At 40.1% G+C, this 288358-nt stretch overlaps 7 protein-coding genes and 1 long non-coding RNA gene across 37 annotated transcripts; 4 read left to right on the top strand and 4 right to left on the bottom strand.

The window, feature by feature from the left end:
- The first annotated feature begins 10106 nt into the window (after positions 1–10106).
- On the top strand, positions 10107–47384 carry EGFL6 (EGF like domain multiple 6). Of its 2 annotated transcripts, XM_032679921.1 has the most exons (12): positions 10107–10185; positions 16837–16946; positions 19121–19213; positions 22030–22149; positions 23664–23783; positions 24955–25089; positions 26803–26925; positions 34931–35260; positions 41861–41941; positions 43986–44072; positions 45439–45704; positions 46884–47384. In XM_032679921.1, exons 1-12 carry the CDS (start codon positions 10118–10120, stop codon positions 46977–46979), a joined length of 1629 nt encoding a protein of 542 aa, XP_032535812.1. In that variant the 5' UTR covers positions 10107–10117; the 3' UTR covers positions 46980–47384. The 2 variants fall into 2 exon arrangements, with proteins under 2 accessions (XP_032535812.1, XP_032535813.1); XM_032679922.1 differs by lacking the exons at positions 10107–10185; positions 16837–16946; positions 41861–41941 and having other exon boundaries at positions 19127–19213; positions 46884–47216.
- Positions 32305–34101, bottom strand: LOC116782878. The gene is made up of 3 exons (XR_004355388.1): positions 33937–34101; positions 33290–33403; positions 32305–32440 (listed from the first exon to the last, which is right to left on the bottom strand). It is a non-coding gene; the product is annotated as an uncharacterized LOC116782878 (long non-coding RNA).
- An 8187-nt stretch (positions 47385–55571) lies between the features above and the next one.
- On the top strand, positions 55572–68920 carry TCEANC (transcription elongation factor A N-terminal and central domain containing). Of its 9 annotated transcripts, none has more exons than XM_032679928.1 (3): positions 55881–55986; positions 62132–62298; positions 67536–68920. In XM_032679928.1, exon 3 carries the CDS (start codon positions 67545–67547, stop codon positions 68622–68624), a length of 1080 nt encoding a protein of 359 aa, XP_032535819.1. In that variant the 5' UTR covers positions 55881–55986; positions 62132–62298; positions 67536–67544; the 3' UTR covers positions 68625–68920. The 9 variants fall into 9 exon arrangements, with proteins under 9 accessions (XP_032535818.1, XP_032535822.1, XP_032535819.1 ...); XM_032679929.1 differs by having other exon boundaries at positions 62132–62323; positions 67537–68920; XM_032679924.1 differs by lacking the exons at positions 55881–55986; positions 62132–62298 and adding exons at positions 56122–56159; positions 64657–64748 and having other exon boundaries at positions 67537–68920.
- Positions 68921–76452: 7532 nt separating this feature from the next.
- RAB9A (RAB9A, member RAS oncogene family) lies at positions 76453–87346 on the top strand. 5 transcript variants are annotated; one of them, XM_032679393.1, is made up of 3 exons: positions 76469–76606; positions 81630–81662; positions 84519–87346. In XM_032679393.1, the coding sequence occupies exon 3, from the start codon at positions 84553–84555 to the stop codon at positions 85156–85158; it is 606 nt and encodes a 201-aa protein (XP_032535284.1). In that variant the 5' UTR covers positions 76469–76606; positions 81630–81662; positions 84519–84552; the 3' UTR covers positions 85159–87346. The 5 variants fall into 5 exon arrangements, with proteins under 5 accessions (XP_032535286.1, XP_032535285.1, XP_032535284.1 ...); XM_032679392.1 differs by lacking the exon at positions 76469–76606 and adding an exon at positions 80006–80694; XM_032679395.1 differs by lacking the exon at positions 81630–81662 and having other exon boundaries at positions 76453–76601.
- A 1459-nt stretch (positions 87347–88805) lies between these two features.
- TRAPPC2 (trafficking protein particle complex 2) lies at positions 88806–94983 on the bottom strand. 4 transcript variants are annotated; one of them, XM_032679397.1, is made up of 5 exons: positions 94918–94983; positions 94019–94128; positions 91829–91973; positions 91084–91169; positions 88806–90203 (listed from the first exon to the last, which is right to left on the bottom strand). In XM_032679397.1, the coding sequence occupies exons 2-5, from the start codon at positions 94109–94111 to the stop codon at positions 90105–90107; spliced, it is 423 nt and encodes a 140-aa protein (XP_032535288.1). In that variant the 5' UTR covers positions 94112–94128; positions 94918–94983; the 3' UTR covers positions 88806–90104. The 4 variants fall into 4 exon arrangements, with proteins under 4 accessions (XP_032535288.1, XP_032535292.1, XP_032535291.1 ...); XM_032679401.1 differs by lacking the exon at positions 94918–94983 and adding an exon at positions 94763–94782; XM_032679400.1 differs by lacking the exon at positions 94918–94983 and adding an exon at positions 94680–94698.
- A 28-nt stretch (positions 94984–95011) lies between these two features.
- On the top strand, positions 95012–125302 carry OFD1 (OFD1 centriole and centriolar satellite protein). Of its 3 annotated transcripts, none has more exons than XM_032679380.1 (23): positions 95012–95091; positions 95227–95333; positions 96187–96387; positions 97168–97236; positions 97322–97349; positions 98101–98208; positions 98914–99050; positions 101144–101317; positions 103225–103331; positions 104273–104392; positions 105717–105790; positions 106466–106557; positions 106699–106888; positions 107418–107548; positions 107926–108037; positions 109478–110083; positions 113827–113959; positions 116809–116909; positions 120361–120480; positions 121554–121705; positions 122575–122745; positions 123976–124046; positions 125104–125302. In XM_032679380.1, exons 2-23 carry the CDS (start codon positions 95238–95240, stop codon positions 125147–125149), a joined length of 3039 nt encoding a protein of 1012 aa, XP_032535271.1. In that variant the 5' UTR covers positions 95012–95091; positions 95227–95237; the 3' UTR covers positions 125150–125302. The 3 variants fall into 3 exon arrangements, with proteins under 3 accessions (XP_032535271.1, XP_032535272.1, XP_032535273.1); XM_032679381.1 differs by having other exon boundaries at positions 95022–95109; positions 95232–95333; XM_032679382.1 differs by lacking the exon at positions 101144–101317 and having other exon boundaries at positions 95089–95333.
- A 432-nt stretch (positions 125303–125734) lies between these two features.
- GPM6B (glycoprotein M6B) lies at positions 125735–234054 on the bottom strand. 9 transcript variants are annotated; one of them, XM_032679388.1, is made up of 9 exons: positions 158238–158591; positions 150699–150818; positions 139841–140027; positions 136265–136421; positions 132940–133111; positions 130986–131059; positions 130612–130677; positions 130222–130259; positions 128216–128287 (listed from the first exon to the last, which is right to left on the bottom strand). In XM_032679388.1, exons 1-8 carry the CDS (start codon positions 158296–158298, stop codon positions 130251–130253), a joined length of 846 nt encoding a protein of 281 aa, XP_032535279.1. In that variant the 5' UTR covers positions 158299–158591; the 3' UTR covers positions 128216–128287; positions 130222–130250. The 9 variants fall into 9 exon arrangements, with proteins under 9 accessions (XP_032535275.1, XP_032535276.1, XP_032535274.1 ...); XM_032679384.1 differs by lacking the exons at positions 130222–130259; positions 158238–158591 and adding an exon at positions 233866–234003 and having other exon boundaries at positions 125735–128287; XM_032679385.1 differs by lacking the exon at positions 130222–130259 and having other exon boundaries at positions 125735–129913; positions 158238–158589.
- A 15932-nt stretch (positions 234055–249986) lies between these two features.
- On the bottom strand, positions 249987–278708 carry GEMIN8 (gem nuclear organelle associated protein 8). Of its 4 annotated transcripts, none has more exons than XM_032680542.1 (5): positions 278156–278252; positions 277261–277361; positions 273919–273958; positions 270701–271157; positions 249987–252273 (listed from the first exon to the last, which is right to left on the bottom strand). In XM_032680542.1, exons 3-5 carry the CDS (start codon positions 273919–273921, stop codon positions 252023–252025), a joined length of 711 nt encoding a protein of 236 aa, XP_032536433.1. In that variant the 5' UTR covers positions 273922–273958; positions 277261–277361; positions 278156–278252; the 3' UTR covers positions 249987–252022. The 4 variants fall into 4 exon arrangements, with proteins under 4 accessions (XP_032536433.1, XP_032536434.1, XP_032536435.1 ...); XM_032680543.1 differs by having other exon boundaries at positions 277312–277361; positions 278156–278238; XM_032680544.1 differs by lacking the exons at positions 277261–277361; positions 278156–278252 and adding an exon at positions 278690–278708.
- Positions 278709–288358: the final 9650 nt, after the last annotated feature.

The raw sequence follows: 288358 nt of genomic DNA, 5'->3' as shown, positions 1-288358 counted from the left end.
AAAGCAGTCATTTTCCAGTTACTGTGGTAAGCACACCACAGCACTGTGATTGAAGACTGAAGAGTGTAAGTGGGATATTTCAGGAGGTAGATCTTCTGGGCAAGAAATGGAGCATGATGGCAGAGCTGCTGAAAGCCTTCTGGAGAGTTTATGGTGAGAAATAACAAAGCTCTTCAAGAAAAAAGCTGGGAGGTCCTCTTTATCTGAAATTTGTCATGCAAAGGTTAAACATGGAAACTTCTTAATGAGCACTGTTATTGTTTTCTGTTTGACACAGAGAGTAATAGAAAGCAGATGTTTCTGCATAGTTACCTTTAATAAAGGAGAGGAGGGATGGCTGAGGGAGAAAAGCAGTTGGACATAAACACTATGGCTTCAGAGTACAAATTTATTTACAATATGTACACAATTGGGAAGGGGGAAAAAAAAGCAGCAAAAATATTTTCCAGGAGGGACCTAAGGCATACACTTAGCTTTACACTATGCCTATTAGTAACAGATAGATGTTAAACAGATGTTTATTGTAAAATATCCATAATAATACATCTCCACATATAAGCTTAAGAAATATGTGGCTCACGTGCAAAATTTAAAGGAGAGGAATCCATGTTGGAGGAAAAAGTTTCAAGACAAAGGGGTTAAAACCAAAGAGATGGATATCTACTCAGAAATGCAAATCATAGAATCATAGAATGGTTTGAGTTGGAAGGGACCTTAAAGATCATCTAGTTCGAACCCTCCTGCCATGGGCAGGGACACTTTCCACTAGACCAGGTTGTTTAAAGCCCCATCCAGTCTGGCATAGAACACTTCCAGGAATGGGCCATCCACAACTTTGCTGGGCAATCTGTTCGGTTCCTCACCACCTCACAGTAAGAATTTCCTCTTAGCATCCAGTCCAAATCTCTCCTCTTTAGTTTTAAACAGTTCCCTCTCATCCTGTGAGTATTGGAGGGCTCCAAAGAGGTCTCTCAGGATCATTCTCTCAAATGCAGAAGTGAGATTAAGTGCCACTCTGGAAGACAGAGTGACAGGTACAAAAGTAGTGAGTGGTGAAATATGTCTACATTACCTAAGGAATTAATAGTTCACAACTCCAGAAACCTGCAAAGATTTATATCCCTGAGAGTAAGAGAGAAGTTCAACTTCAAGAGGACAGCTCTGATTATGCAAGAAACATAGATAAGTAATCTTCTACCTGGATCTCAGACTGGGAACCAAAGCCAATGAAACAGTTTTAAAAGCACCAATAAAGAATGAAATGTGTGCTTGTAAATATGAAACTGAATGTTTATGTGTCCTTACTGAAAGAATAAACTAAGTTTCATAAAATATTGCATATTTGGTAATTTTTTCATTTGACTTAATTCTGCATTACGTCTATTTTTGTCGGATATTCTCTGGATTCTGTTAAGATTGGTTTGAGGGCAAGAGGTCATAATATTTACAAGGAAAAAGAGGTAAAGGACACCAACCAATATTGAAGGAAATTCAGACAGTTCAGCTGAAGATAAGAACATGTCCTCCAAAATTTTCATTTGACATTTCAGTATCATATTTGATGGGACTCCAGAATCCTGAATGATTCCTGCATGGCTGCTGAGCAGTGAAGAGAGAATTAAAGTAATAAAAGCTCTGTGAGGCTCTTCCTTTCCAAGTAGATTTTAATCAGAAAAGTTTGCATGCTTTTGTGTCTTCTATCTTATAATTTATAGAGGATGCACAAATGTGTGGTTACTTATAGCCAGCTTTATAAGCATCAGAAGATGCCACAAGAAAGGATTACAAAGTATGTTGTACTAAAAAGCCATTGGTGGTTCACAGACTGAGAGGCATTTTGCAGGAGTTCCTAGGAGCCCAGAAACTTAGGTGATATTATTTATCACCTTTTTTTTTTGTAAATACTTCTGAGTCAAATCAGGAGAAAGCATACAAAGTTAATTAAATTTCACAGAATCACAGAATATGTCTGAGTTGGAAGGATCCACGAAGATCATTGAGTCTAACCCTTAGCCCTGCACAGGACCATCCCCAAGAGTCACACCATGTGCCTGAGAGTATTGTCCAAATGCTTCTTGACTCTGTCAGGCTTGTGCTGTGACCACTTCCCTGGGGAGTCTGTTCAAGTGCCCAACCACCCCCTGGGTGAAGTACCTTTTCCTATATCCAATCAAAACCTCCCCTGACACAACTCAGGCCATTCCATCAGGTCCTGGCACTGTGTCACTCTCACCACAGAGAAGAGATCATGTCTGCCCCTCCTCTTCCCTCACAAGGAGTTGTGACTGCAATGAGGTGTCCTCGTCATTCTCCTCTTCTCCAGGCTTGTACAGATCAGTGACCTCAGCGCTCCTCATACAGCTTCCCTCAAGGTCCTTCACCATCTTTGTTGCCCTCCTTTGGACACTCCCCATAGTTTAATGTCTTTCTTGATTGTGGTGCCCAAACCTGCACACAATATTCAAGGTGAGGCTGCCCAGTGCAGAGGCAAGTGGAACAATCTCCTCCCTCGACTGGCTGGTGATGCGGTGCCTGATGCCCCCAGGACAACGGTTTCTCATCCTGTGTATTATCTGGTTTGTGACAGAGAGTGAAAACAGACTAAAACATTCATATATCACTTCATATCTAGAAAGTGGAAATGCTTTCTACACAAAGTTTGTGACAAAATGGTTCTTTTAGGAGCAGAATTCAGGAGGGGATTATTTTCAGAAAAGTGATATAGCCACATTTTAAGCATTGAAATTAAGGTCTAGGGAAGAGGAAAGAGCTTATGAAAGGAGTCAAATAAAAACATGTGTAGACAGCCAGATAAAAAACTTGAGGATTTGAAAGAGGCCCTTTGGAAAGATTTTTTTCTGAAAAGCAAGTATTATTCTTGTAATACCAGTACTGGTCCATAATGCAGACACAGATAGTGTTTCTGTATCTGCATTTTAGTTCAAATTAGAATTGGACTTTGGAAGTAAATTTCATGACTGTTTAGGATGCTTAGCTTCATGCAGGCCTTGTGAAATTGGATTTTGTGGGTTTAGCTGAAACCTCAAGATGCACTGTCAAAAGCATACCTGACACAACTGAACCAGTATGATCATCCATGACGGAAAACCAACTACAGCAAGAAAACCTTGACTAGACATTTCCTGTATATTTTATCTAGGATCCCCTCAGATTTTTTATCAGTTCCATATTGTCTGTCCTTTCATTTAATGACCTATGTCTTAGCTGGCCAAAAACAACTTTGTCAGCTTTTGCTGAGTTCTTCTTCATGTTTTCCTGACCAGCCATCAAATAGGCATATATATCCTTCAGTTCAGTTACTACTGCCAACAAATTTATAACGTCACTTGAACTCCAACTGTGAATATAAACCTAACATGTGAAACTTCCTACTTACATGTTTAGAAAAAGTGAACTACAGCCTGATGGTGTAATTTTAACAGGCCCTTGATGTTAAAGGACCATGGTATTTAGGTCACCCACCATCCTGAAGGTATGATTTTTAAATATTTAGATGTAATAAATACAAAGCATTTCCTAAGCACTAAGCTTTTATGCTTGCAATAGTTTTGGGCCAGAAATAAGGATTCTCTCACAGAAACCATAATTTGGTTAGATATACTGAACCCTTCTTAGGGGTATCTGGGATCCATGGTGATACTGTCAATGGATTTGTGCTCTCTGCTGCACAGAAGACAGCAAGTGTTGCCCCATGGACCACAGCATTGAGGTTAACCATAGTAACAACCCGAAACATGTTATCAAATATCAAAGACCACTTTTGGGGGGTATTTCATAAATTCAGATAGAAAAGTATGTGGAGGTTACAGCTAAATTTTCTTAGTAACAGAGTTTTGTTAATTTCTGGTGCTCTGTCCTTTAACAATCCAGTCTGCCAACTTTCCTGATGTACATAGTCTCAGAGAAGCAATATTACCATGGCCTCATAAATCTCTGGATATTTGATAGTTTTCCTAAAGCCTCAGATCATAGTTAAATAACTGCAAGAATTTCAACTTTAAAACCTAATTTGTTTCCCAAAATAGCCTGAAGCAATACTAAATGAATGATTTCAGGACTCAACCAGCCAAAACAAGAATAAGCACTATTGATTTATAATCATGATTCTAGTCACAAATTCCAATTCAGAAACCCCATTCATGACTTTCTAGTGTTTCAAAATGGTCTGTTAAAGCTGATAGAATGATTCATGAGAAGAAATGAATGGTTTGCTTTTATTCCTCTGTTTATTCTATTCCATGAAAACCCTATAAAATTAGTTGATCTGAAACTACTTGGCAATACAAATGGAACTTCAGTGAACTAAAAAAAAAAAAAAAAAAAGGGGCATAGCCAGGATTGCTATTATAGCAATTTTTCAGTCTTTAATGCGCTGAGTTATGTTTCACTCTATCTATAGCTTAACATAATGTTTTAGCTAAAGTATTTCTGTTTCAACTTCATCAGTCTTTTGAGATTCCTAATTAGAGAGTAATATTCATATTTGCAGCATAAGAAAAGTTAGAATCTTGAAACCAACACCTACTCCAAATACTAAGACACAGAGAGAACCTGAACTCATTACGTGACTTCAACAGTCCTGTCAGCTGAGAATATGAGACCAAAAACAACATTACACCTTTGAATGGGGAAACCAGTCTCTGGTCACTCTCAAACTGGCCTTACTCTGCTATAGAGAGCTTTCTATCCAAAGCTATTTAGATGGCCATGCACATAGCAGATGATCTTTATACAGAACTTAATTACCCCAGTGGACTAAAGGGATTTCACTGTTTTGACAGATATAAACCTCATTCAGTCACATAATCATTCAATCTACAAATAACTTCAACAACATCTGAAAATATCTGCTCTAGGAACTGAGTACTTTAGTGTGCAGAGGAGGCTTGATGAATTCTACAAAGCAGTTCTGCATCCTGGCTTGCAAAAACATAACTGCTCTCAAGCTAGATACAGTCAATCACAAAATCACAGAATCACAGAATCACAGAATCACAGAACAGGTCAGGTTGGAAGGGACCACAGTGGGTCATCTGGTCCAACCTCCAGGCCCATCAAGAAGGGTCATCCTAGAGCATATGGCACAGAATTGCATCCAGGCAGTTCTTTAGTATCTCTGGTGAGGGAGACTCCACAACCTCTCTGGGCCATCTCTTCTGGTGCTCAATCACCTGTGCAGTAAAGAAGTTCTTTCCTCATGTTCAGATGGAACCTCCTGTGCATTAGTTCCTGCAGTTGCCTCTTGTCCTACTGCTCAGCACCACTGAAAGAGCCTGACTCCATCGTCTTGACACCCTCCCTTCAGACACTTACAGACATTGGTAAGATCTAGAAAAATGAAGGCAGACAAGATCTGGCTTCTTCCTGTAAGTGCAGAACCCATTTGCCCAGTTCTCACTCCTGTAATCCAGGTGTTCATGACCACTGACAATTTCCCTAAATGTCAGGTGAATATGAAAAGATGTCACTTTAATTCTTAAAAGAGGTTTCCATACCTCTTATCTGAAGAGAAAGTTAATTCTCTTAATAAGAGAAAAAAATTTATTTCTGATCTTAAGTATGTCTTATAATTTAAACTTTTTAATTACTATGAATAAGATAAAGAGTACTTCCTATAATAGAATTTGTGAACACCTTACAGGTGACTGTGGGTTTTAAGCAGTACTGCAACTGAAATGTTAAATGGTACAGTGAAAGTAATAACGAAGTTGTATCACTATGGATTTTCATTTAAAATCCCTAGAATTGTTTAATTTAATCAAAAGAGTTCAGAGATTTAAAAATTAGATCAAATGTCAGACCTATGAATTTCAGATTGCTAGTCTCCTTCCTCAATTAGTTTCTATGAAGTCACACCTATTAAATGGCTTACAGTCTGTGCTTCCCCACTAAGCTAAGGTTTCTGCATTGTTACTGAGCCTATGCCAGTACTGAGATGCTCAAGGAGAACAAACGAGGATATATCTTGAGAATCCAAGTAAAACAGAAATCTCTAAAGGCAGCAGAAATAGCAAAAGCTGAAAAGTAGCAACTGCGGACCCATGATAAATTCAGTCCAGCCCTACCTGGCTTAATCCTGACTTTTTTCATTCTCTTTCCATGTGCTGACCTGTTATATTTTGATGATTCAAAAAAAAGGACAAACTGTTAAAGCTTAAAACTCCAAAGCACTGAATGACAGGACAGTCAAATAACATTTAACACTTATTAATATGTCAAAATAAAGGTATAGATTACATGAAATTTACATTTTTTAAAACATAGTATTGCTGAACAAACTTTAAAATCACTGTATTACAGCATTTTTTCTGACAGAAAAAAAAAGAAACAAACTACTAAGAGGCACCACGTTATTGGACTACCATATGGAAAGTGCTATATATAAGAGGATCAACAGTGACTGAATTATTTTTGTTACAGGCTAATGTAGTCAAGCAGTGAAAGATTTGTGTGCTAGTATGTAGAGAAATAATATGAAGGAAAAAAAGTCTAAATCTTCTTGGCAGGAGACCTGAAACTAAGGAAAATCACATCAAAAACCAGGAAGTTATACTTATAAAATTCCTCAGTGAAACCCATACAGTGATCTCTTATTACATTCATTCATAAAACTGCTGGAAATGGCAATCCCTGACACACACATGGATTGCACAGGTATCAATTAAAATTGGCCAGGTGGGAAACAAGGGCTCATATGGGGGGCATTATGTATTAGATACTTGGTGTTGGGTTCTTCACATGGGACATGCAGCACTTTTCAGAGCTCAAGGTTTAATTTAAAAATGCAACCCTTTCCTTTCTATGGGGAAAGCATACTCAAAGTATGGGAAAGAAAGGGGCAAACCTAGTTCAACTCTTCCATAACCTCACAAACCATCTTCCCTCCACCCTTCCATCCCTTTGAGTATGAGAGCTACTGCCTCAGAGGAAAAAAACATATTAAATCATGGTACAGTGAGAGTTGTGTCAGGGCCTCTACTTTGTGTACCTCCATCGTGCTTAGAGACTGAATCTCCTCCCCTGCATGGAAGCTCCAGAGTCCATGAGTCTATAGAGCAGTTCAACAGTAACTGTCAGAGAGGAAGCAGCAAGTGGGAAAAGTAGGAAAAACCTAAGCAAATATGAATTTGATGTATTTCCCAGCACTTTGCAAAATACACCATGAGGCAACTGAACTGTGTGAGGAGACCTAAGGTCTTAATTGCCAGGATTGTATGAAGGACAGAACAAGTTATCCTAAAAGCTGAGGGAGATTCCTGTAAGACATGTTATATATGACTCTAGAAGCCATAGGCCACTCTTACATCAGCTTGATATGAAAGAGCCCCTGTGAGAGCTCAGAGCAAGATTGGGAGATTGGTCCAAAAACTGCCCATTAGCTTTCATTTAGGAGACAACCATGACTGCAGTCTCAATAAACATTTCCCTAATAAATCACAGGGAATGGGGGAGATCCAGGGCTAGTCCCATTCCAGCTGGCAATGTGAAATACTACTTAGCAGGGACCACCAGGGCTGATAGACCATGGGGGAGATCATGCTGACCTCTGGGACCAGCCCAGAAAGCCAGTGTATTCCCTTGAGCCCTGCCATGGGATTTTTCCTCTCCTCTGAAGAGTTGTGAATAAGAGGTTATTCTATTAAAATTTGCTACTATCAAATCAATGCAGATTTACTGGTGCAAAACTGCAGTATTGATAAAAAAGAAAAAAATATTATTTAGATGGCCAAGGAATGTGAATGAAGAGGAAAGGGTGTCAGGTGTGAGACTGAAATTCCTCTAGAGTTCTAATAAATCTTCATGTCCTGGTGGCAAAGCAGCATGTTTAAACTCCAATGGACATCATGATTTACACGCTGTGGCTCAGGCTGATTTCCCACAATTTTAATTCTTATTATAACCAAGTGAGATTATAGGTGAAGTCTTGACAACTTCTGTGGAAAAAGATACATGTAACTTTCTGGGTGTTAAAGCAAAACCAAATTAATGTGGTAAGTGTGAGTATACGTGTCCTGTCCCACTCTGTCCCATCTTTTCAGGGATGAATCGTGACCTGAGACTTGAAAATTTCTCACCTTGAGAATCATACAGCAAAACTCCATGACAAGGGGATCTCAGGTATCTTGCAGGCTAGAGGTTCTAAAGAGTGTAAATATGAATATCCTAGCACATACAAACATGCTCCTTTAAATCCATTGCTCTTGTTTCTCTAATTGTTGTTTTAAATTAAGGACAGAGTTTCAGGCAATAATTTTATTATCTATCCACAAGTCACTCTTCATAAAAAATAAAGATTTTTGAGGAAATAATTATAGCTCATAACAGACTACATGCACCAAAATTCAGAAACTAATTGTCTTTTGACCAATAAAACTTGTGTTGAACACTGATCAGTATTTTAATGGCAAGCCCAGCATCAAATTATTCATTCATATCTATTTGTTGGACTAAATGTGCATAATAAAACTGCAAATCTTTGAGTATAGTTTTAAGTAATTAGAATGCTTTCTACATGGCACAGACTTAGCTAAAATCAAGACTACTCCTCACATATAGGAAGACAAGTCTAATGAAGAGAGTTAGAGAGTCTCAGGTACTGCTACATTTCTGCATTTCAGAAAGACAGTAGAACAGCTGAAAACCAACAATGGCTTTTGCATCCAGCATCCAGGAAAAAAAAAGGTGTCTCTACCATCCTGCACAACACACAGTCAGCATTGCACAGGTTTGTTTCTTTTAATTAAATTAATTTTAATTTGATGTCATTTGAATCGTGGGACTAAATTTGCCGTCTTTTGGTACCTCTGCTCCACTCTACAAGGTGATTTAAACCTACTTTGGGGGAACATCTGTAATTTCAGGAGTCTAAAGAAATCAGCAGTGGATGACAACAGCCTGGCAGAGGCTCAAAGCCAAGAGCAGATGAGCAATTCAGTAAAATATCTGTTTTAGGATCCTTAGAAAGTTACCTGTTCAAAATGTTTTGATAAAAGCATTGTGGAAACTCCTGGAAAACCTTATTAGCAGAGATTTTAGACTGACCCAAATAGACACTATCGCTTTATATACCTCTCTTGAATATAGGTGTTGATATTGCTCAGCAGAGGATTAAGTTGGAGCAACTAAAACAGTTGCCATCCCAGGTTTTCTGGACATTCCCATTCCTATGGCAAAAATGAGAGAAGAAAAGCTGAAACATTTTTAATTTGCTGGCAAACATCAGTCACAGCTTAAACGTCACTACAAAAAGATAGAGTTATTAGTTAATCTTGAGAAGAACCCTAATACAAACCCCAGCACCCTTGAAGTGCAAGCATTATTCTAGAAGAATATATCAGGGGTGAAGCAGTTTACGTGCAGTGGCAGCAGCACCAAAGCCAAAGGACTAGCTATCAAGAAAAGATGTCACCAATGAGCATACACAGCTTAAATAACAACTTAGAATCACAGAATCGTTTAGGTTGGAAAAGACTCCAAGGTCATTGAATCCAACCTTTAAACTGACACTGCCAAGTCCACCAGTAACCATGTCCCCAGGTGCCACATCTAAACGTTTCTCAAACACTTCCAGGGATAGTGATTCCACTGGGCAGACTGTTCCAATTCCTGACCCCTCTTTTAGTTAAGAACTTTTTCCTAATATCCAAGCACTTTCTTTAGCAGCTTAAAGAAAGTTTGGTCAGGGATGGTCCTGCGACTGAAAAGCAAAGCCTGGAAACCTTTCAGTGCAAATGCCGTTTCCCGGTGACAGAAGTCCATCGCAACGGTGCCACGGGGCACAGCGGGTGCCCGCGGAGGCAGAGCCCGCGGGACACGCCGGCTGTGGAAGGGAGTGAGCCTGCAGCAGCGGCCGGTCTCGGGCCGGAGCGACACGGCTGTCCCAGAAGGACACCGCCGTGGCTCCGCGCCCGGCGAGCCGGGGGTCCCTGCCCGCCCCGTCCCGGGACGCGCGGGGGGAGCGCGGCCGGAGGCGGGTCCGCCCCGCCCCGCCCGGTTATAGGGCCCCGTCCCGCCGCCCGCCCGCGCTCCGGCGCTGCCGCCCGGCCGACGAGGGACAGACAGACAGACACCGCCGGGGGCCGCCCGCGCCCGGGCGATGGTGCCGGCGCCCGGGAGCGCCCTGTTCGCCGCCCTGCTCGCCGCCGGGCTGGCCGCCGTGGGCAGGTGAGCGGGGACAGCGGGCGGGGAGGGGGCGGGAGAGGTCGGGGGTCCGACCAGGCTGGGGCTGGGTCCCGCTCCTCGTCCATGTCGTGCCCGCCCGCGGGAGCGGGTGCTGGCGAGTCCATCCCTCGCCCGTGTCCGCTGGGCTCTCCCGGCCGGTCGCCGGGGCCGTGGTGCTGAACAGCACCCGCCCGGCTCGGACACTCCCGCGGCGTGTGCGCCGCTTCCCCGAGGGGCTCACCGGAGCTCACACCAGAGCTGGGGCTCTTCTGCTTCGGGACAAACGGCAGCGTCAGTGACGGCCCAAACGGTGGGAGCAGCTGCACCACCTGTAGAAAGGTGTGAGCTGCTCCGGTTCTTGATCTGCCTGGATAAACAGGCGCTTCACAATCATCCCGCCATCATAAGGTTTTAGGTTCTGCAGAGACAGGTACGCTCTGGAAACAGAATGAAATTTTGAGAGAGGATCAATAAAACCACTTATTCCTAATCAAGCCATTCTAGTGTTCCCCCTCCCAGTTCTCCAGAAGCACAAGTGCTGCAGCAAGGGAGTAGTTCGTAAAGGGGAAATTCACAGCAACTGCGGGTGAAGCCTTCAAGATGTTGTGTGGTTTATTTATTTAGTATCAGATCTGTGAATGGGAACGTTTGTCATCAGCCAGTGGCAGTGTGCTGCTCGAGAACATGTGGGGCTGTCAAGTGGTCATCTCCCCAGTAACTGGAAGTTTATGAACTCCAGACTTGCTTGTGTATCTTCAACAAAACACATTTGCTCTCGAAGCAGAACTCTGTTTAAGTGCCTGTGTTTGTTGGTCATTTTTGATGTGTACTTGCATTCCAAGTACTTAGAAAGATGTAAAACCACAAAATAAGGATGTTATCTCTTTCTAGAAGAAAGTATGGCCTGGAGTTAACTAAAGCCAAGAGTGATATGTTTGATAAAAATTGTTGTTTCATGTTAAGTCAAGAAAGCTATGGGAAATGTACAACCTGCCTATGACTGATTGCTCTATAGCCTGTCCTGTCCAAGTTGGTGTTGGGTGGTAATGGCATCTCACAGTTCTACCACGATTGTCACTCTGCCATTTCCATTGAAAGAAAGTGGGAAAAAAAGATTTTCAAACATATTGATGGAAGCTTTGGATGACAAGGGATCCTAATTTAAGAGGATCCTATCTGCCTCTGAATGGTTAAGAAGGAAAAGGAAATAGTAAAAATCAGATTCAGTTTTGAAAGACTGATTTAATTATGGTTATTTATGTCTCTTAGAAGTGTAGCTTTCATACCTGGACTTTTAATTTCTCTGCTCTAAGCACTTCTTTTAATGAGTTTGGTGGGTACATGAAGCCATAAAGAATAAAATTCTGCAAGCCCAAGCTAAACTTCATTTATTCGTTTGGGACAGATTCACAGAGAAGCAAGAGTGTTGTCATGTTGAGTGCCTGAAACTGGCTGAAGGGTTACCTAAGACACAGTTATTAAAAGATATTAGGTGGCACACTTTTCATTTTATTTAATAGGTGAGCTTTTTTCCTAGAAGGAAGTCACCCCTCAAATAAACTTTTGTGAAAACAGACAAACCAAAAAAACTCCAAAAACCCAACCAAACAACCAACACAGAGAAAACGCCTCATGCCTTTATTTTGCACAGTGTTCAAATATACTTCTGTATTGCATACACTCAGAGTTTTAAGGAATCTTTTTCAAATTGCTAATTTCTGAAATACCATCTTTTTGTTCTTCTGAATATAACAGTTCATCAAAATTTTAGGTTTGGTGATAGTTTTTGCTAGCAACAATGTCCAGAAATATTTTTAGAGGAACATTAAAGAAAGGGATCACATCCTGCCTTTAAGTTAACTGGAAGCTGACAATAATGGAATGGAGACGTTTCCCCCCCACACCCCCCCAGCAGCAGGCAGCTATTGTGTGCACAAGAGCTGACCAAAAGTGTTCTGTAGAGGTCTTATGGCAACAGTGCATTAATCTATTCAGCAGCTGTTAAAAAAAAAAAAAGTAAAAACTCAGAAATGCTCCTTCCTAGATAAAACTTTAGTAAAAGACAATATTAATAGGACTATATTAACTCAAACTAACTTTGTTATCCACCTACCTGGTTAAGTTAGGCTTTTGAAGATTTGCTTGCTCATCCTCTGCAGCTGCTACTGTCGCATCACTCAGTTCAGGCAGGGCTTACACTGCAAATGATCACTGGTCAGGAGAACATGACAAGTATCTTTTTTTCAGTGTTGAGGTTTTCACTTCTTTTTATTTTAGCTGTTATGGGTAAAATGGCTGCTAATGAAAATTGTAGTCCAACACAGTTAACAGCCCTGTTATTATATTTGAAATTTTGACCGCCCATTGGTATGCAGACATTTTTAGTGGCTTGGATTTGGCCTAGGTCATGAACTAATTTTGAGAAAATGATGCAATGTAAAACTATTTCCTTATTTTATGGAATGAAACAACAATAAAGAGGGGTAGGAGTAGTAGGAAGATTCTTTTGGACAAGCAAGTCTCAACATTTAGGTGTGCTTTAGTCCCCTCTTTTCACCCTTTATTGTACTTATAATATTTTTCTTTGCAATTGTTTGTGTATTTAAGCTATTGGGGGTATCAGGGATATCTGTCCTACCCTATCAATCAACTTTGCTCTGCTAAAAGGGCTACCTAGACAATTGATAAGTGGAGCAGGTGAACTTTCTGAATACATGCTATTGTAAATATGTTTTCTTCTTTTTTAACATCAAATTTAGTAAATCACTGTAAGAAGTCAAAGGTCCTGTGTAGCAGCTTAACATCTGTCCTCACATCACACATTCAATTTATTTTGTCTGCTCCTCACACCACTGTAGGAATAAAGTTACGTACTTACTTGATCCTGGCCAATATCTGGATGTTTTGCTCTGAATTGGTCTGATGTTTTTTGGGATAGGATTCATAATCTTCATATTATTTCAAAGAGGAACAACATTCATGCCTATGTTTGTGTCACTACAAGCAACGTTAGGTCTTAGTCTGTGAAAGAGACTATGTATCTTAAAATTAGGGAGGAGTTTTTCTCCTGGTTCTTCAAAGCTCTTCAGGACTCTTACCCTTCTAGTGACGTTCATATTCCTGTTTTCCCCTCAGAGTATTAAAGGATGGTAGAGCAAGAGTAAATGGTTATAAATTAGTCTTTATCTTAATGAGCTCTTCTCTCTCTCTTTTGGAGATGCCTGGCATGCAGTAGGAAGCAATTAGATTCCCCTCTCAGCTTTTGGTTTGTTCAACTGAAGCCAAGTTCTTATCCTCTGTAAATAGGCCATTCTTCATAACTTTTCTTATCATCTATATCATATATAATTCAAATGTCTTCACCATGGATGTTAAGAACTGTACACAGTCATCCTGATTCCAGCCAGGACAGGATTAATATTTGACAGTAGCCAGGAGGGGGCACGGCCAGGACACAGATGTTATTCTATACCACCTCACATCATTGCTGGGGGTGGAGAAAAGGGACTGTCTTCCAGGCAGGAGAGGTTCCTTCCAGTCAAGGAAACATTGTAGAGGGAGTCATCCCATATTGGAGGTATTTTCATGTGCACAGTTTCTTTTCTTATACCCTCTGTCATCAGTGTTTTTGTTGTTACGATTTGTTTTCTTATCTCATTGCTGTTTCCAGTAAGTGGTTCTTATCTCAACCCATGATCTTTACCTATATTAACTCAAACTAACTTTGTTATCTACCTTTAAGTGCAAATTCTCAATTCCATCCCACTGTAGTGGGAAGCAGGAGGAGAAAACAGGTTTGGAGAGTCTCAGTGGGGGCACTGAATTGGGGACTACCATTGCTAAACCACAACAATACAGCCTGGTACAGCAGCAGTAAACCTTTCCTAGAATTTTAACTGAAACACCTGAGGGTCCCACTTAGTTTATAATGGTGCTAGGGGCTCACAGCAATCTTGTGATAAATAATGCAGCCAACTTTCTGTCACCTCAAACAAGGAGGCCTTGGATTGCTGTAGTTGCTGTTCATCTTCACTGTTCTTTGCTAAATACCACCCTACTGATGTCAGCAGCAACAGAGCCATATAAAATCTCTCCTGCCTGGGCACTCTGGACAGCTAAGTATGCCACTTGTTATCTTTAGCACCAGTGTTGTAAGCTGCTGACTCTCAGAGGACAGAGTTCTTCACTAGAAATTCAGAGACCACTCTTGCCACTGACCTGCACAGTCTACCTTCTCTTGCCCTTCTTCTTGAGTTGTGTATTTGGGCTGCAGGTTCTTCAAGGCCAGGAATTTTTTGCACACTGAGCAGACAGCGACAAGCCCAGCCATCACGCTCAGGCCTCTGAAATCCTACAAGAATATCTTGCAGGGAGGGATCAGAAGTGCCCTGTGCTTCCAGTCTACATTACTTCTCCCCCAGTACCCAGAAGATTTCTGGCTCCTTTCTCCCAGAAAGGATCTGCCTGCCTGAAAGAATCTCCTCTTTCTAAATTTCTTTCTTTTGCACAAACTGCTGAACTCTTGACAGTAATGGCAGAGCTGATGGATGTTGATTCTTCATGGTTTAGAGGGACTAAACTGGCAAAACTGGTTTTCCTCCCAGATTTTGGGACCCAGGTGGGCTCTCAATAGTCTAGTTGATCTTTCCCACTGCCAAAGGTAAGTTTTAACTTGGTGCTTGGTGTGAAAATCAGAACACAAGAAAGACCTTGTCCAGGGTGGTATCTATAGAGTACAGCTACGTTAATTTCATTTGCAGTTTTAGGAAACATTTCCCGCTTTTAAGAGAAGTTTGTGCTGAAATCTTGAGATATATTGTATACTTCATAAAGACACTGTCATTTGATTTTGAAGTGAATTACTAAATAAAACATTACTGAATGAAGTTTTTTCCTGTGAAAATGAGCACCTTTTGGAAAGGAATGAGATCCTTCTTGCTCCAAGCTTTAGGCATTTTAACCTTTCAGGGGTGTCATAGCACTACCCAGATGCATTTCAGAGGATTTTCTGGGATGGAAGCGGAATGTACATTTACTATTCAGGTAAATTCAAGGGCACTTTCTAGCCTGCAAACAGAACATATGTTCTTTAACTTGTATACTTGCAAGTGATTTAAGCCAGCAGCATTTGGATGAACAAAATGGAAAAAAGTTATTTTTTTTGTCTATAGATGCAGAGGCAGGGTGCTGATTTCTCACAGATGCACATAGAGGAGTTATAGCTATTTAACACACTTTTTCACCTGTCTGAAGATGAGGTGCGTGTACACCTGTAAACTGCATCACTGGGTTGATGGCAAAGGTTGGATGACTTCAGAACAATTTAGTCCAACAATGAGGCCTTTTTACTTGTCCGGTGACATGAAGACCATTTCTTCATTCAGAGTATCTCAGGTACATGAACTTGTGCATTTCCTCCGAACTCCCTTCTCTTTTCAATGGTTCAGCTACTAAAGAAAATGCTGGTGTAACATACTGTACTTTGAAGAGTATTCATATATTTGTTTTATTAGTTTGCCTCAGTGATGTTTACAGTAACTGTTCTGATATGAGTGCAACCCTTATAGATAAGCACAGGATAAGTGCAAAGCGCTGCTGTAATGTGATAAAACAATGTCTTTACTGTGGCTCAGACAAAAAAATGCAAAAGTTCGTGCCTGATTACTTTTTTTCATCTTTCTTTTCCCCACCATGAGATATTTTTTGTTATGTATTGCCCCCTCAGTACCTCAAATCACTTACTATAAAGCTACCACCAATAAGGTGTATTCTGTGTCAAAACCAACACTTTGGACTCTTTGAAAAATGCACATTTTAAATTATGGATTGGAGAAAGCAGTGAGGACACAGGATTTTGGAAAAGGAATTTCATGAAGGGGACAGGCATGTGGTATTGGAGAACTTAAGTAACAGCAAACAGAGGGAGAAGACAACTAAATCCACACTACTAGTTGCAGCACAGAGTAGGTCTAGAAGATTTAGACAGTTGTGGAATTGCATCAGATGTATGATTTTGGCAACTAACATGGCAGGTTTTCCAACTCTTGCAGTTGTTGATCTGCAGTGACTTTGAACTCCCTTGGCTTATCAGCAGGTGAAATCAAGACGATGGTCAGGCAGCCCCGTGCAACCAGAACGCTCAAGACTGTCTGCACTTATGCAATCAATTTGCATGTGTGCAGTGACTATGAACCTGCAAGTCGCTATCTTTTTTGGGGCTGCCTGATGTTCAGAACATGCATTTCTGTAGAATCAATATTTCATCATCCAAAGCAAAAGCGCTGTCAGGTGTGGCATTGTGTATTCGATCCAGGTTGTTCATGTGGCACAAACTGAGGCAGCCCCATTGACTTCACTGATATTAAAAATTACTCATACTAGCAGGGGACCTGGCTGTATTTTTTGCCTTTGCCATGTTTCTTATTAGAAAAGGTTTATGTTGCACAGTTAATTTATTGCAGGTGAAACATTCCCAGCTCCCCTGTTTCTCCGATCAAATGTGACTTTGCATTCCTCTCTAGGAACGCTGCCCTAGATTTTGTGAAATGAAAATGCCTGACAGGGGATAAAACATAAGGGAAATGTGCAATGGAGTACACTGAGGAATGAAGTGCGTTTGCCTGATGAAGCTGCTGTTTGTCCTTCCTTATGCAGCTTGAGAGCTCGTGGGCAGCTGGTGGCTGTGAGCCAGCCTGGGGTGTGTCGCTATGGTTCCAGGTTGGATTGCTGTTATGGCTGGAAAAAGAACAAGGGCCACTGCGAAGGTAACTTTAACTTTATGCTTGTTTTCTCTCCATGGCTGTGTACTTCATACTGATAAAGGGGTTTCATATATGTCTGCCAGAAGTTACAGAAAGAAACCTTCTGAGGAGTGAAATTTCTTAACTCTGTGAAAGAGTGAATAAAACATATTTGAAAGACCATCTCCTAAAAAACCCCACAGCTTTGGAAGTAATAAAAAGCCATCGACTGCATATTCAGAGATTCTTAGATCCAGAAGGGACCATGTGTTCCTATCTCCTGCACAGCCCTGATCAATGCCTATACTCTTACAGCTATTGAGAATGTGCTAAAACCACAGTGTTTTCCAATGCTACGTAAGGACCCCTAAAATAGTTTTCTGTCAGTTGGTATCCTTTATCTTCAGAGTACACAGCCTCTAAGAACCAGGAGGTTTTAACTTTCTGAAAACATAAATAAAACTCAAGCAATAAGTGCACCTGACTTGAGCTTGGGTAGCCAGCCAGCATTCTGGTCTGAGGATCATTGGCTTAATGAAGAGACAACGGCTCTTAAGACATTTCTAATTTGTAAAAGGTCTACAGATCCCAAGGAGAAGGCAATGTGGAATCTTTCTCTTCAACTGTACTTGTGCAAAACACAACAAAATCATAAAATACATGTTTTAGAAATCTTTTTCAGATGTTGCACCTGTTGTCCCAGAGGGTTTGGCATTTTGTATCTGGTGAATTTGTATAGAGGCTTAGGGTTATTCACTGCTGAAAATCATAAAATGTCTCTGCTTTATATATATAACATCATTTTAAAAAAGGAAAAAGGGATTATTTTCATATTTCTGCATTGTTTAATAGCACCTTAGTTTTGATGCAAATGAATAGCTAGAGGGACAGGTGACAAATACAGCTCTGATCAGCCAGTGGAGTAGGTTGTCTTGTTTTAAAGCAATAGGTTTTCATAAACTTTGAAGACTCTTCTTTAGCAAATTAAGCCACCTATAATGTAATTCTGCATTGTAAATCCAGATGCAGTGTTCTCTGCTTCAGTGCTAACACTGCAAGCTGGTCTTTTCCAGTCTTGGATCTCCTCAGTTAGAGGTGGGGAATGTGTCCATCCCATGGGAGACCATGCCAAGCAAGGATACTTGTTCCCAGGGGAACAAGCTGGTCTTGCAGTGTGTCAGGTTGCCTTCAGGGACAGAAATAGTGTTGAAAAATGCCTCAGTCTGTGGAGTCAGTGGATCAGTACATCTGAATGCTTCTGTAAATGTAGGGAAGATACTTGAAATCAGAAGTATGAATTTTAATTATTTGTTTTACTATATAGTAATTAACACTGTGACTTTCCTATAGTTTGCAGATCAGCTTAATTACACAAGGTATCGAGATGTGCATCCTGGTGCATACTCTTTCACTGTTTTTACAGAGCTAGTCCTGATTTAAATGCATATCTTGTTTGCTCTTCCTGCATAACCCTCATGTTGACAATCAAATTGACTTTAAGAGCCTTATAAGCCTTATAAAAGTCAGTTTAATTTCTGATTGATGATCTAGAGGGCTGAGAGTTAGAAAATTTTACTTTTTAATCCATCCAGGTTAAGCATAGCCCTCTCAAATTATTGTAAACCTGATGCAATTATACTTATTGGGATGTGTGGCAAGGACAGTTGCCTCATGACAGATGTGCTCTGGATGTTCCACTATGGAATAGACACGTTCCTCAGCTGTAACTCAGAAGGTCCAAGACTGTAAAACTGCAGTAGGATAATGTGTCTCCTTTGGCTGCAGGAGAGTCTTGTTGCCGCTTTCCTACTCCAGATGCCAAGCCTAGCAAGTCAAGCTGCTGGCCAGCTGCTTCTCACATAGGCTTCTTACAGGAAAAATGCAAGAGTACAAAACTACTAAATGTGAGTTGTAAGCATGGCAGAAGAAATATGAGAGAGAGAGACCTAAAAGTAATCCCTTCTTTTCCAGGTCTTTATAAACCTGGAAAAAAACAAACTCTTTTAATTTATGTTAGTATCACTATTCTCAAGCAGATAGAAAGTGCTGATCAGTAGCTACCATGCTCAGACTAGAGGGAGAGGTATGGAGGATGCTGAACTTATGCAAAAAGTTTTTAGGCAACTAAGCAGGGCAAAAGTTTTCAAATAGAATATTTCTAACTTTTTCTCTCTCCTTTCTCTGCCTGACTCCACCAGCCACCTGTGGACACGGTTGCAAGTATGGGGAGTGCATGGGACCAAACAAATGCAAATGTTTCCCTGGATTTACAGGGAAAACCTGTAATCAAGGTTAGTGCATATGCTCCAGAAAGCACTGTTGATTTTCTGTCTCCTTATCTTGTACTATGGTTTGTGTCATCTTCCAAGATAGTAAACCAGGATATTTTCATGTTTACGTAGAAGAACTTAAGAGTTTAAGGCTCTTACATCTCCAGCATCCCAGGCAAGCCCTAAGTCTCCTTCAGCAAACAGAAGTTTGAACCTATATTGAGTATGTCCTATGGGCTGATGACAAGGGCAAACTGTCATGTTTATAGTCAGAGGATTAAGGCATGGAGAGATTACACAGGAAAGTATCAGAAGAGATGGCAGTCAATTCCAGAACCCATGTTATTTTCTTAACTAGCAATCCATGTTTCTTTTTAAACTAACCTTCTAATCAGAAAGACATGCAATTATATGCTAGACATGTAATTTATCAAGCTGTCTGGGCTGTTTGCAGATGCTGAATGGTATTTCTGAGAACCAGAATTGGGAGTCTTTAGAATTGCGTTTTCAGAAACTTTAAATGCACCACTTTCCCTCCATAAACTTGCAATTCAACATGGAAATATTTCAGTTAACACATAGGTAAGAATTCAATTTTTTTTTCCTGTTCCGATATATGAGACCCCTGTGTTGGATCAAATGAAAGGAGCAGGTCCATCCTACTGCAGCACAGATGAGTGAACTGCAGGTGCTTGCTACCTTACCAAGCTCCTGCAGACTTTGACTGAAAATTTTGCATTGATGTGCTAAACACACTTTTTTTTATAGTCAAAACAACCCATTTATTACACATTCTATTTCAAACAATATATCATAAAGCTATATTGTTAAGTATTTTAGAAAACTCTATCTCTTGCACTTTTAGTGTTTTTCACAGGGAAAGAAGTTAATTCCTCAGTACCCTTAGAGAGGAAAGGGAAACAGCAGCTGTGGTTATATGTAACAGATATGTAGGTATTACTTACAATTTCTGTCTTTAAACCCAGAAGTTTAACCTCAAAAATTTTTGGCAGCTTAAACATGACCAAAAAGCAACAGAGAAGCCCCCAGTTTTTAGGTGTTTTCTGTGCAGTAACTCCATCTGCATTTGAAATGCCCTCTGTAGGCAATCAGATCAGTTCTGTGCCACTTGCAGTAGATTCAGAGTCTGAGGCATGGTGGAAGCACCACACAGACCCACATGTGCAAATCGCCTCTTAGACCCTGGGCTCTTCTACCTTCTGAAGCACAGCCAGGGTTTTTTCAGTAAAGTGGTTGCTGGCACAGGCCAGAAGTCTCCCAGAGTCTCCAAGAGCTGTTTCAACAGTATAGCCATTTAGGTGGTCGTGTTCCAGCAGCTAGGAATGCTCATACCCACTTTTAATTTACTGGAGATGTAGCTTTGGTCTGTCCTTACACAGAAAGCCCTGCTGAGCAAGCTCAACATGAGCTAACTAAAATAACAGAGATAAAGGGACTGTATTAGTCTGCCACCAAGTCTGAGCCAAATTAGCCTTATCTCCATAGGGTTTTTTTAGAGCTGTGTATGCTGTCAGTGCATTGTGTGAGATAGGTGCAGATAAGCACTTTTGAAAATGTATGGCCTAAGTAGAATAACTTTTGTTCTCCAGTTTGCTCCCTAGTTGCTTTGTTAAGAGGGTCTTGATTATTTAGTGGAGCCACAGTAGCAAAAAAATCCAGGGTGATTTGCAAGAAGATAGGTTGCCCTTTTCCAAACACGCCCTACATTTGAATAATAGAATGTCTTTTAGAAATAGAAAACCTCTTTCTTCCCTGGACTGAGCTGTAACAAACACTTCTGCACCTCCACAAAGTTTATGCTTCGAATGGCTGACCCTGTGGTCTGCAGAGTACATAGGCATGAGAACAGATACTTCTTCCATTAGAAGTGGAGCTACACAAACTCAGTGCTTGCCTGGAGAGCTGCATCTTTACTGAAGATGTATTATTGGTCCTATGTTCTGTTTAACACAGCACATGTTGAAAGGGCTGCATATGCTGGTGCATTCTGTTAATACATTCTGCCTGTTTCCTCATCACTAGAAGAGGTAGAGATGTCAGTTCACAGAAGTCACAAACAGAGATTTTTGTCCTCTTGTCATAGGCCAAATATCATTGTGAACACTGCTCACCCTATACTGCACAAATTAAACTTTTTGGAATTCTCATTTTCTCCCTGTGAAAAATAGCTATTGGAAATTTGAAATTTAGTTAGTTTCTGCAAAGTCTTGGATTTTGAGAAAGATTTGGGATGCTTTCATTCTCAGGATTTTGAGATTTTTGAGATTGGTCCTTTTATTTTTAAAGTCACACAATTCTTATCATATATTGTATTTAATTTTATTGTATTTATTTATTGTATTAATTTCTGCTACTGATAACCTTGGTGCCAATGTGTAGCTCAGAAAAACAAAAGTAAAAGTCTTTGTTTCACTTAAACTCATTTGCTGTTCTCAGTCTCATTTTTGCCTTTCTAGTACAGAGGTCAGCTGGAGGGCTAAAATCTCCATCTAGAATCAGATAAATCCAGATAAATAACTCCCCAAAAGAGAGTAACTAAATTCTCTCTCCACCACTCCACTTCTTCCTAACAAGCTGCCAGATGTGGCCAGAGTTTGCATTAGTTTTTCAAGTGTAGAAGTCTGTGTATGTTGGTTTTACTAGCAGTCTTTCAACCAGATGGTCTGCTAAACTCTCATTTTGCAAGAGGCTGGCTCATTTTCCATCCAAACGATTTTACTCTGGGGAATGCAATGCATTAGGCAATATTATCCACCTATATGTATGAATATATGTATAGAAACCCAGCACTCACTTAATTCCAATGACTTCTGCAGATCTGAACGAATGTGGACTGAAGCCACGTCCTTGTGAGCACAGATGTGTGAATACACATGGCAGCTACAAGTGCTATTGTCTCAACGGGTACATGCTTATGCCAGATGGCACATGTGCAAGTAAGTAATAGAGCTGATGGAACAGGCACACCAAAATCATCTAATCACATTTAATTCCAGCAGATTTTCTTCTTGTGATGAACAGATTTAGCTTATCTAGTATAGGGTTTTTACCCCAGTTCTCTGGTACTGCCACAGCTGAAAGAGGCTTTTCTATTTGATAGTTCCTGGATAAAGTAAACTAGGTCATACTTGTATTTTGGTATTCAGAGGAGTTTTGATCCTTCTAGAATAAAAATCTTTGATAGTTTTACTTCAGATGAAGGACAGCTAGTACAACCTTGGTGCATAGCCCTGCCAGTTCATCTGCTGAGTAAGGATAAATTAATCTATCCAAGCAAAGCACCAATACAGACTACTTTTTACATGCTGTTATTCCTTGCTTTACCTTTCTGTGCTCCATGACTGATTTATTTTATCTGTATTGATATGCCTCCCACAGCTGCTGCCAGCTTCTTGCAAAGATTTGTTCCTTGAGCTAAGGCTTATCTAAACTTCTGAGGAAAATAGATGTTTCTACCTATCTTCTTTAAGCCAGCATGAAATGGAAAGCATTCCACTGTTTTAGCCAACCTGATTTTCAGACCTGAGGAAGCATTGTTTTTCAATGATCGAGTTTCGTTTGTAGAAAATACTTGTTTTTTCTTCACCTGAGCAGTTCCACACAGGTATTTTGGCTTTGAATTTCACAAAACCCAGGTAACATGGTGACAGTCCTTTATAGTGTTCACTGGACTGGAGCAGATCCATCAGTTGGACAAGGAAGCCAGTTCATCTGAGCAGTGGAACAACCTGCTTGAGAGTTGTATTCTAAACCAAAGGACCTGGCTATATGGGGTACAGCACAGTCTTTCCCATGAACACGACAGAAAACCATAAATTCTGAAAGTCTTTGATCTCCAAATCTTGGAGAAAACCGTTCATCAGGCAGGGTGCCCATCTGGCAAGTCAATCAGAATAATTGTAAAAGTACCCAGCCTTGGCAAATACTTGCAGGAGTGCAGGGTCTGCAGCTGTAGAGCAGGTCTGAAAACCAGAGCTACTACTCTCACTTATGGCAGGGAGACTGAAATTGCCACAAAAGGTGCCCAGGGGCCAGAGCTTCTGGAGGGTTTCCCTGCCATACATCACATCTCAGGCTCGTGCCACTGCATTACTAACCATGGTGTGTATTACTGGCAGACAGCAGCTGCAGGCCCTTGAGATCCTTGAGAAATGGATATTTATTCCTTCCATTTCTCTCTCTGAGTCTAAAGGGTGGTATTAAAAAGTTACAGAACTGGGATCAGCAAAAAAGAGAGGAATAAGGGCTGATAAGGAAAGAACAAAGTAAATAGGAGTGTAAGATCACATGGACTCCAGAATTGTTAACGTGTTAATGTATAGACAGCTTTATTTATAATGAATGAAATTTTGTTGTTCTGATTAATTTCTGTGTTCATCCAGATCTAATTTAAGTGTGTGCTCCTAGCCTAGAATTTTGCTCCTTTTGTTATTTGAAATACTGTTTTCAGGTTCCAGGACATGTGCCATGGTGAATTGCCAATATGGATGTGAAGAAGTCCAAGGGGAGGTGCAGTGTCTCTGTCCATCAGGTGGCCTTCAGCTGGGACCAAATGGAAGGACATGCATTGGTATGCTTAGAGAGCTCACTTTCTTTTCTGTAGGATTCCTGAAACCATAAGACTCTGCGGAAAGGTTAGGAAGTAGTTAATCCTCCTTGCTGGATTGAATAATTCTTCTTGTTAATCAGAGTGTGATGTAAAGTTTTCATGCTTTTTTTTAATAACTGTTCTTGTACTATCAGCCGTGTAATTCTTCTCCAATAAGAGAAGAAGTAAGTCTCATCTCCAATAAATAATTGAATGTTTTGACATGATTTAGAGTCATCAACAGATTCAGTTTCTCCCTATTGCTATGAGGCCATTAAATACAATGTTTTGTCTTCAGGAAGGTGTCCAGGTTTATTTAAATATTTTTGAATTGTTGTCCACTTCCCTTTGATCACCTAAGCATGGAAACAAATGGTACAAATTATAAGAAGACTGACCGTGGTGTCCAGCAGCGCATCACAGCACTTCTAAGCCATAAAGAGCAGTGTGGCATGATGAATTACATTCAAAGTTACTACTATGTGCTAAAATGTGATAGGGAATGACAAATGCCAAATACCATAACTGGCAGTATTTTAAATTTGATGTTGCAACAAAACAAATTTAAATTAGTAGTGTTAAATTACAATGGTTTTTGAATATCATGTTCTTAGGCTCCTCCCATACCAGGATTCTTTCTTCACTGTCCTGTCATCTGCCTTCCTGGACAGACCACTCACAGTCTGGAAACCCTCTCCCTGTTATGTTTTGCCTTAGCCCAGCAAGGAGAGGTGCAGAGGTTCAGTAGAAGAGCTGCTCCTGCTCTTGATTTCCTGTTCCTGGAACTTTGTCTTATACTGTTCTTTGACATTTCCATTCTCTGGGAAATAAAGGAATTTTTGTACTTCCTCCTGAGCCTACTCCAAGACCTTAGGGCAAATCATTGTCCCCAGTGAGGAGAACCCACACTGCCAGTAACCCTAGATTTTACCGTGCCAGGTCTCAAAATCTTCCATGAAGTTAGTTCACATTTTGCTGCCTCATTCAGAAGAACACGTGCAAAAGCAAAAAGCCATCACCAAGCATGAAGTTACAGGAGTTATTTATTAAACAACTTGTGATAGCCAAGACCAAACCATTCCCATGCAAATCCCAACTAGTTGTTTCCCATTTTACCCTCTCATGGATCTGACCAGCATCCCTTCTGCTCTAGACATTGATGAATGCTCCACTGGCAAAGCTCTCTGCTCTTACAACCGCAGATGCATCAACACCTTTGGAAGCTACTACTGCAAGTGCCAGCTTGGCTATGAACTGAAATACATCAGTGGCCATTATGACTGTGTAGGTAAGAGTTAGCCCGTGAATTTTCCTTCTTCGTTGTTTTTTTTTTTCCCACAGTGTGCATCTTCCCTGTCATTGCCTGAAGCATGATGGCCTAGCCTGAGGATACTGCCTCAGAAATGGATAAAAGTTGTCACCCTAAGGATATTCTTGATGACACTTTGAATTTTTCTCTGAGTTTTCTCTGTAGCCTTATGAAAAATGTAACCACTGGCACTTGCAATTAAAAATGGCCTCATTGTACCGAGTCAAGATGTGCAAGAATTTGTAGTAAGCTAGCAACAGTTGACTAAAATAAATGACACTTCTGGTACAGGTTTAGTTAAAGAGCCATTTTTTGTTGTCTTGGCTTTCAAACTGTGATGAGCAAATTTTGTTTTTTCTTTTTTTGTGTGTCATTATTGAGGAATGTGAATCAAGTGCCTTCATGACTTTAAAACAAGTTGTTTGGATGGACAGTACAGACAACGGAAAAAAAAGTGTGAAAATAGTAGGTTTCAATTACTTTTCAGGCTTCTGTAGCATGCCAAAGTTTCTCCCTAACAAGCATAAATACAGGCAAAAAGTTATCTTGACATGCTCAGGTGTCAAAACAAACATCAAATCACCTTTACTCCTGTTTCAATCCATTAGTTGAATGATGGAAGAACAGCAAAGTATAAGTTCCTGCAGCAGGTGCCACAGGAGCATTGTTCAAGCTGTTGACAACACAAGGGCCTGGAAGGGTTAGAACTACTACAAGTGCATAAAAAAGAGAATTCATGTGTTTTGTTTATATTTGATTGATATTGACTGAGGAGAGGAAGGGAGATCGTGAGGCAGATTTGGAGACCTAAATTTGCATTTCTTGTTGTCTGCAAACCCTGAGAGTCTTAAACTGGAAAAAATATTTTTTCATACAATATATGTGGTGGGGGAATAACTAGAGAGGTCTCAGTAGTCAGGATTTTATCTGCAAACCTCAATCTCACTTTCAGAAATACCAGATTTTTGAGTCAGCCTTCCTGCTACTTGTCTGTTTGCTGACTTACATTATGAGAGGACCAGTCAGCTGCTAAAAATGATGCAATCTGGATAAAATGCTGGTGGCACAAACATTTGTGCACCAGCTTGACTCTCTCATGTGGGAGAAATCAGATGGATAAAAATAAGGAAAAAGGAGAACAAAATCAAATACTCCTGGTGCTTGTACATTTTGCTGTGAGTTGACCGTAGTACTTTCTACTGAATTTTCCTGATTATATTTTTTTCATACAGCATTATACATAGGCTAGAATGTGAGAGGTAGATTAAAGATCTTTTGGCATACTCAGGTTTACTTTCCATTGCTTTTCTTCTACAGTAAATGAAAGATTGAGAAAGTTTTGGTGAGCTGTTTTTTAATTGATATCACACATTCTCTTGGTGCCTTTTGCATTCTGTTAATAGAAGAGTGTGTTCAACCTATAGCTTGAATCCTGTTCTCAGTCAGAAAATCACTACATTCACTTCGTCTTTACTGAGATGCTCTACATTTTCCATGGATGCATATACCAGTAGTTGTGCATGTGGAGCTGACAGTCAGCATTCTCTCCTACTGTGAATTCTTCTGCCCCTGATGGTTGCTGGACTGTCTTGGTCTAACATTAGTGCTCAGAATACCTGGAAACAGATGGCTGGCACAAACAAGCTGTCGTGAACCTTGGGTTTTCACTAAAGCATCTATATCTCTCCCTAGATGTGAATGAATGTGTGACAAATACACACAGGTGTAACCTCCATGCAGAGTGTCTCAACACTGAGGGGTCCTTCAAGTGCAAATGTAAACAGGGATACCGAGGAACTGGATTTGATTGTGCTGGTGAGTACCACTGAATGTCAGGAATACTGCTGTATTGTTTTTCTCCAACAATTGATCATTCTAAGGCATTTTCTTGGTAATGTCATGCTGAACAGTGCTGCAATACCAACCAAGCAAGACCTCTCAAAAAACCAATATATTAATTGTAGGAGTCATAGCACAGTTAGTACATGTATAAGTTGTTCAAATTAATTTTGCCTATGAGTCTCCAAGTCTCATATATCTCTAGGAATCATAAGTAGAACAGAGAAGAGGATTTGTCGTGAAGAAACAGCTTTAAAAACATACTGTGAATTTTCCATGAACTCCCAAGGCTAGCCCTTTGGAGGACTGTGCAGTTTCTTCCAGAAGAGTTTCAGGCTAACTTAGCAAAAAATGAGAAAAGGGAGGAAAGCTGTGACTTCTGTGTTAAACTATTTTCCCTTAAAATTTTGCCTTTGTTTCTCTATTGAATATTGGAGACTTCCTATAAAGATGTCATTGCCCAGTTCTAACTGAATATGACCCTCCAAGAAGGAAGAAAGAAGGGCTGTTCTTGTCTTTCTATTTAAAATGAACCTTTTTATTTATACCTTTATTAAACCTGGCAGAGGTTTCTCCTGCAACACCATTAGAAATGTTTTTCTAGAGAGGACATCTGAGCCCTGCACAAACTTTTTAAAAGTTTTTTTCTATAGCAGATGAACTCTACATAATACATAAACCTTCCTGGGCTTTTTTCAAGTAATCCTTGATCAGATACGTATTACGATTATATTTCATGGTCACAGATGTTCTATGAGACCCTCTTTTATCCATGTTCCTACTCCCGTTATAATAGTCATTGAAATTTTCAATACACATTGATAAGTTAGTATTTTCACAGAATCACAGAATTTTCTGAGTTGGAAGGGACCCACTAGGATCATCAAAGTCCAGCTCCCAGCCTGGCACAGGACAGCCCCAAGTATCAAACCATTTTGTTAAATTTCTATTTCCAGTAAAAAATGTTGATTTCTAATGAACAAAAATAAACAATCAAAAACCTGACTGGTACTGAAAGGTTTGGTTTGGACATAGATTGCCACAGCAGAGCTGCTTAGGTTCCTTTCTCCAAATTCAATGTTATGAGCCAGTTTCCTTGCTAGACCACATCCCTTGTGATATGTCACTGCATCTTACTGCAATGGAAGGATGCAGTAAGGGGGATTGAGACCTCACTGAACACCACAGCAAGCTGATATGACACATCATGATATGGTTTTGTTAAAACAAAATGTACCACTGATGAAATGTTAAACAAATACATCTCCAAGCAAAATGACCTGGTTTTTTTTCATTTGTTTGTTTTCTTTTTATTAAGATGCTGACAATTTCCAATTTCTTTTTGGCTAAGTCTATGTATAAAACATTGTTTGCTCAAGCAGAAACAATTCAACAGGCATGATTGCTTAAATATGAACAATGGAAATACTTTTGCTTGTGGAGAGGCAGTTTTTTAATGTCTATCCCTGTAAAAAAAATCAGTCCTGAAGTCAGGTGATTCCTATCTTCTCACTGATGTTTCTTAGTTTTTTGCCCTCTCTCTGACTACTTCCTAATGTCATATTTCCAATTACTGAAGTCCATTATTTGCTTAGCAGAGGAAGGAGACATGCATTCATAAACTTAGTAAAATACACTAAATGGAAAAGAGATTTACTATGAGAAAGGATAGAGGAATAATACATAGTAATGAGAGAAATCACAGCCATAGGCAGAAGATCAAAAGGTGAGTGTCTAGCTAGAAAGATGTATGAAACAATTGAGGAGGAGAAAAATACTAGAGTCAGTGGTAGGTAAAACCTGAAAACCAGTGGTGCTAAAGAGAGACTGGTTTCTCTGGTGGTCATTCCCCCACATACACCTTTTATTTAAAGGGAAGAGGAGGAGATTCTTTTAGCATTGAATGTTTCAATAGTTCATTTTTACTGCAATCCTCAAAAAAGTCTGACCAGTATAACTGATGAGGACAGGACATGCATTTTGCTATTGGGGAAAATGTTTTTCAAACAGTAACACAAACACCAATTGGATGTACCAGTGTATCAACCAGTACACTGAAACACTGAGTGTTCTCCGTGTCATATGGCAATTGTAGAAAACCTTTGGCTTTACTGAAGCCGAAAGTTTTGTTATTGGATTTAACAGGACAAGGGCATGATCTTGAGTCATTAGGGGCTTAAGGATTTTTAAGGGGCTTCACACTTCTTTTGGTGACAGTGGCTACAGCTCCTGTGTCCCGCCCCAGCTCTCAACAGATGGGCCTGGGGTTGTGCTGCAGTTAAACAAAAGGCTTCTTAAATATGTCCTCAGTGCTCCACATAAGTATCCCCACAGGGCTGCAATCCTGTTTTCATAGAGAAGCACTAATACTTTATAGCAATTGCCTCTAGTATATAACACACTGGCTACCATGGCAGCAGTATTTGCTTTTTATAACAAAGGAAAAATATTTTAATGAAAAGAGGGTAGCTAAGTACATTGTTTACAATGAAATGCCTATGGCTACATCTCCTCATGCCACCAAATAAGTGAGATAATTTATAATTCACCTTTGCACACAAGGTGGGGTAAATTCTTTCATTCAATTTGCATGTCAATATTATAACTTAGGAGAAAGCTGCTGAAACATCAGACAGCAAATACTACTGCTGGCATGGATATGACTTGTGATTGTTCAGGCACCCTTTTGCCATTTAACACTCCTAATATGCATGAAACACTAGAGGCTGCTTCCAAACTGTCTCTAGCCCACATTTCATTTGAGAATCCATAGAGATGTAACGTTTTGAATGATCCCTAAAAAGGTCCTAGCCATTTCCACATCTGGCCTCTCTCTTGCTGCAATCTGTTGCTCTTCTCAGGTTCATGTGTTTCCTGATTTCCTATTGTGCATTGAAAAACCACATTTCCCCTGCCACATACTACTGTGTGTATTTCAGCTTTTATTTAAGAATAGAGTCTCACAAGGTTCCATAAGCAGTTAAGATTCCTGCAGAAAAAATGAACCTATTTTTGATTCACTTTTATGGTACAACAAAATAACAGGAAAAAGGATTACTAACTTTGTCTACAACCTTCAGGCATCACTCTAAGGAGCTCAACAATGACACTCTTGTTATTGCTGGGCTGGAGGCAGGGGTTACTACTCTTCATTATGTTTTGCTGGATATCTAAATGTCAATACAATTTCATGCCAGCTCTCTCTGTGCCTCTTGTATTACTCACTCATTTTTTGCTGATAGGGTAACTCTCAAACCCTATATATGATTTTGCTTTCTTATTAACTTGCCAGTCCTGAGAAACATTGAGTTTGACACAAAAAAGTTTCAAAGCTTAAGAAGTAATTGTGGTCATATCACTGGTGATATTCTTACAGTTCAATTCAGTATGAAGTCAAATACTGCTGCTATCCTTTAATGAATAACACTTAGGCTTTTGTCATCACACATTTCCTACTGGAAGCATTACTGGCTGGTGTAATCAAGTATTAAGCACAGTCCAGAGTGATGAACTTGCCCTAATTTCTCAAAGTATCCCTCCCTAAAAAAAGACATGAAACAGGGTAGGGATATGTAGATGATGTTCCATGGTGCTTAAAAGAGAATAATAGTCCCCAATCTGTGTTTTAACCTATTTATGAAAGCTTTCAGACTCTCTTAAGACTGTCCAAAAGAGGTTGAGAACTTTTAGAAAGATTTCTGAAACTATGTCGTGCTGATCTAATCTTTACTCACATCTATAGGCTCCGCCTAAATATGGTAAAGGGTTGTCTGTATCTCTCACCACCTCTCCAAAGCCACAACGGGAGCTACAAAAGGATTTTTAAGCTAATCTCCTAGGCTTGTCTCTCACCAGATTTTTAAATATATTGCTGGGTGTGAAGGTGGAAGCAGTAGGGAGCCTGCTGGAGTGCAGAGGAAGCTGTCTCCTTCTGCATCCTCTGCACGCTCAGAGCCCTGGCCAGCACTGGCTGTGGTCACAGGGTGTGTGGAAGGAAAATGGATCACTGTCTGTCCCTCCTCTGTATCATCCCCTGAGTACTTCCCTTTATACAATGCAGCACGGACTCAAGGGGTCAGCATCTGCTCTCTATTTTTTTCAACTCAACTTTCACAACTTGGTCATTAGACATCCTACACCAATCCATTTCTATGGTTTTATTATCTTGTGACAGAAAAGATTTACTTTTATCCCTCAGCCACCACTTGCCTCTGTTTTTCTACCTCTTGCTTTAATTCTAATTCAAAGAAAGAAAATGCCTTTGAAAATTGAGATATTTTCATATTAGGTCAATAAACACAAACTGTAGGAGCAGGAGGCATTTATCTGCATGCTTTCTGATGGAAGGTACACAAGGAAGAGCTGGGATGAAACGCACTATATTTATTTTCACTTTCCAAAATTCTCTGTGCAGTCACATGCACAAATATTTGTGACCAACACCTCTGCATTTATCTCCATGTCCTGGGGCAAAGGGCTCTGCATAATCACTGCCTCAGGAGTAGCACCCCGATTGCCTTGCTCATTCAGGCAAGTCCACAGGCAGTGGATTTAAAAGAACAGACTGACTTTAAGGTGGGGTATCCTTACACTGGATTATTCCTCCTGCAATGTATGTGTAGACATAAAATACCTTAAAACTACATCTCCAGCTACTCTAAAGCTGACTGCAGATAAAAAGGGGAGTAGTGCCATATCCTAAAATGTGCTTCTTGTCTCGTCCCTTTTGTCCCCATGAGCAGATTTTCATAGTGCAGCAGCAAACTGGAGTCTGCAAGCATATGGGAATTTAAACATTTTCATCTCCCTATTTTTGTCACTCCCATCATTTGATTTTCTGCACTTCTTAATTTTGCACATACAGGGAGATTGGTTTTCTGACACCACAGAGGTTATTATGTTGAGCTGTAAGAATTTATAATTTCACAAGGAAGACTTCAAAGCAGAAATTAAATGCAGATGTTCAGGTCTGCTGAGCAGTCAGCCCTGCCTTGAAAATCCCCATAGTCTTTATTAACAGCATGAAGTTTCTTGTTACTGATTGTCAAGAGGAAATTTGTTTGGAATTAAGCTTTCCTGTTAATTTTTATTGCTACATTCTGAGTTTAGACCCAGAAAACCTTACATTCTTCATGACATCATCCTCTAGAGGACACTTAGTGCAGTATTAGTAAAGAGTTTACTTGCAAGTATGTGACAAGCAAGGCTGCAAGCTTTACCCAAAGGAAAAGAAAAAAAATCTTTAGTGTTTAGTTTTATTGGCATCCATTTACTCCAACTGCAACTTCCAAAAATCCCTGAATGCTCCAATGAGCACACCAAGAGAGTCTGATTCTGTTCCTGACATTTCCCATAAATAAAACGTGACAAATTCACAATGATAGGATTCCATTTTCCAGGAGTGAACACAATTTCAGGGAACTTTCCCCTTTTCCTACTAGTCCACACTTATGTTTTATTAGCTGGTGTTTTTTCTTCTACTATGTCTCTTCTATGAAAAGAAACACACAGAAAAAAAAGTACTACTCAAGGTTACAAGTCCTGTACATCTGTCCCAAAATACTACTATGCAGTTTTCATTATTACACAGTAAGGAGCAAAATAGGAACATATTCTTGTTCTGTTAATAAAATCACTAGACAGCAAAAGCAGAGGGAAATAAAAACAGCTGACTTCCCCCACCGTTTTCAATCCAAAAAGACTGTAGGTACTGCAGCATCAATGCTGATCAAGAATTAAAGACAGAAAGCAGTATATAAGGCCCACTGGTAGAAATAGGCTCTCTCTACGGAAGAGCTTTTGGACAGCACCCAGGAACTGCTCAACTCTCATTGTGTCCTAGGTACTTCACATAAAGGACTCAAACTACAGAAGGCTGTCAGTAGCTTGTGACATGTTAATTCTTTCCTACTCACCAGTTCTTCTTCCTCACCCACTCAAATTCAGGCTGTGCTAGAGGACTGAGTTGGTCATGTCATAGTAGTTGTTTCATTCTGAGTTGTTTCAAAAGCCTCATTGTCTTGAGCCCCAAAGTCCATTGCCATGGACTTTAAACCCCAAGAATATGTTCCTCCTTAGTATCTCTGGTACTGTGATAGAATAAGGACTTGATTAGGTCTAATGGAAACCTTATAATGGGATGTGACCATCTTATAAACTAGAACTCCCCAGATTAATGTCTTCTCTGAAACTTGCATACATGTCACACAAAGCCTTCCAGGTCTTGTTTTGGCACAATGGTGTTCTCGACTGATGCTGAGCAGTAACTGATGTTGCTGATAAAAGGCAACACCTGCAGTATTGCCATAATTTCTCATTTGAATTTGTACTGTACGCATACCTTGAACAAACTGATCCAAAGTAGTCCTCGCTTTAACCCTCAGTTGTGATTTGGCCATCAGCACAAAGAGCCATCAGTCTTTGTCAGATGAGAGAAGAGTACATCTGGAAGGGACTAAAAAAAGATCAGTTAGACCGTTCTTTTGCTCTGAGGCAGATCATATCCAGCATATTAATGACAGATGGTAGCCTAACAATTTTTTAACTTCTAGTGATACTGTTCAAATAACCTAAGTGGCTTGCTCCTGTGTTTCACTATCCTACAGCAAGGATAGTAAGCAAGTTTTTCATAATACATAACTAAAATATCTTGTTTCATGTAAACTGATAATTTTCCTATCTTAAGAGAACATGGAGAACAGCTGCCCAACATACAGTCTCAAAGGAGCCCTTTGTTCTGCTACGGGGTCCCACCACTGGTGGAAAATCAATCCTGCCTCCCCACATGCCTAGAAATTCAACTTCAAATGCATTCCTATGAAAAACCTCCCTCATTCAAGCATCCAAACGTAGTTTAATGATTGTAGAGAGAAAAAATTTGAATTCTAAAAGAAATAAATGGCTTGTGTCCTGAAACTCAATACATTGACAAGGAAAGCATGATTAGAAAATCAGAGTTGCCATGTAAATGTAAAAATGTCCTCTTACCAATTAATGTTTTGAAGTTTGTGCCTGAATACAGACTATATTGACTTCATTATACTTCATAATAGGTAAAACTCCAAATTCAGAATTTTCTTTTGTTTTGCAGATTTGAAGAATCTTGATTGACTTTTATCCTACTCTTTAGTTTTCACCTCTGGCAGCCCTTGTGTTTTTAAGCAGGATCCAAAGCTGCAAGATACTATAAGAATGGTTATTCAAAAAGATAGTTAGTATTACCCAAAATGATAATACCAGGATTAAAGAATAATTAAAAGGATAACACCAGATTATCAAAAGGATAACCTAGAGTATTTCATGGCCAAGAGGAATCATAAAATAGTAAAAATCTGAGGAAATTTTACATTTATGTTCTACTCCATCTTGGAATTGCAAGATGATAATAATTTGGCATTCCTGGATGCCTCTCTGAATTTTGGGGTTTACCCCTTACATCTAAATAGCCCTTAGAGCTAAATGAAATATGATGGAGCAGCTTGATGCATGTCTTCTCAAAATATGCTCCATTTCAGTGGCTTTCAGCCTGTCATGGAAGGAAAAGTAGGCCAGAAAAGTTCACAAAAGATAGCTAAGAAAATTGCTCATTACTAGTAGGCTGACAGTTGTGCAGGAAATCTCAGCTGCACATACAATTTTCAGTAGTTCACAAGTTGAAGTAGGATTTATTTTTCTTTTTTTTGTTTACCTAAGCTTCAGTGTAAAAATAATTAATGTAAGGGACGGCATGGCCTGTGTTACACAGGAGTCCAAAGCACTCATGACAGAAGATCACTTTGGTTTTTTTCACTGTAACTCAGAAAGAGAGCTGAACACGAGCATGTGTGTTTGGTTCTGTGCAGAGCTGAACTTATATCTCATAGTAGAGAATTTAGCTGTATGTCTCTAGACATTGTAAAGGACACCATGGTTCCATTTAAAAATGCTGTCATTGCTGGATGGTTCCTTAGATGGATATTTACTATTTTCTTCTTGGTTCTAGTTATCCCTGAAAAGTCAGTGAAGGAAATTACAAGAATCCCTGGAACAGCTAAGGACACAATTAAGAAACTTCTTGCACATAAAAATAGTGTGAAAAAGCATGAAACAATCAAGAATGCCATCCCAGAAGCAGCTGTGACACCGCCTTCTAAGACTCACTTGCAGTTATTGGACGATGAAGGTGGTACTGATCTTGGTGGAAGATACGGTGAGGAAGAGAAAGAAATTGAAGCTACTACAGAAGATGAAGCAGAAGAGTCTGATGAAGAGGAGAAGGCAGATTTTGAGAATCAAATCGATGATGAGCGAAGCCTGAGAGGAGATGTCTTTTGTAAGTTTCTTTGTTTTTAAAAAAATCTGGCTTCAGTATAAAAATATATAAACACTGACAAAACCATCTCAAAACATCACAGACACTTTAGCAGAATTTACTTGTAGAAGATTAATCACAGAATCATAACATAGTCTAGTTACAATCCCCCTGCCACAGGCAGGGCCACTTGTTAGACCATGTTGTTCAAAGCCCCATCCAACCTGGCCTTGAACACTTCCAGGAATGGCCCATCCAGAACTTCTCTAGGCAACCTTTTCTAGTGTCTCACCACCCTCACAGTTAAGAATTTCTTCCTAATATCTACTCTAAACCTACCCTCTTTCAGTTTAAAGCCATGCTAAAGAGATTTTATTTTGCCAGGGGATACTGGTAGAAAGTCAGTGTGCTCTGTGACATAGAGATAGCAAGTATGTCCAAGATGTAGTTTCATTAAGTATGTGAACTCTGTATTATTTATGAATTTCTTGTTTGATGCCAACTGTGATTCTAGGACTTCAGGCATTGTGGCATTTGCATTTTCATTTCAAGATAGGTAGCTTGTTAACTTTGTTTCCTTTCCTTTTAAATTTCCATGTGCTATAATTGATCCTTGTTATTAATAAAAATTCAGTCATGACTTAGGCACTTAATTGCTTGAACATTTGGCTTCAAAACCACTTTAATTTTTAATGATATTGAATGATCCTTCGGACTACATCATTAGCTCAAATTTACAGCTCGTAAATTTGTACATCATATTTTTTCCCTTCTTTGCTGGTGTCTATTCAGCAGATTCCTTTACTACCACATTAAGTTCCTCCATATAATCCTCTCAAGTATTCACATAGCATCTGCCTCTTGTATTATTAATATAGGTGTTCTTTGTCTTCCAGGAGGAATAGTTAATTAGGAAAAATAGATAGGTCGCACTTTTCAGAGATCTTAATTTTTATTTTTAAATTGACCTATTATTTCATCATAGTAGTTTTACTACATAATAAGTATATAGGGAGTCACAGAAAAATACTGTAGGGAAATAAAGAAATTATTTTACAGAGATGGAAATTATTAAAATAGGCCAGCTATCAAAATACTGAACCTTTGTCAAAATTGCTAATCACTACTTAAAAAAACAAACTACAATATTTAAAGATAGCACAGTGAAGCCCCCAGCATTTCAGAAATACCAAAATTAAGGACATCCATGAAAATTTTTCCTTATCTTTTTATCTTATGATACAGTCTGTAATGACTTCAAATTACTATATTCCATGGGGTCTTTACCTTGTTCAGTGTGAAGGAACGATCTGTCTTGTTGTGAAAGGTGCAGTTTAATAAATAGGAATATTTATTTATCAATAGACTAATAATTTATCCATATTATTTTTATTATTAATTCTTAACAGTAAATAGTTAAATAAATATGTCCTATTGATTGCAAAATTTGCAGATATATAGAAAATTAGAGTAAACCAAAGTATTGGAAAGCTCCTTACTCTGTAAGAAATGTCCTTTCTGCACATGGAAGAAGACACGGAGAGTTGGACCAAAGTACTTGGTTGTACAAGCAATGATTGTAGAGATGCTACACTGAAGCTACACTTGATTAATCAATTAAGCACAACCTTAATTCTGACAGCTTCTAACATTTCAGTGCTTTTCGGGTACCATTGGTAATCTAGAATGGTATTGCCAACTGCAACTGAATTCTATATTCTCTATCAGTTTATGAAACTCATATCATGCTTGAAACTCCTGTAGTATCATGTAACCAGCCATGTTATTACAGAGACATTTACTTTGGTAACACCGAGAGGTTTTGGGTTCTGGTTTATTTGGCAATACTAAAAGTGCACTGTTTCCCTTATGATTTCGGGGTTCTTAAATTTGAACAAAAGCTCTCTCTCAGTTAATCATGATGTCTGTTCTTAATCTTATTCTTTTCTGCTAATTACACCACTCTGTGAGCTACAATGCTCAGAACACAGCTCAGTCCAGAGCTATAGATGTCGGACATCTGGCAAATGTAATTCTTTCAGAGCAGGACGTGGTAGCACAGATATGGTATATTCCTTTGAGTCTGACGTAGTGATACACTGTATATATAGGAAGTGACTCTTAAATTTACTACTTCTTACAGTCTGCTTGATTTTTTTACAGTGCCCACTCTGGTTTTCTGTTTTGTTTTTGTTTGTTTGTTCGTGGGGGTTTTTCATTTGTTTTCAGTTTTTTGTTTAGGGTGGTTGGGTTTTTTCTTTGTTTTATTTTGGTTTTGTTTTGTTTGGTTGTTTTTAATGAGCTTTGAACAAAGAGAACAGCGTTAGAAACACAGCAAGTACCATTTTTGTGAGAGTTCTCACATGCTGCAGTTTCAGGCACTTTAGATCGTATGTGTTAGAATTACCAAGAGTTAGTTACTTTTCCCAAATTCAGTGTGTTATTTTTACATTAGACTAACTAGATTACCTAGGCAAAACCAGACACCAGCATTTTCCAGGGGAAAGAAAAATCAAACAGTAGTAACAAGAAATAAAAATATACCACATTGCCCACAACTAGCACACTTAAATACATGGGTGCTTATATTCTGCTATATATCTGCTCTCCCAGTATAGCTGCCTCAGCAAGAGCTCAATGTGATGCCACAGATGCTTTATAAAAAAACACAGTCACAATAATGGGGTAAAAAAAAAAGGGATCAAAGCTTTAAGGATAGCACATGCATTACTGCAGACAAATAGAAAATTACTTCCAGGCTATAAACAAAGCCATATTTTTTCTGATTAAAATACCATTTCCAAATGCACTATAAGTAACTTTATATACAGCACTTGGCAAAGCACAGAGGTGAAACCAAGTCCACAGAAAGGAAAATCTATCAGTGTTTTCAGAAAGCTCCTTTAGCATCAGTCACTTACCAGATGCTTAACAGTGCTTTTGTTATGTTTTCTGAGGGGTGTCCATAAAACAGTGCTCCACAGACCTGTTCTACTGAGCTTCTGCTTGTTGTGGTATGGGGTTCAATTTTGGTTTGAGGGTTTTTTTGGTTGGTTTTTTTTGGTTGTTTTTTTTTCTTTACTTTGAACCTTTAAATGTTTACTCCAAGTACTGCTTTTCCAGATGTGCTCCTGAAACTTCCTATTGCTCTTGTGATCTCATTGGCCCTTATTTGACTTACAGACTGACTTGAGGTTCTATCTATGTGGCACTTTTCAGACAGCCCTGAGCTCACACAAGCAAGCCAGATGCAAGCCAACTCCAAAGAACTTTTGTGCTCCAAGTTGGCACAACTGGCAGATGAGTGCTAACAATTCTGTTTGACAGGGAGAGTGAACTGGTATCTGTCTGCATTTCTAGGAGGGCACTGTTGTGCACTGTATAAAAGGATGTGCTTGAATCTGTCTCTTTTTCTATATCTTCTAGTGACAGTCCCTTTCTTTACTTCACTATATTAAGGTCCTCAGACAGGGGAGGTGGCCTTCAAACCTTATTTATTTCAGTATGTGCAGTGCTCCCTGTAAGTCTGGTGTTTTTAAAATGGAATTCTAATTTCATGTATAAATTTGTTTCTAAATCCCCTTTGTGGCACTCTCTTCAGTCATGTTTACACTAGAATATTGTCTCAATGCTTCTTTTCAGCTCCACTCTCTCATTTTCTTAGGTTATTTGCTAAGAAGTGTTTCCATGATTGCAAACAGTTTCAGTAGTTTCAGAGTTTTTGATGCAAGTCTTACCATTTTTTAGGGAAGTTCCTTCAGCCAGGTAGACCTGGCTGGGGCTTTCTATTGAGCAGAAAGTCTCCTTCCCTGCTGCACTTCCTGATGTATAATACACCTGACAAACTCCACCTGACATGGCTCAAAGAGATTCTCCCTCCTAAGAACAAGGGCAATACTCAGATACATGTTGCAGGTAGCAACACTGAATTTCCGGCAGATGCAAGAACCTGTGTTGGCAATGAGGTGGCTGTTTTCAGGACCAGAAAATCTCCAATTTATTTATGCTCAGCTTGTCACAGACATTCACAGACACAATTCCTGTAGAATTTCATGGCAGTGTGTTACATGGGTATTGCCACTAATTCCTGCTCTGAAGAACAACCCATCTTACCTGGTAAGAGTATCATGATGACATCAACGGTTAAGAATGTGTGCACCAACATATGAAGGGGTTTATATGTAGAGATTTCACAGCAGCTAGTGCTGCAGGTAAGTAGATGGGAGGGCATCAGCAGTACAGAAAGGACGGACTCTGCTGTGCCTAAAGTGGGACTATGTGCATTTTCATTGGTGAGAGTATGTTCTTAGGGAACATGGGATGAGGCCTGCCTTTCTACAAGACCACTTGACAGCAGAAGAGCTAAAAAGAGTAATCCTGACTCCTGCCTACTACTTACGAGGGAGTAAACTTTGTATCCTGGCTATGTGTGATGATGGTTTGATGTAAAATGTAGGCACTTTCCAAGCAGTAAGGTTTCTTGGAAGCCTTTCTCTTAGCTGAAACTTACAGTTTCTCACAATAAGCAGCTGATATCTTTCAGTAAGTGGAAAACTTGACTGTCATGCCTGACTGAAAACAAAAATAGATTTGGATACAAAACTGGACTCTTTTTCTGTGCATGACAATTCTTCACTTGATAGCACAAAGCTACACCTGGATGTATATCCCTCAAGTGAATTCAAGTGTAATTCAATAACTTCACAAATAAATCATGCTGGCAGCTGTTGTCTTCTGTTAAATCACTCTTTCCAGAACTGATCATATTTTAATAGCTCTCTTCATTTTGGCAAGGATTTTCACAGCCTGAGTCTCTTTCAATAAGTATGAGGCCAAGTTTATGGCATGAAAGTAAACTTAACACCTAATCTCCATGTGCCTATTCCTAAATGTGTATATGTAGACATATATTAATTGGAGAATGCTATATTAATCCTTGCCTTGAGTAAGAATATTATCCAAGTGATTTAAGTAATGGTCTGGGTGAGGGGAAGGCTGCAAGGACAACAAGAGAGCACACGCTCCTGGCAATTCATCAGAAAGCTCATAAGATTGCATGAGTCTCCTTTCTCAGCTCAATTCAGCACCTCTGGAAATACTTTCTCAGCTCAATTCAGCACCTCTGGAAATACCTCCAGGACTTCTTTGTTAGAGTGTGATTTCACTGGTGTACACAAAGCAATTTTTGACAGTTTTGAAATTCTTTACAGAGAGGGTTATTGGGCATTGGAACGGCCTACCCAGAGAGGTGGTGGATTCACCATCCCTGGAGGTTTTTAAAAAGAGATTGGACGTGGCCCTTAGTGCCATGATATAGTAATTGGAGTTGGATCAGGGGTTGGACTTGATGATCTTGGAGGTCTTTTCCAACCCAATCTATTCTATGATTCTATGAAGGAGAAGAAAGATTAAGTAGATGGTATAGCCTTTATGGTGCTAGGAGGCTCTGGACTGCATTGGGTTCCAAGTATATTCTCAAAATTGAGTATGTGTTTACAACTGTATGTTGGAGTATTTAGATGGAAAGCACTAGTTCAGCTGAACTCATGGGAAAACAACTCCCCTCTGAGCAAATGTGCATGCATGTGAAAGTAATGACTTTTAAAATACTTGGCATTTGCATATATGATACAATGCTGAGTAGGGAAAAGTAATTTCCATAGCTCCTATCATCTGGCACTGTTGAAGCAGCTGGAGCTTTTCTTAGCACAGAGGCCCACAGGGTGTGGGTGAAAAGTGAACTTCAGTCTTTTGGACTTTCCACTAACACCTTCTGTAGGCAGTAATCCAGAGGATCTTCCCTCATTCCTCCTCTGAAATGACACATTTAACCTCCTCCTTTTTTCAGAGGTGTGCATGAATATATCATAGGTATCATCTGCTTATATGTCTGCAAAGGATAGAATCCTCTACCAGTGAAAGCAGATCTTCCTTTTCTCTCATGTGTGATTATTTACTTACATAGGATATGCATAAAGAAGTTGAGACTGTCATTATTTTTAGTGAGTGCACTTCTCTATTAATCACTTAAAATAGTACAAGAGAAGCTTAATCACAGAACTTTAAAGTACTTACAGTGTTTCAGAGTAAACACTGTTTACTTTATTCAGCATAAACAAGAGTATGTAAGCTTCTATAACTTTGTACCTCACCAGACAGGAGAGGTTTTCCCTTGGTCTCTGACGCTGTTGCTGAAAAATAATGCTTCTTGAGCAAGTACCTCCTTCAGGCCAGTGTCTTGGAGAATGCACCAAACATTCATTGGCTGTACTGACTCTTCCAGTTTGGCACAAGACACACCTACCAATTTTTACAAAATAACTTGCTCAGGGCTTTCCACGGGGTCTGGTTATCAAAACATCAGTCTGTGCTTATCAGCTGTAGCAGGGAGGGTGAGGAAGAGGAAGGGCAGTCACCACAGCCTTCCTTCCCAACAGCTGATCAGGTATTTAAGTTTTAAAATTCAGAGTTAGTATCTAACTGGGGTTAGGGAGTTTGGTAGTGGAGTGGAAAATACATATATTGACTTATTTAAATAAATGATGGCATCTGGTATAAAGAAATAAAGTTCCATTTTCTGTTCCCATGGTGACTCAGCACTTGACAAGTTGTTTTCCCTAGTTCCAAAGGTGAAAGAAGCAGCTGCCTTTGGCCCTCACCTGGCACAGAGGAAAGTTCCAGTGTCAAGACCAGAGCAAGAAGGTAGATTTTTTTTTTCTGCAGTATTTAGTTTCTTACATATTGTATGTTTTCATGACAACCTATATCAGCCAAGTCAGAATGAGTTTAAAAGCCTTTAACACAAACCAAAGATTTGGTGAACATCTTAGAGACAGTATCTGGCCAAACCTTTCTGCCAGTTCCCATGTGAGAAGCTGGTTTTGTGTCCTTTTCCAAAGAGAATTGTTTATAAGCCATGTACAGAAAGTTCCCCCACACTGGAACTTGACTTGTAATTGAATTTCACTTAAATAATTTCATAGTCATAAAAAAATAAAATAATTTCAATTGTGTAAAAAATGAGAATATGTTCCATGGCACACAATAATATGCCAATGTCTGTCTGCCATATCTTGGTTTTACTCCTGGTCCTCTGTCAGAAGTCAGTAGGAGTTTCCCCTGCACAAGACTGAATAAATATTTACCCTGAGTCTTACACAGCCTGGCTATGAATTTGTGACAGTTCCCTATTCATCAGTAAGTCTCATGGATATCACAGTAAGATATGTTCTTTTTCACATTAAAAAATCATTACAAAATCAGTCAGGGGAGCATAGAAGGTCCAAGGCCTGCCAATTTATATACACAATTTAAGTTTCTGCTGTGCCTTAGGAAATGGCTTCATGCACTTTGAAGCAGAAAACTTCACTGCCTGTTGGGAGCCATAACAGACACTGCAGTGTAGCTCTGGTCAAAGCAGAGCATAAAGGAATAAAGAATTTCTTCACCAAAAGGGTTGTCAGGCTGCCCAGGGAGTTGGTGGAGTCACCCTCCCTGGAAGTGTTCAAGAAATGACTCCATGTGGCATTTGGTGCTATGGACTAGTTGATATGGTCATGTTCATTTGAAGGTTGGACTTGATGATCTTGGAGGTCTTTTCCAACCTTAATGATTGTATGATCAAAGGGCACTCTCCCGCTCTTTCCTGGTGGGAAATCGTTTCCCCTGTGATGGACAGAATCATGAAGCTGATGATAAGGACCTGCTTTTGAGAACCATGGAAAAAAAACAGAATCCATAAGGAGGGACTGAGAGATCTTATTAAGCTGACGCGTTCACAGGGCAGTAGCAAACTCCTGGGGAGGTACCAGTGAGTGGGCAGGGGCCAAAGTGCTGGGATTGGCTGTAGCTGAGATTATTTTTAGGGCAAGGAGGGTTTCACCCAAAAACAATCCACAAATACTTCCAAATCTTAAACAAACCAAATAGATGTTCTGGCTGACATTTTTTCCTATTTAGAAATAGTCAATTTATACAGCAGAGCTCTCTAAATGCCATGTACAATGTCTTTGTCTCATGATAAAATACATTAATAGAACAAGAAAGATGCATCTTTCTGAGGAGACTCAGATGGCTGACATATGACTCTTAATCTGATCTGTCATGCTTGCATTGCAGAGTGTTTCTTTGTGTATGTAATGCTTTTCATCTGCACAGTCGCGAAGGCTGTGGTGTGCTATGGGTGACAATCTTTTTCAGTTCATCCTTCAGAACCCTCTAAAGATAAACTGATTTGGGCTATTCCCAGCTCCATGTAGGAGGAGTATCAAGTGCTGACATAAGGAATTCTGCTCATGGGAGGCCAGTTTCTCTCAGTGGATAGAACCAGAGCTGATCTCAGCTGATTACAACTACATCAGTGTAACAAATGGAGAGGAGAGCTCTAAAGTTGCCAGATCCCAAACCATTTCTGACACTGGAGTTCAAAACTAACACCTCCAACTATACTTGGGGATCAGCAGACACTCAGTATACAGCAGTCATAGCATACAAACTCATGTGCAGATGGGAGATTGGCAATAAAAAGATACAACAGAATTTCCTGTGAGCTAAAGAAAGGATTACTACATGAATTCTAATGTTTTGCTTTTTTTGCAATTTAATCTAGGTCAAGACTATGTGAACTCAGATTAGAGATAATTTTAGAATTACCTGTACATTAAAAGTGGTGTGAATAATAAGCAAATTATTTTAACAGCACCCATTATATAGTGTTTCTCTTACCTCTTTGACAATTTTTTTTCAGTTGATTGCAGCTTCAGTCGAGGAGTCTGTGACTGGAAACAAGATGCTGATGATGACTTTGACTGGAATCCTGCTGATCGTGATAGAGGTATTTAAATATCTGTCCTCTACCTAAGCTTTGATGTGATGGCTCACCCCCTCAAAAAAATGCAGGAGGGAGGGGAATCAGAATCAGAATCAAAAATTAGCTTTTCAATCAGTGGGTTATTTATATAAAAGACAAAAGGAGGCAGAGGATACTGGGAGTGGATATTGTTTCTTTGAAACATGCAGTGGCAGCTGGTAGCCAGCAACATATTTCAATACAAATTGATCAAAATATAAGAAAAATTATTAGAACATAACTGATCAGAATTGCAAGGTACAAGGCAATGGAAACCTTATCAGCTACATGTTGTGTCTCTCCAAGATTGGTAAGTCATTTAATCACACATCCGTAATTTAGATGGATGTGGCAATGTAGTCACTCACGTGGCTTAGATCACTGGGATAACCGCTCAGAAGTCTTAAACTCTGCAAGACAAACTAGTGTCAGCATTCCTCAGAAAAAGCCAAGGGCAAGGTGCTATTCAAGAATAACCAATACCTGAGTAGGTACCAAGAGGAGGCCTGCTTGAACTTGAGAAGGAGCTCCATGGGTGCAATGTGTGACTGCTCTGTGGGTGTACATAAAAAGGTACGGCTAGAGGAATTTGTTTGAAAGGATGTCTCTTCCCCTGTGACCCAGGAAATGTTGCAGAAGTTGCTGCAGTAGGGACCAGCAGATCCTACAGATCATGCAGGCCACTTGCTCCAGTTCCTACATGTACATTCTCTCCCTCTTCCCTCACAGTCCTTCCATTCCAGTCTTTCTTCACTAATCCTTTCTATCCTGCTCCACATAATTCCCAAAATCCCTTCTCTGTACTGTCACTTCCAGGAAGACCTTATCCTGTCTCCCTGAACTATTATGAACTGAACATTATCCCTGCTGATTATGACTTTATTTATGGGCTCAGATGTCTTTGTCACTTTGTGTGTGTGTCTGTCACTTCATTGGTCCTACAGGACTTGGGGAATAAGCTATCAGTTCACAGAGGACAGTGGAGAGAGTACTGAGCTAGCTAGAGTACTGAAATTATCTGACCACAGAGGCACAGCAGCATGTTTCAGGCTGTTGCATTTGACAAACAGATGGTTTTGCCTTAGAAAGATAGTGCAAGGAAGAATGACTGTAATTACCAGTGAAATATGAACTCATCTCCTCTGTAAACTGATCTGACTTCCAACTGTACAAGCTTGTTCCTTGCAAAGTACACTCCCTGCTGCTTTTCTCCAGTCTGAGTTTAAATTATTCAAGCAAACTAGCTTCCCCTTATCTTCTTAGCAGAGATGTATTCAATTTGCTCATAAATAACATAAACCCATTAAAGAAGCTTTTTTTTTCCTTTCTCTTTTTTTTTTTTTGTTACAAGGTGATGGGTACTACATGGCAGTTCCAGCTTTTGTGGGGCACAAGAAGGATATGGGGCGTCTAAAACTTCTTCTCACTGACCTGAAACCAAAGAGTAGCTACTGCTTGATTTTCAGTTATCGGCTTGCTGGTGAGAAAGTGGGGAAACTTCGAGTGTTCCTGGCAAACAAAAAAACTGCTCCTGTCTGGGAGCAGAACACAGGAAAAGATGAAAGGTGGAGAACTGGAAAAATAGAGATATTTCAGGGAGCTGAGACAACTAACAGTGTAAGTATAACAGAATTTATAAGCCAATTGCCATAATCAACACAACAGTTTAATTTCTTAATCCTCAAGTGTTCCACCAACTGTTTTACAGGCATCAGCAATTGAAAGGCTTATCCGAAATGGGAAACAGGAGCCCACATTTTAGGAGGCACAGAAGTTATCACCTGGTTGTAATTTCAGAACTGAATTACCACAGTCGATTAGAACACTGATGCCAGTAATTCTGTCATTTTGTAAAAAAACTGCATCACATCGTAAATTAACACAAGTTAGCAAAATCTCTCCTTAATATCTCGTGCACCAGAAGCATACACACATGCCTGGAAAATGAAAACTTCTCTTTCATAAAAGAGGATGCTCTCAAACCACACTAAGCCAAACCATTAGAGCAAAAGGAGACATCATGTATAATCAGGGGTGGGCAATCACTTCAGACGCAGGACATACCAACCAACGGGGAATACTGTGCACTGGTGTATGCCTGAAAACTGTCTCACTCAGGACTTCAGAAAGTTTCTCCTTGAAATTCTGGGGCCTGCTTTCCATTTATGTGACTGAATGTTTTCAGTGCTGTGCAAAGGCTTCTACTGTATAATTGATTACTGTGAGTATAAAGGAAATGCGAGCCCTTTCAAGGTCCTTTGCACAGCTGGAATGACATAGAAAAGCCCTCACATAAATCAGAAACAGACTATAAAATAAAACCCCAGGCATTCTATTCATAAAAATGAACCCCCTTTCTCTATATTGTATACATACTACACTGAACACACTAGAGTAAATATATATAGTATATACACAAAAAACCCGAGGATCCAAATAGATTGAAAATGAACAGTTGCAATGTCTTCAATAAATGAAGTGCATTAACATCACGTGCTGTGATAAAACTACATTATTATAAGAGAATTTCACTCAATTTGCCTTTTCGTTGTACAATGAAAATAAATAATCTTATTAAAGTAATCCATTTGGTATTGTAAATCTGCACAGAGGATTTTAAATATAGTTCCAATAATACATGGAAACTCTAAAAATGGCAAGGATTTAAGTCATTAAGTCCTGTATTGTGAAAAATATTCCTCAGATACAGACTCATAATTAATTAACATTAAGAGTTGCTAAATGTTTGGATAATCTATATTTTCCCCGCTAATACATGTCTTTTTTTTGTGACAGGTCACTTTTGAATCAGAACGTGGGAAGGGAAAAACTGGAGAAATTGGAGTGGACAATGTTATACTAATTTCTGGTCTATGCCCAGAAGATACCTGACAATGGACATTTGAGTATACCGGATTTAATCTGATTTTTCATATTTGCCTTTTCAGTAGTGTATTTTTGTATCCTTTTCTTTATAAAAAAAAAACAAAACAAAACTATAAAACTGTGCCTTGAACTTAATGCAACAATGCAAATGGAAAAATGCAAGGTGCAGAGTACACTTTTTTATGAGTCATTCTAATTCTAATACATGCTTTGAGTGTAACACTACTGTATTTTATAATTCAAGGTCAGGGTTTCTAAAGTATTATTTGTCTAACTTTTTTACAAATTCTACATGCTTTTATTTCTTAAAGTTCTTCTCTATTCTTAAGTCTTCTATTTCACAAGAACATAAAGCAGTACTTAAGAGGATTTTGCTACTTCTGGTGACATAATTTTAACTTCTTACTTAGTGCGTATGTTGTACCAAAACTCAGGGTTCATTACCCGGTGTGCAGTAAGCCAATCACACACAGAGCTGATGTATTTGTTTATTTTATATTTGTGCAAATGGGTGCTAGGTGGCAAAGCCACAAAGTTAGCACACCAAGGAGAAAACATTACCACTATTTATATACTGTTAATCTTGATATATTCCACTTATCTAATATATATTCAGTGTTTACTAGTCTACTATTGCTGAGCTGGCTTCTTATCTCGGGTGACCTGGTGGTCTTCAGTGTTTACTATTCTATTATTACTGAGCTGTGCTGAGCTGGCTTTGTTAGTTTCTTCTTATCTTGGACGTCCTGCAGTAGCATGCCCTTCCTCCCAAATTTTGTTACCCCTCTGGGTCTGTGGTCTTTGAAGCATGTCAAGCCCTAAACTTTAATAAGGCAATTCTATTGACAAATAATTTGTCATAGACATCAGGTAAATATTCAACCTACTGAACAAGCAGGAAGAAAGTGAGGAGCTTTATTTCCTTCTTTATGGAGCTAAGCAAGTTTTAAGTGGATCCAGGCCTTTGAGGAATATTTTCATTACCAATAAAGTATGTAAAATACCTTGTTTGTCATCACTGTCTTTGAGTTACACAAATCATTGTTTAGAAATTACTCCTTTATAGTTTTATAAGCATTTAATGTTCATCATTAACAGATGATGTTACCAACTGGTACAGAAAAGAAGACCAAAACAATGACCATTATTAACATTTAAGAAACTTCACATTAGGTACTGATCTTCAGGAACAAAAGATCTGGACTGCAGCCTACTTTACGCCACGGAGGTGAGAACAAGTAAGAAAATTATTTGCACAGATCAGTACAAACTGCAATAGCTGCCACAATTCTTTCTGTAGTAGATGCAGAAATTGTTTCTCGTTTGCAAAGGGCTGTCATATACAAGATCGTTTGCATCATACCAGATAATAAAAATAATAATCTAGCATAATAAGATCTGAGTAGCAAAAGTGAAACCTTTTTTTGTTGTGAATAAATTCAAAGACAGCTTCTGCAGAAGCACCCAAATAAATCCATTCACATAAACCACATCAGCGCATCACCAAATTAACTGCTATTGTTTGCAACATTCATTCCAAAGATGGAACTGCTCAGGGCAAAAGCTACATGTTTCTCCTTCAGATGAAAACAGTTAAAGGGCATATTAAGCCTACAGCCATTAATGCCTCAAAATGTTCCTGACAGTTTTCCATTACTGTGAAATGTGAAATCCATTATCTGCTTGATTATTTTAGACAGCAAGGAAACTGCATTGGTAGTATTTGAGAATGTTACATGTGTGCTATAATCAAGTGGCTTGAACTTTGATAACATAATTTGTAACTTTTAGGTCTGATAAGTCTACTTATTCACTTTGGAAACAGTACTCTGCCTACAAGTTAAATGGGAAAAAAAGAGCTTCTAGCTAATTACCGAAATCTATACTACATCCTTCAAAAGCTACTCAACAGATGTGATCACTTAATCTTGAATGTTGTAACAAAAGGTTTGAATCAACGCTTTTTCAAATGAAAAAAGAACTAATGGAGACATTTTGTCAACAATGAATACATGGAAATGCAGAGGCATGTTCTTTTAACCTGCAATTGAAAGAAACTTAAAAACATTTTCCAGCTATTAGATGTTATTTTTATGTATTTAAAAAAGAGTTTATATTTACTTCATAATTGCTATATTGTTAATTATAGAATCATACACCTGCATGTACTGGAGATGTTGAAACTCATAACAATATATTAATGAAAAGCTAAATAACAAGAAAGTGTGAATAACAATTTATTTGGTCATGTGGGTAACTGTTACATTAAAGCTCATCACAGCAAAAGATTTGTAATAGAAACAAATTTCTAGTTTTGATAGTTATTAACCTCTCAAATACCTGACCTTAAAATTTGATTTCAACGAAGTTAGACATACAGTCTCTCTGACCCTCCCCAGTTCTTCAGGAAGAGCACATAATAGAACTGTAGAGAGAACACTGATGATTAATTTTTATTTGGGAAATATTTAGCTGGGGAATATTCAGCCTACAGGGATTCAGTGATTTTTAAATTTTTTTTTTCTTTTAGGAAGTAGCCCAATACTCAATCTGAAAATCTCTCAATTTCTCAACATTTCTGTAATGCATTATACCAATTTCTATTTCAAATAGAGTCCTGAGAAAAAACTTCTCTTCAGACATAATTGAGAAATCATTTTAAAAGTGATCTTTCTAGATTCTCAGACTAAAGCTAACTTAAATCCCACATTTAGAGTGTTTTATTAATTCAATTCAAATGAACGGGAAATATTTCAAAGCTAAATATTATGTAGAATAATACAATATATTACCAAAAAAGTGTATTTGATGCTGATAGAATATTTCCCTAGACTTGCTTCAAAACAGCATTTAATCCTTTTTTCTTCATATACTTCTTTTTACTTCCATGAAAAGATGGTGCTTCTCCAACAAGTTGGATGGTGTGCAGGAGCACTGAATAGCTCCCCACACATGGTCTAACAGGGCCCAAGTCCAAGCTCTTCCTCAAATGATTCCCAGGCAGAGCTTGAGAGTCAAAATGCTCCAAGAATCATTCCCAGGAGGCAGTTCACTCGCAAAAGCCCCATTTTTTTTGTTGGCATGTTTTATTTTCTACTACTAATTTTCTGCTATTGCTCTGTAGACAGACAATAGCAAAGTTAGCAGCTCATTCAGGCAGTTGAAATCTTCCAGAGCTGACTGCCCTGCTCCATTGCTTTATTCTGGCTATACAGGGAACATCAGGGAACATTTTTGATGCCCAAAATCTGCTTGCTGAACTGGACACCTCTGGTGTAGAGTCAGTAAATCAGACTTAGGCACGTAAAGCAGGCGATCAGAATCTGGCCTTAAGTTCAGGTTGATAGCAGTTTAACATTAAATCTCTGGATTTTTATTCATTGCAGGTTATTACAGTCATCATAATCTCTGTGTTTTAATTCACTGCAGTGTTATATTTTCTTGCTATATTTGACACATGGTATTTTTGTGTACTGCATTAGGATTTGTCTTCCCACCTGAAAAATTACTCAATTTACAATTATATTAGTACCATAAAAAAAAAGGAAGTCACAAACATGATAAAATGTTACAAAATACTGATAAAAAACTTTTATAAGTACATGCCATAAAGTAATCAGAAACAATATACTTCAAATTCACCCACAAAAAAAACTATTCTCCCCTCAAGCACTAATTTTATTCTAAACTCAGGAATGTTCACAGCTGATTTTAAAAGTGCTCGAACATATACTGTACTCAAGAAAGCCACATGTTCACTAACAGTGAGTTACTCATTAACATCATCTTCCTACCCAGGATGTAAATATATGGCAGTCCTAATTTACTTTCTCTTCTTTGAAACTTCCAGAATGTTAAAACAGTCACCTTTTCTAAAGGTAAGGGGGACTTGTAGAATGGCCTGACTATGTGCACTATTGAAAATGTGTGTCAGAGTGGGAATAGCAAGATAATAATGTTTGCCTTTATGGTTCAAACAGTCAAACTGAAAGGTGGCTGCAAAGAATCTTGTGATACTGAATGACTGTGCAAGCAAATGGGATATGAAAATTAACTGTGGATCACTGCAAAGTAATGGAATAGGAATAAATAGTCTTCTTTATATCACAGACGTAGTCAGTGGCTCCGAATTAGCTTATACCTCTAAGGAAAATGATCTGAGAACGACTGCATTTTCCTTTGGAATGCTCACTTGCACTGAAAAAGACAAAAAAAGCACATCAAGCACGTAAATGTCCCATGTCCAGATCCATTTCCCATGTATTTGTCCCATATTTCCTGTACTGACATTGCTGTCCACCATGTCACACAGGGGCACTTTGTAGTTGATCTGCTTGCTGGTTCCTTCAGGAGAAGCGTCAATGGATTTAAATCATGTTCATCATAGTTTGAGAGCTCTGTTCTTTAACATCTAGTTACTATTTCAAGGGCACTGTGTGCATGTAAAGAACCCCCGGGCTGTCACAACAAATTCATATTTGACTAGCTAACATCAGATTGGTTCACTGTGTATGCATAGCAGAAAAGGAGACACGGAGAGACATGGATGTTTACCTCAATTTCTCTCAAGTGAATTACTCTGCAGTACTTAACTAAGCAAGTTACTCAGATGGCTTTGTAACACTCCACTGACTCTGGCAGAATTTCTTCACAGATACTCCTGGAAATGCAATTTCAGGTCTTCCTAGTGGCATGATACCCCCACCACATAGTGGTATTCCTGCCAGGAGGAAGAGCCAGGAAACACATGGGAAATGTCTCATTAACGCTACCAAGTTAACTTTATGTGCATCATCCTCATAATCCTCTCTAAGTTCAGGACGTTCCAATGTTAGAGAAAATGCACAGAGATCTCAGGACATGGAAGTAAACAGCATGGACAGCCGTACCAGGAGAGCTGAGCAGCACTACTGCCAAGGTCATCCACTGCTCAATGTTGAAGGTTTTATCTGATCACACATAAGCAGCATCAGTTCAATGCCAGACTGAGAAAATTCAGGGTCTCTTCCATCTCCCTCTTAGAACTGGATTGGAGCCTAAACACATGAAAGTGACTCTAGAAATGAACAGGCACCCAAGACATTATACTTTGTGTGAATCAACACACTCCAAATGCTGTGATGGGAGGTACTCTCACAGAATGAAATCTGTCCAAGTCCCAAAGTAAGGCCCAATTCTTGGACTTTCACAGCCTATGGACACGACATTTGTGTAGGATTCCCTTCCATGTATCATTAAGGATGGAGGAACAGATGACTGTTTAAAATATTTCATTTCATTATCATTCACCTCATAGCGTTGACATTATATTTTTCCTCACTTGCTAGCAGAAAGGTAGGGAGCCTTTTCATGAACTGAATCATATTCCTATATCATAGATAGACTTGGGCTTTTTTTTCTGGGAATTCTAAAATCAATATAAATTCAGACTTATTGGCACGATAACCACCTTCAAACGAATAAACCTTAAACTGAAGAAAGGTCTCCAGAAAGAATTACAGTAGTGAACCATGAAATGAATGTCCTGGGTCCTGTTATGACATGATATGACATAATTTTTAAAATAAAATAAAAATATAAACAGTAATTTTATGAATAAATAATAGCCAAGCACTTTGTTTTGATTTTTTTCTTTAAATAGAACCATTGTTTCAGGGAAAAAAAAAATATGGAAGCTTATTTGAAACTTATATTATTCTTTACAGGAACCTTATGACAGATATTGACCAACATTTTTCCAACTAGTGCTGTGAATACTTAATACTTTATCAGCTGGCAGAATATCTCACTCTGTTGAATAGAAGCCTATGTTTTTAGAGAAGCAGATATTTATCACTGCCAGTACTGAAGTCTCAAGGAAGTTGTCACTGTTAGAGTACCACTGATATTATCCTGTTAAACCATGCAAACACAAAGATGTACATATATATCCTTACACACATATACACATATGTATGAATTTAATGAGTATATAATTTTAATTCTATTTTTGTTTTGATTTGGTTTACTTCATAGGGAATTGAGAAAATATCATTGGATCTGTTCTATAAATGGGAAACTGGAATAATGATCCCTTATTCCTTAGATCAAAGAACATTTAATGGCGATGCCTGAGCAATTCTTTGAGTGAGGAACACACCTCCAGGAGGGACACCCTCCACTTTGATCCCTGCTCAAAGGAGGGCTAATCAGGAGGAACAAGTCACGTTCCTTTTTGTGCCTTCCTGCCAAGGGAGCTCTGTGCCTTTGCAGTAGGCAAGGCATTTCCAGCTGAGGGCATGAAGAATCCTATATGTACTGTGCTCACAACCATACAAATAGAGAAAGACTAAAGAAAGCCATCATTCAAGAGCCCTATCCTGGGAGTCCCAAACTGAAACTAAACTGCTAACTCTTGAATATTGCAATGATAGTTGCTGCTGAATTCGTGACATATGAATGCTGCATAAATGTCATGTCATTCAAGATATTTAAGACAGACTATTGGATGACACTCCATATTTGGACCTGGAAGGTTCTGATCCTGTTCTGCTAGTATGTTAGTGTGCCATTTCTCAACATGCTTCATGTCATGCTTCAAATTCTTCATCTCTTGTTTCATAAAACTCTTGGGGATAGATTTTGTCCCACACTTTGTTGCTGTGTGAGCCACAAAGACAAGGCAAAAAGGAAGCCTGGCTGCAACAGTGGCCTCTAGCTAGTCAGGGCTAGCCATTGCACCACGCCTTCAATCAGAGATAAATTTGTGAGCTTGGCAGAAACACATTGTGAGTTAAGTATTAAACAGAATTAGCACTTTTTTGGGTTCTTCAGCTATCAGTGTAAAATGTACCCACTGCATCACTAGCAAGGAAAGGTTTGAGACCACTTAGTAATGAGCACTGATGACCTGATTCAGTACAATAATTTAATAAATTAAGCAATTTGTGATTTTTTTACATCCTATACAACAGTGCATGGGTTTTTTTTTCCTTTGTGATTAGAACTGGTGATGTTCATGATGTGAAAATAGGGAAAAAGAGATATGTCTGCAGTATACAATATTCTTGCTGAAACATATTGTCAAGTTCAGGTAGGTAAAGTCATATTACTCACAGCAGAGGGCAACACAGGTCTCATGAGTGAATAAACCCCAAAACATGTATTAAAAAAAAAATCATACTCACTTTTTACTGCATCTGAGAATAAACCCCAGCATTACCTGTACATTTGCTGTAGAGCCAAAATTCTGTAAGTATTAATCATTCTGAACACCTATGTAAAACATATGTGAAAGAGGAAAGCAATGACAAATACCTTTGCTTCGACTAAAACACATCAAATTTTAGATGTTGACACATAACCTGATATCTCCATCACACTTCATTATATCCAAAAGCTGCAACTGTGTTAAGTTTTATAATAGTTTTTTTCTTTAACCCTGTGCACAGCTCCATGTGTCATCCAAAAGATGAGCTGATTATACCTAAAGTAGTACAGTACCATGTTGAAAAAGAGAAGTTTTACAATGTTTTTTTCTGCTCTCCATTAGCCTTAGGTCTGATACTCACCTGGTATGTCGCACTGCCTTTCCCAAGCTGTGTTTGCCTAAAAAGGACCATGTCACGACTGAGGTTAATGTTTAAAATCACATGAATACCACCTATTTTTCATTCATCTCAGGGCTAAGGGGAGCATGGCGGGGCTCCCTTCACCACAGAGATGGGCACTGGAGGAAGGCCATGCTCTGCACAGGGGCCCCAGGGCAGCATTGTGGTGCCCCTTTCAGCCCATGACCATGTCAGATGCCAGTCCCATGACCAAAATGTGCTGGCACTCACACCTGAGGCTGCTCGTGAAAGCAAGTTATTTCTGCACCTGTTGCCCTCTCCAGAATGCTTTCACCCTGTGGCAGCCCTGGAGGACACCACTGGAGACCCCACTGAATACACCCACCACCCACCACAGCCCTCTGACAACAGAATCACAGATTCATGAGATCATCAAGTCCAACCTATGACTGACGGAACACCACCATGCCAATTAGACCATGGCACTAAGTGCCAAGTCCAGTCTTTGCTTAAACACCTCCTGAAACGGTAACTCCAGTACCTCCCTGGGCAGTCCATTCCAGCATCTAACTGCCATTTCTGTAAAGAAACCCTTCCTCATGTTCAACCTAAACCTCCCCTGATGAAGCTTAAGATTATGACATCTCATCCTATCACTTGGTTGCTCGGGATAAGAGGCAACCCCTCATCCAGGCTGCAACCTCCTTTCAGGTAGTTGTAGAGAGCAGTAACGTCTCTGCTCAGCCTCCTCCTCTCCAGGCTAAACAACCCCAGCTCCTTATAGGACTTGTGGTCCAGACTCTTCACCAGCTCCATTACCCCTCTCTGGACTCTTTTTAGCACCTCAATGTCCTTCCTGAGCTGAGGCGCCCAGAACTGGACAGCACTTGAGATGCGGACGCAGCACTTGAGGTGCGGCCTCAGCAGTGCCGAGTACAGAGGGACAAATACTTCCCTGGTCGTCTGGCCACGCTATTTCTGATACATCGGGACGTGGCCTCTCTGCCTGGGGGCACCTCCCGCGCCAGCACCCCGCCCACAGCGGGGCCTCCCGAGCCCGGAGTCCGGCGGCGCTGCGGCACTACCGGGGCCAGCGCGCAGCCAGCCGCCCACCCGCGGACATGGCGGCGGAGCAGGCGGCAGGCGCCATGTTGAACCCCGCTGCGGAGGTGAGGGCGCCGGCCCCGCTGCCGGGGCACGGGAGGCGCGGGGGCAGCGCTGTGTGTTTGGCCGGGGGTAGCGGGAGTGCGGCCTCCCCTCCTCGGTGATGTCCGGGGAGCCACCGCCCCGTGCCCTGGCGGTTGGGGGTGAGGCGCGGGGGGGAGCCCCAGGAGCCACGAGCCGTCCCGCTGCTCCCCAGCGCCGGTTTGCCCTTCAGCACGGGGAACAGCGGTTTGCCCTCCCAAGCCCCGGCTGGCCCGAGCGGGGAACAGCGGTAACAGCGCCCTGGGAAGCGGGGTTCGGTAGGTAGGGCCGTGGTTGCTTTTCCTCCTGTGCCCGCGCCATGCCAGGGATCCGAGGAGGGGTGGCGTTTCGCCCCCGAGCAAGACAGCCCCTAGCAAGACAGTCAAACTCCAGCTAGACGGGTCCGAGGATGTTTAGCAGGAACGGGCATGAGGAGCCAGGGAAGGTTTAGGTTGGACATTAGGAAGAATGTCTTCACAGGGTGATTAGACATTGGAATGGACAGCCTCTGGAGGTGGTGGAGTCACCATCCGTGCAGGTGTTTAAGGAAAGAGTGGACGTGGCATTCAAGTCTAGTTGCCAAGGTGGCAAGGTTGGGCTGGATGATCTGAGAGGTCTTTTACAACCTAATTGATTCTGTGATTCTGTGAAGTTTTAATGAAGGATTTGGAGAAAAACCACAGAGTTAGTGGTATCCTGGATCAGAGTTACCGTGTGCACTGGCCCACCCGTTTTATGGGGGCAACTGGTGGCAGATTTGCAAGCTGGTCCCCACCAAGTTTCTTGGGCCAGTGACCAAGATGAGGGTTACGGCGGCATTGCTCAGCTGCTGGTGCCATGAGTCCGACCCCAAACCTCGGCCAGACAAGGTGTCACTGCGGCTGGCTTCAGCTGCTTCCTGACAAATACATACTGGGCTGCTGCTCCCTGCTGCTGGTATTATCCTTCTGATATATATCAAAAGTGTCTATAAATCCACTCTGCAGAAGCGGCTGACCTTGAAAAATGCAATAATAGTACTGTTATGGGAATTTTTATGTATTTGTTGTGTTGATCGCTATGCAGCATTGATGTCTTGAGATAAGACATATGCTGGGCATAAGTATAGAAGGGAATTGGAGACTTCACACTTTTCAGTGTAGTACATTTAATAGTTAAATATATAAACCCGCTCTTCATTTCAAGTGTATTTCACATAATTTCAACCAGAACATCAGGTGCCTTGATCAAGACTGAAATTATGTACTTTCATATCTAATTATTCATATTATAGCAGAAAGAATTTTAGTGGACACTAATAATATCTTACAAATACCCTCTGTAGAGGGGTCAGGAACATAGGTTCTCTTCTGCATACAAAGGATTTGTTTTTGAAGGAAAAAAGTTATATAAATTTTCAGTGGAAATCCTATAAAAGAACGATAAAGTGATATATAATCTAAGCATGGCCCTGGCAATGGAATGGCAATAGAAATAGTATAGAGCTGATGCTTAACTAAAAAAATGAACATTAAAGCAATAAAATGTCTGTGTTCATCTGAAAAATGATGAAAAGCTCACAGAAGTTCATAAAGCATGTTTTTATTATTTACATGTTCCATTTTTATCTGAATTTGTCAGCACAGTTATCCATAAAAAGGCATTGGAGACTGAACACTTACTTTTGCTCGTGCTTACTTGTGCACTTACTTGTGCTAAAATTGAAGTCCTTGCTAGCTCTATATAAAAATAATCTTTAAAGCTATTTTGTCAAGGAAATGTATTCAAGAGAAAGAATTGCTTGTTTCTCTCAAAAATCATTCATATTTTCTTTCTAAAGTATTAAGTGAAAAAATACACTTTGGATAGGTATGTCTTAAGTACATTTTTACTTGTTTATTTAGGCTCCTAAGTTCAAGCCAATCTGTTTTGTTGGACTTTTGTGCCAGTGCAAAAGCTCACTGAAAGGAGGATATGAGATCCACCTTAGGAAAGCTTCATTTAAGTTGAGGTTGTCCAGGTTTCAGACAACCTGGACATCTGCAGGAGGATATAAGCAATATTTTTTAGGACTGAAAAATAGGTGGATACACTGCCACTTAAAAACCAGTGTTAAACCTGCACTTCACAACATGTACTTCAGTAGGTTTAAAAAATTAATGCTATTAATTCTAACCAAACAAATTCCAGAGGAAGATACAAAATAGTGGAGAAATATCTAAACTCTAATGCCAAGCATGAACATAGGAGGTAACATCGTTATGGATAAACAGGGAAAGGATTGTCTGTCTTCTACAGTTACAATAGAACATGTAAAACTCTGATTTTTTTTTTTTTTCCAGAAAAGTAAACTCTTAGTGATTTTGTCTGTGGTGGAAAGATGGCAACACTAGAGGCTCACAGCCTTAAAAGAAATGCAGAACAGTTCCCAGTTTTTTACTTCTAAAAGCAATATAGTGTATAAGCCAATCTCAGTGTATTGGGAATTCTGAATTATGATTTCCCAGTGTTTGGAGGACATTGTTATGAATGCTTCTTTTACGCAGACATTGAGTAGAGGGAGCAGACCAGGTGTCTGATACAATCCCAGTGGTGTTCAGACGCAGAGAGAGCATGCACACACTTTGTGAACTGTTACCTGTATAAGGCAATATGTTTAATGTATGTTGAAGAAACTAGCTTCCACTTTGAAGATGTCACAGCCTTCCTGAAATTCTTTGGCTGGTTTGCCTGGAGGAGATTGAAGGGAGACCTCATTGCAGTCTACAACTTTCTCATGAGGGGCAGAGGAGGGGCAGGCACTGATCTCTTCTCTGTGGTGACCAGTGACAGGACCCGAGGGAATGGTCTGAAGTTGTGTCAGGGGAGGTTTAGGTTGGATATTAGAGAAAAGTTCCTCACCCAGAGGGTGGTTGGGCACAGGAACAGGCTCCCCTGGGAAGTGGTCACAGCACGAAGCCTGACAGAGTTCAAGAAGCATTTGGACAATACTCTTGGGCACAGGATGTGACTCTTGGGGATGGTCCTGTGCAGGGCTAAGGGTTGTACTGGATGATCCTTGTGGGTCCCTTCCAACTCAGCATATTCTGTGATTCTGTGAAATATGGATATGAACATTTGCATCCATCCAGATGAACAGTTTAGGAGACTAAGCTATATTGAATAAAAATAGTTAATTAGTAAACAATGACACAAAGCTGCTTAGATCATATTTCTATTGCCAGGTAGGTTTCTTGAGTGAGGAAGAATGTTTATAGCATCCTCTTGCTGTGGGAAAATAGTGAAATATTGTTCATATGGTCTGCCAGATTTAACAATAATAATTATTTTTTGTTTTAAAATCTGTTACTGTTGTAAAAACATGAATGTTAGGAAATGAAGCACTTATTTCACAAAGTGCAAAGAAACTTTTTCACACAGTGAAGTTTTGGTTGGGTACTGAGGCAGGTGATGCTACAGGAATGGTATTATCATTTTTTGCTTGTCCAAGCTTAAGTTTTGCCTTCATGATAGAGGCATGTTGGGAAAATGCTAGATGTATTTCTAACAAGCTTGAGTTTTTGGTCCAGATGATAAGCTATACTCTTTAGTTTGCAGGAGACTCTGTTAATTTATAATCACAAAAATTATTATATGATTTTTGAAAAATTGTGTGCAGCCACACAAAAAGCCTGAATCCTGTGATAAACTGCACCGTAGCAAGTCGGCTTAATTAGTGCAAAATACATCTGTCACAATCTGTGTCTTTACCATAGCTAGGTAACATTAATTCATGTCTGTGTCATCTAGTTTCATTCAACACTCTTCTGATGTGTATTTGTAACTTGGAGCCACAGCGGAAGTTCATGTTTAGAAAATGTACCCTGTGTGTCAAAAGCCTGACTTTTGACTTGCTTGAAGCCCCAGCTAGTACTTCGTACTGACAAGCACTAGAAAGAGGCTGAGAGAAAAGGGATTTCTCTGCCAGCTGTGATAAGTCTTTGTCATGAAAATTTGAAAAAACAGATAACCCAATGGAACATTTCTGTGACCTTGTGCCCAAACTAGGAAATGGGATGAGAATAAAGTTAGTGAATACTGAAAAATGATCTGGTTGTAGATTGAGAAACCATGCAAGTGTTTCTTTATGTAAAATGGTGCCAATTTTAAAGCAAATAGAAGCACACATTATTTATACATAATTTCCAATGAAACTGTTGATGAAAAATCTCTCAGAACTCTATTTACATTTTATTATTGCCATACTGAGTCAGAATGTATTAGAATGAATTGTGAGTATGTATAGCTGTCCTGTTGTGGAAGAGATTAGCTAGTAACTCCACTCGATACTTGTAATCTGTAACTTGTTAAAAATAAATTTAGTAATTTTTAACTCCTTAAAAGTATTTTATTAAAAAGATCAACCATATCAATAGAAATAAAGATATCAGTGGAATAATGCATTACTTTTAACATTTTCAGGGTTTCAACTAGTTACGTACTTAATTCAGTACAAGAATTCACATGATTAAGGCAGATAGAATATAGGAAAAGATAAAATATCTTCTAGGGAGACTCAATTTCATTCTAAACTAAGTTATTAAAAGAAGTCATTAGCAAGGTAAAGTCTCTGGTGGGATGTGTGTGTCCACTCTAACATCAGCTGAATGTCCTAGAACTCAAAACAGCTGCAGCTGTTCAGTTTATAAAGAATTTTCCTCATCCAGTAATTTCTGCTGTGAAACAAGTGTTATTCCTCTGGTGTAACTGTAATATTTTGAGCCTTTTCCTGAGCTCTGGCTGATGTCAAACAAAGCCAGTGGCTAAGCAGTCTGGTAAGGACAACAGCTTTTCCTATCTCATTAAATCCATGCATGTTTGTTTGATCTTATTAGAAAAATGTGCTGACAGCTCTAGTTTGGAATTGATCCCTGAGGCTTGAGAATTTCATTATGCACTCGACTGATTGTTTTATCTTTTTCCCTTTTTTTTAAGAAAATAAGAATTCTATTTTTAATTAAAATAGAATTTTAATAGAAATTAATAGAATTAGTTGGGGGTTCTGGGAGAAGCAACTCCAAATCAGAATTAAAAATCTGCCTTGTAAAAGAGGCTACTGTGTACATCTTCACATGAATGTGATGCACTCTGCCATTTCTCCCTGCAAACTCCCCGTTTTAGGAAGAAAGCTGTGGGAGAGTGATTTCGGTGAGAGAAACACGGGACAGAGACAGTACAGCTCCAGATTAGTTAAGAGCACTGTAGTTGAAGCAGTCACTGATGTAGAAGATACAGAACAAAGCTATTTCTCCTTAGTAGTGCTGTGCACTCCACTGCCCCTGGGTCTGTGACTGAGAGATGACTCTTCTTGATCAATGAGGTGTCTGTGGTCACAGACAGCTGGCAATTATACTGTTGCGTTGCCTCAGTTCTTATTGTATTAACTTAGCTTTATTCATGTGGCTATTCTTTGAAGATGATTTTCTGTCTAGTTCAGAATTTTTAGAGGTGGGAGGCAGTCCTGCTGAGAGGCAGAAAGAGCTCTGATTTTTGCCAAGATAAAATAAAAGCCCCAGTAAATGGTTTCTTGGTGACATCTTTGAAATCTGCTCTCCCACTGCAGATAGGATGAAGGAATGTTTTTGGGTCTGGAAGCTGGCTGTGAGAATTCTCTGATTTCTGCTTAGACTCTTGAGTTTAAAATAACATTTGATAATTTTTATTGTTTATATAAAATTTAGCTTGCCCAAAGTAAGCCGGTGTTTCCAGGACTGTCCTATGCATCATCTCTGCTATAGCATTAACCACATTTTTTTCAGAAAATTTATTATGCCATTAGGAGTACTTGACTTCTGATCCTCATATTGGCTGTGGTTTGGATTTTCTTCTGAGGTTGGGATGAGGGAGAACTGGCGTTCACCCTTCCAAGACATTCATACCCATTTGCTTGGATGCACTCTGAGTTTGTCTTGGTTTTTCAGGGTTATCTGTGCTAAGACAAAATAGGCTATGGCTTTGCACCGGATAAGGTGCAAAGACAAGGCTTTTACCCCAAATGATTTTGTAGAGGCCAGTGTTTTTACCAGGGACTGACTTTGCATTAAGCAGCGTCTCAGGCTGGGGTTTTTTTTGGTTGTTTTTTTGTTTTACTCCTATTTAGTCATTATACTGTTTAAAAATGTTCTGATTCAACTTTGCATTATTACAGGATGGCCATATTTTAAACCTGAGGTAGCCTAATCTTTTTTTTTGGTTTTTGGGAGCAAACTGACTTAGAAGATTTTTATTGATTGTCATTATTTATTCTTGTACACACAAGTGACTCATTATACTGTGCAGTCAGAGTGAAAACTCTTAATGATTTGGCAAGAAAGTGCTTCATCAGCACAGCATTACAGAGTCTTATTGTAAATATGAGCCAATCTCTACCTTGTAACCTTCAATATACTCTTGGAATTCAAACAGATGTTCTCATGCATATTTGGAAAGCCACAGTGGTCAGGTGAAGTCCCCGGTGACTGGAAAAAGGGAAACATCACTCCCATTTTTAAAAAGGGGAGAAAGAAGGATCCAGGGAACTACAGACCAGTGAACCTCATTTCTGTTCCTGTGAAGATCCTCCCAGAAGATATGCTAAGGGACAGAAAAGACAAGGAGGTAATTCGAGGTAGCCAGCACGGTTTTACTAACGGCAAGTCATGCCTGACCAGTCTGGTGGCCTTCTGTGAGGGAGTGAAGGCAACAGTCTTTATTCAGGGGGTGGTCAGGCACTGGAACAAGTTGCCCAGAGAAGTAGTGGATGCCCCATCCCTGGGAGTGTCCAAGGCCAGGATGGGGCTCTAAGCAACATGGTCTAGTAAACAGTATCCCTGCCCATGGCAGGGGGCTTGAAACTAGATGACCTCTAGGTCCCTTCCAACCCAAACCATTCTCTGATTATGTGATTCTATGCATTGCTTAAGTGAAATGCCTTGTGTAGTTGTGGTAGGGGTGAGAATGTTTGTATTGTACCGCACAAAATTGTGACACATTTATTCTTTCTTACGTCTTTACCTGAACAAAGGCACATGATTCATTTCATAACTTAAGAAAGAAAATGGTCTTTCTTGGATTTTTTTGTCCCTTGGAATTAGGAAGACAGCAGAACAGTGCTGACTGAGTACAATTCAGTTAATTTTATAAATATTTGCTCAGCAGCATTTGTCAAATTGCAATAAATCAGGTAGAAAAGCAGTCAAACTCTAAATTTAAAAAAGTCAAATGAAAGAGCAATGTAAAGGACAATGGCTGGATAAGGGGTGCACCCTTTCCCTCCTGTCTGTATCCTAGCACCTATGGATTCTACAGGGTTTTTTTGCCAAAATTTGGCAAACAGATACCGTAAAAATGTGAAGTCTCCTAAAGGTCATAGGGAAATTGTTTTATTTTTTTTTCTTCACAGACTGGAGTTTCTCATTATGCACATTTCACAAGATTCCATGGGTTTTCTATGCTACAGCTCCCTCAGGTGGTAAAATAATTTTCCATTTGGAATTCCAGCTTGGTTTCTGTGAAACACTTGATTTCTCTTCAGATGGTTTTGAGGCTTCTCCCAACTTACTGTTTGTTCTATCTGATTTGTAACAGAAACATCAGAGTTCAAGGAACAAGAGTTTCAGTGGGAAAGAACTCACTCTTGCTATACTTGGGTTCCCACTAGAAAATACACTGCAGTATTACCGCAGCTTCAGTGATTTCCTATTTCTCCCTATAAGAATGTGAAGAACATGTTTTCTACAGTTGTTTGATGTAATCATGTTGTGCCTCAATTAGAAAAGCAGAATTGGTGCTTGATTCAGACTTAACATGAAATGGTACACAGGATTCCCCACAATAATGACCTTTGCTTCATGCTTTGAATGGTAAAGATCAACCATTTGATTACCTTATATATTCCTTATAAGTTCAGGAGTCTCTGTTTAATTTCTGATTGCATAAACAATGGTCTGTCTCAACCTCGGTGATAAGTCCAGTCCTTCCTTGATTTATAGGGCAACAAATGCACAAACGACTTTTTTTTTTTTTTTCAGCACAGTTCGTTTTAATTTGGAAACAGAGATGAAATTTATACTCGATTAGTTAGTGTAATATATACTTCAGAAGTATATATTGCTTTTCATCTTGAAGGATCTTAAAATCTTTTGCAAAAACTAGGTACACACCACAAAGCCAGGGCTGTTCCAAGAATATTTTCCCTGCAGAAATCTCTCTGGTGTCATTGATTATTTACCTTTATTCAGTTGTTTCTCTGATGGCTCTTTCTTGTGCTTCTGCCAGTTACCAGTGCATATCCCACTCCATTGCAATATTTAATTATGGATTTAGTTCTGTTCTTGTCATATTTTTGATTACTTACTTTTTCTGTTACTTTTACCCAGCTTTGGTTAGTAAGTTTGAAGGGAGTCACTCAGTCCTACCTCATATAAAGATGTACATGTTGAGGGAAGCGTTCCCTTAGAAGTGATTGTTTTGACTTAAATGTGAATAGTCTGTTAGGTGGTTTAATTTCCAAAATTATTTTAAAATAATTGTTCATAGTTTGATGTCCCTATTCTGTTTTCAGTTTGTTTATTTAACTCCTGCTATAATATTTATGAACTGGAATGTAATGCTGCTTAAACTTGAAAAGGTCAGTGCATGACTGAGAAGATTTAAAATTTCTAATCACAGAATATTCTATATTGGAAGGGACCCACAAGGACCATCGAGTCCAGCTTTTAAGTGAATGGCCCATATGGGGATCAAACCTGCAACCTTGGTGTTATTAGCACCGTGTTCTAACCAACTGAGCTGATCTCATAATTTAATCTATTGCCTTAGTGTAAATGTCCTTAGGTAGAACCTTGCCACCCTGGTGGGCTTCCGAGGGTCAGGTAGATAACCGTGAGCAAGGACCACTGCCATGAAGCAGGGGGTATCCATGGACTCCGTGCACCATTTCTTACTTACAGATCTTCACCCTGCAATGTTAGAGAGGAAACTTTCTATGAAGCACAGTCCTCAATGAGAGATCAAAATACTTCACCTTTGTCACAAGGTAAAAGTATATACACGGACAGATAATTGGCAGAGTACTTCGTGTGTGGTAATTTCTTTGTGTGTCCATAGTCCTGTATGCTACATATTGAGAGTTCATGAAGTCATCTTGCATTTGGATAAGTGTGTTTTATGGTGTATGAGTGTAATACAATATATACATAGGTACAAGAACTGAAGAAAATTACGTTTGGAGTATGCTGGAAGAATCAGAACTGATTCTAAGTTATAGGACAACCATACTGGTCAAACATAAGACTGTCTCACCAACTCTGCCCCAGATTGCACGAAAACCAGTAAATCAGCAGATAATCATTTTCTAATGTCAGCTACTTAGTGTTCTGGAGACAGAAAACTGTCCTGCTTAGTGAGGGCAGCCGTACGTGAGAAAGCACCTCTTTCCACTGACGGTCTCTGTGTGTTCCTGCATCAGAACAGAGGAGAGGATGGACTTACATGTGCTTTTCAGTATGACGGTGCACAGGGTTCAGTTTAAGTATTTGAAAACTGCATCCTATTTCTCTGGTTTGAAAATTCCTGAGTAATAAAACAGTTTCTGTAATAGCCATTACTGGCCTTTTCCAGGACTTCAAAATGTTAGACAAGAATGCACTGTTCAAATACAGGTTAAGTGAATGTTCAGAGCATTCACTGTGGAGGTTGGGTTGGTCTGTGGTTCAGGATTATAGAAACAAGTGAAGTCTTGTGCTCTCTGTCCTTTTCTTTTGTGGAGTTCTGAGGCTCTGAAGTTTAAACCTGAAGTTTGAACTTATTTCTGTCATGCAGAAAATGAATTATCTGGACTGGTGGTCATAGAGAGCAACAGAGCATGCACATTCCCCAGCTGTATCCCTTGTCCCTCCTCTAACTCCGTCCTCAGGAGTTTTCATCATGGAAACGGTGATGCTGCAAGAACCCTGCTTATGAGCTCCTTTACATATGGACATGTGTAGCTAGCCTTGCCTCTATCAAGCAAATGACTTTTTCTGGAGTAGAATCAGGAAGTATGCAATTTCAGACAAAACAGTGATTTTGTGCATAAATTTAGAGGACTAACTGCAGAAGAGAGGAACACAACGTTAACACACCATCCATTTCTACATTCTACATTTAATTCTCCTTTTCAGCAAGTAGAAGAATAACATTAGTAATATCAACATATTTTTGTGTGTAAATTTACAATAACAATGCACTGAGCATTTTTTTGGTCAAAGGGGTTGAGGCAAAGGAATCAAAAGGAAATTTTATTCGAGCCATGAGACTTTGCATTCTGAAAACACCATTTGGTTTTCCTTTACACACTGGCATATATGGGAGCACGCTTTAATAATGCTACCGCTGTAAGAAAATAGAGGGATGTGTCTTTAAGTTTTAAGAATTTTCAAAATTGGTAGATGTCATTGTTTTGAAACTGTTTTGCTGGTGTCACTGTTTCTGAGCTTCCCTATCCTGATAATCCAACTGTAATATGAAGCCAGAACTAGCAAGAGAAAGGCAGCAGTGGGGACATCAGTTAGGAGTTTACTACTCTGAATTGTTTCTCTGATAACACCTATAAAGAGAAATTTTTAGAAGAGATATAGCATAGCAAGTGAAAAGTCGAGGATCATGTAGGAACCAGAATGGTGTTTTGGGCTTAAGTTTCACTGATTTATGTCAGTTCACTTAGACTTTCTGCAGAGTAACCCCAAAACTTCACTTTGCGGCTCCCAATACAACGTGTTCACCTACTTGCTGTTCACTAATTGAAGAAATCCCTAATATCAAGTTATGGTGACAAAAAAGTACTCCAAAAGCCTGAAAACTCTAGCATCTCCATTAGGTGCTTGAAAAACTCGTTTAGGTCAGTAACTTTTGGTCAGATGCCAAGTCCTCATTAGCTGGTTAATTTTATTCTTTTGAAGTAACAAAGGCTTGAGGAAAAAGTGTGAAATGAAAAAATCACAGTTCACAGGTATCTCATCTGTCTGCTGTAGAAGTTAAAATTTTAACTAAAACAATGTGACTGTGCAAATTTTCTTAAACTTTCTAACTTTGTATGTTTTCTGCATGTGTCTATTTTCTGCACTAATCAGTAATTCCATTGCACAGGCTACAACATACACTGGCAAAACCAAATAAATTTGTGGAAAAAGTAGCTATGATACACATTGCTTCCTATTCCAAGTTAGTCTTCTAATGCCAAATCCTATATATTTGAATTTATCTAAAGGATTTCTTATGAGAAACCAAGTGGAAACTTGCAGATTTCACTGAAACAAAACCACAGATAGCCAAACATCTCAGCATTTGTTATAAGAATTTGTGAAAAAAAATTTTTAATATATGGTTACAGGAATGACTGATTTATAAAACCAAAACCAAAAAAAACCAACTAAACTTGCAATCCCCCAAAAGCAGTAGCCAAAAAAAGAACCTTTAATGTGAAGGTTTTGGACCCACTTTGATTTTTCTATTATTTTGTGTCATTGTGCCTTGTACTGAGTTCATTTGTAGTCACTTGACTACCCCAGCAGAAGTCCCTGTAGGCTCTCCTGTCTGATAGTATTTTTCTGGAATGAGTTAGAGTAGCCTGCCCATTTGCATTTTTCCAGGACCTGGGCTCCTCTGCATTTTGCTTTTGCTTCATTAATTCTTCTGTACACAATTTGAAGAAAATGGTGGCAAACCCAGTAATGTTTACAAATAAAATAGTGTAAAATAGCATGAAATGAAAAAGAAAACGTTGTGTGAATATACAGAAGATGAATTAATGCCATAAATGCAGTAAATATGATAATTTTTTTTTGTTTCAGGTTTAAAAATGTCTGATTGGAAAAATATTGTACACAGAACCCGTTGTATTGAAAAACTGCTGTATGAGAACAATTTGCAAGATATTGAGGATCATCTTAAAGAACTTGAAGATGTTGATATGACTGTAGAATATCTTCAGGGGACAGAAGTTACCCAGGCTGTATACAGAGTACTCAAGACCTGCCCTTCAGGACGGTTGAAAAAGAAAGCAAAGCAGTTATTATCAAGGTGGAAAGCACTTTACAAGAATAACTGTGTTTGGTCAATGCAAGTTAAACAGTCAGTTTCTGTGTATGTGAAAGAGGTAATTGAGCATTGCAGTGTGGTTCCTAGAGAGCAGTTGCTGTCTGAAGGACCATGGCAGGAGGAGGCATTACCAGGTACTAGTTCCAGCTTTTTGGTCCCACCTCAAACTGTTAAAAATGTGGTATGTAACAATGCAGAAGGCAGTATGAATCAGCTTTCTTCTTTTGAGGAGCAACACACTGTTAATGAAGACTCTAAATCTGTTGAAAAAAGCAAGTCTGCAGCAGGACCGATGAGAGCTCTTAGGTACAAATGTACAGATCTTCTATATAAAGCTTTGATTGGTTCTGCCAAAGATGAAGAAGAAACTGTTAAATGGCTAGAGTTATCTAAAGAAATTGAAAAACATATTTTTGCTCTTCATGCTAAAAATGACAAAAAATATAAAAATTGCATCAGAAGTAAAATCTCTAACCTGAAGAACCCTAAAAATTACCACTTGAAACATAACCTTTTTACAGGGACTTTGAGCCCAAAGGCTTTTGCTGAGATGACAGTGATGGAAATGGCCAGCGATGAACTGAAACAGCTCAGGGCTCTGTACACAGAATCATCTGTTCGGGAACATCAGCTTCCACGAGTTATTAATGGCACACAGACAAACAAAATAAAGTGTAGGCGCTGTGAAAAATTTGATTGCACTGTCACTGTGATTGCCAGAGGAACTCTCTTTCTTCCAGGTTGGGTGCGAAACACGAATCCAGATGAACAAATGTTGACTTACGCTATTTGCAATGAATGTGGAGAGCAGTGGTACCACAGCAGATGGATTTGTTTGTAACACTCTCCCTCCTTAATAAGTGGTTTGCAAACATCAGTATGAGAGGGTGCCTCTGTTGAAACTTATAACTTTAAATTCTGTATTGATACTATGTAGATGCTGTCACTAAAAGGTGCAAGATAGGTGCAAAAGGTGCAAAAAACTGCTAATGTATTTTTGAAGATGACTTCAATAAATCTATGTGGTTTTAAGTAATGTACATATGTAAAGAAATAAAAGAGTAGAGGGAAAAATACTGCAACATGGTTACGCTATATCTGAGAGTGAAATATTCACTACTAAATCCATTAAAAATATTCTGAGTGCTGCATTTCTTTTCTCAAGGGGCTGAGTATTTGGAAATTTTGTTATATTCAGCAGGAGTTCTTTCACAGAACCTAAGTTTCATTTACAGTAAACAAAACTGTTTCCAAAATTGCAGTTCACATACTTGCCTGCATTGCAGAGTGTTCAGCATGGATTCACTCCTTAATTAGATCACTTTTTGCAAGTAAGTGTTAAATTATTAAGTTGGTTTGAGAGGTAATTTCTAACAGGAAAAGAAACAAAAAATAGAATGTAAAAGGGGGAGAAAACAGCTAGCAAATGAAAACAGGAATGACATCCTGCTTTAGCTTTTTATAGCTGTTGGAAAGAAAACAGGACTTGTGACAGTCTATCAGTATGCAGTCCAGATTTACAATATAAGGTGATGTGTCCTGCAGCTGTTAAGAAATTAATGCAGGATCAGAGAATGGATTATTTCAAAAAATTATGTAAATATATTATTGAATTTATCTTTGTTATAAAGGCATGAAATTAATAGGCATTAATCAGTTTCTGAGTGGATATTGTCTCTGGAATTGGGACATCTGGCCTGAACTGAGAAAATTAATGTTTTTATATTGTGCATTCTGGTTAATCAGAAACGATGAATAGAAGGAAATCTAATAGCTAAAGTTTTTATACATATTTTTGTTCCAGCATCAACGGAATGTTCACTGATTGTATACTATAAGCATTTATTTATTTAAAAAAAAATCATCCCTCATTCTTCTCACTTAAGTAATAGCCCTGTGTCTCTTACAAATGCACAACATGGATTTTTCGGTTCAAGGCTAAAATGCATCAGCAGAGCAGGAAAACGTGGTGAGTTGAGCTGGAGGAGTTGAGGCTGGTTCCTGCACCCGTCTGGCTCTGACACAGCTGGGGCTGGTCAGCTCCTCTGGGCTGAGACACTGCCCTGGAGCTCTCCAGCCACATGACCTGCCAGAGAAAGGAGTTAGGGACATGAGATGAGAAAATAGCTGTTGGTGAACTAAAAGCCAGCCAGGACTAAGAGACAGGCCTTTTATCTGTATATGGGGAAAATAGTGCGTAACCTGTTATTAAGAAGAGACACTTAAAATATTCTACTAAAAAAAAAAAAAAAGAAGAAAAATCTTTCCGTTCAGTAGAGTATTAGCAGTTAATTTTCAATGTTGTGATTTACTGTGGTATTACTTAAGATTTTTATCATGTGAAAATGTGCGTTCTAGGGGAATTGCACTGATGTAAAATATATATTAAAGCTTTATGCCAGACCCCTGGTGTTCAACTGTGTAACCAGTCAGTGAATATCTATCTGCCCTTCCTTCCCAGCCCTTACCTGTGTGCTGGAATTGTTGGTTACAAGTAGTCCTGCTTGTTTAAGTGGGAGTACTTCTGTGTAAAGTATTATTCTCAGCTTTTAATGAAACTACAGGAAGGCAAACACTTCTGTGTGACTGGTTCACAGTAGGCACAGCATTGTTGTGTGCAGTCATTTTGAAGGTCATGGTCCTGTTGAGGAGAGCTGTACACCAGTACTGTGCTGTGTCAGAACACCGTGTAGCAGAAGACTATTTTAGCTGTGAATAACAGACACTTATAAATAATTTCTGCCTGCAGTTGGTTTTGAAGCCATTCCAGTAATGTAGAGCTCATCCAAGTTTTATCTTGCCAACGGGAAATGTTACAAGGCATGGACAGTGTTTTTGACAGAATATATTTCCAGGGTAAAATTTATAGCTGTAACACTGACTACATTTGTGACATAATATATAACATAATTTTCTTTTGAACTGCTCATCCCTAAATATGTAGTGCTAAGCTATATCTATGATCCATATTTACTGAGCAGGTAAACAGCAAGTATGCAAACAGCAGGTATCTTAAAACTTTTAGATCCCTAAGCAAGCCTGCCTCACTGTGATCTGAGTGAGCCATGCCAGCAGCAGCAAGAGGGTCATTTGGTTTTAGCCTTTCATATCTTGATCTTATCTTTTAAGATGTGGGAATAATAAAATCCAGTTACTAGCAACTGCAGTTGCAGATTATGGTATAGAGACCATAAGGTTAATAACTACAAATAGTAATAAAATGGATTATAACCGTGCCTCTTTAAAACTGTACCTTAACTTTATTCTGTTACAAGCTGAGAACAGTCAGAACTCTTAGGGCAAGTACTTGTACCCTTGCAGTTGTAAACTCAGCATTTTAAAGTAGTTTTCTGTGGTAATACATTGTGAGCAGGCATTTTTCCATTGTTTTCCTTCCCAATGACAATTGAAGAACCTGAGAGCTGGCTTTGTAGCAAGTCCAGTTAAAACTAGACATTAAAAGATGATAATATATTTGGTAAATTTTGTGAAGTCCAGTAATCATGAAAAGAATTTCTATTCCTGTTGAAAGAGACAGAACCCTTAACCTTTACTCAGGAGTTACCTAGTCTAAGCTGCTGGCTGCTGGTGCAACGCACACATAGTTTTTAGTATTACCTAAAAACCAGGCAAAAAATACGCTCCCGCTTGCTCAGATGGTAGTCTGGGACAAGGAGGACATTTGGGAATAGTGGCAGAATAGAGCAGAAAGTATTGGGGGACAGGAAGAGTGAACTGCACTGTATTAAGTATGCCGAGGACACAAATCTCTAGGAAACGAGGCATTGTTGTTCCGGGGCCAGTGAAAAAGCTGATCTAGGTTCGGTTTCACTTTATTCTTAGTTCATGCTGATAAACATGCTGCCACAACTTCACATCACAGTTAGTGAAACTATACAAAATCATAAATTATTGTATTACTTTCTTGATCATCTTATGCTTTTGGTTATTTTTACCTCATACAGTTCTTTACCAATTTGGCCATGTTTTCATCTGTATTTGTATCTGATGCTTGTTACTTGAAATATTTAGTAGAAGCCAAATGTCATGTGTGGCAGCATGTACTGCTACATATGAGAACAGTCTACAGACGTAAAGTGCCAAGTATGAGAGATGGTCATTCAAGTGAACCATTGCTCTTAAGTATGTGTGGTCATAGTTTCACTAAGCAAAGTACTGCTCCAGGCCACAGTTTGTCAACAGGTTACATTGTCCCTACCCAGATTGTGTAACTGTGCAGGCTTAAAATATTGGACTGGATAAGACTGTATGCTTCGTCTCAAAATGTCTCTAAAAAGTCAACTTGCAACTACACAGTGTATGTACCAGCAGGAGTGTGTAGATCACTGGAGTACAGGGAGTACAGGGTCCAGCAACAAGGATAAAAGAAAACTGAGATTATTCTGTTGAAGTTGCCTCATTTCAATTTATTCCAGGCGGTAAAAAGATCTCTTAACTTTTTTAAGCATAGACAATTAGTTTTGGTATGATGTTTAGCTTGTCCATGGTGCTACTCCAAAAAGGAGTGTGATATTAGAGGTGATCCACAAAAAACATAGGACAAATGTATACTGAATAAGGCTAAAGTCTGTATTTGTTTTCATTGGGTTTTCAAGAGATGCTATCAATTCAACTGCTTCTTGGATCCTGTGATTTAGCAGTAGCAATGAAGTCTTAAACATAAATTGCACTCAAAGATCAAGGAGCCTGTAGCTACAGAACTTGTGATACATATCTTGAGAAGATGAAAGCTAAATTAACAATGAATTTCACACAATTTTCAATGTAAAAACAAAGATACTGTTCTGAGAAGTGCTCTATAGTTGGAATCAATGTTGCTCCCTTAACACCAGGGATAAAACTCCCTCTGGTACTTAGAGGTCCACTGCAAGATCCATTTCATTCTGTTCTATTGAGCACCTTTTCCATCTCCCTCATAACCCTCTTACTGTGCACTTTTTAGGGGAGGTACTCAGCTGCCATTTGTTGTTTATGACTCTTTCTTCCTTTCAAATCCAAAAAGAAATTTGTGCTGTTTATTTTTTATTTAAAATGTGTTCCTTTCCTGTCTGCTGTGCTATGTACATTTGTACTAAAGCCAAGAACTGCAACCCTTTCAACAAAAAAAACAGCTCTTTTTTTCTGGCGAAAAGGAAAGTTACCTGGTAACAGACTGTGGTTAAGGAGCAAATATGTTGAATTACAGTCCTTCAGAGACTCTTCAGGGTGTAATGGCCAATTCACTGACTGCCTGAAAGATAAGGAAAGAAACAAGAGCACTTTGATAATTTCTTGGATTGCTCGAGGGCTGGCCTGCTTCATTCTGGTATGAACTGAGCCATAAAGGCAGATGACTTCATATCCCCTTATTTTGTACTGCTGTAATTCATCCAAGAGGTGACAAAGTCATGTTTTATTGAGGCCATGTCATCACTTGCCAGGATGGGACAAAATCTCCTTGCCAACTACAGATGGTAAAAAGCATTCACAAGCTCTATTATACAAGAGCTTTGCTGATACAGAACTTCCCATACTCACACAAAAAAAATTGCCCTTTATTTGCCATTGGGACATTTTTTGTGCCGTTGGCTATGATGTGACATAACAACACCGCTTCATGAATACACCTCTGTAAAATCCTCAGGGTGCACAGGCAGCTTTCGGAGGAAGGTGCATGTGAGGGAGCAGCAAGGGTGGATTGCTGCACAGGAGGAGGAGAGCCAGGAGTGGAGGGAGGGTGACAAGGCATGGAGAGACAGTGACTTCGGTAAAAAGAGTCACTGTCCCACAGCGCTCAAACAGGAAGAGCAGGGCAGGGCTGTTGACAATAATCTGCCAAAACTCTGTTGAGAACTGGGCAGGTCTGGGGAGGAGTTTGTGCTGTCGCATGGGTGTTGGGGCACAAGATGGGGTTCAGGAATGGGGCCACCAGGCTTGTTCAGTGTCTGAGCCAAAATGTGGCTTTTGCTGGCAGCAGGACCCTGAAGTGGCTGCCCTCATCAGCACTGCCCCAGCCCTGCTCACCAGCAATGGAATGGTCAGGGAGCAGCCTCAGGCAGGGGCAGACCCCACAGCACCTACCACTGGGACCCTACACTGTCTGCAGAATTTAAAATGGGAATGATTTTGTTGCACACATTTCAAATCACATCCTAGCTGGGCATTTTCTTGTACCTAACCTCAGAACTGGCAGGTATACTTGATGTGCTCAGCCCTATCAGTGGCATTATTTGTTCTCAGATTTTTGATTGTTCTATAGCAACTACTGGTTTTGTTACATACATGAATAATAGTAACAGCGTGGACATGAGGGAAAAGGGCCTTAGTTCCTGATCCTCAAGCACTCATGGGTGTGTATTAACCATGAGTGTAACCCTGTGATACTCCATTATGCCTATAAAATCATAAGCATAATAGCCATAGTTACACCATGGTTCTTTTTTATTTTATGTTCCCATGGTAAAGAAATAAAAATACATCTTATCTGAGAAATTCAAGAATTTTGTTTTCTACCTAGAACTTGAAAAAAATGAGGTACCTGGACAAGCTGAAGAAGTGGGTCCATATGAACCTCATGAGGATCAATATGGACAAGTGCAAGGTGTTGGACCTGGGTCAAGGCAACCCCTGGTGTCAATATAGGCTGTGAGGAGAATGTAAAGAGGGCACCCCTGACAAGAAGGACTTGGGGTTGCTGGTGGACGAGGCTGGACATGACTCAGCCACGTGCCCTTGCAATCCAGAAAGAATCAAAAGCAGGATGATCAGCAGGTCGAGGGAGATGATTCTGCCCCTGTACTCTGGTCTCATGAGACCCCACCTGCAGTGCTGCATCCAGCTCTGGAGTCTCCAGCACAGGAAGGACATTGACTTGTTGGAGCGAGTCCAGAGGAGGGATCCCAAGATGATTAGAGGGATGGAGCACCTCTCCTATGAGAACAGTCTGAGACAGCTGGGGTGGTTCAAACTGGAGAAGGTTCCATGGAGACCCCATTGCAGCCTTCCAGGACCTAAAAGGGGCTTGTAATAAAGATGGGGACAGACATTTTAGCAGGGCCTGTTGCAGTAGGACAAGAGGTAACAGTTTTAAACTAAAGGAGCCTAGATTCAGACTGGACAAACTGACTATATTCAGACTACGAATATTATTGTTACAATGAGGGTGGTGAAACACTGGAACAGGTTGCCCAGAGAGCTGGTAGGTGCCCTATTCCTGGAAACATTCAAGATCAGACTGGATGGGGCTCTGAGCAACCTGACCTAGTTAAAGATATCCCTGCTCACTGCAGGGGGATTGGACTAGATGACCTTAAAAATGTGCTTCTAAATTTCCTTAAATATATCCAAGTGTCTGAGAACCAATGTTGTCTCAAAACAAAAACATGGTAGCTTCACCCCACAAGGCATGAAGTGAAAAGAGAGTAATTATTTCTTCCACTTCTAAATGAAGAATTTTTTCTTTTAATATCACAAAATAATGCCATTACTGATCAGAACTTTTATGTCTTAGAATTATCTTAATTTAAAGAGTCCATTTTTCTACCTCTCCAGTACTTACTTGTGTTTTACTTTAGTACTGAATGAAAGCAGATCCCAGGAATAAAGTACTTGAAAATTTTCAAAGTCCAGCTTTGTTAAATAAGAATGGATCTCGTGTCATCAGATTTGCCTCTGGCATGAACTGCCTTTTAATAATTCTGCTCCTGTCAATAGGAGACATCTCTTTTTGATGGCACTGAGATCTTGTGTTCCACTCCTTGGGCCATGTTGTAGGTCTGATCCAAAACAAAACGACTCTGCCAAGTGGCAATTCCAGTCTGATTGCATCTCCCTTATGATCGGAAGCATGTGATGACTGTTTGAGCTAATGGGTGTACTGTCACCACCTATTCCTCTTGATGATGTGGGAACCTCTTTAATTTCTGCTCTTTTCATTTTAATTATATTTTGCCCTATCCTCGTGGTGAGTTGTAAGAGCACAGAAAATACTATCACCAGCTTCTTTAGCCTTTTTTCCCATGATCTTGTTTAAACAGTCAAGTCATTGTTATTCTGAATTACTACAGGGAAAAAAAAAGTGCCTGGCTACTCTTTTTAAATAGTGTGCTTTCTATTTCGATTAATTCTTTCATTGACACAAATATAGTTTTCAGTGTTTCTGCTTGTAAAGCGAAGCTGCCTCACAGTCGCCAGTTTGCTTGCCTGGGGTCCTTAATGTGGAGCACAGTGAGACTACAAGGGTTGGACTTGATGATCTTAGAGGTCGGGTTTCCAACCCGGCTGATTCTATGATTCTACTGCCTTTAATAAATAACTCTGACCTCCAAATGGTTTTAGGCGTTTTAGGGTTTAATGATGCAGAGCGTTCTGGAGCAAGTGTTATCTGTTTCCAGCAGAACTGTGGGCCGCTCTCAGACGTCACACGACAGTGATGGATGAGAGGTATGGCCCTCGACAAGCCCAGCCGTGCCGTGCGCTGGCTGTGGGCACAGCCATAGCCATTCCCATTTCCCATTCCCTCCGCCATTGCCGCCTCCCGCAGCGCCGGGCTCAGCGGACGCCTCAAGCTGGGGCGGGGCCTCTGTGCCGGCGGGCGGGGCCGTGCGCGCGCGGCGCGGATCACGTGATGGTGGCCCCGCCCCTGCCCCCTCCGCCATGTTCCCTCCTCGCCCAGCGCCCGGCGGTGGCGCAGCCCGGGAGCGGGATCGGGCCCGGGACCGGCGACAGGAGCAGGCACAGCCCCTTCCTGCGGGCAGGGATCGGCTTCCCCAGCGCGCCCGGGAGCGGCGGCAGTCCCCTTCCCGCGGCCTGGAGCCCAGTGAGGTTGCGTTCTTTTCCTTCCTTTCGCCGCCGCGGTCCCTGCTCGCTCCCCCGGCGCTATCCGTGCTCCCGGGCGCTCCCCGTGGCTCCCTGGCGCGCCTGGGGAGCGGGAGGGCAGCCCCGGCCGGGGCCGCAGTGGGAGAGGGCCCCGGGCGGCTGGCGGGGAATGTGGTGTGATCCGGGATCCCGTGACTCCAGGACAGGCGGTGGCTCCTCTGGGACGCGGCTCCTGGTAGGCGGTTCCCAGCCGGCTCCGGCCCGGCAGCCCTTCCTCAGCACTGATAAGAATCTCTGATCTGTCAGGGTGAAGCTCGGTTTCGTACCTGTGTCCTCAGCACGTTTCAGATCGGAAAAAGAAGAAATATTAGAGCTCTCTTGATCACCTTTTCTCACTGCTGTGCACTTGGAATGGGCTTCCCACGGGGGCGGTGGGGTCAGCGACCCTGGAGGTGTTTAAGGAAGGACTGGACGTGGCACTGAGTGGTGTGCCATAATCTGCTTGAGATGGTGGTGTTCGGTCATAGGCTGGATGATCTTCGAGGTGTTTTCCAGTCTAATCGATTCTGTGATTCTGTGCTGAAGAGGGACAGAACTGCTCGGGGCGCCCTTGGGTTTCAGTTCTTCTTTTTTGAACCAGAGGCTCGACCCAGCCCCTCTACGGGGCCTGTGGAGTTTCCAGTGGTGGCAGGTGGCTGTGCGGGCTCAGGTGTGGGGATGACTGGGGAGGGTAGAAATAGGGATAGGGCACGACGGGCGAATCGTTTACGTCTGGGTGGTTAGTGGGCAGTGCAAGTGATTCCGTGTTGCATCTGACTTGTGCAAAACAATTGAGTAGATAACAGAAAAGTGCAAAAAAATTAGTTCTAAGAACCTCTGTGAGTGGCCTTTATAGCAAGGTTACATGTAACGAGCTACGTAGAGAGCACTTAATTTTTATTAACTTGGGTGGGATAGGCAAGTAGGGGATTTCTTGGCTAAATTTTGGTCAGGAATTAAAACACTTGTCTGCAGTTAGCTGTTATGCAGCCTCCCGTCCTACATGTTGTTTTCCTTCTTCTCCACAATAATTTACAGCTATACTAAATAAGCATGTGGGTTTTATTTGTCTTTACTTTTAAACTGTTGTGCAACACTGAAGTTGTCAGTGCTTGCTTTTTTTAGAGCAAGGGTTGTTTTGCATGGCTGGGGTTTTTTGGTGTAGGTTTTTTTTTTTATCTTTATGATTATTTTTTTCTATTTTTCCATGACTTTATAGTAGCTTATCAGGTGACAAGCTGTAATGGCAGACTGGAGAGAGAGCTGTTTCTCAGACATACCCAAAATACTTTTCTTTCCAGAGAAACCTAACCGAAGGATTGTACAGCTATATCTGTGTTTCATACCAAAGTCAAATTTATAATGAACTCTTCTTTTCCTCTGTCTTCTTTCAGGTTGTATGGAGCTCTGTTCACTGTCTTAATTTTAGTAACGCCTTTTCTGTAAAGTTAAAAAGTGACAATGTGTAGTAAAAAAACCCAAAACTCTAGCAGTCCTTGTTTTGCTTTTCAGTGCTCAAACCAACCTTCCATTTCCTTAAGTTAAAAATATGTGCAGAGGGTCAAATAAGATATTTAGATTTCAAGCTTTGGGTTTTTTTTGTGTCAATTTAGTTATAAATCATGAGAAACAGATTTTTCAGCTCCTTAGGATTGGAATTTTACATAAACATTTCACAATGAATAAAACCTTCCCAGCAAAAAGGTTTGTAAGAAGTCCTTAGGGTTGTTGGTTTTTTGTTTGTTTGTTTGTTTTTTTAAAAATAATGTTCATTCCCCTTGGTGTTTTGTTTTTGTTTTCATTCTCTACAGAGCAGACGGTATGTTGGCCTGGTACAGTATAACCCACTTAATGCCTTAGGGATGGGCTTTCGTCACATAGTTATACTGGGAAGAATATGAATGTACAATGTAGCCTGACCAATAGAGGCTGCTATTACTAAGATTCCTTGAAGGAAAAGGGATACTAATGCAAGAGAATAAGATAAGCACATATGAGCAGAAATAATTGTTGGATAAGTTATTGAAAGAGTGGAAGAAGTTACAGAGAAGCAGGTTGCAAGGAGAATGTCAAATAGCTGATGCATTGTTAGAAATGTTGGACCAAGAGCAGCAGCACTGAAGGGTGTTTTGAAGTTGGCTGCAAGTAATAGAATATTTAAGTTGGAAGATGCTTAACTGTGAGCTGCTGAGAAATGTCAGCTCTGATTAAATCCCAGTAAATAATAGTTTGCTCATTCTACTTCAACGTGGGGAATGATGTAGGAAGTGAAGCCCAGGTCTCTGCAGGATTAAACTGGCAGAGGTGTAAGTGTGTTTCTCCTGACAAGTTTTGCTGATTGACTTTGTGGCTAGATAGAAGTTAGAATAAAAGAAGTGATTCTGGCAGTAGGTACTGGGATGATGTCATGATCCAAGGGTTATGGGGACTGGAGGATTCCTCCCCTCGCCTGCTGCTTCATTCATAGTCCTGAGTCATGCCAGGCAACTGTTTGAACTAGAGTCCTAAACTACATAGGAGTTAAAAACAAGCTTATAAAGAAACTGCTAAATACAACTTTTTCAGTGTCCAAATGAGTGGCAACAGCTGTATATCAGTTCAGTTTGGGTTGGGTTCATATTAGAAAATATGAATAAATTCTAGTGATATTCTAGTGTTAGATAAAGCATGTCTAGGCAATTTTCAGATAACCTGCCAGCAAATTCTTAAACATCTCTCTGAAAGAAAACACGGACTATCTTCATAGGAAGGAAGACTTGCAAAGAGATTTAGGACTTTGATAGGTGGAGCTGAATGATTGAAGGGCTTGCAGGCTTCCAGAGAACTAGGCAGCTGACAGGTGGCTGTCAGTAAAGGGGTGTTCCTGATCCACAGCTGTTACATCAGTGCCCTGTGGAGGGGAGGGTCAATTTGGAGGCTGAATAATGTTTGTGCTTGTCACATATTCGAAAGTACAAAGCATGTAGCATCTTGACTTTGTATCTGGATGTTTTCCTTTGAATTGAGAGAAAATTCTTTCAAGGTCAAACAGGCTCGTGGCCTCTTATCCATTAAAAAACCATTTTTGTGCCACTTAATTGGCCAGGGCATAAACCACTGCCTCCTAAATACAAGAACAAGGATTGGCTAAGGGGAGGAAAGTCAGAAAATTTGCTTCTGTCCTTTCTTTTCAGATTTTTGGAAACTTGCAGATCTGCTATAAGCAACAAGTTTAGAGATGTAAAAAGTCCACAAATAGTAAGTGTTGAAAACTACATAGTTTTGGATTGTGCCCCTTGTGCTGCAACTCTGGTAGTTCTTGGGACTTCTTTTCAGATATTTTACAGAGCAGCAATTAATGACTAATGAGGTAGTGAATTTACATTTCTGTTGAAAGCTGAGTGTTTTTGTCAGTCAAAATACTTGAAGTGTTGGTATGTCTTTTTAAACTATTAATATCTGATGCCAGTGTTTAACAAAATAAGGTGGCTTAGCAAATAAAACTCTGAAAAAGCTTCAAAGCTGAAATGGATATACTGTATATGTGTAAATTTGAGGATAGGAAGTTATGAAATAGGGTTAGTGTTTGCTGACATAACTTATGTGGAACTGCTAATTCTGCTTGTTGGTAACTTCAGCGGTTTTTTTCTTAAATCAAAGATGTCCCCTTTTTTCAATAAGTCTTGGCTGAAAGTGTATTAGGTTGTAATTAAACATGATTAGTTGGAACAAACTTGATTCTGTCTTACCTTATCCTTCTCCAAGTCAAATAGGTGTTCTCTAACAGCTCCAGTTAAAGGACAGTGTACTGCATATCTTCAAGAAAACCTTTGGGTTTCGTCTTGCTTTTGTACAGCAGATGGTTGGTTCATCAGTGACCACTGAATGAAAATGCTGATTGAAATAAATTTCATTGCCTGTTTCCAAGGCAGAAAGTAGATAAAAGTGGAAAAACAATAGTCTGGAAATTAGAAGTGTCCTTTACATCTATTTCCTCAAGAATGCTGAGGGAAGTCAGTGGTGGTATTTCAACAGATCCAGTTTTTGGTGTCTTATTGAAATAAGGGGGAGTGGAGGTGAGATATCAGTTCCAATGTGTATTTTCTGTTTGACTGGATTTTTTCATGGTGTGCTGTGGTGGCTGCTATCAGTGTGGTGAAAGTGAAATTATAAATAGGTCCGATTGACTTGATTTGCTTAATAGTTTATGTGGGGTTGTAGCTTGCTGACATCATAGATACAATGCAGTTACTGTGTTGGCAAACACTTTTTCCATAGAGAAAACTTAAATTCATCATTTGTCTTCAGCCTTCAGTACTCTGGTGTGAGCAGATCCTCCATAATCTATGAAATTATTTTTGTAGTTAAAAAAAGACAAGTCTGTAGACTAAGAAATAAGACAGTCTAGATGGATAGATTAGACAAGGCAGTGGTGTTTCACTAAGCTTTGAGGGACTGAGAATCACAGATTTTGTAATGCAAACTGATTTTTCTGAGGTTGCTTAGCATATTGTCTTTAGTCTCGACAGCAGATATTTGGACTGATAATGGAAATGTTTGACTTGACATTTCACTGTTTAAAAGGGACATCCTGAAAGGCACAATTAATTTACTTTTTGTATTATGGCATATGATCATGTTAGAAATTATATTTAGTAGAAAATGGTCCCTGTTTTTAACAGGAATATTGAAGTCAGTGATTTAAGTGCTTGAGTCCTTCTAAGTAGGTGGAAGCAATTCAGAAATCGTTATCAAAATGAACCTGAGTGGGGATGCTTTTTATTTATTTGCTCTGACTTTCTTTGAATATTGAAATGATAGAGGAACATGAGGGAAAATTCTTCTTGTTACAGACTCCTCTGTGTAGTAGGTTGAGACTACTTTTACTTTAAACTATTTGTGTAGCTCAGTAAGAAATAACTGGAACAAATAGTTACCTGTAATTCTGTCTTGCAGTTTCTGATGTACAATCAGGTGCACATTAGGAATTAAGCTTTTGTTTTGTTTTCAGATGGTGAATGATGATTTAAACTGAACAATTAAGGTAATAAATCTTCAGAAACATGGTATCAGATGTTGACCATCCCTTCCAAAAATACTTTCAAAAATCACATTATACAGATAAGTTCAAAGTATGTAATGGGATAATTAACATTAATTCTCCAAGTGTCCTAAGTATTTTATAGTTTTCTTTGTTGAACTGAAAAACAATTACAAAAATTGAGCTCTTTAAAAATCTTATCTAAAGATGTGTAAGCAGAGGAAAAATGCAGCAGTCTACTGTGCTGGAAACTACCACTGTGGTTCAGCAGATACTCTAAATCACATAATCACTGAGGCTGCAGATGAGTCCCTTATATAGTAATAAAACTATAATTGTATAAAGACTTCGCTGCTTCCAAACAAAAATACTTCTTAATACTTTTAACATGCTTCTTTGCTGCTTCAGGTCCAGCTTGTAAGCACTTATTTAAAGGACTGAATATATATTCCATTATTTTGTATTAAAAACTTGACAAAAACTTAAAAGCTATCTAGCACGACAGTTTCTGCTTTGGAAGCTGAATGTTTTGAAAAGCAAGGTGTCCTGCAATATCCGGTTGAGATAGTTAGTTTCGGTTAGTCCTGGGAAGACTCTTTCTGTAGCCTTTGTGTGAAAGGACCAGTTTGTTCCAGTTGAAAAGACACTTTTAATAGTTTGTGGTTGGTGTGTAATTGTCTGCCCAGTAAAACTAATTTGATGGTCATCAGTCTCTTACACCTCACTGTAATGGCCCACATAGCTGGAATTGTGCAAAATAACTTTTGCAGGTTCTGGATGCATGAAAGTACTAGATACTGTTAACATTTTCCTTACCTGTATTTCGTTTAAAATGTGGCCTCATGGACAATTCTGTGATAATAACTGCCATTGTTTAAAATGCAGAAGCTAAAGAAACAAGTGCTTAGTACCAGTCAGAACTACTTAAGCCAGTTATTTATTCACATTGTGTCTTCTAGGGAACTTCTGATTTCTGTAGGACAGAAAAAATAAATTATAACTTGTTCCCTACACTGGAGTGGAAGAACAGGAGAACATTCAGTACCCTCTGTTCTCATGAAAGCATTATTTATTAAGAAGCAGCTCCTATCTAATGGTGTAGCTTAAATAACTTATTCATTAACCAACAGTAGAAATGAGGGAGATAAATGAATACACAGGACCATTTTCAAGAGTTAAGCATGAATCTGTAACTCATATGCAGGTAGCCCAGTGACTCTGCTAAGGCTTTTCACATACATTAAAATGTATGTGTTCCTACCCTGAGCCATAGCAGTTATCCCCTAGGTCTCTGAAGGGTAAATGAACAATCTACTTGTTTCTCCTATGCAGTTTTAACATTGTTGTGATACAAATCTGTACAAAATTAAGGATTTATAAATATTGTTATTAATTACACAATATGAATTGATTAAATTACTTGTTCTGAACAGATCTTTAATGGAAGCAGCCAGGTCCTTATATTTTGAAATTTCTTTGTGTTGAGGCTTCAAAGTATTCCTTCTGTCTTACTGTAGGTTGTGTCTAGCAAATAAACACTCAAAGATGGAAAGTCACTGATAAAAAAATTCCTGAAATTTCTCACTCCCGATGTAGGCCTTGATTGTAAGGCGGCATAGAGTCATATGACTCTCATGCCAGCTTGTGTCAGGTATTAATTCTAGAGTCATACTCTGTGGGTGATGTATATGCCAGTAACACTAATTACAACTAGCAAGACCGCATTCCTTCCTTCAAAGGAAAGAGACAGACTAGGCAACTTATGACCCATTTCCATTTTAAATAGATGCTATTTTCAGAGAAGCCTGTTTGGGCTGAATACTTTGAACTCTTTTACTATCAGGCAAGTTTAGAAGCAGCAGTTCTCCTCATACAGAAACTTAAGTTTGGGCTTGTTAAAATGAAACTTTACCCCCAAGCAATTAACACACCATTTTACAGTATTAGATAAACACTGTGGTGGTGATGGCAAAGGTCGGGCTGGTACAAAGCACTGGTGAGCAAACTACTTTAATGCTAGAGGTTTTGTGTTTTTTAAAATTTATTTTTTAAGTCTGACAGTTAAAAAGCCTTCATTGGTTGCCATCCCTATGCTGGCAGCCAGATTATTCCCTAGCACTTCCAGACTTTTTGACAGTTTTACTATGGGAAGTTGACACCTACTAACTGAACTGTCAGTGTAGGCTTGACCTCAGTATCTGGCATCTTGAGTACCATTGAAGTAGCAACAGTGAATTTGCTTTTGTAGGAGTTGTAATAGTATTCCGTTCATCAATGCTGTTGTGCAAGGAGTAAACTATAAAATATTGAATGTTTGTCTACTGATATCTAGTCATATGACTTTTAAAATAAAATTACAGCATTTGCATTTGTTCTTTAGATAACTGTGTTCCCAGTGAGCTGGTTTAGAATAACTTCGTTAATAAAGTTATTAGTTCAAGGCATGTGCTCTATAAAGTTTTCTCACTCCACTTTTTTTTCAGGGATCTTTTTCAGTGAACATAAATGAATCATTGCACTTGTTAAATGTGATGTGATGTGATACTCCTTCTGCACAAAGGGGGGGTGATTTGAAGAGTTTGGGGCTTTTAAGTGTTTTAAGTGACAGAGCAGTAATTCATGCAGTGTACTGCTTAGACTGCCATGCAGATTGCAGTCTGTGGAAGAGACACCTCTTATACATGGTATTTTTGAGAGGATATTCTTATTGGAGTATCTAGACTTTACCTCTTTAGTGTATCCTTTTGCTTTTGTACACGAAACTTGATGTTGGTGGACTTTTACACATTCTAGATATTTCTGTGTGCAAAATTTGCTGCTTACAACTTTCCTTTTTAATGATTTTCTTAATCTTTACAGGTCTAGGGAATCAGGAGGATCTTTTCCTGTAACAATGGCAGCAAAATCATCGCTCCTTAAAGTAATACTGCTGGGAGATGGTGGAGTTGGGAAGAGTTCGCTGATGAACAGATATGTCACCAACAAGTTTGATGCACAGCTGTTTCATACAATAGGTGTGGAATTCTTAAATAAAGAGTTGGAAGTCGATGGACATTTTGTTACAATGCAGATATGGGACACAGCAGGTCAGGAACGATTTAGGAGCTTGCGGACTCCTTTCTATAGAGGTTCTGACTGTTGCCTGCTAACCTTCAGTGTGGATGATTCTCAAAGCTTCCAAAACTTAAGCAACTGGAAGAAAGAATTCATTTACTATGCAGATGTCAAGGAGCCTGAAAGTTTCCCTTTTGTGATACTGGGTAACAAAGTTGATATTGATGAAAGGCAAGTGTCTACAGAAGAAGCCCAAGACTGGTGCAGGAATAATGGCAACCATCCCTATTTTGAAACCAGTGCAAAAGATGCCACTAATGTTGCAGCAGCCTTTGAAGAAGCTGTTAGAAGAGTTCTAGCCTCTGAAGATAGATCAGATCACTTTATTCAAACAGATACAGTAAACCTTCATCGGAAACCGAAACCCAGTTCATCTTGTTGTTGACTTAAATTTCTTTTTGCCAAATTACTGTTGGCTAGCTTGCTCTATAAATGAATGGGGAAGGTGTAGTAGATAAAATAACAAATGGGTTTCACTCTAATATTAAAATTGTAATATTCCGCTGCTTTCGTGGGGGGAGAAAAAAAAAATCTCCCTTCATGAGTGACTCGTTACTGAATTAGTGACACTTTCTGTTTAGGAAGATGTCAAGTAAAAACATAAGAATGTAATTTGCCAACTTTATTCAAATGATAAATACTTTGAATATAATTAAAACTTGAAAGTTCTGAAAGCACTACTTTGGAAAAACTGTTCTGGAATTCAGGCATAAAGATACTTTTATATGTGTATATTTTTATGAAATCAGCATTCCACTTTTGTTTCATTAGACATCAGTTTCTTAACAATGCTAGATATTAAACTTCAGTCTCACTACATTCCTTTTGCTGTGAGTGGTACTTCATCTCTAAATATTATAAGTTAACATAAATTACCTCTAGGTCTTCTAATTACCTAATGTTGCTGTAATTTGTGTAGGTTTTTAAGTAGGAAATAAATTTCCTACATATTTAATGTCCATTTTCTTTTCATTTACTCTTCTAATGCTGCACTAATTTTTCCAGCAGTTTAATTCAAAATACTGATGATTTTTAAAGCTAACGTGTCTTTGCCTTAAGTCCATTCTAGCATGTTTCTGATCAATAAGGTGAAAAACTGAGTAACTTAAATATAACCAACCATTTTTTGAAAAAGAAATGCTTTATTCAGTCAGCTTTAACAGCACTTGAAAGGATCCACATTATGACATTTTTTAGGAAAATTTTTAGTGTACACCCTTCAAGTTCCAAACCTCTTGTTCCTGTTAACCTGAGCTATGAATGTGTTGACCAGTAATAACCTGCACTGTGAAACTAAGGATTGGCAATATGTAGAGAACTCAGGAAGCTCTTGACTTACAGTAGATTTTGACAGCTTTCAGCCTAATACAAGTATATAACTATAATAGTGTTCAAGCTGAATTTGACCCTTATTTAAATTGCTGTTTTAGGATATGGACTTGTACATTTAAGATAATATCTTTTATATTACTGAACTCATTTCATAATGATGAACAGGAGGAAATTCTGTATTTAATGGAGTCTTTTTTGCAGTCATGCAGACAAAACCACAGAAGGTAATTTGAGGCTTTCAGTTGCAGTCTGTGGTAGAATACTTCTATGAGAAATTGTTCAGTATTGGCCCTCAGAGTAACCACTGTCCTTGCAGTAGCCAAACTGATAGTGCACTACTGCTTCCATCTGACTGCTAACAGGCACACACATACACATCTTGTGGACTGAAAAAGGAAGTCTGAGGCCTGTAGGACAGGCCATGTTATTCATTAAACAACTGCTTTCTGTACAGCAACTTTTTTGTTCCAGTAGAAAAGCCTTTATTGAGAATCCGATACCAGCAAGCAGTTTCTCTTGAAGTATCTGATCGGTCTGTACCAGGTGTACTTATTTGGAAGTAAAGCTTGCAAAAACAAACCCTCTTTGTCACTCTTAGTACACTTTTCTGAATGCATTGTATTCTTGCTTGAACCTGTCTAGGGCAACTTTACTCTGTAGATATGCTACTCCTGCTTAAAAGTGACATCTTTTTACCTTTTGTGCATTTCTAAGGCTGATTCATTCTTGCAGTCCTGCATATACAGCAACAGAACTGTGTTTTAAGCTTCAGTCACTGAGCAGCTAAATATAAGTTGAACTGCTACTTGTTATGTTAATTTCCAGTCAATGAATCAAGAGATCTGTGAAGAAAATTGTAGCTAAATGGTTCCTAATCTTAGGATGAGAGAGCAAAAAGCTTTAGAAATGCAGGTTGTTTGCATTAAGGGCTACTAAGCTAGTGACATGAAATTGTTGTAGAACTTCTACCTTACTACTTAAAGCTTCCTTTGACATTAATTTTAGCAGAGATTAAGGTTTAAACAAAACAGGAGCTGAAGATACTGTGACTAGAGTATATGACTATAGATATCCTTAATTTTTTCCTTTTAGCAGTTTTATTTGAACGATGAGAACCATTGTGGTCTTTCTTGTGCCAAGGCATCCATCTGTGTCTTCCCATCTGTCCCCTTTCCATGTAACATCATGGTTACCAAGCCTCCATCTGAGAATTAGGTTTAATAAAGTTAAATAAAACATAATCCCATAGAAGTGTATTACTCATGCCCTGGGAGCTGTTGTACCACAACGGTACTCTAATCACGAAAGTGGCTGTAGTAAATAAGACAGTATAGGGATTATGTTGAGGTCAGGAATTGGTCTCACAGGGAGACTACTGAGTACTTACAGAAGCAAAAGTCTTACAACAAGCAGTTATAGGTACAAAAAAAAATATAATGCTTAATAACAACCATTCATTTCTGTACTTTGTAAAAGCTTAGTATCATTCCATTTGGATGTAAGGTATGCATTTGTGACTTATGTTTCAATTCACTGTTTTGTTTCAATTGCTGATGTACTTCAAATATTATGTGGTCCTGTTAGCAGTTATTTAGAGTTCTGTAGAGTGACAGAACATACTGCATAACATGTGTGCAGAGTTCCAGATGTCCTTGAAAATGAGGAGCGAAAAATAGTGTTGTGGCAGATTGGTGGGACTGCTGAAAGCTATGCTTGTTAGAACAGACAGCAGAATGGGTAGGGGCAGAAGAAACTAGCCAGGGCAGCTGACAGCTCATGTCACAGCAAACTGTATCAATGCTTAGCATAAGACTGCTGCCAGAACCAGGCTGCTTCCTCCAACGGCCTCTCTGTACCTCGAATGGATCTTCCTTTAAGTCACGTGACAGGTTACCTAAACAGTAATAGAACCTTGTAGAAAGCATAAACAGGTGTTCCTTCATGCACAGAGAACTTGGAGCTACCTGGCCAAGGCCCTGGAGAGTTCTGTCACAAGACAGTGCTCCTCAACCACAAACGCTCTAATGATAAATGAAGTGTTAGGACATAATTCTCCCATTCCTGTGGTCAGTAACAGTCTGTTTTCATAAAGCCTAGATGGACCTGAGACTGCATTTCCCATCTACAATTTCTGTATTCAGGAGAAAGAGGGAAAGATACATCGAGGGCATAAGAACAGGCACCATTTGGCTAACTGCCTCCAGAGATCAGGCAAGAAAAAAAATGCTTTCATTTTACTTTATCCATTGCTGCAGTAGGACATTAAGTTATTAAAAAATGCACAGTTTCTGTAAGTGATGGAAACTGTTAGCACTAATCCTCCATTCTTGCCAAGCCGTTTTTTACTGCTGTGTATGTGATTGTTTAACTTAAGTACTTCTTCAGTGAGTCTTAACTGTTAGTATTTTTACAACCAGCTGGAAGAACCTACTGGGGAGGAGGCAGAAAACAACAGCTGCTCCTTATCATATGAGCAAGAATGCTTTACCTCAAGTGTGCTTCTCTTGAGTTCGTGTATATAGAAAAAAAATAAAAATAAGTTGACTTATATAAAATTACATGATATTACCAAAATACAGTTTGTATGAAATAACATTGCAAAGACAAGTATTCCCATCTTCACCTGCCACCCCACCAGGTAATGTTACTGTGGTTACCTAGTTTTCTTCTAAATCACTTCAAGTATACTCAACACACATACATAGTGCATCATTCTGTGTTTTATTTAAGGTAAATACTGCAATCTTTATATCATGTTCTTTTTTTCCTCATGGTATATTTTACAGTGACAGTGTAGCAGTAAGTGTAGAAATAATAACTGACTATACATTTATAGCACATGTATGTACTCCCTTTAATTATACAGACTATGCAATATGTACTTCTTAGAACACCATGCCCCTTCCTTAGGAAATTACTTTTCAGACATTTAAAAAAAAAGTACAAGAAGATAGCTTACACAGATTTATTGCAAAAAGGAACAGAATACTTAAAGGATTGTAAACCTAAACAAAATATTAGGTACATAAATGTCATATTAAAAATTACCGTTTTGGAATGATGGTAAGTTTTGCAAAAGGGTCCCCAACATGTTTTACAATGAAATAGGAGCCAGACAGGCCAAGTAATGCCTTTCTGAAACTTCAACAAATGGAGTTTCATGGTTCAAAGATCCTACTCTAAATATATTTGCAAAAAGAAAGTTTTCAGCACTTGAAAAATAATGGGAAGGAGTGTGTTTAAACATGTAAATTTAGTTTGGGGGGGTTTTGTGCGTGAATTAGAATTAATGTCAGGGCAGACATGGCTGTTCTGGTCTACTTCATTCACTTCATTGATGCAATACTGCAGCTAAACATATGGTAAATTGGAAATTATAAGCTTTTAAACTTTAAGTTTTTTTTCTCAAAGCTTCTTGAAATACTGGAGACAGCTTTTCTGTCTGTCCTGTTTTATTTTTATTGAGCACTTTATATACACACAATTACACATTAATAAATAGAGACCTGATTTACTATCACAAAGTTTGAGGTTAGTCTGGTTAGTCTGCAGAGTAAGTTTTCTAGCAAAGGAATGAAAGTAGCAAAGTTTATAACAAAATTAACCACACTGTTTTCCAGTCAAGAATTCTCATTTACTCATATTAATTCAGATAGCTGGAGACATCTTTTGCATGTAGATCTGATTTCCTCCTACCCTGTGTAAGAGGCTTACACTTTGCATATTGACACCCAAATGTCTTAGTTTGTACCTGTGCAGCCTCTGACATTTTAAAACAACTTCATACCACATAAAAGGAAACTTCTTAAGATAACATATTTTAACCAGAGAAGTTTGGCTGTTCTTACTTGTACCATCAAAAAGAAAAAGTTCCTTCAGCACCCAATTTGTCAGTCTTCAGAAGATGAATCTCAAACATGCAGGGAACTAACCAGAAGAATAACAGTTCAAACAGTCAGGAAAATATGGAAAAAACACTCACTCAGCAAATGTATTTATTCAGCTTAAAAGGTGTTTCTTCCCAAGGAACTGGACTTTCCTTTCAAAGGCAGTAGATCGAATAGGAGAATTGAGTTCATAAAATGGATTCATTGCAAACTGGGGAAAGAAGAAAAACTTATCAATAAACACAAATACAGCCCTGGAAAATGTCACTTAGGTGAAATCTACTACTAGCTTTTGGCCTATTTAGCGCCACGAAGAGCACAGAACTCCTAAACAGTCCTTTCTTTCCAGGCCCTTGCATTCTCCCCATATATGTGCAGAGCCATCTAGAACCAGCTCCTCAGAACAAATGCATCACACCACCAGTTGAAATTTCTCTTTTGGAAATTAGCATCATTTGAGTGCCTGCAGGAGGCTGAGATTGTGATGCTTCCCATGACACTTTGCCATTACCCCATCTAGTGGAAATACACTGGGATGTGAGAACAGGGCTAAGTGTTCTGAGAGCGAAGCACTGCCGCCAGGCTTTGTAGAACAGTCCTTTCCTTTTTAATCACCATTAATGACACAATATTGCCCCAAAATGCCTCAAAAGAAGTTGCCTCCCAACTTCTCTGTTGCCCAGAGAAGCTGTGGATGCCCCATACCTGGAACCGTTCAAGGTCAGGTTGTGTGGGGCTTTGAGCGACCTGGTCTTGTGGAAGGTGTCCCTGCCATGGCAGGGGGTTGGAACGAGATGATTTTTAAGGTCCCTTCCAACCCAAACCATTCTATTCTGTGAAAAAACCACTGGACTAAAATGAAGAGTAAATTCTAAAAGAGCACAGTTTATAACAATTTAGAAAAATCTACTCTGTTTAATGCAAAACAAAGGCTTTGTGTCACATGTTACCAACACTGGCTGATGTGGACAGGTTCTTCTCCAATTATACAGGCCCCCATGAGAAAACGTGCTAAAACACGTGTGCCTGACCATGTACAGCAGAACACGCTTAAAAGTACTGCAGCAAGACCATAAGACTTGGTTTCTTACCTTTATATACAACTCATATACATCATTAAAGAAGTTCTTAATTCCATCTTCTAGCCTTACATCATGAAGCATTATAAATCTCATATGTACAGCAATTAAGGAAAATAGAACTTTCAAGAAGAAAAGAGATATGTAACATATCCTGAGATAAGCATTTACACCTAATTCTGCATATATGTTTAGCTGTACATGAAATAGCAGTGACTCATAGGAGGAAGCATTTAAAGAAGTATATATTTCTGAATGTGGATGATGCTCTCTGAACCTTTGCCATAATACCCCTAAGGTTAAAATTACATTCAGTGTTATTTGCTGTGTATAACAAATGTTTCTCCACAAACACTGCCAGGACTACCTGTACATAAGATCAAGCCTTGACACTGCGTTTTCACGACTGGTGTGATTGACACCAAGCCTGTTCATCCCCACCTCTCCTCTCTAGCACAATCAAAGGGGTTGGAACAGAGAATCATATAAGCTTGCTTAGACCCTCTCATACTTCTTTCCTCTAGTCCATGTGAGCTCCACATTTCATTAGGCTATTTCAGCTCCTCCAGAAGTAAAAATCCACCTTTCCAATTGTTCCCAGTTTGAAACAGCCGCTGTGCCTCCCAACACAGTTCTTCCTGAAGCTGGTGACTCTCTCTAACAACAACAGTGAAAATCTGCTCCAAACTCATTTTATGTCTTTCTGGCAAAAGGCTTTTCCTACATAAATATAAGGAAAGAGAATAGGAAAGGATATGTCCAGCTGTGACAAAAGCAGAAACAAACCATTCGTTAAACTTGTCCACAGTCTTCAGATACATGTTGTTAGAAAGCCACATGTTCTCATCCACTAGGTCAAGAGCAGCATGGGCAATGAATTGGTTGAGATGACGATGATCATCCTAATGTATTCCCAGAAGACAGAGGATTAGTAATTCAGTGAAAAGAGTGAAATATAAACAATCATTTGCTCAAATTGCTAAACAACCAGTGCTCAAGTTACATAAAGATACATATACCCTGCTTTTCTGCCACATGTGCCATCCTGTAATTAAATTAAACGAGTATATATTGTCATGATTCAAGGAAGAAAAAGGGTCATCATAATATCACAAAAACACTGGTCATCACAAAACCAGTCTTGAGAGCAGCAGAACCAATAAAGCCTATATTTATCACTCAGGAATGAATTCAAGCATGAATTCTTTTGTTTACCAATGGGTAAACTCCCACTGCTAACTCATTCCACAAGAGAGGCCCTAGTATGTATTTTTCTCTTCCTTCGAGACACCTATTTTTGCTACATTTACACCAATGCAGCAGTTTTTGGACTGTAATGTTTCTGTCAAATTTGGCAGAAATTAAACAATAGATTACAATGTGTAAAATCAGGGGGACAGATGGGGAAAGCAGAGATGTACAGAGGACAGGTGTACTGATAACATCACCTAAAGGTTCTGTTCTTTTCATGTTATTTACTTAGAAACAGGATTGTTTTATTGTTTTGGAGGTCTTCTTTTTCCTAAAACCTAGTGCAGAAAAACATCCTGCAACTAGTATTAAATTTGTGCTTACAGAAGTAAATTGCACCTCTTCCTATAATAAACATCAGTGGCCTTCATGAGAATGATCAGTGTTTGGCCCTATCACTAAAGAGCTGTGTAGGCAAAGACCTAGAACACCAGAAGACATCTGCCAAGAAGAGATACAGAACAAAATGATACTGCAAGCTTTTATTAGATCGGAAAAATAAGTAGTCTTGCACTGTTTCTCATAATACAGGGATGTTGTTACTGCCATCGTCACCTCAGTTTTTCCCACAAATCAGGTATGGCTCAGACCATTAACAGCTTTGCAAGTTCCATTAAGCCACACTGAGGAAGAGACTAGGTAGCAAAGTTAAAGGGGCAAAAGCTTCTGCTGATTTACCACGTACATTATGCAAACCTCTTGCCTTAGGGGGCTGTGCAGTGCCACTGAATTCACAGCAGTGGCATGTCTCAGAAACAGGCGTAATAGTTGCCAAAACATATCAATGTCTACTCGTTCTCCTTCAGTGCACATCAAGTTTAGATTCTTAGGACCAAAATTAGTACTCCAAGCTCAGTCAGACAAGAAGCTTACCTGAGCCAAGTTATTTCCATTAGCAGAATGCAGAAAATGAATTTTTCCACAATGTGACATACCTTCCCACTAAGTCTAGTCTGAGTAGCCTTATTTATGATCTTTTATGGGACACTAGCTCAAAATACAGATGATGCCATGCAGTTCAAGTCAGTGACAGTACACAATTCCACTTTTGGATACGCTCACAGATTCACGTACTTTTATTCTGAAGTCTGTTTTTTCTTTCATGTAATATCACTATGCATAGATTTGTTCTTTTCCCATTGGAAACATTACTGATTGAGTAGTCTTACATTTCTGATGTTTTCCAAGTCTTTATTTATCAATACAAGTTTTAAGCTTTTCTGACTTAAAAGCAAGTATGACTAGTGAAGATGGTTAAAAAATATTTTATAGCATAAAAAATGAGCTTTCAAATTTATGTTCCTTACTTTACCTTATTACTGTATACAAATGCCTTAAAATTAAGTAGCATTAAATAATGAACAGCTATTATAAAACCTCTACACACTAAGAAAAATTACCAAAGCACAACTAGGATATATATTCTATAACATATAGCAGCAAATATTTAAGGAAGATGTGTTTTATGAAGAACTAGTATGATCTGACAAGGATTTTTAAGAGACTTCAGAACTCCAGAGTTCTACTCCCTATGACAAAGTTTCTGGTAAAAAAAAAACACAAACACAAAACCAAACAGAAAACAGTAGATACTACTTCTAATAACATGCTGGTTGTGTTTCTAATACACTATAAAACTATACAATAAAATGCACTGTAATTACATCATAGGAATGTCACAGGGAAAAAAACATACCTTAGACTCTACTTTTCCAGGAGGCAGAAATTCCATTTCAAATATGGGATTATCATGATGACCAACTATCACGAAGTAGAAACTTCCAGACATTCTTCAAAATAGTGCTCCTTACCAAAAAAAAAAACCAGACATGCTGATGACTCTGTATATTAGTCCGTGTAGAAATGATCCTAAAAATTAGCCAACATGCTTCCTGTTCGTATTTACCAGAGGCTGAAGAGAGATAAACACTTAGGTGTGCATATCAAGAGGATGGAGCCAGTAGTGCCAACTACCAGGACATGAGGCAACAGGCAGAAGTTGATGCACAGGAAGTTCCACCTGAACACCAGGAAGAACTTCTTTACTGTGTGGGTGACCGTGCACTGAACAGATTGCCCAGAGAGGTTGTGGAGTCTTCCTCACTGGAGATATTCAAGAATACTATGGATGCAAACCTGTGCCACATGCTCTGGGATGACCCCGCCTGATCAGGGAGATTGGACCAGATGATCCACTGTGGCCCCTTCCGACCTTCCCCGTTCTGTGATTGGGGGAGGGTGGAAAATATCCTTAGAAAGCTAAACATCTCCTGGAAGTGAACCTATTTACTGGTACCTACAAACGCCTCCTGCACCGCTCACTGATGATTTTACCCCCTGACAGCCCCCTCAGCCACCTGGACGCGGCGATCCCACGCAGTAACGCGGGGCACCGCCTCCGAGGAACCTCCTCGCCTGTCTCTCCCCGGACCCTGCTCACAGGCAGCAGGAAGGGGAAGGGTCGCCGTCCTCCCTCGCACACGGCGGCCGTGGGGCAATCCCGCGGCCCCATCCCCGGGCACTCCGCAGTTACCCGGGAGGGATGAGCCGTCCCGCCGCCCCCCAGGGGAAGGACCGCCCGGCCCCGCCGCTCACCCCTGGCCGCGATGATCCGTCCCTGCTGCCCGCGGCCGCCCGGAAGCGCCGCGCTCCGCCCGCCCCATCCGGCGCCTCCGTGACGGCACAGCCGCCGCCGGGGCCGCGCCGCGACCGGCGCCACAGCCCGGCCGTACCGGGACGAGCCGGGTGGTGCTCCCCGGCCCCGCTCCCCGGCCCCGCTCCCCGCGGGTAGGGGGAGGCTGCCTCGGGAAAGCCCGAGGGGGAGGCTGGGGCGGCGCTCGGCGTTTCGCTGGCCGTGGGTCGAGCTGGGAGTCAATAATGCCCCTTTTTCTTCCCCCCCGATGTTGTAGGGCAGGATGGCTTCGGCTGAAAGGGAGGCGCTGTCCCAAGAGGAGCTCCGGAAAAGACTGTATCAGACTTTTAAGAGCCGAGGCGTGCTGGACACACTTAAGGTGTGCTTTGTGTGCTACCTGTGATCCGCTGTACTGCTTTACACTGAGAGCAGTGAAAGCCACGCCGAATACAAATGTCTCACTCTCTTCGCTAATGTATTATTTTTTGTGTCACGGTTGCATACCTGCTTTTGAAAGCTTAAAACTCTGTTTCTGTCGTGATCTTTTAGTATGCTATAAACAATTTGTATAACTATATAATGAAAATGATTATTTTCTCCTTTTACAGGAGGGAGATTTTCTGATTTTAGGTTACTTTTTTTCTTTGCTTTAACTCATAGAATGCAAATATATAATGAAAAAAATGCCATTTAATTATTATTAGTGCCTCTAGGCTTGTTTGATTAGTACCCTTTTGCTTTCCTACAAAATCATTGATATTAAAGATATTGAATTTTCTGTTTATTTTCTCATCTCCGTTTCTGATGGCATCAGCAGCTTCTTGATATGAGACTCGAAAGGGGACTAGTAAGGGTTCCAGGTACACCTGCAATTGAGGCCACATCAGGCAGGCTTTAAACCAGAGGGAAGGAGAACAGGGAAGCAGTGATTGGAAAATTAAGCTGGGGGGTAGGAGAGTGGTGTTTGTGTGAGCTCTTGACTGAGAACAATACTTCTTTTCAGTCCTACGTAGATCTTGAGGGAAAGTCAGGGATCACTGTATCCACAGTTAAGAGTGTTTTGAAGAAAGGCATGGTGTCCCAAGTGCACTTCCAGATTTTGCCAAAATTTCTCTGCCCTGTTCTGTTATGTAGGTTGTACAGGTAAAATGAGACTCACCCTGGATTTTGAAAAATTAAAACTCTCATTGAGTAACATGTAAACTGAGAATACAGTGTTTTTTCTGTATCAGACACAGCTCCGAAACCAGCTCATCCATGAACTAATGCACCCAATTTTGAGTGGAGAACTTCAACCACAGACGGTTCCAAGCGATGACAGTTCACTTTTGATCACAGCTTCCAACAGTCTGGTTGCAGATCATCTACAGAGATGTGGCTACGAATATTCGCTTTCAGTTTTCTTTCCAGAAAGTGGATTGGAGAAGAAGAAGGTAGGTTCAGTAATTTGCCTCTTCCATGATGTCTAAGCTTTACTTCCTGGGGGTTGTCATATTCCAACAACTGAAAAAAATTTTGTGATAGGGAAGTACAAACACAAGTACAGCTTCTGATGATCTCCATAAAACATTTCATTATTCAGGGCCATTTTCATGAATACTTTAAACTGACAATAAGGTAACAATGCTGTTCTGGAAAGATGTAGCCACAGTCTGGCTGTGTGGCAGAGTGTTTGGGGAACTGATCCTGGTAAAAGCATGTTTGGCCATTCAATGCCCTGAAACTGTGGTTCCTGGTCAGTTGAAGCTGTTCTAACTACAAAGTGTGGCTGAAAAGGGCAGTCCTTGCCTTTTCTTTGTTTCTTCTCTGTAAGTCTGTGGTAGGGTGAAGTTGTTTCTAACTGAAAATTAATTTCTTGACCTGGTGAATAGTTAGTTGTCATTTAGGTCAGTGAACTCATCTGACTTGTATGGTAAATGAAGAAAAGAGGCAAGGAAAGTAGCAAGGGCATGTACCTAGGGTGAGGAGGAAACAAAACTATCTGTTTTTAGAGTTTCAGCTGATCATAAAGCTACTTACTGGCTGCTGTATGTCTTAAGTAGGGGCGATACGTAAATGTAGTACTAGAACAGCAGCCTCTGAATGATTTTACAACACGATGAATAGATCTTAAAATGGAAAACATTGTACAACTGTAAAATAGGGCCTGTTACATATTTGAAATTATTTTCAATCAGTTAACCTTTTCTCACTGATCTTTCTTTTCCCCAAAGCCGTGGACTATGCAAGACCTTCTTCACTTAATGAGGATCAGTCCAAAGTCCAGTCTTTACGAATCACTGGTAAAGTTATTTTGATTTTGAAAATAAACTTAAATTACAGCAGTGATGAAAATAGACTGGCTAAAACTTCTTTTCTTTCTTACAGACTTCAGGAACCCAGAAGGAAAATAAAGGTACAAGATGTTTGTATATGATGCAGACAAGGATAATTGTGTTAGCTTCATTTTTGTTAAGATGTGAGCAATAAAAATTCAGATTCCTTGAGTGTATGTTGGTATGGAATAATATGGATTAAGTTGGATTTTGAAGCTTGCAGTACACTAGGGTGATGAATGTTATATTTCAGGATTATCTGACTCCTATTTGTGGTGTGGATTAGGTGTTAACATTCACTTATGAAATAAATGACTTGAACATTAGAAACATGAGAAAAATCTGTAATCAGGTATTAAATATAATGCTCTTTGGAAGCTTTTCACACTCCCTTTGACAAACTCAGATTTTGGGTTGTGCTTATAATACTGCATTAGCTTGCAGAATGTACTTCAAAACTAGTTACAGGTTTAATTTACTTTCCATTGTTTTGAATAAGAAATAATTCTTATGTCTTATGATGAAACCTAGCTATACTGTATAACCTAAAGTAGCTTCATAATTAAGTAGTAATAATCTTCACTCTCAACTGACCTTGGGAGTGAAAGAGACAGAGACATGGATGGGAGGAAAAGTTACAAAAGGACAGCTTTTGCTGAATGAGATGGACTGGATCGTGCTTATAACAAAACCACAGTAGTTTACTTAAATACTTTTCTTTCTATAAATCAAATAGGTTTTCTTGTAAATTGAAAATTACTTTGTTAATTACAGGCTCAAATTCAGTTTTGTTATGAAATGAGAACTAATTGATCTATTGGATCTTGCCAGGTTTTCTTATGCAGATTTTAATCGGACTTACAGAGCATCATCTAAATAAGGAAACTCATAACACAGAGACTCAGACAACCTCAGTGCCTCCTTATAGAGAATCTCTTGGTAAGTGCAGCCTGTGCAAGCAAGTCTCCCCACATACTTTCATATTGGTAAATGGTGTGGATTTATGCATTGTATGAATGATATGCTTTCATTACTTATTCAAAAGTAGCCTAAAGTAATAATAAGTGAAGATCATGTCTATCACTAGTACATGGAATTTCTAAATTTTCTTTAAAAAGGCAAGAGTCTTTTTAAGTTTTGTGTTTTGTTTTGTTTTGGTTTTTTTTGCTCAGGTGTTTTCTTGGACATTTAGTTATGACAGATGGACTGTAAATGTTATGTGTTGAAATATGTTCTAGAAAACATAATTGTAAATGCGTGCCTTACTTCTCCTTCTATGAGTGTTTCAGTGCAAGTTACACATAGATTGGGAGTTCTTGAATTATAATATGAATGCTGTTTTTAGTATATTATTACAAAAAAGCTAAAAATTCTAGTCCACCCATGGAAAAGAGGATGAATGACTATGTAATACCACAAATAGTGCCTAAACAGCTAAGTGCCTCCTCCTAGATATGTGTTGTGTGGCATAAAGCAGATCAATGGCATTCTGCCTCTGCTTTTGTAGCACACAAGTGTTTCTAGGACAGTGCTACTTAGATAAGCTGAGGAACATCCTGCAGAGAGAGAGGTTCCTACAGTTTTTGGTAAGATAACTGTGGTGACTTTTTTTAAATTATGGTGGATATGTTGCCTTTTTTATAGCTGAGAAGCTTCAGCTGATTGATGAGCAGTTTGCAGACTCTTATCCCCAGCATCAGAAATACGAATCTTTAGAAGTAAAACTTCATGAGTATAGAAAAGAAATAGAGAAGCAGCTTCAAGCAGAAATGCATCAAAAGGTATAACTCTGGTCAATGAATTTGAGGGAGACATTTGTTAATTTTGACTTTGCACATTGCAAACGTTTAATGCTTAAAGTAAACTGAAATTAAAGATCTAATAGTTACAGCAAGCACAAAAGGTTAAGTTAATCAAATATCAATTGTTAATTTGATGATATAACATATATTTGCAATCCCCCTTTTTTGTTACATGTGCATAGAATGTTAAGCTTTTTATTCTGATGTTGATTTGTAACAAAACATTTACTTACTCTGGTTGTTTTAATTTGGTAAATTTTATTTGCTCTTTGATTATTTTGTTTTATGGAGAAATGTTTACTCTGCTTAGTCATGTTAATTATTTTCCTTACCAGTTATGATTTTAAAGCTTGGATTTCAGTAAATGCATAGCAACTGAGAGCTGTGATTTGCTGCTCTGTAGCTTGGCAGATAGTTACTTTTTAATACTGGTGAGAATTTGCATAGTATTTCAAAGCATTGCACAGAAACACTAAAGTCATAACAGACAATATTATTAATTATTTCTGTGGGGTTTTTTCTTCCTCTAATTGAAGACAGCTCTTTTAGAGAGTTTTCCTTCATTTTGGGAATAAAATTAGAATTTTGTCATGTAATCCTTCAATGATCCCTGTGTCTGAAAAATGTAGCAGAAGAAATATACTGCAATTCATTTAAATGCATCTTTTTCTTTTCCATAAATTTCTGTCAAAATCAACTGTTTATTTAGATAGAAAAGATTAACTGTAGTTCATTTAAACAATTTTTTCATTAGTTCCTGTCAAGATCAGTAGTTTATTGGGATATAAAAATATAATCTAATAATCAGAATTCTTAGACACACTTTTAAAGGCACTCAGCTGCATATAAGCTGTTTGAGGAAATCAATGTAGTCATATTTATTCACCTAGACAAGTAGAAGGATGCAGAATTAAAACTGCCAATGTATTTTACCTTTATTTTTCATTTAGTCTTTATTCCCTAACTCTCTCTGTCTGTGTCAAATTATCATGTAAAACATGATAATTTGTGTATTGTTAAGTTTGTATCAGTTTAAGCAAACCAATTGTAAGAAAGGAGATTGAAATCTTAACCAGGTATAAATCTCTTCTAAATTCAATTGACTTTACTTGAATTCCTAACAATGTGGGGTGAATTACTGTGAGTAATTCTAATTGACTTTGTCTGTATACAAGTGGTGCTGTACTGTCTCACTGTTTCTTAATTTTTCATAAAATTTATGCCCATAGACCCAAATTCCTAGATTAGACATTGCTGCTGTGCTTTTTCCCCTCTTTAATCTTTTCTCCAGTCTCACGATTTTTCTGTCATTCTCTTTTTATTCTTTTGCTCATTTTTTCCTTACATTTTCTTATCTTGTATGCTTGCTTTCCCTTGTCATCCAAATTTTTATTGTAATTCTTTATAATCCTATTTGTTCTTGCATACATTGTATTTCACACACTGTATGGAGTCATGTTCCCTATAATTCTTCTGTGCAGTTGCAAGATTCATACCTTCCTGTTTGTGTGCATTTACTTTTATTTTCAATTGTGCTTAGAAGTCAGTGAATCAGGACTGTAACCTGATTGTGGAATCTCTCTTTATGTGGAGTTACATGTTCTGCATTTTTTATGCCATCCAGATGAATTTCTGTGGTTGCTGAGCAATGCAGGATCGGTTTGCTTCTACCATTTCTTAAATCACTAGTCAAAAGTGGTTCTTTGGGAAAGGGGCAAGAATAGAGACAGTGTCAGAAGAGGAATTACAGAGTGTGACCTTTCCTTAATTCCAAGCAGAATATCATATCTGCAGTGTGTTTTTCTTTATAGGTCTATATTTTGCTCTTGTCTAAAGCTAATAGTTTTCTGTAAGATCTGCTTTGGGGTGCTGGATGAACACAAGAAAACTATGTGAGATGTGCAGGTAGTATGTCCTGCTAAAATACTTTTATCACAGTAATTAATTTTTATCAAATTATCATTTCCTAACTAGATTTTCTAGGTGAAATTTAGAATTGTCTTAGAGAGGATTGTCTTTGTCAATTCTAAAATGGCCCTGCTTAGCCCTCTCTTTCCTCCTTTATGTAAAAGCTGGAACATTTTAAAGAAGTTGAAGTAGCAAAGATTAAAATGGAGGAGAAAGTGCAGACCCAGAAAGAAATCTCTGAGCTGCGTCATGAGTTAGAGAAGACACATCAAGCAAAGTCTGAAGCCTTGATTTCTCGTGAAAAGAATGCTATTGAGAGGCTTCAAAAGCAACAAGAGGTAAAGTTCCAAGTATTTTTTTCTTAATCGTGATTCAGTGAGTTGGTGAAACTGTTCTTTAGTCTTTGGGAGATTTACCTTCAGATCTTACTTGACTTATTAGGGAAAACTTTGAATTTACTTTTGTTCTCATAAATAGGGGAGTTAATTTAGCAACTGCAAGAACGAATATGGTTAAATACCTAAGTAGAGGTGGCTAGAAAAGGAACAGTTCTGGAAGCTGGGACTGAAGGATCTAAATGTAATAAAGACTTTAGAGTCTGTTTTAGTAGTTTTACTGAATTCAGATCATTGATTTTATTTTTTTTTCATGGAAAATTGAACATAGATTTTAGTTAAAATCTAGGTTCTTTTAACTGCTGAGAAGGACTTAAAGGGAATACATAGCCTGTAGGGTACAGGTAGACCGTTTCTGTTTGTCTTTATATGTTGAATGTTTTGAATAGCCACTGTCTTTACTGTATGCTGGCATCTCCGTTTGTTTCTTTGAACACTTCTGTGTTGATGAGTTACTCCTTTGGGCTGTTAATTCTTGGTGTTTTGCCAGGGTAGTAACTGTTACTACAGCACACAGTAATTTGTATGTAGTTCTCAATTGCTTATCTCAGTCTCTATTAACTCAGTCTTTGAGAGAATAGTTTGTTTGCTCTCCTGTTGCCTGTTTGCCTGGTTACCCCCCTGCTGTCTGCAGTAGACCTTCATATCCAAATAACAGTCATCCACAAATGCTTACCATATTTTTACTTTGTTGTAGTGGTTTTATGGTTTTGTTTGTGTGTTGTTTTTTTTCCCTGAGAACATGTGGTATTGGTTAACGAAGAAGTCATACAGGTTTCTGAATAGATTTTTGTATTATTATATTATTAAACAATTTGTCACTATGCCATGAATTTATTTCATGGTTATGTCCTTAGAAGCTTACAAGAAAACCATCTATTTTATGCTATCAATCTTCTTTTGTGGGTGTGAAATTAATTCAATAATTAAAAAAACCCGCAACAAATTACTAGATCAACATAGCTGTCAAGTATTGTGTATGAATATTTAATTTCTCTTGTCAGCTTCTGAACTCACTGAGAACTGTATGTTTCATATACATAGGAATTCTTTTAGCAGAATCCAGGTATATTTACATTAAAGATGTCAGATGATTTAAGCCTTCACTGTGATGACTTGGAAATGTGGCTTGAGAAACTGCTCTCTTTTTTGTGCCAGGAGCAGCAGCTGAATCTTTCAGCACTGTCAAATGCACAGAGCTTTCAAACTTGATATAAGCACCTGTATGGCAAAATCATTTTCTTCTTAGACATTTATTACTTCTTTGGAGAGAAATAATGTCTTTTGTGCTTATGGATGAGAAAAACCATTTTTATTAATAAGAAGATAGGTGACTTTTGGTATTAACATGTTCATCACTTACAGAATCCCTTTTACAATTTGTTTGAGTTCTGTAAGTTAAACTGCAAAAACTGAAAGGCTGTTGGTTTGCTCAGTTTCAGTTTTAAATCGTGTTTCATCAGGGAGTTTGTTTTTTTCAATTATGTCTTGTGAAAACATACAAAACTATTTTTTATTTTAAAAAGTCAAGTGTTTGAACATATTTATTCTGTAATTTTTGCTTTTACGTAAGTTTTAATCAGTGCTATTTCTTAAAGGAGAAGTGTTTACAGGTAGCTAATACTGACTCCATTTAAAACATTTTTACTCAGAGTAAAAGTAGAAAGGGAACACAAAAAGATACATACATACAATTGATTCTGGATGTTATTTCAAATTATTACTCTATAATTAATATTTATGGGAGTAAGATCAGTTCCAGAAGAAGATCCTTGTAAATTGAATGTGTTAAACAGTGAATACACGTATAAAGTGTGAAGTAAAACTAGGGATAATATTTTGTGATTCAGATAGAAGCAAAGGAAGTGTATGCTCAGAGACAAAGTCTACTGAGAGATATCGAAGCCGTAAGGACCAGGGAGGCGGAACTGAAGGAAAGGATGGAGGCCTTTGAACTGTAAGTTGCTGAAGGATGTATGTAAATGATGCTGCTGTCCTTTTTCTGAAAACTGTGCTTCAGGATGTTTCTGCTACTATGACATTGAAGTAGATTATATATCCCAGCAGTTACATTTTACATTTTGAGCAGTGTTGTATACTGTCTCTTTTAGCAGGATACCCCACACAAAGGTTGGGTTTGTTTTTTTTCTATTCCGCTTCATCCAACCAAAATGATTCAGCATTGCTTTGGGGGCAAGGAACCAGATGTTTGCTTTGAAGTGCTTAAATTAAGAAAAAAAACAAACCCCCAAACAAAGAACACAGTATGTAACCCTAACGCTCATGAGTCACATATATGATATTTTGCCTTGTTAGTCCTATGTTTTGGAGTTGGGTTTTTTTAATTTGTCCTTAATAAGATCAGTTTTCTTTAGTTAAATAAAAAAAATAACTAAACCTTTTTTGATCAAATTTTCAATACTACTTAATGTTTGTGAGCAAAACGAGTATCCCGCTAATAAAAACTTGGGTTTTTTTATCAACCCAGCAGAGGGTGCTGATAGAATAGCCTGCTCATCACTCTCTCCTCTGAAGTGTTCCTGGTGTGGCAAACTGAGCCAGGGTTAACCCAGAAGAACTGCATAATTGATTAGTACTGGATTTTAAATAAGGCAGTTTAGTTTGTGTCACATGTCCTTGTTCTTAATGAACTACAGTGACAGATTCTGATGATAATTTCAACTTGCTACAGTATTCCAAGTAAGCACATTACCCTTTGATGTCTATGAATGTTGTTGTAGAAAAGAAAACAAAAAGTTTTGACTTTATAACTGGTCATTATATTATATTATATTGCATTCTATTCTATTCTATTCTATTGCATTCTATTCTATTCTATTCTATTCTATTCTGTTCTATTCTATTCTATTACTGGTCTGTATATTTTGGATATTTCAGCACTCAGAAACTTCAGGAAGAGAAAAATAAAGCTATTGATGATGCACTTCGGCGTCGAGAGGTTGCTGTGAAGAACATAGAGGAAACATATGACCAGAGACTGAAGACAGAACTCTTAAAGTAAATTTTTCTTTTTTCTCTAGTAGAACACATACTACTTCCTTAGAAAACAGAATATTAAATTGTATAGGATTTCTTTTGAAAAGTGTAACAGAGCAAGGACTTTGAAAATGTACACTTATGTTTTTGTTTTAGTGAGCTTGAATTCTTATCATTATTGCTTAGCTCTTTGCTAGTAAGAGAAAACATACTGTCACCTTCAGAAAAAGCTTGCTGTAGAAAAAAATTCTCTTTTGATTTTAGATTACATTATTGTTGTAGTTTAAATTCTGTATTCATTTAAATTCTGGAAAAGAGAGGTGATATTACTCATATGTTTAGAGAAGGGAATCTGAAGCAGTATTAGTGACTTCCTTTGACCACAGTTAAAAGAACTGACCATTTTATGAATGTGGAGGAGGCACAAAGGGGAAATTAACATGAAAGAGATGTGACATGTTTCTTGGAAACAGGGTGAGAAACACACTAGTCCATTGTACAGACTGACTTGCTCTTACCTTCTTCATCCCTTCCCATTTTTGGAGAGGGATTCTCTCATATAGATCACCTTCTTTTATTTGGTACCATCTGCTTGAACATAGTTTCAAAGAATTGAGGCAGAATAGCCCTATGAGGTAGTATAAATGGAGAAAATTAATTGACTGAGGAGCTGTATTTCTGAAGAGGAGATGGATGAGTTACAGTGAATGCCAGGTTGATTATGAGCCAGCAGCGTGCTCTGGCAAATGAGGCAAACAGCATGATGGTAAGATTAGTAGCAGCATGGCCATCAGACTCAGGGAACTTATTGGCTCCTTCAGGTATTGGGGAAGGCTGTTCTAGGAATATCATGCCCAGGTTTTCGCTCCCCAATTCAAAAAAGTCATGATGAAACTGGAGGTGGCCTAGTAAAGACCAGCAGGATAGTTACTGGATTCTCAAATGTGACCTCTGAGTTCATATGGCAGGGCTATAAATTGTGACTGGGGAGATTTAGCTTGGACATAGGGAAGAAATTTTGAATGGGAGAGTAGTGCAGCATTGGCACAGATCATCCAGAGAGGTGGTGGAACATACATCCTTTGAGGTTTTTCAAGACTTGGCTAGGAAGAGCCACAGATGACCTGCTGTAGAGTTGGCAGTAGTCTTGCTTTTCAAGCAGGTGGTTGAATGAGGTGATTGGCAGGGCCCTTTCCAACCATTTTGGTGGCTCTGCAATAGTTAATTTTGTCAATAAATAATTGTGTGATTATAGTTTAGTTTGGGAAAGACTGGAGTTTATGCAAGTACCTGGGCATGCGTGTACACATATACTTTGGGAATACATAATTCTTTTTGCTTCTAGATATCAGCTTGAATTAAAAGAAGAATACATAGCCAGAACCAATAAAGTTACTGAAGATGAGAAAAAAAATAAAGGTAACCATCTGTCTGAGATTGATAAAGTACCTGTTTATCTCTAGAGCTTTTACTAGCAAATATCAAACCACTATTGTTACTGAACAGTCACAGCGTTCAGTAACAGTGGTATAAGTGACAGAAAAACCATCACAACAGATTTTAAAAAGATGTAGCAGGATTCAGTGACAAGTCAGCCACTCCTTGCTGTTCAGAACACAGTGGGAACTGTAAGCTGCCACTTTGCACAGAGGCTGCAAGGCATTCCTGGTTTTCAGTTTCCCCTTTCCTTCTGAAGTCCTGCTACCTCACCCTCTTTAACTGAACTCTGGTGCCATACCCTTGAATGGTTACCAGTTTCTGCATTTATTGTGCACAAGATGCTTAAGTGGAGCTTGAGGAAGAGAGCTGGAACAGATAACATGTTTAGACTTTCAGGTATATCTGTAAGAAATGATATATCGCACACATATGAATTCAATTTACTTCATTCTAGAAATGTATATACATATGTATACATATACACACAGTGTGATTTACTTAATTTTGAAGGAATGTGTATGACATTCAGTCATTTTTATGTCTTGAATTAAATTGAATGTTGGGCTTAGAAGCTTAAAACTGTTTTTTGCTGATACAGTTTTTTACTGTAATACTCTACTAATTTTAATTCAACATTTGTAATCCTCCCTGCAGAGAAAGCCATGCTTTTGCATGAAGAAGCCATTGCTGTTAATTCGAAAAAGGAGGAACTCAAGCAAGCTGTATCACGCACGAAAGAGCTTGAGGTAATTGTAAATATGAATTTAAAAAAGCTGTATTCTAGTTGGTGCAGTTAAGGTACATTAATAAAAAAGAAAATAGGAACTAAAAATAATTGTTAAGCAGTACAGAGGTTCATAAGCTCCTAAACTGTTTTTTATTTGCAGCTGGATTTGGAGTCAGTGAAGGCTCAGGTTCTGTTGGCAAATAAACAGAATCAGTTGTTGACAGAGAAACTGAAAGAGTTATCAGACTATCCTTTGCTAAAGGAGGAGAAATTGGAGCTCCAAGTGCAGAATAAACTACTTAGGCAACAGTTGGATGAGGCTCGCAGTGAGAACCAGCATCTCCGAGACAGTCAGTGTGAAAGATTTAGTAATTCTCTTGTTTATCTTTCTCTACAATTATTTGTTTAGAAATAGATTTTCATTAAAATACTTTCTCTGTATTATGTTTACTTGTAGTTTGCATGAAACCCAAGCTAATGTTTGCATAAAATTAAACAGTCCTTGACATAAGTTTATTTTCTTTTATATGTCTGTATGGTAGAAATCCTGAATTAAGTGGTAGTTATAATATGGAGGATATTCCTTTCACACTTTGAAAAAAGAACATGGCATTATTAAGTGCTTGCCTAACTACAGTTATAAATACCAAATATTTTTAATGTGTGTTTGAGATTATGGGGGAGTAGAGATGTATGACTACCCCAACAAAAATTTCAGTCCTTTGTAAAAGGAAGAAAAAAAATCCCCAAGTAGTTTATTCAGGCAAAGCCTTGTTATGTTCATAAAAACAAATCAGCTTTATGTTTTCAAGGGGTATCATGTAGAAAAGTGCACAGTGCACACTCGTCTGAGTGTCTCGTATTTCTCTTTCTGGGTAGAGCTGTCCCAGCCCTCGGCAGAGTACTTGGCCTGCCAAGTGGAGCTGAGGAGAGTGGAGCACTCTAGGAAGCTGGTGCTGGATGAATTTGAGAGTCGTAAGCAGATTTTGGAAAAGCAGCTACAAAGTAAGGTAAATTATTGTTTCTAAATTATTTGAATCCTTTCTTCTTCCTGTCATCTTTTTCACATTCATCCATCTGCCTGTGCAGGCTGTTTGGCGTGTAGTTAGAAGGATTGTTTGTACAGTGCTTATTTTTATGTAAACAGCTCTAAAGAAAACAAAACACATACCACACAAAAAAACTACCAAAAAATACAACCAACCCAATATATCCAAAGTAAATCTGTCCAAGTCAACAAGTTGTCAGTACTGACTCTCGGTAGGATATTATGTGATAATGGTTTGACTGGACCTGAAAAACATTTAGAAAGCAAGTATTCAGCTTGTTGAAATTATTCTCTTTTTTTAATTATGCTGGGTTTTGTTTTTCTCTTGATCTCCTGTAGGTTGAGCGTTGTGCCCAGCTAGAGACCCAACTGTTAGAGTCCGAAGCTACTGTCAGAAAATTAAACATGCAGGTTGAAGAACTGAAACTGCAAGTGAAACAAACACAGGCAGGTTTGTATCTTACACCACAGCAGTCCTTTCTGAAGGACAAGTGTAAGAATTTCCAGAAGCTTAGAAAAGCTGCAGTTGCATAGAACTAATATACCACCAGGGAGTAGATTTAAAGTTTAAAATCAAAATCTATTTAAAAGCCCAGTTTAAAAAGCAAACTCATTAAAACTTCCTTTCAGAAAAAAATATACAGGAGGAAGGGAAAACTTTCCTCCCTGAACAGTTGCATATTTTTATTGTCTGTTTTTCCTCAGTATGAAGGCAATAATGTTTGTTGATAATGTAAACAGCATTTTCCAGCAGGCGAGTTGTGTTTTAATGCATTTTGATTCCTGAATGTTCATAATAAGAATAATCAATTTGAAATTGTATTACATACCTCAGAAATTTAAGTCGGACTCATTGACAGAATTTGTCAAGGCTAATAACTTTTGCCTAACTTAACTTGTCTTGTATGGGCATTAGAAACAGAGGCACTTGCATAAAGCAATTCAGTCTGCTGAAGAAATGTAGTTCTAAAGATGCCTTTGTCAAATTACTAATATCAAGTATTGTAAGTAAAAGTTTTGGGATGTATATTTAATGTAAAAATACGGAATTGAATTCTGCAATGATTATACATTATATATAATGTGTTTCATCATAATTCAGTGTATGCAATATTTTATATTATTCACTAACTCAATATGTACATTTTCATTTATGGTACAAGTATCAGTACCATTTGGAATTGGAAATTTGTTTGTGTCAAAATAGCAAATATATGTTTTAATTAAATGACTGTAAGTACTTCAGGGACTTATTTAAATCAGAGTTAATGAGGTCATTGAAGAACCGTTTATGTACAATAAAAAACAAGGTTGTAATTTTGCTGAGAAAGAAACAGCCCAGGTCTTTTGGGCTTGTTGAAGCATGCAAGTGCAAGCCAGGAAGCAGACAGCCCCAAAACATGCAATTTAACTGATAATTTTTTAGTACTTTAAGAAAAACAAGCCTATAATATTTTCTGTGTGCTATGTTGTTTTTCTCCAAAATTCTTTTTTGTTCTAAATAGAAGGAAACTGTTAAGACTTGTGACATGCCTTGTGTTCTTCAGCCTTTAACAGCATGATTAGATATAAGGTATCCAAAGTGGTGATGTTTTCATGTTTATTTCTTTATTTAAACATAATTTAAATAATAATATTGTAGAGTATGTATTTAGGGTAGTTTTACATGGAAGGATTATATAATAAAAATAGTAGCGTTAATTTGCAGCTTTGTAGCCACATTAAAAATACATTTAATCAACCCATTAAATTCTCAAAATACAAGCCAATTCCATGTTAAAATAATTTTGATCAAAATGGAATTTAAATGCCACGTTTTACTGTTTCTGTTTTGTTATGGGTCTCCCTCTCTCTCTTTAGTGTCACTCACCTTTCTCTTGCTATAATTTAGCTCTGGAAAATGAAGTGTATCGGAACCCAAAACCTTCGCTTGTCGATCGCTCTGTCCTTGACTTCACCGGTGACAGAGCTGTGCCCCATGATATTTACGTGGATAGTGCATTCCTGAAGAATTGTGCTGTGACTGATGTGATGCAGGTGAATGCTGTGCCAAGAGACAGCCAGCAGTTACAGCCACGCAGTGCTTCCCCGGATTCTGACCTGGAGTACATCGCGCAAACCTGGGCTAGAGTAAAAGAGCTATCAAAAGAGGCAGAGTACTTGGAAGAAGCTTACAGGAATTACCAGCACAGAGTCATACAGAATGCAGCTGCAAGCAGAACACCAAGAAAGATGGAGTCTCCTTTAATTCTACAGCATGCTCTTAGTGGACCCCCTTTGACTACCCAGCATGAACTTGTAGAGGATAATCCCAGCTTCCCACATTCCCTTCTGAGCAGTCCAAGAGGTGAAGAACACGTCAAAAGAACTGGGCAGGCCGATATCTTTAAAAATCCCTTAACACCACCACAGAGAGGAGCATCATCGTCAAGACGCCTTTCTTCTACTCCCATTTCCAAATCCATGAGAGATCTCAGTAACAAGAAAATTCCAGATGGTAAGTCATGATTGTTAATGTGGTGCAGTAGTGGAGTTTTATTTACTGTTCCTCTTGCTCTATGGGAAGAGAAAGATTTTGCAGTGTTAGTCTTTCCCTTGTTTGTTATTTGCGAAGATGCAGAAGTCAGGAGTTGTGGTTTTGCAAGAGACAAAATATACTAACTGCTTGGAGTACTGCTTATTCCTGGAAACAAGTACTGGAGAAATACGTTGAGGGAAGTTAAACATGTCTTAAGTAGCTCTCAAGAGACTATGCCATATAATGCACTACAGGTGTAACCTTATGATATGCAGAGTTTTATTCAAGGGTTGCTATGAAGTATAACTACTTTGCAACATTAATTGTATCCCTTTTGTATTTCTAACTTTTCATTTAACTGTTCTGGTTAACATGTGCAGCAGAAGACTGCTTTGGCTTCTCTTAAATTGAGCTTTGCAGTCTGAAAGGTCCAGATTTGCTTTTGTTTGGTGTTTTTGCTGTGACATCTTTATCAAATATTCCTGAGCAATTGTAAGGGGGAAGGGTTTAGTCATGGTTGAAAAATTTTAATTTTCTATTAATTTCATAGTGTCTAATAATTATCTAGTCTCTTTTTTCCTTTTTTTTCCTTAAGACCATATACAGAAAAGCAAGCAAAATAGAGAAGAAATTTAATTTTTTTAGAAAATTATGTTGTTTCAAATCTGCAGTATTTCTGCTCCTTGAGTGATGCAATTCTTGTCACCCTAGCTCAAAGTGGATTTAATAGGATGAAAAAAAAGAGATAGTAACAAAAAAAAAAGATAACGATCAGCTTCTCCATAAAGGAAGGTTAAATACAAGGGCAACTTCGTTTGGAAGAGAGTTGGCTGAGGTAGGCTGTGGGAAATCTGGAAAGCAATGAATGATGTGGAAAAGGTGAAAAGGGATCGATTAATTACTGCTTCACAGACCCCAGAATCCCATGACATTGAAAGGAAAGAATGAAGTGCTTTTTCATACCATAAGTTGTGTAATTTATTGCTCTTGTGGCAACAATTACAGATGCAGAATTAAAACTTCTCTGTCGGGAGGATCCAAAAAAGTCTCAATTGAGGAAAGGTTGGGTGGGTATTCTCCTTTCCAGTTTTAGTTTAGTTTGTTATTAACAGGCACTGTTAAAAAAAGGTTACAAACACTCTGATTGATTGTGGCTGTCCCTGTGTTTCTGCATGTAGAGTATTATGCTCTGTTACTGAAAACATACTTGAAACTTAAACTTCCAAAGCAGTCTTTCGTGTTTTAAGTTCTCTCTGTCAGCTTCTCTATAAAGTATCCTCAGACTACTTGTTTAATACTACACACACACAAAATCGTTCATAACACGAGGGTTTTGCTGAAAAATTAGGAAATGTTAAAGCTAGAGTTGTGTGCATAACCTTAGCAATCCTTCCTGTCTTTGTACTTTTTCATGGCTAGTTACAGGATGGCAGATCTCTTTTTTTCCAGTGGATCAGTTCTTTTATTAATGCACAAGACTGACTGGCTCTGGAGAGGGATAAGAGTGCATTACCTGATTTAGGAGTTACAGAAATTGAGTGGTATGTAGTGTAGGAAACCAGGCTGCAGCTGGTATGTGCCCCAGTAAGCACAGGAGCTTCAGTGGTAACGCGCCATTAGCATGATTTGTCTGCTTCCAGTTAGATTATTTCCCCACTGGTATGTCACCTCTCTTTCAAGAGTCTTCTGAGTGCTTTTATACTGGTATATATGTTATCTTTTTATGCTAGAGGTGGCTGAAACACCAGATGTGGTTTTGCTAGAAAACTGTAAGTCATTCTGGACACCTTCTGTGGAGCTTTGCAGTGCTGTTGAAAATAACCAGTCTGAACAACTGAGGGTAAATTTAAAGAGGTAAAAGATACCATGCATGTGAGTCTGAGATTTGTTTTTGCTTTAAGTGAGGTTAAGTGCAGCTCAGCTGTCAGCACCTATCTTTGGAGAATAAAAGCTAGAAGCATGTCCTCCTCTACAATACTTGCAGTTGGCAGATCTAACAGCTGTTTTACTAAATTAACTGCCAGTGGAAGGATTATGTGTTTTTTTTCCTCTTCCTTTAAATTAGCTTATGCATTTGACTGTTCTCCTTCCCAAGCCCACATTGGACATATTTCAACTTTGACTTTCTGCTGGGAAGAAGTAAGCCCATTTCTTTAAAAGCAACTAGAAGTAGGGCAGGATCCTTTTCTATTTTCTCATGCTTTCTGTCTCTAACAGACAGTAACACGAATCAGGAAACAGTTACTGAGAAAGAAGTTTGGATTTCCAACTGACCCATGCTTCCTATTACGTGATCAGTGCTTTTCACCTTGATCGTTACTTGACCAAACTTTATACTTTCTGATGAAAAAGGGCAAGGTTGATGAGTCTTGCAGACAGCATGCTGTGAGCCAAAGATCTCAGCTATTTGTCTTTTAGTAGAAAAACAGTAAAGTCAATCCTAGATAATTTCTAAATAGTAGTAGGTTGTAGTAAGTTACTGTATGAGGTGACATGTGTGTCACTTGTGTCCTAACATACAGGATGTATTGTGGCAGGGAGGTGCATGCGGTAAGTACTATGTGCTGCTGTTGTCCATTTGTTCTGCATGTGAAAATTTGATAAGTTATTTTATAAAGAAGATTGGACATGGATGAGCTGAGGGGTTCCCACCACAAACAGGTACTGCCAGTACAATGTGTCTGCTATTAGTGTCATTCTGTTAGTGTGCATCTTCCTTAGAGGGTGTTCAACTGTGTTGTGTGGGCCTAGGGGCTGCCTGGAGATAAAAAATCCATGGGCAACTGTTGTCTGAAGCATCTTGACTTTTGCAATGTGATGTGCACCATGAACAGGTAGCACTTCTGTATGACCACCTGAAAGAGCTTCAGGTGTGGAAGTGTTAATAGTGGCTTTTCATCTATCCCTTGAACCAAATAAACGCTGACTCTTTGATCAATAAAGAGAAGAAAAACAACAGTTCCTGCTTATTTAGTGAGTACCGTATCTTGTGGGAAAATTAGTAGATTGTAGTTTAGTAATGAAAGACCTGTGCAGCTGCACAGGAAAGGAAAATTAGAATTGCAAAGAAAAACTTAACCGAAGTGCTGGGCTTCACAAGTTTTATTAAAAACCTTCTTAATACAGTTTTGTTTTTTACCTTATTTTCTTAGAAAATTTGAGACTTCTAGTCATACTGTCTGTTTCTTTCTGCGATAACTTCACAGCTGTTGATAAAAGGATAGAATCTTACAGTATTTTCTTCTTTTCTTTGTTGCCCACTTTCACCAATCTGTAGAAAGTGAAACCTGTAGGTTAAATTTGATAATGAAGAATAGCCTTTGGGAGACCTCAAGCATTGTCTTTTGCTGGTTAGTAAGCACAGCTTGAAATCCAGGTCTGTGAGTGCTTTCTCTAATGCCCAGCATAGGAGAAGTTATTTGCTGTTGGGCTTCAGTCTGTGGTGAACTTGGTCATACTATGGGGTGATGAGAATGATCAACTTTGTGAGGAGTAACAATATGATGATGGAGAAGGGTTGTGGAGGAGAATTCCCACACAGGAGAGGTAAAGGAAGAAGAGAAATAACCAGTACAAGAAAATTCATGTTAAGATCTGGTTGGTTGTTGCCCTTGAGTAGTTGTACCTGCACAATTCAGTAATGCACGTGTTGTGCAATCAGCCTTGTCTGAGAAGTGGTAGGACAAATAACTAATATAAATTGTGGGATTTTTATTCTGCAGACATCAAGAGCTCATCCCTTACCTCTTCACAGCAGAGTGTTGACCAGGTGCTTTCTCCTATTTCAAAACCATATCTGCTTTCATCCTCTGAGTCTGTTCCTTCCTTACCATCCAGTCATGCCCAGAAAATCAGGTAACATTGTTTACAAAGCAACATTTTTAACCTCGTTTTTAAAGAAGTGTTTATCTAACTGTTCACAGTGATAGCTACTTTTACAAATCAAGCAAGCCATTAATTTTATAAGTGAAAACTTTTCTAAAGGTGGATAAGAATTTCCATTTTTGAATATCATACCTCAAGAGGAACTTAGTTATAAAAAACCAAGCAAACTCTTTGGTTTGCTTTGAACGAAGCTATATCTCTTTAATTGTGTCTATTTTTCACGTCTGTGACCTGACTGATGAGCTTTTGCTGATTGAAACATTTGAATTTCTGCTGCCTGTTTGGGAATTTAAATGAAGGCAATTGTACATTCTCATTTCATTCATTAATGAGCTGTAATGCTAACCTTATTACTTTTTTTTCCTCTATGAAGACCTTGTTCACATGCCTGTTTTCAAAATAGGATCCTCCAGTCTCCTTTGCTTGTGGGAATGGGATGGGTAGCACAACTTTTCTCTTTTTCTTTGTTTTTTTTTTTTTTTAATCTTATTTAGGTAAATAAATAACTTGACAAAATTAAAAATTTGCATAAAAATGACTTGTCTTTCTTCTCCGTTTCTCCTATTTCCGTATGTAAAGTTCTATTCTTAATGGCCACTGTTGCCTCCACTCTCCAAAACTGAGAGTCCTGAGTATGTATTTTCAGAGAAAGCTTCTAGTAGAAGTATTTAACTTATAATGTTTTTTTCCGAAGAAGAGACCGTGGAATTGGCCTTAACCTGCTAGCCATCATTCCTGATTTGATGGGTGAAGACAGACAGCTTGTCCTGGGGCAGCTGTAGGAGGCATTCGAAGGGCTTTCTTATTTTGTTGTTATCAAGGCCTCAAGATCCATTTAATGTGGAGAGGTTCTCTTATGTGGTTAGAATTTTCGGAGAGCCTGTATGTTCTTGGCCTTGAAAATGAGCTGTTGGGATTTTTAGGGACTGTGAGGTTACTTTCCTAAGTGTTCCTTTAAGGCTGTCTCTCCTTTCCCTACTCATTCACCTTTTCCATCATATGTCACGAGATTTCCTTTATTTCTGTGACAGACCTTAAAAAGTGGAAGTTGAATGTTAACCTGCTTGTGAAGGTGATATGGGAAAATGCTCTAATCCTGTGAGGGATGGTACTTTGAAGGGTGTTGTAGAGTCCATCCTACTTGAAGAGTGAACAGTATGAGCAAGTTGTTTTGCAGAGAACAGACCCGGGTCTGGGCAGGCAGCTATGGGTTGCAGTTGTTTTCTTGGGTTTCTTATGACAGAGCAAGGGTATAAGGTCCCAATAGTTGTCTTGGACTTGATGCTTTCCCAAGACTTTCTTAAATGCAACATTCTTTTGTTGCATATTTTTTTAATTTCTTGTGCCTTGGACTGTTTTCTTTTACGTGAAATATTTGAGAAATGCTTGTGTGGGCTTTTCCAGTTATTTACTCTCATTATTAGGCAAATACCACATTATTGATGTGTATTGTGGGATTAGTTTATGACGTGTAGATTTTAAGTGGCAAAGGAAACTTCTTTGAAAAGAAAATATCCTGTAACACCAGTGAGCCGTTAGAAGTCAGACCTGTGTCAGTGAGGAAGAACAATTGCTTCTGTGACCACAGAAACTCCTTGTTTATTTACGTTCCAAGATATGAGTGGTATGAAGGAAGCCAATAAACACAGACAGGAAGACTAGAGTGATAAGGCAGATTATTGTCTAAATTTTTGTTTGTTTGTTTGTTTAGGCCTAAAGAAACTGATTGAGGGTTGTTACTGAGGCAGAGGGTTCTGTGTCTTTCTGGTAGTGTTGCAGGACACAGTACTGAAGAAAGTGGCATGCGTGTCCTTGAAACTTGCATCCTTAAGAATTATTTAACACTTAACCATTTCTGTGAAGGAAGGACTCAAAACATGAAACAGACATCCAAAAACTTGAACTTCCATTTACTCTGTCCTATTTAATTTACAGGGTGTTTTTCCCCACTGATGCTAAACTATCTTTCTGACAATACAAATTTATTTGTTTGTGCCCAGATTTACATTTTTTTTTAATGAACAAGTCTCATTATGGGGGTATGTTTGGTTTGTTTTCCACTTTTGCCCCGTGGAAGACCTGAATTCCTTAGAAATTGTAAGCACAAACATATTTAGGCTGTGATGAAGAGCACCAGCTGGTGTGAAGTAAGCTCCTTTATGAAGCGCTGCTGCTGAATTTCATTAGTGACCTGCACTCCTTTTGCCATTCTGGTTCTGGTCAGACTTTAGTGGCAGGGTCACATGGGAGACATTGTTCTTTCGTATTATCTTTCTGATGAGATAAACGGTGATTTAGAATGAGGGCACTAACCCCATTTTTCATAGCACCCAGATTTTTTCACCCTTGCGTCTATGTTTTGCCAGACATCTAATCCTAATACATTTCAAACGCATCTGTTCAGATGACACCAAAATGGGAATTAAACTGTAACACAGAGCTTAAAAAGGCAAATTTCTTAATTTCAGTTGACTAAGTGTCACAGTTCATTGTATTTCTCCTTTTTTGTTGTTTTTTCTTACTCATTTGTACTCCTTTTGATAGTGTATTTTGGTTTAATGTAATGACCTGATGTCATATAAAGGCCTTGAGGAAAGGCTGTAGGGAGATGGCTATCAGAGAGATGGAGTTTTGGTAAAAGTTAGAGAATGGAGTTCAATACCCTAACTTGAGTCAGAAAGTTCCAGCGTTTCAGTTGCATGGATTTTAGGTTTGGTTTAGTCTGTTGCTTAGCATGTGAGTAAATCTCAGATTGCTATTTTTTTCAAAGTTCAGCATTTATATTATTAAGTTATTTATGTTCTTCCTTATTCTTTCAGACTTCAGAGTCAACAAACAGATAAACAGGATCTCAGTGATATCCACAAACCTAAGAAACTAACGTATGAAGACCTTGAAGAACACATTTATTCCCTTGAAGGTAAGTTTTAGTGCATTTCAGACGGTTTGTTTAACACCTTGAGGCTTAACAGCTTTAGGACAATTGTCTTCATAGTTTTAAGACTGTAGGTGGAGAGAAAAATTTCTGACTGATTTTTTAAATAAGAAAAACAATTATCTCAGATGACAAAGGATTAATTTTCTTCATTTTTGCATTTTTAGATAATGGTATGTAGTAATAACTAGACACTGTAGTCGAGTTGGTTCTGAAATTTGTAACATTCTTTTTGTTCAGAAATCTTTCATAACCTTGTTCTGCTTAACACTGTAGGTTGGACAGTTGTTTTAGAATGTTCTAAAATTGTGTATTTTTTTTTTTTTTTAAGCAGAAAAGTGTACTAGTATATCAACTACATTGAGGCTTTATTATATTTACTGCATAAAGTAGAACTCCAAGGAGTGTTCACCATAGACCAATATCAAAAAAAGTACTACTAGATTGTGATTCTGAAGATAAATTTCAGCAGCCATTGCATATGCTCTTGACTTTTCCTTCAGTAACTAAGGCTTAAAATAGAATTATGAATTAGAATTTGGTTTACAGTGTGTAAATATGCGAAGAGCTCTCGCAATTATGCTGTCATTAATCAGCATCTCTGAGTAGTTTTGGCACATGTGGTTCAGTTACTGAAACCTGAATTTTATCCTTTTTTTTTTCTATGAGGTCAGCATTTTATTTATTTGCATTTCTGCTCTCTGTGGATTGCATGCTATAAAATGTTTCCTTATCTCTATATGATGTAGAGTCAGTTTTCAAAAATCTTTGATGTAACTAAGGTACTGTAGAAAGAGGAGGATAATAAAACTTAATGCACTTTATAGCCATTTGTATACGGAGAGAGAAACAGAAGCACAGTTACTGGCTTTATTTCCTAGTTTTTTCGCATTTGAGTGGCATCCTAATGTTTGACCCGAGCAGCTTGATCTCCCATGAAACTGTGGGTTTAAAGTAAATGAAGTTGTCAATGAGAAAGATGCAAACAGCAACCTAAATGCGTTTCCCATTTCCAGATTTTGTTAGGTCTGTGACGTCTTGAGACTGGTGGAGATGTGGCAGTGTGTGGTATGATTAAACTTATAATTGGTGAAGAGGTTGTAATTGCTGTATGGGAGAGTTAGGGATATTTTCTTTGAAACCAGTCATTCTAACTGGTGTGTTTTCCTTGGTCCCAGACTAGTTTATTCTTTTGCTTGTGGTTAGGTCATATGGAAAGTGGAGTGATGCCCTCGCTTGCTCTCCTGGACCTGTGAGAACACGACTTTCAGTATTTTAAAATGAACCTACCAAAAAAGATAATGTTTATTTCAACAGCAAATGTGCTGATAGTGTTTAGTTAGTGATAGTAAGTAACAGAAGCTGATGCCTCATCTGTACATTTCTCTGTGAAGCTTTACTCAGTACTCAGTTATATTTCTTTTATCTCATTTAATTTCCTTTTTATAAGATTTAAGTGCATTAGTTGAATGTGAACCAAGCCCATAGCCATTAATGATTTCTACTCATCTCACATTTTAATTAGATTTAGATTTATTTGTTTAATTTTGTATGAGAGGCTTTGGGGAATACATTACATATTTCACTTCTATTTTATTACGTATGACAACAGACTGGCATTTTGTTGGCAGTTAGGACTGAGAAGATCCTGTGCACAAGTCAGATACTACTGTATCATTTGGTGATGTGTGGTAGTCAATAGTTCTGAGAGTTCACATATGCTGATGATTTTCAATCAACAGTACTTTAGTTGGGTCCAACTGCATCAAAAGACAATCTCAGTATGTAGGAGGAAATCAGACTGGCTAAAAAGGGGAGGAGGTAACTCAGGAGGACTTGCAGTGAGGGGTGGGATAAGAATGTAAAATCAAAGAATTAAATACAGAAAAATATATAATGAAGGAAAAAGATGATAAGAGTATTAAAAATGATGAAGTGAAGGAGATGCCAGAAAATATGGAGGTCTTTTAGCCCTACTGTGAGTGAGCTCTAGCAAGAAAAGATTGGCAGATTCTGTTGGCAGAAATTGCTTTTAAATGATGTGCTCATCTTAAGGGAACAGTCATTTCTCACTGCCCACCCTTACATAAGGGAGTGAAAGTGTACAAAGAAACTTACCTTTTTTTTTCCTTTGCCGAAGGATAATTTAAAGATGTTTTGTACTATATTGGTTTTGGTTTGGGTCTTTTTGTTTGTTTATGTGGTTAGCAGACATTTAGAAGTTAGATATAATATTTTACAGGGACCTGCTTGTGAAAGGAATTTTTTGACTATTTAAATATTACATACCTTGATGCTTACTGGTGCCTCATATGGAAATACTGTTGTTATTTACAACTTTATAATTTAAACAGAATACATTCTCGTTTGAGTGTGATAGCCCATTATTTTGGTCTTACCAAAAAAACCAGAAAAAAAAATAGAATTTATTTTCATGGTTGAAGCTGGTAGGACTTCATTGCTTTTGTAAGAAACTGAAAATGCTCTACTAAATTAGCTAGACTGACAGATTGGCAGAATTTTTCTGTGATGCTTTCATCTATAGTTCCTTTAAAAGAATTTTAATTTACAGAAATTCAAACCATTCTGAGAGAGAGGCCCATCAGTTTGGTTGTCTTGTTTTTCTTCGTGCAAAATATTTCAGTTTTATTATAATGTAGAAAAGAAAAATGCTTGAGACATTGATAGTATTTGAAGGATGGAATATTGATGTTTTCTAAACTTTACCCCAAACCTATGGAGATATAGGAGGTTTCTGTGCTCTGTTGTGCTAAATGCTTGGGAGAATGGTTCTGTGTATTTCAAGTTGACTACCTAGAGAAAATGGCCACATCTAACTTTTTTTAATCTATTTTTTTCTTTCTCCCATAAAATTGAGATAGTAGCAGTCTGCATGTTTTGCAATTAAGTAAGAAGCAGTTGAGTATCATAGCAATGATCACAGAGAAAGGACAGTAATTGTGTTTTTGTGAATTCAGAGCCACTTTGCACAGGGAGAAGACAGTATGATGTAGAATATATGAGTTAACATCCATCCTGTGCACTGAAGAAGGCAAGCTTCACAATAAAGAGTGTGTGATCAGTAATTAAAGATTGTTCTTATATGCATAGAAAGGATGAACTAAGTAATTTTTCTGTGACCTGTATCTTGATTATGAAAAGAAATTAAAGCATTTTGGGTTTGTGTTGCATATTTCTTCTGTTTTGGCTTTATAAACAGATGTGTTGCAATAACTAATTTCAAAACTAACAATTCTGTATCATGCCTATGTTAATTCTTAATCTTTAGGGAGATGGTCAAGCTGAAGGGAAAATGCTCAATTAGTGCTGATATTTATGTGTTCTAATTCAGCCATTCCCACACTTTGTGTCCATTACTGTGTTCCACTTTTGCAATTACAAAATAATGAAGCCATTGTTCAAATTTCATCTCCAGATCAGGGGGACGTGCCAGAGGAGTGTGAAAGTGATGCGTTGCTTCCATCTGGGGACATCATTAATGGAAACTGTGTCACAGCTCCTGTGCCAGCAACAGCCACTTCACTGCAAGACTTAAGTGAGTTCTCAGCTCAGACACAAAAGAAAATATGTTTTTTATATGTCAAATGTGTAATCAAAAAGCCAAATATTTAACAGTCTGTAGGTGTGTATGCTGGTGTGATTGAAAAATTTTCCAAAAAGTGCTAATGTTATACTAAGGAGGAAGGAGCGTTTTCTTTTGCTGTTCTGTATGAGGATGACTTTTTTTCACCCTAGTTTTAGATAAATTTCACTTTCATATTTTACCACCTGTCCCACACCCCTGTCCAGCTTCTGCAGAGATGATTTGAATTTTTTTTTCTTTAGGATAACTATTACATATAATTTCTGCTCTTGATAGAAATTTCTGCTCTTGATAGAAATAAGACATGAACTGTTTTGTTTTAAAGTATTTTATGTACTGCTTGTCTGGATTTTTTTTCCTTTTTCATGACTTTGTTGGTGAACTGTTATCGCAAGGCTGTTTTAATTCTTTGGGTAGATGAGGATGATTTCAGTCAGCATATGCTGCTTTTCTAATTGTTCTAGATGGAAGCATTATGATTATTTTTATTTAGAGAAGACCTTTCTAGCATCTCATGATTCCCGGTACTTAAGTTTGCCCCTCTTGTTACTATCTGATGCTGTTCGATGTAGACTGCTCTTTAAATGCACTGGTCACATCAGCAGTGTGTCCCACAATAAATTTCAAAGGGGTTTTAAGTACTTTGCTTTATAAATATAAAGAATTGTATCCAACCACATTGCAGAGATGGAAGAATATAGTAAAATGGACTTCGGGATAACAAAGGTTTAATGAGAATGCCCATGAGAGGAATGAGAAGTGTCATAGACTTGTCAACTCTCTCGCCTCTACTTTGGCTCTGATGCTTAACTCTTAGTGAGTCATATATCAGGCTGAAAATGTTTACAGGGAAAAAACATTACCCAATACCCAAGAATAATTTTGGTGTAGGTATAAACAGTATATCCAGTTGTTTTTCATTTACTATTAATGTTGTACAGGAGCCTGGTACTTATTTGTATGCTCTTGTAGCAATTACTGAACTACATAAATCAGATGACAGATGTTGAAATAATTTTTCACAGAGATGCTGGATCAAAGACAGATTGAAGAACAGAACAGAGAAGTTGAGGAAAACTTAGAAGAAAGGAAAGCAAGAGAAGAAAGGAGAGAGAGAGAACAACAGGAAGCTTTGGAAAGCGAGCAAGAAGAAGTGGAAAAGCTTAACAAAGAGGTGGTAACTTAATATGTAATGGAGCTTTGTAGTGCCCTGCATTTTAGGATTGCTGTGTGTGCCACTTGTTTAAAAATAGATTTTATTCTATGAAGTGGAAGTTTCAGAGGCTAAGTTATTTTATGTGCTTGTGTGATTAACCAGAGTCTCACTAGAATGTCTCCTTATGCCAAGTAACTTTTTCACTGGAAACAGATGCTTTTCCTTCCATGCTTCATGTAACTGGAAACTACAGTTTTATGACCCAAACTTGGAAGGCCACTGTCACCAGGCAATTGGAACAAGCTATATGTTCACTGTCTTTCTGGTCTGGACCAGTGCAGGTGGGACACCACCAGAATATGTTAATGTCCATCTGTTTATTACTCTTTGTTTAAATAGTGTTTATTAACATGTGTTTAAATAGTGTTCTGGATTTCTAGGTCCTGTGTAAAACTTATTTTTTGCTCCCGACCATTTAATCTTCCTCTCCTCGGCCTTAAATTGGTTAATTTGATTCAGTGCAGTGGTTGGTACTGATCAGACATGCTCACACAACCCTTGGCACCAGCAAATGAGGCCCTTCAGGAAACTTGCATGTCTGTGCCTGCACATCATCTTCAGTTCACACACAGTTGTCACACATCGCAGCCTCAGGCCCCACAGCATCTCGGACATCCAGACAGGGTTAGAGTGGGATTTCCTGAATATCACTTTTTGAATGTTAAGCAGTAGCTTAACATTTCATCTTGAACGGCACGTGATAAGTTTAATGCTGTTCAGACAGATGTGTTCTACTGAGGTTAACATGAAATCCTGCACATAATGCAGGCATTAATGTATAAAGGTATTTTTCTGATCAGTATTTAATCTTGCTTTTTTGTGTCTTTAAGTATATCCAGGACTTGATGACAATAGATGAAGAAAAAGAAGATAAGGAGGGAGTAAAATCTGTGAATAGCAATTCTGGTGCTGAAGATCATGTAAAAGATCCTCCTCCAAATCCATTAGAAAAATACATGAGAATAATTCAGCAAAGCAGAGAGCAGGATCTGTCAAACAAGGTGATTATCATCAAAACATGGTCCCAAAAATATTATTGACTGAATTTGTGTCTTTCTAGGCATGCTTAGAATGAAAACAATATTCGCATTTTAGTTTTTTCTTCATTTAGAAACTTTATGTAACAACTTGCAGAGCAGAGTGTTTGGATTTGTATTGGAGAAAGTGTGATGATCCAAAAGAAAAAACACTGAAAACTTTCTTCTGTAAGGGTTGCTGGTGTCCTCTGGGCAGGGGGTTTGTTAGTTTGTTTTTTTTTAGGTACTAGGACAATAGGAAGGCCAACCATGTCCTGGGGGGCATCAGGCAAAGCATTGCCAGCCAGTTGAGGGAAGGGATTGTCCCACTCTGCTCTGCACTGGGGCAGCCCCACCTTGAATATTGTGTGCAGGTTTGGGCACCACAATATAAGAAAGATATTAAGCTGTTAGAGAGTGTCCAAAGCAGGGCAATGAAGATGGTGAAGGGCCTTGAGGGGAAGTTGTATGAGAAGTGGCTGAGGTCATTTGGTCTGTTCTGGACCTGGAGGAGAGACTGAGGGGAGAGCTCATTGCAGTCACAACTTCCTTGTGAGGGGAAGAGGAGGGGCAGGCACTGATCTCTTCTCTGTGGTGACCAGTGACAGGACCCGAGGGAATGGCCTGAAGTTGTGTCAGGGGAGGTTTAGGTTGGATATTAGAAAAAGGTTCTTCACTCAGAGGGTGGTTGGGCACTGGAACAGGCTCCCCAGGGAAGTGGTCACAGCACCAAACCTGACAGAGTTCCAGAAGCATTTGGATGATACTCTCAGGCACATGGTGTGACTCTTGGGGATGTTCCTGTGCAGGGCCAGGAGTTGGACTCAATGATCCTTGTGGGTCCCTTTCAACTCGGCATATTCTATGATTCTACAACTTAAATGTCCTCAATTTTTAGTTTGTGTTTAAATACAGTTTGGATCTACACAGGTCAGTTTGTGTTCCACTAACACAACTAATAGAATTTATTCTGGCCAAATGGAACATTTGACATTAAAGAAGAGGTATGGGTGGACATTACTTCAGTGGAAGAAATGCAGGATGCTTTGTTCACACATGATCTCAATCTGAATTTCCAAAGTGTTACTATTCTATATTCAATGTAGTATTTGTAGACATAGGGTAGGTGTTTTAAAAATACAGGTACTATCAATAGAGTCACATTTTGACTTAAGAACCAGTTATAGAAAGTGTGTTTTTTCTCTTGGTTGCCAGGATTCAAAAAAGGAAGAAATAGGAGAAGTATCACATTCAGAGGGACTTCTATCTAGTGAAAAGGATGACAGGTGAGGCTCATGTATTAATAATTTCTACTACTACATATTAACCCTAAATATTAATTGCTATTTCTACATAATAATACTAATTATTATTACTCCAAATTAATAAATATTTACAATATGAATTACACTTAAGAGACATTTGCCTTCTTAAAAAGCAAAATAAATTAGCAATCAAGAACAAATATATTGGAAAAATGAAGATCCTTCCAATTCTTATACATGCAAGTTAAGCACTATGTGGTGCTTAACTTGCATCTGGGAGCTGCATTCAGTGATCTGTTTCAGTAGCTGTGGCAGTTACAACTTTTTATCTGCAACTGAGCAGCATCCAAATTCCTTCACAGTGAGCTGATGAGGGATTCCTCTTGGGTGATGACCCCATGTGTGCAGGTTTGTCTGTGCTGCACCTTACCCATAGTCTGTTACTAGCACTGACTCTAGATTTGATTTATCAGTAGCATCATGGACTTTTAACATGGTTTTTTCAAAGATCTGACTGCCTGCACTGAGTTACAACAGCCTGGGCACTTCCTCTGGTTTTCTCTAGGTGTTGCTAAATAAGGGTATGTAGGTTTTAGTTGCTTGAAAGGGAAAAAAATCAACCAACCTCCTATCAAGTCTTTCAGTTTATTTGAAGATGTAGAATTGAAAATAAGCAAAAAAGGTGGAGCAGTTAAAAAAACTAAACCCCTAAAGGCTCACCATAACCATAGTAATGATTCATTATCATGTGTGCTTTTAAAGTGCTGTTGAACACAGCAGACTGTACCCTGGTGCTCCTGTGGTGGCACCACTAGTGTTGTTTTCACTGGGTAAGCACTACAGAAGCAGCAGATAGACAGTTCTGCTTTTTGAGAGATAGGTAATGGCTTTCAGTTAATGAAGGCCCAAATCCTCACCCTTAAGGGCTGTCTTATTGCCATTAGTTCCCTGAAACATCCAGAGAATTGCAGCAGAGGCAGTCTCTTTACTCTCTTTTTAAAATGAGTATTAATATTTAATATTTAAGACAAGAACTACTTTGGACTCATACCACTTTCTCTCTCTATTATCAATACAGTGTTGCAGACATTTCTCATGGAGACATGGATGAAAGCTTCTGGTGAACAATAGCTACTGATTTTTTAATTTTAATTATTATGATAAGAAAGATGTTGTTAAAGCAGCTTTCTGCCTGTAAAAGGTTGTAATAAATGTTAAGCACTAACATTGCAGGCTGTGTAATTATAAATTAATAAAGCTGATTTTGAGCCGTCTCATCACTTCAGTCATTGACTTCAAATAGTGAGTCCTGATGTGCCACTAATCCAGGAGGAAGCCCTTGGGTAGGGTTAGAGAAAGGACAAAGCAGAGAACAGAAACCAATCAGGATGTTTGGGTAGATTTGTTTGGGCATTGAATTCCTGGAAACTTTGACAACCCCCACCTCCCAACCCCTTCTTCTCCAAATGGTGCAATGTGTGGGTGAAAGTAACTGTGTGCAGGTAACAAAACATTCGGTCATCATCACCTGCTTTTAAAGGTGTCCCATGGAGTCACTTGGCTTACACAGAGTGTCGAGTGTGACAGACTCAAACTAACATGCCCATTCTACTGCTGTGGCAGGGGCAGCAACCACTTCCAAAAGCAGCCCATCTCATGTATCACCTTGTGGTATTAACCAGCCCAGAATGGAGAGATTAAAATAAAAGTGCTATTTAACTCATCTTTATTTAAGCTTTGTATTTTGTAGGTAGATTATAGGCAAGATCATTAAACTTTATTTACAGTATAAAATACAGTAGTTTTTATCAATGAAGTAATTTTGGGTGGCAGCATATATTACAACTTGCACTGCATTTGAGGCTGCTCATCTTGATCTAACTACAAGAACATGAAGCCAAGTTTGACAGAATTTAGGGGCAAAAAACAAAGCTCTGTCTTGAATTCACTGGATGTTGAAACACAACGTACCAAAACCGTGACAGATACAAACTTTGCTTTTTGAAATGAAGCTAAAATGTGAGATGGTGGCTAGTCTTAATTTTACATGCTGCTTAATTTGCTGTTGCAGCCACGTTGGCCTTCACAAAATTTCTGAGAGACTCCTCCTGTTCGGTGTCGGGAACGGGACGGGTAGTGCTTGTTGCATTATGCTGGCCTGGAACAACTACCACTACTTCATGCTAGACACACTGGCTGCCTCACCACACTGCAGCGTGCACCTACAGGGCATCCCCTTCCCTGCAGGAGGGAGCGGGGACTGGGGAACACAACGTGTTTCACTTCGGATAGAGACAAAAAGCCTAGAGATGCACTGCCATGGAGTAGCTGTAGGTCTGTTTTCAAATAAGCATACACAAGTGTTGTCTATTATCTACAAATATTTATTTTAACACTTGGATGTAACTACAGGAAGCCCTTGGCACTGATAGAAAATATTGATTCACTGTTAGGTTACAAAAATTTATACATAGCAAAATTTAATGCTCTTTACATAAAAATATTAGACTACTTAAACAAAACTTCAAAAACTCCCAGTAATAGCTACACTGAATTAGAAAAGAATTAGGCTTTAAGACACTGCCTCCATTATTACCCTTATGCAAACACTGGGCTAGAACATCACCTGCATTGCTGTAGAAATGTCTCCTTCATGCAACAGGTAAGAACATACACTAGGCTATTTTGTCATATTTGCTCTACATCAATCAACTTTGCCCCTTTTTTGAAACTGTCAAATTAGACTTCAATATTTAACAAAAAAATTATAGTTGAAGTTAATACCCCCAAAAAATACCTTTTCTCATAGTACTGATTTGAAGGAATTTGTGCTTCCTTTGATGTATATTCAGCAAACAGTTAGAACTATCAAACCACACATCAGCTTAGCAGGGGTATGACTTGAATATTTAATTTTTTCAAATGAATGATGTATTTTTACTTTTTCCCCCCCAACATTTATATATATATATATATCATATAGAACAAACACCAAATATACCATCACTAATACTCAAGATATCACTGAATGCTTCTGAAAAAAACCATTAATTAGAAGGCAGACTTCTATGGGTAATGACTTTAAAATGGCACCAGTTTGTTTGTTTTTCTTTTGTTTTTTTTTTTTCTGAACACCACGTTTTCTTAGTGTGCTAATTAATTTGTAAAAAGGAAAACACATAAGCACTGACTATAAATTTGCTAAGCACCAAGATAGAAAAAGGTGGACATCCTGTATTATTTTTTATGGCTGTAATTTTTATTGTTTGTGTAAAACTCTGCAAACTTTCTCATCCGCTCATTTGGAATAGTCAAATCAGTGTCATTTTAATAAGGTAACACTTTTCGCTTATTTAAAATGTAGGATAATGGTCTCCTGCCACTATATAAATGCTAAGACATTTATAGAAAATAAATATTAAGGCAAAGCTGACATTTATTTTCAAAGAAGGGGATCATTATCCAGACCCAGGGGTCTACATTCCATTAAATAGTTAATAGAAAGATTAAAACTTGGGACATCTGCTCGACACTCAGGTAAGCACAGGGACGTGAGGGCCTCATCATGGACAAGTGTGGCACCAGGGTGGGGTGCTGCTCCTGTGGCCCACGTTCCAAGACAGCCTCCTTGCAACTTGGGAGATGCTGCAGCTGCGCCTCACGTAAGCAGAAGCCTACGTCAGGAATCCCAGCTGGCTACAGGTTTGTTTGGGAGACACTCAATCACACACCGTGCACGTGCCTGTGCCTGAGGTCTGCACAGATCTCCTGCCTGCTGGTTTGGAGCACTTGCCACGGTTTGGTGCAGGACATGATGCTGTAGAACAAGTCAAATGTTAAACACCAAAAGTCTCAAAAAAGAATCATTTGGTCGCTTTTTGTAAAGTGTTGCCTTTTAAAATGCCTGGAATAAACCCTCCATTCTCTGTATGAAAGGATGGAAGATTACCCATGGGAAGATTTCCCTATTAAAGTGTTCCAGGAGCTGGAATGTGAAGCTTTTGCACTTCTCTCTAATTTTGTTTGGTAGACACACATCTGTACTGCAGAGCAGCTATTTGCTGATTTGTCAGAGCTACAGAACTCTTCTGCTGAATTACTGTGGCAAACATTTATGTGTAAGAATTGAGTTGCTCTTTTGACCGAGACTGGATATCCTGAAGCTCCTGCTCTTCTTTTGCTTTGATATCTTGGTAGGCCTGCATTTTGCTTGCATCCTTTAAGTAGGCCCAGTTAGAAGACAGTATCATGAGGAAGTGGATCTGGAAGAGAAGGGTGAGCATGATGGCGAGTGAGCATGTCAAGAGGCAAAGCAAGCTGGTAGTTAGATTAATAGACGCTTTTTAAAACAACAACCAAAAAACCAAGTTATTCTACGTTAATAAGCATTCTGTTATTAAAACAAGCACAGAGGCTATTTTCAAAGATCTCTAGAATTTGGCATGCTAATAATTCAGTTGGTTATTCACAATTCAGAGAAAGTTAGTATAACAATATTAAAAAGAGCTACAGAGTCGTACGGATCAATTAAAATGCAGAATGGGGGGAAGCAGGAAAACAGTTTTGTACGTGGCAATATACGTAATCTGTAACCTATGAGGTGCTCAGAAGAACTGCTTTCTGAGGTTGTGGTGTTTATGCATATCCAAGGCCAGAGCCTGGTATCTCTTTCCCCCCAACAAGCAGATGAGAATTCCACCCTCCCCATGGAAAAGACCTGAAACTGTGAACCGTTTTATTTACACGATCAAGGCTACATTAACACACTGAAAAATTAAACATCAAAGTATGAGTCCAAAACTAAGCAAAAGCATGCAATCTCTGGGTTAAGAAGTCTTAATCCTGTATTTTTATAGCTACATTTTAAACTTCCAATGTCCAACCTCAGGTGAAGAGTTTTACATAACAAACGGTTCTCTTTTTTTAATTATTGTGTAGATTTTTTTCTAGTTTGTGCATTTGTCTCTTGCCAACTTCTTTTTCCCCATACTTCATGCAAAAACATCTACATTTGAAAACACTGATTCACTTCTCTTTTTTTTACCCCCAACAGTGTAAAAAGTTCCTTGTGATCTATGCATGGTTTTGCTTCCCGTGCAGTCATACTTACATTTTTGAGATCTGGCTACTGAGAAATCAGTTACTAAAGTGCAGTCACACAAGAACAGAAGCGATTTATATACCATTGCTTACTAGTTCAGGGTCCAAAAGAAAGAATGTGATTGTTTTACGCAGAGCTAAGACAAGGATATATTTTCTTCTAGAAAGAGCATGATTTGACAATTACTTGGAGTAAGAGAAAAAAATTGACTTCATCATCCATGGAATCACTTGGAACTACAAGCATATTAATTCATAATACCTGGTCTCTGCCAAAAAAGACTGGCACTACTTTACTATTCCTTTGCTTTTGCATTATATATATTGTATGCTTGGGGGTATTTGTATTTGGCTTTCACGCTAAAGAATAAATTAATAATTTTGACCCTGAACTGTTTCCAGTATTTGTTTGAGATGACTGTTAGAAAGCAAGTGGAGACTTGAAATGAAAACATCCCCTTTTCAGAAGGATGCTTTATAAACACCCCTACAGTAACTGAATCCTCTCAACATAAAAAAAATAGCCAGATCTCATCCACATCATAGTTCATATACAAGAAGTCATTTTATTAATCTGATAAGCTAAATGATGCTTACTGAAGCTATTTACAATTACTGTAACAAAATTCAGAAAGCTAGACTTTTAGCCTAGGGTGTCAGTGGTATTTCAAGCTACGCAATGCAGCTCTTTACTGGGCTTATACAATTTAGAATTTAGTGCAGCAATCTTCCCGACTCTTAAACTTCAAAACAGCATAGTTATATGTAGTAGCCATCATGTAGATCAGCTGGTGGAAGAGAACAAAATACAGGAGAGTAAGATACAACAAGGTGACGGCTCAAGCCCACTTGGGCAACTGTTGATACTTTTACAAAAGACGTTGTTCTGAGCTTCTTCCAGGGTGAAGATGCAAGATAAATAACTTGCCATTTATCTGGGGAGGATAACCCAAAACAGACCCTAGGCTATTCTGTCAACAAATTGTGAATGTTACACCTGGGTTTGGCTGGCACAAGGTTAGAAGCTGGCCACTAAAAGAAGCGTTAGACATAGGAAGCAAGTCATCTTGTTAACATCCCTTTTCCCAACTGCTACCTGTAACTGGCATTGCAGGCTTGGACTAGTCAATCTGCCTGGGTCCAGACAAAAAAAACCAAGAGGTTACAAGTGGCTGATCAAATAAACTACAAAAGTGAAAATAAATAATGGACATAAAAGAAGAAATAGTGGATAGAAGTAGGATTTTTCAAAGGACATGCAAATAATTTTTTTCGAAGTATGTGGGAGGCGGGTTAAGATGACTTCTTAAAGCAAAAGTTGGGGACCTGCTGACTTATAATGACCAAACCATAGCAGCAAATAGATTACAGCTCACCCTCCTTAATGTCTAGTATCACTGTTTTTAATATGCACAAAATTCAATCTTAAAGCATCTTAAGCCTGAAATGAACATTTTACATAATAAAACAAAAAAATACTACCCACCAGTGCTATGACAGTGGCACCAGCTCCAGCACAAGCCACAATGAACAGGTGATAAGACATGTAGAACTGAAGAAAAAACATATTAAAAACATTTAGGTAATTCATTGGGATAGTATAAAATGCATTTCAAGTGTTCTAGAGAATAATGGTAATAAACCCATCTTTGTAGCAAGGTAGCAAAGCTTTAGAAAATAAAAATGTTCTGAAATAATTTTCATTTTTATGGATGACATAACAATTATTTCAGTGTTGTGTTTAAAGCAATTCTTTATACTAATATATGAGTTCTCTCCAAAAACTTTCATCACGTTATTTATTACATGATGCCCAAGTAACTTGTAGGCAAAAGCTGCACACAGGTCACATTTCTGTACCTCATTCGTGTTGCAGATGTTCTCTAAAATCGGGCCACAGGCTTTGCCAGGTACAGCATTCCAAGGGATAATACCTGAAATACCACAGCAAAAGAAACCACTAATTTTAGCAATCAACACACACTTTCTGTTCCTCTCTCATCTCTTCCACCCACTTGCCAGTTGTGTTCCCATTCTGGGCATCTGTGCATTGACCAGTACAGCTCTGAGTTGGCAGGAGGAATTAAAACAACTCCCTCAAGTTATGCTTTCTCCTCACACCAAGGCTTGCTGCCAAGGCATGTTCTCAGATGTGGTTTTCCCATATGGCAGCCAAACGGTTGGGTTTTTGCACTTTGGGTCCAGTTGCATGCTGCCTACTCCCCCACTTAGCACCAAGGAGAGAATCTGCATCTCAGAGGTACTTGGCACTTTTCAGGATAGCACTTACTAGATTAAATTCTACTTGAGCAAGTAACTACTGTGGAAGAGTGTGAATTTGGAGCTAGAGGGAAGAATTATGGGATTTTTTTCTGGTTTAGTTCCAATAGGTAAAAAGCATCAAGTGAACACTGCTACAAGAAAATTCAGTCTGATGCACCTCATTTACTCCCAATTACTTTTCTTACAAAACTGAAAGTCTGAAAAGTCAGCAGGATCTAGGAGATCTGAAATAACCTAAACTTTTAGGCCTGTAACAGATGTAAAGTTTAAGCAAAACCCATTTGAATTAGGAGAAAACCAGTTTGTCTCCCCATACAACTTCTCATTTCAACCCAGCTGGTTGGAATTAGCAACTCCGTAGGCAGCAGGTCATTGAATAATTTCAAAAAGATTTTACAGGATTTACTTTAAAGTCAGCTTTTCTGTATCTGCAATATATAATTGAAGCCTTTTAGCTACCACTTCCATCCAAAAATGCGAGGACAGTTCAGTGACAGCAGTAAGTTGCCTGTTAAGTTGCTGCTCTCTCCCATTATGCATTGAAACCCAGATGATTTTACTGATCAGAGCAACAACACAGCCCTATACTGCACTAATACAGCTACCACACAACCAGGAGGAGCAGGAAAGTGGAGGAGCACATCTCCCTTCATTCTCAGGCTTTGCTGCTGAAGGAAATGTCTTCCCAGCCTCTTTCTGTCAGCCGCTAAAACAGGCTGCAAACATTTACCTGATTTGAGTACTTCTTGCTTTTAAAATTAGTATATCTTTTCTTCTACTGGACTTACCTGGACAGGAGAGCAAAACCAAGCTTTCTTACTTTTTCAACTCTGAATCCATTTTCTCAGCTTTGAATGACTTAGTCCAAAGAAAGAAACATTCATAGAAAATGCTAGCTAAAATCAAGCCAAAAGTAATGGTGACAAAAGAACTTCTGCACAAGGGAAGCTGAAAAGATTAACTTCAGGAAAAACTCACCTTAAGGAACGAACAACTTGAAAAGCCTGACCCTATTTTAAGCTATCCTCCCAGTTCCCTCAGATTTCTGCGTGTCATCAGAAAGCAGTATTAATTTATTATTAGTTAAGGCAGACTTTTAATTGCAGGTTTTGGGGTTTTTAACTGAAAGTAATCGTTAGAGCAACGTTCAGGTGTTAACTTCATCTTTAAATGTAAAACAACTTTCTGAAAGGAAAGAATATATGTATGTGGGTTCAAAAACCACAATCTGGTTATCTATTTCTCAGCACTGTTTCCAAGCAGTTTATTCTGAGGCTGATCTATTTTCAAACCTAATACTACAGTATTGGAAACTGCTACAAAATCATTTTAGATAAATGACTTGCCAGTTCAGTTAAATTGATTGCATCTGGAGAGAGAGCAGTGTAATGTGAATTAATTAGAAAAGTAATACTGCATTCAGAGATAGAAGATGCTTTTGCATTTGACTCGTCTGCTAAGGCTGAGACAAAACTACTGAAGGCAGACCGAGGAGAAAGATGAAGCATTTAATCAGGATTAAAATGAGTACCGTATTGCCTGATATCCACGCAGATCTGGTCCCCTGGAACCGTCACATTTGTCTGAAGAGACTTGATGACTTCACAAGTTGACCATATGTTATAGAACATAAAGACAGGCACAGCAGAGAAGCCAAAGACCCCGAGCCAGGCCACTCCAAGCACATAGGTGAGGAAAACAAACTGGGCAGAGAAAACACAAACACTTTGCATTTATTCTTTGAAAAGACTATTTGAATTTTCCTTAAAAATGCTTCAAAATAATCTTTAAGCACACTTGCAGAATGCAGGTAAGAAAACATTTGATTTCCAAGCACAAAAAAATCAGTATTCTCGTTGTTTACAGTTACTTTGGTAGTTTAAGTGCTACTAAGAAAGTAATTCAGACATTTCCTTTTTAATCAGCCTGCTTGAGAAAACAGATGAAAGAGCAGTCCACTGATTTCTCAAGATTCTCTGCTAAGCAGGGATGCTGTTTGTAGGCTAAAACCAATAAAATTCCAACAAAAATCAATTTAAGGTTTTTTTTTTTTAATTAACTATAACACACTAGCATTTCTATGCAACTTGCAAATCAAAACAACACAGTGAATTGATGTTCCAGAGCTCTCCCATACTCTCTGCTTTATTGAAATCAATTTGGAATATAACATTTAAAAATACCTATGTTTGCAAACATGCCATGACCATTAACAGCAGATTAGAAGGATTCAGTTGATATCATACACATTGCCAAGAAGCAAATTAGTTACTCCCCTTAGAGAATCATGGGTTTATCCAGTGAAATTTGCTGGTTTGGGTTTGTTCTTTTTAAAAAAAAATATTCTGTGCATTTTCTTTTGTAAGATTATAAGGTGGGGAACTGATTGCTTTGGAAGTCTCCAGCTTCCCCCTCCCAATTGGCCCCTTCCCTTTTCCCTCCTCTTCTGAGTTTTATGGTGAAACAGTAGCTCTGGCACCAGTTGCTATCTCCCTCCTCATGGAGAGACTAGGATTCGGATCCTACTTGGAAAGCGGGGGAATGCTGTTACATCTTCTGTGTTCTCCTTTCACCATTGGCTGTAGCTGTTCTCTCTTAACTGTAGGTGGACTGGAAAGGCTTTACTTCCAGTAAATCACTGGTGCCCTCCTATCTTACTTAAAACTTGTGTGCTACAGCAAGGATGGGAAAGGCTCTCAGGGGGGAGGTTGTGTCAGTCTGACCCAGAACCACAAGACTGAACTAATGTTGCAGTGGTGGAAGTTTGCATCCTCATAGGTTTTTTTGCCAGATGCACTGAATAATCCCCCAAGCATTAGAGCAAAAGCTGAGCAACTGGTTAGGTTTCAGTCAACAAAAGTGGTGTGTGAGGAGGTGGAAGTGCTTGCAAAACCATGGCCCATAAAACCCCAGCTAGACTTTAATTTATATTCAACTCAACTGAAATACCTCTTTTCCTATTAGATAGTGCCACATACCAGACCTTTATGCTTTATGTGCGAATTAAGGATCCTCTCTTTGGATTTTGGGAAGGACCAAGTGGACCAGGTTAAAGGATTTCTACAGATACACTATACATAAAACATCAGTTTGCATACGTGTATGTGCAAGTGTGCACAAGAGGAAGTGCACAAAGCCTTGAACTCCTAAGAAATAGCCAGAAAAAAAATACACTCATTCTCACATTTAAAGTGATAACTGTGGGAAATGGCTATTCTGTGTTACCAGAGCCAACACAAATAATTTAGGGAAGCTGGAAGTCTGTCTTCTGTAATAACCTTATGCAAGATGGGACTGCCTTTCAGGACCTCACTCAGTAATGTAACAAAGGAAGAAGTAGAGGAGCTCCTGATGAAAGAGGCAAAAGAAAACACCACTGCATGTCCAAAACCTTGTTGCCTGTACCCAGCTGCATTGACTAGTCTGTTAAATATTATATCTCCTTGCAAACCTTGTTCTAAGCCTAGAGTTTTACACAGCAGTATACAGGCACTTTTCCTGTCACTGCCAAACATTAATACGTCTTACAAGAGCTCCAAGCCATTACTGAGTTGGTAAATTCTCTCCTTCACTGTCTGGACAAATATGGGCAAACATGAAAATAGCTTTCTCTCATATTTCCACGTGCCATGCTGGTATTTGTATAACCAGCCGACAATCATGTGCCTGCAACTACTCAGTTGCATAAACAATTGTCTGCACTGATGAGATGCACGCATGTGTATGTTTCTACTTTATTTTGGGTCTTTGAAAAGCACTGCTTTAGATCTAATTTTGCTCCTTGGTGAAGACCATACTTGCTAGAAAAAGAGTGAGTAAATAGCTGCTTAACTGGAAAATTATCAGGTGCCTTATTTTTATTAGCTGTTGGAAAATTCAGTAAGTACCCAACAGCACAGCGGAAAATTGCTAACTCTCGTGAAAATAAACATGCATCTCTTTTGTATTTAACCAGCTGAAAGTATATATTTTTTAAGTACAGGATACAGACTGTATATTAAAATGCAACGATCAAAAGCCTCTTCTCTTTTCACCCACACTTTCCCGTGGGCGATCTGTCATACTGCTTAGCTTCCTCCAAAACTATGAGCTTTGAATTCAGATTTTCAGTAATAGCTTTGAAATCCTGTCTCAGAAACATAGTTATGGCTGTTCTTGCAGAGTGCGCCCTAGGGGACAATGTGGGTGAGAATTTGAAGTTTTATTTTTAGTTAAACTTTGCTTACAATTTTGTTCTAATACAGAAGTATACTGAAGGGAATATGGCTTGTAACTTTAAGGCTTTAAATGTTTCAGCTTTGTGAAAAAGACTCACTATTCTATCTGTATGCCTTTTGCCATCTGCAAATCAGTACTTGACTCAAGTGCAAAGATGTTGTGAAGCTTCATTCATTCATTACTGTTTGTTTGAAGGATCCAGACACTCAAGCAAAACTAACTATGGAAGTCAGAGGCATTACAGTTTGATATCTAAATAGCTCTGCAAACCACAGCCATTTAACATTCTGCCTTTAAGCATCACTGATGTTACATATTTAAAAGCACAAAATTAATTTTGGCTCACATTAAGTGTTTTAAAATTAACAGTCTCCCCCAGTTTAGTTCAGACTAGGGGGTTCACCTTGATGACCGGGGAGGCCACGGCAGCACCCCAGCAGTCCATCTGCAGAATTTCAATTTGACCAAGCACTCCTGAAGTTCAAAGCGGGACCAAGACCAGGGATTGACCCTGACCACCCGAAACGAATTAAAAAAGAAGGCAGCAATACATTGTTGTTCAAAACCACAGGAGTCAAACCAAGCCCAACAGGTTTTAGCCAGCAAAGACTGCTGTTCTCAGTTCTGATGCTACTCACCATTCCACTGATGCAGCGGCCGCAGGCTGTCGTTTTGAACTCTCCATGCAGCTCCTTCACAGCACTTGTTGTATAAAAACCTTCTGCCAAAAGGATTATTCCATATAAGAAGAAAAATGACGCAATGCCATAAATTACATACTGCATTAGCTGTATTCTACAATGGAAGAGAAAAAAAGATATAATTAGATTTCAGTCCTATAAAAACAAAGTCAGTCCTCCCAAGTCTTAATAAATTAGAGAGAACTCTTTTTCTTGAAACAAAGTTCAAGGCTCCTTAGCATTTTAAGCAAGCAGGCTGCAAGAGAGCACTGGTATGACTGCCCCACTTTCCAGGTAAGCAACACTGATGTGCATTAGTCTTGCATCCACCTGAGCATCCCCTGCTTGTGCTGCAGTCCTTATACTGACTAATATTACTCACCAGGTTAAAACTGCAGTTTCACATCTCCATTATGGAGGTTTTCTTTTTCCTGTTACTGATCCTGACACTTAACTTGGGAATGTCTGACAGGGACAATGCAGGGCTTTGAAATGGGCAAAACCTGGAGCTGAACTCCTGGTTGAACTACCAGGCTCCATGGCGATTCTTCAGGTTTAGGGAAAGGAAGCAGTCTCTCAAATTCACTATTTTCACTTGTAAAATCCAGTTAATGTATGTTTGCAAAAATTTTTAAATTCAGCAGTATTTGTCTGATACAAAACTCAGTGAGTATGCAGTGAGTAGTGACTTCTCCTGAGGAGGAATGGTTGTTCTACAGCCTAGAAGGGTACTTCCAAGTGAGCAGGTAGTTTCAGTGCCTTGAGTCACAACAGTGTTGAGCTCCCCATAATGTAAATAAATTTTTTTAAAAATTTATGGAAATGTTTCCATTTTAGGTACTCTGGAACCACCCAGAGAAAAAAGATCTCAGGGCACACAGTATAAGCACCTCCCTCAGATATTATTTGCGAAAGTTCTCGATTCCTTAAAAATCTACCATCTGCAACGATAGAATAGGTAAATGGAAAGAATAACTTCTAAATATTATCAATCAGATCTAGTATCTGAAGCCAATTGTTTTGAAGGATTAGAATGCCAGATCTTCCATACAACACTTCTGGTCTCCAAAAGTGATACTTTGTTATTAGTACAACTTCCCCAGAACTTCTTAAAAGTAATTTGATTGCTGGGAGGGTTATTTTGGATGAAGCTATTCACAGAACAAAGAGGTTAATTTTATGCATCCACATTACCAGTTTTCTAAGGATAAATATATTTTCCTCAGATTTTATTTTCTAATTCTTGCCACTCTCCATTAAGTAGCTGCTAGCACAGATCTCCAAAAAGCATATGCACGTTTTAGCTTAAAGAAAATTGATTACCACCATTTATATAGTTAAATGTTATCCTTGTATAAAAATAGGATATTGCTCATTTAAAATTTTATGTGGGAAGTGTTATATTTGTTTTCCAAACTGATTAAAAATAACAGGATAAATCTGTTGCACCTGTGCTGCAAAGCATGAAAAAATTAATTCAGGATTTAATAGAGTACAGAAGAATTCATTTCAGCATCATTAAGAGTCCAGGAGAGACTCAGTGCATGTTACCAGAAATTAGTAGTAGGAAAAGTGGTTAAAAAAGTCTTTTCCAAAGGGTGTCCTACTAACGTATTTTTCATTTATTTTATATCTCTGTAGGCTTCAATTATTTGCCCCTTTCTAACATCTCTTCTGCCTGCCATGCCTCCTTGGCTCCACAGAACCCAAGCCCTGAGCTGCTTTGGTAGGAATTATGCATTTCCCCAGCTGCTGATGCTGACTTGACAAGAAACATTGTTCCCCAAAATGTGAAACTTGCTGCCTGTTACTGCTGCTTTTGCAATTTCTTCTATTTTGCTCAAACGAAGACTGATACAAGCACAGGGTGTTTTATTATTCAGTTACTGAAGAACAGCTGCTTACAGTTTCTCACTAAAAGTTGTGGATAACTGCAGGGTCCTCGTGGCTCATGCACTGGAGCTGGGGACACACTGCCCAGCCACAGCCAGAGACTGAGTGTGGGCAGTGCTGCGAGGGGGGACCCCAGCGGGGAGCAGTCCCAGAGCCAGTCTGAGCACAGAGGGTCTTATGGAGGGGGAAGCCCTGAAAAGGTGCTGTGGGACTGATGCCAGTGATAGGAGGGCATGCAGCAAACTGGGAGGTCTATGCTTACAAGCATATAAAGGGAGTCAGTGACAACAGAAATTAAAAAGAAAATAAGGAGAATTAAGTGTGCTGTGTTGGACCATGATACCAAAATCTTCAGATATCCTAAAAGCTGGGTCTTTGGGGTAGGTAAGCAAAGTAAAGGTGCCTTGCTCGATGCCCGTGCACCCCAACATGTGCCACGCCCACAGTGCTCACCACAGGAGCCCCCTCTCACAGACATGCATGGCACACTGGTGGGGCTGAGTGCTGAGCACAGGCCCTGATGCTGCACTCCAGACCTTCCTCTGGCCTCATAGGGAAGCCTCGGGAGCGTAAAAGACCCAAATATTTCATGAGTGATTATGTCCAAAGGCTGTGTTTGCAGACCTTTCCAGTTTTTTCTCATATACCAGTCCAGCTTCTTCTGAGAGAGGATGGACAGAACCATGCTTCCCTATTATTCCTGTCATTCCTTCCAACTTTATGTCACCAACGAACACTAAACCTACTCTCAGATTAAAATCGTTACCCCTTGTTTTGTCAAAACAGCCTCTGGTAAAAAGTCCCTCTCCAGCTTTCTTGTTGGTCCTTTTAGGTATTGGAAGGCTGGTACAAAGTCTCCCCAGAGCCTTCTCTTTTCCAGGCTGAGCAGCCCCAACTCTCTCAGCCTGTCTTCATAGGAGAGGTGCTCCAGCCCTCTGATCATCTTTGAGGCCTCTTCTTGACTCACTCCAACAGGTCCATGTCTTTCCTGTGCTGAGGAACCCTGAGCTGGACACAGTATTCCAGGTGGGGTCTCACCAGGGTGGAGTGGAGGTGCAGAATCACATCCCTCACCCTGCTGGTCACACTGTTTTTGATGCAGCCCAGAATACAACTGGTTTGCTGGGCTGCGAGTGCACATTGCCAGCTCACGTCCAGGGTTTCATCCACCAGCACCCCCAAGTCAGGCTGCTCTCAATCCCTTCATCTGTCAGCATGTAGTGGTACTGGGCATTGCTCTGACCCATGTGCAGCACCTTGCACTTGGCCTTGGTGAACATTGTGAGGTCCACACAAGTCCCACTTCTCAAGGCTCTCAAGGTCCCTCTGGATGGCATCCTTTGTTTCAGGTAAACAAGCTGCACCACTCAGCTTGGTGTCATCTGCAAATTTGCTGAGGGTGCACTCAGTTCCACTGTTCATGATATTGATGAAGATATTAAATAGTACTGATCCCCATATAAACTGGTTTAGCAGGATACACACTTCAGTTCTTTGTATGTGAACACCAATAAACTACCAAGTGCTGCTAGGAAAACAAGCAACCGAACACTCAGGAATGGAGGCGGAAGTCTGAATCCATCTCTACTCATTTAGCATGAGCCTGTTATGATGAATAATGGAAATGGGAGGCATACTTACACTTCACTCAGCAAAGCATGGTCACTGGCAGTCGTGGAGAAGTGCTGCTCGAGGATAGACACGGTTCCCGTGAGCGCCACGTGGCCACAGCCACAAAACAACGCTACCCCCGAGAAGCAGAGAATGGTTGCCACGAGCGAAGCATATGGCACTCCTCCTAGGCACTTAATGCAACATTCAAAGCAACCTAAGCAGAAGAGAGAAAGCAAAAGAAACGTCATGAGCAAAAAGCAAATTATGAGGAAAAGAATATTTGTCCTCCACTTGGTAAAAGCCACAGGGATTAAAAGGCCCAGGCATTGACATGCTAAGCAAAAAATCTATATGTGGTACAAGACAGCATCACCCTCTAAAGCAGTGACCTACAGATCTGTTGGTATGGACTCAAAGCCCAGAAAGTGGGCTGAGTGCTCCTCTCTTTACAGAATCAAGAGGAGATCGATGAGACAGCCTATGAAATGGAAAAAGAAAAAAAATCACTGTCTGAAGTGATCCATTGCAATTCAGCTGCTCATACAGAGCTCACCACATTTCAGCATTACTAACGGCAGGAGCACCAGCTATGCTGGCAACATTCTGGGAGTCAGAGAAGCAAATACTCAAGACAATGAAGCTTTTTGGAAAAGTAAGAGAGTTTGCACTTTCATTGGAAGAGGAACATATTTAGGTCTGCAAAACTTAACTACCCTACGCTCTCCCATGACTCCCAAATTATCTTTTTGTATAAATCAATATCAGGTTGTAGGGATACAAATACTTCAACAACAGAAAAATTGAATGGGGACCAAAGAATAAAAATTTTTATTGAGGGCAGCTGTATGAAGCCGTATTACAGTACATTTCCATCTTTACAGGATACACTGGATTTACAGTGATCCCTGAATACAGTTTGCAGTAGCATAATCAACTGAAATGCATCATTTAAGCAGTCTGAGTTAACAAAATACCCCCCAGAACTGCTGTTTGTACGAACACTGTAATAAGGAGGTTGCAGCTGAATTGCCAGGTTCCTTCCAACTGCGTGGCCTGAAAACCCATCTGCTTACAAAGCTGGGGAATGTAAATCGGAAACAAGCACAGCTTTTAACTGCGCTATAATGGTAATGGCAATCCATACCAATTCATTACTTCAGGGTGATGGCATTAAGCTGTCTCCATTAATGTGCATTTCATACAACTGCACAAAACACAAGCCATTAAGACAACACTTAATGGAGTGACCAGTATTGCATGTCGCAGGAAGAGCTCGCTGCTTCTACAGCAATGTGCTGAAGGGACAAAGCATTTGAAGGCAAGGAAACAGCTGGTGAACAAGGACATCACATCACACCTTCCCACCCAAAAAATTCCTTACAAAGATCAGCAAGTCTCCAGCCACCACACGAGGCAAGTTTATTTTTATCCCACTCCCTTTCCCATTAACGAATGAGTTGCAGAGTAGGCACCTCCATGAAGCACTTCCGTGAATAATATGCATCCAGTAATTGAAAGCTTTCCATTTCATAAGTGAGAAACTCTTCTTTTAGAGAGTCACTAGCAAGTGCTCTAGTCAGGCTTAAGCAGTTATCACTATCAAAATGACTTATGAAACGCCACTTCACTAACTGCAGACAAGATTTAATTGTATAGAAACAAGCCTGGGAAGCTTTTATAGTCTAGACCACAGCTGGAGTCCATTCAGTCAGAACTATCTTCATGACAAAAATACTGCCGAATGAACAAACACTGCAGCTCAGCAGTGAAGGGGCAAACAAAATCCAAATGCATGCTATCAGAGGAAATCATCTCTGGGTCTCATTTTATCACAGAGATCCAAAGCTGAATTCAGATCCCACACCTTGCAGAGCAATCCTCTGCTTTAGGGATTCTGCCTGAGTGCAGCTCACAAGCCACACGCAACAGCAGTCATACACGTGAGGCTGGCTCGCCTCCGCAGCATCTGCTCCTGGGTCAGGTCCAAGCCTCCCAGAGTTAATCCAAGAAATGCTAGCACCTGGTGCAGGATTAGCCATGAAGGATTATCCAAGAGTAACCACGCTCCAACCCAGCAGACAATGCTCAACACACATGTGGCCACAGGCCAGCACAAAACAAAGTACCTTTTGGGCTGCACTCCTAAAGCAGAAGGTGACTAAACGCCAGATCATTGCTCAGTGTGGAGGAGATTGATCACCTAAATCATGCTGATCCCAAGAGTGCTATGTAGAAGGATCCCATCGAAGATAGGAAATAAAAACAGCTGGAAGTGAAACCAAGGGACTGACAAGATCCAAAAGAAAAACTGCTGGTTTCGGATAATGGGAGCAGCCTGCTTGACAAAACTAAAAACTGGTGTAGACCCAGGACTGACATTTAACACTCTCTAACTAGGTACTTGTCCTCCCAGTACCCCACACTGCACAGATGGCTTTCCAGGCCACTGGCAGAACATTCGCCCTGGGGAGTTTGTTGGATCCCTTACCCAAACACATGACAATATCTGCCACTAATCCACAGACCCTCGAACACAAGCCAACAGTGGCAAACCCCCTCTCACCTCACAGCCACTGGCAAGCTGCACAGAGCATCTTGCTGGCCATACTATTTGTCTTCCTCTAAAGTCCAGGTGAAAAGGCATCACAGTATTTGGGTGGCCCTCATTTTATCAGTGCAGGTCATGGCCAAGGGATGCCCTAAGAGGTGCCCAAAGCAACCACATTATTTTGAGCAAGACAGAGAAAACTGCCCAAATGTGGACCTCCAGGAGCTACTCACCTTCACCCGAAGACTAAAGCAGGAAGCAGAGGGACTTCGGTACACTTGGAAATAGCATGCAGCTAGCTTGCAAGTGCATGAAGCATCCCAAATGAGCACATTTCCAAGAGACAGCATCCATCCATACCTAGTCATTCTGCACCCAAATTGACAGCAGAGCTGCACAGCCTCCTGCCAGAGGGTAACTAACTTCAGGACACAATCTCATCACAGAGCTGGGGCTGCCAGACCTTCCCCCAGATCCCACTGTGAACACTCTTTATGAGCAGAATAAATCCATGCCTAGCCTAAGCAATATAACTGATATAATTTTTAACATAAGCCTTAAACAGTACTGCCAAGAGCCGCTTTCAAAACCAGCTACAATTTGAAGCTCATCAAGAACTAAGATACACTTACCAAGCTTCCCTAACAAGCATTGAAGCAAATCAGAGGAGTCCTGAAAAAAATGAAAGCTTTTCAGGAAACCTGCTTTATGATCTCTTTCTGTAACCCCAAGTCAGTGACTATCTTCATACAATACAACTGGAAACCCATGATGATGTTTGCCTAGTTCATGTTTACAAAATAATTTGCTAACACATTGATGACAACTGTAGGCTGAAAGCCTGTGAACTCAAGTTGACAAAAGTTAAGTTGTATTAAAATAAGTTTTGTTCCGATTTTCTGCTAGTTTTTACTCTCCATATGGTCAAAATGCTGAACTTTTCAGCTGTATATCCACTCCCAATGTAACAGTGTAAAATGATTTAAATATGAAACTGTAGAGCACAAACACACATCACTGCATCTCCCTTTTCAATGACCATTTTGTGCAAGGCATCACTAGAACCTTTTGTGCAACTCAGCAGAATAAAAACATTTTTTGTCCTCGGGCTGGTGTGCAGCAGTTGCCATGGAGGCAGGTTAATAACAGCCCAATGATTTGCCCAGAGCTGCCTGTGATCTTGGCTACAGATTTAACACACTCTCAGAAGGAGGCCAGCTAAAACAAAGACTGAGATTATTCTCTAGGGAATGAATGCTATTAAACACACACACACACGCACAAATATTCTTGCTACAGGACAAAAATAAAGAGAAGAGAAAGAAACAGGAACCGGCTATTCTTTTAATCTCCTGGAAGCTATCAGTCACAGGAAATTGGTAAAGGATGAACCTACATATGTACATAAATCGGCAATTGGTTGCTTAATGTATGAAGAACAATTATACAATCTACCCAGCAGTGTACACGCTATTGCACGTATGCAGGGGCTTAGCCATTCAAATTCCCATGCCGAATGGTGACTGTTTGGCTAAACCTTCTTTGTTACTTTAAGTACAGCTTTAAGATTTAAACTCAGAATAGCAAGGTAATAGTGAATTAATGGAAGGAGGTCCTAAAATAAAAATTAAAAAGGAGAAGAGGCAATTCTCAGACTGTAACTCATCCTACTAAGGTCAGATCTGTTGTTTGGAAATGACAAAAGACAATGAGATGAGGTACCTTTCTAGAGTATTCCTAGGGCTTGCTCTAGAAGTTAACACATCAGTTCTTTGAAGCCCAGACTTGAAAAGCTGAGACAGACAGATGTTCACAGAGCTGTCCCTCAAAGCATAGCATGGAACACATGATGTAAAGGAAGAGTGTCCACACCTCCTGGACAGAAAATCAGCCTCTCCCTTAATGTCCCAAACCCCTATCAGGTTGAACTCATGCCATGATGTATCTCAGGCAGGTCACTATGGAATTAAAAAACAAGGAACAAAGAAAACCTGAAAGGAGGTTTGAAAAGCTCTCAATTTCAGGTACCTAAACCTCCAGTGTCCTGTGGTTGTTTTCTGAGTTAGTTTCCACTTTCTTTTCCTTAGAAGTTTAGTTGCTCCCCCTCCCATAAATCTGTTCTGGTATTCTGAAAGATAAAGCAATGGGCACCATTTTTTCCTCATAACTTACTTCCTGTAATTGTGTAATACATTTTTAGAAATTGTGGTATGTTAGACACCTGTCCAGTTAATACATGGTAGAAATAACACATCATGTTCCACCACAGGACCACAATCAGTTGGCTTCAGCACCACAGTCCAGGGAGCACAGGGGGAGAAATTGTTTTAACAAAAAGAAGATTGCAAGAAATCCAAGGAAAGAAACAGCATTAGATAACATCTTAAATGCAGCCATCACATGTAAATCAGGCTTACTATTACACATCCACGGGAGCCTAGTGTTGGTAGCATTACTCCTAATTCTCAAATAAATGTAAGAGAACTCAGTACTTGACATTCACTTCCTGCTTCCCCAGTGCTGAAGATTACCCAATACCAAGTGTGAATAATACCATCACATGGATTAAACCACATGGATTTTTGTCAGAAAATGAACTTTATATCAATAAAAGGAAATACCAATTTTACCGTCTGCCACCAATTTGTCTTTTTTTTTTAAATTTCCACAGTAAATGGCTTATATATGCTAGGATGTACATTTTCCTACCTTACAGCGTGACTGACAGTTACAGGAGAAGCTGTGAGGGATGTGAGAATACAATAATACCTCAGAAGCAAAATCAGAATTTACCTCTTTCTTCTCTTTATGAGACTAGGTCAGTACCTGGCAGTAAGATAACCTTACTTCCCACATCTGTCATGCACACCTGCAGCTAGGAGTCAGTGGCAACAATACAATAAGATGAAACACTTAACCATACAAGGATAAGTTTAAAGCATGTGTCAAATTTCTCTCCATGGTTTAATAAGGGCACTAAAATAAAAAGGTTCTGTGTTAAATGACCAGGAAGTCTTTGCTGAAGCTCTGTCTTTACCCATTCCTATTCATCTTAAATTTTGCTGATTTACAAAACATGAGACAAAGCTAAATACAGTTACTACTTAAAATAAATGCTCACTCACCACACTTTTGGATTAACATTAAACAGACTAAATAAATGATGAGCTGAAACAGAAAAAATCCTTTCTTCTCCTCCCTCAAACTTCTTAAAGCTCTTCTACAGAAAACTTCCTTTCAAGTTCAATATTTCCTAATTTTGCCTTTTTGTACTACCCAAATTAGAAGTTTTGAAATTGACTTATACTGAAAATTAACTCATGAGAGCCAGAAAACTTAATGCAAGTGCACTTTAGTCTAGCCAGATTGATACACTCCTCACTGCAATTGCATCCCACTCTTCCATGGTTTTTCATTAATAAATACTTCATCCTAGCCAGCACAGTACCTGTGATGGAGGAGACACGACCTCTGGAGAACACAGCCCTCAGGGCTGTCACAAAGGATCTGACCTGAAATGCAGCAAGACCCCATCTGCTATCCTTCACAGTGGCTAGCACAAGGTGCTTCATTCAGGTGAAAAGCAATGAGATCTAGGGTAGTCTGATCCATCCAGTAAATCTCATCCCAATCTCTACTATTTAAGAGCTACTTGAAGAAAAAGTAGCTCCTTTCTGGAGGTTATCAGCATTAATTGCATATTCTCCAGATATTCTTGATACGGATACAAGATACTTGGTTTCAGAACTGTCATACAGCCAGTTCCCCACTTCTGAGAAGGTATTTATTCTCTGTTAGCAGTCAGATGCTTCCATATTTTTGTGTAGCAGAGAACTAAAAGCCCTTGTTCACACCTCCTGTGCTGGAAACCAACACAGAGAAAGCAGGAGAACTGGTGCACACTACGAACAAGCATCTCACAGCCTGGAAGCACCATTAGCAAACCCCTTTTCAAATCCACAGAGCACCAAGTATCTCTGTGGTATTGTATACATAATGAAAACAAGTGGCTCCTGAATATGTCACCAAAAATACAATAAGCACAGGTTTAAAATGAAGCACATTTTTGTTACCATGATTAACAAAAAACCCCACAAACAAACAAAGAAACCCAAACAAATCAAACAACCTTGCAGAGGTTATATATGTTCATGCACAGCAAAAGCTAATTTTTTTTCCCTTCGCTAAAGAAAGCATGACATTCAAGTTTGAGAAAAGGCTGTTTTTACCCAGGCAAGATTTGTTTCTTCTGGATGTTGTTAAATGATGCAGAGAAGACTGTAAAAACAGACAGCAGTAATCATAACCTTTTTTTTTTTTCCAAATCTCTTCTTTCCAAACCAACACTTCTTATATAAAAAAATTTGCATTCACACTACAGAACCAAACCCATTTCATGCAAGGACACATGATCTGAATGTGTTTTTACAGGCCTTATCTAGTTTACCTTCTTCAAATTTAGTGAAATACACACATTCCCCATCTATATCATTCCTCTGGCAGGCTCATAAGCTCACAGGTGTTTTGAAGTTATCTTTTTCAGACAGTGAAATCTACAAAATAGGAATCACTACATCCATACATATTTCAAGTGTCCATCCCAGGTGTTTGCTGTGTGAGAGCACAGAGTCAGACTTAGATGGGAAGAACGTCACTGCCCCATAGGACAGTGGGACAAGAGTATTGCTCTTGTCCACCTTTACTGCTCTTGGACAAAGGTCAGGCAGAACTTTGTTTATTTCAATTCATGTCTTCTCTGTTATATTTTTGGCCTATGAAATAGTAGAAACCACAGCACAAGAAAAATACCTAATTTATACTTTGGAAAAGGCCTTACTTCAAACGGGTTTCCATGGGAATTCTTGAGAAGGAATATTTTTTAGCTCTAGCTACTTCTGCAGAACAAAAAGTTAAGCTGGTGATTTAAAGCTGGTGACTTCTCACATAAGGGACAGATCAAGCATTATTGATAAAAGCTTTGGCATAATTCCTCCCGGAGACTTGTTCTAGTGGTTTATTATCCAAAATGACCCTTGGGACTTCAGCACAGCCTGAGCATGTGGAAGTGCTCATTGACACGCAGAGCTCAAAGTTCAAACACATTGCACCAGCAAGGCCAGTTGCTGGTCCAAACTGTGGCTGTAACTCTCAGCTGACATATCAACAACTCACTGCTCATGTCAACATGCCTGAAGACCTTTCTTCCTTTCTGCCCTTGTCCTTGCCGCCTTCCCTTTGCTTCACCTATTTTTGTCTTTTTGGAGAAACGCTCAGTAGGGTCAACATGCAAAAACTGCTGCTTCAATAGGTGCCAGCCCAAGTGGTAATTTTGGACAAACTAGAGGTAGAGAGACAAAAGAGATGAACTGATGGGCAGACTGCTAAAGATATTCAAATGTCTGAAGGTCTAAGCAAGCTCAGTGGGGGAAGCACAAGAGCACGTAAGCATTTCAGTCCCATGGGTGACTTCTGCAGTTCTGAGAAAATCTGCAAGGACGTTTTGATTTCCTTGATTCAACCTGTAACTTGGATGACATGACTTTTAAAGCTGACTTTAATCAAAGGTGAATATCTTACCTGGAAGACTGGAGTTGAGACTCTTAGCTTCACCTTTCTGCCAGCTGTAACTCACCTCACTCTCCATCAGCCTTCAGCACTCAGCAGGAGAGCAAGACTTTTGCCACACTGGATTTCAGCCACTGCTACCGACTGCTTCCCCAGTTGACTCCTCCCTAGCTACAAAGAAGCAAACAGAAACACAACCTCTCTCTCCCTAGAGCTATGAACTAAAACTGTGTGTATGTATTCCAGCCTGACAAATCTAAGAATTCAAAAGGTAAATTTTCAATTTAATAGATAACTGAAGATGCAAAGATCTTCCCAGACATTTACCCCACTGTGGGTTTACACAGCTATGGAACAAGAGGAGCAGTAAGAAACCAGAACCATAACTGCAGAATTCCTTTGCCCTGCAACAGCTTTCATGCAGATACTTCCCCAGCTGAGTCTTCACCACACTACTTCCAAAATTTAAGCTTGCTTTGGTAAGGGAGCAGGCTGTTTCAGAGAGATAGTCCACATTCACATGCCCTTATGCTCTCACAAAGCAGATGAAACACCTCCCAGCTGCTGGGGAAAGCAAATTTTGGAAAAAAAAAAAGATTCCTATAAAGCAAACAACGCCCACCCAGCCTGGAAGAGTGCCTACAGCTAAGCTCATGTTAAACAACTATTGCAAAGTTTCTCTTTCTAAAGAATAAGATGGTACTCTGCTTCCTGGGGAAAAATTGTTTTAGGCGTTTTGAAAGGCTCGTTAAGGTTGCAGGTGTTCTGGGGATATCTTGGATCCAGCACTGCAGTGAATCTCCCACACTGACTCTTCTCTTGCTGTTCAAGTTTAAATTGTGGAAGGGAGATCATATTGTACATGGAGACCCTGGGAGAAGAGGTGGACGCCATGAGAACTGCCAGAGGTGCTCTCAAGAGTGTCCATCTGGACACTGACAGAGGAGGCAAAGTAGAAATATCCATACTGCAAAGGCATCCCAGAAATAATGTGGCTTGTCAAAGAAACAGAGAAGTTATCTCAGCACAGCAGCCAAGGCTACCCAGCAGTGGGGAGCTGCAGGCCAGCACTGAAGGAAGGCATGCTATAGCAGGGACTTGTGTTGAGACTGAAATGACATTTTCCCTCCAGTCTAAGGAAAAGGAGCAAAACCCAATATTTTCACAGCAGTTAATCCATCACTGGAAGGTTGGTTTTACTGAAGACCTGTTCAGAGCTGCTTCATTGCTGCCTAAAAGCTTTTTAATTTCTTCAAGTGCAGCCATTTAAAGCACCTTCCCTTGAACTCACATTTCTGGGCTTTGTTGGTCTGGTTTTTTTCACTCCATCAACAAGAACCCATTCATCTTCAACTCCTCCATGACAGCCACCACATTTACCTGCATGTTAGTTCAGAAACATTCCCAAGGCAGACTGAACAGGGCTCAGTTGCCTAAACAAGGGTTTCTAGTATCATTTTAGGTGCCAGACTCCCAGTTGCTGGAACAGAAGGCTGTGCATCTACATGTCCTGGCTCATCTGTGCCAGCACATAAGGACATGTCTCATCACTGGGGACAGCTGAAGGGGCACAAGACCCTGATAACCAGGCATCCAGTCTGCTCCTTCCATGTCTTCCACAGCCCAAGAAGGCAGCATTCAAAATCTACTGCTCCTTCCTGAAGCATTTCTTCCATGTATAAAATATCCCATGTGCACTGATCTGAACTTTGGGAAGATCTTCTGGCAGCCCCAAGTCTTGTCACCCAGATAATTTTTCATAAAATATGGTCCAAATGAATATTGATATTGAAGATGGAGATCATACTCGGCAACTTAGGTATTTTGGGGGGGGGGGGAGAAGCCATTTGAAATACATAAACATTTGAATCCTAAAGAATAAAAGTGTGAAAATATACTGGAAAGGGGAAGGATGAGGCAGCAAGCTTTGGTGAATATTTCCCTGCAATTGCTATTAAAGTCTCTGATGCGGAGGCAGGCATCTCCAGCAAACAAGCTGTCAAGCAAGCTTCAGTCAATCAGCTCCATAAAGGGAAGAGGATTGCTGGATAGAGCTAGCTGCAAATGCTATCTCTGAGCATATATATCCCTCACTGTGCTAACACTCAGTCAGACTGGAATTTTCCAATGCAATCAACCACAAGCTTGATTTCAGGTGCCTTTCTGAGATGGTTCGAAACTACATTTCCCCCCCAGACTCTTAAAATCAAGCTTCAGGAAAACAAAATAGGATCTTTTTGAGGTCTCAAGCCAGATATCAAAAGGACAGGCAAGTGGAATCACCAAACCTTTTTTTAAAGCCTCAGCTGAAATCCTCCTTTAAACTGACATATGCACTTAGTGCTTCTAGCAAGGGAAAAATGCAAACAAAACCATGGAATATTGTCTAGGAAGCATACTGTAGGAGACTAGTAAGTCAGATGTGCTTTAGTGTAATTTCTGCCTTGGTGGCTGATGAGTCTGATAGATTCATCAGCATAAACCCCCCTACTATGACATCTCACCTGTAAACAGTTTTGAAGCAATCTGGCAGCACAATTAAAAGGAAGCTGTCCCTCACCACACATTATTGGCTTTAAAGCATTAACAATGAAATTTATATTTAGTCAAGTATTCATACAAAAGAAGTAGAGTCCTTACAGCCTTAACAAACAAAATAAGAAAAATAGAAGAACGTTTATCTTAAATTGTTAGGACTAGTGCAAAGCATTAAGTTTATGCTACTACCATTTCTGAACTCTTCATTTCCCTTTTACCCAGCCCTTTATTTACCTTGAATCCCCAAAGGACTAATATTGCCTCTCAATGCTGGCACATGATGGTACCGGTGTGGCCTTGAACTCCTGTACATCCAGTGGTACCTGCCAATTTCCATTTCTGGTCTGGTGATCACTGCCAATTTTAGGTGGTAAAAAGTCAGTGTCACCAGCAAGCTTTAGTTCAGTACTTTCAGTCATTTAACTTTAAAAACAAGAGCCCAGAAAAATATGCTATAGTTTCAGAACTGAAAGAACATAACCTTACAGACCAAGAGAGGGATTAGGAGGGACAATCAACAGGGAAATGCTCACAGATGTGTTAAGAAAGGTTGAATAGCTAAAACTCCGCCTAGGCTTTGAGTTAAAAACACATAAGGAAGGACTCTATTCCTTACCCCCACCCACTCTCAGATCTCCCTCTCTTTGTCCATGGCAAAAAGCTCTGCTCCACAAGTAAAGGAAGGAGGAGTCACAGAAAACCACTTTACCTGTTTTTTTTTAAAAATACTATAATTCTGTCAAAGAAAAATCTTATTGCTTTCTGTAAAAGTAGGGAAAACACAAAGGTTTGCTCCACTACTTTCTTAAAAAAATAAAACCCTGTGAGCTTTATTTCACTTAGGTTCTGCTTACATCCAAAAATCTGGACCAAGTGTTTTAAAACAGACTTAGTCCAGGTTTATGATGAAGAAAAGCAGTCATGCTTCTCTTATCTTTTCAGAGGACACATGAAGCTCAGCAACAAGATCCCACATACAGTAGCACACCTCACCTCACCTCACCTCACACACTCACTGCACACTCATTGGCACAGGGTTTCTGAGCCCCCCGAAAGAGGCCACTGGTAAAACATCAAACCACTTTTGAACCTACACTGGCACCGCTATGGTCTTGTCAAAGCTGTCAGGGGGACACTGACAGATGTTTACCTAAAATGTCTCAGAGCCCTCCTCCACAGTGGCTAAATGAGAAAGCAACCATCATTTTTGGCCAAATTAAATCCAATTCAGTAGCGTTTGGGCAAGTGGAGGAAGCGAAGGTTATGGTGATGAAAAACCCATCTACTCTAGACTAGATCAGAGATGAATTTCAAGGGGAAGGGGAGTAGAAAACCCATGAATTTCTAGCCTGTGAGGGGCTTGGAAAGTCTTGTACTTGGTCCCTCTCTCATGCGGTTTTGATGCTCGTGCAATGAGGAGTTTGGCACAGCTACATTTGCATACGTCAAGAAGAGAAAAAATTTTAGCCTTGAATCCAAATGTTGGATCTAGAGATTTGAAACAAGAATTTGTTTGTCTCCTTTATCAGGATATGAACACCCAATACTAGCACAGTCTTTCGGGTTTTGGATGTAAACTTAGTATCAAAGGCTCTGTAAAGGATACTCTGTGGCTTGGTAATTCTCCCCTCTCTGTATGTGACACACAAACCAGCAAGCAGGTATCAGCTAGTAAATCTTCCATAAAAGACATTATTCTGTCTTTTATGGCTTACCCTTTCTCTTAGGAAGGACAAATTCCACATCTTATGAGCATAACAAAACTCAAAATATGTTGGAAGTATTGCTCCAAAATGACAGGGCACACTCAGGATGATATAATCTCCTTCTGCTTACAGAGGAACAATCCTGCTTGTGAGATCACAAGGAATGCCATAATAATTGAATAGGATACAAAATGAAAAACAACAGAATTCTTTGCTTGTACTGCATACCTCCTCTCCTCTGTCTCCCAAATGTCTGCTCCCTGCTTTTTTGAAGCTACTTACTGGAAATTGGTAACAAATTCAGATTAAAAATAAATATATAAATAAATAAATAAATAAATAAATAAAAAATAAAATAAAAAAACAGCTGCAAAGACTTGCAGGAAGAAAAGATTTCTTCATTTGCACTGCAGCAGTATCTCAACCAAACCCTTGGCAGCAAGAGTATTTAATCCTACAAGGCTTGAACCCACAGCTAGAAATTTCTCCTGCAGTAGCTACAAAAAGCACTTGCTCAGAGCAGCAGAGCAGGCAGCTGCCTTTCTCCCTTAGCCTGGGGGAGCACTGGTGAAGTCACCTGTCTGCTGCGGTATAAACATCAAACACTGAAACACAGAGACAGCATCCAAAATTTGTAGCATCATTTCTGTAAATGCAAATATTCTGTGGAGTTGGGTTTTTTAATTAGCAATTTCTGGTTTTTCAGTAACAGGGCTCCTTTCATTAGGAGGCAGTTCAAATTCCATAGGGAATCTCATTTTTTCCACTGCTCTGCAAAGAGCCACTTAGCAATGGCTGTTTGGTAGCCTTACTGCATGCCTGGCACGACCTCTGAAGCTGAAGAATATCTCTTGGTGACTTTGCTGGGACCCACCCAGTTCCACTCATGTAAAATCACCAGCAGGTCAAAAGCCCCACAGGCTTCAGTGGCATAACAACTACTGCACACAGTCAGCATCATCTGGAATTTAATTCCGTACCCTGAATAGTTAGAAAAGGAAGCAGGTTTAAATGGCTTCTTTTGCTTTATGAGGAACTAACTGCACTAATTGCATTCCCTGGTTAGGCTACAACACCCTCCATGCACAGCCAAGCTCCTGTGGCCATAGGCCTCCTGTCAGATCCAGGCTGTATCAATCCTGCACAGACACAGCAGCCACAGAACTGACAACATTTCCATGTCACACCACACAGGCACACGGATGGCAGCTGTGGTGCTCAATATTCATTGGGATGAATCATCTTGCATGCCTGTAATAAAATTCCCAGTGCCCAACATCCTCATGCTTGCTGCCTTTATCATATGGTTTTAGAGGAAACAAACAGTTTTGACATTCGTCTGTCTCAGCTGAAGAAGCAGTGCATGGGAGCAAGGAGACGGCTGTCGTTTGGTTGTTTATGGTCTGGTGATGGATACTGCATTAGGAACAAGGCTGGCCAGAAAATACGAAAGCATCAGAGTGACTGAAGGGGACTCATCTACCCCTCTTTACTCCCCTCTTTAGTCCCTTTGCTCCTACTGCAGAATCCATTGTGCACGTACAGTGCCATCTGGGTTTCCCCCACCCCCGTTACCATATCCCATGGCACATATGTCTAGGTTTTCTGCTTTCATGAGGTCATTCAGACCAGTATGAGTACATTCTCCGAGTGTTTTTTCAACCCCCTCCTATTTAGAAACCAAATCCTATTCATTAAAACCTAAATCACTAAGCCTACCAAATTATTATCCCCACAATATCGCGTGTCCCAGATTCTCCCTGGGCTGGACCTCTCTTCCTACAGTTGTATTCTTCAGGGACTTATCCTTAGAGCAGTTATTGTTTTCAGTGGATCTGAAACACCAATAAACTGCTTAAAATGGGGAAAAATAAACATCATACTAAGAATCTTTGAATGCCTTGACAGCTCTGATATCACTGTGTAAGCCTAACATTAAGGGGATATGTTTGAAATTTTGGTTAGTGATCATAACATACATATATAAAAGACTTTTTTTTCAATTTGCTATAATGAAAAATACATTTATCTGTGATGCATCAAAATGTCATAAGCTCACTGTGTAAAATAACCTCACTAAAAGTGAAATAAACTGCACAACTTCATTCCTTTCTCATGTTCCACTTTACAACTTCATTTAAACACAACTGTACAGATGTGAGAAATAGTGTAAGAGAAGTATTTTCTTTCTATTTCTGACTAGCATATACTTGTCTATTTAGAGCTTAAAAGAGGAAACATTGCTTCATATACCATGAAAATAATAAAGCTCACAGCCATTACTGAGCAAGAGGTCTTTCATCGAGAGCACATTAGGAGGGAAGAGCCAATTAAAAGGAACCTTTGGTACAGCTGCTCAAACTGGTCTTCATTATTCCTCAGCACAGCATAGGCAATTTGAACATCATATGTATTTATATAAGGAAATACACCCTAGTATAAATGGCTTTCTTCCATCCCATGTGTAATTGGTGAATTCACCATGGTCATCCACAGTTGAGAGTTATTTTCTAATTTTTTAATTTTGCAACTTGGTAATATTTCTCACAGTTAAATGAAGAGGGAAACTTCTTGTCTCTGTTAATGTGTATCAGGATCTATATCCTTCACTGCTGATGCAAAACGGCATTTCGTTTTTCTTATTTATTCTACCTCAGTAAACCTGCCTGCCCAGTCCTCACGTTTTGATTTAATTTAATGCCTGCAAGATAAATCCTGTCATTTGTAATAATTTGTAAACCTTCATCTTTAAAATGAATCCAATCTGTCCTGCAGCCTGCAAAGTATCTGTTAAACATTTTGCTTCAGCTTTCATGGTGTTCTCCTCTGATAAGGGCTGCTGATACACAGCATAAAGCTGACTTATTTCTTATCTCCATCAACATGGGGGTTGTTCCATTTCCAATTAAAAAAACTGGGGCAGCAGCCACTCATCTGGGTGCAGAGAAACAAATGTCGGATAAACACTGAATCCATCAGCTGGGTAGTATTCAGCAGCCTGAATCAGGCAAGGGATTCATGAAAATAATGATTAAAATACAGAACTAGAACTCATATACAATTTAGAAAACTTTAAAAATCTAAATAAGACCAATCATTTTAGTTTATCAATCAGCAATTATTCATAAATTACATTAGCTGGTGTAAATTGGCTCAATTACACTGCAATCCAAAATAGCAAGCCATTCATATTTGCTACAGAGATGGGAAACACAAACCAGTACCTATGTGACACCACTGCTCAGATATGACTGCATTAAGCGCTCAAACTCAAAACAGACCTTACTGCACACCCCAAGAGTTCTGGCAGCATTGCTCTCCAGTGTTCTCCCAAGCATGGAGAGCCCTGTATACAGACAGCATGTAGTCCCAGCCCAACTTCCTCCAAGTATTTATTCCACAAAATTGCAGTACATCATTGAGAAGGTCCTAGCATTAAAACCAAAACATAGAAACCTGCAGTTTAAAATTCTGATAAAGAGAAAAAACCCCTCTTAGCTTAAAAGTAAAATTTGCTATTAGTTAAATGCAGATACTTTCCCCAAACTTGGCAGTGTAAAGCATAATGAGTGTGAACTTGAATACTCAAAGCAGAAGCTCAGCATCTTCCCTCGCTCAGTCTTAGCAATAGCAGTATCATCCAAACACCTTCAGATGTTGATTTACCTCCTTAGGTTAGCAATTTGTTTCTGGAAGGAAGAGTTAAAAGACTCTGTGACAGTACTTCAGTCTGTGGCAGCTGCCTTGCAATCACTGGATCTAGGGCATTTCAAAAAGGGTGGCCATTATACTAAATCCCGGTGGGATCCTGGAGTAAGATGCAAATGTTGCAAGCCTGGCAAGCGTGTAAGGCATAACAAGTAAGAGATCCAGTCCAGAGAGTAAATGGACATATTTTTGAAGTGGTCAGCTTCTGTTTGATACCCAAAATGAAGCAGCAACATTTTTCTACAAGTTTCTTTACATAGAGAAAAAGCTTATTTTGCTTCATGGGAGCTGCTGGTGGAAGAGCCCTTTAGAAAAATCTTGCTATTTCAGAGGTACCTGATGCCCACTGAACCTATCAAAAACCCAACCAGGCTCAATAGACTTAGCACTTTGGAAAATCTGCCTCTCAAACCCAAATATACCTCCTACCTGGCCACTTCATGGCAGTAACTTTGCAGGGATTTTGGGCTATTTATTTTTCTATAGAAACTAGGAGTAGGAGTCTTTCAGATTTCTGTATTTTAATTTGCTGTGAAACATATTGGGAATTTAAATGAATAGAAATACAGAGCATAATGTGAGAGACCATGTGTTGCTTTAAGAAATCAGAGAATTGGCAAGAACAAAGCCTAAGAGTGCTACATACAAATACCTATATAGCGAATCCAAAGTATAAAATTATCATAGAAAAAACTAGGAAACGGTGCTAACGTTAGGAGAGGAGGCTCCCCTGCTTGCATCCGATGAAAAAAACAGATCAACCACCTTGACTTCATAGCATATTTACTGTTCTACTTGTTGTGCTTTCACCCTTACCAAAACAAAAGGGAAACCATAAACTCATCATAAACACACTCAGCAACACATTTTGTTTTGCACAGCTGCTAATGCATACAGATAATTTTCTTTGGTGTTTATTGTAACATGAGTTCCATTATTTAAAGGAAGCTCATCAATGAGAACAAAAAATTGCTGCCATTTTTAAAGAATGACCTATCAGTTCAAGGTGGTTTTACAGTCAAGCTATTCAGACCATTTTGTACATTAATTACTCAAAATCTGCAGTGAGGTGGGTTATTGTCCACATACACTAATGGCTTTCAGAGTTTAATCTCTCATCAGTGGACCTCCTTTTGTGAAATCCCTAAGGGATTATGTAGTACTGTATCTAATCACTTGACAAATTTCATTTACTTGAAACTGAAGCTCGTTTTGAATTATAGGAAGTTGTAGCAGGAATCAAATTCAAAGTAGGAAAACAAAATCTGGCACTGGACAGCACCATGATTTATCATGTTCATATCTGAACTGTTTAACAGTCAATGAAAGAATTCTGCTTGGAGAAATATATTAGTTGTGTATCAGCTGCGTAAGCCTATGAGATACCCAGATGAGATGCTCAGATTGCTTATAAATGATACACAACAGGTTAAAAAGTATACTATGATTCATGTAAAAAGGTAGTGGAAATTTAAATAATTTTATTACTGCTGTATCATTTAGCAAAAAAAAGTACTGCTATGATCTGTACAGTAGTCTGCTACATTGAAGAGGAACACATATTTGACATAAATTATACGACACAGAAACAAAACAACCTTTGCTAGTTGAATTTACCCTCTGAAGTTCTGCACTCCAGACCAAATAGAATCAGCTGTAAGGTTGGGATGGATGAAGCACCTTTCTTTTGGGCTGCCATCTCCCTACCACAGAACCACTACTATGGAATTGTTCTCTCTATTAAGCAGCAATTCTCAGTGATTAACACATCCTGAAATCCAATGTTGAAAAACTCATTGCATTGTTCTCCATTATCATAGTACAGGCAGATCTCTACAAAAGTGAAATTTGCCAGATGACACCATAGAAAAGGAATTTAAAAATAAGAGTAGCATTTGGCATCAAGCTCACTACACAAAGGTTGTGTGACATTATAATCTATTATATGTTGTTATAACTTAGGTCTCCCACATTGCATTGCAAAGCCTTGCTACATGGCTAGTCTCGATGAAAACACCAGATTATGGCTCTGAAAACAACATGCAAACACACAGGCACACGCTACTTCAGTAAACCAAATTTACCAAAATCCCTCAAAGATGCAGCAATAACAAGACTTCTTTTGCAAGCATCATTTCAGGTAGGGTTAGGACAGATTCAGAGCAAATACAGACGCAGACAGAAAGATTGCTGCTCTATTAATTTGTTGTCAAGCCATGCAGGAAAGGACGGCTGAAAGCCCGAAGATGCAGTAATGATTGTTTAAGAGCTATTTGAAAAAGTGACAAAACTGGCCTAAACCTCTTTAAGCCCCCTGAATGAAAAGATTTAAACAGGCTATTGTTAGACCCCTGGGTACCTTTTTTCTCTTGGCTTTGTTCTGCATTTTCCTCCGCTGCAGTTTCCATGGCTGGCTTCATACCATCCACCAAAAATGCCGCCCCCCCCTCCCCCCCCAGCAAGCACTTTTTCTCTTCGCCTCCTTTCTCACTCCCTTCCGTCTCCTATTTACAGCGGCGGTGATTGAGCGGCTCTGTTCTCCCCTACAGTAGATTACAGTCCTTTCCAAAATGCCAGAAAAGTCTTGTCAGCTTCAATTTCGCTCCGCTGACTGGTCCACGAGGAGCTGTGCCAGCGAGCGCTCAGCTATACGTCACCACGGTCCCCAGCTATAAAATAGCCATCCTGCGCCCAACTGTGCTTCGCCTCGCCACACCGTGGGGACCAGCATCACCCGCTTGCGCCCCCTTCCTCCTGCCCTCTGCTCTCCCCCTCTTTCCCCGTCTCCCAAGGCTCCCAACAAACGCTAATCAATTCTCTGGGTGGTGAATGAATTGGTGACATCGGGAGGGGAGATGCAAGCGAGAAAGAAAGGAGCCCCCTGGCCGTTGTGGGGTGAGCCCCCCGGCCGCCGTCTCTAAGAGGAGTGCACGCCGGCACACAATCACAAGGCTCCCTTTCCCATGGGACCTTGTTATTATGCTTCGCATTTTGATTTATTCCACATGCCCTCTGCTCTTTCAAGGGGCGGGGGGTGATGGGTCTGTTCTCTCTGTTTGCTTTCTTTGCCGACTAAGTTCCGCTCACCCACGGCAAAAGACTGTGTGAGAGAAGCATAAAAGCAGAAGTGGGCATATATGTATGTACATGGAAAATCTAAATTCTTTCTGTGACTAGCAAGCGCAATGGGAAAAAAGAAGCAAAAGAAAATCCAACCAAGCAGAAAGGAAGCGATCTCAAGCAACCCAAAATGCACGTGCAACACTTTAAAGGATAAAATATTTAAGAAAACACAGTTTGGGTTTTAAAAGGAGGTCTGCCACTAGAGATCTAAAGCCATGCTTGGAAGTGAGCACAGAGCTGCTGTTCAGCACGTTTGATTGCTCTCCTTAATTCAGACAGACTGTAGCATGATCTAACAATCTGTACTAGCCTGGCTCTGGGAGCAACAAACCCAAGACATGTCAACATTGCATTGCATGAGGTGACTAGGTGTCTCCAGCCTGCTCTGAGGGGCCCGTGCTGGGGTGCCACAGAGCAGGGCAACACCACATAGGGGTATTATTCCCCTCCCAAACCCCAAGACAACTGACACATTTAAGGCTGTACTGTGCTGAGGCTAATTAACCTTGCCTATCACTTTGCTTGTTTCAACGCCTCACAGTGCAACACACTGCACAGGGCAGATGTGCCCAAAGGCACTCCTTTTTGTGCATAGGATGATGGAGCAACCATGGAGCAATAGTCCGTGTGGCCCAGTCACTGCAGCCAATTCTGTAGCTTGCAAAGACACCTAGCGGACTCAGCAAACCCTGGGGATGTTAAAACCTACACACTGAATGTCCCCTATAACAGATTCAACAAGAGTGGGAAGAGGACAGCAGTCCAAAGATTTGTAGCTGCAATTCAGCCTCTTCTAGTTGAAGCTATTATACCCACAATTTTGCTGTGCATTTTTATTTCTACAGATGTCTAGTGAAAAGCATAAAAAACCTCACACCAAACATTTAGAGAAAGTTCCCTTCTCTTTCAAGAAATTAGTGCATAAAATCTCTTTTCTCACCACAGCCACCATAGCTGTTACTTTGCTTTGAACATTACTGCTCAGACTTCAGGCTCCAGCCCAGCTGCCAAGAGGTCTTGGACTTATCCTAAGGTTTTGTACCACAGTATTAAACTTGATGTCAAGTATTTGCCTAAAATGCTTTCCTGCAGTCCAGGAAAAGTCTGCAGTTGAAGTTCCCACCTCAGAAGACCTTTCTATAAACAGGATGAGGCTAATCTGTAGAGGAGATGAAATATCCTCAGGAACCAATGTGAGGCAATAGGTTCCTGAAGGTAATCAAATCAGCAGCCCCAGAAGAGACCTCAACCCAGGTACAAGGCATATTTCTCCAGTCTTCTCTAATGCCCACACACATATTGAAATCCTTCCCCAGCAAGATCATGCACTGCAAACACATTCCCTCCTGAAGGAATCAGCCAAAAGGTGAAAATGCATGTGACATGTTAGCTACATTCTTTTAGCCATTACTAAAAATTGTTCAAATCCCACAGTCAAGAAAGGAAAACATCTTCTTTACATTTGGGATGCTGAATATACAAAGAAAATATTCTACAAAGAGTGTTTTTCCCCCCATTTTACACCAGTAGGATTGAAAATCCATACCAAACACACCCTACTTCCTGAAAGTGACACAAATTTTAGTCATTGGTCAAAGCAGTTGATTGCTTCTGACATTAAAATGGAACTTCTTAGAACTTTTCATTGTGCAGTTGGTACTTCTGCTCACTGCTGTCATCACAATCTAGATCTCTGATTCTTAATGATCGTTGCTTACTTAGACTGGAAGGTCTAAAACTTTAAAAGGTTGAAACATCTCTTCTGACTACCAAAAGTTACAAAAGCCTGTTCATAACTTAATTCAAGTTGTATAATATCAATGCACTTATCACGATAAATACACAGAAAATATAAACATAACCTGGAATTTCCTTTTTTAAACAGAAAATACATTAGACAGAACCTTTGGTTACAGACTATCCCTGGACGGAACCCACAAACAAACCCCTCCATGCCATATCAGTGAGACCTACTCCTTCAAACAGCTGCACACTTTCCTGTTGGCAAGCAGAATTGTTTAGGCAGGCTCAGGACTTCAGAGCTGATGGTTAAGAAACCCAAACCTAACAGGCTGGGAGACTCTTTCCTCTATTGTCTCCCAGGATAACCTCTTCCCCAAACAAGCAATGAAGAAACCAGTGCACAATACCAGAATCAACTTCACAAGAGCTTGAACTGAAGACTTCAAAAACCATCAAACCCAACTATTCAAAAGCATTAATTCTACCTACTAAATCATCCTTTAAAAGCTTCAAGCGAGGCATGAGTGTAAAGTTCTCCCCCTCCCTTCTTTCTATTTTCCAGATTGCTGCAATGTATGACAGATTTTAACCACTTAGTATCCTAAGTAATTCCTTAATAAACAGAGCAAATAAAACAAACTATATGCTATTTCCTCCAGTGCTAATATGAGTGCTGATCTTGTGCTTCGAGCATTAATCTCAGCCAGCAAGTTGTCTCATCCAATGTTCCCTCCCTTAATCAGATGCATCCTTTTCATAATATCTGATGAGACTGGGAGACATCAAGTTTATGCCTATGACAATACAGCCAAAGACTAATCCACAAAGGCAGGCACTACAAAAAAAATTTTTAAAGACTGACATTCAGCAAAAACCTGCTGTACAAATCAGGCTGATTTAGATAACCAGCAACCAGGCATGGCAGCTAGTTACACTTAGTTATGTTACAGGAGTTCAGCCTAGCATTTTATTTGCAGACCAAAATAAAAGGGAAAATGAAGAGGGGGGCTTAGCAGTAAGGGTTTCTGCTGCTAAAGTACAGCTCTGAGCCTACTACCAAACCCCAGGATGAATAGCAGTGAAGGAAAGTATGTGAAGGCACTGCAGACCAAGTCACATTCAGTGCAAAAGTGTTTAAAAAAAAGAGGCTGAAATCTATTTTATCTAGGTTTAAAAAAAAATAAATTCCCATTATTTAATCATTGTGCTCAGTCAGTTAAAACAGCACAATTGAAGAAGTTAAAAAAGATATTAAAAACCCAGTTCTGTTCATGTGCCAGTTCCTTTTGAACATCTATCTTTAATGTCACTGAATCTAGTTTACATTCCTGAAGGCTGAGAAGCTCTACCATAAGCTACAGCAAATTCTTCACAAGCTTTCAGGAGATGAATACACACTTGCAATTTCTACAAAGGCTTCACAGAGCTGTAACAAAGAGTGTTCTCACATAGTTGAAGAGCAATTTGAGATTTGCCTATGAGATTCAAGACCCAGAAGTTAAAATACATAGACTGTCCCTCAAACAAGACTGAAACATAGTCCAAACAACTAATTTTACAGACAACTTGTAGAATACTTTTTTTTTTTTTTTTTTTTTTTTAGAAAATATGGAAAAATATTCAGGAGAAAGAACAAATACACTTGAAGTCATTTGGTGCAATGTAATTGCTTGTGTTCAAACCAGCTTTAGACCAGTTACCAAAGACAACCCAATCCAAATGCTTATGCAAATGCAGGTAAATTTTCCACGTGGATAAAATCAAAGCATGACAACAAGCTTTTAGTTTCACAGAAGTCATATACCTGGCAAGTACTTTTAAGAAAAAAACACTGAAGTCTGTTCTTTCACACATACTAAATTACTAGGAAAATGAAATCCAAATTAATTAACGAATAACAGTGGAAAACCCCTGCACTTTTACACGGTATAAAATACAGACTACTAAAAAATACTGCACTTAGGGGTTTAAATCTCAGATTTCCATAAGAAAGAGCAAAAGTAGAGGCTTAAGCATGGATAGTGGTTATCTCTGCAACCAAAGAAAATCACTGAGTTAACCAATGCACCTACCCCCAGAAGGGTAAACAAACATTAACCAGTTCTATGGTCCCCTTAATAAAGCCACATGAAGATGGCAATAACTGCTGCCAAGCTAAATGCCTGGCAGCAAGCAGGCAGGCAAAGTAGATGTTGTTCAGTAGTTGGGCCTCATACATTTCTCTGTCCAGCCTGTTTGTTTCCATCTGGACCATTGCTTTAGTCCTCTGCACTCACAGCCACCAATGAGAATCAAAGGCAATAAACAGCCCAGATCCAAAACATACACGGATGGCTAACCCTTAGTTGGAACATAAAGGAAGGGGGAAAAAATCCCTTAGAAAGTGAATAGATGGCTCTGTACAGCTTTTCCAGCAGCTAGGTCTCATCAAGTCCTAGTCTCAAAGATGACTCAGATGGCAGAGATGTGAAGGCTACCAAAGGAAAAAAACCTAAAGAGGTGTAATCAAAGTCAAAACCAAAGCAAAAGTTGTTGTGTTCTTAAGCAACTTAAGCTCCATTTCTGCTCATGAAAGGTGGTCAACAGCACAGAAAAAAAAAAAGCTAGATTTTATTTATCTAATCTAAGTAATGGCCTTTGTAACATTTTCCTGGGTGTAAGAAACTTGCATTTAAAAAAAAACCAACCCTTGGGAAAACAATTCGTAACTCTGACAGACAAAATACAGAAATCTCAACCACGCCAAAGACATCTGAGGAAAGGCAATAAAAATGAAAACAAAACAGGCTACACCTGAAACTAAGCTGGAAGCAGCATCATCTCTTGCACCCCCTTCTGGTGAGGCTGCCTGGAGTAGCACCATGCTTTTGGCAAGCCAGAAAGAAATATACTGACAAACTGGAGCCCAAATTTGAGCTCTACAGTTGAAATAGCCTGGAAATACAGAAAACCAAAGCAAAGGCTTCCTAGCATCTCTCCCAGAAGGAGCTTTCATTAAGCAAGTAGTGTTCAGACTTCCATCTCCTATGGCTGTCTTCAGCTTCTACTCCAGCTCAACAGTTTTCTGGCAGTATGTGCAGTTTTCTACAAGTATACTGCATGGCAAGTTTCAAATGCTTTAACTTTACAATTAAGCAGCAAAACAAGGTTTGAGTTACCCTATCTTGCATAATTTTTCTCTTCATCAGTGGCAAGATCTCACTTACATGACTAATTTATGAAACCCTTCAACAGTATTTCAAATGCTCCTCCATACTTTTAAGGACTAGTTTCTTGATATTGACACACATAACCACCTTTCTTTGCTCCCTCTGTCCCTCACAACTGAGGGGACATTCTCTGCCTTGCAGTGCAGCAGGATAATAATATGCTCAAGTCTTTTGCCTTTGTTCCCTTAATTCTGCAACCTTGAAGACAATCCAACATCTTTAGCTTTGCTGTGAACCCTCTTCTCCAATACTACTGCCAAAGCCTGGTGCCATCTCAGAAGAATAACTAGAGCTTCTGAATACTTGGACATACTGAAATAGCATCCTAGATATTTATGTCACACTTGCTGGCACTCAAGTAGAAGTGCCTCTTGTACTTGTAGAAGAGCTATTTCTGCCAGCAATTTGGAAGGCAGCAGAGGTATCATAATATACTCCTGCTAATACAGCTGCTTCATCTCCAAAAACATGAGAATTTGAGACACGGTTGGTATTGGGAGGTTACATGTTGAATTTTTTTCTCTATTTATCTATAAATAAACTTCACTGAGTTCAGCCTTGACCCAAACTTATCCTTTTGCTCCACAAAATGAGATTTAACCAGACAATCCTGTGTTAACTTTACATCCAGTTCTGATTTTTAAAATTACCCTCCCACTCTTCACATAGACTTCAGGATCCCACCTACAATCTTTCATCTATTCAGTGCTCGTTTTGTTCTTCAGTCTTGGCCTCAGTCCAGTCTTTTCACAAAGCGTGGAAAAAAGCAGGGAAATATAAAGAAGTGCAAAACGCTATAGCTCCCCAAAAAGAAACCAAGGAGCACTGATTATAAAAAGGTACCTCTCACTGGGTACCCCACACTGGGGGTACACATGGGGAGAGTCAGGGATGGAGAATCCTCATGAATGTCATGAAGGATTTCATGCATAAATAATGTAGCTCTGTGTGTGTACACATATGCAAAAAACACGTATGTGTGTGGTTTCCTATGTATATGAAAATGTAAACAATTACATACATATTTTTATTGAGCAGAAAAGCATACAAGCATCATTGGTACCACTGTGAGGAATGCAAACTAATTTACAGAGTCACGCAATAGCATTCAGCTTAATAGTGAATGCACAACCATTCCAGTGCTACAGAGTCCTCCAGCTCAAGATTTCAGGGCCAGGAACCAAGTCAGCCAACATCAGACTGGAGTCTGCAGCAGAGCTAAAGTGTGCGGCAGGAGCACTGTTTCTTAGGCACTGTTAGCCACTCACCTCAGCATCCCCGGGTGAATGGCTCGCCCCACGAGTCCAAGGCTCAGCCCCCACTCATGGATTATTGAGTGTGTCGACATTTTGAAAAGCCCACCTAATTTGACAGTCAAAATGTTGATGTAAAAGAAAACATCAAAATAATGATTGGTATGAGGTACTGAAATTCATTGTTTTAAGTTTCAGCACCTTGTAAGTCACCACAACTACACTTGTTTCCCTGACACAGAAAATTCCCATTCCAGTGTAATTAAACTATACTTTGGGAAAGATCCTGGACCAGTCCTGTCATGCAGCGCTGGACTGCCAGTTGAATTGCAAGTATAGTTTCTGTTCACACACAAGACACTAGTCATGAAATCCTCAGTTAAGACACTAATGAAAGGGTCCCCAATTAATCATTGTATTCTTTGCAAGAGCAGATATCCTCATTAGGAAACCAGCAGGACATTAACAAGTCCCACTTTGAGGGTGTCCAATTAACTCATCGACTAAATATGTGCCAGGCAACTTTGCCCGGCCTAGCTTTTCCAATCCTCTCTAGCTGCAGCAATTGGGATCCCAGTCATGTATAAAGTAGCTGTTCTTTCTGTGCTTTGCAAAGCCTTTGAGAACACCGCCAATGAACAACAAACAACGGCAGCTGAAATGTTTAACGGGTCTTTCACTTGCGCCCATAAAAAGTTAAGTGTGCACTCAGGGAGTTCAGTGAAATTAAGAGAAAAACCCACCCTCTACCTTTATAAACAGGGAATGACTTAACCTGCTAACAACGAGTGTGGTTGGAGCTCCGTCTGGATCATGTCACGCCTCGATTTTTGCCGAACCTCAGCAATGGGTGATCCTGCATACAAAGTGAGCTCCGAGACAAAAGTGCTATAGGGTGAGTTAAGGACAAAGTAGCAGCTTTCAGTGTGGATTCCCAGATAGGCTGTCAAGTAAAATCCCTTGCCAGGGCAGGATTATTCCCTAGAGTATACATTTCCAACACTTTGTCTCGCCTAATTTTCTAAGTGTCTCAGGCTTGGAGCCTTTCAGTCGTTTCACGGGAAGAGCCATTCTGTGGCCCGGCAGGTTTTGAGGCTTGGCACAAAGGAAGGCTTGCACAATGACAGGCTCCTGCTGCAGTCAATGCAGACAGAGCAGCTTCTCCAGAAGAAGCAGAATCCCAGCCTCTGAAATGGCCTCCAGTCCTGCTGCCTGAAAACCACCCAGACTCTCTTTTGAGCAATCCCACCCCAACATTGCCTAGTTACATCCCCATTTCTCCGTTTCTTTCCAAACATGACATTCACTTGTTTTAAACAGCTGAAAGGCATCAATTCTGTACTTTGTCATGAGTCACAGTGAAATTCATTTAGCATCTACTTTTCTTCATCTATTCCTTGTATCATTCCCATACCATTTTATTTCTGCTCTCTGGGTTTCAGTACATTTGTAACAATTTCTCTTGCACTCAGAGCTTCCGAAGTGCAAACACTAAGCATCATAGTTACTTGTTTACTCTGGAGACCCTCACATTTTTTATGCAAAATGGCACCAGGCTTTTTTGATCTCAGTAGTAGTAGAGACACATCTATCACCACCACTGACTCCTGAAGTACAATCATCTGCTCTACCTTTCTGCACCATTTGGGGAGCAAAAGAAAGAAGCCAAGGAATCAAGGAAAGGGAGAAGGGATGGGATATATTGGGAGATGAGAAGGAGAAAAGCATAAGGCAAGAAAACACCCCAAGCTCTGGCTAAGGTTCTTTCCTTTAGAGGAACTGTGTCTCTGTATCAAAAAAAATTTACTATGTCAAGTGTGGGCTAACTGTCTTGGAAGTGACCAAATGCATGTTGCTCAACTTGGGACAGAGTTCCTCTCATTGCAGATCAGAGACTTGCCCACAGGTTGCAGAAAAAGATCACAGCTTCTCATGCCAAGCCAAAATCAACCAGCCCAATTTGCCTGTTCAGAAGTTCATTAGTACAGGGAAGAAACTGAAGACCACCCACAGCTTTAAAAGTATTTCTAAGCACTTAATTCCAGCTATGGTCCTCAGAAACTAATTGTGTGTTCAAGGGTTGCACATACTTCTAATGCAGAGAGAACATCACCAGATTGCAAATGCAATCAAAAGCCCATTTTCTTAGTGTAATTTGCCATTAGTACACTGCAGGTTTATAGAGACAAACAACCAACTACAACTAAATTTTCATTGCATTTCAGGCAGAATTTCCAAGCACAATATCATAGCAACATTATCAGAACTCGAGTTCACTTAATCCCAAATTCTCTACAATAAAACAACACTAGCATCTGTTTAAAAGAAAACAGAAAATGTAGTCCTGGATAAACTGAGCATCTCCCAAACTCTGGACCAACAGTGTCAGGCTTCTGTGACAAACCCCACCATTTAAAGACCTTTTTATAACTTTAAGAGAGAAGGAAAAAATCAAATTCTAGGCTTTTATCTGTATCATTCAGTAAAGACTAGTGTTTAGGGATTTTTTCAATACATACGAAACACTGATGAATCTATTTATTTCAACCTCAAATACAATCATATAAATGTGGTAACAGACTAAGTATCATTTCACAGACTCCCCTCTGTTGCACAACCGAGAAGAAAAAAATCACCCCAGTTGTGGCAGCCCCCCATTTCACCAAGTCAAAGGCAACTCTTTACTGAGGGAGCTCAGTACTGCACAGCCAGTGAGCACCACTGCCCTGCACACATCAGCAACTTGGAAAGGAACCGATGGAGGCCTTGTCACGAAAAATCTGTTATTTCAGCTTAAACTGCACTTAAAGTGAACAGAAAGTAGCTGTCCGTGTTAGCCAGAAAGAAATACTGATTTACAGAGCTGCAGGATGGGTGATGGTGGCCAGCGCTGCAAACCTTGCCAGCAGCCCCACCACCCCCGTCCCGGCTGCCTGGGGAGCGCCCTCCAGGACCCCTGCCCTAATGGCACTGGCGGGGGTCCCAGCGGGGCCAGGGCCGCCCATGGGAACCTGCACGGCCTTGGGGCTTCACGGGTGACCGGGCTCGTCAGCCCTATTCAGCCCCCGCTCCCCTGCGCACAATAACCAGCAGCCGCGCTCCCAGAATACGGGCCTCCCCCTTCTCCCCGCTTTTATCATCCTTCATATCTCAACGATGACAGGCCTGAAAGGGCTTCTGATGGGAAATGTGCTTCGAATTAGCATATTTCCCCCTGCATACAATGGAGGCATTAAGCTGCTGCGGTTCGCAAGTCCAAACAAAAGCAGCCCAGGCTGTTTTTAGCAGCACTGTTTGAAGTTTTATTCCCTCTCTCCCGAGCTGCAAGCATATTTAACAAATTTTCACTCTTTCTGTAAAGAAGGAAGCGCGACTGATAAAAATCTTATTATTTGACCGGGTTCAGACTTTAAAAAGAAAAAGCCAATCTTTCGGTATTGCAAAGAGCAACACGGTGCTGTGCAGTGCTTCCCCTGAACTGCAGCTCAGGGTCCACCCCGCAGTGAGCTCGTCTGGCTGCGCTCAGCACTTGCGTGGACCCTGTCATCGAGAATTTCAGAACTCAAATACATTCACAGCAACCCAAGAGAAAGGGTCCTGTATTCACAGCTCAATTTTACTACTGTGCCAGGGGCACACTGTTGAAAATATCAAAGTGAGAAATCAAACCACTGTGCTGTAAGGAGGAGCAAAGAAAGCCCTCCCCCCATTCTGGGGTTATCCTTTGGTTTAACTTGAGGGTTATGAGCAGGAGAGCTGAACCTCAGAAGTACAACCTTTATGAAATAGCTTCAAATTAGAAAGTGAATAGCTGTTTATCAGGGAAAGGAGGGCAGGAGATGGAAATTACATGAGTTCAACACAGACACAAAAGCAGGAAAAAGCACTCCTCCATCAAAACATCTTTGGGTAACAGCTGCTAGAAGAATAAATCTACCTCAGCTCAGTGTGCTGGTCTGTAATTGCTCATTAACACAGTTGGACCATTAGAAAGCCAGTTTGTGGCTTTCCTGGTAAAGAGGCATGTCTGCCTTACTCCCACATTAAACAGAATTTTCTCTGAGAGGAAGACTACACGTGCTTCTCAGAGGAAGGGTTTGGTGGTTTAGGTTTGGTTTTTCTTCTTCTTGTCTTCCCTCTCCCAAGATTTCCAAGGTATTTATGTAATCTTCTATATGTGGCACAGCTAAGAACAAAAATCACGCTCCTTAACAACATGAGATTACAGCAGAAAAGCAGAATGCCAATGAGATCCTAGGCAGGCAGCTTGCAAGTAAGGTGGATATAAAAACTCTTCAGAAAAAAAAGCCTGGGTTGCAGCCTGCAGAAGTCTTGTAGGAGAAATGTCTGCTTTGTTCAGACTCTTCCGTTCTGTCTCAGGAAATTTTCCTGAGGATGACGATCCATCTCTACTCCTTGACTTCTTTAGGAGCAATGCTCAAGATACTCAACGGTCCCTGCTGTGCACGAGCACTTTGGTCTCAGCCATCCACTTTTACCCTGCCACGTGCCAAGCAGTCCACACAGCACCATGCTCCCTCCTGCAGGGTGCCAGCCCTTGCGGATCTGCATTACCTGGCAGGAGAGGCATTTCACTTACTGATTTCCACCAGAATGATAGAGCTCCTGGTGCTGATGCATTACAGTGTCCATATGGCAACTGTGCAGCAGTGACTGAGGTCTAACCATAGACATTCTCCTCCCTCTGGCAGATGCTCCCACATCCTCCTTACCAAAATGTCCTCTGCAGTATCAAGCACCTACAGCCCAAGGGTCTGTCTGTTAGTGGGTCACACTCTCCTCTGATGTACCCGTTCTGCCAGCAATAAGACAATTTGATCCCCAGGAAAACTTTCTCATAGTCTTCAGGTTCACTTTAACAATATATTCATTCAGTGGGGCTAAAGAAATCTGACTGGAGAGTACTATGCATTATTTGGCAGTATTTCTCTACCTCTGCCTGTAAACTGCCTTTAAACATGCATTTTCCCATGCTCTGAGGCACTTCACAACTTGGTATCAAAATAGTAGATATGACCTCCACATGTTACCACAGAAAGGTCTCATGTCAAAGCAAAAGGAGGAAGGACTTACTAGGCCTTTCAGAGGCCCTCATTAGATCATTAACAGATGGGTGAGAGTAATAAAGCAGTCTAGGTATGAGAAAAGAGAAATTTAAGACCAAAATTAAGACTGGTTTTCTCACTCATGCTTGAATGAGTACTTCACTTTGCAAGCACTCCTTCTGAGCTAAGTTCTTTGGAAGTGTTGTTTAATCAAATGCTGCAACAACCTGACACAGAAAATGAAATAAAATAGATCTCAGGTCCATTGACATAGAGATCACAAAAAAGTGGCATATTGGGTTTACTTGGCAAGATTTTGGTAGTGGGGTGGCTACAGAGGTCGCTTCAGTGAGAAGATGCCAGAAGCTTCTCCCATTTCCAATAGAGCCAATGCCAGCCAGATCCAAGATGGACCCACCATTGACAGAGGCCAAGGCCATTGGTGACAGTGCATTTAGCAGGGGGAAAAAATCTGTACAGCAACCTGCAGCTGGAGACAGAATTGAAAATATATGAAACAGTCCTGCAGCTGGAGACAGAAGTGAGAATATATGAAACAGTCCTGCAGACAAAGGCCAGTAAATAAGGATGGGCAGGAGGTGCTCCAGGTGCCAGAGCTGTGAATCCCCTGCAGCCCATGAGGAAGAACATGGTGAGGCAGGCTGTCCCTGTGCAGCCCATGGAGAACCCCACGCTGGAGCAGGCGGACACCCAAAGAAGACAGTGACCCCATGGGAAGCCTACATTGGACAAAGTCCTGTGGACCCATGGAGAGACGAGCCCATACTGGAGCAGGTTCCTGGCAGGACTTGCAATCTCATGAGGGACACACACTGGAGCAGTTTGTGAGGAACTGCAGTCTGTGGGAAGGACTCACACTGCAAAAGTTCAGGGGGGACTGTGACCTCTGGGAGGGGTCCTGTGCCAGAGCAGGAAAAGAGCATGAGGGGTCCTCCCCCTGAGGAGGAAGGAGTGGCAGAGACTGACCACAGCCCCCATTCCTGTCCACCTGTGCCACTTAAGGGAGGAGGTAGAGAATCCTGAGTAAAGTTGTGCCTGGGAAAAAGGTAGGGGGGGTAGGTGGTTTAAGATCTGGTTTTATTCCCCATTCCCCTACTCTGATTTGATTGGTAATAAAATAAATTGATTTCCCTAAGTCAAACCTGTTTTGCCCCTGATCCTAACTGGTGAGTGATCTCTAGCTATCTTTATCTCAACCCATGAGACTTTCATTATATTTTCTCTGCACTGCCCAGCTGTGGAAGGGAGGGACAGAGTGGCTTTGATGGGCACCTGGTGTCCAACCAGGGTCAACCCACCACAGGTAGTAAGAGATATGCCCACTAAAAAGGTCCAGTAAACTCAGCAATGAGATTGTAGGCTTCTTAGTGATGGGATCTATCAACAGAAACTTCAAGTAAAATAGTCTCATAACTTTGAATTTCAACCAAGAAAAGAGAAAGCTGAGAAAAAAAAGCCCTCCATTTATTTGGAGATACTATGTCTCATCTGCAGAATTTCCCTTCAGGATGCCTGGGGTGTGAAGAAGAAAGTAAGTGAAAGAACTCAGAGCAGGGTAAAGCAGTGCCTTTCATCTTGCCGTTGCCCCAAAGGGACCTGACCACAGCACTAACCAATCGAGGAAATAATCTCAAATTTCAGTTATTCTTCAGATTCCCTGGATTCAGACCAATGATGAATTCACAGCACATGCCGCCATCCGCTGTGGCGTTCTGGCACAGGGCAGCACCCCACCAACAATGGCACCACTCTTCCTTTCAAAGGGCCCCAGAAAGAGTGCTCTGTGTTCTCATGTGATGAGGAGGGCTTTTACAGCCTGGATCACTACAGGGTATTGAACCCTGACAGTACGCTTACTGAAGGTTCACTAGCTTCATCTTAGACCTCAACAGGTATGTATGATATCTAAGTTAAAATAAACCATCCTCATTTACATTCATTTTGGTATCATGAATCACTTACCTTGCTGAAACAAAACTACCTTCTCACCTCCACATTGAGTAAGCGTTATTAACTTTTCCAGTATCCCACCTACTGCTGTTTTCTTTAGTGCAAGTGCAAAGCACAGAATTATCTCAGAATATGCTTCGCGCTTCAGCTTTCAGTGAGAAAAGGAAGCCACAGAAAACATTCAGGACATACTATGGCTGCTTCTGTAGGCAGAAATAGTTTCTGGCCTTCTAAATTAATCTCATGAAAAAAACAAACCCCAAAACTACTCACACTCAAACAACAGATTGATGTGCTATGAAGCAGGACAAGCCCCTCATGTTTCCTTTCTTGTCCTTTTAACTCAATCTAACAAAATTGATCATTACTATTTTTACTACTTTCTAAATATTGCCCTGATTTGGGGAACCTGGCTCCAGGAATCAAGGCAGAGGTGATTTTCAGTCTTCTCAGGCTATGGTAGAAATTTGCTAGTCTAAATTTTATGCTTTAAATGCGAGAGTCACAGAACTCATTTAAACAGACACATATATGTTAAAGAAAAAAGCATCCTGGGCTCTCAAGTTTGCCCTGGGAGAGAGGATGAGGATCCATAAAATAGAAAAATTCCTTTCAGATCGAGGCTGGAGAGCAGGGAACATCAGATACTGAAGCCAGGCCACCAGCCACATCATGACCAAGATCAGAAGAGTGATGCAAGTAGGCACAGAGCAGGATGAGAGGAGGAAGTAAATGCTTCCTCACATCTCATCATATGCATCCTACTCCATCCTAGTTGGAATGGACTGCATGGACAGAGTCTATCATTCTACAGCACTGAAATTTCTCACGAGGATCCTTCATGGTCTCAGACATGCTGCACAAGCTCATCCCAAACTGGGGAGAAATATCCTGTGTTCTGCTACAGAGAGGCTTCCTCATAGAAATACTCCACTGAAGCTAACAAGCCCAGAAACACTCAAGGGCTTGCATGCTTAAAAACATACAAACCCTTCTCTCTCTAAAAGACACATTCCTCCTTCCCTTCTACCTGTGCTCTATCTGCAATGTAACATCACTACAGATGTTGACAAAATTTCACCTCTCTTCTAAATAGAGCAAAGAAAATAAATAAATAAACAGATAAACAAACAAATAAATAAAATTCCCAACAGGTTGCTACAAGATGTAGCAACTAAGTATGTGAGATGCCCTACAGAAGTGAAATGTAAATTTTCCACAGTCTTGAATCATTTGACATAGTGCTAGTCATGCTGGTCCATTCTCATAAATACTGTTTGAGATTTTTCCTTTGTGACACAAAATGCATACTAACAATACAGAGTGGTCTCCACTTTCCACCCCTACAAGTTGAAGCACTGTTATGAATATGCTCTGCAAATAAGCCCTGTGCAGTCCCACAGAAAAACCAAAACTGCACACCTAAACCTGAGCAGAGAGTCAGAACTGCAATGGAGTGGGAAGACAAAAAAGCAGCTGTTTGCATCTTAAAATATTTGTAATTTCTATTTCACAAATCATCTTTTTCTCTTCAAAAAGACTTCTCAGTGCTGATGTAAACCCTAAGATTAGAGACATGGGGAAAGAATTTCTATTCCTCTACAGTAAGAATTATAGAAGGAGTTTCTGCCTCCATTTCTGCTTTTGACCACATTTCAGCATGAATTTAACCTCTCTGCTATACAGAATAGTTGATGTATATGTAAGTGAATGAGATTAGAGGGGAAAGTTTCTTGGAAACATGCTATTACAACACAGTGTTGAAAAACAAAGTACATAAACGGAATATACTATCCTTTTGTGTTTGCAGAGATATTTCACAAATGTAGAACAGGTGTATTATCCTTTTTAATGCATAAACTAGGCCAGAAAAACTGCTTTCACAAACACTAAAATCACTTCATTGATCTTTCACAGTACGTGCCTAGATTTCCAGATGGACTTGAAGCTACAGGGGTCAATTAGATACAACAGATATCTTTAAACATACCAAATTATCTGAACAGAAAATGTTAACAAATAAAATAGGTTACCATTCATGCGTGCTACATCTTTAAAAAGCAGGAAAGCTACTTTCAAGTTATCCCCAAAGGAACATTTCAGTAATACTTCTCTGAATTTTTAGCTAAGCTATTTCTTTCTTTCACATATTATTTTTGAAACTTTAAAAAAGTTTTCTAAACTCTGCATGCTAATTAGATTCTAATCCAATTCACCAGATGTGGGCAGTCATCAGTACTATTCATATTATAGACTTGTACTTCAAAAAAAGTAGAAGTTGCTTCAGTTCCTCCTTGCAAGGGGAGCATTCTTCAGCATTTTGCTCTTAACAAAAGTATCAATCAGGGCCTGAAGTGAGCAGCACAGGTTGCATTTCTACCTCATACTGAATTTCTCCCCTCAATAGCTTTTGTATGATTTCCTGTTTATTTATGTTTGTGCCTAGTTGCAACATCAAAAGCATGAACCACTTTCAGCTGCAATAGCAGCATTTTAGTTCCTACCAATTTATTTGACAATGCTCCTTTTTAGAGAGGATTTTATGGCGTGAAAGGCAAATGGAAATGAGTTTAAAAAGTGATTTGGTTATGACTCATACTGCACTTAGGAAATATCCATGCAGTAGGGTCAATAACTAGCAACTATGACATTACATTTAAACACTGGCACCCAATACTTACTCCTTAGCATCCTTCTGGAATTCTGCTCCTTTTAAGAAGTTTAATTCTTTTGCCTTCAAAATAGCTATGATTTGCTAATACATGATATGCCTTAAACCTCCTTTGACAAGCTCTACCAACACAGTCATATTTTTCCCACTTGCATTTTCTCATGGTTTGAATGCATGCATTGTCAGCCTCCTCTGCCTCCACCTCTCCTTTCCTACATTATGTGCAGCACGCATTTGTTTCAGATTATAAAAAGCACTAGTGGATTCTGAAGCCACTAAAAAGAAGTTGTCGACATATGGGATATGTGGGAAACTTGATCCAGTAGGTGAAATAAGACTCAACTTTAGAACAGATAAATAGAAGTTTCAAATATTATTAATACAGAATGGGTTGCATTTTTCCTTTTGAAGTTTTACAGAAGAACTGTGGCCACTGCCCTTGCACAAAACTGAAAGAAACCTGATTGGGGTTTTTTTTGTTTTTTTTTTTTTTTTTAGCATTGAGGCAGATGGCCCTAGCTTCAAATATAGAAGACCTTCCTACACAAAACAGAGGTGCTGGCACATGATACGTGGGTAGAAGGATATTCTGGATACTTGCCTGGGAATGTATGCACCCAAGAGGTGAAATAGCAGGATAAGAGAGAAAAAAGGAGGAAAAAAAAGAAAAAGAAAGCTAAGAAGCACAAAAGCAGCAGATTCAGAAGGCATGGGGACACCATGTTTGTGACAGAGGAAAATGCAAAAAAGCGTAGCTTTCTAAGCAGATAGGGAGTGCAAATGTACCTTTACATGGGGTGTCAGATTACTGTATTGATCACTATTTTTGAAGGGGACTTCAGATTGTGAGTAAAGAAATTGAGATGCAGGAGGTGGCAGAGCCCTGTCAGACTCAATCCACCTCCCACTGCTGGAAAAGCAGCGCTTTGGGTCCTGAAAGCAGGTAAGGTCGTGCCAAACCCACAGTGGGTTTCACCCAACAACTGGACCACTTCAGAACCCCAAACTGGAGACTCCTCCATCCAGGCAGCAACCACCGGCAGTCGTCTTCTCGCTCCCCATCTTCCGCCCCCGTCGCCTGTCACAGCCATGGGCTCGCTTTCTTTTGTCTCCCGCCCAAATAACTCCTCCTGCTTTCAGCCTGTGCTTAATCCTCCAGGAAACCTCATTCTCCTGAGAAGAAGAGTGCTTCTGTACGTAATCTCCAGACAGCAGCTGTGACCCCGGCACCCAGAAAGGCGGTCATTGTGCAGAGCCGCGGTATCAGGGGTGAACTTCCCCTCTCCCCCCCGCCATTGATTTAAGTGCTGCTGGAAGTGCCCTGTTGGTTTATGCGCACACACTGCCAGCAGTGATTTCCACCAGCAGCTGTGGGGTACTTGTCCCTTCGCCCTCATTGCAGGCTACCCTCAGAATCTGCACAACCATCTATTTTATTATTTTTTTATTTTGCATTTTAAGGGATTGAACTTCCCACCTGCCAACAGAAGGAGCACTTGTTTTTTGCATTCGGTCCTCGAGGTTACTGCAGTATTACTGAAAAGTGACTTTGTCCATTTTTAATATTCAAAAATACAGAACAGCTGTGCTTTCTCGTAGTCCTTTTGTACAAGAGTGGCTCAGAGGCAATACTAAATTCAAGGCTGCCAAGGCTCAGACCTGAATGACCTGAAAAAATTGCCTTTTTTTTTATTTTTTCTTTTTTCATACTAGTTCTCAAGACATGCTATACTACCAGCACGTTGGTAAAGCAACAGGTGTTATTTTAAGGAAGAAGAATTTGAAAAATGTAATTCTTCATGGCAGGCTTATCAGTCTTTTAGCACACTCAGTTTTTATTATTCTGACACAAGACAAACTTACGTAACAGCACAGTACGTACTAATTTACGGAATAACAACATGGATGTTGAGTTTGGAACACTGCACTTTTGTTTCAGACTGTGGACATTTCCCATACTGCTAAGAAAGGCATATGCTGCACAAACACTTTTAAAAGCATCCAAGTGGAATTCAATATATTGAAAGAAGCTAAAGTACTCTGGAGTGATTAACAAACATGCTTCAGTAGAATGGCACAAAAGGATAATTAAGGACTAAACCCACAGAGATACCGAGACAACTAAAATCTCTCCAATTTCTCCTGCAATTGATCAGAAAATCCCACCTGCCCACTGATGGTGTACAGGCAGATGTTAAAGTGGTACCAGATCACTGTAAGTAACTACAAAACTTCCCATCTTCTAACACACTTCATTATTCATATTCACTTTTGAAGGATTTAAGGGCTCCTCTTCAGAGAGAGGGAGGATGTATGTGGCCACAAAGCTGAACAATACCCCTTCTCTGACTCTTCCCTTGGCTAATGTTTCTTTCTCACATGCAGAAGAGCACTGGAAGCCATCCACCAAAGATGCTGGTCTCTGGCAGAGTAAGAGTCAGAAGAAAAATGGTATTAGAAAGACAGAGCTGTTTGAAATGGCAAAAATGCCAGAGGAAAAGATGATGGGACTTCTTAGTTTTCCAAAATTAGCCTGTTTGATTTATTCTTCATCCCAGAGGACAACTACAAAACACCTCAAGGATAAAGAAATGCCTTTTCTCCTCTAGCTCAATAGAATTTTTTCAGACTCTGCCTATGTAATCCAAGGCATCACCTTCCCCCTGAAACAACGCAACTCTGGTGAAAGGTAAATGGTCACTACTCACCTTACCAAAATTAATAACAGCAAAATTATTTTCTTTGCTCTGGTCCTTCCCCAAGTCTCCTATTTGCTCCTTGAAACATTCTTGAAAGTCCTCAAGAAGAAAAGCAACTAAAAAGCACTCTCAGTACCTTCTCAAAGGCTGAGAGAGATTTCTAGAAGGGATTTATACTGAGCTACTATTTGTCCACATTTAAAACACACCTTCCTTTCCCTCTTTGACAAGAAATATACCTAAAAGAGGCATATGCACATACAGGTTTCTGCTAGCTATGGCACATATTTTCAGGGTTAGTGGACCTGGTGATGAAAGACACTTTGCTCCCATGAGCTGGAGAAAAGCTCTCAGCTGTAACTCCACATAGGTGAGCCATTCCCACCCATGCCTGCTTCCCTTCTCTCTTTAAAAAGAAACACTTGCTTATACACTATCTGCCATGCTACTGCTGCACACACAGGTTGCCTTCAACATCCAAGCACTTATCTGACAACTCAGCCCTTCTACAGATGAGGTACCCCCAACCAGTCAACAGGCTGAGGACCCCATCCCATAGTGACAAAACATTTCAGGCAGCAATGTGCCATGATAATTCACATATTATTGTATCTGTTCATGTATTATCAGTGAGCATCAGTGCTACTTCAGGTGGTTGGCATCAGCATTGCCTCCCTCATCAAGTGCTTCGCAGTGAGTAAGCAGCTCTGGGGCAGATCTGTAATCGCTGCAGATGCTGTTTGCCTGTCTTCACCGTGTCTACACAAATGAACATATGGCTTTCTAGCACAAGGCCAGCTTACACAGTCATTAATTAGATATAATTTCAGCCTGTTCAATGTATCTGATACAAAAATCTGTCCTCTGGCAGGAATGCCCTTGTGGTGCAGAAACTTCCTCTCTTTGTGAATTGCCTCATCTCCTGAGGAGGAGCAACACCTTTGCCTGTGACCACATAAATTTATAAATGCAGGTACAGCAGTGTAAACACACCTGAACTTGCCAGTGGGTTTCTTCTCCCTCTCTCTAGTTCTCACTACAAGTAGAAGATGGGTGCTCCCCTCTCTCCCTCTGGCATGTGATACCTAAGATATTCTCCAAAAGCACCATGACAGCCCAGCAAGGTGTTATGATGCCAGGAATTCAGTCATGCTGCCAGGCTCAGAGAGAGAGCTAGTCACAAAACTCACAGAAAGTTCATGGAAATAATCATCCCATATGTAAATATATCTCATGGCTCTACATACCTAAGTAGACTTTGCAAATTTTTGGACTTCACTCATTTTTAAAGTGAATAATCAAGGAAGAGGATTAATTAAGGCTGAAAACTCAGAAAAGTTACTATGTAAAACATATTTTTGGTAAAACGGGGTAAATTTTTGCTCAGATTTTGCCTCATAGCTTCATTTTTTCACACAGCAGCACTAAACAGCATGAGGCATATACATAGCCCCAGATGGGGCTGCTACTCAGAAGTAACCAGAGCACATGAGAACCTCACTGGGGTTTCTCTGTCAACCCTCGTGCAAAGGAGAACTTTAAGCTGTGCTCTCTTCCTTCATCACTCACAGCACCATGCAATATAACACTGTTTGCAGAAAAGCATAGCAAATTCAAGAAGCTTGTGAGAACTGCCCAGGACCAGATGAGGTGCAAACTGTCACTTGATCAGGACAAAGACCCGATCTACAGACACAGCCTGGAGTTAGTGGGGGGGAGGACCTGGTGTGTGAAACATGGGGAGTCTTCAGTAAAGCAGGTATTTTACAGAAAGAAGTGAGGATTTGACAACAACAAAAAAGGCATTTGAGGGATAGCATCCAGTTCAATTCCTCTTCTTTGATGGCACTGAACTATTCCTGAATTACTTTAAAAGAACTTTCTATTGCTCTTAGTAGTTCTTGATTATACAAAGTACCCAACAACAGTGGCTCTTCAAAATACAGGGATGGTTAGAGGTGCTTTTCTGTGGAAACACATGGGCAGTAGGATCTTTCATCTGGAAGCTAGCTGGTTCACTGGTTTCCCCTTGAACCCTACAATGTTTGCATATGCTTATTTTTGGTTGAGCAAATAAACTGACTTGAAAGTGCATTGATCCCCTCTTTCATGTGAACCCTGGCAGCTTTCCTGAATGTTTTTCCTAGAGATACAAGTCTCTCATAGAGCTGAATAGTTACGAATTACATATATCTATGATTATTATGAGAGATAACTAATTATAACTTCTTCGCTGAGTTTCATTGCAATGGATTATTTTTTAAGACTGACTTCCAGCAGATTCACAGTACTAGCAGAGAAGTTATATTTTAAACATCTATGCTGTCTGAATAATGCTGTGCTTATGTAGTATATTTATCCATCCTCATTTCCTGATTTCCGATTCATTAGAATTTACTTAGTAGTCACTATTTTAATATAATTCTTCACTATCAGCTTGTAAAGTTGGGAATGGCTGCCAGTTGGTCACTGCTGACAAGTATTGGTATCTTCCTCATGCCTCTCTCCAGATGAGGTACCTTCAGGTGGGATCAAGACAGCACTCAGTGGTCTCTATACAATCTAGGATTCCTTATTTTTATCTATTTTTATGTCTATAGACTGCACCATGATTTCTACAAACTGAGGAATTCAAGGTATGCTTGACATCTTTGTCATTTCTATCCCTTTCTCATAAGAAAGTTGCAAAGAGTGATGAGAACAAGTTGGTAATGAAGAATCACTAAACATAGTTCATATTCACGTGGAAAGCTCTAGAGAAAAATCCAGCACCTGGAGATCTCAGTCTGTACTAATTGGCAGGAGACAAATCACTGAACCAGACCAGCACCTGGTGATGCAGTGCTATAGTAGGCCATGCCACAAGACACACAGGGGGACAAGACTGACTGCAGCAAAAGGTAACTCCAGAGCAGTAAAGAAGACAAAAAGATTTGGAGTACAAGAAATTTCAGTTTCCCTCTCAACATTTGCATGGCCTACATTTTGCATCTCAAACCATGTGCACCTGCTGTGAGAGGAGTAAAGCCCCCAGGAAGCTGGGTTTGGGAAAAGGGGACACCTAAATCAGCAGGAGGTCAGCATCCATTTGGGTATACAGCATAACATTCAGCTCCGACACTTGTGAAAGGGCACTAGCTCTAAACTGGCACAGTCTAAACAGAGAGAAATAAGGCTTGCTGGACAACAGAAATATAAAAGCAGACAAATTTCCCATCTCTAATTCTGGTGAGTCCAGCGGAAGCTACTCTCAAGCAGTGATGCATACAGCTTCAAACAATTCAGAACTGTCAACAGAAAATATTACGTGATTTTGTAAGTTGCTTCTAAAACTTTCCTGAAGAGTGAAACTTAACTCCATGTGAAAGCCTCCAAGATCTGGTCTTGCCCTCTTCCACTGGGCACTGATCTGTATTTTCTTTTGTTTCCTCTGATGTCCTACAAAATGCTCTGATAGAACATATTATAATGTGCATCATGCATTCCTGTGGTGAAAAGACTATGAAGCAAGCCCACATTTCCTCCCAGTGCCAAAACCACTTAGACATTTTGGCAATGCAGGACACATTCTTTATGTTATCTGGCAGCTAGTGTCTGACAGCTGTTCAGCAGCCTATCTGAAAAAATCCTGATGGCCTCACTCCAGTTCCTGACAGACTTATTCCAGTTCACAAAGCTTACAGAGTATTATAGCCCACAAGACTCCCTGTCATCTCATTGTCTTCTACCTTTGCCTCACAGGCAAGGCTATACCATTTCTTCTGGGGAAAGACAGCTAACCTGATGTTTTAAAAGCCATATGAGGAACCTACTAAATTTATGGCTTAGTTCTTTCATAGATGAATCATCAGCATAATAAAGAGTATTACTTATTAGTAGTATGCATTTTGTGTTCCAGCTTCTAGACATTGGAACTTGTTATGACATTTCCTTAGGAATCAATTCTCTGTCCACTGGCAGAAGTATTCTCCCACAAGAGTTTGACCTGGCAACATCTTAACCATCTCTTGGATCAAAGCAAAACCTCACTCCCTCACAGCTTTTCTAGACTTACTGTTCTCCTTGCAACTCTTGTGAATCCAACTCTTTCACACAGTACTGAACCTTCATCACTCCTGGTAACCGGGGATCAGCTGCATCCCTTCAGCCCTCTACGCTGAGGGCTCATATTTCATTATCCATCACAAACTGTATGTGCCTCTCAAACTGGAATTTGTTCCCCACTTGGATTGTGACCTACATTTGGTTTCTAGATACAATGTCTTTTTCAGCCATATCAATACTCTATCTTCATCACCTACAGCTGGTTGAATTAATTAAAAACCAGAACATCTTTCTCCCCTATCCATACACTGCACCCTCCCCCTCAACTTCTACTTGAAGCCCACTGGATTTTTATGAAGACACTTTACATCATGTATAATTTATTCACAATAGCATTTTTTATTGTTTAAACAGTGCTACCAAAATTTTCTTATGTTTTTCTTATTCCTTATTCGTTAATAAGAATGTAACAGTCACCCTTAATTAGATTTGTTGGCTTAAATACTCCAGGGACAGCTAGCATTAAAGGAATTACTTTTCCACTTCTAAGGGTGATGGGAGAGATGAAAAAAATTCCAGGTATTGCTTTTTGAGTCACAGCTAACAGCTACAAAGATTTTCATCTCAGCTCAGCAGCGTGACCATTTTAAATGGCTTTTGCAACTTTGTGTAGTGTTGAAGATACATCTCAACACTATTTGGCTGTTTTCAGAAAAAAAAAAAGATTATTCAGATCTATCTGAAAAACACTTTGACTTCCAGTGAACCCTGTCTAGTGCTTCCTGTACTCTTCCTTACCAATATGAAGAATGTGATTGGAAATTAAATTATCTTACCTATCTCCTTCCAGCCTAGACCACTCACCTAATTGTTTTAGAATTTCTTTGATGATGAAGGTTCAGAATTTCTATGGACCTGCAACAGGATAGCAATGATATATCCATGTTAAAACTAAGATAACCTGAATTAATGACTTACTTCCAAATAGCAAGAAAGGAAACACCTAGAATAGAGAGTACAACATTTTCTGGAGATCACAATGGTTTTCTGCTGAAACATTTAAATGTAATTAATGCCAAGGATTTTCCTTTTCAGATCTATTGGGTTGGGAAGTAACACATATTACCATGCCTCTTTGCTCATCTTGAATCTCTCTGGCAAGAGGCAATCAACAGCTTTTCCAAAAACCATAAAGTAATCAAAAGTATTACAGAAGATTAGAACTGAGTATCCCTGATACTTTATCTGTTTCATTTAAGTCATGCAAAAATTTAACATTTAAACATGTTTTGAAATATATACTTACTTGGAAAAAATCCTGGAGTTTTGCTGGGAAAAGACAGGTGTTAGCACTGCTATTTGTTTTTCTCAGCATTCATGGACTAGTGCTATGAGACTGGATTCTTCTAAACTGGTCCTGGCAAAGGGTCTATACTAGGAAAGTAAAGCTATGCAGTACGTTAAGCTTACTATTTTCATTCACCAACACATTTTTATGCACATAATGAAAATCAAAGCTGGGCATACCTCTTCACAGCTACTTACAACATGTAAGTAGCTCAGGCAGTTGCCAAGGAGTAACATACACACTCTCACCATCATTTCATGGCTGCAGGATAATATCCTGAACATGCTGCACTGGACTCCTCACTCTAGCTGCTCCCTAACTAGGTGCTGCTGTAGATTTCTCACTTCTACCAAGACCATCCCCTCTCCATTTCTCTGCAGTTGTCAGCAATCATACAGAAAATAATAGAACAACAAATTCATCCAACCCTATAGATGCTGCATAGACAATGAAGATAAATTTCACAGAATCACAGCATAATTTAGGTTGGGAGGGTTTCTGGTTCAATGCCCAGGCCAAAGCAGAGTCGGCTGACTACTCATAGCTTTGCCCAGTTCTGCACTGAGTAATCTCTAAGGGTGGAGCGTCTTCAGCCTCCTTGGGCAATGTCTTCCAATGCTTAACCATCCTCAAAGGGAGAAGAAAAGATTTCCTTGGATCTCACTGGCAATTCTGGTGTTCCAGCTTGAGGCCATGGTTTCTCATCCTAATACTATGTACCTCCTAGGTAAGTCTGGCATCTTCTCCAAACCCATCTATTAGGGAATGAAAGATTATCCATGACAAAAAATAAGAATATACTTGTTTTCTTTCCCCTATTTAAAACATTTTAGCCAAATATGAAACTGATACACTCTTCAAAGCATTTTGCAATCACATGGTTTTTATGGAGGAGCTGAATACATTTGGGGAAAAAACACTTTGAGAGGATGTACAGAAAGAGCCCATTAAAGACCTTATTCTGCATATTGACCAATTTCAAAAGAAAACTGACTGAAAAAATAAAAAGCAGAGAAGAGAGAGAGAAAAATTTCCTTTGTTAGTGCCAAAATCTTCAAGTCTTTCAAAAAAAAAAAAAAAAAAAAAAAAGGGAAATCACATCCTGTAGTTCTAAAAGCTGCTGCAAGAATCAACACAGTATTTTTTCTTCCAGGAAGAAGAAAGTTAGTTTCCCATCAGGCGATCACGGCTGAAACAATTCATCCACATTGTGATTAAATGAAACTTTTAAAATGTACTCAAAAGCTACATTCATTGCTCCAAGGAAGAAAGGAAGAATGACCTCCCCTCATAATGAACTCTGAGACTAGCAGCCAACTTACAGAGGTTTTATAATGGCCGGTTTTGGCTTCAGAGTAGCTGGTGGCTTCATTTTGCATGTTGTATAGCAGACTTGGGGGCCTGCTGAGACATTGAAGAACTGGACTCAGAAGTCTGCAATTGAGGTGATAAAATATTATTTTTATATTAAAGTAATATACCAGAAACCTTAAATTTAGATTTTATTTTAATTTTGTATCTTTAGATAAGCACTAGAACTGATTACTTCAGGCAATATCAAATGCTATATTTTAAGTAAGTGTGACATGAGAGCTCCTGACATACTAAATAACATGAGTTGGATCAAGGGATGGACAACACTCCTGAATGCAGTTTGCCTACTAAAATCTCAATCCACGTAAGAGTCAAAAGACATCCTACCCACACCAGCAAAAGATTACCTGTGAAGGAAAGCTGGGGAAAAGCTAAGGTGATGGACAAAAGGACCAAAGAGTTGGATAGATCAGCTGCGGAATGGACCTGCTATGCAAGGTGCACTGCAGGGGCCCTCTACACCCCACCACTGCACATCTCTACTCCCAGCACTGCCTTGCTGCTGGAACTCAACATATTACACAATGAAAGACATACAGCTGCTGTATGAGGCTGGCAGCTGCAGTTGGTTCATTCTGGCTGGATTTTGATACGTTGAGCTAGGCAGGGAGGCTCTGCAGAAGATGAGTGATGCATGCAGGCTGGCAGCCAGGCTGGGACCCAGAAGCAAGCTCATACCTCTTGACAAGTTTTCTGAATTTAACTGGGTAGGGATTTTAACATTTGTAAATTTGGCCTTCTGTAGCCAAAGCCTCTTCTGGTGTGGGTATGGTCTGAAGTTACTGTCCCTTACAAAGATACTGCCTCTGCTGCCATAGCACCATTATTTTTTTGTTCAGATACAATATATCAGACACGTTATTGCTGCAATAAATCAAAACAGAACATACAGAGCTATGATACATGTGTCTACAAACACAACTAAATGTTACAAGTCCAATAACCAGCAGGGCCTTTCCTATAGATGGATGTACCATTGGCAAAGTTTGGATATCAGTTTGCTAATAAAAGATATCACTGTCCTAAACCTTTTGGGGTCAACATCGAACTAATGATCCTATTCGAGAGACCTCATTTGATCTTAATTATCATGAGGGCATTCCATTAGTTAAAAGACCATCAAAACCAAAAAAGCTTTGTTTCTATTCTAATACTCAGTGTTTGTTTTTGCAGGACTCCTGGCTAGAACAATACTATCAACCAAATGAAGTTCAACAAGGCAAAGTGCCAGATTCTGCACCTGGGATGGGGCAACCCCAGATATTTGTGCAGACTGGGGAATGAGATGCTGGAAAGCAGTGCCATGGAAAGGGACCAGGGAGTCAGGCTCAACAGCAAGTTCAATGTAAGTCAGAAGTGCCCTGGCAGCCAGGAGGGCCAACCATGTCCTGGGGAGCATCAGGCACAGCATCACCAGCCACTCTGCTCTGCACTGGGGGAGGCCTCACCTTGAATATTGTGGCAGTTTTGGGCACCACAATATAGGAAAGATATTAAGCTGTTAGAGAGTGTCCAAAAGAGGGCAATGAAGATGGTGAAGGGCCTTGAGGGGAAGCTGCATGAGGAATAGCTGAGATCACTTGGTCTGTTCAGTCTGGAGAGGAGGAGACTGAGGGGAGACCTCATTGCATTCTACAGCTTCCTAGTGAGGAGAAGAGGAGGGGCAGGCACAGTTCTCTTCTCTGTGGTGGCCAGTGACAGGACACCAGGGAATGGCCTCAGCTTATGTCAGGGGAGGTTTAGGTTGGATATTAGAAAAAGGTTCTTCACCTTGGTGGTTGGGCACTGGAACAGCCTCCCTGGGGAAGTGGTCACAACACCAAGCCTGACAGAGTTCAAAAAGCATTGGGACAATACTCTCAGGCACAAGAGTCTTGGGGATGGTCCTGTGCAGGGCTAAGAGTTGGACTCAACGATCCTTGTGGGTCCCTTCCAATTCAGCATATTCTGTGATTCTGTAAACTGGGAATGGGGATGACTGGAAGTACTCACAGTGACCTGTAGAGTTTTCATACGTTTTTCTCCAGCACACATCACTGTCAGAGGTGCAGAGGTAGCACAGGAAGACATGCCCAAATTAGATTCTCTCTAACTTGTACTGTTATTAATCACAAGCCAAGTCAGATGGAAAGAGATGCAAACCTAAACTGTATGAAGCCAATTAATCTGAAATGAAGGGTGAAACACCACACTTTCACTGAATCCCCCATCAAACCAAGTCTACTCTGATGAGTCTGACTTGATGCCCCTCATTCTTACCTGCACTTTCTCTACAGGCATGTCCAGCAACAGGGGTTGACACAGCCCTTCAGGCATGGCACTCTCCCCTCCACTGGTCTATATCTGCATTTGTGTTATTACTGTTTATAGCACAGTAATAAAGATAAGCAAAATATTTGCCATTTTCTTTCCTCCATAATTTAAATCTACTTTCTGGCTGCAGAAGCAAGTTCACATTAAACACATAAGCACCATAAAAGCCCTAAGACTTAGGCATGATGAACTCAAGGGAAGAATGTGATTCTGCACTAGCATAAAGTACAGTATGCAATTACAATAACTACAAATATTTTATGCAGAAGATTTACTGGCAAACCTCCACAGGGCCTGTAACCCCTAGCACAATTTCTTGTGCTCTTATTAAAGGAAGATAACCTTTTGGTAATTGTTTGTATAAGATGACAGTAATTGCTCATGATAAAGAGCTTAATTAGTGGAAGACAAAGTATTAAATTGAAGAAAGTGAGAGCAAAATACATTCTATATAATTCTCAAATTTTTTAATAATTGATAAAATGGGAAAAAAAAGTCCTATAATTAAAAAGAGCACAAGAAAATAACGAAACAGAGGATGGGAATTGTAAAAACACTTTCCAGACAGCTGCAGATAGCTGGAGAGCACCATACACATATTTGACTTTCCCTTGGGTTGTTCGCGGGTTTCTTGTTGGAAATGAAAACAACTGTGATATACACAGACTTCTAATGAAATGTTGTAATGGACTCCTTTGTTACCATGTGACTGGGACACTGCATGACCACGTGCTTCACTTTACTCAGAAAAGATGCCTGAAGAATTTTAATCAAACACAAACGCAATACTACATACACCATGACAAAAAGTGATCTATGACATCTTGCCTTAGACAAATGCCCTCCTAAAAAGTTAGCAGTCTCTAGCCTTAATCAAAAGGAACTCTAAGTCCTAAAACATGTGATAAATTGAGAGGCACAGAAATACAAGAAGCATGAAGCATGAAGGCAAGGATAGGCAACAAATGCTCCATGCCTGTAGGTGCTCAGAGTTGCCACAGCAACAGAGATAGGCTGGAGGAGGCAGGAAGCAGCAAGGAGATATCTAGGACTGCATTGCTCACACCCTCCCATCCTGCAGCTCTTACACACCACTAAGTGTTGGCAGCTCTGAGACACCTAAACTGCAGAGGAAAGACCACCAGGAAATATGCAGACAGAACCAAAAATATCCACCAAATTCTAAGTGGACTTTGCAGTGGCTTGAGTTCTGCAAGTACCAGCTCCTGGAGCAATTTCTAGACATAAGCTTAAGAAATCTAGCACTAAACAGTACACCTTAGCCAGCAGTTAGGTGCTAATCCCAGCTCTGTGTCAGGTTTAGCTTTTCCTACCAATCCTTACTGGTTTGCATACAAGTGCTGTCAGGAGAATGCTCACCCTGGAGGGGAAGAAGCTGCACCAGGAGTGACATCCCAAGCTCTCCCTCAACAAGGAAGATCAAGACGGATACTTCAAACATGAGCATCTACCAGGCAGCCAGAGACAGAACAGAAAAAAAGCCCATGTCACCATGTTCTGGCCTGCCCATTAATTACATGTAGACAGCACACACTTACAAAACACTTAGGGCTCAAAGCCTTTTCAGGTAGCAGCAACTGCTGCTCCAGGGTAGCAAAACAGAGTAAAGACAATGCATGTTTGGAAAACAGAAGCCCTAGGATTAAACAAAAACATGCAACCACATTGTTCATTTGGCTGTAGGAAAAATTTTAAGAAAAAAACTCCCTTCAGAACAACAAGGAAAGTCAGGAACAGAAAAAGGCTAACTCATCCCAGAACAGGAGATGACATGCATAAGAGCTCCCCACAGCTGATGGCTACCTGCAGGGCTGGCAAAGAGAGTGAAACTAGGCTTGACATGGGAAAGCAACAAAATTCAGGGAAGTGAAGTCATAACCATATGCAGCTGAGCTCTGTTTTTCATTATTTAGATCCTGAATTGGCAAGGTGCAAAAGCGCAAGAACAGATCTTGGACAGTTAGGTCAGGCACGTGCATATACATCAGCACTGTAATTTATGCAGTGGTTTATGCAATACTTAATCACAAACAGAAACACCACTACATTCACTATGCAGTATTTATCGACTGGACCAGAGAAATACATCTAGGAACACCTAGAGGTAGAAGATGCAGACAAATGTCCCTTCTGAGGTTCCACCAGAGAAGAGGTACCTGCTCAGCTGCCTGCCCTGAAGTGCCCATCACCCCACGTCTAAGCGGGAGGGGTGCTGCTCCCCCAGCTCTGCCCCTGCAAACCCTGTGGGCGCCAGGAGCTCTCAAAGGAGCAGCTGAGCAAAAAACATCCGGGTGCTGGTACGTGGCCTGTGTGCAGGGCCCACATCTGCCTCTGCCCAAAGGGAATAAGCGATTCATGGAAGCATTGTCTCCAGATGTAAAACAAGTTTCTAAAGCCAAAGAGAACCCGGAAATGTATCTCTCTGCTTGGCCTGGCCTCAGAGCCTAATGTGAGACACTCATGGCAAACCTGGGCTCGTGCCAGCAGTAGTTTGAACATGGAGCTTTTTTCCTGCTTTACACAGCAATCGGCTTGGGGACACAAAAAAGGATGAAGATAACCAACTTGTAGGATAGTTAAGGAAGGTGACAGAAAAGAACTGGAATCTCATCCCTCCTCCTGTATGGAGTCACCAGATCTCCAAGAAAACAAACTGATAATCTAAGGCAACATGCAAGCCTTGAGAAATCACACATTTTGAGCAGATATACAGAAAAAATGCTGTCAAAGGACCAAACCCAAGCCCTGCTGAAGCCCGTGTGCGTCCTGTAAGGCTATTAAGAGCTCATTTTTCAAACCTACGAAAAACTTCAAGCTCTAGCAAGATTTCTATCTACAACAAAGAAAAGAAGCCCTGCTCATCTCTGTGTGTCAGCAAGGGCAGGCAGTCATATAAAGGACCATATTGTGTATGTGGCCAGCTAATTTTCATTCAGCTGCTTTCCTCTAACTAAATACATCTTTGTTTGTTGGAAACCATCCAGGAAACAGGTCATAGATAAGCCGTGTTACTAGAAATCACAAGAACAAGATACTTCTGAAATACAGGATAAACTTTTCAAGACCTGATTATAGCACACATGCATCCACATGTACAGAGATATGGAGAAATTATTTGTTCAGGGATGAACTAGAAGTGGTAAATAATATCTATGAGGAATTCAGCTGGACGAAGTTCTTTCCCATCTCCCACTCTTCCTCTCCTTCAGTCAAGAATCTGTTTAGAGCAATTAACTGACAGGGATCCCAGTTGAAAAAGCTCTCTCCTCTTTGTAGTGTATCCTTAAGCACTACCCTTGAATCACATTCTCTAAAAGGCTTTGCCAGCTCAGAGGCTAAACAGCCAGCACAGGACAGTGACATCCTCAGTCTGCATGTGACACTGTACATCAGCTGGGTAACATATGGCCCAATTGTGAAAAACCAGTAGTGCATAAATTACTTGCACCATCTCCTAAGCACCTGAAGAATTTGCAATTTGGGCTCCTATGAACACCCCTCCACCAGCAGGGACTTTGAAACGAAGCTTCAAGAGGTTGCAGACATGGTTTTGCAAGACCCTGCTTGCCTAATTGGAAACAGAAGCATATTTTTCTTAGTAACTGACATCTCAAGAGATTCACTGCTCTGAAGTACAAAGCATGTGTGCAGGGAAATTCAAGGTCTCTCAGATGACCTTCATGTCTTTCATAATCATTCTAAGGAAAAAAAATGTGTCAGCCGTTGGCACATCAGGTGTCCTTTTTCTGACTAAAATGGGATGTCTGTTTTGTTTTCTTTTAACAACTGAAAATCACTGTCTTTACAAGCAATAGTGGCATAATCATTTTTTTTCAGCATCCTTGTCTCTTGTATCTTTAGTCTCTACAGCGGTAAGTCATGGAAGAATTAAATCCAGTGCTACCCCCAACCCAAAACCATTTACTGAGCTCAGCTCTCCTCCTCAAAAACTTTAAAACAGCATTTTAAATCAGTATAAATGATCATAACTTATATTGTGCTATTTGTCACAAGCACTACCACATTTCTTTTTGAAACATTACCCTGCAAACTGCAAGTGGCTGAATGAAGTACATTACTTGCACAATTCCCAGTCTTAGATTAACACTTAATGGCCATACTCCTCCACTGTTCATATACTGTGTGCTGAGGCAATGCCTGTCATAAAAGTTGCTGATACTTCAAGCAAAGCGTGAATAAAATAGCTGTAAATTTAGATGATGTTCTAACTGTGCAATTTAAGATGGGTTGTTTACAAGCATTCACTGAAGAAGTGGGCCATGGTTTTAAATACTGAAAAAAACAGGGAGATCCGCTTAAGAAACATATTTGCCTTATTTTAAGGTCAGCATTTAAACATCCACATCTGGTAAACATTTTATTTCCATGGTATGGCACACAAACCACTAAAGACAGATCCAGTTGCTATTTTAACTCACTTCAAGTCTTTAAAATGTGGTCCTATACTGACACAACATGTAGTCATGTTTGTTAGGAAGATCATTACCAATGCCAAGGGATAATTTCTATAGCTCTAAAGCAATATTGAAGCTCTTCAAAGCAGGAAGACTGTGTAATACACTGAGTTGCCCATCTTTACATCAGCAAATAAGATCTTTTGGTAGCTACCATACAACTTAACCACCATCCACCCTTAGCCAGTCCTGTAGAGGACGAAACTCTTGAACTCCTTGATACCTGAATCAAGCTTTTCACTTAGGCCAGCATAATCTATTGCCTTCATCACTATAATTCCACTCCTCTGGAGACAACAGCAACTACAGCTGCAGTCCTGCAAGTCCTTTGACTTCCTCCAGCAGAGGCTGGGACCCCCACAGACAATTGGTAAGTGATACCTCCACCTCAGGTACCCTCAGCATCGCTTAAGAAGACAAACTGCCCAGGAGGCAGACAAGTGGTGGGAATGTGCACTAACAGGGTCCAAGAAGTTAGGTTTCTAGGAGATCACTAAGTGTTTTTTGCACTTGATTCTGTCTCTGCTGTTCATTGCCAGTGTCCCCCAAGCCAACTGATGCTGCATTAACAGCACAACCTTAGCTGGCACCAGTACAGGCTGCTGGCTCAAAAGCTAAACTTGTTCAGAGGCAAATGGGAGTGTGAAAGGCCTTTACATGTGCATGCACATACCTATGGGGACTGAAACATCATGGCATGTCTTACTGGACATCTACTGGTTGAAACCATAAGGAAGACATGTCACTGTTCAGCCATTTGTTCATCAAGTTAAGAGAGGAGGAGGTGAGCTATCTTCACTTTCTTTACATTAACTTAACACTTTTATAATGCAGCAAGTCAATACAGGACGCAGAACATTACCATGTGCAAATGTGGCTCACACTGTTGAGTAATACCGCTATTTTAAACCCTCTGCTGCTAAGCAACACTGACAGTATGGTTAGAACATTTTGGAAATACCGAACTCTTCAGCTCTTCTCCCCCCGCCCCACATGTAAAAAAGCTGCTCCTTCACTGCACTTATATTCAGAAGCTACTCAAAGATGAGGCTTCAGTTTTTATCAGGCTAGTTCTCCTCAGCATTGCAAGGACCCTGGTCATATTTGCGCAGAAGCAGCCCCTTAAGAGATACACAAATGTGGTCCCTTGATTTGTATTTAAACACTCCAAAGGCACCATTCCTGGAAAGGCTCTGCAGTCAGTGGCATGTGTTGGACACTCACAGCTAATGAAGAAATGAAAAAAAAGGCCAATTCCCCTAATTCAAGAACAACACAGTCTGAGATCACCTCCAAATATTGTGCTTACCTGAACTATCTAAAACAGGGCAATTTATGACCCTTCTTGTAAGAGCCAGAAGGGTATTTGTGCCCAGCACTGCAACCCAAAGAGTAATTGTTGACTGCTAACATGAAAAATTTCCAATGCTTGCAGAGCAACCAGGACAGAAGAGACCATGGGAAAAGCACAACATTTAATGTCTTAAAAGACAACCAAGGGAAGACTTGGTGAAAAGCTTTGGTGAAACTGCATTTACTACACTGACGAACATCTATTTTAAACCTTTCTATTTACTTAGACTTCAGTAGGAGAAGGGGTGAAAACGAGCTTAGAAGTCTCTCGTCCAGGGGCTGCTAGCACTTAGTCCCTTTAAAATGATCTCACTGTGTGGAGGAATTTTGCATTTTTCTGTATCAAGCAAGCACTGCATAATGGTCCATTAATTTGGTTTCCTCTTGGATGGAATGTTTCACAGGGCTTGATCGTGTTTCCTCAGGCAGAAGTGTATATCTGAGATCTGAGTGATTAAGAAATGTTGCCCAGTTCTAACAGAATATACTCCAAACTGTTCATAAGCTTACTCCCCTCATTGTTATTCTAATTTATTCCAGAGTACTTCATTTTGCCATAGACATTAGTGAGGTTACAAATATTCATGTCTCCTCAACTATTAATTTTATGGCATCTTTCACTTCATCGTATATTTACCCATCTATTAACTTACATGGATGATTTCATTGCTAATCATTTCTACTAACACCCTTTTAGACATTTGTGACTTCAATCCTGAAGATGTAGGTGGCTGGAAAGACTTGCTTGTCTTCCTCCTCCCTCCTTTGATCTAAAATTAAAATGATGTGACCAGGACAGCATACCTCATATTCTATACTTCTTTGACAGATAGCACAGGTCTAGACCTCATTTCCACCCAAAAAAGTGAATCACTGAAGAATGGCAAGGCAAAGCTTCTTTTAAGTAGGCACACTACAGCCTCCTGGGAAAAGAGCAAGCAAAGATAGATGTAGAACCCACATCTGGGTAACATAAAGGTACAGTTAAGTAGGATGGTTTGAAAAAAAAGATTATTTATCTTCCAGTTGACTGATTTTTATTGGAACAGACCCTAATTTTGTCAGATGAGAACTATAGTACTGTATGATTATGCTGCAGCTAAAAAAGGTCTTTCTACCTATGGACAGTGTCTCTTCAGACCATTCTCTGCTCATTCCAAAATAAGGTCCAACAGCCCACTTTCCATAATCAATGAAGCCTGATAATGCTAACCCCATCATATATGTCTCTCTGATCTGCCAGACAACTATCCCAATGATCAAATGCTGTAGAAGACATATTTTAAGCACAGGGGTTTTCAGCCTGCAGTATTCAGCCAGCTATCGAAAGGCAAATCTCTCATATCATCACGACACAACAAGATACTGCAAAACAAAATACTACAGCATGACTAACGAATCCCTGAATTCCCATCTGCCAACACAAGTCAGTCAGTGTTTCACCCACTCACCCCCAACTGCTTTGCTCTCCGAAACGTCTGTAGAGCCCTGCACCTGATCTGCCTCAAAACGTGACGGCTGAGAACGGCAGCACACACCACCCAATCAAATCCTCCTGGCAGGGCACTGGACACTCTTGCTTGCTTATAGTGTTAGACAAAAGGGTATCTCTGATAGCTTTCTCTTCTCTTGTTCTGCTGTCAAGTTTCATTGGCTGTAAATCACAAAGACCACAGAGTTAATTTTCATTTCCATGTCCTGTATCAAGGTTTACCATCAGGACTGCTGGAATATGAAATAGGCACAGATCATTAGCTAGTATGTAATTTAATGATTTGCTTGCAAATTTTCTGTTTTCATTAGAAATCTCTTTACATTAAACCCCTCAATATCAAAACAAACAAACAAACAAATAACAGGAGCTTCTTTCTGACGCATTCCCTGCCAAATTTAAGGATAAAAAATTGAGGAATTAATTTAGATATGCTTAAAATAATGTATCTTCCAAGGTCCAAACTATTGAAAGGGGGAGACAGAGTAGGAATGATGGAGCTTATTCTCCTCTGCCTATTTCAGTTGTCACTCAATGATCTGGGAGCCAAATAAGTCAAAACAATCCCGATTTCCTGTGTTCCCTCTCCTTTTCCTCATTCTGTCAGCACTGGGTCCCCACTAAATATGAAATCAAATACTCCTAAAGTTTGCTGACGGGCAGAACCCAGAGCATAGATACTCAATAACAGCAGGATAAAAATCAACTCAAGGTACCAAGAAGGAGAATCCACAGCCATTTTGATGCAAGTTTGCTCCACCCAGTGAAATGCAAAACTGCAACCGACCTGCTGAGGTTATCTTGCCCACCCTGCAGTTCTGCTGTGTGAGGGTATTCTTGTTCTGATGAGAAGCAGCCATATCCTGTAAGCTGTCACGATCAGCAAAGGTATTACTGCATTAGAACCTACAAGACTCAATTAGGGAGAAGTCTCCTGCTGTGCTAGGAATGTCAGAAACAAAGAAAGCAGATTGCTGTCATCCTAGACTGAATCCTGTGCTATATAGACAAGTTGTAGGAGCTGAACAAAAAAAAAAACAAACAGATGGGAGGGAATACTCCTTGACTAAAAGAATAAAGCAATAGTGAAATCAGGGCACATTTTACGAAAATCTGAGACTTTAATCAGATGCTTGAGATCATGGTCAGCCTGATAGGAAAAGGGATGTTTTAGCTAAGCATTACCTTTCCAGACAGGGAGCTCTTTCCACACGCCCATGGCACCACTATGAACCACCAAAAGTGTGTGCAAAAAAAAGGCACAAGGAAAGTCAACAGAATTGCTTGAGTAAGAATTCATATCCAGATGGTCAGAATACCTTGTTGCACAGAATCACGGAACATTCTTAGTTAGAAGGGACCCACAAGGATCATCAGAGTCCAACACCTAGCCCTGCACAGGAACATCCCCAAGACTCACACTATGTGTGTGAGAGAGTTGTCCAAATGCTTTTTGAACTCTGTCAGGCTTGGTGCTGTGACCACTTCCCTGGGGAGCCTGTCCCAGTGCCCAACCACCCTCTGGGTGAAGAATCTTTTTCTAATATCCATCCTAAACCTCCCCTGACACAACTTCAGGCCATTCCCTCGGGTCCTGTCACTGGTCACCACAGAGAGGAGATCAGTGCCTGACCCTCTTCTTCTCCTCACAAGGAAGTTGCAGACTGTAATCCACTCAGTATCCTCTTCTCTGGGCTGAACAAACCAAGTGATCTCAGCCGCTTCTCTTATGGCTTCCCCTCAAGGCATAAAAAAGGTTCATATGCATAAAAAAAAAATGCATTTTTCACATGCATAAAAAAGGAAAAACTATTTAATCAATTTTTGAGCTTTTAGCAACTGTCCAGTAGCAGATTAGCTAAGAGCAGTCAAAAGCTGGCATTGTGGCACCATAAATCCCACTAGTGTATGCACAGGATACTGCAATTAGGAGAAGGGTTGTTTTTTCCACTCATCACTTCTTGTTCACCAGGATGCAAAGGTCAAATGTGGCTCAAATAAGTAGCGACTGCTCAATGTTGGCAGAGAAAAAGTCAATGAGAGCACACTAGTCATACTGTCATGAAGATGCAAAGGGTAAGGGAAAGACAATGGCAGTCATTCAATTTTTAAAATGACGTGTTGCAGCAAGATTTTGGGCAGCATTTCCCTTAACAGAATGCAGCAAATATGATTGAATACCCATCCCCCCTTTCTTTCACTTGATTTTCCAAACAAAACAAACAACAAATGTTAAGCAGCATCACCCATCCTCCAAAAACTATTTCAAGAGCACCTGGTTATAGAGAATGATGCCTGGACTCTCAATTTCTGATGCATCATAACCAAATCTGTCAGAAACAGAAAATATTCTTCCTATGAAACTGGGAACAATTTGTTTCCATAGCAGCAAGGACAGTGATGAGCAACTCTGGCAAACAGCTTGAGAATTATTAGGAGTACAATGTGGATCAGATGATTTACATACAACATAAATAGTGCAGGAGGTGATGAGAACAAGCAATAGCCTTTGAAGTATACGAGAATGATAGAGCCTATCATCAGATCTAGACTTGTCTCTTTCCCTTTCATCCTTGTGCAGAGTCAGGAGAAAACTGTCAGCACAGATGGATAAACAGCACTGGAGGAGATACAATGGCACTTCTGAATCATAATGCTGTAATCCCAAAGCACGCTTGCAACAGCCAATATTTGCATGACAACAGCACCAATTTTAACAATTTTCAAAGTCAGGTGTAAACTTTGTTTAATCTACACTCTGCAGCACTGTCAACTGTTACCTGAAAGAGTCTGACAGACACTGTACTACTCTGCTTGTGGGAGCTGCACATCTAAAGCAATATCCATTCAAAACTTCTTTTCGTCAGCAAAACAAATGTTATCCATCGTCAGCTTTGAGACAACTGACACCTAAGTTCAATGCAACACAAACCCATGAGGAGAACCCAAGTCAGGCTCTCAATCATCTGTCCTGAGGACAGAATTTCACACCCTCTCTCCCCTATTTGTCCATAAATGATGTAACTTATTAGAGGACCCACCTTAATATTGTTGAGCCTCAGCTCTTTAAAGCCTTCAACTAGAATTTTGGTTCCAAAACCAACTGAACTAGACACATTGACTGTCAACCAGTTGCAACAGATTCTGAAACAGGACGTTTGCAAAAAAAAACCCAACAAATTCCATAACCCTTAAGGTACAAAAAGTTATGCATTAGCTAAACATTTCTATACTGTGATAGAGGATTATACTCCCTGTAATTTTTTTCTACATGAATTCACTTCATTTTGTTTATCATTAGTGCTGAAAATTGTTAGCAGGCACATTTTGAGTGCAATATTGCTAAAGCCATTATGACACTGCAACCTTGAAGGCACCTTGAAGACTGAGTAGCATCCTGGCTATGCCAGGGCTAATCCACTTAAGAAAATCAAGATGAAATTCCTCACTCGACTTTTCTGAGAACAAGGTGACAAAGTTTTAACAAACCTGTCATTGAAGGTACTCTATATGAGTTAACTCAGAAAGTTTTAATGGACATTATATGGAGTCTGCAGTGTAGATTGTATCCATGCAGCCTGATGCAAACACCTAACTGAAAAAATCAGGTGGAGCAACAAAACTTTCTGCTGACCCCTTCAGGTTCCTCAACCCCACATTACACAGTAAGAAACCTCCCCTCATCTAATGTGCATTGTGCCAGAGATAAGCTTTAAAAGAAGCTACACCTGATATCTTCGTGTTTGGGGAACTATCTTTTGCAGCCATCAACTCGTCTTGAAATAATAGCATGGGAAGATAAGCCATATGAGAGTGCATGCATCCCCTAGGAAATAAACATGTCCATATGTATACACAGGGAAAAAATATCTGTAGTATGATGTTTGTGGGAACAAGGGAAGAGGAATTTCATGTTGTTTAAAAACATGAGTAATGATGCCCAGCTGTGTCAGAGCAATAGCCTGGTATTCTGACTCAGACAATGACAAAAGCAGATGTTAAAAAGATCGTGTGAGTCTGGCCATTTTTTGCATCTCTTTCCCCTTATACTCACTGAGGATTTGGAATTGATGTATTAAAGCTGCTAGGGGGTAGTTAGAACTCAGCACCAAAATTTTCCTTGAAATCCTGAATCCTTTCCTACCTGTATATTACAGCCTTCCAAAATAAACCCTCACTGTGACAGATCCTGCAAAACTTGATCAGCAGCAGTGCAAAAATTTCAGCAATACAAAAAAGCCTCAAAACAAGACACAGGAAGCTATCTGCAACTCATTAAGTTTATAATGAATTTTTCTTTTGTTATCGGTGTCCTCCAAAGGACACAGTCCTTTGAGTCCTTCAAGTCCTTCTTTAAGTTAATTCATTTCCTATTTGCTCATTTGGAAGCACTTGAAGTTGAGTTCTTTTAAAAATTACTGAAGCCAAGCCAGTGTGCACTGGGGATCCTGGCAGAAGAATGTAGGTACATCTTTTTTTTCCTTTCTAAATGGCGTGAAGGCCCTTTCTAGAGAAGAATATTTTTACATTTCATTGCCCTATTTTAACCCACCAATTTTGTACTTGTTCCTCCTGAGTTCACACTGTTAGACCATGTTTCATTGCTTCCACAGCACTATAGCACTACAGAGAACCAAGAGGCCACCACCACGGTATCATGCAAAGTCAAGCTCAGCTACCTGAGTTTTCTGCAGCTCTGAAGTAGCTGCTACCACCATGCTTAGCTACAGTCAAGAGTCAACAACAAACCTCAGGTCTTACTCTCTCAAACACATTCGCATAAAGACTATTGATTTCCATACAAAAAAGTCCACATATTGAAGTTAATTTTCCACTCTTGTAGTCCATGGAGAAGGCTGCTCACACAGCATGCAAGCTGTTTAAAAGCTTATCCCTGCACCAGTTTGGTTTACTGTCCAGCCAGGAAATGCTTCTGCCTCCCACTGCTCAAAGGACATCAACGTTATTCAAGTGTAGCAAGAGCAGCCATTATTCTGTCTGAAAGCAACAAAATGATACCCCTTGACTATACAAACCGAAGGAAGGATTTGGGGGAAGAAGGAAAGACCAGGGGAAAAAAACCCCAAGTACTTAAAGGGTATAGTTACCCTTTGATCCATGTGAAAAGATCTTACTAGGGATTGGATCCTGTTCAAAGGGCTGCAAAAGCTGAGACCTTTTTTTAAGCTCAATATGGAAGCACTGCAGTGTTATTACAGTGCCACCAGACTACGATAAGCAAGCGGCATATGACATTGACTCACAGAAGCCTCTTCTGGTGGCAAGTGTTAGCTGAGTTTTGATGTACCTGGCAAGCCCAAGGAGGCAGAGTCTTAAACATTTAAATTTCAAACTCTTAAACACAAGCTTATAAAGCACTGCCTGCATTAGCGTGACGCAGCATATTTGCTCCAGATCAAGGGTACCCCCACACCTACTGGCGATGCCCTCCTTCAAAGCACGCCTGAATAGACTCAGGCTAAAAGCTAAGCACAGATGCAGCCAGAAGGAGTTGAAGGATCACTTGAACTTGTCAGGGAAAGTTCCCTGGTTGCTCTCAGGTCAACAATGCTCTTGTGGTCAAAATGGGTTGGATTAAATTGAAGCACATGAGTCAAGAAGCCAGTCCCTTCAGATACTCTTGAAGGCCAGCATTGCCAGAGCTTGGCTGACACCAACTGCAGTCTCCAAAGGACTCTTTTATGAGCTCCCTCCTGCCACCCCACACAGATAGTTAGATAGTCTCCTCGGCTACGAGGCTAAAGTTAGCTGGTAACATGGAAACGGGTTCTCACTACCCACATCTCCAGATGTCAGATTAATTTAAGCATATTTAACCATATTCAAAATCTATGCGTTGCCAGGAAAACAAGTGCACTAATTTGTGCCTGTGAGAAATTCAAGTGACAAATCCAGAAGCAACAGAGAAGTGATAAACAGGTTAGACAGTGGAAATAATCATGCATTTAGCTTTGGCTGTAATTTGTCAATACAAGGCTTTTAGCAAGCAAAAAGCATTTGCACAGAGACCTAGAAAATGAAGCACTGCCAAAGAGATCAGCTGCTAGAAGCAACACTGCCATCTCATGATTTTACTTCAAGTCTCATGATATTCAGTGCTTTTAACAGGGCTTCAGCTTCTCAGCTGCTAAACCTGAGCTATAAGTTGTTTAAAAAAAAAAAACAACCAAATTTTCTAGCCTCCATAATTTTCTGATAAAAAGCCTAAATATGTAACCATTAACAATTCCCCAACAGGCAAAATTGATGAGCCCCAAGCACACCATTCAAAAACAAGTCATGTGCTTTTTGGCCACGACTTTCCAACAGCCTGACTTTCCACATCAGACCACCATCCCCCTGAGCTAGGTAAGAGTAGCAGGTCAGTTGACAGATCGATTTGAGAAGCTCTGACCCTCTGCTCTACCAGCTCAAGAGCTCAACTTTAGGGCATTCAAGGGGAAAAAAAAACCAAACTGAAAGATTAGAGCCCACACATTCCTTGTGCTACACCTGCCAGATGGGACCAGAACATCCCAGAGCTTGGTAACTTTTCTAATTCCTAGCAAAAGCCAAACACATCTGACAGACAAATCATTTACAGATCCCCTCCCCTCCATAACTTACTGGCAAAAGGGCTTTACAAACACACAGAGGTTTGATGTTCACAAGCATGTGAAGAGTCATTTAAACCTGAAACAAGAAGGTCTTTTGCTATTCAGAGCAATGCCTTGCTCTTCAGCTGACAAGGATGGAGACACAATCTAGACATCAACTCCTCTCCATGATGTTTCTTGACCCGGCACCAGCTTCTCCCCACCATGTTCTCCCTGCCATGCAAAGCTGGTGAGATGCTTTCTCTGGCCTAGCAGGAGCAGGGAAGAGCCTTGTACCTACATAATTTTGAAGCATCCTCTCTGCGATAAACATGCTCAAGGCCTCTTTTAATTTTATCCATTTTATTTTATCCATGACAGCTGGAAGACTTCTAAATAGCTTTAACAACCTGTGGTACTGGATTATTTTGGAATGGCAGGAACGGGTTAAGCCAGAATGCAGGTACTCTCGATCCAAAGCAAGAAAGCCTCACCAAGGAGCATACAGGGCAGAGCACCCCAACTCCCCCAGCTGCCCCACCCCAGCTAGTCTGCAGCTGCAACACAGTGCCAAAGCTGGCAGAAGATGCTTTGAGGCTCAAGACAAGTTTCTCCCAGGTCACATCTGCTCTTGGAGGCAATAAACCCATAATGCTCAGCAGAGGAACACATGCAGCTTTGAGAGCTGTACGCCTGCTGGTAGGTCTTGATTCAAAGGGGCACAACAGTAGATGCGCTAGAAGGGCTTTTTTCAATGCCCTCCCATAACTTCACTTAACAAGGAGAGATTTTCTGGACTATTATGTTTTCAAAGGAGCAAACTAGAACAGCTGAGCTTGTGATTCTTTCCTTTGCAGAGGAACACCAGTAGAGGCCACCACAAACCCAACTGAACAGGTTTTCAGTCACATAGGCAGGTGTGTGGGTTCAATCACATCAAGGTGAAAAGAGACTGGAGACAGGAGCAGGGCTTCAGCTATGCCTTGACCAGTGTTTGAACAAGGCATCAAAGCAAGCTGCATCACTGGTAGCCATCAGAAGCTCTGCATGTATTATTCAGTTTTGTTTTAATTTCTCTCTCCTTCATTCTGAAGCTCATTACTACACTCAGAAGAGCACAAATGAAAAGAAACCCAGTAAATAATACGACAGTATTTCCTGGGCATCATCTGAAGTGCTGCAGCATTCAGAAAGGAGAAATCCCAGTGAATCTTTATGAAGAGGATGGGGTTGTCATCCCTACTACATCCTCTTGCAATTCAGAATACTCATCTACTGATGTCAAATCCCATTTCTACCAGGAGAAAACTAATACAGGCCAGCTGTTTTTCCTCTCAGTTTTCTCCCCAGTTCTGTCATCACCTCAAATTCCTACATATACAACAGCTCCATCCTTATACCCACTCCATTTTCAGAAACTGAATGAAAAAAATACACAAAAAACATGCAAAAAGCCATGTCTGTACCACCAAACAAGGTTGCTTCAATTTAACAGTTGTAAATTGCCACTGGACTAACAAATGCAGTGTGACCCGGCCAGCTCAAGCCAAGACTTGTTTCAGAGCTTATACACACCAACATAAACTCCAGCTGATTAAGCTCTTGCTTAATCCAAAAGCTTTAATCAAAAAGCCATTTTTTATTTCCTGAGTAGGAAGACTTTCAGGCAACAGCTAGAACTTCTGCAAGCAGACTGTACTGTTAATACAGTTTTAAAAGAAACCATAAAACAACAAAACCTCAAGTCTGGGCCTCCAGGACTACTTCTGGATCTTGGATGGGGACACTTACTGGAACCAGAAGGACCTTTTGAACCCAAACAGCAGAAAGGCACCTCTTTGCCCTTTGCAGTCCGTAAAAATGACAACAGCAGCTTCAAGCAAGGCTAGATTAGAATCCCCCCTCTGGCTCAAGCACGGGGGTGTTTCACTGCAAATGTTGTGGAGACTGACCCAGGCACAAACAGGTGCTCAGTTCTGGACTGAGTGGACATCAGAGTCACAAAACCTAACTATGGCAAAGCAAGTCCACCTTTCCAATTCAGCTACAGGTAGTGCTTGGACTGGAGAGACAAGAATAAAGGATCAGCTGTGGTGAACTACTGCTCTCAGTTGTTTCTAAGTCATTCTTCACTGTCTAGTTATGTGTTATTGAGCATTATGGGTCACTAACTCAGCATCACAGATTAATACCATGTAAATCAAGGTTAGAATGAGCAATAGGAAGAAAGTGTACATATGTTTTTTTCCATATGCTTATGTTATGTTATTTGCTACTGAACACACCCATAGGTTCACAGATATCTTTATTTTTTAGACTCAGATAGACCTCCATCTGTCATTAGATCAATAGTCTATCATGAAAAGAAAGAAGAATGACAAAAGATTTTGAACATCTGAAAGGTTTCTGAAAAGAGGATCAGAGAACAACATCCTCCCTATTCCCCAGAGACAGACAGTACAGTTGGTTTAAAATTATGACAAAAAGAAATTTAGACTGGTTATTAGGAAACTGTGAGGAGGTGGAGATTGAGGGAAGATGAATAATGGAAAAAAACAAAAACAGATGCCTGCCCCAGGTGTAAGGCCCAGAACAGGTCACCTAGACATGCCCAAAATGTCAGTCCCTGGAGGTTTGTCAGAACAGGTGACACAAAGGTGTGCTTGGAATTCCACAGATACTGCAAGGAGCAGAACCAAGAGAGAACCAAGGGGATGAAGATATCAGTGTGTTTTCTTACAGCGGCATGATTACCAGATTTAATTTACTTTTTCTGTCTTACAAGCGCTTTCACCATTAGCCATGTATCTATTAGAGAGTTGACAGGAGATTACCCACTGGAGAAAATGCATTCACGAGGTGAATGGCAATCTAAGACTTTTTAAAAGGTTTGAAGAGAGGAGGAGAAGCTCTCAGCCTCAACAATTCACCCCCGCCCATCTCGTGACTTGAACAGCACCTCCCACCTTTCAGCGCAAAGCAAAGACCCATCCAAGGGAATTTGACAGATTTTTAGGAGCTGGGACATTACAATTTCCTTTTCAATCCAAAGAGTAACTGGAAATAAAGTTGGGGGGAGGGGGGTGTTTCACCAGTTTCAGCTATCCAATTATCTTTTACTGAATGGTACATGACAGAAAAGGGTATTTTGTTGTTCAGCCATAAAGATCAGTATTTTGAAAGCATAACAATTATTTCTCATTAGGTCAGTAAAAGAAGGTTGATCACACTAGGGTTTTTATTGACTCAAGGAGAGTACAACTAAGCTCTTTCCTTCCCTCTTCATGTATATATTAATCCTCTAAAATGAAATGTTGTAGAAGTTGCTTTTCTTTTTTAACTATGTAGTTAAATAAATGGTACCGTAATGCTCTGGATAATGCATAACAGCTTTCATCCACAGATTTCTGGCATCTCTGTCCTTAAAGCTGTCACAGAAGGCAATAGAAAATTTAAAAATAAGACCAGGAATTTCTGAAAATCTTTTATAGTTCATTAGTGACCAGATCTTTCCAGTATCTTCTAAGACTTATGCAGTTCTTTCCATACATTGGTATTGGCTGCACTCCACAAATGTAACTATTCAACATATGTATCTGCTCTGTTTGGTCATCAGCTTCTTAGAAGCAATTTTTCCATTCAGGAAAAGTCCAGCTATGAACCTACAATACAATAACCTTAGCCACGTAACAATGGTAAGTTTCAATGACAGTTTGCTTAAAAACTACCAGATATAGCAGAGATAGTAACAGATGAACCAATTAATTTGACTAGTTAATGTATAGAGAAATTATTAAAATTTCATCAACCTTTTAAAATAAATGTTTCCTATTTCAAGGTGAAAATGAAAAATAGTCTTGTGTTGTCTGATGCCACTTCTATCTCCCATCTGTGGTTGCTTTGTCTTTGCATTATGCAGTGATTATGGAGTCAATCATGAATTCTCATAAAACAGCCTGACTCATTAAATAATGCTTAAACAACAGGCACTCACACTAAATCTTCCATTAATGAAGTATTCAGAAGGTGTTGGCCATCTACAAAAAATAGTAATAGGCTACAAGAGTAGATGACAAGGGTGGAGGAGTGGACAAATGTGCATTAATTGAGAGCTGAAACTTAACCTCATTGCAGAGTCTTCACCTCACAGCAGAACATTACTAAAAGTTATGTATAACACTACAAGGTCATATACAGCTGTTAAGAGTTATAGGAAGACATTCCCACCGATATTTCCTATCTATTTAAAATTTGACTTGCATCTTTTTCACCTAGAGAGTCATGACAAATCACAGATAAATTAAGTTTCCCTGTGAAGTTTGGCAGTAGTTTGAAAGACCAGTTGTCTGTCAGGACCTTCTCAAGTAACTCTGATAATAAGCACACAAAGTCTTTTTCATGCCAAGGATTTCTCTCCCACAGTTATGTGCCTATATTTCCCTGAAGGGGGTGCAGGAGAAATGGGAGAAGAACCAGAACCTTACACACCCCACAAAGGTGCGTTATGAACTGTGCAAATTAAGCCAGAGACATTTGGAAGGGACCTCTGGAGGTGAACGAGTCCAACCTCTTGCTTATAAAAGGAATGGTTTCAAAGTTAGACCAGGTTATTCAAAGCTTTGCCCAGTTGAGTTTTGAAATATCCAAGATCAGAGTTTCCACAACCTCTCTGAGTGACTTCCAGCACTTTATCACTCTCACTACAGCTTTTTATCTTTATGTCCAATAAAAAAATTCTCTTATTGCAACAAGTGACGACTGCCCCCTGTCCTTGTGGTGTGCGTATATGAGAAGTATTTATCTTCACTTTCTCTACACACTTCCACTATGATTCAGGGATCAGACCTGCCCCTCAACACCCCAGCCTTCTTTTTTCTCTCTGACTCCTTTCTCATGTGCTCCAGTCCACTAAATATTTCACTGGATTTCTGCTGGAATTCCCTCTCTGATCTCTCAATCCAATATAAAGTAGTTACAAAGGAGTGACAGATCAAGGAGCAACAAGTCATTATTAATCTGCTTTGAGCATTTTAGTGGGTTTTACACTGACAGAGCAGAGAAGCACCAACAAATCTCTGAACAAGCAATGATCATAAAAAAGTACCCCAAAAGATGTGCTCCTCCTTTTCTGCAACAGTGAAGTTGGTCAACAACTTCAGTCTCATTGACCTCTCACTAAGAGCCACCACTCTTGTCAAAAGTCTTCTACCATAACAGAGAAAAGAAATAAATCTAATTGCACCATAAAAACAACCAAGATCAATCAAGACAGCATTTGGATAAAAACCAAACTTGCGGGACATAAAGAGTTTACTTCTTTTAATTATGAGCAGTAAGAGATGCCTAAAAAGTTCAACAGGAATTTTCATAAAATATTCCAGCAAATATATGTATTTTATGATAAGACAGAAGGATTACAATACTAGATAAATACTCTGATCAGGTAGAAGAGGGGTTTTTTATATCTATATGTGTGTATATGTCCCTGTGCATGTATGTGCACTAAGCATTTTCACTGGCTTACAGGAAGGAAAATCCAAAGACATCTGTGTTCTGATTGATTTTACAGGAGTTATGGTCTCCTGTAAAGAAATACAATTCAACCATCCAAGCCCCAACTCAGCTCCATAAAGCCATCTGAGAAACAGCAAACTGCTTTCTGCTTCCCATCCAATAACAAAACATGACTTTCCACATCGGTGTAGAATTCTTTCAGCTCAAAACCAAACCAACCAACCAACCAACCAAAAAATCACCCAGAAATTTCTCAGAAAGTGCTTCTTTTCACATAAACCACCTCCCCAGTAGGAGTCCGCAAAAATCAGGAGGCTTCAAAACTGACATACGTCAAACGAAAAACATGTAGTAGTCATTTATGGGTTTTTAAAATACTTTTGAGTGATTTATTTAGTAAGTGCACTTAAATGATTTTAAGTTAGCACTCTGCTAACTTAGCTAAATTAAGTTGGCAAAGAGAGAAAATAAGTGAGTGCATAATATCACAGTGAATGCACATGTTGTTTTGAGGCAGAGGGAAAAAGCCTGCACAACAGAAATAACTTTCACACTAGTAGAAAGGTTGTCAGGAGATCCCTGTGCACAGTAATACATGTCCAGAGAGGAATTCAAACATGTAGCTTCCACCATATACTGCTCGATCAGGTTTGCTCATGAGGATACAGAGCAAACACATCTGGGTCTCCATTTCAACTACCCATCTTCCAAATGGTACAACCAACAAACAGTTAGATGGCTTCCTCTTTGCTAGAACTGGATGAGGTATTTCTCAAAGTCATTTTAGAAAGCAGAATAAAATGGAGAGGGTTTTTATAGAAGACTATAGATAATTGCAGCAAGTTCTCCTCCTGCATCCCAAGCAAGAAGTATCAAAACTGTGCAACAGTTCAGGTCAGGTGACAAATAGCAAGTTATCATCACACATACTTCCCATGGTCTCTCTAACACTTGGCACCAGTTTTGACTGGCCTTGGAAACACCACTTTTTTGTGAATGCTATCCCAAAAACTGCTAAAGCAGCAAACTGGTAATTACATGGAAAGAGCTTGTACCAGCTGGTTCTAGCAATGAAGCAGGTAGGAAATTGCTGGGGAAAGGTAGGACAAAAAGCATTTTCAACCAATAAACTGAGAACTAAAGAACGAAACAAAGTCCAGCAACTCACTGTAAAAGACACTGTACCTTAAAAAAACCCAGAACACTTACAGCTCCATAATACAGGTAATTATAAGAGTTCAAGTTCTTTGCTCAAATCTAATGAATAAACGATACTTCTCTCTTACAATGATTTATAAACAAATTATTAATTTTTATTAATTATTAATGAAAAACAAAGTAGACTGATCCTTTTAGAAACTGCAAATGGTAAAACAGGTACAGCCTTAATGTCTTCACTCAGAGGAGACGCAAGAGGCAAAGACACTACCGATGACAAGGTCAAAAACTGAGCAGAGATAAAGATGCAACTGTGGCAAAAAGGCACTCTCCACTTCTCCTTCTTCCATTATTACTTAGAAAAAAAATACCATGATCTAAGTCTGCAAGGGAAAATAAGTACTTTAATATTTCACTTAATAAATAATAAGTTTATTATTGTAAGTCTTAAAAATGAAACTCTGCTGAATCTGAGCATAACTGTGATCTATGCCAGATCAGTAATTATCTTTGCACACACACCCCTTCTCGAAAATGGCCTTTCTAATCAAAACAGATTCAAGTGCAATTCCATAGGAAAAAAATCTAATTTTGCCTGCCCAGAATCAATTTCTGGCTCTCCTAGACAGTGAAATTTCCTTTTCCTAGCTTTATTTTAAGAGTACTGAGAGAGATTACAAAAACATTCCTCAAGTGCAGTACAGGGAAGTCACTGGTACTCATCTGCAAGAATTCAATTTTTCATTCTTCTCAATTTCTACAACAGCCAAAAGGTAGCAATTTAAATTTTTATTTCAGTTTATTGCTTTAATTATACAAACTGTATCTTCAGCTTACGTAATGCTTATATACTTAGCAAACAGATGCAAAGACTAGCACACAAGTTGTAGGATGTCAGACTTCATGGAAGTGGCAGAAGAAGGGGAAGAAACATATCAGGACACAGAATATTCCCATAAATCATTTTCACAAAGCAGTCACAAAGAAAGCATTTATCTGAAACTAAGTAATTTAGTGCTGTGCTGGTCTGCTTTCCAGCTGCAAATTAAACTCTAGCACAGAAAAGAATGTACTAAACCTGTTCCAAAATGACCAGATGTGCACACTCAAACACCATTCACACCACTCTGGTGAACAGCTGGAGCCAAGTTTTGACAAGGGCAACACTGCAATTTAGTAGTAACAGACAGTGTCATGTGAATCCTAACCAAGTGATATGCTTCAGCCCAAACTAAACAAACAAAAAGCTAGGGACATCCCAGGAATCCTTTCAATAGCCAGGGAACATTAATGCTAAATTCAACAGGAAAAATCAGCACTGACCTCTTACAGAAACACACAGACTGAACAGCTAGGGAGCAAAAAACCCTAACAAGTTACTATTTAGATGGAATGACAAGTGCACTTCTTCCACACATCTCCCAGTCATCACCCCTTGCCACTCCTCTTGTCCCACATTGTGGTGTAGTCTCAGAGCACACAAACTGACTTTCTGTTTAGTGAAACTAATCAAAAACCTGTGTTCCAGGAGCACACAATGCACCCCAACCAGAACTAATATGACATGACCCTCCACGCTACAGTAACATGTTCAGCAAGGACAGTGGGACCTTATGAACAGCGGTTTCACACTGCAGAACCAACCCTAATGAGCTGCACTGTTTGCTTGTGCTGGACATGGCCACCTCCAGCTGCATGTACAAATGTGCACAGCCCCACTCCATGCAGACCTGGACCTGGTGCAGAAGAGCCACAGCTCTCATCAGGCCCAGGAAGGGATGCAGATTTCAGCTACTGAGCTGCAACAAGTTGTGGTACGTGTCCAGTTTGACTAAAAATATCATAGCATCATAGAATGGCTTGCTTTGAAAGGGACCTTAAAGATAATATAGTTTCAACTCCCCTAAAACAGACAGGGACACCTTCCACTAGACCAGTAATCAGAGCTCCATCCAACCTGGCCATAAACACTTCCAGAGATGGGGCATCCACAACTTCTCTGGGCAACCTGTTCCAGTGCTCATCACCCTCACAGTAGGGAATTTCTTCCTCATGTCTAATCTAAACCTACTCTCTTTTGGTTTGAAGCCATTCCCCCTTGTCCTGTCACTACATGCCCTTGTAAAAAATTCCCTCTCCATCTTCCTTGTAGGCTTCCTTCAGATACTGGAAGCCACAATTATGTCAACCCTAAGCCTTCTCTTTTCAAAGCTGAACAAAAGCAGTTCTCTCAGCCTTTCCTCACAAGAGAGATGCTCCATCCCCCTAATCAACTTGGTGGCCCTTCTATCTGAATAAGCTCTTTAGAAGCTCAGAAGCTGTGTTGCAGCCTATTCAACACAACCATTGTAGCATCACTAGATTGTTTTACTTGTTCCTGAAGTCTGCTCTGTCAAATCTAAACATAATTTAAAGGGAGAACAACAGAAACCCCTACAAATATTAAAAAAAAAAAAATCAAATAGCTAAAGCCAGATGAAATAAGTCACAATAACTTCACTCCCTTGTGACATGCCTTTCACCTTCTGATATTTTTGTGCTTCACATTTCCTTGGCACAGACATTATTCTGAACCCTGGCCAGCTATCCAAGCATGGCTGGGGGGCTGTGGTGGGGGAGGAGGGACATACCATAAAAGAAAATTAGTTTTTCCTTAGTTTTCCTCATAAGCAAAACTACCTCTATCTTTGAAAACCTATGCTGAAGTTTACATTGATTTATCACCTGCCTGATTATTGTGTGTAGCACATACCCAAGCAGATTATGCTTTCTGTCAGGTTTCAAAGGAAGACAAATCAGATTAGCAGAAGTCACTAGCTAAGCACCCAGAATTAGAGACTACTAAAATAGCTTTTTTTTTTTCAAACTCTCATTTTCCTGCTCATTTTATTTATTTGCTAGCCCGGTCACTTAAAGTTGAGAAAGTAATTCATACTGGGGAAAAAAAAAACAACATTAGCCAACTCCTTTGCCAATGGGCCAGGCAGTGCTTCCCAGAGCTGGCCCTGCACACCTCTCACGTGGATCACCAATCTGCCAAAAGCAGTGCACTGCCAGACTGCATTAAACAGCACAAGTCCAAGTCATCTAAGCTCACCAACCCTGCTGTAGGCAGGATTCCTCAGGATGCTGCCAGAGGCAGCCGGGAGGCCGGGTGCCCACAGCCCACCCCCACTGCAGAAAGGAGAGATGCATAAGGGTGGACAAGCACGAGCTCCCCTGATCCCCTACCTCTGCTGGAGGGCTCCCCACCTCTCCAGCTCCCCTCAAACCTGTACCTTCTCACAAAGACTTGTATCCAAACAAGTGTGGACCTCTGGCACCATGTGCAAGGTCACGTGCAGGTTTAAAATACAGCATACACGTGGTCAAGAGTGACCAGAAGCAACTGTTTCTACTTAGTAGCTACACCTGTGTGTTGCTTTTTAAGGCAGTTTTATTTAACCTTGCTTTAGTCAACTGATAAATACTGAAAATGTTGGAGTGCATTAAAGGATGGGCTATTCATTCAAAGGGTGACTCTAAACTGATATATAATTTATCCTCCATCTTTTAATAAACTCAAAAACTTATGTATCTTCTTAAAATAGATCTGCAAATTGTGTGCATTACAAAACCACATGCAAATTTACCACAAAAGCTATCTATAGCTCAGCCAACATCTTTTAAGTGGTCACTGGAAATCCAATTGGAAAATAAATTTGCAAAGCAATAACAGCAGAATTGCAAGGCAAACAGTTGCTGCTGGGGTCTCAGTACTCACAAAACATGCACTTCCACAGCAGAGGAGGTGACTTCAAACCAGCTCTACCTTGATCCTATGAACTGAGCAACCCTCAGTGCTGGAAACTTTCCAGGTGCCCTCCTGGAGGGCACGTTTCTGTCCATTATCATCCCAAAGGAAACCAAGTCATGGACTCCAGGACTGCTCTGAGATTTGAATTAAAGCACAGTGCATAAGGAAAAATGAGATTTGCTTCAGAACTTCATCCCTGGGTCAAAAATAAAATGCAAATGCAGAAAACACCCGCCATCTGTTATGGCCATTTATTTGACTATGGATTTCCCTTTCGTCTCTAAATTTAAAATATTTGAGCTTATACATTCCTCTGGTACAATTTTCACTGTGAAATAATTTTGCTTGCAGTTCAGAAGAATTACAAGAATTCTGTTCAGCTTCACAGCTCTCACACTTGTTCATGATTCTTTCCTCTTTGGAGCACAGTACTGGGTGCAGCCACTGCAAAGCAGTTAATTTTAGGAATATATTCTCATTTAAATGAGAAATTTGCTCTGTAGATAGGCTGATATAACGCATTGCATTAAATGTAGCAGACAAACATTCTTCAGCTGAGTGAAAATGGTGATTTGCAATCAATCACCCTGTCTGACCAAACTAAAACAGGGGACCAGGGGGTGGGAAGGAGGTCTTCACCTACCATTTTGTCAGTAAGTTAACAACAAGCTTACCAACAGTAGGACAGTACTTTTCTTCACAGGTCTTTCAGGCCATGAGATACATAATTTCACAATCTCTTTCAAGGAAAATAAATCTTTTGAGCTTGACACTTCCACTTATCCTTTGAGAAATTAAAAAAAAAGAAAAGCAGCACAAACAATAACATTTAATAGAATACTGTTTAAATATGTACCTTAAAGCCTGTTACAGCCTGACTTATCTACTATGCTCAATATAATCTACATAGCTCACCACAGCATATGTCCAATTGCATACTTAAAAAAAGAATCACAGAATCATTTAGGTTGTAAAAGAATTTCGAGATCATGGAGTCCAACCTTTGACTTATCACCAACCTGTCAACTAGACCACAGCCCTAAGTGCCATGTCCAGTCATTTCTTTAACACCTCCAGGGACAGTGACTCCACCACCTCCCTGGGCAGTTTGTTCCAGTGCCTAACAGCTCTTTCCAGGAAGGAATTCTTCCTGATGTCCAATCTGAACCTCCCCTGGCAAGTTTGAGCTGATGTCCTCTCAACCTATCACTAGCTGCCAGGGAGAAGAGGCCAATCCCCACCTGGCTAAAACCTTTCAGATAGTTGTAGAGAGTGACAAGGTCTCCCCTAAGCCTCCTTTTCTCCAGGCTAAACAATCCAGTGCCCTCAGTCACTCCTCACATGACTTACTCTCTAGAGCCTGAACACGTTAGCGTCAAATTTTTAACATGCTCATGCCTTGGAACAAGATCCTGGTAAATGAGCATTCAAACATTCTGCTGGAAATTGAGCTGCATTCTGTACTAAAAGTTGTGTTGCATCTACATTACTGTTAAAAAAAAATATTATACATAGGTAATCAGATACTCGGATACTCGGAGTGTGACTAATATAAAATGTCCAGCTCTCCAGCTCTTTTGACAAATTTGACAGCTGTTCTGGCATACATCTTTTCTGCCCTTTTCATCCCTTCTTTCTTCCTCATTTTCACTCTAACAGATGCTTTTATTCTGTTTTGGGGTTTTTTTGTTTCTCCTTCTCTCTTCAGTGGCAGCATCAGGGGGAGGGAGGGAGGAAGCGTAGGGTGCTAATGCACAAAGCAGTACTTGTTAAAAACTGAACATATCCAGGCAATTCGCCAAATTTAATTCCAAAGACCCTGCTTGTGATTCGATGCTAAAATGGAATATAGCATTGTTCTATCTGTCTGTAGGACACCGTGTCTTCTATGGAAGAGGAGTTCAAAACAAAAGGACAAAAAACAGCTTGACACTCCCCCCAGCCTCCAAACACACACTTTATTCCAGAAAATACCATATTCATTGGCCTTCAGAGTTGTTAGAAACAAATCAAGCAGAAAAGAAAGGGATTATCTCACAAACATCATGAAAAAACATTATTGAAGTTCACAGCGGACACGGTAAAAGCTAAAAAGAGTAGAATTCTGCTGCTTTTATCAGATCTGTTACATTCAGTGTTTGGATTTGGACTTTTTTTGCAATGAAAACTGTTGATTAAGACGGGATATCAGAATCTGGCCTGAAAATACGATACCCTGTGTCCTTGAGAAATATGAAGCATTGACAGAGCTTCCCAAATTCTTTTGAACCAGACTGTGAATTCTGTATTTATTTCATGATGAATCATTACCTGAGGCTGGAGAAGAGGCTGCTCAGCTGAGAGACTGCTCATACAAGTAAATCAGTGGCTCTGAAACTAAGATTGAGATCAGTTTATGAAACAAGGGAGGGAGAAAGACAAAGAGAAATTAGCTACACTTAAAATTGCAATGAACGATAGTCACACACACTTTCTATCCCACAATTTGCCATGTACCCCAATTTGCCCCAAGAGACCGTAACTTGTAATAATTTAACAGTGGAAAGAAGTACTAAATTGTGAAATAGGCACAAGTCTAAATTCCAGATGATTTATGCCACATTTCATCACTAGCATTACATATCCAAAATAAAATGCATATACTGACATCCATAGCAGTAATAATATATTAAACTACATACGGAAGTTGTATGAAGAGATAAATCAAGATTTAACTGAGAGGGTCTCAAGGACAAATTTTAACTCACTTCCTGTTTAGACAACTTTTTCTTTTATAACCTCATATGCAGGAAGTGCTTCTTTTCCCATGACTTTCCACTTTTCCCCCATATGCTGCCTTTCCCAACTCTACTGCAATCCCCCTCCCTCTCCTCTTCAACCCAGGTCACTCAGCCACCAGCTGAACAGGGACTAGAGCCTCACAGGGGCTCAGAGCAGATGTACCTCTTCCCTGCTCCAGCTGCAGGGTCTCTCCCATCCTTTGAATGACCACTAACAGAGTACAGCTAACTTCACTTGCAGAGCACAAGGAATAATTCATCTTTAAAGATGGGCAGACAAAGAGAAAGGGACTGCATGTCTTAAGACCAGGAAAGAGTAGAAGTGCTTCTCCATTCAAGAGCCACCAAGCATACAAACTCCAGGAAACGCAGTTACTCTTTTCAAAACCCTAAACCCTGTCAGCCAGCTCTTTCTCAGTCACACAGCAGAGGCAGAGGTCCCTCTGTCAACTGGATGACCATGCAGCTCAGCCTTCTCATGTAAATACACAAAGCAACAACAGGCTGTTTGGCAGCTGGGACATGTTTCATATTTCTGAAGATCCAGAGAGTTTCAAATCAAAATTCTGATGTGGCAATGGACTTCTCCAGGGTTTTTTTTCTTGCTTAGTTTTTGGGGTTTGTTTTGTAGAGGTTTTTTTTTGTCTCCTCTTAAATGATAAAAAACTGTAAGTCTTTCATAGTTAGACTAGCATAGATGGAAAGGCAGGGAGGAAAGACAACATGCCAGAGAGTGCTAGAAGGAAACTAAATTGCAGGAAGAATATGCCATTGGTTTCTGAAAGGCAAGGCAATGTCTCTTTCCTCAGCCACCACCCATTTTGCTTTCCAATCTTCTGCTTGATAGTTGCAACAGAAGAAACCAAGGTGTCAGGATTTATGAGCCTTTTCAGATATCACTCTTTTGGAGAGTGAAAACACGCAGTAGTTGATAATACTAAGAACAAGTATGATTCAAACCTGCAACTCTTAAATCACAGGTTTTCCAGAGAAACTCCTTCAGCATCAGCCTCCATTTAGGCACTGAAGCATTCTGAAAATAGTAATTACCCATTAAGCATCTTGAATACATAAACAAATGAAAGAGAAGTGTGCTAAAAGAATTCAGCTCATTTGTTCAAAGTCATAAAAACAAGAAACAGGTACAGATACAACTTCAAATTCATGTAAATCACATGAGCTTGGCAGCTACAGCATATTGCCTTAATGAACAGCTAAGCATTTTGCTAAGTCAATGTGCTTGTTCCTGTAAAAAAAGCACTTGGGAAGATTCTCAAGAACATTTTAATCAGACAGCACTCTCTGTAGTCAAAAACAATGCTCTCTCAATAATGTTGATGTCCAAAACCGACATTAAAAAGCAATTAAAAAGACTGAAAGGACTTTACAGTGACTATACAAATTGTTCAACTGCTACGTAAGACTTGTGTTCCTCAGTGTTCAATACATGTAAGATACACTGTTCCCTCTCACTACTAACAGGACACCCTGCTCTTGACAATTTCAGCTATTAGGAAAACTTGTATGTTGTCTTTTGAATCTACTAAAGTTATGTAATTCTATTTAGTTTGACATTTAATGAAGTTTAAACATCACAACAAATGAACTATCTTACATCTCTTATGTTCCAAATTCCCACCAACCTGACCGTTAAGAAATCAAGCATTTTGGAAATTCAAGAGTTAAGAGAGCTGTTGCACACAGTGTTCAGTTAGAGAGGGCATGAGTTCTGCATCCTCAAGCACTTTCTTAAACACCTCATTTTGTAACAAGGCATTTATTTCCCAACCTGTCGCACAAAATACCTTGGTTCCTCCTCGGTAACTCTACTGCACTCTTAAAACAAGCTAATTTGTTTAACTTTGATAAGATGGTGGACACAAAAGTACTTTTTGTGCTGTTGACACAGCACAGGTAGCTCACAGATTATATGACCCCTTCACACATTGCTGGGCCAACGTTTTATGCAGAGGGAAAACCCAGCAGGCTGGGCAGTCATTGCTTATAGACTGTTGGAGGGTTTTTTGCCTTGTTTTCTAACTCAAAGCACTTGACTGTTCTTTGTATCACATTATGACCGTACAACTGAAGAACCCTATGGAGTTTCTTATGCAGGAAAGCAAGGGTTTCGCCCTAACCATTTTATTGCTTCAGTCTAATAGCTGCCAGTGTTAACGATGGCCCTGTCTCAAAGTTCAGACATCTGTGCAGAGTTGAGCTTAAGTTTTCTCTGACTTCCTATCCCAACCACAGTGGCCATCAGTCAGATTCTACATAAAAAGGTTGGAAGGTCAAAGAATTTAAAGCAATCCACTAAAATGTCTGACCACTGCTGCTGGTAAGCAGTGCCCAGCAAAGGACTGAACAAGCCCTATGTGGAATTGCAGTAATCAACTGAGTTTAGAGAATATCCTATCAGGGCATAGTATTTTTTACCAGCTGCATTTCCATTTGAGGTTGATTTACTTTTTGAAACAGTAGAATATGTCAAAATTGAAAAAATCTCCCTTCCCCACTCCCCTCCCCCATTCCCCCCCATAATTGTTCCATTATAATGTTTAACTGGTGTACATAATATAGTTTACGAGGTATGACAGGTAAACGACTTGACAGCAGACACTAAGAAAGTCATTGGTAAAAGCACAAGGTGACATCTCTCAGCTATTTTTCTTTTATAACCACACAGATGGTAGACATGCAAAAGAAGAATCTATTTCTGACCATTCAGACACCTAAAGATGACATCAATAAAACCAAAGGATACACTGTGGCAATACAAAGGTATCACGAAATTCTTTAAAAGACACTGAAGAGTCACTACGAAGCAACACTGTTGCATTTATAGTGCCACTTTATTTTAAAAAGGCACAGTTTCTGCCACCTAGCTGCTACATGTAGGTTTATGTACGCTTATATCTAAAGGAGTTTCAGCATTTCTGAGATGACAGTTTATTCAAAATATAATGCAGTTTTGAAATAGTGTTTGTATTCTAGAATTAGTTGATGCCATTAAATGCACATATAAGGGGAGCTATCTATATAAAAATTATTATCCAGAAAGGCTGCAGTAAAAGTAATTGCTAGCACTTCTTTACTGAAAAATTAACTGGCATCTGGGGGTGTCTCTGCATTTTTACAAAAGACCAAAAAATGAAACTCAGAAAAGCCTGTTCTCCTGCAGACCTGGCTATCAATTCAGCACTTCCCACTGTATTTGTGACTCTGTCAGAAGCCCTGGTTTTAATGAATGTATTTTGCAACTATGAAACAGCAAAAACTTTGAAATTATAAATACAATCTCCACCGCAGACCAAGATTTTACTTATTACAATGTATTTAAGTGCCAGATGGAAAGCAGTGGTAACTGTTAACAGACTTGCAAAAAGAAAGTGTTTTGTGGTTCTGGAAAGAAAAAGAGTTCCAAGCCAAAGTTTGTATGCATGTTGCCCCATTGCTAGCCTGAAACATCTGTTAGAGGCCAGTAGCCATGCTCTGATGAATCATTTCTCTACATAAGCTTAATCATTTGTATCCAAGTTGCATCATACTTCATTTCCATGGTGGTGCTCTTCAACCACATTTCCAAGACCACACTCATAACATGAAACATGCGTTGTAGATCTCATTATAATCAAAAGTTGTTTCCTGGGTTATCAAATACCAATGCATATTTCTGTAACTACTTATCTGAAAGATGAAGCTAAGGAAGTATTTCATTGGGTCTTTAATGCAATTTTTCAGCCAAATAAAAATTATTCCAAGTTATGCTTTAAACAACACTCCATACCAGGCACCGATCTTTTCTCTGTGGTGGCCAGTGACAGGACACCAGGGAATGGCCGGAAGTTGTGTCAGGGGAAGTTTAGGTTGGATATTAGAAAAAGATTCCTCACACAAAGGGTGGTTGGGTGCTGGAACAGGCTTCCCAGGGAAGTGCTCACAGCACTAAGCCTAACAGAGTCCAAGAAGTATTTGGACAATATTCTCAGGCACATGATGTGAGTCTTGGGGATGGTCCTGTACAGGGCCAGGGTTGGGCTATGATGATCCTTGTGGGTCTCGTCAAACTAGATCCTCGTACTTCTTCTCATGGAAGAGAGTGAATTACTACAGAACTTCAAAAAAGAAAACTACTATTTTTTTCCTCTTAGGTTCCTTTGTGGCAGACACCAGTAAGTATCCAGTAAATTGTGATTAAATTTTAACTTTAAATATAGCACAGACTCAGTCTGCTTTGGGTGATGAACATAATAAACTCCCACTAATTTGAAGAAGTTCAGCTGAACTTAAAAACTTCAAACCACAGATGCCTGTATTATATGTTCACTGAAGCTTTTTTACTGTAATGGACTTTTTAAAAAATGAAATTGGCCTCCATGGAGCCTTTTGTAAAAAAAGGCCCATATCAAGGAAAATTGAAACTTATCAGGATAGTCCAATTAACACACAGTCTATGGTAGAGAATATATAAAACCTCTAGACAAGAGAGGCCAAAGCCTCTGTCATTTTACCATCACACTAATTACATTTACTGGAGAATGAACAGGTGGCAACAGAGAGATTTGAAAAAAACAATTCCTTAGTGTGAAGCAGCCTAACACCTAAGGAAGCTGTACAGGGAGAAAAGAAATCTATGCAATTATTTCACAGCACTGTAAATTAATTGCAATTCCAATTTTCATTACACTGTTGTGTTGGAAGTTCGCGCTTGTTGTAAAAATGCTGCACAAAACATAAAAGGAAATTCTCCTTTTCCTTCTAAAGGGAGTTTGAGGACTGCACACAGAAGTTCATCAACAGTTGCTTGGACCAGACCACCAAAGCCACAGCGGCAAAAAGATGCTCTAACAGTAGCTATAGGCAGCTTCTCTTCCCTTGCTGTGGTAACTCCCTAACTGATTTAGTAAAGGACAGATGTTGTGCATAACCCAATTGAACACCCTCTTTTTTTTGTTATGGCTTTGGGGAAGGAAGTGAGTGTTGCACGCAAAATTCAGCGTTGATTAAAAAGCACTAGCATTTAGCTGAACAAAACCCAATTTAGCCCCCTGGGCCTGTCTGACCCACTAACCACTGCTTCCTAACTGCTCCATTATGGTAAAGTTTGCCTGAAATATGCAGAGCTTGCAGAGTAAAAAATATGACCCTTACGTCAGTTTTGCAACATTTCCTTAATGACATACCGTGAAAATCTCCATTCCCCCACCCTCAAATTTATTGGTTTTAAACTAAACATTTATGGAGCCTCTTTAGTGACCGAACAGGGAATGCATGCAAGTATCACATATACATATGACATCACTCAAATGTAGACAATAAATTTATAGCAAGATTTTGTTTCACTACATAGAAAAGATGGAGAAAGAAACACGGAGTATTCTGATAGTTTAAAAAATACTGCCCCTATGTTATGTGACAACACTTTTCCTCCAGACACATCAGCTTTATCGAAATAGGTACCACCTACCAAAAGACATGATCCCTGTTTTGTTTCAGTTTCAGACATGCTTCCTTAAAACGCAGGCCTTTCATAGGTGTTATAGGCTCAGAGTTTGCCTAGGCTTTGTGCTTTCCTGTAGACCTGAAACAGTAATCCCTGTACAAAAGAGAAGAGTGTAAAAAGCAGGGGCACGTAGTATGGTACATATTTAGCCTTTTTTCCCCCCAAAGTGAGAGCAAAAGTACTAGTCATGCAAGAAGAGAGGCCTGCTACCTACACTAGAACTGCCTCTTGCAATACCATCACCAAGCTTATCAAGATCTGGTGCCCAGTTCAAGTCCCAGTTCTGAAGCATGTATGAAAAACTGCATCTTTTATTATGGAACAGAAAAAACCCCCCAGAAAGTAGATTTCCATTCATCACCACTAAAGAGGGAAAATTTGAAGTAACTACCAGCCACTAAATGCTCAGAAAACCAAGAGCAAGCAAAAGCCTCCAAAATAATAGCAGGTCTTGTGATTTTTTTTTTCACCATTCAAGGACTACAAAAGACAATGGCTGGATAGGAGCAGGAACCAAGAGCAAAGATTTTGCAGTGCTTAAGATTTAGATGCCTGCATCTCTCTGAAAGATGCTGATCTACCTCCTGCACAGAAATCGAGGAGACAGCAGAGATGCCCTCTCTAAAGAGCATGAGATATCTCACTGATAGTGGAGGTTAATGATATTTTGCAAAAATGTGATTCTTCAAAAAGGGAGAAGGGACTACCATGTTTAGAGATTATCAATGCTTAATCATTTTACAGGAGAAAAGAAAATTATGTTTAGTGACCTCAAGTTTCTCATGCTTTTCAAAGATAAATTAGAACTTCAGAGGAAGAATCAGGGAAAATCAGACCCCAAAATATAGCCTCTCTGTACAACTCCTACATTTTCTTTGCTTTCCAATTGTTCCCAAGCTGAGGCAATGTCCAATATGAGCCTTCAAACTAAAGATCACTTTCATTTCATTGAAGAGACAATTCTTTCAGAGGAAAAAAGAGGCAGCATGCCACAATGTACATTTCAAATATTTTTTTCCACAAAGGATGTTTCAATTTCTTGACAGAAAGACCTTTCTAGTACAAGTATCCTGCTTGTCTGGGTTAAAAAAAAAAAAAATCCTACTGTTTTTTGTTCTTCTGACAGCATCGACTTTTTAAACACTGTAAAAACAAACAACAGTGAAAAAAGCATATTCACTCCATCACCAGGGATCACAGACATGGAGGGTCTTACCACACCACTGTATGGCGCAGTAGAACAAGGCAGGGGCAACAAAGCATCCAGGCACTATACCAGAGAAGAATTTGTGAAAACACTTTAGCAGCTTCCAATGCCTCTTGCCTGAAAAATGCCTTGGAAAACAAGTAGCACAGTTGTCACATGAGAGACTTTGGCACTCTGTTTCAAACCAGCGACCTGATGCAAAACACTTCCTTTCAAAAAAAGCTTTACTGCATTTTTTGATGAAAACTCATGTTCACAGATCACCCACCCCACAAAGAGGGCTTGAAGATACTTTTCAATGGTGTCATCTAATATAAAGAATAAAATGGGCACATCATCTAGTTCATGTGAAAGAAAACCACAAGCAAGGGACTTTGAGCCTTCAAACCAACAGAGCTTCCATGGTTTGAGATTAAAACTCTGTTGCACTCTTGCTTTTTCTTGAATTTCCCACACATGGATACAAAAGGCAATGCCCTTAAAGCCCAAAGGACTTGGATTTGATGCTGTAAACTCCAAGCAGTCTGATTATTTTAACTATTTTAGGTGCCCATGAGAACAACAACATTCAGGTCACCTTTTCACTCCCCATTTTCTACTCCCATAGTCCTGGCTTTCTGGATATGGGACAACACAATACCCTGTCAGCCATCAAGCTCTGCAGCAGACACCACACCCCTGAGAGTGTCACACCAAGGCTTGTGGTATGTGTTAGCCAAGTCTTAGTCTCCTCTACAGAGATGAGGGGTCTCCTATAAATAGATACTATTCCAGCAGACGTTATTGAGCTGATGGAGCAGCAGGGAGTGAACAACATGGAAGGAAAGGGAAAGATTTAGCAAAGCCAAATACTGCTAGAGTTAATAATCATGCCCTAATTCAAACCAGGCTCCTCTAAAGCAGGTCAGGTTAATTTTAATTACTGTGAAGTTTTTTTCTTGGCATAAAGTAAAAGGGTTCAAATCAGAATTGCAGCAACCTCTTGGGAGGCAGGAAGCTGCTGTGCTTATCCTATGAGTACCATGACCCAAATTAATTAGTATGCAGTGCTGCACATTTCCTTAAATCATCTCCAGTGCATACATTCCTGGTCTCACATCCAGGGTCACCATAGCTATGAGGGAAACAAAGGATGGTGGTAATGTTTGCTGGCAACTGCTGCCCTGCCTCTTCCATGTGCCTCCACAGGGGCACAGCTGCTGGGGCTAATATCTGGGAAGGTATTTCCTTGTACAAACTCCTACCATGCAAATACAGGTAAGCCCACATGCAGGATACAGCAGGAGATGGAATTCCCAAGCAAAAATGGAAATGAAAAAGTCTGCATGCCAATGTGTGATTGAGTTGATGGCCCATTTAAGGTTACGTTAAGAGGTAAATTTAGGTTACTATATGCACCCTGATAGGAAAGAACCTACACAGTCCAGACAGAACACTACCAGATTTCCACATTGTGCAGCTTGTGCTATAGCACATACAGAGGAATTGTGATTATCCTCTGATTCAAAGCCACCTACTCCACAGGGCTTAACTTAGCCAAAGTGTATGTCAGCAGCAGCACAAACCCAAGGAAGACCCTTTTATGCAACATTGCTGTTACATTTGAAAAAAGCTTTTTCCTTTGCATTCCATAAAAACCCCAAATAAACAACAAAAACAGGCACCAGCAAATAAAATAAAGCTTGCCTTGTTTCATGCTAAGCACAGAGAGGCCATACGAGCACCATCCTGAAAAGCCCTTGCAGAAAGGATCACAGATGCCCAAGCCAGGCCTTATACTTTGTCCAGCAGCCACAAAAAGCCCTGATCATGCTAGTCTCCCACAGAAGGGTTGGTGACAGTGAGTACACAGTTAAGAAGAACTGTAATCCTGATCTCCTTCTCTCAAGCTTCATGTTTTGTATCATTAATTTCAATGCTTAAAAGAAACACAGCTGCCTTGGCAGGTCATGCTCAAGTAAGAAAGGCAGTTTCTGAAACAGTAAGTGCAAAAGCTCCTTAAAAGTCATGATGACCTAGGGGAAGGATTTTAAATTAATTGCCAGTATCTCCTAGCAGGAAACACTGTCATGGTATGTCCTAAGTGCTGTGGGAAGCCTGGGATGCAGGCTATCACTGGGGTGCTCTTTCCAGCCATCTCCCTCAGGACGAAGCAAGACCCACAGGAGCTGCCAAGCCTGAAGGCTTTAAGCACCACAGCTTCATCTCTGTCTGCCACTGAAGAGTGAAGGTTCCTGCTGCAAGTCCACTTGTGACTATGGAAGTCACAAAAAATCAAAAGCCTGAATGTCTCTGGGACCACATGCAGCAGCTCAGGATCAATTCCATTTTGGGATACTGCTGTCATGCCAGTGATTTGGCCTGATACAAGAAAATAATACGAAAATGGCAAATAAACGCAAGCTGAACAAAGCCAAGTATAAAGTCCTGCACGTGAGGCAATTCCAACCATGCATACAGGGCCAGGCAATGAGTGGATTGAGAGCAGCCCTGCTGAGAAGGACTTGGGTGTGTTGAGTGAAAAACTGGGTATGAACCAACATGCATTTGCAGCCCAGAAAGCCCATTGTACTCTGGGCTGCATCAAAAACAGTGTGGCCAGCAGGTCAAGAGCTGATCCTGCCCCTCTACTCTGCTCCGGTGAGACCTCACCCGGAGTACTAAATCCAGCCCTGGGGTCCTCAGCATAATAAGGACATGGACCTGCTGGAGTGAGTCCAGAGGAAACCACGAAGATGATCAGAGGGCTGGAGCACCTCGACTATGCAGACAGGCTGAGAGAGTTGGGGTCGTTCAGCTTGGAGAAGAAAAGGCTCTGGGGAGACCTTGTAGCACCTCCCAGTACCTAAAGGGGCCTACAGAAAAGATGGGGAGGGACTCTATCAGTGAGTGTAGTGATAGAACAAGGGGTAATGCTTTAAACTGAAAGAGGACAGCTTTAGACTAGATACTAGGAGGAAATTCTTTACTGTGAGGGTGGTGAGACACTAGAAAGGTTGCCCAGAGACGTGGATGCCCCATCTCTGGAGGCGTTCAAGGCCAGGCTGGATGGGGCTCTGAGCAACCTGGTCTACTGGAAGGTGTCCCTGCCCACAGCAAGGGAGTTGGCACTGGATAATCTCTAAATTACTGTTCAATCCCAACGATTCTATGATTCTTTGATTTTTCTCCTATGTTTAAACTTGGGTGAGGAGAAGAGATCTCTCTCCACAGAGATCTAATAACCACATGCAAATGCAAAGCGCAAATGTTGGAGCAATGAAGCATATGCAACGAAATGCCTGACATATTTTCTGAGTAAAGCAATAGAAAACACTTTATTTACAAGGTACAGGAGCTAACATAAGGGACGTTTCACACATGCAGAAGACAGACTACTGACCATGTGGAAAGTGGGCACAGCAGTCACGCTCGTGAACACGTATGGAAGGAAAAAGGCATGCTTCCCTCCTACTAATCTTACCATTCTCTTCCCTAAAAAACAAAGGGTTAAGGATCAAGTATTTTAGGAAGGATTACAGTAGATGAGAATTTAAGCAAGCATGATGGCATTTTCTGAATCAATAAACCTGCCTTCTATGATGAGAAAGAGGAAGGAATTCTTTGGGAACTCACATTTTGGCTGGAAAACTGCTTCTCCCCTTCTGGGTCTCCTTATGAAGTCCACATAAGTCTCTTCTCAGGAGCCCTACACAGGGACCCCTTTGGCATGCCAAAGAAGTAACTAATGAACAAAGATACCACATTTACAAGTAGCTGGTAACTTTCTTTTCTTTCTTTATTTCTTTTTTTTTTTAACAGAAACTCAGGTATTGTTTCCATTCTCATCCTTCAGTTAAACCCTAACAACTCTGTGGAAAATAACCCCTTTGAACATAATTTTTTCTAAGAGGGTAGGTAATCTTCAGAAAGTAAATCACCATCCTACAACCATCATACTAACCAATTTGGCAAGTATCTCTACAGCCAAAAAATACCTATGCTATCTAACATCAAACATGAAACAAAATAGATTCATCAACTAAATGCATTTTTGTAAGGGGTAGAAGTAGCTAGCACTGACTGTAACTACACTGGTATTTTCCTGAACTTTTTTCTTTGTATGTTATTATAAGAACAGAAAAGGAGACTCAGTGTGCAGTAATTAACACTATATGTCAGGTTTTAACAGCAGCTGGGACATTCCCGTTAGCCTTGGCAACAACATTTAATATTCCACGTGTGCTGTGCCCTTTCGTTACTGCTGAAATAGAAATCCAAGACTCCAACTTCCCTCCAGTAAAGCACTTAATTTTGCTTTAAGAGAGTGCCTCCTGGCTTTCTGTTTATTTTAAAGATATTTCTTCTAATGTCTTCTCTGTTTTGTATCTCTAGGAGAGGTACATCACTTACTTGGAAGTACAAGTCACAGTCACAACTGTGCTCATCTACCACGAGTGAATCACATACATGCAAAACCAGCATGTGCTTCTGGCTGCCACTTCAGGAAGAAACTCTTCAGTGGAGGATCAAATACCAAAAGGAATAAGGTAGGCAGGGAACTATCTACCCACACACACAGCCTGCCCACAAAACCTGGTAGAAAACAGCCTAGAGGGAGGGAAGGACAAGGTTTGACCATGATGTGCAGAATTTCCTCTCTTCGAGGATGATAAAAAAAAGCCTAAACCATGTTGGGCATGCTGGGGAGCTGACCATAATGGGAAAAACATTCAGCAGATTTTATGACAACAGCCATAGGAAACCCGAGAAAATCCAGAAACAAAGTTTTACAGGAAGATAAAATAACTTTAATGAAATCTGCAGACTGTTTAAGGCTAAAATCATTTGAGTCTTGAGTCTTGTGCTACCACCTTATTTGTCTTTCATTTCAGTTCCACTCACTCCCCAAATACCTACCTTCAGTCTGCCTTGGCTATTTTAAATTAGTGCTTTTAAGAGTTTGTTTTACTCCCTCATTGTTCTTTTTTGCTTCCCTGAAGTTTCCACTGAGGAGTAAGAGGACTTCAGTATGTGGTAGATTACAACAATTTCTCAAACATGGTGTTGCAAGCATATCAGTGGCAGATAAAATGAAAAACCTCAAAGAATTTCAGGAGGAGGTTAAAGATTAAATATCTATTATATGTTTCTCACAGATAAAGTTTGAGGAGAAAAATAGGTATTTTCAAACTATTTGAAAATAATTTAAAGGGAGAGACTAAAAATTGCAGACTAAACCCAGCAAAATAACTTAACTGGCTATTTTTCATTCCATATCATTATTTCTTTAAGTTCCCAGACATTATCTTAATTGGGTGACTTTCATCAGACAATTACCAAGCATGAGAAATCACCATTTCAATTTTAGCACAGAATGGGAGAAATGTCTACGAAGTGAAGGTACACACTGCATGAGGGAAATAATTGCTAACACAGGCTACATCAGCCATATAGAGCAAAGCCCCCTCTACGTTGCATTCCTCGCGTTCGCTTACGTAAAATTTTGGCTCGATGTAACTGTTATCAGCTTTAGTACCTAATAACTTTACTGGCTGGGGCAGGCAGTAATAAACGATGTACTATATTCTGTTACATTCCCCTGACACAGCATGACAAATATCTCAGATATTTCAAGGCTTTTGTACCAGCGCCCATCACAGAGCCTAAGCAGATGTTACATGAAGTGTTCTTGTTTGTTACACCTTGCAAGTCATGGATTCTTGACGGATGTGCTGGAGCAGATCCCTCGCACCAAAAGTTCTCAACTCCAAATACTCCCACTAGTCATCTCTCTTTCCTCATGACTTTTTTTTTTTGTAATACATGCCTACACAGCTCAAGAAAAGCATTTAATTTCCCACAAGGGAAGTTCCATGTGGTAAATTTACTTTCAGCTGTGTGCTTAACAAATACAATAACTCATTTTACGCTTTTGTTTGGAAAAGTGCATGACACTTATGTCAACACAGTTTTGGTAACAAAAGTGTAAGTTTACACACAAACAGCAATCACTTAAAACCTTCCAAAAGTTATTCCTTAGAACAAAACAAAACCAAAAAATAAATCTACAAACATAATATACAGAAAACAAAATGAACAAGAAAATTTTAGTATAGAAGTTACAAAAAAGTATTGAAGATCCAGTCAGTGCTCTGCAATAGTTCCAGCTTGCATGGTGTTTGTCGGCATAGTGTGTGCCCAGGACTTCATTCCAGCAAATCCTGACAGCGCTGCCCAGAACCTAGAACTTAAGATGCTTTAAAAAGAAATCTTAAGGTGATGAAAGCACTGTCTTAAAATACTTGTGTCCCATCAGAAAGCAAAAAGAGGTCGGAAAATCACTCTTGAAGAGATAACTAAGACCCAACAGCAGCCACCCTCCCAAGTGAGCTCCCAAAGGGTGTCAGCAGGTGACTGCAAGCAACCTCTGCTCACCCACACCCAGCAACTTCACTGATTCTGATGCACACTCATCAAGGACTGAAAAGCCTTGATGAACTTGCTCACATGCAAACTGACAAAAATATAGACTAAAAGGTAAAACCAGACACTGGAGAGTGCCGGTTAGCTCTGCCTTGCTGGCAGCACGAGGGAGTCAGACTCCTCCTCAGTCAGCCATCAGTGGCAGGCTCCACAGCTCCAGCTCAGCAAAACAACCAATAAGCCCAAAGGTATGTTTCCAATATTGAGAAAACCAGTGTGCTACTCAAAATGTAATCCTCCTCTGGCTGGACTCCCATCGTTTACTCCAACTTTTGGATCTCCCAACCAGTTGCATTGTTAACACAAGGTGTCCTTTCTATCTGTCAATGCACAGACCAGCATGTGGAAGGCAAGCCAGCTGCTTCCTTAATCCCAAGCCATTAACTGCATACGTTTCCCTTTTTTTTTTGCCTAACACTGTCTTCAGTGCAATTCAACTCTCTGATTTACGTATGGTTTACACCAGGGCAAGTCTTATATTTCTACTGACATTGAAGGAATGTATACACAAACAAGTTTTAGGTTGCAATATGCAATGATTGCTCTGGGCACCTAATAAACACTAAAAAAACCTCGAAACACCCCAAAAATTATGAAGGATGTATCTTACTTTGAATACTTCAAATCAGTTCATAACTTCAAGAAGTCCAGTCTTATTCATGACCCAGGTCCCAGCTATCTTTGAACCACAGTCCTTTCAAACATCTTCCCCTCAGAAGAAAAAAAAAAAAAATCCCAAACATTAAAGCACAAACACATTCCTGAAAGTCATTGGCTGTACATTGGCTAAAATTTCCAAATGTCACATGTACACAATTATCAAAGCATAAAACAAACACATCCACAACCAACGTGGAGCAAGGTACTGAGGTTTATAGCTCGATAGCTCTGCATCTGGCACATCTTTCTGCTAATGAAACATAAGCTCCATTCACATTTTGAAATTGCTGCTAGTCAAACAGCTCCAAAACCAGGGAGAACAAAAGATGTTGAATTCTCATAGTTCTTTGTGTTGCTCATAAATGTTTCCCAAGCCACAAGTCCCTGTGCAAGCTTTTGAGCCTAAAACCCGAGAGACAAATAATTATGGAGAGGAAGACTGCCAAAGCACCAAGACAGAGCAGCAATAGAAAGTAACAAACAGCTGAGAACTAAGTGGTGCATAGGATGCTACCTATTTGTTGCACTGAATGGTGACATCTCCACTGATGCTCAGTGTGTTTACAGGGGAGGGGTGACAGGATTTTGACTGGCACAGCCATTCCTGCATCCAAGTTGTCTGAGGTTCATTGCTGCCTGCAGAAGAAAGGTCGAGAGGGGATCAGGAGGTGTGGATTCTTCACTGGGTACTGTCAAACCAAATTTGCTTTCCCTGGGCCACAGGCTACACTGTACACGACCTGGAATAAGCCACCTTACAAGATGGACGTGGCTCTGTTTTGCCTTATGACCACAGTGAGTATTGACCCAGTAATGCTCCCAGCACAGGATTCTGCATCTGTTCAGAGCCTCACAGGCTCAGCTGAGACCCATTACTTTAATACAACCATCTTTGATGTCCCATATGGAAAATAAACTCTCTCTCCTTACATTTGCTCATACCAGCTCAAACCCAGAGGCACTCACACCTGAACATATTTTAAGGAACCAGACAGGAGAACAGAAAGAATTTTGATTTCCTTCAAACCAATCCAGCCACAAGCACACTTCAGTGAACGCTGGAGAACCACCTCCCAAGTGTGTTACCACACACCTCACCCAACTGGAACCCCAGCAAGATGCCATTTGCTTCATGAGGAGTGAGCCTTAGCCCCACACTCCAGGATAAAAAGCACCTATGTTAAAAGTGTACTAATAAGCATATTCACACATTTTCCACAACATTAACACCATGGTGCCTTGAAGGGTTAGATTTTTTGCCGGTGGGTTTGAGTAACTCACAGGAAGGCAGTTCCCATGGCTCTGTGCAGGCTATTGCAACCTCAGTGAGAACAGCTGAGGAGCTGCACAGAGGAGCAAGGTGATGTGCTGCCTGGGCAGGTGCTGAGGATGCATTAACAGGGACCAGGTGTGTGCATGTCTGAGGAAAGGCAAAGGACACACACAGCCAGGATGCACATGGGGGAGGTCAAACAGAAGAGAAATCCATCAGTTTCCATGGGAAGAGCAGTCATCCTGGAGAATGTGGTAACGCAACAACCCACAGCAGCTCCCTTGGCAAATACTTTACCTCAGTGAAATTTCACTGGATACAATGCTCTCACACTTCTAAAAAGATAACAACACATACTTATCCAAAAACCATCAGTGGAAATACAATACGTGCAATGATTCTGTATCTGGCCGTAACAGCTGTGTATCTCAGGGAAAAGAAAATCCTCACTATGAGAACATGCACCCACTCATGGACAACACAATGCCGCTGCATGAGGAGAAAAAGAGATACCAAGCTTCACTGAGTTTATTGTCAATTTTTTTTAACCTTATCCTGAAATAGACACTGGGCTTATTTTTTAGAGTAATGACTTTAGATATTAGTAAATATTATTCAGAGAATTGCAGATGCCCCATCCCTGGATGCTCCTTCTCTTGAAGTGTTCAAGGTCAGGCTGGATGGGGCTTCGAACAGGTGAAAAAGTGTCCCTGCTCACGGCAGAAGGGTTGGACTAATTGATCTTAAAAGGTCCCTTCCAAACCAAAACATTCTATGATTAGAAAGCATTAATCTCGAAAAACAAAGGTTATAGAAAAATAGTGCATAAAAACCCCTATGCTTGAAACATGACAACTTCATATTATAACATAGGGAAGCAAACTTGAAAAAAAGGTACTGATTTGAGAAAAAGTCCTTTAAGCATTGAAAGACACCTGCAGACTTCGATTGGATTAAAAAACTCTATAAACACTCTGAAAAAGACAGGTAATCAGGCACTGACACAGTTCAGACCTCCCAGGGACGTAATCTATAATCCAGGATGTTTTTCTGAAATGTAACAATTCAAGATCTATCAGACACAGAATTCACACACAAGGCAGCAGACTTCCTCTATTACAGAACCACATGTTTAGAAAGAGAGTAAGAGGGAGAACCTGTAAATATGGTGAAAGCACAAATTGTTTAGGATACTAAGAATATCAGAAATGCACAACATTTTCTCCTCCGCCTCCTTCTCAGACAAGAAGGACTATAGTGAGAAGGCAAAATAAAGTGCCTTTTAAACAGCACAAGCATTGTTGTGAAGATAGAAGGGCAGCAGTATAAAATTTTGCATTTCACAGGTTTTAAGAGAAGATAAAAAAAGAGAAACTAATATTAAGTTTAATAAGAATGAGGTTAATTACATTTAAGAGGTGTATGATGTAAGAAAATATGGACTACAACACTTGGCAATTGAAATCCAGCCACCCTTAATGACCAAAGCTAATCAGATTTTATTATTAATGTTAGACACAAAAGCTCCTGCCTGAATGAAGTGTATAGCTGAATGGAAAGAATGAGGACTGATTCTCTTTCAGAATTTGCTCCCAGCTGTTTTTAAGAAGAAAGCCTGGTTTATGGCATATTTGAACCTACTTCAGACAAGTTTCACGTGAAAGCAAGGACCATTTCTGTGGGTGGTAGAAGCCCCTGAGGTGGATCTCCTGAAGTTACTGCCTACAAGAAAGGGATGGCCCCTCTGGGATGCAGAGAAGAGCTACAGGGATGTAGGAACAACTAATGAGGGAGCTGGATGTGCTGAAGAAGGTGTGAAGGACAGGGGATGGCCCCAGCACAGCACAGTGTGATGTCCCTGAGAACTCCTGGGTTTGCAGACTCCACAAGGCAGCAGTCTGACAGGCATTAATTTCATCCCCCGTTTGCAGTGTTCTCCTCAGTATCTCTTTCTTAACAAACCAACAAACAAAACATAATACATGTACCCACTCTGCTCCAACCACTTTTCTTATTTGAAAGCAACAGTTTGGGGAGTACAAAGAAGAAAAAGTGTAAAATTATGTCAACGCACAGTTCCCAAGAAATTACATTGTATTATGCTTTTCAAACACTTATGAACAAAAATCGTTTCCATTTTTGTTCATTTTGTCAAGTAACAGCCCCACTCCCCATCTTCTACATACAAGATGGCCACAGGTAGGACTTCTGAGAGGAGATGCACAAAGCAGTGCACGGGTTATTACTGATGACCCTCCCTCCAGGTGACACAAACCCTAAGTGGTGTTGAAGACAGACTTTCAGAAGTATTGAGGGAGCTAAAACCCCAGTGAACATCAACGACAGTGGTGGGCTCTCAGCCCCTAAAAATGAAGAAAAAAAAAAATCACCTTTACTAAGCCACTTCTACATAAAATTTTTGTGCAAGCAATGACAATCAAACGGCCCTAATGAGAACCAGTCAAACACATTCTTGCCATCAGATCAGGAAGCTCAACAACAGCACTGGGGCTCCAAACAAGTCCTGGTGAGACAATCACATCAGCCTCAGCCTACCTAATGCCAAGGCAACAGTTATGCAATGACAGAAACAAAACTTTGTATTCATGGGGGACTGTATTCCCAGCTGACAAAGGCTTCTTTTTGTGACTTCTTTTTGAAGTATTTAATCTGAAATTTGTGCTCTAAGTCTCCACTCCAGACTGACCACACTGCCATTGCCCAGTCAGGCACAGTTTGGTCATCCAACAATGCTTCTAAGCAAAGAAGTCAACAGACCTTGGAGTTTTTTGTTATCATCACCATTATGAGCAAAATGTTCAAGAAATGTTTTCTTCTCTTCACTCCTCTTTTCCCCAACTGCTACATTCAGGACAACACATTCTATACAGACATAAACGATATATTTCATACATAGTTGCAGACCCACAGCCTGCAAGACTAACTTTGGTGTTTGTATAACATTTTAGGATTAAAATAAAAATGTGCTTCTCCTCAACATGAATCACTGACAAAGATTTAAAACAACTTTTTGATTTCGAACTGCTAGCAACTTAATTTACTGAAGAAAAATCAATTTCATACACTTAGCAGCAAAGACATTTATGAACAATTTTACATGTGTTATCTTAAAAATCAATACACTTCTCTTAATAAGGCACTAAAAACCATTCCTTTCTCTCTTTCCCTCTTCCATCCCCATTCCAAGATTTATTGGACATTAACCCATGGCAATAAAGTAAAAGTGTAAGGTAAGAGAAGAACAAACAGTAAGGGCTAGACAGCGGAGAGGCTCTCCACTTTGCAGTTCCACTTCATACCAAAAGTTCACATAGGAAAAGCATAGCCTAAAAAGTGAGTATCAGAATATGCCTGCAAAAAAATAAGCTTTTTGATGCTGATTTGATACAGCTGTTTGGTTTGTTTCACCCATCAGAGTTGCAGAGGCCACAGGAATCACTACTTTAACATACACTGAAAGGTGTGTTGAAAGTTAAAAAACTTATTTAAGAGATGGTAATTCTACAGGAGTCTGATCTTCACTAAGCTAGGGAACAAACCAGTTAATAAGCATTTAGAAATTAAGGAATTAGGTGATGCGAATTAATTTAACAAAGTAGCAACCATAGGAATTCTGTCAGCTTCCTTTCGCTTTGGATGAGTAATTAATTTTTTTTCTTCTTAATTAAAACCAGAGACAGTGCCAGCGTCAGTATGTGCATATTAACACTCGGGTATGCACTGATAGCTCTGCTTTAGCAGCTGCAACCTCTAAGCAGTAACACACCATTGGCAAACTAAATCAAAGATACAGCTGCATTTTTCTGTCTTTTTTTTCCCCCCAAACCTCATAACTTCCATTATTACTTAATTAATTTGGATATATTGTTGGTTGAAGGAGAGCTCGCAGAAGCAGCCCACACTAAAAGGCTCATGCTAAAAGGATGCGAATGCTCAAGGTGAATGCTTACTACCGAGTGACCCATGTGTACTACGAATCTTTCCCTCCCTAGGGTCCCATTTCTACTCCTGTTAACACACTCATGCAAGCGCTACCCCCTCCCATAGGTTTGGGAACAGAAGCTGCCACTTTCCATCCACACCCAACTCCCTCCACCACGCAGACCCCAAGCTGCAAGAGGGAAACGCACACCACGTTATTCCAATAGCCCGCAGGATTCCCTAATGCTCACACCGAAACGCATCTCGCCCAGCACACGGGCGTACCCAACGCTGCCCACCTCCAGAAGGCAGGTCGGCTCTCCCTCCTGTTCCCCGAGGCTATTCCTTCTCTCCCGACCACACTTCATCCCCCCGCAAAAACTGATCTAGGGACGCGGGTTTGGCGCAGAGGGGCTGAGCAGCTCCCCTCGCCCCGCCTCACCCCGAGAGGCAGCCGGTCCGACACCGAGTGGGTGCCAGCGCCGAACGGCGGGACCGGGACCCGCGGGGAGACCCGGGGCCGCTCCGGCCCGGCGGCCGCCCCTGCACCCCCTCGGCTTCTGCGGGACCGCGGCAAGGGACGCGCTCCGGCCGGCCGCGCACAGCCGCCTGGAGAAACCACAGCTCCGCGATCCCGTGTTAACACAGATTTATTTTCAGAGGAAGGGAGCGCTCTGCAGCTGGCGAGCGAGGTCCCGTTGCCCCGCTAGACAGGAGGCTCCCGCGCCCGTCCCCGCTCCCGGTCCCTGTGCCGAGTTCCCGCGGCAGCGGCGCGGAGCGAGGGGGGCGGAGGGGCGGCCGTTCCCCCCCACCCCCGGCGCTGCCGGGGCGCTCAACAGGCTGGAGTTGCTGCCGCCGCGACCCCCGGGGCTGCCCCACACCTGCCCCGCTCCCTCCCCGCCCTCAGCCGCGGCTCCCCCGCAGTCCGGCTCGCTTACCCATGGCTGGCTCTGGTCGCCCGGGCGGTGCGGGGGGAGCAGGGCAGGGGCTCGCTCTGCCGTGCCTCGCCGGGCTGGGCTGTGCCGGGGTGAGCCGGGCTGTGCCGGGGTGGGACGGGCGGCGCAAGGCAGCGGCGGCAGCGCAGCTCGCACACACTGGCGGGCTCCGCTCGCCTCCGGCGGCTGCGGCGGGGCGGGAGGGGCGGGCCCGGCCCCGCCTGCCTGCACCGCCCGGGGGGCGCCCGGCCCGGCCGGCCCGGCCCGGCCCCGCGGGGCACGGGGGGCAGCGCCGCCCGGCGGCCGCCGGGGAAACTCGGGGGCTGCGGCTGCGGAGTCCCGACCGGAGCCGGGGGTCCCCGAAACGAGCGCTTGTTTACATATGTTCGTGTCAGTGTCATACTGCTTTCCTCCAGTGTGTCATTACTCGTCCTCAGGCGGCTGCCAGGGATGAGCAGCCGGGGCCAGGCAGGACCCTTGACCCTCTCTCCTCGGAAACCTTGAGCTGAGGACACCCTTGACCTTGAGAGGCAGCTGCCTCTTAATGTTTCTCTGTGACAAGGGCAAGGGCACTGTACCCAAACATAACATTATTTCACTGTTATCTGTATCCGTGCTCAGCAATGTGATTCTTACCTCCACACCCCCCTCTGAACCGACTCATGCCGCTTTTTCAGCGTCACACAGCACTGCGGGAGCTGCCACTTAAACGACGTTCCAACCACATAACGGTGCTCGCAGTGACTTTGTCATCTCGTCAAGCACTGTGAGGAATTAAGCGCTGTGTATTAGCTTTTGGAAAGAAACAGTAAATGGGACCCCGAAGTAACAGGCTGGGTGGTTAGGGGGCATATGGATGGCTTCTACCATCGGAGATAACCAGTAATCCCCAGCCCATACCTAGACACGCTGGAGGTAAAAATAAGTGTCACACAGGAGTGAACACTCACAGACACGGAGGATGAATATGGAAGAGTGTGGCAAAGTCAGCTTTTTCAGTTTAGTTGCTTTCCTGAGTCGGACTTTTACCACTAGAACAGTTTGATTGCTTCAGATGCAAAGGCCAGTGCTTCAGTCAGAGTAAGTGCATCTACATAATAAGTGCATCTAATATCAATCCGATTGTGCTGATTTACATTAATTGGATATTTGGCATGCACATCTTTTGTCTTTGTGACAACAATAGCACCCTAATTTTCTGTTATTTATGTGAAGTATAAGGATATATTTCATCTTCTCCCATGATCATTAACAAATTGATCTATTCAATTATGTAACTATATTATTCACTATAAGATCGATTGCTTAAGAACATATTAATAAGATGCAAAAGCAAAGGAGTGACAAAAGTGTGAACCCTAATTTTCAAGGAAATTTGTTTGTACTTTGCCTGTAGTTTCAGGCTCCTGCTCTTAAAGTAATGTGTGTCTGTGCTCACATAAAAAGTTGCAATGTTAATGTGTGGTTTCTTTTCCATTACAATAAAAATCCCAGTCTGATCAGAGGCTTTTGCATTGATTAAGGTACACATCTGTTTTTCCGGTAAGGACTACAGGTCCAACACCATACAAGCACTGCAGGATCAGGGAGTAAATGCCTCTTCTCTAAGAGGTAATAAGTGGATTGATGCAGTAAGCCATTTTGTAAAGATAAGGGGAAAAAAATTATAGCAAAGCTGATCACTAGCAAGCTGCTTCCAGACCCTAGTGGGAATTAAAGTAGATGAGATATGCACCTTTGAAAAATTAGATTAATTATGGAAATAGCACATGACCCTTAACTAGAGCAGCACTAAATAGCACTGAAATATGGTGGGAATGGTAGGCAAATGGTAAGAGCATCCCACTGTTTGCAGCACTATGTGCTGGTGATGGTATAAAATATTTTCTTTTTAAAAATGTACTCTTTAGTTAAATTTATTCTGTGAAGCTCTTGCAGCATACTGCTTGATTAATATAAGAATCTGTTGAAAAATATCCCCAATTCGGACTGTGCTTGCACTTATGGGTAACTTTGCATCATTGAAATCCATGGGACTAGTTCCTCAAGGAAAGTTGAACAGTGCTGTCCAGATTGGGTTTACAATTATGAGGTAGACATTCCTATGATAGTGCGGAAGAAGTTATGCATTTTAACACATACGCAGTGAAAGGAAGGACTCCCTTTCTGTCATACTCAGAAATGTTGGTCATTTTTCTGTCCAAAGAGTAAAGCAAAGAACAGCTGTCCAAGTATTGGCTATGGCTCTGCAGTCAGTGGGGATTTCCACTCACAGAGATGCTGAGTCTCTGACAAGTGAAGAAAGGAACTGACCAGACTGATGTTGGAAGTTTTTGGTTCCTTAAGCAAAACTACATTACAATATTCAATTGGGGTCAAGAAGGCAGGAATAGAAAATCTGGCTGAAATTTCTACTAGGAATAGAAACTAATGGATTTCATTTCAGAACCAAGATGTCTGTAGAAACAGGTATTTCCCTAGTTGGGAATTACAGCTGGATTCTGGTCCATGTTCTTGGTCTTGTATCTAGTACACAATGAAGAGAAGAAAGGCTGGAGTGTGCAGCATTTCTGTAGCTGACTCTCTGTAGCTGAATGGCTCCTTGGGTGCTACACTTGTAGCTGTAAGGTAAGGCTAAAGGCCTGCTCTAAATTACACTGGGAGCCAGACTGATCCAGACAATGCTGGCATCACAGGATTATAAAATGACCTGGTGTCATTGCAGATTTGAACTACAAAAGAGAAAGCAAAGGTTAGAATTCTTTGTTGATTAATGTCCTTGTCTACAATGGGTGCTCAAAAGCTTTTCCATAGATTAGGTAACAACCTACAAACATTTCTCTAGATGTAGTGATACTCTGATACTAATGTGATGATACCAGGTACTTCAAAAGGCACCTTCATTCCCTGCAGCAATATCCTTGGAGTATCTGCTAACCTAGTCTGGAGCAGTGTGTTCATCTTTGGAGGTTTTAAAGAGGCCACCTAATGTGCAGAAGAAAATTTAACTGCAATCTCAAGATCAGTCAGGAAGAGGTAAGATGGCATGGGATGGTCTCACTAGTTGTAACTGAGGGTGTGGCATCAGTCTGAAATGATGTATTTTACCATATTTGACCATTTCCAGCAGTGACAGGTGAAACAGATTTTGAAAGCAAGGGAAGGTTCATTGCACATAATTAATTTTTTTTTGTTTTAATTTCCCAGGCTCCATCTGTTTCTTCACTTCTCCGGTGCAGAACATCCTATCTCTAAAATGAATCCCTATTTTCTTTGTGGACAGAGTGGTGTGACAGCTGCTGCTGCCGCCTCTTTGCTTCTGTTTTCCACTCCTACTGGCCTTCCTCAGGCTGTCTAACTAGACAGATTGCTTTAGGTATGAAACCTTCTCAACTAAAATCAGAATCAAAGGCAGTACGTTTCCACTTAATGTTTTAGCTTTGACTAAACATTCAGTTGCATTAAAGACAGTGTTTTAACAAAAAGATGTTCTAATGGGTTGCATGCTTCAGTGGGTTCTCAGATCCCATATTGGCTGTATGTGAGGTCCCTTCCCATGGCTCCCTCTGCTAATAGTGAAGCTAGTGGTTAATCATGATACTACCTCTTCTGACTACTACACAGGTAGTGTCAGTGGATAGCAGTCATTGCCACTTTCCAGAGAATTAGAGTGAATGTATAGGGTGCCACTCCTATGCTTTTGCAAAAATTCTGCAAATTTCCAAAAGATTATACAATCAGGGACTCATAAAACAGCTTCCTTTTGAATGTTAACATTTAAGGAAATCAGAAGTGATAAAAACTGGGTTTAGTTGTAGTGAGTGCTCTCTGTGGCCTTTCTCAAGGGGGGTTCATTTGTCCTCTCTAGGTTGAGCTTCTGTGATTCCATGTACAGTTAAGGCCTACTGGGACTTTTCTCTCCCATGTGATCTTCTGTTCAAAGTGCTGTTACAGAGGCCACGGATTTTAAAGAGAAGTAAGGTGACAACTGAATCACTTTATACCCTCATATGTGTGTAAAGAAGAGCTGACCTTTTTGGTCACCTCTCAGCATCTCAGCGTAGACTAAGGGGAATGACTCATGCTCTCCTGGGTTGTTTGTACCTGTTATGTGAGGTTGATCCACTTTAGACTCCAACTGCTGCCACCAAAACCCTTTCTTAGTGCTCAGTGCAGAGAGCTGCTTGCAAAGCTCATCCAGCAAAATGCTGAACAAAATTGTTCAGATCATTGGTACTGTGTAGTCTGAGGGAAAAGAAAGAAAGGAAAAGATAAAAAAGGGAGAAGTGATTTGATGCAATTTAGCCAATATTTAGATACTCCTCCTAGAATTTAGCAGTCAGGTATGATACTGTAAGAAATAAACAGTCTTCAAAATTAAAACTGTTTCTTATTACCAAGTAGGTCACATTTCCAACAACTGTTTCTCAATATGTAAATATAAGCTGTGATTGCTTTAGAAAATATATAATTATATATTCAACAGAATGCATATTTTTTCCCAATGCAGCATAGTTAATTTTATCTGAAAATTAGTGATTACCATTTTGGTGTTAATTATGGAGTACTAAATACATTTTCAGTGTTAAAAGATAGACTCATCTCTGTATTCATATACCCCAAGTCACTTGTATAATAAACATCATCGTTTTGTGATTTTAGAGGTACAAAAAATTTTAGGAGACATCACTGGAAATGAAGGATTAGTATGTTTACTGGGACCTCTGGGAACTAAAGAACCATCTTTCACTTTCCTTGCATGAGGGACGTTACCCTAAGCACAGTATTTTGTAGTTACGTGCATGGATATTCTGTGAGCGTCCATGAGAGATCCATGTCTGGGGGCCACCAGAAGGAAGATTACAATATTAGCTCTTTTTATTCTGGATATACACTCTTGCTTCTGTGCCTTTCTCTCTCTGCATGCCACACAGAAACCCACACCTGGTAGGCAACCATGTAGGAGATAGTATGAGGTCTGAAGAGCATGAGTGGTCTCAGTAAAGCATTATCTAGAGCAGAAAGCTCATGAATGAAAGAGTAAATTAACATATCTGAAAAACAGATTACCGCTATACAGAAAAACCACAAGTGGATACAACCTTTCCTTCCACCTGCAGCCCATCTCATTTCATCCTCCCTGAGCAATCTGTGAAATGTAAATGAGAAATGCTGACAACTCTTTCTCCAAGTGTGAGAGAGAAAAGTCTTCTTATCTGTTGCTGTGTGAATCACGATACAATAATCCTATGAAGGCATTCTTCCAGTTGCCTCATTCTAAAACATTTAGGCTCAAAAATGCACTTGAGATTGGTCATAGGTGAGTTCAGTCTAGAAGGCTTGGATATAAACCTTTTCTGAAGTGCTTTGCTAAGTTCCTGTTGTGAAGTAGGATCATGTGGGCTGGAGAGGCCAGCCTAGGGTCTTTAGGAGGGGCTGAGTCAAATGTACGGATTATCCAATATTTTCATCAGTACCAGTGGGGAGATTTGAATGTGGAATAATTTGTGAATGAAGAAACCAGGCAGGGGCACAATGCTCTGAAGTTCAGTACTTATGTTCCTTGGGTATGCAACTTCTGTGTGAGCATATATGCATTCACTGCAATATCCTGAAAATAATTGCATACACATGTATGTTAGCCCCACTCTCCAGCGACATCAATAGACTTAACCTCAGTTTTCTGTTGCACTGCAAATTAAGGGAATAGACTTTATTTTAAGAATGTTGAACACATGGCTGCCATCCAATAACTTCAGTATGGCATCCACCCAAGAAAGTGCTCCAAGGCAGCCTAATCAGGACAGAATTCCTGGCAAAAGTACATTTTGAGACAAGGCTCGCTCTCTTTTTCTGAAGTAGAAAACTCCTTTGATGGCAGGCACAGAGAGTGTTTAAGAACATTCTCAGGTGGCTTTTTTTGCAAACTGAAAATTAAACTGAAAGAGCTGTGAAGAAAAATTGCAGGAGTCATTTTAACACTTTTCCTGATCTAGTTGGGCAGCGGAGGCTGAGTAATAGCCAGCTGATTTCATTTTAGTTCTCTTTTTTTTTTTATTGTGTCTATAGGCACAAGCTCATAACTTATTACAGGTTTTAATGCTGGTCTGTAAACATGAATGATGCCTTAAACAGTATCACAAAGCTGAGTTAAATTTACTCCTAATGGGCTACTCAGCTTTAGATTTCTACTAATACATGTTACAAAATGCTATTTGGGGTTTTGTGGGGGGATTTTTCTTCCCCCCCACACACTATGTTTTATTGCTTCTGTACTGCTCTTCCTGCTTTGCACAATCCAGTTCTGGCAAATGGCTATACCCAAAGTTGTGGTTTGTGACAAAAATGTAATGTGTTGGAGAAAAGATGGGAGTGACTCAGTGACCCAGCAATGGCGTAATGTGCTTGGCATACCCACAGTGCCAACAGGCTGCAGAAGATGGGTGTCTTGGGCTGTGGGAGCTACAGGAGCTGGCAAAACCCTGCAGGTTTTTCACTGGGAGGTAATGGAAATGGGAATGATGCACAATATCCTCCATCAGCTTCATAAGGTGTGGTTTTGGAAGGAAGGTGTGGTTTCGGATCTGCTGACATCATGGAAACGCTTTGCCTCCTTCTGACTTCACAGGAAGCCAAACATATTAGACCCACTGGAAATGTGAAACTCAGGGGTAAAACAGCACAAACCACTCTGGTCAGATGAGCGAGAGCCCTCCTGGCAAGCCCCACCAGGATAAATGCAACTGAGGAACTTGAAAAATAACAATGAGATGATGTTTTGATATTAAATATTGAGTTTAGAATATTAAACTTCTCATTCCCTAGACTAATAAACATGGTGTTTTTTTCCTTAAAAAAATCCAAACAACTATTCTAAATATGAGCATTTTCTTCCTGTTTTCAGTCCAGACAGCAATTTTTTTGCAAATGCATGAGTATGTGATTAAAAATATAAAAGCAGAACACATTACTCATCCATACATAAGCATTCTCCAGTTAGGAGAGATGAAAAAGTAAGTAAATGAAACTGTCAAGTGTATTATATTGGTAATAATTTTATCTTTTATTTATAGCATATATAAGATAGATAGGAGAGCCTGTATTTTTTAAATAAAGAACTCTTTTTTGAGACTTGTTATCTGATTCTCGTTATCCTGGATATCTTGTTCAGCAAATAGAAAAATAATACCATACCAAGTGAGGAATGTAATAAAACTTTTTATTAAAGCTATATTAAACACATTCTACTGTCATAGGTGGATCTGGATTCTTACTTTATGTACTTTTTTTTTAAAAACAAAGCTCAGACTGAATGTGAGTGTTTCTCAACTGCCAGATAGCCTAGAATATTAATTTTGCTCTCCATATTCCAAGGAAACAGCTTCTTTGTGTTTAAAAGATGAAAGGGTCACAGGCAAACCAAATGTCACATGAACCTGGCAGACAAAATGACCCAAGGATGTTAAAGAAGTTATGGAAACTGCAGCTTGGGGAATTCTTCCCAAAAGACAATATCAGTTAACACCCCGTGGGCTTTCCCTGTTTGAAGTCCACTCTGAAAAGGACACAGAAGCACATGCCCAGGACTTGAAACAGAGTGTAAGAACTCATGCATATGAAAGCATCAATGAGATGGTGCTGTGATGAGCTTGGAGACCACCCAGAACCCCAGTGGTAGAAGACTTGCAGGAAGAACAGGAGACAACACCTACCAGGGGTTTTCAGAGCATTTCCTGCAGTTTTACAGAAGAGAGGTTTGAGGCAGAGGTAAATGAGCCTGGCAGGCTTGCAATTAAGGCACCAAACCAAGCAGGAGCCAGGGAAAGGTACAGAGAGGGAGGCAAGGCTCTGCAGGCAAACCCACCGAGGGAAATAGGGAGAGGAAGTGATGAGCAAAAGAGGAGACGATGGCTGTATTTAAGAAAAGAAAAAAAAAAGGTCTTACTACAGCACTTTTCTAAGGCACCAGGTGCTGCTTCACCTGCAGTTACATCTAGCCACATCTCTGAGGCAACTGGACACATGGCTTGCGTAGTTTTTTTCCTATGACTCCCACAGGTTTTGAACCCTACTATTATAGACTTTCAGGTTTAAAAATTCCAGTGGTAAAGTTAGAAATCTGTAGCCATCAGAATAATGGGAGATCCCCAGAGAGAGCAAACACTCCTATGCAGAAAATTTATTAGCAGCAGGAACAGAAGCCTGTATCAGCACTTTACTGGTGGATAAATCAGTGGGTTTGCTAATGATGTTTCTGTTCTCTTGATTGAATTGGATTTGTAAGAGAAATGCAGCTGCAGACTGAATTGCTTTATATGACAAGAGAATAATGAATAGCCAATCCTGAACACCCAGGGTTTCTGTATATATGGGATAATTTAGCTTCCGTTCTTGTTGTTATTATTTTATATGCAAATGAAATTATCGATGCCTTTATATAATCACTTCCTGGATCACATTTATTCTAGAGTTCTTGCCTGTTTGTTAGAGAAATTTCTTCCCCTCATTTTAGCCAGGGTTTAACACTAAATCCTAGTCCTGCTGGAGCCTGTGGGAGTTTTATTATGTTATAGATATGACCCATCCAGAGGGCAATGAAAGTGAACAGAAAATATTGAAACTGCTTGTGGGTATGAGGGTGCTATTATTTATTTGGAGATAGAGTCCACTACCTTATGCTATTAGCTGCATGTTATGTGTGCTGGATTTTGCATATTTGATGTTTACTTAACATGCACATCAGGTTCTTTTAACAATAGTGTTTTGGAGATGGTCTGGCTAAGTGCCCTCATCAGCCTCTTGCAAGGTTGTTCTCTGGGGTTGCAGCCAGTTAGTCTTTATGTGTTTTAAGCTCTAAATGGGCTACTGCTCCCACTCTGAAGGATCACGCCAAGCTGAACCAATGCCTGCTGGAAAAGCAGAAAACGGGATGCCAGCTGGCCAAGAGGGCTGAAAAGAGAGAAAAAGAGATAAAATCATTCTTACATCAAGAAACTGCCTTAGCAACATCCTCATCTACTGGGTGGGAATAGATCACAGTTGTCTGGTTGGTGCTCCAAATGGCTGAGCTCCCAAGTTACAGTTATGCCTTGCCATTGAAGGTGGAGTTGACAGAGATGTACAGTTGAGACACACCATAAATTAAACAGATGGATTGTGAAGTCCAGGCACTGTATCCAGCAATTGTTTCTCCCACTAGGGGAAAGTCTTACAAAAACTTCCCCTGGTGTTCAACAGGATTGTGGTGGTTCACTGCACTGCAACTTTAGAAAGGCTTCGGGTGATTGACTGGAGTGGGGAGAAATGAACTGGCACTGACACAATTCCCACCACTTGCACAGCAGTAAGGAAATTTTGTCCCTTAGGTAGGAAAAGAGGAGAGAATGATCTCCCCTCATTCACTGATGGGTCAGGGACAATGCTGTGGGAAAGGTCTTGGTACTTTCTGCTTTTAGTGTTTATGGTGCCAGAGGCACTGACCAGAAAAATCTGGTCACCCAGATTAGTTCTTGTTTGCTCTGCTGGCTACTGAGTGTCCAGGCAACATTTTTTGCCCTACAGGTGAGAGGTAGACAGGAGGGTAGGAGCTGAGAGAGCACCATCAGGCTGCAGAAGAGTATTTGCTGGATACAAGTTAGGAAGGAGCCTTTGTGAAAAAGAAGATGAGGGAGGAAGAAAAGGGCATAGGTATGCTGAAAAAGACTGAGGTAAAGAGAAATCCACAAAACTGCTCAGCCGGATCCATGGAGATCTAAAGTATTCCATATGTGGTCAGAGAAATGCGTAACAGTGCGTAACCATTTAATGCCAAGTAGCTTCGTGGGGATGGCACTGGTGGGAGAGGCAGTGTAGGTGTTCTTCCTACATTTAGTATACATTCAGATGTTATTTCAGGCCTGGAAATTGAGGCTGCTGAGCCATTTGATATTTTAAAGGTTGCCTGACTAAGAAGCATATTAAAAAAGAAAACCTCAAATTTAAATTCTGGAAACAAGGAAATTAAAATAATGTTGGAAAACCAACAAACACAAGTTTTTTTTTCTTTGCAATTATTATAATAATTTTGGGCACCCTACTAGGAAAAAAATAATCTGTACTGTACTTGAGATTCTGCTGAATGTTTTCTAGCATTATAGTGGTTTTACATAAATTCAGACTTTCATAAGCCTGGCATGAAGGAAGTTAAAACAGCAAAACAAAATTGTTTAATTACTGATTTGTAGTAAGGTATTTAAAAAATTTTGCCAATATAAACAGTTGATATGTTTTATTCCAGTAGAACCTAGTATCTTCTTGGATTGAAGTGACCAATTTTGTCATGCTGGTGGGGACCATGGCACTGCAGGCTGTGCCAGTAATGACAGTTTCCACAAAGTAACTAGTGCAGCTAATTATCATCAATGTACCTACCACAAAAAAACTTTAGTCATAGCCATGCCACAGAAACAGATTTCATCTTGCTAGACTTGAATAATGCAAGTAACACTGCTAGACTAAAACAGCTATTGAAGGGAAGAGACAATAAGGCAACTCTTTTTCTCCTTCCAAACAAGATTTAACTGCTGGTGACAGGGAAAGTACAGGACATCTTTCTAAAGCAGGTCTGCATAGTAAAACACACTTGGGAAAGGCAAATAAATACCTAATCTCATTAGAAGTTATCCATGGAAGCACTTTTGCAAGCTGGAAATACATGTTTATGCTGTCACACTGGAGTTGTAGGTGACCTGAAGAGGGATCTGCTCAACAGAAAAAGCAAAAGAGGGAAAACTGAACACTTAATTTTGTCTGTCATTTTCTTTAGAGTAGTTCTGGAGTAAGGACTTTCTATAGCACAGTGCAGACATTTTTTCTGGTGTGTCCCTGAAATGAATTCATCATGTGGCATTTATAAGATCATGTTCTGTTGTCATGGAACTGTCATGTCACACGTATCACACACTCAGCATCAAGGCTTTCAGAGCAGGCAGAACAGTTTGCAGCCGGCAGAAAAAGATTACAAGGACCACAAGGTCAGTATAAAATTATAAAAACAGCTGCCAGGAGTGCTGCTCAGCTACAGGGCTTCTCAGAGGAGGTGCCAAGGAAGGACTTCCTGTGTGCCCCTGAAAACAGGGCAGGGCAGTGACACTAAAACAGGACCACAAACCAACTGTGGCACTGCTGAGACACAGCTCTGTGGCAGAGCAGTACAAATGAAAACATCCTGTTTTGCTCAACAAATACTTTCTTCTCTCTAGTGCAGTGTGGTCTGGTATTACTGGAAATTCTAAATTCATCAACATATACATAGAAAATTGATAAAAAGTAATGACTATTAAACTATCTTCCCAGATGCAATAATGTAATGTCTATTTTTTTGATTGCTCTTGGTTTACAGTCCAGATTTATATTCAGATTTATATGGTGCAGTCATGTAAGGATTATTCTGTTTGGAGCAAATAATCAAACTTGTGTGTTTCAAATGCATTGCAGCACAACTGGCTTAAGTTTTAGGTCAACCTCAGCATTTTTCATGAAAGGACAGTAGAATGGGAGCCTTCAGCTATTATTCAGCCACTTCATGGAATATGCTACAGATCAGAAGTGTGGCCTTTGATGAGTTATTGCTTAAGTAAAAACATACTTCAAGCATTTATTTCTGTCACAACAGTAACTCCACTCCTTCTGTCCAGGGGGAGGATATTACATAGTTGTAATTAACACAAAAAAAGCCCAAGATACATAATCTGTACCTGCATTTACATTTTTTTGGAGCTCTCTGACAAAGGACAATTTAACTTGTGGCATTCCTGATATTTTATTATGTTTTGCAAGTGAGAAGCAGGCCCTGCAGTCTTAACTAGCAGAAGTAGAGGTGACAGGAAATGGAATTTCCTAATTAGTTTCTGCAATGTATTAGATGATGTGGTTGCCGGAGGTAGCAGAAACTAGACATGATGACTCGGATCTTTTCCTGTCCAATTGTGGTGGTTTGGGCTAGGCCTTCCTTGGTGACCAGTTTGTAACCAAGGAAGGGTCCAGATTTACCCAGTATTCCCTACGATTTTTACGTAAGCCAGACTATAAGAAGAAAGGAGGAGAGGCCTTCGCTCTCTCTTTCCTTCCGGCGGCTTGGAGGTGCAGGTTCCCTGCTGTTGAGTCTGCCGTGTTGGGGAGCGAGGCCTGGTAGGGCCTTGTCGACCTTGGGAGGCGGAGGTTGCCGGCGATCGTACCGGAGCGACTCTCGGTTGTCCCAAGGAGAGTGGTGGGATATATTTTCTTTGCTAACTCTTAGTTACTAGATCTCGGGCTACTGATTGGGATATATATATATATATATATATATATATATATATATATATATATATATATTTTATTTTGGTTTTGTTCCCTTTCCCTTCCCCCTTCCCCTTCCCTTGTGAAATTCTATATATTTTTAAATTGTATATATATTTCAATTGTAACATAAGTGTAAATATATTTATATATATCACTTTAGCTGTCTCTCTCGTTTCGGGTTTTCTTAGTTGGTTGTTTTTTTTTTCTCCCTCCTCTCCCTGAGGTTTGGGGGGGGGGGGCTTCTGATGGTAAGGTTTGGAGACTTGGCAGGGAGCCAGCTTCAAACCATATCACCAATGCAAAGGATGGGACTATGACAGCTATGTGAGAATCAGAACTAATTAAATTCAAGGCACAGACTTTTTATTGCTGGATGCTTGTACAAGTTTAGACCAAAAGAGCTGACTGAATCTTGGTCCAAGTAACAAATAAACTGGGTTACATTAAACGGCGCAGCTGTAGGTCTCTTCCAACTTGAATCCTCTGGACCTCAATGACAGTAAACTTTGGTGGAGTTGAGTCATAGGAGCAATTTCTGTATCTAGAAATAAAGGATGCATGAGATAGCCGAAAGCTGGAACTCAAACCTGGTATTTCAGTCTTGATCTTCAGTATAAGCACATGGAAAGATTCTAAATATCTCTATAAACAGATCAGAAATCTAGTTATCTTCCTATGGCATGACCCACTGGCAGCTGTCTAGAGGACAACATATGAAAACTCCATGGATAAAACAGTATTTTGTCACTCCTTCCTAACTTCAAGTAAGGTGCAGCTTAGGGACATCCCAAGACAGTGATGTAACTTCATTTTTAACAGCCCCTCATAGACTTTTGCCTCACATCTTTATTAAGTTGAGAAACTGTTGCTTTTATTAAAACAAAGTCTAGAAGTTAACCTTCTAACCCTATTTGGAAAAAATCCCTATCCATCATTTCCATTTTTCTCATCCTCCCCACAAAGGTATGTCTTTGGGATGGCTGTAAAGTCATGCGGATAGCAGTTATGCACATTCTGGCTTTTCAAAAGGCTTTGTAGGCAAAAGATCTCAATTTAGTTTAGGGAACCAGTGATATTGGCATCATTACACTGAAAAGTATTTTCTTTTCAAAAACCATGTATGTTCTTACTCTGCTTGTTGGCTTTCTTAAAAGACAGATTCATGATTAAAGGGGGAAAAAACCCTTCTGTGACTGTGTAATAGAATCTATGCTCGGAGAATCTCATTTACACTCTGTAAGCTCAAGATGAGCAAGCTTTCTCCACTTTTGGCCAAGCAAGACTTTTGTGCTGCTCCTGCCCTGTTGAAATTAAGTTGAGGCTGATGTCTGTGTGCTCCAAAGAACGGATTGAGCCCAAGCAATTCTTCTGCTACTACAGCCAGGTCATACAAGGACTCCCTGAAACAATATCTCAGCCTCGGCCATATTGATCAACAGAACTGGTCTACTCTGGCCTCCAATCGGGAGGTCTGGAGACACACCATCTATAACGCTGCTGATGCCTTTGAGAACGCACGCAGGATCACTCTTGAGGAAAAAAGACAACGCAGAAAGAATCGTGCCTGAGTCTTTCTGCTGCGCCTTTTGCAACCGGACGTGTCTATCTCGTATTGGCCTTTTTAGCCACCAACGCGCTTGTAACATACGTGGGTAGAGCCCTCCCCAAATCTTCGTTCGTGAAGCCTAGTCCTGAATGAACGAATAGCCAGATCACCAAGACAATGCCCAGATGGCAATGGCACAGTCTATTCATGCCCAAGTACCAGCTCAGCAACTCCAGCTGTGAGAATATATGAAGAGATGTGAAGCCTTGAACATACTCTGGCTACAACCACCCTTCAGGAGCAGCTGAGACTCCCTCACAGGCTGCTATTCTACCTAGGAAAAGAGCCCATATGAATTTCTTTCCTTTTGACTATCCAGACAGGAGCACAGGAGACAACAGGTTAGACAGGGTAGACAGTTGATTAATTAGCACACAAACATGAAAACAGAATTTTGTCACAGCCTGAATGTATTATTTATCAAATAGCGTATTTCCCAGGAGCTTAAACTTTAAAGAAACCACAAGGAAAACAGAGTTCTGGATGTTTCCTTTTGACAGACTGTATTTCACATTTTGGGCAATAATCTTGGCCCCTCTGTAGTTCTTTCAGCCAAAGTGTTCAGACCATTATGCCAAAAATCACACTTAAAACTTGAAATTTAAGCAGTTGAATCAGTGTCCTGCTTTTCTCGGTTTCTATTCAGAGTTGGATCATTATTAATGTAACAAGAGATGAAGATACAAATATTTGCAATGTATTTCACGTAATGAGTGAGCGAGGAGCTTTTACAAAGGGATAAAGACATGAGGGAACAAATCCATGAGGATTATGTAAGTGTTTATCCTTCACAAAGGCTGTTACAGAAATTTAGGTTGTTTTTTATTAAAGCTTCTTCCAAGTACAAGTCATTAACAAGACCACTCAAAAGGTATGAATACTTACCCATTATGTTGAATGAGAAAAGTTACTCTCAGCAAAATGGTTGAATCTCTTTTCAGGCTGCCTGTACACACAGGCATACTGAGCTGTCAGCTGCTTTATGGGGAAATAATTCTAGAAGAACAAGAGCACTTGACAATGTCACCAATGCATAAAAGTAAGCAGTTTTTCTTCTGGTAGGAAACACAGAAGTCATAGCTTCATTTGTATGTTAAATTTATACTGTGCCAGTTCTGAAAGTTTTTTTTAATTTCTTTTAAGAATGCTTTCAGTAGAGAAGACCTATAACATTTTTCTCCAATCTTTGAAGTGTCTTCAGCCAATCACAAACTCTTCTCCTGAAAATAAGGCTGATTTGCAGATTTGCACATAACAAATGAGGAAACCAGTCTCTGAAATTAAGACTAACTGCATGACAAGTTGTGACTTCAGGCTGTAATTCCTTCTGCTGGAGCTGGGAAAAGCTCATGAGAAACAGCACCACCAGCAAGCGAAGAACTCCCTTCAGGCAGGACTATATGAGCAGTTGGCACAACTGAAAGCAAAGGTGCAACGCTGTGGACAAGAAAGAATCACGTCTGCAGCATCACAGTTACATTCTAGGCAAGTGGGTGGCATAACATTGTGTCTTTGGGGGAAAAAAGTGCACATGTTCCCATGATTGAGGACTGCACCATAATACCTATGGGCATGAAAAGTGAATGTTACAGATGACTGAACTGGTGTTTTTGAGTTGCCGTTGCATTTCTTCCATGATCACACCTTTTTATGTGAGACATTTCTTAAAAATTTAAAATGACATGAGAGACAGAGTAAAAGAACTGCAACGAAGAATTTCCAAGTTTTGCTGAATTATCAGCAAAATGAGACACCTGGCCAAATACCAGCAACAGCCCATCCCCTGAAATGACATAATTTGGCAGCAACTCTTAAGTCTGCAGTAGTGTGTTCCTCCGTTTCAGGCCTTAGTACATAGTTCCTAGGGAACACGTCATCCAGTTCTCTCTACTTTTAACCTCATGAATTATATTAAACCCTTTTAGAAATAGGTAAAAGAACTAAAGGCAAGGAAATTTCTTTTATATTTTATATGAAGTGGGAAAGGAATTCAATGTTGTCTTGTATGAGGTCTCTACAAATACTTTTGGAGACCAGAATTTCTGCTTCTGCTTGAAGAACCAGCTAGGTGCAGGATGAACCACAGTAAGAACTATGACTTGTGTTGAAAAGCAAGAACAGTCCTACCCATTCTTCCTTTTTTTCTGAACTGAACTGCACAGAGAAAACACCATCACCACACTGGAAACACTTCAAATAGGAACACAGAGATTTATGTATGTTAATCTGGGACAGGGCTTTCCCCTAGCAGATGTAGCAACCTTCCCATTCATTTTGTACAACACCATACATTTGTGATACTGACTGGCACTCCTGTGAAAACTCCTGTCAGTGCTCCTTGCGCTTCTCCATATGCTAAAACTGTCCTTGCTCTAAGTTCAATATTCCTTAAACAATGCAGCAGCTAAAAGAAAGCTTTAGCATATGAGAACTGAAGTATGGAAGTTTGTTTATATAAAAAAAAAGTAAATTACAAAGTGTTATGAAGAAAATTTATTTGGTCAATGAAAGGAAACCCAAACAAAACACCAAATTTTTGACAAAACCCACCAAAAACAAGAGTGAAGACAAATGCACGACTGTTAATATTCCCTCTCCTGTCTCACTGAAGTTTTTCAGACCAATCACATCAGTAATAAGTCTTGGAGACTGGGGGCTTTTTAACATCAGTGTTCAATTTAACTTCATCTTGTCAAAACCAAAGTGAAAGAGGTACAACTGACATGGAAATGCTGCTTGGAAAAAAACATAGCAACTACTAGTAAAAGCAAAGATATTTCAAACTGCATTGCAGACTTGCTTTGTCGCAGCTGGCTGCTGCAGAGGGCACAGCAACTGCTGGTGTGCATTACAAACCACACATGCCTCAGAGATACTCTGGATACACTGGGAATAAACTGAAGCCAGAATTTTAGTTGTGACCTTCCTCTGCTGCCAGAAAGACAGATGAATATGTCACTATTAAATGAGCAGAAGGTTCCTTTGCCCTGGCATGGCAACGCTGCAAGACAAACTACAGCTCCTCAGCACGCAATGAGATGTAGCAGCAGGGCTTCACCGAGAGTCCTTGGAAGCATTCACGGTACCATTTTTTAAGGAGTCATTGGTTTTGAGGGGCCAGTTCTGCCTCTCTTACACAGACCACTTGTGGCCTCACTCCACCTCGTTAACTACTAGTGGAGCAAACACAACTGACCAAAAGTAGAGAGAGAGAGAAATGGAACCAAACAGCCTGTGCAGATGGATGAGTACACACAGAGGCACATCTACCTGCTTGTGTTTAAGTCTTGTGCATGTCATGTGCAGGCGGGCACTGGAAAGCTGCACCTAAAATAGACATAGCCCGTAGGGCTACCTGTCTTTCATACCTCCATATACAATGTTCAGATGCAGTCTATCAAAATAATAAGCCTTCTGTAAAGCTTCAAACCCATCAGATGCTTTTTATTAGAATAGCAAAAATCACTGCATTCACTGTCCCCTATAATGTGTGTCCTCTTAAGTTTCTCTTCTGCTAAACAGACCTCTAACAGACAGGACCATATCAGGCTTCTGTCCCACCCTCCCACCCCCTTCATTAAAACATTTTTCCATATAATCTTGCTTTAGAGTCAAACTTCTGTCAGACGAGCATCAGTCTGGAAGAAAAACTTCCTGCGTTATTATAAACCTTTGAAAAAGAATTCAAATGTCTGGGCTACGGTAATTTGATAAGTTGTATCTTGGCCAGTGGGCTCCTGGTTCTCAAAAAAAATCCAAGATTAGCAGACATAACACTTCAAGCTGTGCTATGTGAAACAGGATCCAAATGCTACTATGTTAAGACTAAAAAATGGGATCACTCAAATTCCTAAACAGTAAGAGCAGACAATTCCTATGGTCTTTTTCTTATTTGCATCATTTTAAGTTTTCCCAGTTCACTGAGTATAGACATTGTTGTTTCTTACAAGCATGGTCAAGGCAGGCGGGTATCAAACAAGTAAACACATAACTTAAGACAGGTTTGATATTCCCGTCCCTCCTATTACTACTTGACAACTGTATGTGGGTTGAACAGACAGTGAGCATTGCTGACAGACAGTGTAAAAGAAACAAAGGCCAAAGACACACATGCTGTCCTTGCCAGATTCTGCCCCAAAGCCAACCCAAAACCAAAACTGGCAGTTTGTTCGTTCAGCAGCACAACCTGACTGAGGCACAGTTGTGTGCCATGTCAGAGCACAGTCCAGGTACTCACAGCTTAAGGGGAATAATGGGCCAGTATTTGGGCTGCTTTTTGTCACAGTTCCTATCAAAGATAAGCTGCATGGCAGCCTCCATTGCCTGGATTTTGGCAGCATCAGCACCATACAGTTTTTTCATTTCTGCCATTCGCCTCTCCCCAGGTCTTTCCGTAGGCGGCTCCACAGAACGCTCCGTCCTCCTGTGAAGGTCTTGATCAGCCTCCACGTACGGGTCCTCAGCCTCCAGCTGCTGCTGCCTCCCTAGACAAACAAACCATAACAGATGTAAATTACTGAGTTATCAACCAATCATGCTTCAGTTTAGATTTTAAAAATATGACATATTCATATTTTTGCTGGGTCTTAAAAGGCCAAAATTCACACATTCTAGGGTGCAGCTGCGCTCATTTTGCATTAAGACACGTTCCTACTAAATATCATAATAAAGGCAGGCTGGAAGAAGTGGGAAGAAAGGAAGAAGACCCTGGAATTGAATCCTAAAATTGTAGCAAACCTCTGTAAGCAAAAATTAGCATTGTTTCATTTCTTCCCAACATACACATGCCCTGAAAAAAGAAAAAAACACAAACAACCAAAAACCGAAACACAAGCCCTCTCCCTCTACCAAGAAAACACAGAAACAACTCAACCAAAAAAATTCCAACCCACTCCCCCAACTAAAAAAACCTCAAACAAACAGGAGAGTTGCTTCCAAAGTAATGACTTAACAGCTGAGAAAGGAAAAAATGCACAGGACAATGCAACTTTAGCTGAATCACAGCCAAGAGAAAATGTAATCAGTTACTACTCTATGAAAATTAACAAATTGGTCTGTCATGTCTGCCATTAAGTGCATTCAATGACACACAGCTGTAGGCACTGTGTTCAGTAAACTATCCAACCTCATCCATTTCTCAAGGCTTGTGAAGTTCACAGCTGGCAGCCTTACTCTGTTGCTCTGAAGACAAACAAAACACCACCAACATAAATCCATGCCTCAGGTCTTTTAAAGAGGATATAAAGCAATTCACAGAGGCAAAACATTTGGACCAATCTGTCAACAAAAATTCTCTTTGGTAAGCCCAACTGAGAACTTGATTTTGCATGTCCAAACTTACCTCCACTTCCTGGGTGCTGCTTTGATGAAACAAATAATGCTCTGTGCAGTTAGAACAGCATAGTTCTATACAAAACTCTCTTCTTATCAGGACATTTCTACAAGATGTAGAAAATCACCTAGCAGCTGAGCTCCTTTGCCTACCAATAACAAAGGACTGTCCTCAAAACTGCATAAGAGACACAGTTCACTACTAATGACAGCAGTTGGGTTTTGTAAATATCAAAAAGGACAGTGTCCACAGGTCAGAATGCATTAGACACACACAGGACATGCTTCTCAGTGTTTGCTGCCATGTACCTCTTCCCTCTTTCCCCTTAAGGCAAAGATTTAGCTTCCACAACGCACGTGACATCTGCAAACCCCAACCCAAAGTTAAGTATCCTGACAGATCTGTGTCAAACATCTGCAGTTTATTTTTATACTGGAAAGTACAGTATATATAGCAGCCAACTGCCTGTCAGCCTTCCTAAAGGAATTATCTCCTATACCTCATTCACATAAAATAGATATTTTAAAGAATATAATCAGAAACTTCAGTTTTGGGATCTGTTTGTCTGACAGTGACATAGAAAGCTTTTGTTCTGTCATCTGAAACACCATTCACAGTTTTGTGCTGGTCGACAAAGGACAGCAGGCCTTGAGGAGTTATTAACAATCTGCTCCAGAAAGCCGTTTTCTGTGACTTTGCTTTAAGGGCACACCCTGAACTGGCTGCACTGCCAGAATTCACATGGAAACATACATTAGAGTCCATATGTGCTTTTGGAAGAGTCAAATTTATTTGGTGTCAGGCCATTTTAACCAGAAGGTCTGAATTAAAGGAGGAGCTAACACTGCCTACAGAGGGCTCAGCACTCTGAGGACAAGGTATAGCACCCAGGTGGTGACTACACAGGTCACTTGTGTCCCATTGAAACCGACTTCCTGGGACACCAATGTCTCTCCACAGCAAAACTCTGGCAAGGCAATGAACTGAACTCGTATTTGTTAACTCTCTTGGGCCACAAAGATAATTCCTTGTACTTCTGTATTGCCCATGGAAATTCTTTATTCTTCAGTTCCACAGCTGCATGCTAGAGACAGCTGCTTCCTCGCTTGCTTGCCATAGAATGCTCTCTGATAGCTCATTGCACACACTAATGCTTTATTATTAAGGAAAATCAATTTCTCTGGAGATAGATAATGAATTCTTCTGTTTGGTAATTAAATAGGTTTGTAGCAGAGGCTTTATGATGGATGAGTGGATTACAGTTTAGGGCACATCAGTCTCCATTTAGCAGCACTGAGCAGTTCATAAATCTGCAGATCCTACTAGTAACAATCAAAATAATAATACCAATTTAAATTCCGTTCTCAAAATTACCTGTTGGACATCTGGAGCACATGTTTTACTTTACACTAATCAGATGTACTGCCCTTAACTTTCTAACCTGACTTCTGCTATTCCACAGCTACTGGTTAAAAAAAGTCCCAGAGTGATTGCATTACAGTCTCAGACACACAAATCAGGTCTACAGAGTCCAGACAGAGGCTTGGGACAGAAACTGGCTACAGGGACCCATAGTTTTTTGCACCAAAGGCTGAATTTGAGCATAGAACATGACAGCCGTTGCTGGTAATACTACTGCAGCTGTGTGGAACGTGTTGCAGTTTCAAATCCGTTATTTGAGGAGAGACACTACCGCGACAAAATCCACAGCCGCAGAAAGAGTCATAGAATAGCTGGGGTTGGAAGGAACCTTAAAGATCATGCAGTTCCAAACCCCCTGCCATAGGAAGGGACACTTGCCATTAGATTAGGTTGTTAAGAGCCTCATCCAAACCCGGCCTTGAGCACTTCCAGGGATGGGGCATCCACAACTTCTCCGGGCAACCTGTCCCAGTGTCTGACCACCTCACAGTTGGCAGCACTATTTGCACTCAAAGACAATCAAGGAAAGAAGTAATGAAACCAAATGCTGCTTTTCCAAAAGCAGTATTTTCAGTCAAATACAGATATAAGGAATAGATAACAGCAGAGAAAGCATTGTCCTGTAGAGATGAACACTAAACTTTCTTTGGTGGGGCAGGGGCTGGGAAGTAGAACTTCTCTAATTTGCAGCAGTCTGGGTTCTTTTCATTACCTCAGAGTTTACTTTAAAAACAATACAAAGCAGTGCAGCTTGAGCTAAATATGCAATTACCTCTTCATCGAAAAGATGTCAACAGGCATCTGACAACGGAAAAAACCCAACAAAATTATAAACTGTCTATAGCCCTGAGCCCACTGAGGCAACCAGAATTTCTCTGAAGCAAGGAACAAATACTCATCCATGAAGTAGGTAGCAAGGTTTATTCAAACACTAATTCTCAGCCTGCAGCAATGAAGTCCCCAGCTCATCCTCAGATCAGTTTCACATTCCACATTCACAAGTCATTGTGCTGCCAAGTTATAGACACGAAACAAGTAATTTTTACACAGTTCTAAGTAGTTCCTCCTTCCAGTTCACACAGACTAAAATAAACATGCTTTCTTTTACAGCATTCAGCTTCAACTACTGGCAAGCTTCCCCCAGTCATGGAACAGTATTTTGCAAATGGTCACAAGGCAGGCAAGCAGCTGCAGTGGTAATTGGTTCCTGCACAAAGGAAAAGCACTGCTGACGTTTTCCCAATTGGTCAGTTCCATTTGTTTTCAAAGATGCTCTTTCTCTCTCTTGAAGCTCTTTTCAAAATTAACTTATTCCTACCAAGTCCAGCTCTGCTGGGAAGTCATCATTACCTGGCCAAAACCAGTTGGGACACCTTTTTCCAAACACAGTAAATATAATTTTTTAACCATGAAGGAGAAAAGTCAAGAGCTATCATGGTTTAGCCCCAGCCAGCCACCAAGCCCCACACAGCCACTCGCTCATTCCTCCACCAGCAGGATCAGAGGGAGAATCAGATGGGTAAAAGCTGGAAAATTCATGGGTAGAGATAAAGACAGTTTAATAGGGAAAGCAAAAGCCATGCACACAAGCAAAGCTAACCCAAGGAATTAATTCACTGTTTCCCATGGTTGGGCAGATGTTCAGCCATCTCCAGGAGAGCAGGGCACACACAATATGCGTGACGGTGACTTGGGAAGACAAATGCCATCACTCCAAACAACCCCTCCTTTCTCCTTCTTTCCCCCAGGTTTATATACTGAGTATGATGTCATATGGTCTGGAATATTCCGCTGGTCAGTTCAGGTCACCTGTCCCGGCTGTGTTTTCTCCCAACATCCCATGCACCCCCAACTTCCCCCAACTTCCTTGCCAGCGTGGCAGCACAGAGAGCAGAAGAGGCCTGGTCTCTGTGTAAGCCATGCTCAGCAATAACAAGAACATCTCTACATTATCAGCCCTGTGTTTAGCACAAATCCAAAACACATCCCCATACCAGCCATTGTGAAGAAAGTTAACTCTACCCCAGCCAAAACAAGCATATCTACTAACCCATACTGCATTCTCAGTGATTCCAGGCCTTTTGAAAGAAAGTTTTTGGTTATTGTTTTCCCTCCACCACTTTTCCCACCTTTTATGGAAGACTTTCAATCTGGCGTGTACGAGCTGAAAATCAAAGCGAACAAATACAGACAACTACCTCTATCCCCAGGATCTGCCAGAAGCAGGATGAACAGTAACTAGTATATTAAGTATTCACTGCATTTGGGCCTTCATATGCACACAAATGACCTTATATACTTTCAGCAAGACAATGACCTAAGCCCTTCAAGATATAAGCTATTTTCCCCACAAGCCTTTAGAAACTCAGATGTCTTATTTCTCCTTTTTTATAAAAATGCAATTGTCATACCCTTGCCGTAAGTTTGATCCACTTCACTTTTCTTTCTTTGTAATATCCTTTGAGAAGCTTAAGCACTAATAAAAAAAATTTCCTCTCTGGAATTTATCCTTTTCTTATTAAAAGAAAAAAAACCCACAAAACAAAACAAGGAAAAAACCAACCTCAAAACCAAAATCCAAATAAATTCCCTGATTTAGAAAAATGTCTCCATGGAGAGACTCTGCAACATTAAAAGGAGACAGAAGTAGGGAGGGTAATTATCTATGTCGGATTTTTAATGAAAGATTCGTACCCAGCATTGTGTGGTTTCTCGTACCATTTTTAGCTCTCAATATTTATACATCCGATCCCTAGCTGACTGTAGCCAGTGACCATATGCAATCTGAACACGTTTCTTCTACAGCCAGCCTTCCCCACAGGTCCCTCAGTTCTCACACCCTGCAGTCTGCCATGTGCTGCCCCACACAATAGTAGCTACAGTAAGAGACTTGCTCCTCCTAAGTGTCACATGCATTTACTGACTTTCGGTTTCTTGCTTAGTTGGCTCATGATTCTTCAAGGAAACACTGCACCTTACCCAGTCCCAATGTGTTTTTTCATCTCCATGATTTCAGACTGACCTATACCCCCTTCACACAACTGTTTGCTTACTTCAAGTGATGAATTATTTTCTGTTACTGCTGCATGTGCACTTTCGGAGCTTTTCATCTTAAATGCTACCTGAGTTGATCTTGAGCAGTCCACACTAACAGAGTTAAAAACACTACCCATTTCTACTGATTAAAAACTCCTAGTTCTCTCTTTGAATGCCACTTCCCACGAGCCTATCTGCTGTGTTAAGTGTTCTGCCCACACAGGATTCTCGCAAAATGCCAGCTCCTTCATCTTCCTAGAAAAGCTAAATACCTTTACCACAAACCTACATAAGAGTTTTCCAGAGGTGATAGAATCAGACCCTTTTATTGTGCCCATACTTACAGGAAGCAGGCATACTGTGGGGAAAACCAAAATCTTTGCCTAAAGGAATTCCAACAAAACAAGGATTTAAATCTGAGGATTTGTAAACAGGACATTCAAGGAGTTTAATTTCTGCAAAGCTCTACAGAGCTCTGGATTTCCAGAGGGTTGACATCTCAAGTACTACTCTTTATCAAGTGCAAAGATTTGCAGGACAAGAATTTCCAACAGTGGAAGCCTGCGAGATACAAACAATTGTGACTCACCCCCACATCTGTAAAGATAAAATATTCTTGGTTGATGAAAACAGCACGGTGTTGCTTACTGGAGGGTTACCTTGGAACACTAAGTAACTTACAGAAACTGTGGAAACATACTGAAAAAAGAAAATGATGATTTTATAGCAGAATGAACAGCCTCATTCTAGGTATAAGTTGGCTTGGGGAAAATAGATTTCCATTTAAACTTATTCTTAAATTTAAAACTTTGTGCTTGCAAAAAATTGATGAAAGGATTCCCCATGACACCATGTAACTTTCCCCTTTCCATTTTTAACAGAAGTCTGATCTCCAAAGACAGCTAGGCCATATCTTGCTATGCCAGCAGTCTCATCTACACAGAAAAATCAAATGCTGTAGCTGGCTTGAAAACACTGATTTGGAATAAAAATTACTTCCAGTGTGAGTAATTGCCTGTAATGTTAAGCTTTCAACAGAGTCACAACCACCACAAAGATGCTGAAGGTATTAAAGCCCCAAGTATCTACACTGACAAAAGTTCCATCTGCTAGTTCAGGAGGGAATAAGTTAAAAGAAACTGAATATTTCACCACATATATCTACAAGCAATGCAATATGCTCAAGAAAAAAGAAAATTTTCTGTTACAGGCTTTGAAGTAAGAGCAGATGTGATTCCTTGGCAAGCTTGTGGCAGTTTGAAACCATGGTTCCATGGACATTTTCCTTTCCTCAGCTACAAAACCAGCTTAAGCAATTTCTGCTCCTCTCCTTCTCCCTTAACTGCATGCTCCAGCTCCCAGGCCCCTCAAGGATGATGTTACAACTGTGTAAGGGGTCACACAATGAATCCTAAAAGAAAAACAAACACCAAACCAACCCCCAAACAAACAAACAATCAAACTCAAACAAAAACCAACTAACCAAACAAACAAAAAAAACCCCCAGAAAACCCCAAACCCAATCCCAACAAGTTATATTTAGTTCTGGTACAGTTCAGTGTCCTGGCAACACCAGAGCAGGATTGAATGTCTAAGAAGAAAAATTGCTTAACCTGGCTTTGGCACTGAGATTGAAGCACAGCCCAACTGAAACCTATTGGTAAGAGCAGGAAATAGTCTCAGGTGAGAGACTGCACTCCCTCAGACAGACTCAGTTGCAACAGGCTGCCTAAGCAGACAGCAAACAGATTTTACAAATCTGAAGTACTCTGATACCTTCTCTTTCAGTGTAATCCAACTTTTCTACACATTTTGAAGAGGACAGCTCTGTAGAAACAGGACAAAACTACTTACCAAGAGAGCAAGTGAAGAAAATTACCTTTGAAATAAAAATGAACAGAAAGGAAGGAAGTTTAGAACCAAGGTGTTCCATTTTCAGGTTTGCTGCTGGGTGGTATGTATCATTCTCAAGTTAATTAAGCAGATGCTGCACTGTAATTAATCCGTCTTACCTGAATGTTTTAAAGAATTAATTACCTCATATTATTTTGTTATTTGGGTTAAGTAACTGGTGGAAGGTTTTACAGCTAACAGGAGAATAAAGAGGCCGATTTTTGCTTTAGAAATAGGATTAAAAACTGAGAAGGATTGTTGTGTGGTCTCCAAAACAAACTGCCAACAATCCTACATGGAAACAATATAAGCCCTCATGTCCATGTTTACACTCGCACTAGGCTACAATGGTTACTGCCCAGCTAAACATCAAATCACCTTTCTTTTATTTTCTTCTCTTACCTTCACAAGGAAACCCTTAAAAAGGGATATTCTTATCCCAACCAGAAAATGAACTGAAACAATTAAACCCTATGAACACGAAGCTAGTCCAGTGGATCCTCAAGTGAAAGCCTGCTCTAGAAATTTGAATGCTCTTAATGTAATTCCTAATCAGGCATTTGCTCATCTAGGATAGAAAATACATGGGTGAGCCCAGCGTAATCACAGTCTGTATCACACCAGAGGCACCAAGGTGTTCAGACTGCGCTGGTGCCATCTGACAGAATTAAACTGCTGGGAAGTTGCTGACGGATCACTGCTTAGAAATTAGTACAGGATCAGGCACTGGCAGATGCCTCTAGTAAGGATCAAGTCTACAGCAATAAGACTAAATACAGACCAGCTGACTCTGCACTCCCATCCCCCAAAACAACTCCAATCTGTCACTGATGGCAACAATGCTGATGCCAGACAAAGACAACACTGCTAGAGTAAACAGAAGGATTACTTAAATCTATATATAACTATATCTACACATACATGTATGGCACAGTCAGAGGAGCTGGAACAAGGAAATGTTCAAATTTAAAAGTGCTTCTTTAAAAGCAAACCAGAATGCTGAAGAAACATGAGTTTCACAATAATTTTTTATGGGTACCTTGAATAGAAATTAAGCATATGCACTTGGAAGAACGTGTTTCACGATGCACAGAGCGCTAGACAGCTAAATTATACTGAGTTTAGTGTTCTCAGGAAAATAAAAAGGAAGCAGCCTGTGTTAGTTTTCTAAATCAAACTCACACATTTGAACTTCACACTGAAATTTCTTTCTTGACTACAGCCACAGACTACAGTGCTGAAGTGAAGTTTGGTTTATTGTCTGATACGACAAAGCTATGTTGTCAAAAACATTTGAAAACCATTTTTTTGGAGAGCAACCTGTAGCCACGTTGCTGATTTTTTGGAAGGAAGTATACTCAGACTATGAACTGACCTTTCAGTTAACTGGCACGTCCATAATTTAATATTACCAGAGACATGCAGAATTAAATAACAAGGTCTGATCCAGACAAAATTAATTTCAGCAAGTAAATACGCATTTTCTCCATGCTGCCAGTAAACTGTGTGTGAGCTGCATTTGGAAAGAGATATCTGGAAAGAGGGTCAAACTAAAGGAATCAGTTAAGCATATCACAACTTGTGAAAGAAAGGGCTGAGGGGCAGCTTTGGAAACTATGACCTTTTCCATTTCTCATTACTCATTTCAGCACTCTAGTAAATTAAATGACATATACTTAAATACATGAGGGTAACTGCTATGCCCAGTGTTAAAAACACAACAAAAACATTAGGAAAATATGCCAGAGGAAATCTGCAGATGTCCGTCTATTTTACCTTCTGCAAATGGAAAATGTTTGACTTCAGAAGTAATTCCAGGGTTGGGTGCTGGAGCAGAAGTCAGCACTGTCTGCTTTCAAAGAGGCAGCTGGCATCCCACCCTGTAGAAAGTTAAGTTGTACTTCTTAGCACTCGGGAGCTCCATCTCTCATGTCACTTCGATGGGATAATTCACATATGAAGCAAGTGTTTCAGTGACTTGATGAAGAGAAGACTTTATACAAGGAGAGCCATCAGACTAAAAGCCCATCTAGCCTGACAGCCTGTTCAGGACAGAGGTCAGTACCTAAGGCCAAGGGAAGAACACAAAAGCAGGGAATGCAACTCCCTACGAACCACCAGCATTACCTAGGGAGATACGGAGAGAACAGAAAAAGGCAGATACTTCTTCCTGCACTCCTCCAAAGCCAGCCAGCTGCTTTGTGATCTACCACCTCAACACCTCCTCCATCAACATGTCACACGATGCAGTCTTCAAAGTCTGGACTCTTCAACATTTTTCAGCCTCCTTCCCATCATACCAGTGGCCAAAAATCCCAATGAAATGACAACTGATGAATTTTAAAGCGAGTTCTCCAATCCTCTGCTTGGCAACCACATCAGAAATTGCAGAGCTCCTAGAAATGAAGGTGCTCTGCAAGGCTTGTGCGAAATGAGAAAACAACAGCATCGGTTTGTTAGTATTTGAACAACCATAAAATGCTGAGGCCCAGCATGTTCTTTGGAGACCTACATTCCTTGGCAAAGTTCCTCCAATTTCTGTGAATACAGAGCTGACTTTCAGAGCAACAAGCACTTCAGCAACTACAAATGAAATTAAACCCAAGAGATTCTTACCCAGCTAAGGTGAACAATAACACTCAATAGTGTAACACCCGTGTTATTTATTTCAGTACAAATATTCATTTAAGATTTAGCCTTCACTTTACATTACTTCCATGATTTCAGTGTACCAGAGCAGTGTTATGACAACTTAAGACACATGTCCTTCAAAATATCAGGGGGAAATTCCAATATCCACATAAACAGCTTTGGGTACTTTGGAGGCCAGCACCAACTGTAACACTGATGAACTGGGCCGCAGCACAACTGTTTCTTGGTATGTTGCCATGTCAACCTTCTCTATTTTCCTGAGTGACAAGGAAGTGCTATTACCCCTGTATCACACCTCTAAATAAAAAGAAAATGGACACAAATTCGTAGAGCAGGAGGTGCTTTAGATTCCTTGGAACAGGCTTCACAGTAGATCACATCATAAGGTGCCATAGGGGCTCAACTCAGCCCCTGAAAAGACAAGAGGGACAATGTTCCCTCAAACCTTTGGGTTTAAAATGCATCATCCTTTGGGTATAAATGACTAGCTTCCTTCTTCCTGGAAGGCATGGTTGGAAGAGAAAGATTATTATTTTGGATATTAGTTTCTAAAATTCCACCTATGTTGAAAGCTTTTGTGGATCTAGCCCCAGGTGGCACATCCCAGGCCACGATGGAAGCCTGTACAGGCTACCCAAGTCTCAGACAGGTGGCGTAACAGCCTCTGCCTGTCTCTCTCACTTGATTTTGAGCAAGAGAACTGAGTTTTGAAAAGACCCAGGCAGATGAAAGTCTCCGAACTCTCAGTTTCTGCCATCACAGCATCAACTCTTCCCTAATGATGAGGGATGTGAATTCCATCTGGATGCTTCTGATAAAACTAAGGCACAGTAAGAGAAGCTGAAAACCAAACAGTGCCTCTGAAGTCTTGGAATTAACAACACTCCATTAAAATCAGCAGGTGTAAATCATGTGTCTCCGAGCAAATCTGTACAAGAGGTTTGCTTTATAGCAGAGAGACCTAAAATGTGTAATGCTTGAGGTATTTTGCTGCCATGCTCTGTTGTAGCTTCTGAGCACATTTCATAGATAATGAGCACAGAAAGCAGACATCATCATTACAACCATTTCTACCTTGGTCTCTGACATTTGCTTTTCTCAATTACTCCAGTATTGAACACCCTGAAACTTCAAATACTCTTTCTACAGCAACAGTTCCCCCAGGTAGATACCAAAATAGGTTGTATTAATTCATAGCCCACACTGTCACTGTCCACTTATGAGGTTGAAAGTATCACATTAAAGGCAGATGAATTCAGATTTATCAGCAGAAAACTGAGACAGAGCTCTCCCCTAAGTAAAATCATTTAGAGATCCAGAAATGCTGCATGTGGCACCCAGATGGAACCAGTAATTGAAGAATTTAGGGAAAAAGGAAAAGTGCATAAACTGTGAAGACAGACTGCCCTAGTCAAGCGATTAGCACAGAGATGCTTTTATGCCACTTTTCTCTAGAGCTGGGTCTGTCAGCATGGTCTCACCTGCTCTTTTCCACAGCAGCTGCAGCTGCTTTCACAGGCTCCCCTGCAGGGACAAAGAATGAAGGGGAGACTAGAGGAGCCACTCAGAGCAGCTGCAGATGCTAATGGAATAAGCAAGCAGGCAGACCTGCCTTCAAAAAACTACCAGGACCAGTTCCGAGTGTAAGTAGTGTCTGCATCTTCCCACACTAAACTGTTCCCATATGAAGCAATCTTCCAAAACAGCATTCTGAAAGCTATTTTTGCTTTTACAATAAGCCTGGGGACGGATTCATTCTTCCACACATGGCCTCTCAGCCATGGGGCCCACCTGTTGGTTCTTTGCCAAAACTTTGCAGGGGCCAGGTATGTCACAGCAATACCCTCAAACCCTGGAAACCCCACGGACACAAAACAGGCACTGACACTCTGCTTATCTCATCTAAAACTTACTGCATGTATTTTCTTTGTAAACAGAAAGTTCCAATAGCTAATGCATCAGAGCAAGCTACTGACCTGTTTCCAGGAGATCCTTCTGTGACCAGCAACTATGAAGAAACAGTTATCAAAAGCAGCTCTAGCACATGGATGGTGAGGGACACAGCAGCTGAGAGGAGCAATGACCAGTCTCTGTTCTGCACATGTTATTCCCATATCTTCAAGACAAGTCCAGCCAGAAGGAATTTTACCACAGCAATGATTTAGCAAGAACAGCAACAATTCAAGTTTACCAGACTTCTCTAACTACCTCATGAAAAACTTTGGGATAATAGCCCTCTGGGAGACAGGGTAGCTCCAATCCTGTATTTTTTCAGCAAAGATGTCAACAAGAAGCGTTCTGGACACAGGAATAACACAAAATCTGTAAAGAACAATTCTCTCAGATCATATTGTTCATCCTTCTACCACTTGAGGCTTTTGCTTACTTCCTGCTGAGGTATTCAAAATCCCTTATAAAGATGAATAAATTGAACCTCTCAAGAAGTCACCTAACATATGTACCATCTCACTATAATAACAGGAACACAGCAGACAGACAAATAAAGGGTGACAATTTCAGACACAAATTCCTGAAGTGTAATACATTCATATTAGGACAGCATTCTTCATTTCCTTTAAATGTAAGAGGAAGTAAAGGCATTTGACATCTTGGCATTCCTCTTAAAGCAATGTCTACACTACAGTTATACTGAACCACATGAGCTTATTTTCCCACACTCCTAGCATTAACCTGCTGTAACTCAAATACCAGTAAAATACCAGTACTCCACAGCATGCTTAGGGAGAACTGAGACCAGTACAGCCATTGGCAGACAGGGAAGTGGCATTCCAGGCCCAAGCTCCACCCAATGGTCCACACTGGACACATGAGATTAGTCCACAGCATCCCCAGATGCCACCTAGGAGCTCAAACGTGCAGCGTCCCTTAGCAACAAAACAAGAAGCCTGGCCTTGTACTGGTCGCCAACACTGTCAGGCTCAGACTGAGGCACATAAAAATAAGAAAGACTTTACATATAATTTCCAGGTATATAAACTGCCACACAACTCTCCAGAGTACACAGCAGAGGATATCCACTTGTCGCTGCACTTGGTCCAATGACATGGAAAGTACAGTTTCCTCAAGCTTTATAGTGTCTCTTTTCCATTGCTTCCTGCAGCAGCAAATACACCTGTACAGCATAACGTCCACTTGTTGCAAAATGTGTTGGCTTGATAGGAAAGACACAGGGTCACACAGCAATTATACATTCTCCTAAGCTCAAATGCTGTCCCTAGCATAAGATACAAGGACATTTTCTTGACTATCATATATTTTAAGAATGGCTGTGTTCCCAAATTGATACTCTTAGTACAAAGAAAACATTGTCTATCATGAAATGGATATAAAACTGTGCCCAACTGTTGCTCTCCAACTGCAACTCAGACCCTTTAATTTTGCAAGTACTGATAGGTTTTTAATATTAAAGCAGTGAAAATTGTGGCACTTTTCCTTGTTTCTCTAGTAAGGAGGTACTTTCTCAGCTCTTGGCTGCCAGTACCAAATAACACAGCCTCTACACTGGACGCAGTGTGTGCACTTGACAAGATTCTGCTGCTACACAGTAAAAGGTTCAGTCATCAAGATCAGAGTGTGGTACAAAAGGAGTGACTTTCACATTTCTTCTTCAGCTCGCATAAAAACATGTTTCAAAAGCATCTCAAGCACCCACACACATTGCAGAGAGCGCTCTTATTTCACAGGCATTTCTCAGAAGCTTCAGCAACTCAGCTTCTAAAGATTGTGGTGAAAGTTCATGCCAAACAAAGCTTTTTGGCAGTCAAAAAGTTTGTCAGCCAAGGCTGATAAAGCCAAGGAAGTTGATCAGATATTTGTAAGTTCATCAATCATAATGCTTGGACAGCTTAGGGCAGGGAGGAAGAAACAGAAATGCTGGAGACTAGGAATTTGTAGTTCAAGAATTTGAGCTACAGTCTGATGGAGAAAAAGACAAAACAGGACAAAAATATTTACCAAAAACAAAGGAAAGAAGGAAAACATACTTGCAAACTCCCTGAATCAAAGTCTTTTTTCCAAAGCTGCATGCAGGCCTTAAACAAAACCAAAAGCTTCACGGATCCGGTACAATTCAAACAAATTTCAAAACACAGAAATTCCATTACTCCCTCTTCACAAAAGAGGCAGTGGCAACTACGATCTTTCAGAGAAAAAGAAACTTGAGGGAAAAAAACCTACAAATTGCAGTTTTGAAAGAAACGTCTTCATCCACCATTTCCTTTCATTTTTTAAAGAAAAGTTTTCCATTTAGCATGAAAATTTTAAGTTGAGACAACGATATTTTTGGGAGAAGCTGGAGGGTATGTGTGGGCAATACAAAAAGAAGCTTTAATGGAAAAAACTATTCAGAGCATTAAGAAATGACAGACTATTATCCTTCAGTAATGAACTGACATGATGGTACTTTCCCTTCCTTTTCTTTGTTTTTAAATAAAGGACACTGTCTCCTTTCCTGTTAACTACTACAGAATGGTTCTCAATGTACTCCCAATGCTGTACTCACCCAATTACAGTGTTTTCTCTTTTATGTAAAAGGGAACAAAGAAAAACTACATAAGGACAAACTACATGTTTCAAAACCTAAATTTAAAAGTGTAATAAATATGTGCAATTAGACATTTTACAGAATTGTTAGGCTTGTGAATCTTCCTTTCTTGGTTTCTGCCCTTTTAATTCTTGCAAATATAAAAGGCAACTTACTGCATTTTGCCCTTTACATCCTGGATGCCTGGAGAATTTGGTACCCTACCTAGGTTTGACAGGTATGGTAACCCAGGATAACAACTTCATGCTCTCCGACAGCCAGAGGGAAGACTTTTAAACACAACTAAAAATACCCCCAAGGAGCACAGTCTATTAGGATCCCCAGTTACATGAAGAACCAGAACAACAGACTAGCCTGACAAGAAAATCCTCTAAAAAGGGAAAATCACTATTATGATTCTGTATAAGTATGATTCTGTATGAAGACACAACTGAAGAGTAAAGGAATTAAAACTGTCTGTAAGGGATTTTAACTAAATGCACCATATATCTAGATAAGTTTGTAGTGCATTAGTATGTCTGAGTTCATACAGCCTCAGCAAAACTTTGTTCGCAATTACTTCTGGGCATTCCAGGAACATGTAACTTGACTGCAGCACATGACATGAATATAAAAACTAGTAAGAATTTGACATGAATTCAAGGCAAAAAAAGAGATTGTTTTAGAAGAGGTTGCTTGTGAACTATATCACTGCAGAGGTGTTAAATCATGCAGCAAGTTTGCCAAAGCCCTTACTTTGCAAGTCAGCCAATCACTGCAAATGCCCACTGTGAAAACAAAACAAAACAACTGCTTACTGCAGTAAGGAATCTGCTTGTTCTTCAAGTTTGCGGCAGTTACCAAAAAATGAAATGAACCTGAAGTTTTCTTCTTTGGCTAGTCTGACACAATTGCTTTCTTATCTCTGAAACTTTTCTCTTTGCAGTTAGCATTAAGGCTTTTATGTCACTATCCAGGCACAAAGGTGTGGCAGATAGAACCAGAGAATCATACAATCACTAAGGTTGGAAAACACCTCCAAGATCTTCGAGTCATCTCATTGCCACCTACATCTCAGGCTTATTTAAGTTTTTTACAGTTAAAGTTTGCAAGATCTTATCCTCTGATGTCTGTGATCACATTCACTTCCAGCAGGCCCTAGATCAGGCATTGTAAGTGAAGAGTCTGACATCAGCTAGTACTCATTTTAGTCTATTTGATTATCCTTCTACATGCTGACGAGATGTGGATCATGTGTGGGAACCAACTATATCTTACTTGGAAAGTCTGGACTCTCACTATGCGTGTCCAAAACACCTGCATTAATGTTGTGTAGTATTTCCTAATTTTGCAGGGCTTGAAAAACACCAGACTAACAACTTATCCTTCACAAAGATTAGTATCCCCTTCCTTATGTGCCAGATTCCATTTTCTATTTGTCCCTTTGCTGCTTTTTCCCATGTAAGTTGCAGATAAACATGTATCAAACTCTTGCAAACTCTTCTTTTAATGGAAGAGCAAGCTGGGTGTCTTTTCTCAAGTGAATATCAAGGTGCAGGGGTCAAAGGCTGTGAATTCCACCTGGAGCCCTTTATTTATGCCAGAGGAAGAAAACATGAGGCACGGCCTTCCCCTTAATGTTCCCTAACAGCTGGCTTACACTTCAACTGATCATCAAGATCTCTGTTGGTATTCCACTTTGACATACCCAAATATTTCCATTCTCTTCAAAGAATATGTAAAACTCTTACCTCACCATCACAAATGCCTCTTTCAGACACGGAGGCCTAAATTTCAGGCACTACTGAGGTTTACAGTGACCAAGTTTCTCTACAAATCTGCTCCTCAGGTAGAGGAGGCAGCCCAGGACATGCAGTTTGGGATTAAAAGGAAAAGGTACTAAGGAGAAAATACTAAAATAATCATGGATTTCTTTTGTGGATGCATTATCTCCACCTTCTCAAGCATCAATACAGAATGACAACTGTTCTTCTGCACAGTATGAAAGATATAACATGATAGCATCATTATGGATCACAGCTTAATGAACCTCTACATTTAATTTTGTTCATAAACAGCAACCAGGAAAACTAGTAAAACTACCTCTTAAAGTACAGTAGTACTGCCTTCAACTCCATACAAGCTCACTTCCACACCATCAGGGAAACAATGACTTTCCCCTGCTCCTTGGTGCTTATGTTTTTCTTTGAGAACTTCAACAGAATAAAAAATTTATTCTATTTTCCTTTTCCCTCACGATGCACGAAAAAATTATTTCTGAGCAAGATCATAATGTATTTTTAATTACTCAAAAAATTAGCATTTAGATAGCACCATTCACCTAAGACTTCTGTGGCACTTCTAAATTGCCATTAAATCAAGTACTTGTTTACTTTTTCCTGCTTTGAGGAATTATAGACAATCACTTAGTATTATCCTCATTTTGTCAGGGAAGCTACTAAAGAAACTGAGGCATGCAGTAGCTAAAGTCCAGAGCCCACTTAAATTTGCATGAAGAGCTGCAACAGTGACACTGAAGTGAATGGAGTTACACTGATGCAGAACTAGGTTGCTACGTAGCACCCAGTAGAGACCTAATCCTTCCAAACGGCTCCAAGTACCACTGTGGTGGAAGGAAAAGCAGTAAAATCTGTATTCTGAGTCACAAACCTCTTCCCAATTCACCTGCTCATCACAAAGAACTAAATCATATTTTTAGCAAGAGCAGCCAGCAAGGGGTCAGGAAGAGATTAAATAGCTATACCAAGGTCATACAGGATATTTGGAACAGAGAACATCTCTGAGCCCAGATCTCCCAATTCCCAGTACACCACTTTAATCACTCGCATACCTTTAAACATCACTAACCATAACAATCAAAATAAATCCAAAGAAAATGTTCTGCATTTTCAGAAGCAGCCCAGCATCTTAAAGCATCATGTACCTCATCAAAGGAACATTTCAACAGAGAACACCACGCTGATTCTGCAAAAGCATGATGAGAAAGGGATTCATGTCAGGTACTACAATGGAGCTCCTTAACTCACCTTCCTCTGCTGACTATATCAACTGTGCATCATACTGATGAGAAGTATGAAGTTAGGCTGAATTGTTTCAGCTCACTGCATACCTTCTAATCAAAGAACTTAAAACCATTTCTGTCTTTCCCTCCCAATCACTGTCTTTATTATACCTTTTTAGAACATTTTCTCTTTCAGAGAAAGCTCTATTAAGCATTCATTCTGGGCATTTACTACCGGAATCATGTGTGAAGAGTTATTTTCGTCATTCTGCTTTCTAAAAAGAGCATGATAAATTTGCCTGCAACATCTGTATATGAGTAAAGTGTCAATGAAGTACAGCATAATCCTTTATTTCTTTTAAGGATTTCACAGAAACAAGATGACCAATACCTCTGAGGATCAACACCTGAGAAAAATCTTAAGTCTTCGGCTTACAATCCCTCCTAAAGGACCTGGGTCCAGATCAAGATGCAAAACAAAGAGAAACTTGTGGTACAGTACAGAATGAAGAGGATGCAGGGGAAGAAGAAAAGGGTCATGAAATTTTACTGTCAGGTTAGCCAAAGAATAACAAACAAAATGGCTGCTCCACATTATAAAATACACTGAGGCTTACTCTAGGGTTCAGTGATGTAATAAAGCATTTCCTGTGGGTTCCCCTCTCAGAAATACAGCATGCTAACTAGATTTAACCATAAAAATACTGGTTTTTTTCTTCAGCGCTGAAGATTAATACTGTTCTCTGAACAAATGTGTTATTCTCTTCTTTGCAGTCATCATTTGCTCTCTCTCTCCCTCACCAAAAAACTTTCAAGCATTTTCACAGATTTATTTCTAATAAATGGTACTGAAGCGCAGCCATCAGTTTTGCCTACTTCATTCTGCTTGGCTTCCTCACTTGCAGTGCCTATTTCTGAGAATTCTTGCAAAACCTGTAAAAATTGAGGCCATCCAGCACTCAGTGTTAGGGCCATCAAATACCAGAAAACACAGAACAAGTGTGGACTTACGCAGCTCTTCCCGGTGCCTCTCTGTCTCCGCAAAAAACTGGCGAAGCTCCTCTGTGATCTCCATGTTACTCAAGTCATATTCTATCTCCCCTTCAGACTCGGAGCCTTCTTCCATTTCGGAGTCCCTTTCAGCATCCTCCTCCATTTCAGAGACTTCTTCAGCATCCTCCCTCTCTCGGTGGGCACCTGTGCACTGCTGAGCTCCCCCACCATACAGAGCTCCGCCACGTGGTTGATAGCGGGAAGAATAGTTTTGGGTATGTGGGAGATCATTCCCATCCCAGTCTGAGTAGTGGCTACTTGGAGAGGCTGCAGGAGGATGCCATGGTAGGTGATAAAAGGACTCCATGGCTTTCCTGTAGGCTTTCTGGTGCCTCCGCATCCAGCGCATGGCTAAGTTATAGTGCTTCCAGTATCTCGTGTACACCTTCTGAGAATACCACGGCTCGGGGTCTTCCTGTGGCCAAAACATGGGGGAGAGGGAAAGACAAAAAAAAAAATGAACCCCCCCTTTTATTTTTTTAATAAAGAGCCACAAATGAAGAGAGAAAAACAATAATTAAGGGAGAAACACTGTAAATGCAAGCACAATGCTGCCTTTTAATCACTAGTCATCCTTTACCTATGATAAAACATGCACACTTGAAAAACGACAACACAGTGCACGTGCATTACTTCCTACACTTCATTACTCCTACAAGAGATTGTTTTTGCATCAACACAATCACCAGTGAAGAACTAGCAATAGAGGAGTTGTAGTATCCAGAAGGTATTTTCCAAGTGTTCGTGCTACTACAGTGGGAATCAGTTCTTTTTAGAGAATGTGCTGTGTGGATATATTCCACAATTCCTTAGCCACTCGCGTGAGTTGTAAGAACTGAACCATTCCAAGGTGTAGGTATTACAACCCACACCTGATTTCCAAATCCGCAGACAGAAAACACAAGAGATTAAAATTCCTCCATATTAAACAAAGGCATTCATTTTATCCAGTAACATATTTCCTGCCTCTGCCTGCCAAAGTTTCTCAGAAAAGGTCAAATGGCAATTCAGACAAGTTCATATATCCATCATGGCCTCGATCAAAAACAAGACTGTATTTGGCCAAATGCAAGCTGCCAGGAAATCTCCCTTTTGTGCTCATCAGCAATCAAGACATGAAAAGAGGTAATAAAGTGTCACTCATAAAGTACGGAGGAAAACAGCTCTATAGAATGAAACATACTGTAACACACCTTCTCTTGTCTTCCAGTAAATCTTAGTTTTTCTGAAAAAAACCAGTTTTACGCTGTTCAGATTTCACCTCACCAGCAACTACAAAGCCCCACAGTCCCTCTAGCCTTAAGCTCCTTTCATACAAGCCATTTCATCTCCCTTCTCATCCTACTCTCAAAAAGTGCAATAATAAAGGATCTCAAAAGAAGACCATAAAGTAAACTAAACAGCAAATCTTTTTTTTCCTTCCCCCCACGTCTTAATTTCTATAGAAAATCTTTTATCTGGGCTAAAATGGAAAGCCCGTACTTCAAATTGGAAAATTTTAATTAAGTCATATTTTGGCAAACACTCAAAACTATGGCAAGATTAACTGAGGTTTTCAGAGACGAATGTGACATTTACAGTCCTTTATTAAGTTGTTTTTTTTTAAAGGACATACAAGAAAAAAATCTTTAAGTCTGTTCTCTTGATTGGCACCATTCTATAGTCTTAAAAGAAAGATTCTTTGGGAAAAAAATCCCAAAGCAAAACAGAAAAAACAAACCCAAGAAATACTTTCCATTTAATGCTAACACTATCAAGAGAGGTTAACTTAGTTTACTTACATTTGTTTTCACTTTCTGCTTCTCAGGTAATAATGCAAATACTAGTGAGTTTGGAATAATAATTGTAACTCCCATGCTGCCACATTTCTCCAAAATTGAGTCCATTATCCCAAAAGAGATCTATAAATGCTATCTCTTTTTAAGGTCATTGCTAAGTGCTCTCAGAAACAAAATACCTTCAGCTAACAGACTACATAGAGAAAACCCACCACAACAAACTTACGTTCCTTAAGATATTTCTGATCAAAAACTACAACCTATTTGTGAAGGGCTATGGAGCTCAGATACATGATTTAAAAGTGCATACAACTTATCTTTCCTGAAAAGTAAGAATTCATGGAGTTGAAACTTCATTGCTAGTCTCCTCTTGGTTTAACATTACACAGCTACCGGACCATGAAGTTTAGATTATTTATTCCCAAAATGAGTGGGTACAAGAAAAGCATCTGACTTCCATATGGAATTTCTTCATTCTTAATCATCCAACTCTCTAAAAGCTAGGATGAACTATGTTTTAATTACTGTTTCCCTTTGCTTAAGAATGTCACACTGACGACTCATCCTTCAGCAGACAGATGAGAATGTCCTGTTATCAAATCTAATGCATTCACAGGTTACTTTTAAAACATTTTATCTATTTTTTACCTTAAATATTAAAATACTTTAAAATCCAGTTTTGAAACACCATAAAGCTTGACAAAAGCAGGTATCTCCTACATTCTGTGTATCTCCAAAGAAGACAGTACATTCTTTTAAAGCTCAAAAATTTTCTCCAGTTCTTTTACAATGTTTCTAAAAAGGGCATTGATGACCTTACTGCAAGCTCTGGAATCCAGCTGGTTGATTTGTCTAGCTGACTAGTTTCCAGTTGTTAATTTAGGGGAAAGAAAGACAAAAAGCCAGTTCATGTAGACAGAACTGTGATCCTGGTGCTTGTCCAACTACTTTTTGTGGGTTTTTTTTGTTGGAAGCGACCCTTGAAAATCCCTCTTACATCTGAATTTTAAAAATACATCTGTTAAAAAAGAAATTATAGAAATGTTTCGCATTGGGGTGGAAAAGGGAAAGGAACACTTTTAGTCTAACTCAGTTCTGTGTCTGTGCTTTTTCAGCTGTGGAATAAATGGAAATAAGAGATTTCCTCAAGGAAACAAAAGCTATAAATCTAAGGCAAATGATCAGAGTCCTCTGTTATTTTCCTGTTATGTCTCTGGAGTCTTCCCAGGAGTAGACAAATCACTCATTGTTGTAATCTGAATTCTATTTTCAAAGCAATTTAGCTACTTTCACATCTAATTTTTACATGTCTGCATTCACAGTTCAATAAGTGTTTGTATGCATTTTGTATTTAAATGTGACTAAGCTATCACATAGAAACCCATAAAGACCTCTTACCATCTCTTGTAGAGTTTGTTCTGGTGATGATCAAGTTGAACTAGAAAAGAAAACAGTAGCTTTTTAATTTGTAATATATGTATTAAGACTGCCACAGGCACTGAATATAGTTTGTTATATTTAACTACTATGGCCTACAACTATTAAACATACCTTCTCTGTTGTGGCTAGTTGAAGTCTCTCATTTATATATTTTGATTACCATCAGTAAAAATCCCATTTCTTAAAATTACCCATTACAGTAAGGAAGGTAAAAGGGAGCCTTCCACACAATGCAGCCTAAAATGCTGTGACTGATCACTTTTCCCATTATCTTTTTCTTTTCTATTTTCCTCTCACACTTCATGCTTCTACAACCTTTATTTTCCAAATTAATACCAAACAAAAATTATACACTTGAAGGAAACACACTGTTCTCCCTTTTTCGCAGTGTCTGTACAGGGGCTTGTATAAAAGAAGCAATTGCCATTAAATGTTTCAATCCATCTTGACCACACTCAAGCAATAGATTTCTGCTTAAGCCTGTGGTGCACTTATAACTTCATACACTCCCTTATTTCACTTTTTTCTTTTTCAGTCTCTGATCCTGCCTCCCATAAAGAAAACACAAGTCAATTCAGGTTACAGCCACGTTTTTTAAATGGGAGGAAAAGGCTAAAAGGAGAGGGGCAACCAGATGAAGGGGAAAAAAAAGAAGGAAAAAGGGAGGAAAGAGGGAGAACATAACATCTACAATCACCAGGCGGGATTTTTAATTACCAATATTTTCACTGTGATTTACCAGTAGGAATCACTGAGAAATATTCTGGATCCCCTCCCTATTTGCCAATTATTTTATTACATTAAGACATTAGCTGTTTCATCCACATATTTCTCCTGATACTCTCACCCCAACTTGAACTTTGGTAGGTGAGTGCCAGTGAAAGGTAAAAGAAACTCAGTATATTAAAGTACCTATCGCTACGGCTAAGAAATGGTCAAATACTCTTCCCAGAAACGCTGGAATACAGCCAAGACAGCACTTAAAACTGCTGTGGATTTATAAAAGCATAAAAGTATGATTTTTCAAAATGCATATGAATACAGTACATACACCAGTTGCGTTCTGCCTCATACGTAACAACACTGATTAAAGAGCAGCTTTTTGCCTCACACAGTCACACTGTGTGAAAGGACAATGGGATGGGCTTTATCCAAACAAAATGCAAATCACGTAGCGACCACAAAGGCAAATTTCTGTCCTTTCCAAAGCCCACATTAAGCTCAAACTCACAAGTCCCTGGTATCACCAACCTAACTACAAGAAGCTCTACATACACGAGCAGTCCCATTGCAATTGATGGGACAACTCATGCCAGCAAGGCTGAAGATCCAGGCACTCTGATTCAGGCAATCAAAGCAGGTGAATTCACTTTATTCTCTCCTGCCTGCTTGGAGGAAGAAGGAAACCTAGCACTGAGGTCACTACAAAACACTTTGATTACTTATAAAACACTTGAAATCCATACATGCATAAAAGATCCCTGTGCCATCTCTGTGCATTTCAAGCATCTCACTTCTAACAATAGTTCCTCTTCAAAACTTTTATCTCCACTCTCTCATGATGTACACATATACTTTTTGTCTCTTTCCCACACACATCTGGATGCTGTAAAGGTTGTCATAATGTCTTTTTCTCATACTTAGAAACCTAAGCCCATGTAGCCGATTCTTTCATTTTCCACTTCAGAAAAAGTACATGCTTAACTTTCATGCTCACTCTAATTCCTACACGACAAAACATTCTTTGAACTAGCTTCAGCATAAACAGAAATCAGGTTTGAGCTTAATGTAAATACACTTTTTAAAGCAGTAAGTGGTGAAGTCTGATACTCTATTTTTAATACACAACATGTACATATGCTTTCTGAAAGGGAAGGAGGGGAAAAACCCTGGTAATAGTATCCAGCTTTATTAGTTTACCAAATAAGAAAAACCTGTTTTGCCAAATATAGAAACTTTAATTATTTTCCTAAATAATTTATGAAACATAAGACTACAAATACAAAGCAGAGAAAAACAATGCTGCAAGCCTGGACACTAAATTAAAAAATGAGTTTGCTTTATTTTCAGCTGAATTACTCTTCCAAAACAAACTATATAAAATCAGAAACATGACAAGCAGCAGAAAACAAATGTGATGGGTCTACTTCTATAACTTACACTTTTAAAAATAAAATATTGAAGCAATTGAACATATGAAATTCACCAGCAACTGTAAAATTTAAAATGAGAAGGAGATTTGTTTGCCTATGCTGCTCATTAATGACAGAACTTTTTATTACTATTATTTATTTCCTTTCAACATTTTTAAAGTATTTCTCCATTGATAATTAACCAGGGATGTACTCCCTTTCATCAAAACAAGCCTGTCCCCTTGTCAGCTTGAGGCAGGTGAGCATCAGTGAAAATAAACAAATCTGATCAAAGCAATGACAGCATTTAATTTCTCTGGAGTCAACAGAAATTGAGACCGTGTCTGTCATATCGTGAGACGCAACTATGACACACTGGGGTTTATAAATTAGTAAATAAGTCACACTCTGGGACTAGCAGCGTGCTGGATCCAGCGCTGCCACACGGTGGCCACGCTGGAGGTGACAGGGACAACTCACAGCTCAGTGTGGGATCAGCGAGGGTTCAACTATTCACAACACTGATCAACAAAAGATTAATTAATTAACCTGTCATTAAATTCAGCAGGTTTCAAAACACACATTTACACAAAGCTTTCCTGAAAATACCAACTATGTTTGAATCAGAAATGCCCCAAACAACAGACAGCTGACCACCCCTTCAGCCCACTGCTGCTTTTGTCCCAGCTGTGAGACGTGTCTTCAGTCAGGCCAGAGCTGTCCCTAACTCGGCATCCAGCTTCTGGCAATGGTTAGTTAAGAGATGCACAGTAAAACGTGACACTGGAATATGCATACAGGAATTACTTTCCCAGGAACATTTCTCCTGATTTCAGCAAGTGTGTGCATCCTCCCAGAAACACTTATTTAATTTTATACTTCTGATGCTTATTCTTGGTGTAGAATTACCAACAGAAGAGGGAAATGTCTGAAAAGCGGTTTGACATCCTGTGCTTCAGATTAATACTGTGCATTGCTAGTCTGTGACGTTAACTTTAATACTGAAGTGCCCTAGTTACAGCCATGGAGAAATATAAGCCTGTGATTGCTGAGACAGTCGGCAGCAAAAGTTATATCCCTTAAAAAAGAAGGTGCAGAAATTCCCAACACTATACACTGCATTCTTGTTTGGGAATGGCAGTAAATACAAGACTTGTCCAGTACTTTCAGCAGAGTTACAGCTGCTTCTCATCCCAACAGGAGTGCTGTGAAGACCCACCTACCACTATGATGTTCACACCAGTGTCCTTACAACAACAGCAGCAATTGCTGTGGATGGAAGGGATACAAATCACACATAAGGCAAAGTAATGTTTTCAAGCTTTAGCTTATTTATTATGGCTCTTTTGGCTCGAGCAGAGGCTGAGACAGTGTAATCATCTGTGGCTACCCAAAAGAGGGTCTTTATTCTCTGAGGTCCAGGACATAAACCCAAAAGCTATTTGGGCCAAAAGTCAGAGGTTAAAAGCAAAGTGCTAAAAGCTGTACAACTATCAGTAGCCCCAGTAAACTTATGTTTCGTGTATGGCCAGTCAGTTTAGTTATAAACAAGAAGAAGAATGAAACTTCGCCACTACTGCTTTTGAAAGCATAGTTCATTTCCTGGTGGCACACGTGTCGTGACCAGACTCTGGCCAGTGACTCTAAGGCTCACAGAAGCGATGGGCAGCTCTCGCCTCTGCAAACAGGGCAAACAATTATACCCGAGAAGTGGCAGGAACATAGGCCTTGTGCCCCGGCTGCCCCGGCCCCAGCGCACAGAGCACCGCTCTCGCCCGAGCTTCCTCACCGCCGCCTCGGGACCGGGGCCGACATGCTGCAGAGAAAAGGAACGGAAAAGCCCCGCGCCCGTACAGGTGCCACAACCATCGCATGGTGCCACAACCACCGCATGGTGCTACCACCACCGCCTGGTGCCACAACCACCGCATGGTGCTACCACCACCGCCTGGTGCCACAACCACCGCCGCTCCGCCCCGCCAGGCGCCCGGGCTCCCACACCTCCCCACCGAACCCTTGGCTCTCTCGCTCCCGTCGCCACCCTCCGCCGTCCCCGCACCCACCCGGACAGCCTGAGGCTCTGACGGGCGAATGGAACCAAGCAGGGCCGCCTCCAGCGTTCCCTCCCTCCGTTCCGGCGGGGCCGAGCGCAGCTTCCCCCGCCGCTTCCGCCCGGCCGCTCCCCGGCCCCGCGGCGCCATCTCGTGGTGCGCGGGGAGGCGCCGCCGGGACCCGCAGCCGCCTCTGAGGGGAGGGACATGCCCCGTGGGACCGCCTGCCCCTCACGGGGGTGGCGCTGTAAGCTCAAAGAATCACAGGATCGCAGAATAAATTAGTTTGGGAAAAACCTCTCTCGAGGTCATCGAGTCCAACCTGTGACCGAACACCGTCATGTCAACTAGACCAAGTGCCACGTCCAGTCTTTCCTTAAACACCTGCAGGGATGGTGATTTCACCACCTCCCTGGGCAGTCCATTCCATCGCTCTTTTTGTGAAGAAATTCTTCCTAATGTCCAACCTGAATCTCCCCTGGCACAGTTTAAGACCATGGCCTCTTGTCCTGTCATAGTTGCCTGGGAGAAGAGGCCAACCCTCACCTGGCTACACCCTCCTTTCAAGCAGTTGTAGAGAGCAATAGGTCATCCCTGAGCCTCCTTTTCTCCATGCTAAACAACCCCAACCCCCTCAGCTGCTCTTCATAGGATCTGTGCTCCAGATCCTTCACCAGCTTCGTTGCCCTCCTCTGGACAAGCTGTGAGCTCCTGCTCCCCCCCCAGTCCCTCATTATTGCCTCTAGTCCCAAAGCACATACAGTGCTCCACAAGCTGAAGTGTTACTCAAAACCTGGATGTGCTGTGGTGGTGGTGGTGTGGCACTGTTATACTTCACCCTTTGGTTATTATTTGTTTCCCTAATTAATCTCTAAATTTTCTGTTCAGGTTCTATACTGTGCTAGTATTTTCATGTGAACAGCCCCTTGGGGACCTGTCATGGCCAGTGGAACAGCAATTGTGTTTTCCCCTGTGTAGCATTTCATATTATCTATGTGAAATTTGTCTGCTATTAACATAGAATCATAGGATCATAGAATCATGCACTGGTTTGAATTGAAAGGGACCTTAAAGATCATCTAGTTCCAACCCCCCTGCCATGGGCAGGGACACCTTTCACTAGACCATGTTGCTCAGAGCCCCATCCAACCTGGCCTTGAACGCTTCTAGGGATGGGGCATCCACAACTTCTCTGAACAACCTGTTCCAGTGCCTCACCACACTCACAGTAAAGAATTTTCCCCTAATATCTAATCTAAACCTACCCTGTCAGTTTGAAGCCATTCTCCTTTGTTGTGTCACTATATGCTCTTGTAAATAATCTTGCCCCATCTTTCCTATAAGTTCCCTTCAGATACTGGAAGCTGCAATTAGGTCACCCCTAAGCCTGCTCTTTTACAGGCTGAACAAACTCAGTTCTCTCATAGGTGCCATAATATTATTGTGTGTTTCTTCATGGTCAATAAACCCCTCAGCTCTACTGTACTGAGTAGCACAATACTCTCACCAGACCATACCACCCCATCATTTGTACTCTTCTCTAGACAACTCATGGATGGGCTGTAACACATGAGCATGGCCTTTGGTTGGACTCAATGAAGTGATTCTTATGTTACATATATATTAAAATGAAGGCACGAATTATTGCTGAAGTGCTGTACTTTGTGTGGGAGAAAGGCATCGAGGCACACTGCACAAAGACTTGGCACATGTGTTGGTTTTATTAACCTTATCAGTCACAAGCAAAGATTTCAAGTAACGCTATGTAGATTTTGCAAATGGAATCATGCTGTTCTTATTCTGTAATATTTCAGTTTGAAAGACTATTATTTTAGGGTAGTCTTACTTATAAAATGCACGTTCTCCTCGTTCACTGCTTCCTACTTATTCCCTGCTACCTGCCTTACTTATGTATATTTGTGGTTGCACAGTTATTGTCTGGAACGACAAAAAAAAGTTATCTATCTTACAAGGTATAAATGAATATTACATTAAATAAACCTCTGATTATATTCATTTTTTTGAACAGTTAGATTAGAACTTCTTGCCTGCTGAAGACTGATTTCTTCTTCTGTATTTCACCTGATCACTTTCACATGATCACTTCTGAATCTTTTGCTCCACAAAATATCTGCTGCTCCAAGAGCTGTATTTTCCTTGGAAACCCACGTAGATAATTAATGAGTTTAAAGTCTACCTTATCAGAGGAGAAGGAGCAACCTGGCATAAAAGTTTGCTTTTAAAGACAACACCCTTATGCAGGCCCTCACACAACCCAACAGTAGAGAAGGTCTCACATTAATTTTTGATTAGTAAATACTTTTCTTCTACACCCATGACACATGAAAAATGTAATCTGGGTCTGGAATGGAGTGAATACCCCTGCAATTTATTTCTCAAAGCTAATGTTGGTGAGGGAAGTGTAGCTCCTGTTTATTCCAACATGAGATCTTCTCTTGCAGGTTGAGTGCCAGATGCGTGACAGGGGAGCTTTGGTTTGATTGATCAGTTTTATCAATGGTGTCCCACAATGCAGCATGTCCCTTTGGAACTACTTTCTCCCATGACTGTGTTCTCTACAGCTTTCAGTGTTGCTCCAATAGGCTGAAAACAAGGACATTATTTGCTGGCAAATGTTTCCTGGCAAGAGAGTGAAATGTTAGACTAGACCAGCTATTAGAGTAGGGAAATTTCTTCATGAGAAGCAGCATATGAAGTTGTCAAGTCTGGACATCTTAGAAAGCATTTGTCAGCCACTCCGGTTCACTAATTAGCCAATTAATTTAATTAACTTATTCTTTAAGAAGCAATGAGTTTAATGACTGGAGTTTTGTAAAAAAATGTAGAAAGTTTAAATCTGCAATGCACTTTACTGATTATATAAGCTGAAAACAGCATTCTGAGCATCAGATCTGAAGGGGTGGAAGTTTCCAGAACAGGGGGGCAATGATAGGAAGTTGGAAAGTAGGCAGTAACCTATTTTTCTTGTACTGCTGTTCAAAAAGTATGCATCTGCTGCACACAAATGTACTTTTGCTAAACTTATGAGAATTTGTATGTAGACCATTATTTTGTGAAGATTGTGTTATTGAAGTGGTGCTCTACTGAGTTAAATATAATTCAAAATATAATCTAAGAAAAGTCACCTTTAGAACTGTGGTCTAATTATTGACTGGCCAAAGTGTTGCAGTTATTGACTCTGCTTGTCCTTTATTAAGACAAAATCATATTATACATTATTTGTAGCAGATTTCCAACCATGGTGCAAATTGGATGTTTGGATTAAAACAGATCCTACTTCGGTCTAGCTCTTGTATAATTTGAATCTACAATTCATAAAATTTACAGAAGATTGATATCCCTTTCGGGGCAGGGGGTGTGGAAGGGAGGGAGTGTGTGCATGTGTTTGTGTGCACAAAACTACGTGTGAGACTTCTCTTAATCACCTCTAGCTTTCTGAGGGACAGGCTACCAGAGGCAGAGTTGGGGGACACGTAGGAATATCTTAAAGATGATTTTACTGCCAAAGAAAATAAGAAGTGGAGCTGGATTTCTACACCAAATGACGTTACTCTTATTCAAAGTTAGATGTAGATAGATAGCATGTCTCTTTTGTAGCACGTGTGGCCTCACTGAACATGGATACAAGTTAATGAATTAAAAATCAGCAGCGTCTCTGAAAACTTTCATCAGCGGGTAAGGAGGTAGCATTTGTTTTGCTGTCTTTATGTGCTTACTTAAAGTCTGACAGTGATCTCTAGACCAGAGCTAGTCACTCTTCAGATACCATTATAGCCACGGGCAAAGCACAGTAGTGCTTTTTGGGTGCTATTCATCTGATATATGTTGGTTATCTACTTTGGGTAGAAATGAATCACACCCCAGAAGGGCTTTTTTCCACTGATTTTCGAGGAAGCCTGAGGCAATTCTCACAAGGTGCTTTTATTGCAGTTGTGTTATGTTTAGCCAGATAAATCCCATCGCGAGAAACAATAAAAGTGCAAGAAGTTGCTGAGGGAAAATAGATTAGAAGAGATAAAAGCCCACGGACGTCAATAGATGGCAGCATTGTAAGCGGTAATGCAGAACCTTCCGCCTAAAACAGCAATGCAGGGGGACTCTAAACTGGTTGCTCTGAAGGAGTAAAAGAGCTGCCAAATAGCTCTGACTCTTGTATTTCTGGCTTGCTAAAATATACGGTCTTCTCTCACCTTTCAGATGGCACAAATTCTCCCTTTTTCTTGAAAGTAAACAAAAGGATCTTGAACCATGCAGATTTCCAGAGTCCGAAAAGCAAATTCTTAAATTTCAGCCAATTCTTAAATTTCTATTCCTGGACACTTAACACTGGAACATATGGCATAGAAGTTTATGATGATTTAGATTAGAATGTTATGTGGTAATTGTGTTTAGTATACACATACAATAAAACATTATAATGATACATTTTCATCTTGTCTTTGAATTTCATTCTGTTGGTCTTTAGTAATTGGATTTATTTTATGTATCTTTGTTAATTTTGGCATTATTGTACAGCAACAACACTTAGAGTTTTTAATTAGAAAATACAGATGTTTCTCTTATATAGAAAAAAATTGAATTGTTTCACGTTTGTCATCAATTATTTTTACTTGAGAAAACTCATTAGTAACATCAGATGCACTTTAAATGCAGGCAGTCAGTAGGTAACATGTGAAGAGATTATGGCAAGATTGAAGACTGTAAAGACATCAGAATATGTGGCCATATGATTCCTTTGCCCAAGGAGAGACTCTGTGCCTTGATCAGATCAGGTAAGGATTGTGTAGTCAAATGGAAGTAACAACAGCAGTGAGGGATGGGACCAGATCTCTTCCTAAATCCTGTGCTTGTTCTGTCTAGGCTGAGTAGCTTCCACCCTATCAGCAATTCTCCTGGCCTAAATGCTACTGCCTACAAAGTAAGTGTGTGGTTGAGATGAGCTCCTCATATCTGAATGTGGCCCCAACACAGTGTGTTGAATCAAACTGTATGTGGCTTAAACTGACCCTCTGCCTGCCTTCATTATTCCCTTTCTCCTTCAGTTTCTGTAACATTACTAACTCTCAAAAGATTCCCAAATGCATATGGAATGCACATATAGACATACTGAAATACCAGCCCCCCTAATTATTAGAATTTATTCCACAAAACTCATGATATCCAAGTTAATGCCCCAAACTAATATTTAATCCACTCAATTGTATGTTAGTGCTGTAAGAATTTGCAAATTATTTAGGATAAGTAATGACTAAATAACATTCATCGTTTTAATAAAGCACTGGTCAGGGGTTTCTTGTTGGTTTTTTTTCCCCCTCTGCTTTGAAAAACAAGGTATATTAGGGATACATCTGGCATCCTAAAAGAATTTGTAGTTTTTTATTGGTTTGCTTTGTTCACTATTTATTTCTTCTATTGGTCTTTGAAATATCACGAACTGCCTGAGAGGTATGGGTATGCAGATTCCAAGAAAATATAGGCATGTATGTGTGGAAAGACTTTGTGGAAATCCTGTGGTTTGGAATCAGGTTTGTTCATCATTGTGTATGTGTTAACTTCTGCATAAACTTAAAAGTCAGGTTTTGATTGACCAGAGGTTAGTCACAGAAGAGCTAAATAACACTTTGAGATCAGTTAAAATCCCTCAGCTACATACCTTGTCAGGCCTTGTAGGTGTTTGGTTTGCTAGCACTGCCCTCCATCTTTCCTCTACTTCTGTCTTTCTTCTATTATTTCTTATACCTACCTGTTGTGTCCACAGCTATTATTGCTGGCTGCTTGTTTGTGAGCCACTTTGAGTTGTTATTGCAGATTGCCTCAGTGACGGTGTTTCCATGACCTTTGGAATTTCCATAATTGTAGATGGCTGTGCTCAGTACAATGGGTGATAGTAATTCTACACATAGCTGCACCTGGATCCTGAGACTGACAACATTGGTTGAATGTTGCTGACCGATTTCCCTGCTACAGGAGGCCTTTCACAAGGCAAAAGGCTTGCTCTGTGTTATCTATATCCTCTACTACTATGAAAGGCTTTAGTCACAGATACTTTGCACTGAGAAGTAGTGAAGAGTATAATTAGATGTGTAGTCATGTTAACTTGTTCCAAATAAGGGGAAGCTGCCTGATACTGCAAATCCATTGCTCAGCCTCCACAGGACTGAGAACGACAAGATGCCTGTTATGCCACTACAGAATATTCCGGACACAAGGGCAGGAGATGGCAGTGGCTCTTAAGTTAGGTGCAGTCGGATTGCAAACCAGCAAAGTCAGAATCAGCAGCTTCTTCTATCAGCCAAGGATTGAAATGACCTGCTGGCTTTGGGGCCAGCACAGCCCTGAGAGGTACAGCTTAAATGTAAGAGTGACATCTGAACTTACTTCTAAGTCTCCTGCAGCTGAGGAGCTCCATGTGGCTCTTTAGTATCAGGGTTTCTGAGATTTTCCAGGGTAGTTCCTTAGGGATCAACATTAGATCTGTGACACCTAAACGTGACAGAGGTATTAACTAAAAGGGAGGAGAGGGAAAAAAAAAAAAAGACAGAAATAGTAAAAGACATAGGTTGATGACTTTTAAGTCCTTAATCCACAAGATGGGATCCAAAGCTGAAAGCCCTGTCTGTGTTTTCAGTTCAACTCAGAGAGTCAATTGGGTGCCCCAGAGAGTCACCTGAAAAACCTTTGTACTGGTATCTGCGTTTATTCTATCAACTTTCCTATCAAGTTTCCAGCTGAAGTACCTGTCCATCCTGTATAGTCATTGAAGATCTGCATCTCCAGGAGACAAAGTCCTATGTAGCATCTCAGCTAAGCTCTGTGGCTGGCCCCATTGACCTTAGACCAAACGTAGATACAAGCTTAGGTACTTCTGCTGTGTATTTAGCGGTAGGTGAGAACAAGGTGAAGAAACTGCAGCATGGAGACAACTTTATCTGCAGCTGTTCCCTAAAAAAAAGGACACCATCTCTCTCTTTTAGGTGGCAATGAAAAGTCATGATGAATGTGCCCCTGCTGATTATAGAATAGCTTGCTGAGTACATCACTTCCTTAGAAAATGAAACATCTGGGCTTAATTCCCTTCTAAGCCTCACAGGCTTAATACTTACCCCCATGAGAACAAACAAACCACTTACCTCTAGCTGACCTTGAAAGCCTGACTCCTGTTTATAGGCCAGCATCAACATTTTGTTTTTCATTCCAGCTTTTGCATGTGTCCACAGATATTATTTGGCAAGCCATTCTACTGGCTTAGGCAGAGATACTGCAGTACTCTAGACACAAATATTTTGGCCAGCTTAGAGGAAGAAAACAATTTAGGAGAACAAATAGCATTTTTATTGCAGTAGGAATGACTAATGAAAAAAATAGGTAGATTATTAGGTATTTTGAGCATCTTTAGTTTGTTTTATTTCATTTTTGTAATCATGAGTTGGACCCAGCTCCTCTGTATAATTACCTTCATTATGTTATTTCAGTGAGAATGCTCTCCTAGGTTGTTGTTTGCATTGAAACATTTGCTATTGCTCTTTCAGAATAGTTTGTTCTTGTGCAGAAGCACCTGAGGACCCACCACAGTGGGGGTCTCCCTAGGAATGAAACCATAAGAAGGGAGACAACTTTCCTCAAGAAAGTTTGTGTGTGGTCTGAGGGAGGTGAGTTGTGTTGGTCTTGCCTTCACTATATTCTCAGCTCTCGCTCTGACTGTTGGTGATCTATGGGAAGCTGATTTCTGCTTCTGGGCAGGAGAGCTGAAATCTGAGTCAGAAGTATGTGTTTATATGTTGTGTTGTGAAAACACAGAAAGACCTCTGCTATTGAGAAAGGGTTTATGGGGGTGCCGCTGATTTTCTTGGAATAATTGTATAGGAACAATAGGGCAGCTTGGAGAGATGAGATTTGTTCTGCAGTACATCTCCAGCAGCCCTATCTAGTTCTGGAACCAGTGCTGTTGAGTTCAATTATGCATAGACAGCACAACCTCAGGAACCTCCTCACATACAACAGGCCATAAACTGCAGACAAATGTGTATATCCTTCAGATTTCCTCCACCAAAAATTCTCACATTGGAAAAAAGAGGAGACTCTAGATGCATGCAAGCCCAAAGGAGTGGCCTGCATGCAACATGTAGATACTGTTGAGTTGTGAGACACAAATTCCCACACATCCTGAAGGCTTCTCTTAATCTTTCTCTTCTCAATCTGAATAAAAGTTGCATGAGAACCTCAGGTATGGCTAACATTGATATAGAACAGTGTTGAAAACTTTCAAAATATTGGTGAATCTAAATTACATGTCTTTGTACAGAAACTGGTTGTTTAACATTGAAAGCAAATGTGGGTTTTTTTGAGAATTCATTAATTGCTATTCCTGGCTCTCATTATCTGGGTTGCATTTGGCTGAGACATTCTGGCCTGAAGTCCCAACTGAATTCTGAGAATCCTGATGGATGAAAAAATGTAAACTTTGAACCAAGCTTTTTAAAGAAGTTGGGTACATGTCACACTGCTGGGCTGGCTTCTGTCGATCCTGTGTACTTTTAAGCTTTCTGCCACTTGAGTAATTCTGGTATTGTTTCCTCCATCTCTTTGATAAACTTCATCTTTTTCAGAAACAGGTTTTTAATGTCTAGAAACCTGAACTAGCCAGGAACAAAAATGACCCCTTGCTGTCTCTCACACACTGTTGCTCACTCTTTCTCAGAGCTCTGACTGCATGGAGATGCAAGTCACAAGTCTTCTAGGAAATGGTAATTCTTTGTTACCTTTCACAAGAAATCAGAATCAGAATGTCTCCACGTATATGCTTACTTCAGTTTTCTCCATCCTCTGGAACTGTCCTTGGGCTTGGAGTGCCCAAAATACTCCTTCTGAAATAATGGTGCAGATGTATGTGATGGTACATACACTAGGTGACCATGGTAGAGTAAGGATCTTGTTAATGCTCCTAAGATGCTGCAGGTGTGGTTATATGAATGAGAAAATTTGCGGTGAATAGTTGCTGAATGCCTCCATAACAGGTTATGTGACACGTGCTGGCAGAAAGATGGCATCCCTGCTCAGCTATTAGCTGTGAATGACTATCCTTGAGAATTTCAGTATAAAATTAAAAATGAGGAAATAAAACAACCAATGGTGAGGGAAGGCAAACTCTGTATATGAAGTGAAATTTTGGTCTTCACAAATTAAACACAGGGAATTCATACTTTGAACTATTTTCAAATTGTACATAAAGAGATTCCACAAATCATTGCATAACAATTTACAGCCAGTTACACAGAAGTGACTAATAGGCACAAAGTTTGAAATTCCTGGTTCTTTTATCCCCAAAGAAACTGAGCATTTAAATGATTACTCACATCATCCTTCATACAATTTTTGCAGATAAGTCAATGAAGGAGTAATGACCTGACTATATCTGTCATATTGTAGTGGATTGGGCCAGCATTCAGTAGTGACCATAAAGACTGTAAAAGGCATACAAGTGCATGTATTGCCTTTGCAAATGTTTGATGATAAATTGAGGTGGCATTAATTCCCAAATAATTAATTATGAATTGTTCATCCATTCTCTTAATTAAAAAGTTCTTTACAAGTTTTATCTGCAGAGTTTGACATCTTATGATTTACAGCTGAAGCATTTCCCTGTTAAAAGAAAGCTTGCTATTTCTAGAGAGACTCCTATAGAATGAATAATGAAGTGCTTTTTATTAAATGACTGTGAAAATCAAAATCTCGCTACCAGTATTTCATGGAGGGTTTATCTTACAAGGAAGGAGATGCACATGGGATTGAACCAGTGTGACAAGAAATCTTCAGCAGTCGAGATGATAATCTGCCTCTACAAAATGAGAAACATGCTGGTGTGATAAATAATACTTGCTTTCAAAAGCAAATGCAATATTTCCCCATTCAATTTCCCAGGCTTGTATAAACACACAATCTTACCAGAAAAAACAGCTATTGGTTCACTTCTGTTATTTTTTGTTATAGTTACTGTATGTTGTGCCCAGAGACACTGGACAAGCTGTGATACACACTATACAGACACCAGATACACAAACCAGCTATGAATATGAACATAACCCTATTGTGGAAGAGGGGAGAGAGATTGTTATTTGTACTATAAGTAGTTGGAAGGTGTTCAGATGCTGCTGTAATGGATACAATATGACATAAGTGGATAGACCCAGACGTGGG

Source organism: Chiroxiphia lanceolata, chromosome 2, assembly GCF_009829145.1.
Source record: "Chiroxiphia lanceolata isolate bChiLan1 chromosome 2, bChiLan1.pri, whole genome shotgun sequence".
Classification (NCBI taxonomy): Eukaryota; Metazoa; Chordata; class Aves; order Passeriformes; family Pipridae; genus Chiroxiphia; species Chiroxiphia lanceolata.
Note: the sequence above shows the minus strand (reverse complement) of the source record. Positions and strands in the feature narration are given on the sequence as shown.

Coding starts and splice junctions, on each gene's coding strand:
- RAB9A (XM_032679395.1), top strand. CDS start 84,553: ATGGCAGCAAAATCATCGCTCCTTAAAGTAATACTGCTGGGAGATGGT.
- GEMIN8 (XM_032680544.1), bottom strand. Junction 252,274..270,700: donor GAGGCACCGGGAAGAGCTGC/GTAAGTCCACAC, acceptor TTGTTTGTCTAG/GGAGGCAGCAGCAGCTGGAG.
- OFD1 (XM_032679380.1), top strand. CDS start 95,238: ATGGCTTCGGCTGAAAGGGAGGCGCTGTCCCAAGAGGAGCTCCGGAAA. Junction 95,334..96,186: donor GCGTGCTGGACACACTTAAG/GTGTGCTTTGTG, acceptor TTTCTGTATCAG/ACACAGCTCCGAAACCAGCT. Junction 96,388..97,167: donor GTGGATTGGAGAAGAAGAAG/GTAGGTTCAGTA, acceptor TTTTCCCCAAAG/CCGTGGACTATGCAAGACCT.
- TCEANC (XM_032679923.1), top strand. CDS start 63,124: ATGCACATTTCACAAGATTCCATGGGTTTTCTATGCTACAGCTCCCTC. Junction 63,174..64,656: donor CTATGCTACAGCTCCCTCAG/GTGGTAAAATAA, acceptor TCTTACTTACAG/ATCTTCACCCTGCAATGTTA. Junction 64,749..67,536: donor ACCTTTGTCACAAGGTAAAA/GTATATACACGG, acceptor TTTTTGTTTCAG/GTTTAAAAATGTCTGATTGG.
- TRAPPC2 (XM_032679397.1), bottom strand. CDS start 94,111: ATGTCTGGAAGTTTCTACTTCGTGATAGTTGGTCATCATGATAATCCC. Junction 91,974..94,018: donor CTGGAAAAGTAGAGTCTAAG/GTATGTTTTTTT, acceptor GGAATACATTAG/GATGATCATCGTCATCTCAA. Junction 90,204..91,083: donor TATATGAGTTGTATATAAAG/GTAAGAAACCAA, acceptor TTCTTTCCCCAG/TTTGCAATGAATCCATTTTA.
- GPM6B (XM_032679383.1), bottom strand. CDS start 158,298: ATGAAGCCAGCCATGGAAACTGCAGCGGAGGAAAATGCAGAACAAAGC. Junction 140,028..150,698: donor TAGTCCTTTGGGGATTCAAG/GTAAATAAAGGG, acceptor TCTTCTGCTTAG/GTTGCTTTGAATGTTGCATT. Junction 128,288..130,611: donor GTGCCACTGTCATAGCACTG/GTGGGTAGTATT, acceptor CTTCTCTTCCAG/ATCCACTTCCTCATGATACT.
- EGFL6 (XM_032679921.1), top strand. CDS start 10,118: ATGGTGCCGGCGCCCGGGAGCGCCCTGTTCGCCGCCCTGCTCGCCGCC. Junction 16,947..19,120: donor GAACAAGGGCCACTGCGAAG/GTAACTTTAACT, acceptor TGACTCCACCAG/CCACCTGTGGACACGGTTGC. Junction 22,150..23,663: donor GCCAGATGGCACATGTGCAA/GTAAGTAATAGA, acceptor TACTGTTTTCAG/GTTCCAGGACATGTGCCATG.